The sequence below is a fragment of the Saimiri boliviensis genome, chromosome 9 (assembly GCF_048565385.1).
Source record: "Saimiri boliviensis isolate mSaiBol1 chromosome 9, mSaiBol1.pri, whole genome shotgun sequence".
Taxonomy (NCBI): domain Eukaryota; kingdom Metazoa; phylum Chordata; class Mammalia; order Primates; family Cebidae; genus Saimiri; species Saimiri boliviensis.
In genome coordinates, this window is record NC_133457.1 from 30228844 (window position 1) to 30517201 (window position 288358).

A 288358-nucleotide genomic window follows, 5' to 3' on the forward strand; every position below is an offset into this window, starting at 1 on the left:
CTTCCCCTTGCTTTACTTTACTAATGCATGTGTATTTTTACCAGCCCCTCTGGGAAAACTGCCCTGCTTTATAGCAACTTGTCACTGACAAGGAATTTCTCATCAAGATTGAAATCTCTGGCCATCCCCAAAGCTCCCAACCCTTCTGAGTTTCAGATCTCAGGACAAGGAGACTTGTCCTTGAAAAAAAAAAGAAGAAGAAGAAGAGAAAAGAAAACTGGCTTTGGGAAGCAGTATTGTGGTTTCTTCACGTCTGTGGTGAACAAAAACACACCCATAGCTGCCCAAAGGCAATTACAAACATTTGGCATGTGACAAATTAATAGTGAGACTTATTTCTTTGAAGAACAATATTTGTGCTTAGATTTTTTTAAATTTCTAGATTCTCTGCTTTCCAGTGGAGTATTACCTTATTCTTTTTCTCACACCTTTTCCAAAATATACCAAACTGAGATGATGAAATACATCACCTATTTAGCTCCCTCCTCCCACTCTCATTCCTGAGAGGTTAAAGCTGTTTTCACAACAGTTTTCTCTTTTTGCAAGGCCCTTAAGTATTGCCTATTATTAATACATACTAAATGTACTTAAAAGTCTTAACCTAGGGCCCATAAAGCAACACAACCCTCTAATAATTGTTATCAGCCATCAGGTTGAAACAAGTTCAGTTCCCTGAAAAATAAGAAGTTTCGCTGTGTAAGAAATAAGAACACAAATAATAAATCAGAAAAAAGGACTTCAATCCCATTATCATCTTTCATCTGAAAGACTGAAATTCGCAGTCTTTCCACAAATCACTTCACTTGCTATTAAGCGTCTTCCAAAAGACTCTAAATGTCTTCTAAATTGCAGTTAATTGTTAAGGAAGGATACACTCAGGTGATCTATCATTAGACCCAGTAAAAATATTTGGCAATGTGACCTTCATTTCCATCTGAGAATCTCAAGGCAATTGACCAGCAGCCAGAAATTATTCCCACGTTAGGAGAGGTGATCAGAAGTACAGATCCTACAATAAATACCAACCTCCCATGTCAGACCAAACTCACATTTATTAACAAAGAAATTACCCATCCAAAAACCAGCATGTTAAAAATATAGCATAAATTATTATTTAGTGTGTAACTTTTTATATTACAGCCATTTGTCACTCTTATTTCGAAAAACTCATTTTATTCAAAAGTTTCCCTATGTAAGTAATGGTTGTGAAGGCACAAAAATATCCCTAATGTTTTCCTGAGATTTTTTTTTTCCCCTTGGTCTAAAAGTGAGTACCAGAAAGAATTGAGATAAGCAAGACATAGGACTGGTGTGTTTATAACAGCAGTTGTAATTGTTTGCATTTGTTGTAATTGTTTGCATTTGTGATGTAACTTACCCTCACCCTCCTAAACCAGAAGACCCAACTCTATTTTCACTGATAATAGTATAATAGAGAAATTCCCATGGTTTTATGTATATACTATGTAAATTTCTCTATGTCTGACTGGCATAAACAGACTTTGCCCAATTAAAGAGTTAATAATAACTGGGAGGAGTTTGGGGGCAGAAAGTGTCCTTTTGCCTTAACATACATTTGCCCTGAAAGTAGCTAATGGAAATTTTCATTCATAAAGTCTTAGGAAATGTCACATCTATGACTATTCCTCTCTCTCTCACTCAACAAAAAGAGCCTCGACTGATCTCATTAGATCATTGAGATGAACCAGCCTGTGGAGAGTAGCTCAGAGGTTTGGTTTGCCCAGGGTCTAACCTCGACACCAGCCTTCCTCTTTCTCATGATAACAACAATTTCAAGTTTTAAAGGATTGAGCAGCCTAGCTTTTTTTTTCACACTCAAAACACACCTGGTTTCTAGGAACAGCATTCAGAGTTTCATCCTTTACTGAATTATCTCAGAAATGTTGGAGGCCTCGAAGCTTCTGGAGGTTTTTTCTCTGCTCCTTGACAATCTCATGTGAATTTTAAGGTTTCTTTTCTCTCTTTTTTTTTCTCTCCCACCTTATCCCTGCTTCTCTTGTTTCCAATCTCTCAAATAAGAGAGGTTTTCCCTTTCTCAGTTCTTAATATGTCTCCATGAACATGTTGCCCTAGTGAGTACACACACATGCACAAACACACATAACAAGGCTATGTGAGGGTTATGTGAATGTTCAATGTGTCAGTAAAATTGCTGATGTCGGTCTGTATTTGTAATACCTTAAAGAAGGATCAATCAATTAATCATTTTAAGTTCTGCTTAAAACGAATTACAGCAGTCAAAAAAGTGATGCACAACCCCTTAAACAATGCTAATGTATTCTTGTGAAAGGATCCAATTGACAGTTTTACGGGACTGGAGTCTAGTGAAAGCAGGTGTACACGGCCCAACAAAAATGGCACTACGTCGTGAGGTTTGAAGGGAGATTCGAAAGTCATTTTATGTGGTTGGCCTCTGCAGAGCCTCAGAGAAATGAGGCAGCAGCAAAAAGCCATCTGCTGCTAAGATATGAGCGCAGTTATTATACTTCTCACTATTCACATGATCATACCTGAAACCAATACAGAGTGACGTTACCAAACAGCTTAATTAATGCTTTTCTACACTGCATTAAATACACATTGGCATAAGTCAAAGCAAAGGAAAACTACTTAAGTGGATTCTTACATTGAATTACATATATGTTGTAGTTTGATCAGAGATGAACATGCTATTTTTTAAATAAAATCTAAAATTGTTATTCCTTACACAAGGAAAAAAATCAGCATTGCAATCTAAATCTGAATTGGAATGTAATTTTGAAATTCTAGTAATAATAGATTCTAAGGGCAGCACTGGAAGCTAAGCTTCTAGAAGCAAATAAAAGAATTGATACTTCTTTTTTTGGTCCACAACACCTTTTTATTTTGTGTTTTCTGCTCTATTTTAGATCAGCCTTTGTTCTTCTTGACTTTAACCTGTGAGATAGACTAATGGCCTTTACCATAAAGCACTTTTATAAACAAGCCATTAGGAAATCAGGAAAGAGGACAAGAATTAATTTACAGTTCTGTGAGGGAGTAGATAAGGCTGTGATTTACACCACAGATTTGAGCTGTGGTCATATCGCAGGTGAAGCAGAGGGCCTCAAGGCTGCCTGTGCAAACATAGCCAAAATCAGAGTCAGAGAATTTGAGATGCACCAACTATTTTGCCAGAGCTCAGGAAGCCGATCTACATACCAAAGAGCACCCCCAGAGAGAACTTCAACCTTTTAACCTGGGACTCTACCAAGAATAGTGTCACCCACCACCTGTGAAATTTCAAGACAGACACCTCTCCATCTCTGAGCCAGAAATTCCCACTTCTTGGTGTTCAGCTCCAACTGCTAGTTTTACACCTGCTGCAGGGAAAGCCTCAAATATCTTAGCCACATTTGGAAGTAGTTCATTAAAGAGGTTCTAAATGCCTATTTTTAAAAATATTTTTAGAACACTCAAGAGTTTTATAGCACAGGAGAGGCCTATAAAAGAAAAGTACTTTGCTAACAGTATATGGAAGGAAATTTTTCAAATTAATTTTTAGTGCACATTGTTGCTTCTGAGAGTTTTTGTTTAATTTTTATAGTGTTAGAGGTTACACTCATCATTTTATTAAAAGTTTCAATTAGGTTTAACATTTATGGAGCACCTTGCCTTTGCAGGCTGCTTGGCTGAGAATTCAAGAATGAATTAGAAATGGCCCTATATAGGAAGCTCATGGTGTGGTGAGACACACACAGCTATCTATGTACACTGTCAAGCTACTTACAAGGCACCTAAGCATCTTAGAAGAGGGAACAATTTATTCCATGGTGCAGTGGGAGTTCAGGGACTACGCTGAAAAGGTGGTCCAGCAATGTATCAAAGAAGTGATAACAAGTCCTCTGAGTCTTAAAGGATGATTCAGAGTTCTCATGAAGGAACTCAGAGGGAGGAGCATTCCCTGTCCCTGCTAGAGACACAGCACATGCAAAGGCCCAGAGACCAGGAAGCACAGGTGCTCTTGTAGATTAGAAAGTTAGCTATTGGGCCCTGAGGAGCAGAAATCAGAGTAGGGAAATGTGTGGCATTCATTTTTGGCCACTCCGCTCTGATAAACATCCTACACCAGGCAAACTTTGGCTTACTAGAGTACCTCTCAAGCAATAGACTGAAGCTAAGTAGATTTCCATGGTGTTTGACTTCCCAAAGAACTCAAAGCACTTAATCGATAAAGAACACCATCCCTCCCCCTCCCCTCCTCTCAGCTCACTCTCTTGCTCCTGCTTGAACATTTTTTATGGGGGGGGGGCAGGAAATCTCTAAAGATAGCCATTGGAGGAGGAAGAAAAGAAGGATATAAAAGTTATGGTATATTTACAATGTTTACATATAATAAACATATGCGTTTTTAAAGTATATAAATACAAGATTTATATATTTGCCGACATCATAACACTATGCAGACAATGTGGTTTTGTAATAGAACCCAACTGTGAAGTTTTATAGTGGACTTTTTTCCAGCCTCTGTGTATCTGTTATAGTATATATACCCTTGTTTAGAGAAAATGTCACATAATGAAATCTGAAGTCCTTCATAAATGTAGAGCCAGAGCAAATGCACCCCAGCCCCAGGTGCCCACCCCCATCCAGTCCTTTCTAAATATTTACTCAGTTAATACTAAATAGTAAACTAATAACAACTCTACTCTCCAGCCAAGGGCTCCTGCTGTTGGAATAAGCATGTTTTAGTTAAATAAGTGTTCTTAAGTACGAGATTGGAAGGCTACGTCTGTATAGGAACATGCATGTAGGTAATGCCTTTGTGGAAAGTTCACACCCCACCCCAAGACTCTCTTGCTAAAAGTCCAAGCTCACTGCCTCTGGAACTACTGAATGGTTAGGGACAAGTGGTGAGGTTTGCTGTCGGTCACTCTACCTCCACCACTGCCACAAAGGCCCATTTCCTGAGCTTTGTTCCCTCTTCAGTTCACTGCCCAGAGTAGAGTTAATGGGGACACACTTCACCACCTCAACCACCACTGGTGGTCTGTGCCACACAGGCTGCCTGGCCATCCATCAAAGCAGGGCCTCCAGAGGACAGCAAAATGCCAGTTTCCACTGTCAACCCACCTCTCCCAGCCCTTCTGCGGAGCCCTGCCAAGGGCTAGTCCCAGCCCACTCCTCCATTGGCCATCTGAATAAATCCCAGCATGATGGGCAGATGGAAAGAGAGTGGCTTGTGACACTTTCCACACAATGACGGAAGAAACGTGCCTCCTCTCCTCAACACACAACAGCTCTCTGTCACGACCTCCAGCTGCTATTACAAAGTCATTAGCATCTACTGTGCCCCTGGAGGTGAGGGAAGCCAAACCCTGGAACAATATCATCTCTGCTAAAGACACAAAACTTTTGCTCAACAACACAGGCACAGAGAATTCTGGATAAACAGGCTCAGGGTTTTCTGACACCCAGTGAGTGGCTACCTCAGAAAGTCACCTTGGTTTGACAAGTGCCCCATGAGAAAGATGCAGTTTGGGGTATTTTTATCTTAATCCTCACAGGCTATGGGGGAAAAGACCTACTATTCTGGAAATTCTCCCCCAAATTTATTCTTAAAAAAAAAAAAAAAAAAAAAAAAAAAAAAAAAAAAAAAAAAAGACAGGGTCTCACTCTGTTGCCCAGGCTGAAATGTAGTGGTATGATCACAGCTCACTACAGCCTCAAATTTCTGGGCTCAAGCAATTCTCTCAGCCTCCTGAGTAGCTAAGACTATTCAAGAGAATGAATTTGGGGCTAGGACTATAGGTACACACCACCACGTCCAGCTTATTTTTTATTTTTATTTTTGTAGAGAAAAGATCTCACTATGTTGCCTAAGCTGGTCTTGAACCCCTGGCCAGGGCCATGAAACTACAAGACTGAGTTTGTCTTTTTTTGTTGATGTTACTTTGCCTTCATTTTTCCCATCTCAGGTAGAACAGCAGCATTTTGAATCTTTCTCTACCATGTACTCAGCAGCAATTCCATGAGTTGCTAAGTTTAGGGTCCCTGTCTACACCAGTACTTGGTTTGTATAAAAGTGCTGGGATCCCAAAGTGCTGGGATTACAGGCGTGAGCCACTCTGCCCAGCCCAAAATTAATTCTCAGGAGACTTTGCCCAACCTATAGGAGGGAATCCTCCATCCCCATGTAGAGATCACTTTATAGCAGTGCTGTGGGAAGCATATTAATGTCCTCCTCCATCAGCTATCCGGGTCAGGCTACAGGCAGCTTTGCAGTGGTGAAGCACAAGGACACTGCAGAAGGATCCCCAGCCTTGGGGTCACTGCCCTGGCTTCAAATCCAAGCCTTGCCTCGTTTAAATTGCTTTCATATGTATCTGCAGCCAGTGTTTCCCAAACTTCACTCATCCCATTACCTCCTTTACAAATATCTGTGCAACACCTGGGCAATAGCCACTTCATGATTTTCTTCAAGCACTAGCTTTTGTCCCCTAAATTCATTCTAAAAGAACCAGTTCAAATGGAAAGTCAGTATCATTTGCTATAATAGAGGGAATATTTTTTTTAAAAAAAAGACAAAACAACATTATTAAATTCTAGCTAAATTGTGTTATCCAACAAAGCTTCTTTCTGTAGACTAGAGAAATTAGCAAATACTAAACTGCATTTACACTTGCAGTTATTAGAAGGACTAAAAGAGAGCTTGAAAGTAAATAACTCTCACTTCTTGGTTCAAGGCTGTTGAACCACCCAAATCACCCCATTCTCATCTACACCCCACAGTTTCGGAAACCCCAGGCTAGTGACATGGAGCTACAAGGCTAAGTTTGTATGCTTTTGTTCATGTTATTTTGCTTTCATTTTTCACATCTCAGATAAAACAGCAGAATTTTGAATCTTCCTCTACCATGTACTCAGCACCAATTCCATGAGTTGGTAAGTTTAAAGACACTGTATGCACCAGCACTTGGTTTGTACAAAAGGCAATACACAGACGCAGCTTGAACTGAGTGTGAGTAAAGGCCATTGGCTCTCCTCTGTTTTCAGTCATTCCTTCCTTTCATTTTTTCAGAAGCATTGTAGAGAGAAATATATATATATATATATATATATATTCAAAACATATTTTTCAAAAACAAAATAAAGCTATGTGAAAAACTCTTAGAGATCTCATATCACGTGAGATTTATTCAAAAATAGGTGCTAAAAATTCCAGTGACACTGTCCTCCAGGCAAAATATTCCATTCCCTCACCAGCCATTTAGTATTCACCAATCAGGTAATATTCTGAGAAAAAAAACACATATATTTATTTATATATAGCTTCCATATATAGCTTCATTTTACAGACAGAATGACTCAAACTCCAAAGAGGTGAAGACAGTCATCCAATTACAGAGCATCATCTTGAGATAAAAATAATCTAAACATCACTCTATTTTACACCAGGACTAACTCGCAATCCAAAGAGGTGATGAAAATGGCTGCCCAAGACTACATACAAGAGGTAACAATTTAAAAATTCCATACTCTCCAAGCTTATGCTTTTGAGTCAAATAGTAGGTTGGCCAGAGTCACATCTCTCACATGCAAACACCAGAAAAGCTGTTCTATCTGCCAATATCACCATTAAATATTATGTTCCTCAAATTCTTCATGAAATTCATGGCAATCCATCTCAGCTCATCCCAAAGGCCTTTATTTTTGTTTGGTTTTATTTTCTGAGGCCCTATCTGAACAAAGGTTGTAAATCAAAAGGAAAAGTCTTGAATGGATTTCCTGAACATTTTGTAGGATGCTTGTCCTTTCAATGTTCTGTATTTCTTGGCTTTAGCATCTCCAACACTAGATTCATTGTATTACACAATAGTGTCAACAAATGCTATGCACTAAAGGAAAAAAGCAATGGACCTATCATCTGCTTTCTATCCCATGTAGCTTCCTAATCAATCTTTCCCTGAGATAATCTGGGGGCTGAGAATACATTTAAAGCAACACTGAATCCTGTGAACATTGCCCATTCTCCAAAGGCATTTTTCTTTTTTTAAATCACAAAACAGGAAGTTCCAAGCCATTGAAACTCACCAGTATATTTGCTTGAAAGTCTTCTGGAACAACAAAACGGTACATGCCTATCTAGGCAAGCGGACTATTATAAAAGCAGATGTTTTGCTCACTTCCACCTCAGAGAAACACATTGTCAGTTTAGTTAACATCCTCTAGTCATTTGAACAGGCTTCTCAGGAAGTCAGCAATGATATAACTCAAGTACAATATGATCCTTGTGTTCCCATTTATCTCATACTTGTACATCTTAACAGAAGATAGATGTGCGCATGTGTGTGTGTTAAATGAATTAGAAGGAAGAAAAATACTGGGCTACTCACTACTCTCACTAAAATATCAACCCACAGGAGTGGGATTCAAAGAACAAAAGGTTCTTCGAGGGTGTGGGCATTACTATACGTGGATGATATTCCTGCCAAGGGTTTGGCATTGCCTGTTCCTCACAGCCACCACAGAATAATTCACACACACACACACACACACACACACACACACACACACACACAGAGTATTGATCAACCACTGGAAAGGTAGTCCCCAAAGCATCCCAGCACTCAGTGCAATGTCAGGGCACTCAGCCCCTTCTGCAGTGATCTGGTCTCATTGTGCCTTGGGTAAAGTGGCCACGTTTCATCAGCCAACTCAAGCAGAGAGGCTATGGTTGGGTGTCAAGATGAAGGAAAAATGAAGAAAGCCTAAGGCAAGCAGGGGATGAAGTGACAGGGAGGAAACTAAGTAAGACAGGAAGAGAGAGGTAAACAGTAGTAACCCTGGCAAAAAAAAAAAAAAAAAAAAAAAAAAAAGGCAATAGGCCAGTGGGGAGGGGTTGTTGAGAAAAGGCATGGCTGGTGTCCATACCACATCCCTGCTATTAGAAAACTCATCCCACAGAATGCGGCCAATCAGTGTGACTGAACAGGACTGCCGGCCACAGTGCAGGGACAGCAGAAATGAGAGCACTGAGATGCTCCTGAAGCATTAAAGAGGAAAACTGCATTAATATCTAAACTAATTAACTTTACATCTTTTAAAAACAAATATTGTCATCAAGCTAAATATTCCCAAGTCTCCAGAGCACACACAAGTACCCACACATATGTGTGCACAAACACACACACATACCTCTTTGCTGGCAACGAAAGTTTATTAGCCAGCGTTAATGGTTTTACCCCTTATTTACAGAGTTTTTGAGATCATGCCCCAGTAAGTTTTTTTTAAAGCTAATATGTTCATACAGGAACATCACAAGTAAGTTTATCCAAGTCACTGTCAACCCCACACCTTGTCTTACTAACTCTGGCCCTATATTTAAATAGCTAAGCTCTCTAACTTGAGGATGCTAGCCAAGGTTTGTTGGTAAGGGTGAAGAGGGACAAATAGCAGAGGGCAGAAGGGCCCCATCTCCAATCAACCTTTTTCTCTCTCTCAAACATCAATGCCACCCAAGTAGCACTAGAATTACAAGGCATCCAGACATCAGTGGGATTTGAACAAAGGGCCAAAGGTTCTCTTTTTTAAATGTCTGCTTGGGGCCTTGCAAAGCCAGAATTTAACCTTATGCTACTGGGGTAATGTTCATTTGGGAGCACTTAAACTTAAATTACTCTTAAATCACTCCTCAGTGCTAGACACACCCAGTTCTTGGCAGTGAACCAGTCTAGATGCACCGCCCACAAGTCACTGCTCAAACCTGAAACTTGAAAGGCCTCAAAATCCAAAAAGTAAACACAGTTTCTTAATCACTTTTTTAAATCATCTGCTTCCTTTATCTCCAGCACCTTGTTTTTCTGTTGGGTCGTTCCAAGCAGAAGTGAGAAGTGAAATGCTAGGCCAGGGTGGACCACAGTGTTCTGGGTGCTGCAGCAGACGCTACAAAAAACACAGAAGAGGTGCATGCAGTTCAGCCCTTGTGACGCTGCCAGGGCACTGTCCAGGAAAGGGGGTCAGAGCACAGCATCAGGCCAGGCTGCTGCTCTATCCTTTATGAATGGTGTGATGTTGTTACTGAAGTTACTGAATCTCTGCTCCTTTATTTTCTCATTTATAAAACAAGGATGATAGCAATGTCTAACTCATAGGACCTACTGCAAAAATTAAATGAGTTAATATATGTAAGAGCTTAGAACAGTGCCTTTGAACTTTATTATTATTATCCTCTTTATTTCCATTATTATTCCTTAGTTTATAAGCCAGGGATCGCTTCCTATTGCGTACCGAGGTAAATACACACACCCTGATGTAGCATTCCAGGTTGGAACCATGTTCTCCAACCTACATTTTTAGCCTCATCTCCCACTGCTATCTGCCATGCACCACGCACTTAAAACAAAGGAGATGGTTCATCATTTCCTGGACATATCTTATAATTCTCTAATGCAGCTCATACAGTCTTCTCTGCATTTCCACATTTCTATCAAAAGGGGTCCGTTGGGGGGAAATGGGGGATGGGCGGGGGGTGCGGAGGTGGGAAGAGATAGCATGGGGAGAAATGACAGATACAGGTGAGGGGACGGAAGGCAGCAAAGCACACTGCCATGTGTGTACCTATGCAACAATCTTGCATGTTCATCACATGTACCCCAAAACCTAAAATGCAATTAAAAAAAAAAGGAAAAAAAAAAGTGAACCCATCTTTCAAGACCATTCTCAAATGCTGCAAATTTTCTTAGCTTAAATTTCTAAATATTCATTGAACATGTACAAGTCTGTAGTTTCTCACATGATGTGGCTTCATATACTCTGGTTGTCAGTGTGCTTCTTCAAAGGTAGCAACCAATATTGTATATACCGGATATGCTCTAAATAACCTAGAGTATAAAGGGAAGGATCATTTTCATAATTAATTTATTTCTTTATTGCACTAATATAATGCCAGCTTTCAGAAGCTGCATGATCACCCTTATTCACATATAGCTTCTGTTACTAGTTACTCTTCACCTAAATCTGCTATCAAGCCCTCCCATAGTTATGCAATTAATTTTTAAACCTAAACAAACAATTTTACATTTGTGTCTACTGAGTGACACCTTGGAGATCACCAGGCACCTTGCAGATCACCAGAATTCCAACTTGAAAAAGTAATGTGGATAATACTTTGTTATCTTTTATATGGACCATATACCCCAGTGAAGTCACCTAAAAAACTAGAGAAGCATTCTGTCTGCATCATAGATACTAATGTGACATAATAGAGGATGAGGACAGATTATTGCTGCCATCCACTAGTTTCCCCAGTTTGACAGATCTAAGACCTTTAGATATGGTCATTTCATCAGCTGTCTAACTCACCCTGCCCACTTTCATCACCTTATCCACAAAGACATAATGAAATTTTATAAAACACTTTCCTAAAACCAAGGTTTCCCTATGTCTACTTTTTCCCTAGTAAGAATCTTTTTTAAGACTAAGGAGTTAATTTGCATGACAAACATGTTTGTCTCCTAGAAACTACCACTCTTTTCTAATGCTCCAAAACAATGTCTGGATATATTTTTCATGTAATAAAAAAAGAAATAGGAGACTGATGGGGAAGAGTCAAAATTCAGTGATAAGAAGCAGCCCAGAAATCTCAAGCAGTCTGGGATATTTTTTCTATGAATCTAAGGGTCAGATGAACCTCTAAATACAATGCAGCCACTCCTTAGCAGTTTATAACTGCCAAGTAGAAGCACACACCTCCTGGAATCTTTAGACTTTCGAAGGTTCATGATCCTGTCCCCAGTTGACCATTACATCAGGTGAGTCATGCAACAGACTAGGAAGAGTTAAGATATCTTGGGCTCAGTTTCCTGATATTTTAGAGAATCTTAAGTTTCAACAATTTCACATTCCTGAATTGGGACATCCGTCCACAGAGAAAGACATTCCCCCACTCCTACCATGATCTAGAGCAAACATGAACAACCTCTAAATAGAGCAAAGAGTCTCATGTGAAAAAACCTGGCCTAACATTCTAGGCTATGATCTGCTCATTTCTAATTAGACTACCTAGTCTCCGAAAATGCCACCCTATTCACCTATAAGCCCCAGTATTTGTGCCCTTGCAGAGTCTCCTCACCTCGAATCTGGGTTGGTCCTGCACTCGCATTTGACCTATAGGATATAGCAGCAGCAACACAGCATGACTGCAATGCTAGGTCACAAAAAGCCTTCCATCTTGGAATGCTCCCTCCAGCAACCCAGCCACTGTGCTGTAAGGAGCCATATGCAGACACTCAGGTCTTCAAGAGCCTCAGCTGTACTCAGACAGTAGCAGCAGCCATTCAGTTGAGCCACTTGAATGTCCCGCTCAGTGGCCTTGTAATGACTGCAGCCCCAGCCAAGGTCTGACCACAACCACATGAGACCACAAGTGAGACCAACCCAGATAAACTCAGTTAATACCTAGAAGTACAAAAAATAATAATAAACTATTGTTTTAAGCCATTAAGTTTAGGGTTGGTTTGTTACACAGAAATAGCTGGAATCAGACCCAAGTTGGAGACTGTGGATACGAGAATCTACTTTTATTCTAGGCCTGGAAATGTCAAAGATGACTCTAGGGTCCCAAAAACTTACAGCCCAGTTGTCTTGGGCCTCAGATATTAGAGGCCTATGGATGACTCAAAACTCTGAAATAAAAATCAACCAGAAGAACAGAGCTCTCTGACACTGTGTCCTAGCTCAGACTGTTGGAGAATATCACACAACAGTAAAATCTCACTTAACTTCAAATTCACTCAAGTGGAATTTCAACAAATCACAAATTCATTATATGTGATCTCTAAGTTTTACAAGTTTGAAATAATTTATTTAACTTCTAGCATCATAATTGGATTGAAGAGCTACTCTACAAATTAAAAAATCAGTAGATGTTTATAATCATGGGCTAATAAAATATTGAAAACACCATTCATTCTATATGATTCTACACACAGTGCAAGGTAATGAGTATTCATTTGGGGTGATCTTTCTTTTGGGGTGATTCATTCTTTTGATCTTATCGGTCAGTCTAATAGCAACGGAGGGCTCACACATCTGCTTCAGTACAAATCAGTGCCTGCCTGACATTAAGACCTGGCTTTCTGGTGTGGATGACATGGTTAGTTGCCTCCCCAATATTCACTCCATTTATCTCCCCCTATGCTCCTTGGGTGGGATTAACATCCATGGCAGAGTCAGCTGGCTGACCAGCAAAGATTCAACATGCTGCCTTCCCCAGGATGGAGTGCATGCTGGAAAGCAGACGCCCAGTCAAGGCATATTCTCACACTTCACACTGTTCTTAACCTAGAAGGGGTCACATGATTCGTTCTCACCAATGGAATTTGAGCATATGTGATGTGTGACATTTCTGAGCCAAAGCAGTTGGGAAGTAGATGTATCTTCCCTAAGATCTCTTTTTTGGTTTGCAGCAACTTTTGGAGCACCATGTTGAAGATGAAAGAGTGCTAAGAATAAACCTCCTAGAGGTGAGTCAATCAGTAGAATTAGCAATACCCATATCAGTCTAGGAGATAACTCAAAAATAAATGTTTACTTAATAAATGTATTAACCCAGGGAAAAGTTAGGATTTATCTGCTATAACATCTAACTCTCCCATATTCACATGGCATCATTCCAAACTCCAGAGATGGATTCTGACTTGGGTCAGGGATGGGCATGTATCCCAGGTCTGAGCGGATCAGTGCATAGTGTTCCTCTAACCACAGAAGTGTCTTCAGAAGCAGACATATTGCCTAACTCAGCCCAATTAGAGGAAAGATTATGAATTTTTTCAAAGTTTTGGAGAAAAAAAAGCTTTGTATTTCCTACTGAATATGAATAACAAAGTGCGTAGTAAAGCATTTTGTGATGGTCTGAAGCCAACGCACAGAAAGAAGGGCCAAGAGCAACACTGAAAAACATGGAACCAGAGTCTTGATCAAACTGTACCTAAGGCATAATCTATTAGATTTTTCAGTTTCATAAGCTAATAAATCCCCTTAATTTTTAAGCCAGCTTAAATTTGTTTTTATTTATTAATAACTAATATCTTCCAAGTATATACTTCATTATACATCAAACTCTTGTAATCAATATAGGAAAAAGGAATAAATTAAAACCAATTGCAATTTAAACATAATTCGCAGTTCACAAAAGCGTATTAAAATAGGATATATAATTGGCACATCAATCAAACATTAATCAAAATTCATCAGTATTTATACCTATAACATGCACTATATCAGTCAGAAGAGGTTAAGTTACTCTTCAGTAGTAACTAACTCCAAAATCTCAGTGGTTTATGACAAGTTTATTTATTGCTAATGTTATGCTATGTGTCCCATTCTGGGTCAACTGTGCCTCATCTTCATCTTTCCTCTGGGCCTTTGGCTGCTAAAAGAAGCCTCTGTCTGGAACAGGAAAAGGATATAACACAGTGAACCACATGGTGAATCTTACAAACTTCTGTTCCATGTATTGGTCAGAGAAAACCTAGAGTCACAGAGAAAATTCTCCCCAGGAGAGGTAGTGAATATTTGATTTGAGCAATATTAAGATATGTTATTCAAATTTTTAATTCAAAAAAGTATTCAAATAATTTATTTGAACAGTAGATGTCTAAAGTTGATAAATCCTAAATTACCTACTAAAAGAATAATTAAGACCCTAAATAATAATCAGACCCAACCTTACCATTTGTTGGCCCACAGATCAGAATCTAAAAATAAGTTCATCCAAGATTGAAAGAAAATTGGGCTGTCAATAAATAATTAATGAAAACTTTTCTCCAAAACATTGTCTTTCACTCTTCTAAAATTTTAATGACTCCTACTAAGGTGCTGGTCAGTAGAGAGAAGCACTAGAAAAAATATTGACACTTTAATGGAATTTGAGGAGAAATCTACCTATAGGAGTATGTCCATCTGTGCTATTTTAATATTTTATTTCACTATTAAGGTTTCTCTTCTGTAAGGGGTGGTGGTAACAGTAGCAGCTTTATAGAAATCATAGAACTAAAGAAAAGGAATTTACTGAGAATTTCAAATTGCTAAGCACAGTACAAATATGATGTCATGGAAACATCACCACACCCTTATGAAGTCGGTGTCTCATCTCTGGGTTATAAAGGTGATGACAATGTCCAAGGTCTCAGAGCTAGTAAGTAGCAGACACAGCTTTAAACATGTGCTCTGCCCCCAAATCCAAACCTCCCATAAAGGTTTGCCAGAAAGAAAGACAGGCTCTAGCCTCAACTAAATTATGAGGAGGTGATCCCAATTATATCACCCTCCCTTGTCCAATCAGTGCATGCCTATGTGAAGAAATTAGACACTCTGGGGGATAAGGGTCAATGCATTCTCCCACAGAGGGCATGAAGCCTTTGGCCACCCACATGAAGCCCCACCATTGACACTCTAGGTCTCCATAGGCAGGAAGAGACAAGACTCGAAGAGCAGAAGTCTGTCCACATTGCCACCTGTCATGCTAAGTGCCACCCTAAGACTGGAGTTCAGGAAAACAGGATGGTGGCAGAAAATGGAAGAAAATCTGTTTATTGATCAAAGAAAGCTTCATTGGGTGAAAAACCCAGACCAAAGCAAGATTAAGGAAGCAGGAGGCCAGGTGCTGAAGTATAAGGGAATAGACGGGAGTCACAGCAGTGAGACATAGGAAAGCACTTAAAGTTATCTCAGGACATGATCGGCTGAAGGAAAATTAATCAGTCAGTATGCTGACTGTTCTCTATTTGCATAGGCTCAGACCTGGGTGGGTCAGTGTTTCTGTGACTTTAACCCCACTGAGCCAACTCCTTACTGATAAAGCTGGACCCTCTGATGGCTCTGGCTCCTGTGCAATGGAGATATTTGGCACTGTTCATTGAGGGTTTCACTATGTATCTGTGGCCAGTTTTTTATTTTCCTTGCAAATTGTTTTTTGTAATATATCTATAACCTGCAAGTATGAGGAATTATCATGAGTATTCTATTCAAAGGAGCTAGAGGACCATGTTGACTAATTCAATACCAATATGAATGCCAGTTTCTGGTTAACAAAGCACTTTCCAATGTATTATCTCATTTGAACCTCATGCTAATTCTGTGAAATAAATATTCTCACTCCCACTTTACAGATGAGAAAACTGAGGCTAGGGGGCTATTAACTATTTTTCCAAAGTCTCACAACCAGTGTCAGAGATAGAATTTGAATTTGGGTCTTCTGACAATACGATATTGCCCTGAGGAAAGAAATTCATAAATAAGAGAGAACAATTGCGGGCATTGGCAAAGAGGAATGCATTGGAATGGAGAAGAAGGTCCATATGACAGCTGTAATATTATTTCAAGGAGAAATGAAGACAAATTGGAATTAAGCTCTCTTTTAATTATACATTTACCAGTGATATGTCATTGAGAAAGAACTAATACACAGAGTATCAATTTTCAGTAAATATAAATGGCAAAAGGGCATTTAATGAATTCCAAATGACAGTGTTTCTAAGATTAGTTATCAATCACTAGTAAGGACCTTCCCATTTATTAACCATATATTTCATTTCAGCAAAGAATCTAACAAAATGGCATAAAGAGAATACAGGGCTGTCCAACACTTGCAGGGAATTAAAAAGAGAGAGAATACAGAGATGGTGCAGATGGTGACTGGGGAAGGCAGGCATGAAAAATAAAACTGCTTTATCCATTTCAAGTGTGAAGGGAAGACAAGAGAGAAGGAAAATGTTTAGAAATGGAATTGTAAAATAGATAACTGATAAACCATTAAGAAAACTGCAAATTCATCCATTGTAGGGTAGGTTAAGTCAACTGAGAACAAAAAAAAAAAGTGAAAAGGAAAGAATCTTGGCCAAAAGTAAAGAGGAGTTCAGAGAAGATAAAAGAGCAAAAGTCTGACTGCTTGACGAGTCACCATGATTATGCAGAGGGCTCTCGTACACTCTGAGTTGCCAAATGATCTCAGAGTCTCAGAGATTGAGCCTATCAATTCACAGTTTCAGGTATTTACCCTGGCCAGTTTTATTCAAAACAAAGGTTAATGAAAAAGAAAAAATAAAAAGTACTCTCACACTCCCCTCCCCTACCTCATCCTGCCAACCTATCAAAAAAAAAAAAAAATCGGTAAGTCTCGTTAGTCGACTGAATGATTTTAATATCGTTATAAAGTCTTAATAGTTTGTTCTGGATGTGCTAGTAAAGCCACCATGCAAAGGATTTAAGGCAGTGTGAAATTATCGGGAGACTGAAAACTTAATAGCATCTCTCAAAGCTATTACAGAATGCATGGTTCAAGAAAGAAATATCTGCAATCACAAAACGAGAAAAGAGCGTCAGGGATACAAAGGAGAAAAAAAATATCTATGAATGGTTACTGCAACTGGTCAATCGAGTTTAGTCTTTCGTCTAGTGTTTAAATTACCAAATCATTTTATACATTTATACAAGGGCAGAAATGTTTGCAGTTAGCTCTGAAGCAAACCAAATTGTCATTTTTTCTCAGGAAGTCTAATAATTCAACTCCTCATTCAAATAACATTGCATATTTATGAGGCTTCAGTCTAATTAAATTACATTGGTCATCAATCTGATTTTGCTAAACTTTCTTTTCACATAACTATTAATGGAAATACATGAATCCCGAAATATGAGCCTTTAAATATTGCATTATTAGTACCGTTTTCTAAAGAAACCCTCCTATAAGTACCCCAAGTATGCTCTATCTTGCATATCCTCTTTCTGCTGCACACCTGTTTTTCTTGCACATTCTTTCTTCTGCCGTCCTGTATCCCACCCCACCACTCGCAGAATCTGAATGGCAGAAAAGTGTGACTGAGCACAAACCAATCTTGTTATTACTACCATTTCCTTCTGCTTATTCTCAAAACAGAAGCTTCATAAGAGAAAATTATGTCACTTATGAAATTGCTAAAAGAAACCTTCATCCAAAATCATTCACCAAGTGGAAGCTTCAAAAACATTAACTGAGGGCACCATGATAACTCTGGCCTGACCTAGGACCTTCATCTCCACTGTGTTCTGAAAATTGGGTCTAACTTTTAGAATACAGCTTCCTATTTTATGGGATTTAAACACTCTATAGCAGAAACTATTTTATTTACCACAGTGAAAATGAATTGAATAATTTCTGTGTAGTGAAAAAGATGTCTCTCAACTAGAAATGCTCAACTTTCATAAAACAAGACACAAAACTGCCTCTGATAGCGACAAATATATGCAGTCCAGCAGCTAAGTGGCAAGCCAGCATTTTCTTACCAGTTTCACCCCTCCTGTAAGTGTTGCCTAGAAAGACTTACCCTCATTTTCCTTCTTTCAAGCCTCAACTGTAGAATTGAATTATTCCATTTTCTTTAGTTTACAATATTGTATGGTAAAACTTCTCTTGCACCATAACTTACGGTGCAAGATTAAAATACATAGATTATCTCAAATAGTTAGGATTTTGAAGCCCAAATCCTGAGGCTATAAAACTGTACTCTCAGTTCGGTTCCTGCTGTCTTATTTTATTTATTTATTTATTTATTTATTTATTTATTTATTTATTTATTGAGACAGGGTCTCACTCTGTCACCCAGGCTAGAGTGCAGTGGCACGATCTCGGCTCACTCCAACCCTCCACTCTCCCCTCCCCCAGGTTCAAGTGATTCTCCTCTATAAGCCTCCTGAGTAGCTGGGATTACAGGTGCATGCCACCACACCTGGCTAATTTTCATATTTTTAGTATTTTTTTTTTTTGTATTTTCAGTAGAGACAGGGTTTTTCCATGCTGGCCAGGCTGGTCTTGAACTCCTGACCTCAGGAACTCTGCCTGACTTGGCCTCCCGAAGTGCTGGGATTACAGGTGTGAGCCATCTCACTCGGCCCCTGCCATTTTATATTTTATATTCACCTTACACTGGCATTATAATTTTTAAAACTCCAAACTCTCATAAAAACCTGGCTTTAATTTCTCTTTTCAACAATTGAGCCATCATAAATTCCTTTATACTTGGTTCAAAGGAAATTCTAAAAATGATAAAACTCAAGTGATCATTTTGGGGAAACAAAACAAAGGGGCAATTAGATTAAACAGCATTGAAATAAGCTGCAGAATCCAAATGAAATCTCTCGGAGGTTTTGTGCAATGTCGTTAGTAGTTTAAACAAACTGTTAAAACTAAACCGAAGGAGGTGGGGGCCTTCAGGTGTCCAAAGATACACGCCTGCACACATTTTATAAATACACACTCATGCCTTTTTACTGACTTAGTCCTCTCTTTGAGTAAGGCCATTCTTCTTTACCATAGGTACACACAAATAGGGGCTGTTTCTGTGTCCATCCCACCAAGCTCAGCTAAACCTCTGGAACCATTAGGCACACAGACCAAATGTACACTCAGGTGCAACTGAACATACCTATACTGTCCAACAACAACAAATGAGATTGTTTAATGAACGTTCATGTATATGGAAGTATGTGACTAATAGCATTGATTAAAACCAACCAAGCATAAAGGCCACTGGTGTTCAACATCTAAACTTCCTAAAATATAGCCCGATCCCACCCTAAAACCTAATATCCTGCTTTTTAACATTTCTGAGTAGACAGATTTTTTTTTTTCTGGTTTCCCTACATACCTTCTCTAGAATCCCCATTGCTCTCTCTTTGCATGGGAAGGTTGGCAGAAACATTTATGTCTGGAATTCTAGAAAACCAAAAGACAAAAGTGACTAGTAATAGTAAAGCAGCTACTGATTCTGTCTCTGTTTGGATTGTTTTCCTTGTTATTTAATCTAAAGAAACATTATTGTCTCCTTAGAAATGGCCACCAGATCAAAATGGTCAAAAAGATATCAGAGCTTCTGGATTCTCCACAAATCATCCACTGTCTGTGATGAAGTTTCCCCATCAATGGCCTTTCACAACTGAGAAACTCTCATCTATTGCTGCTACAAAGGCCAGAAATCATAGGCAGAAAGCAAGATCATTAACCAGATTTAAAGACAATGCTATGCCTGTAAAAACTGAAAGCAAGCCATATGTGAAAAAATACGTAATTCTGGAAGTAGCCCCCAATGGTAGCATTTGGATATAGCCCTACTATCTCCCTATTGTTTAATCAAAACGACCTCCCTGTTTCTCATGTCCAGAACTCACATTGTTCTCCACTGTCTGAGTCCCATCCCAAGAGACTGTGATTTAATTGGATTGGGATGGATAGTATTTTTAAGCATTCCAACTGATTCAATGCAGCCATATTTGAAAGTCACTGTCTCTTCTCTTAACTTGTCCACTGCCCTTTTCTTAAAAAGAAAAAGAAAAAAAGAACTAGATCTGAGAGCTCGTTAGGCTTCCCTTATCTAAATTCTACAGATTATTGAATTAAGTAACTATTCAAATGCTTTGTTACAGACCCAAGTCATTTGAAAATTAAAACAAAATTGAGGATAAGTGAACAGGACTTGGTTTCAGATGTTGTACCAAAAAAAAAAAAAAAAAAATTAGAAAGTTGCAGCTAGCTATCCTTGCCTTGAAAATATTCTGATGAGCTTGGGCAAGTTTACTGTCATAATACATTGTTTAGGAAATGAAAATCTGAATCTAGCACCATCTATTTACTGGTAAATGATAAGGTATAATTAGCTTGTGATGTCAAGCAATGAAGTAATGAAGTATCTCTAAGTCATTCATTCAGCAGAGATGTTTGGAGTTACCTAAATAAAACTAAAATCATAATGTGATAGAAAATCACAATGCAGATAACTTGAGGAAGAAAATGAGAGATGAAGTGATGACCAGCCCCTGTCATAAAAAGAAGATTTCTCATTTTAAATTACAGCAAAATCCATCTTTACTAACAGTTGTTTGAAATCATTTCTTTGAGTTAAAGTGTCTTTTAACCAAGTCTTACTACCTTTTATGAGTTTGAGAATGCCCAGACAATGTAATGTTCTACTTTTATTTCTGCATTAAAAAAAAAAAAGGCAGTGGAGTATTCATTCAGATTAAGTTCTTGGACTTTATTGTAAAACAGATCAAGGTTTGGATCTGGCTCTGCACTTAAAGGTGAGAGGCTTGGAGCAAAGAACAAGCATGTCTCCAGGGCATTCATCTTTAAGCTAAGACAATAATATCCTCCACCTCATAGAGATGTGAGGATTAACCGCAATAATGCATGAACACTCAACAACCTTGACTGGCATTATTTCTTATTGTCGCTATTATTAATTATCTCCATCTGATAGATGGTGACATTGAGGCAAAGAGAGGTAAATAGCCAGCCCATGCCCACACAGGTAGGTAGTGATAGAGCCAAGATGCCAACCTAAATAATGTGGCTCCAGAGTCTACACTCTTAATACTATCTTAGCATTTCTAATATTCTGTAATTTCTAGAGTTTATAATAAGAAATTCTTAGTGTGTATTAAATCTACACAGCAGCTGCTAGATATCTCAGTGCCAAAAAAAAAAAAAAAAAAAAAAAAAAAAAACTTTACACAGCTTTTTGCAGCTGATAAAAACTTACCCATATACCATCTTACATTATTATTCTGGTCTGAAAGAACCCAAAGCAGAGGTAATTATTATTCCAGTCTTATACTTGAGGACAGTGGGGCTCAGAAGCTTAATGCCCTGCAGAGGGATACCATACGATGAGTAGCAAACTTGAGACTCAAACCCCTACATCCTGACTTCCCAGTCAGCATTATCCACCAGAAAATGTGTTCACGATACCCGAAGTATGCTGAACTTTTGAGATGATCACACCTAAGAAAAAATAAACAAGTCCCTATCTTCAAGGTGGGTAGGGCTCAAAACACCACAGAAAGCATTTTCCTCTTAGGAAAATTATTAGTAATTATCAAGCTTCATAATGAGATCTGATGAGATGGTTAGGTAAATTACTCCAGAAGCAGTAGAAGGAAACAAATGGTTACATTCTGCAAGTCCCAGCCAAGGATTCACTTGGAAAGTTAACTAAGATGCAGCTCATTGTACTGCATTAGGTATCAGAATATTTTCTCTTCTTGAAGGTTAAATCTTGGTGACTGGTGACTGATAGTACCATCACTTGAGGGCAGGAAGAGAGATTTGACATACAGACCATGAGGCACTTTGATAACCCTAGACGTATAATGCTTTTTACCTTGACATTTACTGTCCTCTAATGATTCATCACCCCAGTATTTTTAGGTCAAAAAAAAAAAAAAAAGATGATACAATGCTGTTTCATGGGTCAAACCATGTCTATGCTGGTATTTTAATACTGCAACATTACTAACGGGATGCATAGATTACTCGCATCTTATGCATTTAGGCAAATGGGGGATTTTGCTTAGAATTTCAGACTGTACCCAAAAGTAATGATGTTCAATGCCCTGATTTCTGTGCCAAGCCTAGTGGCTGGAACATTGGCTTGGGTGCATACACACAGCTCAGCAAGATGGTTGGCAAAGACAGCTGGAAGAGAAGACCGTGCTTTTTATTCTTATTTCTGTTTCATGAACAAGAAAATCACATGCCAGCCTGAGAGACAAGCCACTTCTGTGAGTTCATGTTAGTTTGAAAGTAGCACTGTCTTCTGCTGGATAAAATTGAACCTAGCAGAAAGATGCACCTTTGGAAACCACGAAGACTTCACTTTGGGCATTTTGATCAGATCTTTGCTCTCAGACAGAGCTGTGAGTGGCAAGAAGCTGGAGGAATTCTTTGAGATCCTTTAAAGAGAACTTGTTCTTGAACTGTGATGGGAAAATTTGCTCTAACTGCACAAAGGATAAAATACACTAAAGCTGTGAGCATGGAAAGAATAATTTGCCCATCTGCAGACTCAAGGCTTGTATTTCTGTAAAGTATTTATAGGCTGTGTAAATACATCCTACATCTTACTCAGTTATTACAATCAGCATTTCCCTAACAACAGACAAATGCGATAGACAGACTTCAGGAAAACACCATGCTGACATGGTGGATCATGCCTGTAATCTCAGCACTTTGGGAGGCCGAGGCTTGCAGAACATTTGAGCACGTAGGTTTGAGAGCAGCTTGGGCACCATGGTGAAACCCTGTCTCAGCTACTCCAGAGGCTGAGGCAAGAGAATCACTTGAACCCGGGAGACAGAGATTGCAGTGAGCTGAGATTGCGCCATTGCACTCCAGCCTGAGTGGCAAGAGCAAAACTGTCTCAAAAAAAAAAGGTCTGGAAAAGAGGTAAACTTAGGATTCAGTATTCCAAGCTCACAAAACCAGTTTGTAGTCATGGATATTTTTGTCTCTGTTAATAAATCATTGTCAGGGATATATGTATATCTGTCGAGTGTTGGTGCTCAATATTTTCAGGAAATTGAGTATTTATAGGATTTAATTCATCATGCCTTACATATACTGGGTACTCAATAACTATTAATTCAATTTGATTGATCTAATTTAAAAGATATGCTAAAAAATGTTAACTAGTGTAATGCCCTCATGGAACAACCTATAAACATCCACACCAAAAAAAGTATGCATTTGGAACAAATATTGTGCCAAATTAAAATTAAAATAAATGGGAATTAAAATTCCAAAGTAAATTAATCCCTAAAAGATTTAGATGAATAATTTTAATTCCTTGAATGGTACCTTTTCAAATCCAATCTAAAATGTTAACATATTTGCAGTCTGATATAATCCATTGAGTTTTTATTAGTAAAATAGTTCTTCCCAGTAGAACCAAAACCCAGCTATTCCATTTTTATAACCTTCTGTGTAAAGGAATGGGCTGAACTAATTTTTTCTGAATTTTTTATATTTAATCAACAACATCATTGCCAAAGAAAACCACTTTTCAGAAGTCTCTCTATCCTGGTTTATAACTTATAATCAAAAACTGGAATTTTGCATCTAATGGGCTTTAGAGTGTAACATTATACTGTCATATTTTTTATCCTATAGTTAAAAGTAAGAGATAGTTTCCATTATAAAACTTTTCCCATAGTCTGATTACCAAGTGAAAAACATTTTCCTATAAAAATGGTCTTTCCAATTCATAAGCTAGAAATTATTGTGGGTAAATTTTTAAAGAACATCAAAAAAGTCTGGTAGGTCTAGTCTCATCAGTCGGCTTTAGGTACATGTACAGGATAAGACAGTATGATAATAATGTCCCACACAAACAAGGAAATCACTTAACAACAACAACAAAATAAAAACCTTGAGGCCTGAAACTCTGACAACTTACTTAGCCTTATCTAGCTGGGGCTACATGGATTGATTTCAGCTAGTCTGTTCCAAGCAGCAGGAAGAAATGGAAATGGGTCATAATATGAGACCCGAAATAATCCCGTTGAAATATCACAGATCTATCACAGTGGATCTTACAAAGATATACCTTAGCTCTGGTCTTAGACCCTTGATCTTCCAGCGGGTAAAGATGCTTAGAAATCTGATCTGCCCTGACAGAGTAAGGCAACCCTCTCTGACCTCCCCAAAGCCGTGCTGTGCTCGTGTCTCAGAGGTCAGCACACTTCACCCTGAACTGTGAGCTTCCTTTAATTGTAGACTTCACTTTCATTTTCCTTCGGATCCTGGCTTAGGGCACTTCTCTGTCTGTTCTGTTCTGAAAACTGGAAACTATCCAAATGTCCTCCATAGGGAAGTGGTTCAATGAAATGTGTAAGATTCAAATAGAGGATCTTCTGCCTTTAAAAAGAATGGTTTAGATTGATACGTACAGACAAAAGATCCAAGATATATTATTAAACTAAAAAAAAGAAAAAGCCCTTTATTTCTTTCTCATGTCTGATTGCTCTGGCTAGGACTTCTAGTACTATGTTGAAGACAAGTGGGGAGAGTGGGCATTATTGTCTTGTTCCAGTTCTCAGAGGAAATGCTTTCAACTTTTCCCCATTCAATATTATGTTGGCTGTGGGTTTGTCATAGATGGCTTTTATTACATTGAGGTATGTCCCTTGAATGCTGATTTTGCTGAGAGTTTTCAACATAAAGGGATGCTGGATTTTGTCAAATGCCTTTTCCACATCTGTTGAGATGCTAATGTGATTTTTGTTTTTAATTCTGTTTATGTAGTGTATCACATTTATTGACTTGCCTATGTTAAAGCATCCCTGCATCCCTGGTATGAAACCCACTTGATCATGGCAGATTATCTTTCTGACATGTTGAATTCGGTTAGCTACTATGTTGTTAAGGATTTTAGCGTCTATCAGGGATATCAGTCTATGGTTTTCTTTTTTGGTTACGGCATTTGCAGCGACCTGGATGAGATTGGAGACTATTATTCTAAGTGAAGTAACTCAGGAACAGAAAACCAAACATTGATGTTCTCACTGATAAGCTATGAAAATGCAAAGGCATAAGAATGATACAATGAACTTTGGGGAGTTTTGGGGAAAGGGTGGGAGGGGGGTGAGGGATAAGACTACAAATATGGTGCAGTGTAAACTGCTCGGATGATGGGTGCACCAAAATCTCACAAATCATCTGAAATCATGTAAACTTACTCATGTAACTAAATACCACAAGTATCCCTATAACCTATGAAGAAAAAAGAAAAGAAAAAGCAATTTGCTGTAAAAAGTTGTAAATCTTTATGTACGTATGTACTAATATATACAAGGGGGAAAATCTGCTGGAAGTTACACTAAAGGATGAATGGTGGTCATCTCCAGGCAATTTATGACAAAAAAAAAGAAAGAAAATAACTTTCATTTTGTATCTGATACATTCTTGTCATTTAAAAAATATTGTGTATAAATTTTGTAATAAGAATAAAATATCGTTTATAAGAAAATGAAGAAAGACTGATAAAAACTTTAAGATTTTTTTTTTTTGCACCCAACCTAAATTTTATTTTTTATTTATTTATTTATTTATTTATTTATTTATTTTTACTGCATTTTAGGTTTTGGGGTACATGTGATGAACATGCAAGATTGTTGCATAGGTACACACATGGCAGTGTGCTTTGCTGCCTTCCGTCCCCTCACCTGTATCTGTCATTTCTCCCCATGCTATCTCTTTCCACCTCCCCACCCCCCCGCCCCTCCCCCATTTCCCCCCAACGGACCCCAGTGTGTAGTGCTCCCCTCCCTGTGTCCATGTGTTCTCATTGTTCAACACCCGCCTATGAGCGAGAATATACGGTGTTTGATTTTCTGCTCTTGTGTCAGTTTGCTGAGAATGATGGTTTCCAGGTTCATCCATGTCCCTACAAAGGACGTGAACTCATCGTTTTTGATGGCTGCATAATATTCCATGGTGTATATGTACCACATTTTCCCTATCCAGTCTATCATCGTTGGGCATTTGGGTTGGTGCACACGAATGTTCATTGCAGCACTGTTTACAATAGCAAAGACCTAAGATGTTTTATAATAAACATGCTAAGGTGAATCAGAACTGAACAAATGGCTAAACCCCCATCCAACCATTTAGAAATTTAGAAATCCATGAGCTGCTAAAATTGCAAGAAAATGTTTATGTGCATGTACGTTTTCTGAAAAGAAGCTCCATACTTTGTATTGGATTCTCACAGGAGTCTGGGACCCAAAAGAAGGTCATGAACTATGACTGTAGCAAAAACCAATGGAAGGATGATTCTCTCCATTCATTTTTACTATCATTTTATCATGAAACGTTTTATTACAAATTTCATAGTTTCCACCAAAGGTAAAGTCATAAAAGCTGTGGTTTTCAGTCTTACCCTCATTTAAAGGGGTTCCTGTTGACTTAGAAGCAGTCCTAAGCATACAACAAGAAATCACATGTGGCTGGTCTTGGTAAAAGAAAACCCCTAACGGGCACTAAAAGCCTGTAATCATTCAGGACTTGAGGTTAGTTGCCCAAGACACAAACAGTCCTATTTTCTCTATAGAGATGGTTGATTTGTGAAATGACAGATGGGGGTTAGAGGAGTGGGAAGGGGCAGAGAAGTCATTTTTGCACTTGAATTAAGGGGACAGAGTTGAGTGAGTTGGGTTAATTTAACCAGTAAAACAAGATTCAATACATCATCTATCAACCTTAAATTAAAAGAATCTTTAATCATAAAAGCGCATTTAAATATACAGCAAAATTCTTGACGCCATGCTCCATATTAACAGAGCATAAATATTAGGCAGTAAAACTGCCTAAATTTGTGTTAGGATTTAGGTAAAAACTTGGTTTCTGATGACTTGTAAACTGAATGTTCCCAAATCCCTAAGAATTACATGAGTCCACAGAGCATTTTACCATCTCTACCTTGAGTCCTCTGACATTCTCTAGAATCAGGTCTAGTACAGAGTTTAAGATCAATAGCAGTTTGTGATTTAAGTCAGGAGTCATGGGTTATACCTGCACTGGCAAAATGGGGGACATTATTGATGAAAATTAGGAATAATACTCTACTTTCCAGGTGGTTTATCACTGTCAAATAGGTCAATTGTGGATTTAGTACGCAATTGAAGTGTCAGATATCCCAGAATTCCGGCGCTGACATTACTTAAGTCCACAGGTTTTACAGGCAAAGAAATTGAAGGGGTTCATATAATCCTCCAAAGCCCATTGCTAACCACCATCACCTAATCGTATTGATATCTGTCATATGCAAAGCATAGTATTAGGCCCTATACAAAACAGAAATGGGCTCTCCATGAGTTTTATAGTTGATCTAGAAAAATAAGATTGGCCGGGCGCGGTGGCTCAAGCCTGTAATCCCAGCACTTTGGGAGGCCAAGGCGGGTGGATCATGAGGTCAAGAGATCGAGACCATCCTGGTCAACATAGTGAAACCCCGTCTCTACTAAAAATACAAAAAATTAGCTGGGCATGGTGGCACGTGCCTGTAATCGCAGCTACTCAGGAGGCTGAGGCAGGAGAATTGCCTGAACCCAGGAGGCGGAGGTTGCAGTGAGCCGAGATCGCGCCATTGCACTCCAGCCTGGGTAACAAGAGCGAAACTCTGTCTCAAAAAAAAAAAAAAAAGAAAAAAGAAAAAAAAAAAAAAGAAAAAGAAGATATATACCATGAAGACAAGTAATTTATAATAATTATGCCAAAATGATGATAATTCCATACTATTGGAATGAAATAACATAGAGAAGTCCTATCTCCAGGAGTGATCATGAAGAAGTAGCAGTTCAAATGAAATCTTATAGGAGTTAGATTTTGATGGTCAAGGTACAGTATGGGTAGATTCACAAACTATGGCAACGTTATGGCCAAAAGCCGGAAGGTAGAAACACAAGAGTAGGCTGACAAGAGAGTGAGAGGTACAGAATGAACAAACAATGTTTAAGCTGAATGGACCAGTCTTGAGTAAGACAAGCCTGAAAAGTCAAAAAGTAATGTGTTGAGCTCTATTTAAGGTATTCAAAATGCATTCATTGACCAAGTCTTCACATGAGGTAAGTACCTACCGTCCATAAGTAAGGAAACTGAGGCACAAAATGGTTACATGGCTTGCCTTCATTTCAACCAGTTAGTAAGTGGTAGAGCCAGGATTCAAACCCAGGCAAATCTAACTCCCACCCTGTACTCAGAGTCACGACATCCTCCCAGCACAAAAGTAGAGCCCCTCAATAGCCAAGCTAAGGAATTTGAGATTCAGCACCAGGTAAATGCCAAGATCGGTAATGAGGTGATAACCCATTGATAATGCTTATAAGCATGGTTCATCACTACTCAGAATCCTCCTCTAAAAGCATTCCCTTATACAATGATATTCCCAACAGTGTTAGCTGATAGTGACATGTATTCACTGACAAGTCCCATGGCTACAGTATTGAGTTAGATATTGTAAATTGCTTAGTCAAATCTTTATTGGGAGAGTCCGTTGTGTTGACATTCCATCACTACACCTTTCACCCTAAAGACTTAATTTTACCTGCTCTTCACCTATCACTTCTGCTAGAAATACACTTATGAATATAAACAGAGCAAGACATGTTTATTTTCACATGTTCTCTGAACATATATGACCTTCTGACAAAGAAAGCCTTTCTTGTCAGATAAGACATTCATCCCTTAAGAACTAATTCCTCCATCCTAGGTTCAGGTCTTAAAAATCAGTTGGGTTCCTCAGTTGCAGATGTACAGGACATTACATCTGGACCCTTCTAGGAGGGCAGGGGTGAACTCTTCCTCTGAATATCTGCAGTAGCCAAATGACTCCTTCTCCCACTGTCTCCTAATGATTTACTGCCCAACTCGAAGCCCACAAATCAAAGAATTGGGTTTAGTGAGAAATAAGAAAGAATGGTGGCCAGTGGCTACAAGAAGGGGAGGAAATGTTTCAGTTTATTTTCTTAAGCCAATTAATGATGAAATGACATGGAGGGAAAGAAAGACACAACATGGTCGTAAAAGACTATTTTTCCAGATAAACGGCCAGATATCAGATTCTGTAGTAAGTACTTCCACCTATCAAAACACACACACACACACACACACACACACACACTAACTTTGGGGTGGGGAGGAAGATATAGATCTTAAAAACACAGGTAATATTCAGAAATGCTTATGGCTATCATCATAAAATGAAACTTTAAAGGAACCTTGGAAATCAATGAATCCAGACATTGCAAACCCTACAAACTATATATTATAGTCAGAGGTGTTGGGCTGGGCCTGCAGAATTTTTAAAAATTGAATCAACATTTCACAAAGTAGAGAACATTTACATAGAAACCCAGATGTGTGGCTTCTCTTAAAAAGTAGAAGACCTGGCAGCCCTGAACCTCTTGCCCAAATGGTAACACTGAGCTGGAACTGAAAAGCTGCCACCTTTAAAGGAAGTTTGAACTGCCATTTTTCCACTGTTCCCACCACTCCCTCTTGTTCTGGAATACAAAGGCTGGGCGTCAAAAAATTAAATAAAAATAGGAGGGAGCTTAAAGCTTATACCTACCTTGCTTCACTCATTTATAGACCCTGAAAATTTACAAGCACTGTTCTAGTCCAATCCCTTCATTTAGAGAGGAGCAACTCAGCCACAGTAGTAAAGTGACTTACAAACTCATTCCATTAAAAGTCAGCTTTTTATTCAGGAGAGATTATTGTCTAATGACAACTAGATAGTATGCAAAACTAAATTTGGAATATGTGGCTTACACAGTGCCAACATCTGTGGAGAAAAGTTAAAATCTCAATCATTTTATTTACACATTCCCCTCACCCCCACTCCAAGTAAAGGGCATAGGAAGATGCTCAAGTTTTTAAAATAAATTTACTGACTAGTTTGGCTTGGTATGGACAGTTTTAATGTGCCCAAATTTTAGATGTGACTTCCCTTCATTCTGAGGGCATAATTTATTGAGAAGACATACAAAATGCTTACCAAAGGCATGCAAATACTTCTAAGAATGAAACTAGATAAAAACATTGACGAGGATGGAAAAAATAGGATGTTTCTTATTCAGAAAATTTAACTGATAAATTATAAGGAAACTGAAACTAAGATTTATTGATTGATTGCATGTGCCTTAGGTACTTCGCACACATTTTACCAATTAACCCTCACAGCAGCCCAAGGAGGGCAGTATTATTACTCTCACTTCACAAGTAAAGATGCTAAGCCTCAGGGGCATTCAATAACTCAAAGAGATCCCTATTCAATCAGGGATCATGCCCAGATTCAAACACTGATATGCACGTTTGTAATGCTTGTGAGTGTAGGGAATGTAGTTTGCCTGTGCACAGGACCTAGCACATTGATATTTGTTGTGTATGCCTGCCCACTGCCAAAGCCCAAAAACTGCCATGTACAAGGACTTTCATTCATAAATGTCATCATTTGAACAACCTTGACATATACAATGAATTCATTTAGGCAGTTTCTTCAACAAGGTTAAGGAAACGTTGGTTCTTTTTGTTCTGTAATTAATGACCCCTACACACGTTTACTAAGATAATAAAATCTCTTTTCTAAAATGTATCCTTTAGAATTGTTATAAAAGTCAGTAGTCAAGAATTTGGCTGACTATACAAGCCAAAAGCATGTTTGCTAACGAATAAGAATAATAACTAAAATAAAAATAAAAATTAATTCAAGAATGAGTGCTTTTGAAAAGTCAGGAATTTGGTTAAAAATTCAGTTGCCTTTTTTTCTATAATGAAACAGTTCTTTAAGCACAAAACAGCTTTTATAATAATACTGAAGAGTATGGTTCCAAGCAAAACACTATCCCATTTTAATCACGGCTATTATTTTTGAAAATGAAAATGGCTGAGGTCATTGTAATCTATTTAAGGTTTGCATGGGTTGATGGTATTTTTGTCTTGGCTTAGAGTTCTCCACATTACCCACTAAATGTTACGGGTTTTGCTGTGTGCCCTTTCAAATCCCATTCTTACTAATAACGTTGTACTTTATACACATAAATTAGAGTAAATTCTATTTTCTTTCCTAACAACTTCAGATGAGGTCCACACTTTCAAAAGGACTGGAACTTGCCTTAAAAAAAAAATCAGTGTGTACTTCTTAGAACAACTATGTTTCTATATGTATAAAAATGCTGTATGGATATTTAAATGCTGAGTAATTAGTAAAACCATAGGACTTGTGGTTTTTATCACCAAAGTGAAATATGAGGATATCTGTATATTTACTCCTTCCAACTTACAAGGAAAATACACAGATAAAAAATGCCTAGAAACAAAACCATCTGGACAGAGTTCTAGACCTACTGATATTGATAGGAGAGGGGGTCTATATTCAGATAGCCATTTAGGACACTAAGGCTCTCTGTCCCTGTAGACCTAGTAGACAAAATTATCAAATATCTAAATACACTAAAGTTTACAGTCAAGTCTTCTTTTAGATGCAGTTAACATTTCACTGACTTTCTGAACTTAGTTGGTGTGTTTATTATAATTCACTATCAGGTCACACAGAACAGCCCACAATCCCTCTAAGTAGCCCCTACACAGCCACACGGAAGAGAATGGCTTCACAATACATACAAATTGTGGAGATCTGGCTATTAAAATGCCTTAAGATCTGTTTGTTTATTTTTTTAAATCAACTTGCAAGGCCAATGTAATAAGATGCTGTAGCTTTTATGAAAGAGGTGAAATAATTTTAAACACAGACACACAATGAGTTTATTTATTTAGAAACTTGTTAAATAGAGTCTGGGAATTCAAATATTCAATGTTGACATTGTACAGAACTGGCAAGAAGCCAGAACCCAGTCTCCAGAGGGACCCATTGGACAAGGAATTCAGGCCTTTCTCTCCTCCCACTTGAGCTAAATAGGTAGAAGCCATTAGTTATACCCACAGCAATATCTGAACCACACTCAAATAAGCTGCCCTAGCCAGGGCACTTCAAAGGAGGCTAAGTGTGTTTAGCTTTTTAGTGCTGAACTAGAGCAATATGTCACACTTTTGAAAGAGTTTTGTAAACAGTTTCTTCCCTATGTAGAGACATCTCTGAAGTTTCTTGTATGGCATGTAGTAAGCAAAGATAATTAACAAGGATTATACTTTTTTCATTTCCTGGAGGGGGGTAGGGAGGATAATACCAATCTGTGCAAACTAAGGATCTGGAAGAAGTACACTGTTTCTCTCTTCCTGTCTCCTTTTCTGGTTTTCTGATCGATTTGTCTGTCTCCTCTTTATCCTCTTCCTCACACTTGTTCTCACTATCCAGCCAATTTCCTTGAAAATTCCCTGGTAAACTCCGAAGGCCAGAAGAGTGGGAAGGGGGAAATATAATTTTAGAAAGAAGACCGTGGCTAGGGGAGTGGGGAAGTACGAAGGGAACTAACGATGTATCCTGGGCCGCCCAAGAGTTAAAAAAAAAAAAAAAAAAAAAAAAAAAAAAGCAGACCCTACAGACTATTTCAGAAAATGCCTAGACAGCGGCTTCCAGCGGAGGAAGGGTTAACTGTCACTCCAGAAAAATGTGCCCGGCATCATCAGAGTGTGACTGTTCCCTCCCACCCCATCTCTCCCCCAAACCCTCTCTCCATTGCCCTATGAGGCTGGGAAGGAGCCTATCCCAAACGGGAAAGTCAATGAGTGAGTGTGTGCCTGCCTTCTGCACAAGAGTGTTCCTTGTCTTCCTGAAGCCAAGACGTGTGTGGGTGTGCACGCGCATGTGTGGGTGTGAGTTTAAACTGTTAATGTAAACCCAGCTCCAGGGGAAGGAGCGCGCCAGGCACGCAGCCCCTTTGAGACTGGAGAGGGGAAGAAGAGTTCTGGCCAAAGCTTGGGGCCCTGAGCTGAGCAGTCTGAGGAGCAAGATACAGGGGAGCCCCGAAGTGAGCACTGCCTCCCACTTCACTGGAGCATCCCCGCCCCACCCCCATGTCCATCTGGGGCCACTTCCCCAGCACCAGTCGGCTTTGAGATGAGGCGTGGGAGGGTGTGCTCAGCTCTTGGGAACAAGACTCTGGGTGCCTTGGGAACAGGGAAAGAGCTGGTGACCAGGAGATGACAAGTCAAGTCAAGTTTCTCCATCTCACCTCCCGCTTCTAGCGGAGGCGACGCGCAGGGGAGTGCCTGGAGAGAGGGGGGCAAGCCGGGCTGGTCGGGGGCAACTCGTCTGCACTCTCTGGTCCTCCTAGCCTGGGGAGGACGGAGCCGGGCGTCCCCACTTCCTGCCCCAGGTCACGACTGCAGCCTACGATAACCTGGCACAAACTCACAAAAATAAAATAAACTCCCAAACAGTAATATGTTTAAAGAGAAATTGCTTACAATTTCTTACCTTCAACTTCAAAAAAAGAAAAAGAAAAGAAAGGAAGGAAAAATAAAAAGGAAAAGAAAAGAAAGAAGAAAGAGAAAGAAAGAAAGAAAGAAAGAAAGAAAGAAAGAAAGAAAGAAAGAAAGAGAAAGAAAAAATGTGGAATGACATGTTAATTTCTAGTCGATAACTTGTCCTACGTGTTGAATGTCTGTCCCTGCAGGAAGCCGGACCCAGGGCTCAGGGGAGGCCTTGGCTCAGAAAGCCTGAGAGCTGGGCTACCCGGCAAAAATCACACTCACTCACACTCATACACACACTCACATGCACTTCATAGCCAAGACCTGCGACTCTGCAGCTCCTACAAATAAAAAAAAGAAGCCTTGCTTTTTAGCCTTTCTGCCTCTACAGCTAATGAATCGTTCCCTTTCACAGTGTTGGAGATGAGGGAAGAATGAAAAGCGTAATTAACCTTCCCCTAAACACAGAATTTTTTTTTTCTTTTTTTGGCAAAACACATCAAAATACTGCAAGAAGACTGTGCTCCAAGTGCCAAATGCAATAAAGAAGCCCTAAGCCGGGGTAATAGTCAAGTAATGGCAAATAAACTGCCTTCCTAGAAGGGGCCTCGGCCTCCAATGGGAGAAAGATTTTCCTCCTCAAAAGCAATCTGAAATAAACAAATAAACTTTTTTTTTTTTAACAAAGCTCCGTTTTAATCTGAGTTTCTTAAGGATGAAGGAAAACCCAAGTAGGTAGGCATACAGAGAGTGAATGCCTGAATCTGGGCGCTGTGTTTGTTGTTGAGGATTTGTTTTGTTTTGTTTTGTTTATCTTAGGTACTGGACTGCTAAGGTGAGTAGTTTAAAGACGAGAGAATGGGTCGGCATCTACCTTTGCTACTTCAGAGCCTGTTTTTAAACAGAGAGCCAGTGAAGGAGTAACAAGTGCCCCCCTCGCCGCGGTCTTGCTAATCGAAACGCCTTTTGCCACTTTACGAGACTTCTGGGGGGCCGGTGGCTAAGGGAGTTACTGGATGCAACTCGTTCTCTGCTGTGACTGAATTCCTGTGAGTTGTCACTTTGGGGAAGTAAGGTGAGGGTGGCTTCGGTGTTTCTGGCTCTAGACGTGCTGGGCAGACCCAACCTGCGCTTCCTTTCCATCCATCAGGACCATAGCAACTGGCATTTCTGGCACGGCCCAGGTGCTATCCTAGCTGCCCAAGAAAAAGACTGGGAAGTCTCCCCGCGCTGCCAGTCGGCTTGGCTTTTAGTTTTCTTTTCTTAAAGATGGAAATAAAATTCAGGGGTGTTAGGCACTACAAATGTCAATCTTCCTGCTTTTCCTTTTATTTTTAATTAATTTTTAATCTTCCCAAATGATTTACAACGAATTTATCAGTTTCAACTACTGTATAGAAAACGAACCCTGCAAGTTGGAACCTGGGCTGTGCATTCAATCTCGGTGTAGAATCAGTGGGTATTCTCAGGGTCTGTGGTCTCTGGTCTAGGTCCATGGGCTCCTGTACTGTAGCCAAGACCAAATCAGGACTTAAGACCACCAAAGAAATTTACAAAAGACCAAAAGAACAACAAGCTATGGAGAAAACAACTATTTATATGTAATTTGTTTCCTTCCATTGTAATGTTTTCTCTTGCCACAATAAAGATAGATTTGTTTTTTACAGTATTGTGGTTACAATGCCCCTTCTAAACCCAGAAAAAGAAAAACTGGTGCAGAACAGTGAAGTTTTCGTTGGATGATTGCACCGCAGGGGTCACCAACCATCTCCGCCATGCGCTACTCTACTCGGGGTAGGGAAATCTCGCTTTAAAATACAAAAATCTGTAGTTTTACTATGATTTCCTTTATTACCCAGATTGCAACTAAAAAAATGCAAAGCAGCGCTTCTGTCTGAGAAAGGCAGCAGCGGCAGCAACAGCTGGAGCAGTGCAAGCGGCAATCTGAGGCTCAGTAAAAGTTTGTAAGAGTTGAGATCTAGCTATCAGAAAGCGGCAGCGGCATCCTTAGAGACCCTGGGGACAAATTAAATGGGTCTTCCACCAGTTGAATGACAAGTATCATCAGATCGGAAACAAGGCTCAGTTTCTGGGTGTTGAGTGTACTGTGCGTGCGAGAATACTTTAAGACGGCAGCGTACGGCTTGCTTGGCAATTAAAATAGTTGAAAAAGTTGCTCAAGAAAATTCGAAGGGATTTGTGTTCTGCTTTCACTTCGGAAGATACCGGGCAGGGACTTGCGGCGCGAAGCCTTAGGCTTTCATTTCACAACTTAGACAAGGTTGAAAAAGGGCTACCCACCCCCACTCCCCACCCCATTCCCGCCAACTCCCCCCCAACACACACACACACGCTCGCTCTCTCCCAACCTTTAGTCCAAATCGGAGTCCGCGAACCTCAAGTATATGTACATTTATTTCCCTTCAGATTAAAATAAAGACATCGGCCTCATTTAAAACCAAACAGGGAAAACAGTTTCACTGGCGCCCTTTGACACTGTAGCAGCGAGTGCAATCAACAATACCCAAAAGAGAAACAGATGGACTGATGACCCAAAGAGCCCTATATTTAGGTTGGTTTTTGAGACCCAGAGGAAAGGAAATGTATCCGGGAGTGTACGAATGCTTGGGTGAGGACTAGACAAAGCACTGGAAAGGCGCCTGGGATAACAGCATCTCGCCGGGCTACACCGCCAACTCCACTGCCCGCCAAGCGGAGCCTGCCGAGGTGCTGCCGCCTTGCCGTGCTGCTGCAGGGACGGGGCAAGCAGGGAGGCGTGGATACGATACCTACTGTACTCGGTTCTACTGTGCGAGGGACGCGCGGGGGGAGACGGATTTCACTGGGGAGAAGCATCCCACCCACCTCCCATCTCATTTCTCCCTTCCGTAAGCAACACAATTAGAGTTCTGTTTTCGGCGAGTGCGAGTGTGGGAGAGCGAACGGCGGCCTGTCCACTCCCGAGGCAGCTCCAGCCCCGCGTCTTGACACCTCAAGCAGGAGCGCTCGGAGCTGCTCCGGAGCTCGGCGCCGCTGAGTCCCCTTCAACTCCAAGTAGAAGCATTTGGACAAACGCAGCCCTGTAACCTACAGTCCTGGCAGAGCATCACACCATGTGGGACAGTGTGGGCCCCGCCGGCGAGGCCAGGCGAGTCCTCCAACATTTTGCTGTAAGAGTGGGGGATGGGATTCCCACCGCCCCCGCCCAAACCCATTCGCCCACATCCCGCCAGACCAAGGCCGCTCTGCGCCGGGCAGGCAGGGGGCGCCGGGGAGGGTTATTGACCCTGGACCCAGGCTGCATCCAGACGAAGCGCGCGGGAGGCTGTCCTGCGCGCTCTCCACGGCCCAACGCTCGGGCAGCCCGCCCCCTGGGGGTTGCTCGGCGCCCAGCCAGCACGAGGTGCGCGGGTCGCAGCGCGCCCTCTCTGCCTTCTGCTCCTAGGCTGCCGCCGCTGGCTGTGTGCCCTGCACTCCCGGCTCTCCGAGCGCTCGCTGGGCCCCTTCTCTCCCCACCTCGGAGCACTCGCTAGGCCTCTTCTCTCCCAACCTGCGCGTGGCTCTGTGGAGCCGGTAGCTCTACTCTCCCGTGCTCCCCGCCCCCACCCCGCAATTACAGCGGGGTGTCCCCCACTCCCCGCCGCAGTCCTCCCGCCGCGCAGCGCAGAGCAGCGCCGGAGAGCGTGGCCGAGCGCACAGCGCCCACTACCGCAGCCGCGGCTCGGCGCAGCCCACCCGCCTGCCCGCCTGCCCGCCCGCGCAACTTCCAGCGGCCGCCTAGCAACTTTTCCCAACTCCACCACCGCCGACCGCCGCCGCCGCCACTGTGGCTCCCTCTGAGCCTGCTACCCTACCCAAACCCCAGAAACAAACCTAGGCTCGAACAGGCTCCCTTCTCTTGCCCGTCCCCCCACCCCCCGCGCCCTCCTCCTCCCACACCCGGGACTAGCTGGTTGGCCAGAGGCGACTCTCCCCCGCCTGGGGGGAAGGGGAGGGGAGGGGGAGACTTTCTCCTCTCCTCTTCCCCCCCACCCCACCCCTTCGCGCTCACTCTCGCGCTCTCTCCTCCCTCCCACCCCTAGCCTTTGCTGCCCCCACCCCCACCCCCACCCCGGGGTTGCCACAGCTGGTCGGCGCGCGGGGCTGAGGGCTGCCCAGGCTCCTCCGGCCCCCAACCCGGGAGCGAAAGCGCGGGCGACCGGGCGCAGAGGCTGGGACCGGCAGGTTGCTGGGGCTGCGCTGCGCCTGCCCTCCACCCTGGGCCCCGGCGCGAGAGGCAGCCAGCGCTCCCTCCCGGAGCGCTGGAGACAGATATGCAAGATGGCAGAGGAGGGGGAAAAGCCAATAGAAAAGGGATATTGCACCTACTTGTGGCCAGTTTCCTTGCCCTGCCTTTGGATCTCATGCTGTGCCCAGTCCTGCAGCCGCTGGTGTGTGGTTGGGGCTTTTTTTTCTTGGATCTTTTCCTTCTTTTGCTCTCCCTCTCGCTCCCTCCCTCTCTCTCCTGTTTCTCTCTCTCTCTCTCTCTCTCTCTCTCTCTCTCTCTCTCGTTTCCCACTCCTCCTCTCCCACACACTCACTCAGTCTTTTCTTCTTTCACTCTCTCTCTCCCTCCCTCTCTCCCTTTCTCTCAATCCACACTCGCTATCTCTCCAGCATTGTCAGTTTGGACACCTTCGCACATGCGCGCTAGACGCCCCTCCAACATCTCAGCGCCGCCAAAAAAAGTTTGGAGCGATTTATCACTTTGATTTGGAGATCTTGTCAGATGGCAATCGCCGAGGAGGCGGAGAAAGGGAGCCGCGGGGAGGGCGGCGGGGGGCGGGGAGCGAACGCAGGGAGCCAGAGGGGAGCAGACACCTCGCCCAAAAAAAAGGGAGGGGGGAATTGAAAAGGCTTGGGCAGAGGATTGATTCCGTGTTAGAATCACCAATAAGCTTGTATCATGATTATTGTTATTGTTTTTCCCACCCATTTTTCTATACCATCCATGAGGGAAGAAAGAAGTGAAGAGGGAAAGAAACTTAAAAAAAAAATTTTTTTAAACCCTCCTCCTATTAAAGAACTAAAAGGGCTGGACCTTCGGCTAATAATCCTGGAGAAAAGTGAGAATCATCCTGAACTTGAGAAATCTCCTGCTGCCGCTGCTCCTGCTACTGAAGCTATTGCGGCTTCCGCTTTTAGAGTTGTAAGCAGAGTAAATGACTGGTTTTTTCCTCGATTTTAGCTGTAATACCAACGCTTGCTGCCATCCTTGGGACATTTCACTATTCTTTCCCTACCAAGTAGTAATGATCACCCTTGATTCCCGGGTCCAGGCCGGCGCGGGCATTTGACATCCAAGACCTTCTGCTTTCCCAGAGGTCGGCTGTCACCTTCCGGCCTCCCCCACCGCTGCCCCGGTCGCCTCCCGGTGCGGCTCAGCCTGCCTGCCATTTTCACTCACTCGCTTAAACCTACAACCTCAGGGTCATAAGAAAGACTAGTGGTATTGGGGGGTGGATTCACACACTCTTTAAAAAAATACATTGTTGAAATTTTCTTTGATTACAGCATTTACCAATGAAGTGTCAGTCAGATATGGGAACACCTAAAGGGGCTAGCTGTGTACAAGGTATGAATCAATCCCAACTAGGTATAGATTTTCTTTTGGTACAACCTTCTTGCATTAAACAGTTTTGTTCAATACCTTCTATGTGCTATTTATGTCCCCATTAATATCTGTTGCAAATCCTGCCAGACACCATAAAGGAAAATCACAATCTTTTCAGTCTCCGTACTGGAACAATACATTCTTGATGTTCAAGTTAAAGGAAAAGAAAAGCAGGTCCTGGGCATGAGTTTGGCAAAGACGGTGGAAGGGAAGGGGGATTACTGAGAGTGCCCAGTTGTACCTAATGGTATTTATTATCAAATCTAGTACTGTGGGTATGAGAGAGCAAATAGGAAGGTTCAGTCCCAAATGGTATCAATAGCCTGCAAATCTCTTTATTCAAGAGAATCAAAGTTCAAAGAATTTGTCCTGGTTAAGGATGCCCACCATTTTTCTTTCTCCAGAGCTGTGTAATTCTGGGAACATTTAGCTGTAAGATAGAGGTCCCTGGAGAACCAAGCTACAGTTCTCAAGGGAGACAGATGTATAAGGTTGAAATGTGAGGAAGGGAAGTGGGGAGGTAAATGAGGGAATTACACAGAACAGGAGTAAAACGACTTCTAAAAAAGAAGGTGCCACACATATGGGTACGAGAGAACTCTATTATCCACTCTGAATTAAAGAGGCACCTGGGTTTTTTTTCCAGACCTAGAATTCCCGTTGTCGTGTGCATAAAGGTGAGTGTGCTAACACATTTGGTGTGTGCAAAAGCACCAGCCATTCCAACATTCTGTTAGGTTCCCACAGGTCTTTAACTCTAAAACTTCCCCCAAAATGTGACTCCACCAGCTTCCCTCAGTTTAGATAGAGAGGTGCCTTCCTTCTGACCAGTAAATGTCCTCAAAGGAAAGGGAGAAGTGGGGCTTGAGAACCTTTGGAAAGGAGAACAAAATCTCTAGGGAGAGAAATACACGAGGCTGACTGGCAAGAAGTTCAAAAGCTGCTTCTGATCCGTGTAAGGGACTCTCTAAGGATCATCCCCTAGGCCAGGGGACTGACTAGCAGCACCTGAAGATCCCAGCTGTCAAAATCTAGAAGGTCTTGTCCCCAGTCCCCATCTTCCCTTCCAGGCACCCAGGAACAGCTAAGCACCTTGCCTTGGGAGACCAATAAAAAAAAAAAAAAAGAAAAGAAAAGAAAAAGAAAAAAAAACCCGCCATCCTCCCCAACACTCCTCCCGCTTATCCCTTTCACCTCATCCCCAGGGGGTCTGTCTATATCTGAGTTCTCTTGGAGAAGGGAGGTTAAGAAGGGCGCAGGAAATGTTCCAAGGAGAGGAAGGGACCAAGGTACCAAACCCTGAGATGAATGCAAGACCCACATGTGAAGCTAAGCTTGCTGTTGCTGCTGAAAAATGACAAACCACGTGGCGCGTGGGAGGGTAGGGGGTGGGTTCTGCGAAGGGAACTGGGTGGGAGATGGAAGACTGAAGTAAATCAGAGTCTCCGCACCTCCAAATTTAAAGGTCCCTGATTTTTAAACTTTTCTAGAAGGGGGGTTGGCAGAGTGAGCGGTGGAATGAGGTGCGGCTGGAGCACCCTCCCCTTCTAGTTTTTAAAGTCCCCGCTGTCGCTTCAGCGCTCCAGTCTTTCTCCCTGGTCTTTCCAAGAGTTTCGGGCCACCAGAAAATCCAACCTCTTCTAACAAACAATAAACGCAAACTCTTCGGTGTCCCCAGGCCAAGCCATTCTGAAAAGACAAGGCATCGCCTTTTTCTAAAAAATAAAAGTATTCGCCATATCATTCTTTTTTTTTTTTTTTTTTTTCAAATCTGAAAGCTAGGTTTCTTTTCCTTTTCTCTCCTTTTCTTTTTCTTTATCACTTGCTTTCTGCCCTAAATGTGTTCTAATGAAGAGCTAACTTGCTAGTTCGAGTGTGTTTAACCTGATGGAGCAAACACCCAGCAGCAGCCCGTCACGCTGGCGGCTGATAGCGCCGCGACCTCTGTGTGTCCGCCCCGGCCGGTTCCCATTCTCAAGTGCCTGGACCCCGTCACTTCCACCTGTCCCAGGTCCCAGCCGTGAGACCAGAGCAGGTGACTCTCTGTTCAGCGGCCCCTGGAGTTCCCGACACCCTCTGATGGGATGTCTAAGTTGCCCAAGAGAAAAGAGGCCTCCAACAAGTTGGCGGAGCTGCCCTCGCCACCCGCCCCCGCCCCATCTCTCGCCCTTCCCGCTCCTCCTGAAATTCGTTTTCTTGGGGGACAGTAGCATGGATTCCACCGTTTACTTGTGTTTTCTCCCAAGGAAGCGAGCATCCTGGAAGCAATGCCTCTGGAAAGTCGATACGTTTATGGGCTGTCTGAGTTTGCTTGTTTTATTACTGTCACTGTTTCGGGTTTTCGTTTGTTTTTTTTTTTTTTTTTTTTTTTTTTTTTTTTTTTTTTTTTTAGCAGAAGCGAAGAGCTTGAGATGGAAGTTAGAAGGTAGATGGGGATTGAAGAGAAAGACACAGACAAGTGTATCCCTTCCCCCACTATGTTTTTTAAATTAATGTTAGAAATGGCAAATAACCGATTTTCAATACATTACATGCAACAGGAAATTTTCCTTTCCTCTCATTATAATTGAACCGGCCCCACAATATCTTTGGAAGAAAGTTTGAATTCTTTATGGAGGTATTTCTAGGCCTATTGTCTTTGTGCAGTGAACTTTACATCATGCTATTCAATCACAACCTATATTCTTCTGGCTACCAGCAAGATTAATTTAATCATTGTAATGCAATTATTAATACTGTTTACCCAACGCTGGGTTTCAGGTTGGCTGTTAAGAAATTAAACTCTCGCCGGGTGACCAGAGCTAGGCAGGGGTTTCTTCATGTTGAAATGAAACAGTCCTCTTTATTTAGTCTCAGGGCTCCAGCTTTCGGCCATCGGCTCAATTAGCCAAAATGGAAACAATTTTCATTCATTGCAATAACTCACTGTTCTGGAGATCGCTTTCAAAATACACACTTTATTATTATACGCTGACCTCGGTGGCGTGGAGTGGCAATAAAAGAAAGAGGCAGAGAGATCTATCTAGCCCCCTTGGGCTATAATTATTAGAAATTAATTGGGTTCAGGACCCTGGGTAGCCTAGCTAAATTAATAGCTTGTCTAGTGGTTTAAATCCGAATTTTCAGTCCACAGGAGAGAAAGGGAGAGAGTCACAGACATGAAATGCAGACCCAAGGGACGCCTGAGTTTACTTGCAAGACACTCATCTATTAAATAGTGTCCAGAATACGTTTGAATTGAGGAGGGGGGCTGAAGTAGGAGGGGGCGGGGGCGACAAGAAAGAATGGAGCAAGATGGGGAGGGAGGCTGAGAGTGAGCGAAAAGGTCTCGAGTTGATTTTATTCGATTTTTCTTGCCTGCATTGTTTTCGGGAGGGGTTGCATTTAGGGGTTAAAATAAAAAATAAAGATCCCGTGTACTCGGAGCTGTCGTGCCAGAGTAAAAGTGAAAAGGGAGCCTTAGGCAAAAGGAAATTACTGCGAGCCCGCGTGACCTTTCAGGGAGGTAATCAATCAAGTGATCAACAGGGATATTTATCATCGCTATATAGGACTACTTCGCCCTGCACAGGCGGTGTGGGGGGTGGGGCTGGGGGAGCAAGAGGAGGGTGGAGACACGCGCGCACTCACACACACACACAAAAGTTTCAACAAACCCGATAAGCCTCGAGACAGAACACGTAGGCTTTAATAAATGTTAAAACTACCTGTTGTCTTACATTGTCGGAGAAACACACACACATACACATATAAGCGCACATCCAGGCAGCAGCAGCTGCATGAAGGTGTTAACTTTGAATGGTCCGCTACGCTTTGCCCTAAAAGGGAAGCTTGCAGAAAAATGCGCGCTTCGAACGCCGGTGAGGCGACAGCTCAGGGCCAGCTTGGTTTCTGCGTGTAGCCAGGGAAAGGGTGCCGCGGGCCGAAGGGTCGCCAGGCGGCTGCGGGCAACGGTCTCCACCGCGTCTCGACGCCGGGGCCTGAGACACGGAACAGCCTCCTCTTCCTGCGAAATCCTCGCGCTGCCAGAGCGACGCGGCCCAAACCAGGCGCGCTCCGGGCCAGCCGGCTCAGGCGAGCACGCGCAGCTGGGGTTCGTCGGCTCCAAGATTTCTCCCCGGTCACCTTCTCTACCTTGTAAAACTCGCCGTTTTGTGAATTGCGTTTTCGGTCCCGGATTTCTTAGCAGATCATTCCGTTTTACAATCCTGCTCCCTCCCCCTAGTTCTTCAACATCCTCCCCTCTAACTTCTGATGTGTATATAAGGAATGCGAAGCGGGGAGCGGTCAGTGTAGCTGGCTTTTAATAATGATGATGATGATGACATTAAATAGTCGATTTAAAATCTAGGCCCCCGCCCAGCTCTGGGATTATAATCAGCAGTTTTTTCGAGAGAACCTCGGGCTGATTACTAACCCATGGGGTTGAGGAACTATTTCCCGAAGGGTTTATGAAATGCAAGTTGGGGTGATGGGCGCCGCCTCCCAGGTAGCAAGCCTAGGCTCCCGCGGTGTGGGAATGTGGGGCCGCGCCAGGGCCGTGCCTATTGGCACCAGAGGCGAAGCTCGCGCTCCCCTGGCCGCCCTCTCCCGACTCGGAGCGGCCTCCTCCCGCACAGGCTAGTCTGCGGCGCCCTCGCCTGGCTTCCTCGGCCGCGGCAGCTCTGGTGCTCCCGCCGCTTAGGGCTCCAGCTGTGCACAGTAGCCGCCTGGGCGTGGGGGTGGGAAACAGCTGGAGCGCCCCGGGGAGGCGCGGGTTGGGGTGGAAAGGAACCCAGCAAGGAGGATTATGAGGCGAGCAAACTCCCGGAGCCGCTACTGGTTTAGGATCAGGAGAAGCAACTTCACGGGGCACAAACCTCTGCCCTGTGGGAACTTGAGCTCCGGAAAGAAACCAGACTGCTCGTGAGCGTTACCCTGGGAAGTCTGGACCTCCTGGGGTCCCTTCTACTGAAAAAAAGAATTACCTGGAAGAGTATTTCTCAAAGTGTAATGTGCATACGAATCGCCTGAGTATCTTGTTAAAAGGCAGATTCTGATTTGGTAAGCTTGGGGTGGAGCCCAAACATTTCTCTACAGGCTCCTAGGTGACGCAGATGCTTCTCAAAGTGTGGTCCCAGACCAGCAACATCAAGCATCGCCAAGATTTCAATAGAAACTCAAGATCTCAGGCCCCAACCAAACCTGCTGAATCAAAACTGGCATTTTAACAAGTGATTCACTAGAACACTGAAGTCGAAGATGCACTGCAACAGAAGGTGCCTAGCCAGGTTTTCTTTCTTCTGTCGTAAATCAGGACGCCTCTGTGACTGAACCTCATTTCAAATCTTGCTTTCTGCCGTGGACACGGGGGAGGATGGAGTCAATGAACCTATCCATGTAAAAGCTACATCTCCTCTGGCTCACTGCAGAAAGCTTAGACTCTCATATCCATTGACCACTGCGCTTAGGGGCCAAATGCCACCGGTGAGGCTTCCTAGATTCTGGTCTGCTTGACATCCCTTCCCGCCACTTTCCTCACGCCCCAGCCCCCTTCAGTATTTTGCTGCCAAGTCTATGGCTTTTATTTCTCCCTCCTTAACATTACAGTTTTTTGGTTACATATCTTCCTTCCTCTTTCAGCTGTGGACATCTTGAAAGAGATTACGCCTTGATTCTCCACTTTGTTTTTTCATCTGCAGCATGGAAATAGTCATTTCTTCCCACATAGGATTAATATATAAAAATGCTTTGGAAGCCATGAAGTTGAAAGACCTTAAGTATCAAACCACTGGATGTTCAAATCCCAGTCCTCCCCTTTTCCAGGTGTGTAACCTTAGTCAAATTACTGAACCTCTCTGAGTCCCAGTTACCTCCTCTGTATTATTAGAATAAGTATGTACATCTTGCAGAATACTTGTGATGATTTAAAATAATGTATACAAAGCACCTAGTATGGTGCCTGCTACATCATAGACATTTAATAAATGGAGCTGTTTAAAGCTCCAAGCTTTAATGTTTTGTAATCTACAAAATGGTAAGGGTGTGTGTGTGTGTGTGTGTGTGTGTGTGTGTGTGTGAGAGAGAGAGAGAGAGAGGAGAGCGAGAGAGAGAATCGGTGGTCTTAGACACTGCTGTTCCCGTTCCCATCTGTAAGAAGACATGTTCCCTTTGGTCAGCCAACAGCTCCCTCAAATAGCTGAAGCCTGAGGACTTTGATATATATAGAACTGGCTGGTGCAATTAGATATTAACATTTCCGTTTAAATGGGTGTGTGTGTGTGTGTGTGTGTGTGTGTGTGTGTGTGTGTGTGTGTGTGTGATGGAAGAGAGAGAAGAAATGATAGGGAGAGAGAGAAGAAAGAGAGAGAATAGTTTTAACTATGGTTTTGTTTTTTGTATTTTGTTTTTGACGGAGTCTCCCTCTGTTATCCAGGCTGGAGTACAGCGGCGCCATCTCAGCTTACTGAAACCTCTGCCACCTGGGTTCAAGCCATTCTCCTGGCTTAGCCTCCTGAGATTACAGGGGCATACCACCAGGCCCAGCTAATTTTTGTGTTTTTAATGGAGACAGGATTTCACCATGTTGGCCAGGCTGGTCTTGAACTCCTGACCTCAGGTGATCCGCCTGCCTTAGCCTCTCATTGTGCCCAGCCCCTTAGCTATGGTTTTGTTTGTTTGTTTGTTTGTTTGTTTGTTTGTTTGTTTTTTGGAGAGGGAGTCTTGCTCTGTCACCCAGGCTGGAATGCAGTGGTGCAATTTCAGCTCACTGCAAACTCTGCCTCCCTGGTTAGAGCAATTCTCTGCCTCAGCCTCCTGAGTAGCTGGGATTACAAGTGCCCGCCACCATGCCGGGCTAATTTTTGTATTTTTAGTAGAGATGGGGTTTAACCATCTTGGCCAGGCTGATCTTGAACTTCTGACCTCGGGATCCACTGCCTTGGCCTCCCAAAGTGCTGGGATTACAGGTGTGAGCCAACACTCCCGGCCAACTATGTATTTTTCAGGGATTCTTGTGTGCTTGTGCTTTCACAATTCAGTTTTATATTAGTCAACACTATACTCAGTTCATCTCATACCAGGAGAGTCCTGACCATCTCCCAGTCAGCCTGTAGCAAGAGGACCTGGGCCACATGCTGAGGGCCAGTGAGACTCACTGACAGATGTATTGCTCTTTCTGTGGCCTTATGATTGCACAACATATACAGAGTCAGTATTTGAAGACATGTAATGTTTTTATATTACCATGTTCTCTCCCTGTGAGATGGAAGCCCCAAAGACAATTCAAAGGGAAAGCAGCTTTTAATGGAGTGAGTGCTCTTTCTCTCCTTTCTTTTAAAATTATTTTTACTCGCTTTTAAATTTGTTCAGTGTTTTTTAAATTTTCACTTCCATAAATCTGGTTGTTGCCCTTACTTTCAATACACGAAATTATTTACTAAGTCTAGATTAATGCCAGGAAATAAAAGATTTGTAAAATTAACACCCACTTTTAAATTCTGTACTCAAACAAACAAGTGATTATGGTTGACATGAGAAAATATAGACATAAAGCAATTTAATTTGCCAAATATACTTTTAAACTTATAAGTATAGCAGACTTTCCACGTCTTTTTAAAGCACAAACTATAGGATCCATGCTGAGACAGCTTATAAATGAGACTTCCTTGTAACAAGATCCTCAGTACTCAATAACTTAATTCCCTTGACTTAGGTCCAAGGCAGACCTGGCAACCCTCAAACTCTGCTATGGAGTGAAGTCCTATAGCCATGACAGAGTGTGATACAGGTGTGCCCTGTTTTATGAAAAGCCACACCACAATGTGATTATTCGCTTCGTGCTAGTTTATTAAATAATGAGTTCCCCTGAGACGCTTAAAATATGATTTGACTTACAAAAATCTGATTTATACTCACTTTCCCCAGAAACATACCTATTGAGGTAAAGCTGTGTTTTTTTAAATGATGATGCATGTCCCATAGCAAATGTTTTATAATGAAAAGTCCATTTTCAAAGATTAAGACAAGGAAGCATACCACCGTTCTGGGATTGGGAAAGAAACAATTTCTGTACAGTTCAATTGTACACAGAAGAAACGGTAGGATGATCAACTGAATTATCTACTTTGAGGGCTCATGTAGATATACTAGAAACCAGGAATATAAGATTGGGACTTCAAACATTTTAGAAAATGTCAGCTCTTGTACTGGGTTTTGATAGTAAGCTGTCCAAATCAACTCTATAAACACTCTTGAAAAATACACTTTTTATGATGGGAAGAATTCTCTGTTGCACAGAGAAACTGAAGAATAATTCTAGGGCTGGGTGCAGTGACTCCTACCTGTAACTACAGCACTTTGGGAGGCTAAGGAAGGAGGATTGCTTCAGCCCAGGAGTTTGAGACCACCCTGCACAACATAGCGAGACTCTGTCTTACAAAAAAATTAGCTGGGCATGGTGCTGCACACCTGTAGTCCTACTACTTGGAAGGCTGAGGTGGGAGCCCAAGAGCTCAAGGCTGCAATGAGCTATGATCATGCCACTGCACTCCAGCCTGGGCAACAGAGTAAGACTATCTTCTGAAAAAAAAAAAAAAAAGAAGAAGAAGAATTCTAAAATTTGTCTGTGCTTACACCCATTTAGAAGTAATAGTTTATCAGCAAAAAATCACCATCTAACTCATATCCAGGTTTTCACTTAGCTGTTTGACATGGAACTGGAACTCTGAAATTGGAGACATTGAACTCATAAGCACATTTGCTATTCTTAAGGACTCTAGGAGACAGCTTCAATTCTAGCTGCAGTGGAAGCACCAATGCAGAGAAGCCAAAATGGTGAATGATATTTTGATGCATCTGTTTCTGTTCTGTTAATGCTCTCCTGAGCTTTTCACAACTTTTGTGTCCAAAATTTCTACAGAATCAACTATCATGCAGGTTTTTTCACCAAACCAATTGGGCAATCTGGTGTCTCTTGTGCCTCCCAGAGTGGGGCAACATGCAAGCAAGCAGCAAGGGCTACTTAGCCACAGGAACCTCCTTTTCTAATCCACCCGAGACAGCACTGCCTGCTTAATCTTCCTGAGGCACTATTCTGAAGGTGTCTTTCTTCTACGACCACTTTCAAGATCCCTCAGTTATTGTCAAGATAAAGCCCCAGCTTTCTGCCTCTCATTCAAAGGTATTCTACATTGGGGAAATAGCAAGAGAGATGGGGAAATACGGATGTACACAGAAGCAGCAAGGACTTTGGGCAGCCTATGTTATGGGATTCAAGAAGCAACTTTATTGGAAATCTGTTTGGAAAGATGGGTTGGACACATGCCATGATGGCTTAGAATGAATGGCAAAATTTGGGGACTTTATCTTGAAAATAGTTGAGAGATGCTGAAGATTCTGAACAGGAGAATGACAATATCAGAATTTGCCTTAGGAAGACTAAGCAGGCAATGATGTGAATTACACATCTTCTTCACATGTTCAGACTATCCATCTCTTAAGATTCAAGACAAACATCACCTCCTCCCATAAAGTTCTGATATGTTCTTTGAAGTGGAAAAACAATCTCTCGCCATCACAGTCATGATCTCCTATGGCATCTCAGTTTTACATGTTGGTTTTGTCTGTATCTCTATCATCTCTCTTCATAGACTATAAATTCCTTGAGGGGATATTTGTATTAACTCTTCTTGTCTGCCACTGCTAAGGCATATTTTGCTCAAAAATTGTACTGTCTAAATGTAAGGATTCTAATTTTTAAACAATTTGAGAAAATCTTCAGCCATTACATTTTTAAATATTGCTTTTTCTTCACCCTCTCAATTCTTTTTTCTTGTTTTCTGCTCAGATATATGTTAGATCTTCTTGCTCTATCTTCTGTATTTATTAGCCTCTCTTTCATAGATTATCTTGTGCTAACTTCTAAATAATTTCTTCAAATTTATACTCAAGTTCTCTTATTCTCACTTTACCTCTATCTAATAAGCTATTCAAACTGTCAATTAAATTTTTCATCTTTATTTTTTAAATTTCCATAATTTATGTATGATTCTTTTTTAAAATGTGCCTGTTATCTTTTCACACTGTCTTATTTTTTAATCTTACAGTTAAGTTTTTGGGTTGTTTTTGTTTTTTGGTTTGGTTTTGGTTTTGGTTTTGGTTTTGGTTTTGGTTTTGAGACAGAGTCTTGCTCTTTTACCCAGGCTAGAATGCAATGGCATGATCTTGGCTCATTATAAACTTTGCCTTTTGGGTTCAAGTGATTCTCCTGCCTCAACCTCCTGAGTAGCTGGGATTACAGGACTGCACCATGATGCCTAGCTAATTTTTGTGTTTTTAGTAGAGACAGGTTTGCACCATGTTGGCCAGGCTCGTCTCGAACTCCTAGGCTCAAGCGATCTGCCTCCCTCTGCCTCCCAAAGTGCTGGGATTACAGGTGTGAGCCATGCGCCTGGCCAGTTTAAGTTTTTAAACATTTCAAATATATTTCTTTTATCTGACAGCTCTATTATCTGAAGTTTCTAGGGATCTTTTTAATCCTTCTGTTTGTTGATTGCTCAGGAAAATTTTTTTTCCATACTTTAGAATTTTAAGTTGTGAGTTCACCTTTAACAAGATTTTCTCTGTGGAAATCATGTTTAAAATTACTTGACATTATCCTTTCAGAATGATTTTACCTTTGCTTTTCTTAGATGCTTGAGTGTTATCAATTTTTTCACTAATTTATCAGCCTGACATTTCCCAAACTATGGAGGAAATGTAATTAGAACCACAGATGTAAGTGATAGGCCTGTTGGAAAGAATTGTAAAGGGACACTTTTTTTTTAACCCAGAGGCCAGATGAGATAGAAGCTTCCTTGTTATTTCTTTTTCTAGTGAGCTGATGATTTTCTAGACCAGCATTTCATTGACTATGTAGCTCTATGAGACCCAGATTTATGCAACGGTATCAGTTCTTATCTCCCTAACTCATGTTCGTCCCAGAGCTTTATGTCCTGACTCCATGAGTTTTGAAACCTATGCCCTGAGTTCTTAAGGCTATTATCTCCCCTTTCACAACCATAGGCTGCCAGGATTTTGATTTCCATTGTGTTGGGCCCCAGAGACTTTTCTTACTTTTTTAAAGAGCATTGATTAGTTATTAAGCAGAATGCCTCAGTGATTTGTGAAGGGAAGGATTGCAGATTATTTAGTCCATAAAAATATTGGAAAGTCTAGACTTGAAAACAATCTGTGATGATTTGCTGTGAGAGAATTTCAATTTTTTTCTTGAATCTTTTTACTTAAAAGAAATCTCTGAGTCCCAAAACAAAGGCAGGACTGAGTGTCACTTATAAGTAGAATCACACAACAACAACTTTTTTTTTTTTTTTTTTTTTTTTTTTTTTGAGACAGAGTTTCGCTCTTGTTACCCAGGCTGGAGTGCAATGGAGCGATCTTGGCTCACCGCAACCTCTGCCTCCTGGGTTCAGGCAATTCTCCTGAGTAGCTGGGATTACAGGCACGCGCCACCATGCCCACCTAATTTTTTGTATTTTTAGTAGAGACGGGGTTTCACCATGTTGACCAAGATGGTCTCGATCTCTTGACCTCGTGATCCACCTGCCTCGGCCTCCCAAAGTGCTGGGATTACAGGCTTGAGCCACCGCGCCCGGCCAACAACTATTTATTAAGTGCTTACCCTGTGCTAAGTACTATACTGGCATTTTGCCTATGTTACCTTATTTTTGCAAATAACTCTATGACATTTTTACCCCTGTTTACTAATCAAGAAACTGATTGAAGTAAAATAACTTTTTGAGGTGGCCTAGGTAGTAGTATATTGAGCCACATTAAATTGCTGAGAGTCAACTAGTTTTTTACCCACAACAAAGCTTGGCATGGTTCAATCTAACAAATGATGAAGGTAGCATTCAGATTAAGGTCTGACCAATTTCCAACCTCACATATCTTCTTTTAGACAACATGGCCTCTTCACCATGCTAATTATTCCTTTTCGTAGATTATCCTAACACTCTTATACTATCTGTCTTCATTCAATTTTCTCATTTGACTTTCAGTTACAGTAAAGCATGTACGTCTGTTTTCTCCAGTGTATTGTAAGCTCCTTGAGGGGCTTAGCTCTGTATCCCAGGCCCTTTGCACAGTACTTGTTACATGGTAAGTCTTCAATATGTTTTTTTCTTTAAATAAACTAAATTAGGCTATTCAAGTTTTAGTCAATATTTATATGCAACTAATATGTTTTTGAGCTCTTCTCTTTCACTTCATTTTTCTTAGTGGCAGTTTCATAACATGGACCCAAATGTTTTGACATTCTTCCCATCAAGACATGGGATCTATCTATGTCTTCTTTCCATGCATCTGGATGGGTTTGTGATTGCTTCAACCGATAAAATGGTGCAGGGTGATGTTATATGACTTCTAAGGTTTGGCCATAAAAGCTCATGCAGCTCCTGCCTAGGTTCCTTGGAACATTTTCTCTCTGCGGGCTGCCTCTTGAGTGCTTCAGCTCAGAACCCAGCAGACATGCTGGGAGAAGCCCAATTCACAAAGACAGCCCTCACTAGGTTCGCTGGCCAATAGTCACAGCTGAACCCAGTTTTTGACCTATTCCAGCATAGGAGCCAGGTAGATGAGTGAAGACGTCCCCAGATGAGTTCAATCCCAGCGTTTTGAGTTCTCCTCAGGCATTTGAGTCTTTCCAGCTGAGGTCTCACATATTGTGGAGCAGAGACACATGAGTGCAATAAAATGATTATTGTTTTACACCACTATGTTGGGGTGATTTATTGTGCAGCAGTAAATAAGCATTGCTTTCATTTTGCCTGTCTGGTAGGAATCACTATAGCCAGGTAAGTTCTGAAACCTCTAAAGATTGGAATGGTGGAAGCTCCTTTCCCCAGTGATAAGAGTCTGGTAGTAGATGGCTATTCCTGTATCCAGAATCAAAATTGGGCTTTAAGTGGATTTAAGCTTCCAGACATCTTTTGAACATTTGGCTCACACTTATTTGCTGTGTCTAACTTGCTCTCTGTCCTCTAAGCCTGAACCCAAACTGGCTGGCTGAGAACAGTGGTCTCCTAACTCGTTATTTGTTATTCTCTTTTCTTGAGGCTGAACCTTGCTTCTAACATCCCTCATACTGACTCTGGCATGCCTATCTGGCCTACTGCAACCAAGCCATTCATTAGAAGCTGGGCCCTGCTTCTAGCCCAGAAACCCTGGTGCCCATTCTACCCTCTAGTTCAGAACCACTCAAAGACTGATTCCAGACCAGGCTGTCAGCCAAGCTTTGCCTTCTTGGACTTTGGCCCCTCCTTAAAGGGGTGCAGCTCTTTCTTCAATTACCAGACATGTTACCCAGTATGGCCCTTCTCCTTATCAGGATTTGTTGGCAAACAGCATGGCTAGACCCACCCTCTTCATTGCAGTTAGTCTCACCAAATAGTCTAACAGCAGACACAACTTGCAGAGATATGGAGGCAGAATGATCAGTGTGACTCAGTGGTCTCTAGAGGCAAGTGGACCTCCCTGAAGCCCAGAGGCAGAGACAGCAGGAGTTCCTGGGGCAACACTGTGCTAGAGATTCTGTCATTCTGTCCTAAGCATCATTCATGTTGAGAAGTAAGCAGGGATAGCTACAGTGTTTGGTTAGGCCAGTCCTATGCTGTGGAAGGGCATTTCTTCTAGTTGCTATGTGAAGCATCCAAGCCCAGTTCTCTGGTCCTCCCAGAGAGCTGTAAAGTGTCTAAAATCTTTTAATAAAAACCTTCCTGCTTAAATGAACCAGAGTGGTTTTTGTCTGGAATTAAAAACAATACATTTACCATCTTCCAACATCTTGTGACTGTGTGAATCATTCAGAAAATCCTAAAGCTGGAGATCATTTATTTAATATGTGTTTGCAAGTCCCAACAGAAAGTACAGCCATTAATATTGAAGATCAACTATAAGCCCTACTGTGGTAGTAGAAAATTAGCAAGATCTATGCAGTTACAATGACCAACCAATCAGGTAACATATTCAAATGCCATTACTTTCAGTAAAACTTTTAATGTTAATATTAACAATGTTAAGTAATAAAGGTATTAATTTTGATAATTAAATGTTTTAGTCATTATAAAATAAATGTATTATTTACCTTAAAATTTAATATTTATCATGCAATTTTGGAATTGCATGGCAAAAGTATTTTTACTAATTAGGATGCAAAAAGTTTCGAAACTATTGCTTATCGAAAAGTTTAGAAACTGGCCGGTGGGATGGCTCACGCCTGTAATCCCAGCATATTGGGGGGCTATGGCAGTCAGATCGATTGAGGCCAGCAGTTTGAGATCAGGCTGGCCAACACGGTGAAACCCTGTCTCTACTAAAAATACAAAAAATTATCCAGATGTTGTGGTGCACACCTGTAATCCCAGCTACTGGGGAGACTGAGGCACAAAAATTGCAGGTTGCAGTAAGTTGAGATCGCACCACTGCACTCCAACCTGGGAGACAGAGACTCTGTCTCAAAAATCAAACACACACACAAAAAACCGTTTAGAAATAACTGCTGTGAATTTACTGTTGTGAATTCAAAGTATCCATTCTTTAAAGAGACTTTAAAGGGCATCTAATAAAATCCTTTGTGAAATTTTTTGATGACAGATATCTTTCTTCAAAAAAAGCTCCTACTTTTCAAATACTAGACTCGTTACCTAGATGACAAAGTAACCTGTAAACCAAACCCCACTACACACAATTTACCCATGCAGTAAACCTGCACATGTACTCCCTGAACCTAAACCTAAAATAAAAGTTGGAAAGAAAACAGTAACAAAAACAAAACAAAAAAAGCTTCAATGCCTAAGACAAACAGTATACTTTGTTAGAGTTCCCCCAACCACTCCTTTCCTGAAGGGTCCTGAAAAAACCCGTTTGCAAGCCATGGTTATACTAGACCTCTCTCATTTTACTGATTACGATAGGAAACAACTTGGCCAAAAGTTATTTAATGATGGAACTAGGGCTCAACCTACATTCTCAAATCTCTTTTGGACAAAAATCTTTCTAACGTATTACATTATTCTATTTAAATGCTAGATTTAAAAGAGTTCTGGTGATGCTTCCTAATTTGTGTTTCCTTTACAGTTCTGAAATGTTGAGAGATATTTGCAAATCTGAGGCTGGGAGTATCTAAGAAGCTGGAGGGAAATGTTAAATAACCTCTACCTATCACCCTCACCCTTAGCACTTCCAAGCAAAGCTGTTTATATAAGAACATTTTAAAATGAGTTCACTGTGCATTTTGGTTCTGCTTTCTTGACTGCTGGCTTTAGTTGAAAGAATCTGGACTGGAAGTCCAGCCAAACACTTTCATCCGATCCAATCACAATCACATTGTCATCTGATAGAAATGTGGCATCACCCAAACCTCTAGTTCACACATGTTGACTCTAATCAGCAAAGGAATAAGCTGTAGTGACTACAAGCAAATATCTCTGAACTTCACTGAGTTTGATGACAGTGGTAATAAAAATAGTCTTTCCATGACGAACACTACCAGTAAGTCAACAGTTCAAGGGGGATGGTTTTAAGAGTAACTAATGCATTAGCTCTTGTCAATGAGATTCCTTTTGGCAGTAATATATTCTGGGGATTAACTTAAACCAAATGTTTGTAACAATGGAAATATATTCATGTTAACAGGATTATTATCCCAGTGAATATTTACTACAGTTACAGTCAAATTTGCTATTTTCGACATTGCTTATTTTCATCTTTTTTTATGAACTCCACTAAAATCAATAAAAAGCATCCTTTAACATTTTTAAAGTGTTGCAATTCATTTTCTTTTAAACTGTTTTTTTTTTTTTTTTTTTTTTTTTTTTTTTTTTGAGGGGCTGCTCTCCCTTTGCCCACACGGTGATGGTAGTGAGCAATAAAAGCTCTGCTTGGGAAAGTTCTGTAAGTTGTTTGGCCACATTTGAGCTCACCATGGTTGGGTTGAATACTACATGGCATTTGTCCTTTGATTCCACATCTGTTTTCTGCCACTTGGTTACTTTGTGGTCATGCAAGTAAATAAGAGGGCCACTGTTGACTTTATAACATGGGAGCTTATCTCTCTGGTTCCTGTAACTAGACAGAGATGGCACAGGGACAGAAAGGTCCATATATACATAGCTTTCCATGAAACAAGCTTTCTACTAGCCTCTGGAGTTACTCTGGCAATTTGTGGTTGCAGAATTCAGCAAGACTAGGAACTAGTGTTGTGTATCACAAATACACTTTGTCCTTTAGAGGACTTTATTCTGAAATAGTTCTAACTCAGTATATTTGTCGGTTGCTATAAAGAAAATTCCTTTTTGATGTTGGGTCTGAAGCGGCTGCTGTAGGCGCTGACCTGACGGAGCAAGAGGGCATGCAGAGTGGGCAACAGCGGCGTGGGATCTGCCTCTCTGCGAGCGGCCCAGGGCGGCGGCACCCTTTACATCGGCAGCAGGATCAGCCTCATCTCCAAGGCAGAGATCCACTACGAGGGCATCCTCTACACCATCGACACCGAAAACTCCACCATAGCCCTCGCCAAAGTTTGATCCTTTGGTACAGAAGACAGACCAACAGATCGTCCGATACCATCTCAAGATGAAGTCTTTGAATACGTTATGTTCCATGAGAGTGACATTAAAGACCTCACTGTTTGTGAGCCACCAAAACCACAGTGTTCTTTGCCTCAAGACCCAGCTATCATTCAATCCTCACTAGGCTCATTGACTTCTTCATTCCAGTCCATAGGTTCTTATGAGCCTTTCGGCAGGATGCCCACATACAGTCAGTTCAGTCCAAGTTCCTTAGCTGGACAGCAGTTTGGTGCTGTTGGTGTTGCTGGAAGCTCTTTGACATCCTTTGTAACAGAAACATCAAACAGTGGTACCTTACCCCAAAGTAGTGTGGTTGGTTCTGCCTTTACACAGGATACAAGAGCCGTAAAAACACAGTTATCTCAAGGTCATTCAAGCCCTCAGTTAGATTCTTTGAGAAAAAGCCCAACCATGGAACAAGCAGTGCAGAGCGCCTCAGCCCAATTACCTGCTCCAGCACCTGTTGGGAGAAAGAGTCCTGTATCAACCAGGCCTTTGCCATCTACCAGCCAAAAAGCAATAGAGAATCAGGAGCACAGGCGAGCTGAAGTACACAAAGTTTCAAGGCCAGAAAATGAGCAACTCAGAAATGATAACTAGAAACAAGTAGCTCCAGGTGCTTCTTCAGCTCCATCGGGGTGGCAGGGGAAGATTTGACATTTGGCGAGGTGGGCCAATGAAATTTGAGAAAGACTTTGACTTTGAAAGTGCAAATGCACAATTCAACAGGAAGAGATTGACAGAGAGTTTCATAAGCTTAAATGATAAACTTGAGTAACAGCAGAAGCCTATAAATGGTGAAGATAAAGGAGACCCAGGAGTTGATACTCAAAACAGTGAAGGAAATGCTGATGAAGAAGATCCACTTGGACCTAATTGCTATTATGACAAAATTAAATCCTTCCTTGATAATATTTCTTGTGATGACAATAGAGAATGGAGACCAACCTGAGCTGAAGAAAGATTAAATGCTAAAACATTTGGAATCCCACTTCGTCCAAACCGTGGTCATGGGGGATACAGAGGCAGAGGAGGTCTTGGTTTCCGTGGTGGCAGAGGGTGTGGTGGCGGCAGAGGTGGTACCTTCACTGCCCCTCGAGGATTTCATCGTAGATTCAGAGGAGGTCATGGAGGCCGGGAGTTTGCAGACTTTGAATGTAGGAAAGACAACAAAGTTGCTGCATAGTCTACAAACAAGTCTCTGAAAATAGGTGAATTTCTAGCTCTTCATGGTCCTGAAAATTGATTTCAGTCTTTGCAAAGAATGAAGAAGTGAATTCGCTGTACATTTGTCACTAGCACTGGGTTTTTTAGTTTTTTTGTTTGTTTTTCCACTTAATTTCAAAGATAAAATGCAGTTACTTTTTGGGGTGAAAGGCTCATCTTACAACATGAGCATTAAATATATTTGGAATAGCCGAAGCTTAAGTAATTTCTCATGTATAGTTAAACTAAAGCAGTACTCAGTGGGACTTACAAGTATTTTTTCATCACTGAAAGGTTTTTTTAATCACTAAATTGTATTTGGCAATTGCAAGTTGCCAGCACATAGGGCCATGATACTGTGTTTTGAGCCACAGAAGGTTGTGTGTGTATGCGTATGTGTGCATGTGTGTGTATCTTTTTCCTCCTTCCTTTTGGGGAATCCTGTAATATGAAGTAGCTTATTTCATCAGTTAATTAGGGTGCTGGATGGTAGAGAATTTTGTCAGTCAACTATGTACACACAGTAAATACTGTTTCTTAGGCAAAGGTAACTTTTTTATATAATTATAAAATTTCATTGTATTCCATTGCCAAAGAAACATTAAGAACTTTGTATAGCTGTATAAAAAGCAACTAATTTTTTAAAGAATAAACATTTTAAAGTCAGCAAACATACTATGTCCTTGTAGAAGTTGATGTGCTGAGCAGCAGAATTATGGGTGGGTCTTTTTTTCTTAGTTTTCCAGGCTTAAAATTTTTTTATTTTGTTTTTTAATGTTTGGAACATAAATGAAGATTTGATACATTCTTTCATTATCGAAAAGAGATAAATTATTCATGCTCATTGTAAGAATTTCATTTTGTAGCAAACGGCATATCACAGATCTGTCCAAATAATCAGTATTTTCAGTATACAAATGTAAATAATCGTAAGATGAGAATATACTTAGCTATATTTTCAAATAAGTAATCCTCCTGCCTTTTTTAGAACTTTAAAACTAGGCATCAATGAAACTGCTTTCGCTATTATGCCTGGAATTTAGTCATGATACCTTTACTCATTCCATCATATTTCAAGAGGATTCAGAATGCGAGGAATTATTTTGGCAACCTGTAACACACAGCACCACTGGTCCTTGGGCCTGTGACCCGCAGATGACTCAGTATAGAGTTCATTGCTAATTATAAACTATTTGTGAGTCTTTTTGATATTTTAAGCACTAGTGGAAGAAATCTGGCCACTTTTGTGTTTTTATGAAGGTCATGGAATAAAAGGATACAAAGATTTAAATATTTTTATCTATTTTGATTTTTTGTTGTTGTTAACTTTCTCCTTAAAACATTCAGTAGTGATAAAGATGTGGAAACTGCACTGTAGGAGAATTGGAATATTTAAAGCTGGTTGATTTTTTTATTTTAATTTTATGTCTTTTATATAGCTCTACGAGGCAATGTTTTGTAATTTCGTTTCATTATTAAGATCCAGTAGTTGGCAGCCATAGTTTAGATAATATCGTTTAGTGCTGTTTGCTTGCATGTTAACAACAAAACCTTTTAGAGCACCCACAAATCATGATATTGAACACATTTCTGAGGCATTCAGAGCATCAAAGCAAGTACTGTGACAACACCTGTTAGACTGAGATGTCCCAGGCGAATTTCAAGAAAGAAAACTGTAAATACTAGTTCCAATTGCTCTGAAAGTATGAGTTCATGCGTTTTCCCAGCCCTCTGAGTCACTGACTGGAGCATTTTGTACCCCAACAAAAACTGGCAGCATGGCATACCTGAGTACACTTCACAATCTTAAAGCAAGGCTTTTATTCTAAAACAGAATAAAACTGTTCAATAAAAAAAATCCTTTTTTATCTCAGGCTATAAGTGACACTTAGTTTTTTGTCTGTAGAATGAAAGAAATAGAGAATTTGTGCTTTGGGTTGCTTTGCTGATTGTTTGTTTGTTTTTTCATCACTCTTGGCTATATAGACACAACAGTGACAATTATTCCTCCACAATGAAGAGTGGAGAGTAGCTTCATGAGTGGCTTCAGAGCACCTATGACCCACATGCCTTGAGAGGGTCCCCACAGAGCCTTGCATGCAGGTGGGATCGTTCTTTACTCTCCCCAGCCACCACACCACATTAAGCTCAGAGAAACCCAGGAGAGATCTTTGTAACAATGAAAATGTGCTCATGTTAACAGCTGGGATTTTCATCCCAGTTAATATTTACTGTAGTTACATTCAAATTTACTCTTGTGGACACTGTTTGACCAGTGGAGGAAGAAACTCTTGTTTATTCCCAAGTCATTCCCAGGTCACCAAACAAATACCAGCTGCAGAAGAGAGCAGTTGCCCAGTGCCCTCACACCTTCCAGCTCAGTGATCCCTCCAGTGTGAACTGATTACACATCTTCCTATTAAGTGGCTTTTAACCATGGTTGCATCTATAATTACCTGCATAGCTCTTTAGAACACTGATCCTAAGGTTCCAATCCAAACCAACTAAATCACACTCTTTGGGGAAGATTAATGAACATTCCTATGTGTTAATAGCTCCCCAGATGATTTTCACTTACCTTCTCTGTAATAAGCCTTTGACCTCATAGAGATCTTTGATCCATTGGCCCTGTTGCTTATTCACCAGTCATCACTCTCATTTCCTCATATCCAGATTCCCATAGTCCATAATTACAATAATGTGCAAAAGCTCCATCTCTCCTCATTATTATATTTTCCTGGTAAATTTCCCTAACAGAGCTAAACTCACTGCCACAGCTACTCTATACCAGAACCAAATCTCCTGAACATTTCCGGGGAAAAACACATGACCAACCATGTTAACTGTTTAATTTTAGATCCATGGCTACAAATCTCAATTGGACACATAGCACAGCTCAAAAATCCTATTATGCTTTCAGATTTTCAATTTCCCATACTATAGTTTCTATTCTCCCCGCCAAATCTCCTATATTCCCCTTCTCTCCCCACCATGCTTGGCTGATAATCTGGCCTCATCATTGACTGGGAAAATACAGAAATCAGAGGGGATTCCTTATCTTCCTATCTCCAAACCTGCAAAACCATCGACAACTGTATTCACACTTTTTGCCCCACTTCCATTTGCTGTGCATTAACCATCCCTGCTCCTATGAAGTCCAGCCCTCCACTTTGATCTGGATCTCTCCTTCTCTTATCTGTTGAGAACTTCATTCCTCCCTTCATAAGAAAGCATTGCTAATTTATTACCAGAAGTTTACAAATAAGTATGTTTCAGTGTCTTCTGTCTTAAATCATTTATAACTCTACATCCATCTTAGCTATCACACTGTGTCCCTGCTTCTCTTCACTTTAAAACTTCTTTTAAAGGGCTTGTCTTTAGTCACTCTCCCTACTTTCTTGATACTTTAGTAAAAACATTATTATCAAGGACACCCTTACCTTGCAAACATCTTTTTTTTTTTTTTTGAGACGGAGTTTCACTCTTGTTACCCAGGCTGGAGTGCAATGGCGCGATCTCGGCTCACCGCAACCTCCGCCTCGTGGGTTCAGGCAATTCTCCTGCCTCAGCCTCCTGAGTAGCTCGGATTACAGGCACGCGCCACCATGCCCAGCTACTTTTTTGTATTTTTAGTAGAGACGGGGTTTCACCATATTGACCAGGATGGTCTCGATCTCTTGACCTCGTGATCCACCCGCCTCAGCCTCCCAAAGTGCTGGGATTACAGGCTTGAGCCACCGGGCCCGGCTGCAAACATCTTTTCTTTCATATCTAGAAGGAATCCCAAGCTTAACATGTCTACAAACAATCTCCTTTTTCAGGCACTGCAAAATAATGTGGGCCTTTTCATTCTTCCTATTTCACTCAACGGCAGCCTTAGCCACTGAGTTAAGCTTTTTTCTTCTTTATCTCATGCCCTATGTATAATCCATCAAAGTGTTTTGTTGGCCATTCTTCAAAACTACATCGTGAATACAGTCACTTCTTTCCATTTCTTACCTTTCCAGTACAATCACTACCATTCCTCACTTGGACATTCTTCTCTCTTCCACTCCTGTCTCATGACATCCATTTTCTGTACAGCAGCATGGGCAAGGGCAATCTTTTAAAAACCTAGATGAGATCAGATCATGTCCAATAGCTTCCAATTATTATTAGAATAAATTTAAAATTTTTCCTAGGTCTGCCTGACCTGGCCCTCACCTACTCCTCCAACCTTATCTCAGATCACTCCTATCACCCACTCCCACTTTGCCCCAGCATAGAGGGCCCCTGAATATTCCAAAATCACTCTGTACTCAGACAAATCTCAAACCTTCTAGTCAGCTTGTTCTGCCTAAAATTCTTGCGCCCCGGGCCTTCTTTTGGCCAGCTCCTTCTTAGCTCAACAGTCATTTTCCTCTCCCTGACCATTCATTCCAAAATAACCACCACCTACTACATCATTTTTTATTACAGTTTAGTTTTCCTTTCTTCCTGGAAAAAAGAAAAAAAAGAAGAAGAAGAAGTGATTTTTCTTTCCATTTCAAAAGTAGGTAAAGCTGCTTTTTAAAATATCCTCCAAAAATTTGTGTAAAAAAGGAAATGCTGGCCCAGTTGCGGTAGCTCACGCCAGTAATCCCAGCACTTTGGGAGGCCGAGGCAGGTGGATTACCTGAGGTCAGGAGTTGGAGACCAGCCTGACCAACATAGTGAAACCGTGTTGTCTCTACTAAAAATACAAAAATAACCTGGATGTGGTGGCACACGCCTGTAGTCCCAGCTACTCAGGAGAGTCACTTGAACTCGGGAGGCAGAGGCTGCAGCGAGCCAAGATCGCACCATTGCACTCCAGCCTGAGTGACAGAGCAAGACTCCGTCTCAAAATAAATAATAATAATAATGATAATAATACCCAATCTTTAAGAGCAGTTCCTGAATTGCACAGGTAGGTATTATTGGCTTTCTCAAATGGCCTTTGGAGAGGTATGAGATTTGGTGAGAATAATCACTATTTAAGTTGTAGCTCTGACATTCAGGTTCTTTGACTAGGTCACATAGCCTGGAGAATTTTGGATCATATATTCTGTTTCCCTGTCTCTGCAAGAAGGACCAATTCAGAGACTTCTTTTTGTGACAGTGTTTAACCTATCAGTATCTACAATTTGGAGTAAGCTTAATGATAACCCAAAGGATGATCTGGTCCTTACTCATCGTAGCATAAAAGTCCTCACATGGTTAATTTCAGAAATAACTCTTTTATACATTAAATTTTCTTTTAATAAAAGGATATAACTAAGTTTGTATCCTCCTGAGTGATAGTACCACTTCTGCTTTCAGAAGTTAATTAGGAGATACCCAGTTTGAATTCTTTGATACCACTGATGAATGAGAAATGCACATGGGTAATTTTTCTTTATTGCTTATAAGAGTTAAACAGCATGTGTCCTATAGAATAAAATTCTCTTCCCTACAATAATAATAGCTGTTTTGTTTTGACTTCAAAAATTCTGGAATCTGTGTATAGCCAACAGTAATTACCACTCATTAAAATAATAATCACCATCGACCTGATCAGTCCCCTGGGACACAAGTCAGGGCCTAAGGAAATGCATTTTTACCTAGGACAATGAAGAATTTTATCTGAGGACCAGGGCAGCCTCTTGGGGAGCCAAATTTGGTGACTGATACTGACAGCTGTTAATATATTGAATTCCTAAGTGAAAATTTTTGTTTTAAGTGTTTTCTGAGTGAAACCATATTCAAAGGAACCCAAAATTTTGACCTCATGTTGAAAAGTCTTTACCAGTTCCATGTATGAAATAATAAAAGAGCAAATGTGGATAAGTGAGAAGTTTGTCAAGCAAGGAAAGTAGTATCGGCAGCAACCATATTACAAAGACGTGGAAACCAACCTCTACTTCTTGGTTTGGGGAGTTCCCTTCAAAATAACATGTAACAGAATAGCTAGGAGAGAGGTAGGTGCTGGAGTGAAAGTAAGCACTGGGGGTGGTGTACAGAATAAAATCATAAAGTCTCAGGATTAAAATGGATCTGAGGCTTAAATCCCATTTTTAGTATCAGAGAGAACCTTTACTCTGTGCCAAACATTAAGTATATTTAGAGTTCAGAAGCAAGGGTCTCAGCTCTGTCTTTAAGGAGTTTACAGTTTTGACCAGACTATCTGTTCAGATGCAATTCTTTCAGAATGGCATTCAGATACATAAAAAAAAAAAAAAAGAAAAAAAAAACGCATTTACAGAAGCTTAACTAAATAGCGTAATTTTCCACCCAAGCATTAGGTTCAGAGATGGGCAATTCAGAGACATTCAGGCTCTGGCTCCAAATATCTCTGTGCTCCACTATCATTAACATATGACTTTCTTCCACAAGCTAGTCACTCATGAGTGCCAGGTAACAGCTCTACTCCAGCTGCATGCCTCCTGCCAGGAAAGAAAGCAGAGAAAGAACAAAGAGGAAGGTAAGAAAGCTGCCTGAATCAGGAAAATAAAATCTTTCCCAGAAATCTCTAGCAGACATTGGTTTCTGTCTCCTGGCCAGAATTGTGTCGTAAGGCCACTCTATCTGCAAAGAATTTCGGGAAGGTAAGTACTTAAGCTAGGCATATTGCCACTCCAAGCAAAAATAGAGACTCTTGTAAGACAAAAAAAAAAAAAAAAAATGGGAGAATGGGGATTAGTTAACAACAAGCAACATCTGCAATAGACCAACAAGAACACTGACAATGAAACCATCGTATAATTTGTACATAATACAAATTATATGCAGAAAAGCACAGAACTCTCTAACTTCAAGTTAGGGGGAGGTGTCATGGAGGGTTTCACTGAGGAGGGTAACACTCAGCTGAGTCACAAAGAAAGAATGAAATTGTCAAAGTAGACAAAAGCAAGAAATGCTTCAGGTGAAAATTAGGAAGGTTAAGTGGTCATGGAAAAATAGTTGTTCATCAGAATATTTTTATTTGCCACTGGCAGAAATGTAACTTGAATCCAAAAGTACCAAGGTAAAATTTCAGGTATTGCTGGCTCCAGTCACCCAGTTGATGTCACCAAGACCCAGTCTCTCTCTTTCTCTCCATCCTTTGATTCTGTAATAGCCAGCAAGCAGCTCCACGCTTAGGTCCCACCCTATGAGCAGCTTTAGCAGTTCCAATAAAGCTCTGAGTATGCATTTCATTGGAACAACTTGGGATATGTGTCCATCACTCTGACCTATCACCTTGGACAGGAAAATGAGATATGTTGACTGGACAAGCTGGGCTCTGTGTCCACCTCTGGAGCACTACTCAAAACACTTGAACTAAGAGCAGAAAAGAAGGTTCCTCAAAGGAAAACGGGAAGTAAATAAAGTAGGCAAAAAGTACAAATGTCTCTGGCTCCAAATATCTTTGTGCTCCACTATCAGAGAACAAATTATTTTAGTGATGTTTAGAAGATGTAATGCACAAGATACAGTTGAACAATTGGCTGATTTGCTGAGGAAAGGAAGATTCTAAAATGACACTGAAATTTAGGCTTAGGTACATAAGTATGATATTAGCATGAAAGAAGCTAATAACTACACAAAGAGAACCAGTCGAGGATGGATGGCTAAAGAACTTGGAGGCAATAATAATAACAATAAATAATACTAACTATACTCCCTGGCAAACCAAGGGATAGGAAGAGCAGGGAGCAGTATCCAGTGCTTAGAACAAACCACTGGACTAGAAATATTGATTTTTAAAAATCTTCAGGCCTGGCCAGATGCACTGGCTCACACCTGTGATCCCAGCAGTTTGGGAGGCCAAGGCGGTAGGATCACCTGAGGTCAGGAGTTCAAGACTAACCTGGCCAACATGGTGAACCCTTGTCTCTGCTAAAAATACAAAAATTAGCTGGGCGTGGTGACAGGCACCTGTAACCTCAGCTACTCAGGAGGCTGAGGCAGGAGAATTGCTTGAATCCAGGAGGCAGAGGTTGCAGTAAGCTAAGATCACACCATTGCACTCCAGCCTGAATGACAAGAGCAAAACTCTGTCTCAAAAAACAAAAACAAAGAAAACAAACAAACAAAAAAACTCAGGCCTATCTTTGTTTACATGGGCATTTAAAATATATTTATTTTAATATGCAAAGCACTCTGATTTTGAAACATTTCCAAATACATCCTAACTCATCTATTATCTATTACACTTTCAGTTCTCCTTTCTTCTTTCTCTTAGGTAACTAATGTCTTAAAACATCAAAACAAAGGGTTAAATTAGTGACAGTTTAAGATGAACAGTGATTGGAACCTACAGCCATAATGAAAAATAGCATCTAAATGTTTGAAGCTATATGATGCCAATAAACTGTCTCTAAATCCAGTTTAATTAATGTGCAGCCTTTGTCTGCTCCAACGTGTGTGAATAAATCTTCAAAACCAAATTAGTATTTTAAAACATGAGTTGCCCAATGTGATGTGAGTTAACATACAAGCAAACGAAGATGACATTTCCATTTTGAATGAATACAATTTAAGATTTATAAACTTTAAATCTCTCTTACACAAATTTGGTCTTTCTTTTAGCTATAATAGAGAATTAGTGACCTGGTTTCAAAAGAAAAAGGACAATTTTTAAAAATATTTCCTAAATCTCATTAGTTGTATTAATCGCTTAAACTGAAAAAGATTACTTTGAAGGTGTCTCTGGAATTAGCACTTCAACAATACTGCCATAACATATTGATAACAAATGCCATAACATATTGACAACAAATGAGTTATCAAATATTTGAGTCACAACTATTACTCAAAATTGACAAAAATTCAATTTCTACGCATGTTATGAATAACACAGATTATTCTGAAAGAAGACTAACATATGTAATATTACATATGTTATAGATATTGTTAGGTATCTAGGCTACAACCATTTCTCCCTTTTCTCCTTTCTTACAGAAACTTGGCTGAGTACAAGTATATGCTGTCCTCCCTAGGCCTTCTGCCGCAGGGAAGATTGGCCCTGCCCCAGTTTCAAAGAGTGAATCCTGACTGGTCTAAGATCATTATACTGGTACTATTTCCTTCACAATAACTAGTCAAGCATGTGCTTGTGTGATTTTAGAAGTCAGCTGGGAAGCAACTGGGAAGAATTTCCTCACTCATAAAGAGGCACGAGAGAGGCCATCTAGTATCTCTTAAAGGTTATTTGCATGTAGCCTGCAATTGCTATAACTCCCTTGCCACCTTAAAGTAAGCTAGCCTAAAGATAGCCAATATACTGGATAAAACTTTTGTTTAAAGTTTTATCTGCTTAATATTATCTCTTCTGAAAGGTAACTGTGCTCCATAAATCACATTGTGAATCAGCTTCTTGTTTGGTAAGCGAAGATATCAAACATCAAATTGGTTGTTGCAAATCAAATGTTTACATCAATATGTTTTTTGTTCCATATCTGATCAGGAGTAGTGGTAATCTGTCTAGAATAATTTCCAAAGCTGTGTTTAGGTGTGGATTTATTTATTTATTTATTTATTTATTTTATTTTATTTTATTTTATTTATTTTTTTTTTTTTTGAGCCGGAGTTTTGCTCTTGTTACCCAGGCTGGAGTGCAATGGCGCGATCTCGGCTCACCGCAACCTCCGCCTCCTGGGTTCAGGCAATTCTCCTGTCTCAGCCTCCTGAGTAGCTGGGATTACAGGCATGCACAACCATGCCCAGCTAATTTTTTATATTTTTAGTAGAGACGGGGTTTCACTATGTTGACCAGGATGGTCTCGATCTCTTGACCTTGTGATCCACCCGCCTCGGCCTCCCAAAGTGCTGGGATTACAGGCTTGAGCCACCGCGCCCGGCCTAGGTATGGATTTATTTAATATATTTAAGGGCACAAAACTTCTCAGGGTAGATATGTAGAACTCATAACATAATTGGGAACTAAAATTAAACGATTAATGAGTGACATTTTATTTAGATATTCTTTAGTCTGCAGAAAATGACTAGAATTACGTATTACTAATTTAAAACAATTATCCAGCTAATTTTCTTTTTTGAATAGTGTGTTTAAGTTTTTATATTAGTGTAATATCCCTATTGAACCATTTAATCATAGAAGGCTAATCTTTCCCTACAACATTCTCTCCTAAATAAGATTTTCCTGAGAAACAAACTAGAATCCTTCTATTCTTGAACCGAGGATTCACTTATCACATTATTCACTTATCACTTATTCACTAGGCTGATTTCCTGGATAAGGCCATAGCATCAGTCTGTGTGAATGACCCAGTTTTCGTATCATTCAAAGATAAATTCTTTTCAACAGTGCAGCCTGTTCAGCAATCAGTTCCAAAAATATGTAGGTCAAAGAGGGAACTGAATGAGAGAATGCCATGGCTTAATTCCATGTGTAATCACTCACAGAAAAATCACACACGCATACACATACACACACAAATGTCCTCTAACAGTTACTGGCATCATCTTTAGATATGAGATGTTGTGTTTATAACATGGCTTCAGGAATCAATACATCAATAATTAGTTGGGCATAGGTCACTGTACCTTAAAAAGGGTAACAGTGGGGTGGCATTGCCGGAGAAGATCAACTGTCTGGTTACCTGACATTACTTTCATGACATCACAGAAGTGAAAGGAATGATCATTGGTCCTACAGAGTTTTTTTTGTTTTTTGTTTGTTTGTTTTTTGGAGACAGAGCCTTACTTTGTCACCCAGGCTGGAGTGCAGTGGCATAAACAAAACTCACTGCAGCCTTGACCTCCCGGACTCAAGTGATCCTCCCACCTCAGCCCCCCAAGTAGCTCGGACTACAGGTATGTGCCACCACGCCTGGCTAATTTTTGTATTATTTTGTAGAGACGGAGTTTTGCATGGCTGGCCTGGATCTCCTGGACTCAAGCAATCTCCTTACACCCCTCAGCTTTCCAAAGTGCTAGGATTACAGGCCTGAGCCACCACGCCGACCTAGATTTAAAAATTTGATCTCCATAGTGCATCAGTTATCAGACTCAAGAAGACGACTTCATGATAAACACACAGGGGACTGATATGTAAATCAGAATGCCAATTATTCATCTAAATAAGGAATATGACCTTGACAAAAGAATAACCATTTTGACATGTCCTGTTACCTTAGTTCATTTCTGCTGCTACAACGAAATACCTTAGACTGGGTAGTTTATAAACAACAGTAATTTACTGGTCACAGCTCTGGAGGCAAGGAAGACCAAGATCAAGGCACCAGCAGATTCAGTGTCTGCTTTATAGATGGAGCCTGTCCTCACATGGCAGAAGGGAGCAGACAGTCTCCCTCAAGCCTTTTTTATAAGTGTACTAATCCCATTCATAATCCCCTCCCACAGGCCCCACCTCTTAATACCATCACCTCGGGGAGTTAGGTTTCAACATATGAAATTGAGGGGAGGGAAACACACTCAAACCATAGCACCTATATGTGCCTTGTAGGTAGTTAATATTTAAATCAAATTATAACCAGAAGGTTACTTGGTGAGAAATTTGAATGAAGGGAGTTATTGTATATAATTCAAATCTTTGATGGCCCTGGATTTCGATAGCCTAATTAGGTCATTTTCAAAATCTATTCTTATTTTATTAACAATAGGACATATTTTTAGGATAAACTCTTACAAAGAACAGATATATAGGTATATAGATACAGACATATAGATACCTTGGCTCTTCCCTCTCTCTGCTCTGATTAAACTAAGGTAGCCTATTCAGATCCCCACATGCTCAGCAACCCCATATCCTGGAGGGAACCAGCAGAGGATGGGGAGAGGAATTCTAGTAATGAGGGAGCATATCCAGAGATACAGAAGCATGACAGATTGTGGCACATCCTGGGAACTGCAAGTGGTTGAATAAGAATGGAATATAGTAATTGTGAAGAGAGGGGGAGAGAGGAGGCAGTAAGGAATCAGGCTGAAGAAGCAAGCAAGAAAAAAATAATAAAGGAAAGATCTTGTAGACTTTGCTAAATTATTTAGATCTTATATAGAAAGCTATGGAAAGCCTTAAAAGTATGTTTGGTGGGGCCATAACATGATGAAATTTCAGTTTTAGAAATATCACTACAGCTGAAAAATAGGAAATTAGGTTATTAGTAAGTGTATAATATATGCAAGGAAGATAGAAGGCCTGAATCCCATGCTTCTAGTGCCCACCCTTACCACCTTACCCATAGGATTTCACTGCCATAACACCAGTCTTCCAGATGCCAGCACCTGCTTTGCATCACCTAAGAGTTTTCTACGACTGCTGGAGCCCACTTTGTTAGTGTGGCAGGCTTGAAGTGTCAGAGAATGAGTGTCCCAGCAACATCTTCTACATCAGTGACAAGGAGACCGGTGTGTGACTCTAGGGCATGTTAGTCCCAGCTGGGATTAAACTCCAGTGGCCCACAGTGGTAGCCAGCTTGATAACAGAACTTTTGGCTGCTTGCCCTTCCTTGTCTCACTTCCCCACTCTTCTATCCTTGTGGTTCTCACCTCCCAAATAAATGATTTGCACTCAAATCTTTACCTCAGAATCTGCTTTTAGAGTAATACAAAGACAAAGCTACCATACCCGAAGGATGATGAGGGCTCGAATTAAGCAGAGTGGGAGTCAAGGGAAGCAGGCCAGAGATACATTCAAAGGACGTGAAGACTAAATAGAAAAGATATTCGATGATTCCAGTCTAGACTGGCCTAAGCCAGACATATATACTTGGAAAAATGGGTTTTGTTATTTTGTGTTTAGCACATGAATGCTTTTCATATTCGGGGAAAATAAAAAAGTAAAGAAAGTAAAGGCAGGCCCCTTTCGCCCTTGAGAGAAATCAACAGGTGAGCAAATTCCTTGTCCCAACTCATTAGCACCCATAATCATGTGACCTGGGCTTAACCAGTCAGATGCCTCCACCACAATTTTTACATATTGAGAGAATGAAACACAGAGCCAAGGGCAGTCTGATTCTGGGTGGATGTGGCCAAGTTGAGAGCCCAGTGTTTCTGGGGCGATTGTGGCAGCAATGACGTTCTCTCTTCTACAGTTCTCAACAGGTCAACTTAGGGGAGGGACCAAGAATTCATGCTAGTTTACCATCATGATAGGAAATACAAGTCAAACTGTGTCTTTGTTTTTTTGAAAAAGGATCAATGTTCTATTTCCTAACCTGGGAAGTAGGTTCATGACTGTTTTGGTTTTTGTTTGTTTTATATTAAGTATTCCTATGCATTTTAAACACCCTCTTGTATGTATATTTCACAATAAAAATTTTAAAACTGAGAAACATGGTTTTCCATAGAGGTAACAAAGGAGAAATCATGTTCAAGAATGAAAAGGATATACTATCTGGGATTTGCTTTGAAATAAGGGAGAAAAATAAAGAAGACTCATAAAACGTTGATAATTGCTGAGTGACAGATATGATGGCCTTTTAGGATAGTCTCTCTAAACTTTTTAATGTTTGAAAATTTCCCTAATTATAAAGTATCTTGAGCAGGACAGTGTGACAGGGAGTGGAGGATGAATTAGAAGAAGGAAGACACAGGCAGAAAGAGTATCCAGGAATCAGGAAGGAAGATTAATTTTGGGAATAATCCAAGGGAACCCAATGCCTCATAAATTAAATATGACCCAAATTAGTTGATTGATCTTAATTCAGAAAACTGGCAACTGACTGGAAATAGGATTAAACTTTGTTTATTCAGAAAACTGAAGCCTTGGAAATATCTGAAGACTTGAGTCACAAGAGCCTCCAGGTTCCTTCTTTTCTGGAAATTCAGATGCATCAGATCGCAGATTCCCCACTCATCTGTGTGCAATCAATGGCTCACATTTTCCTTTGGTAAACTAGGAACAGTTTCTTCTCCTCAGTAGCCATTATCATTCTTGATATTAGTAATTCTACTTTCCTGCTCCTAAGGCTGAGAGAAGCATTTTCCCCAAGTAAATTCCCAGTCTTGTCTCCAGTCTTGGAGGGTCAGGATTTTAAAGTGCTACGTTATTACCTTGCTCTTCAAGCTTCACAGAACCATCTCCACCCACACTCCTACCCACATCCCTAAGAAGAGGAACATGGAATATATTTCCAAAGGGTTGTCTGGAGAGGATTTGAGTGACACCATCCTGGGCCACTAAAAAGAGCCAGCTCCCAAGGGGGAAATGAAATCTCTGCTTTTCCAGGGTTTCCTCCCTTTCTATTCAGTCTGAAAAGTCTGGGACATACTGCATTATACAGTTTTATTCACCATTTTCTCCCAGCATCCTATAGGGAATTTGATCAAAAAAGAATCCCAGAATATAAACCACCCACACCTGCAAATTTTATTACAAGCGTGTTGTTTGTTTGATTCAGATGAGGGAAGAATGGTGGAAAATTAAGAGCTACAGGAAGATTGTCCTCACAGCTCAGCTCCTCTGCTGTGGGCTTCCTTCCAGTTGGTGCAACAGGAGATCTGGGGCCTGTGTTTGCTTTTCTTGGCATTCACAGAGGTGGTGTCTGTAGCTGAAGACACTGGGGTTGTTGCCAGAAGCCCTGCTGGAGCTGGGACTGTGTGAGTCCAGGTTCCAAGATCTCATCTGCTCGCAGCGATGGGGAACATTTTGATCTTGGCAAAAGCTCTCATGCCGGCACTCCATGTCCACTCCATTCTTTTCCCTACTTCTCTGACCCCAAACAGAGCAGCAGAGTGACCTCTGGACACATGCAGCTGGGCAGCACCACTGTCTCCGGAATTCCTCATATCTCCCTGGGGAACTTGAAACAGTGGACACAAACATGACTACAGACTGCTAGTGACCTGGCAGCACGTTCACAACAGGTCCCGTGGGGAGAAGAGAAGAGCAAGCCTTCTTTCCCCGGTGGCTGGTTCCACCATCGTGCCTATTTCAGACACCAGGGAAGTAAATGTTTCAGCTATGCAAAATTAGCACAGTCTGAACACAGTTAGAAAGCAAAATACATTCCATGTAACTGGGAGATGTGATCCCCTTCTTCAGCCTGTTGCTGATCTTTAACATCAGGGTGGGTGTTTTCGAATAGTGCCTGAGCCAGGCCCCAGCTATCGTTTGGAGCCCTTTGGAACTGTGGATGTGTTGGCCTGTAAAGTCTTTTTGGCCTCTAAAGTCTTCCAAAATTCAAGTCCTCATTTATCACTCCGCCCTTGACCTCCCATTTGTGAGACCCTCCAGTCCACTTCCTGCAACTGTTACCTCATTCCTCCATGCCTCAGCCATACCTCACACGCTTTCACACCCATGCACCTCAGTTCCAACCCTCTCCTACATGCAAAGGGAGCAATCAGTTCCTCCTCCACTTCTGAGCTGGTGTTTCTCCACTTCCAATCCACAGACAGGAGAGGCAAAATCAAACCACCAGACTACAGGTTCTCAGTTATAAATGGGAGCTAAAGACTGGGTACACATGGACATATGGGGAGAAATAACAGAAACTGGGGACTTCTAAAGGGGAGAGGGTGGCAAGGAGATAAGGTTTCAAAAATTGCCTATTGAGTACACTGTTTACTAATTCAGGTGAATGGCACACTAGAAGCTCAGACTTCACCATTACACAACACATCCATGTAAGAAATCTGCCTATCTACCTCTCAAAACTATATAAAATTTTTAAAGTTTTAAACCAAACTACTAAAATAAATTCACTCCCCCACCCATTTCCTCCACCACACAAACAGAATTTCTAGCTCTTCTTTCCCAAACTTTTAAACTTTTTCTGGATACAAACTAGAGAGTTTAGAGGTTACGGTTAATGATGTGGTTTTAGCTGAGAAACAGTTTTCATTTATGTGATATAATTTTTAAGGTAATATTTATTGAGCTTTAATATGTACTAGGTACCTGATTAAGTATTATCCTATTCAATCCTCAGAACCACCTTTCTGGAGATAAAGAAATTGTTGTCCAGAGAGATTAACTTGCCCAAGATGATGCAACCATAAAATGGTAGAGCTAGAATTTAAACTTAAGGCAAATTAAGCTCTGAACACAATCCTGAGCCTAGATCCCATGCTTTTAATCACACTATATATCATTTCCCAACCCCTAACAGTACCCCTCTTTTAAAATTTCTTGCCCTCTCTTTGTGCTGCCTCTTGCCAAGATCATGATTACCTACTAACTTCAAGGAAAAGTTTTCCGTGTTACTCCAAGATGCTAACCAAAACCTACCCCTCCCATCTTTTTCTCTGCAATTACCCTAGGATTCTACCTAGGTTAATTACTCTGAGAACTCCTTAATACTCTCCTGTCAGTCAGGATGCTTTTGGCTACAAGAATCTAAACTCCCAACTCATGTTAACTTACTGATAAGAACATTTAATTTACATAACAGGAATTGTTAAGGATAAATCAGAATTCATGGCTGCATGACTGAGCAGCTCAACAATGCCATCAATAATTCAAGGATGAAGGTTGTTTCTGTCTTCTCACTCTGTAAACTTAATCCTAGAGCTGGTTCCCCTCAAGAGTTTACGGAGGCTGCCAGAAGCAACTTGCTCCATGTTTTGCCTTGCTGTTGTCCCTGTGTGGTAAGGGGTGGGGGGTACTCTCCTCTGTCTATGTCTGATTGGATCATTTAGGTCATATGTCCTACCCTGCCAGTAGCAGGGGAATGCATAATATGATGGGTTTAATCCCAAATTCCTGAGCAGTTATCTAACAGCCTGTGGCTACCAGCTCTTTCAGAGATTGCCTCAGCAAAGAGCATGAACTTTTCATGTAGCATCAAGCCAATGACTAAGCAAGATGGTGGTTCGAGGGTCCAGCCATTTCCACCTTGTGCAAGATTCCTTTAGTTGGCATTCATTGCCCTGGAGCTCCTAACTGGAAAGGCAAAGAGTCTGTCAGATCTGCCTCATGGTCTGTTGGCTCCTGTGCATTGCTTCTTCCTCCTCTTTTCCTTTCACTGGTCTTACTCCTTTTTTTTTTTTTTTTTGAGACGGAGTTTCACTCTTGTTACCCAGGCTGGAGTGCATGGCGTGATCTCGGCTCACCGCAACCTCCGCCTCCTGGGCTCAGGCAATTCTCCTGCCTCAGCCTCCTGAGTAGCTGGGATTACAGGCACGTGCCACCATGCCCAGCTAATTTTTTGTATCTTTAGTAGAGACGGGGTTTCACCATGTTGACCAGGATGGTCTCGATCTCTCGACCTCGTGATCCACCCGCCTCAGCCTCCCAAAGTGCTGGGATTACAGGCTTGAGCCACCGCGCCTGGCTTGGCCTTACTCCTTAATGAGGCTTTGGGACTCCGTCTCAGCACTGCTCCCCAGAGAACCCAATCTACACAGTACCCTGCTATCTAACTATGACTCCATCTTCACCTTCTGTCTCTATTCCACCCAAATATCTTGTACCTCCAGAAAATCTGTCCTGCACCAACTACATTCCACCCCTCTTTCTAAATCTGGTTTTCATCTGCCTTAGGACCTTCAGTCCTTTAACCCATCCCCATTCTTAGCCCACCAGCCACCATCTACATTCCCTTGCATCCTGCCTCTACCTGGACTGAATCTTCACAACTTTGCTATCACCTGATATCTCCCCTCCCAGACCTTAGGCCAATCCTAGGTCTACTGAAAGAAAACCTGAAAACTAAATTTAATGGCTTAATGACAAATCCATGCTATCTAACTTTAATTAGACCCTCAGGGCGGCTAAGTTAATTATTTTACTAATCTCTGTAGACTTACTGCATTGATGCCAAAAGTTTTCTCTCTTCACTTCCTAATGTTCCTTCCTCCTACTTTCTCCTCATAATCCTGAGGATGAATTGTTAACCTCCTTCTTTTTCTGCTGATTAAGTATGTCTATTGCCTTTATCCTGATCCATCACCCTCTATTTCCCTTGGAGAAATGGCCAGCCATGGGCATGTGAATCAAGCCAGACCAACAAAACTCTTGCCAAAACTATTGGAGGAGAAAGCTTTTGCTTGTTTGTTTTGGGGATTGCTAATCTGTAAAGAAATAAGTCTGGTGCTGTAAGCCCCCATCTTGTTCCCCAAGGGAAGAGCCTGTCTAAGAAAAAAACAGAGGACAGCAGATCAGCCTTTGATAGCATTCTAGTACTTCCAGATCCACCTGTCTTAAAGCTGTCACCCTATGAGACTCTTCAATTATGTGTTCCCACAAATTCTCTTTATGTGGCTATACTGTTAGCCAAACTATAAACTCCTTTCAATCTCCAAATTTGTCTCTATCTTCACCTATTTTGACATGTTCCCACAGATCTCTGACAGAAGTACTGCCTTGTTTGTGCAGTTTTCCTTTTAGGCATTATTTGTCTTCTGGACTTTTTTGATCACTTACCCCTTCTCCGATGTCTTGTTGCTCATTGCCCGTATTCACAATTGGTATTGGCTGAATAAAATGTTACCAAGCTTCACAGGATCACACGGTGAAAAAAAAAAAAAAGAAAAAAGAAAAAGTGGGTCCTTAATGAAACTAGACAGAACACACAGAACACATTTCTGAAGCATAAGAATGTGGCTTTTTGACAGTGACTTTCTTTGCAGGTGAGCAAGGGAGAGACATGTAAAATGGGCTTTGTTTTAGATAAAAGCCATTATCCCTCAAAAGCACTATAAACTCATGGCCAAATATCTCACCTGGCCGACTTTGAGACAATGTCGCACATTCATACTGTTTCCATCTTCTCACTGGTAAAGTCAATGGGAAAAAATACACAGTGAGCTAACTGAGCTAGGAAAATAATTTTATTGTTCTATTCACAAATTCCTGATAAGTGCGATTACCATAAATATTTTCACATCAGTAGAATGAGGCTCCACTAATGCGATAAACATAATACACATCTGACATAACAACCACTTTTAAAAATATATATTTTTGTGTGTATATATGTATATAATAAAATTATTTTTAAAGGCAATATAATTAACTTGCATGAGTCAATTGGAGTTTACTCCCATTTACTGGTTGTGTGATTTTTGGATAAATTATTTAACTTTTTTTTTTTTTTTTTTTTTTTTTTTTAGATGGAGTTTCGCTCTTGTTACCCAGGCTGGAGTGCAATGGCGCGATCTCGGCTCACCGCAACCTCCGCCTCCTGGGTTCAGGCAATTCTCCTGCCTCAGCCTCCTGAGTAGCTGAGATTACAGGAACGTGCCACCATGCCCAGCTAATTTTTTGTATTTTTAGTAGAGACGGGGTTTCACCATGTTGACCAGGATGGTCTCGATCTCTCAACCTCGTGATCCACCCGCCTCGGCCTCCCAAAGTGCTGGGATTACAGGCTTGAGCCACCGCGCCCGGCCGTATTTAACATTTTTAAGTCCCCTTTTTCTCAACTATAAAATTGGGACAATAGCTATTTATAGTTTGTTAGAACTTAATGGCTAATACAGTAGATAATTAATGTTAGGTGAATATGAATCCAAAGTCAGTAAAACTTCTGAAAGGGAGTATATGCATCTGTTTGAAAAGTGTCCTTGAGAAGAATTTATTCCAACCATTTATATATTTTACAAATTAAATAAAGCAGAAGGATTTCTTAAAACATTGTCACCTAAAGCAGAAGAACAAATTTTCCTTTTTAATCAATGTTTTCCTACCTTAATATTTAATTCAATTAGATTAGGCTGAATGTTTTTGGAGAGAACTGAACATAATGCATAAAACTTGCCTACAGTTGGCCACAGCTTTTGCTGACACTTAATGAAATATTTTTAATTACTCCAGCAGCTCGTGTTGGCTGCTGTGCTAGGGTCATTGGAAAACTTGACCCTGTGGTACTTGGGATACAAGAACATCTTCTGCTGATTGAAGCCTGTACCCTGTGGAAATGTTTTAATGCGGTCCTTGAAGCATGTTCTAAGAAATGCTGTCAACCATATTCTTCCTTGTCAGTTCTTCACTTGGTCAGGAATACTCAAGAGCTCTGTCTTTCTGCCTGTGGTTTACCACACTGTCTTCCATTTGCTTTCAAAGCTGGTTTAGCTTTGTTCAATAAAGCAGAGGTAGCTGAATTAGAGGACAGCATCAACACTTCTCTCCCAGAGAAAATTTCCCATCAGATAAATCACTGAACCAGCTACCACATTCTAACACACAGAAGCCACATCCCTGCCACCCAATCATTCACTTGCAGCAAAACATTTTCTCAACACAGGGAACAAAGAGGCACGCCTAGTGAACCATATGAAAAGCTGGGGTTGATCACAAACCCCCAGTACAAATAATTTCAAAAGAAGAAGGAATGGGCGACAACAAAAAGACAACTTATTCATAATTCAAAGTATTTTGATTTTTTAAAAACAGGCCAGGTACAGTAGCTCACACCTGTTATCTCAGCACTTGGGAAGGCTGAGGTGGGAGGACTGCTTGAGCCCAGGAGTTTGAGAGCAGTCTGGATAACATGGTGAGATCCCGTCTCTAAAAAAAACTTTTTGCCAGGTGCAGTGGCTCCCACCTGTAATCCCAGCACTTTGGGAGGCCGAGGTGGGCAGATCATGAGGTCAGGAGTTCGAGATCAGCTTTGGCCAATATAGTGAAATCCCGTCTCTACTAAAAGTACAAAAATTAGCTGGGTGTGGTGGCACATTCCTGTAGTCCCAGCTACTTGGGAGGCTGAGGCAGGAGAATTGTTTGAACCCAGGGAGCAGAGGTTGCAGTGAGCTGAGACCATACCACTGCACTCCAGCCTGGGTGACAGAGCAAGACTCTGTCTAAAAAAAAAAAAATTAATGTTGACCAGGCATAGTGGTGTGCACACATGGTCCCAGCTACTCAGGAAGCTAAGGTGGAAGGATCACTTGGGCCAAGGAGTTTGAGGCTACAGTGAGCCATGATTGTGCTACTGCCCTCCAGCCTGAGCGACTTTGTGAGACCCTGTCTCAAAATTTTAATTAATTAACAAACAGAAGACTGTTGGACTCTATTGTTTAATATAAACTAAAAGATATGTCAATTCTTAAGACTCCATAGCTGATTTTTTTTTTAAACTCAAAAAATAACGTAAGAGCAAATATAGATGACCTTGGGCTTGGTAATGATTTTTTTAGATAGAACACCAAAGACTTAAACATAAGACCTAACACCATTAAAAACCCTAGAAGAAAACCTAGGCAAAACCACTCAGGACATAGGCATAGGCAAGGACATCATGACTAAAACACCAAAAGTATTGGCAACAAAAGCCAAAATAGACAACTGGGATCTTATTAAACTCCAGAGCTTCTGTACAGCAAAAGAAACAATCATTAGAGTGAACTGGCAACCAACAGAATGGGAAAAAAATTTTGCAATCTACCCATCTGACAAAGGGCTAATATCCAGAATCTACAAAGAGCTAAAACAGATTTACAAGAAAAAAAAAAACCAAAAAAAAAAATTCCAAAGTGGGCAAAGGATATGAACAGACACTTTTCAAAAGAAGACATATATGAGGCCAAGAAATGCTCATCATCTCTGGTCATTAGAGAAATGCAAATCAAAACCACATTGAGATACCATCTCATTCCAGTTAGAATGGCGACCATTAAAAAATCTGGAGACAACAGGTGCTGGAGAGGATGAGGAGAAATAGGAACACTTTCACACTGTTGGTGGGAGTGTAAATTAGTTCAACCATTGTGGAAGACAGTATGGCAATTCCTCAAGGATCTAGAAATAGAAATTCCATTTGACCCAGCAATCCCATTACTGGGTATATACCCAAAGGATTATAACTCATTCTATTATAAAGACACATGCACACGTATGTTCATTGCAGCACTGTTTACAATAGTAAAGACCTAGAACCAACCCAAATGCCCATTGATGATGGACTGGACAAGGAAAATGTGGCACATATACATCATGGAATACTACACGGCCATAAAAAACAATGAGTTTGTGTCCTTTGTAGGGATATGGATGAATCTGGAAACCATCATTCTCAGCAAACTGATACAAGAACAGAAAATCAAATACCTCATGTTCTCAGTCATAGGTGGGTGTTGAACAATGAAATCACATGGACACAGGGAGGGGAACAGCACATACTGGAGTCTTTTGTGGGGGTAGAGGAGGGACAGCACGGGGTAGGGAGGCTGGGGAGAGATAACATGGGGAGAAATGCCAGATATAGGTGACAGGGGGAATCGAGGCAGCAAACCACCTTGCCATGTATGTACATATGCAACAATCCTGCATGATCTGCACATGTACCCCAAAATCTAAAGTATAATAAAAATATATATATTATTTAAAAAAAAGAACACCAAAGGTGCCGGGCACAGTGGTTCATGCCTGTAATCCCAGGACTTTGGGAGGCTGAGGCAGATGGATCATGATGTCAGAGGTTTGAGACCAGCCTGGCCAAGATGGTGAAACTCTGTCTTTACTGAAAATATAAAAATTAGCTGGGCATGTTGGTGGGCACCTGTAATCTCAGCTACTCAGCTGGCTGAGGTAGGAGAATTGCTTGAACCTTGGAGATGGAGGTTGCAGTTAGCCGAGATCATGCCATTGCACTTACCCTGGGCAACAGAGCAAGAATCTATCTCATAAAAAAAAAAAAAAAAAAAAAAAAAAAAACACCAAAGTCATAATCAATGAAAGAAAGGATTGATAAACTGGACTTCATTAAAATTAAAATGTTCTGCTCTGGGAAAAACACTGTCAAGAAAATGTAAAAAGCCACAGGATGAAAGAAAATATTTGCAAAAGATATATTTGATAAAGGACTGTTATCCAAAATATACAAAGAACTCTTAAAACTCAACAGTAACAAAACAAAACAATTAAAAATTGCCCAAAGACCTTAATAGACACCTCATCAAAGATCTATACATGAGAAATAAGCATATGGAAAGATACTCTATATCATATGTCATCAGGAAAATGCAAATAAAAGCAACAATGAGATACCACTATATACCTATTTGAATAGCCAAAATCTAAGCATTGACAACAGCAAATGCTGTCAAAGATGTACAGAAATAGGAACTCTTATTCATTGCTGGTGGAAATACAAAATGGTACAGCTACATTGGAATACAGTTTGACAGTTTCTTGCAAAACTAAACATACTCTTACCATATTATCCAGCAATCACCCCTTGGTATTTTTCCAAAGAAATCAAAAATATATAGCCACACAAAAACCTGCACATGGGTATTTATAGCAGCTTTACTCCTAATTGCCAAAACTTAAAAGTAACCAACATGCCTTTGAGTAGGTAAATACATAAATACAGTACGTAAATTGTGGTACATCCAGAGAATGAAGTATTATTTGCTACTAAAAAGAAATTAGCTATCAAGCCAAGAAAAAGAATGGAGAAAACTTAAATGCATATTACTCAGTGATAAAAGTCAATGTGAAAAGGGTACACATGTATGAGTCCAGCCATACAACATTTAGGAAAAGTCAAAACTATAGAGACAGGAAGAAAATCAGTGGTTGTCAGGAATTAAGGAGGGAGGAAAAGAGAGATTGACAGAGCACAGAGAATCTTTAAGGGAGTAACACTACTCTGTGTGATATTATAGCTGGTGGGCCCATGTCATTATACATTTGGCCAAACCTGTAAAATGTACAACACCAAGAGAGAATCCTAATGTAAACTATGGACTTTGGGTGATAATGATGTGTCAATGTAAGTTCATCAGTCGTAACAAATGTACCACTTTGGTGAAGAACGTTCATAATGGGAGAGGCTATACTTATGTGGGGACAGAGTGTATGTGGGAAATCTCTGCACCTTTCTCTGAATTTCACTATAAACACAAAACTGCTCTAAAAAAATTAAGCCTATTAATCCACACTTCTATATATAAACATGTTTATCAGTAAATAAACATGTTTATATACAGAGAGTATGTGGGAAATCTCTGTACCTTTCTCAATTTTACTCTAAACACAAAACTGCTCTAAAAATAATTAAGTCTATTAATCCACACTGCTATATATAAACATGTTTATTTACTGATATTTATGCTGCCAAAGATGCATAAATAAATATTTATCAGTAAATAAGTATTTACTGATAAACATGTTTAAATATAGCAGTGTGGATTAATATACAATTATTTTTAAAGCCGTTTATTTACTGATAAACATGTTTGTATACCGATAAACTGGGTGAATAGATACTGACAAACACAACAAATTGCCATATCCAAAGACATTAGATGTTCCCCCAGGTGTGTAGTTATTGTTAATTTGTTTTTTCATTTTTCTGTGTACACAGTAGGTGTATATACTTATGGGGTACATAAGATATTTTAATAAAGGCATATAGTGTGTAATAGTCACATAAAGTAAATGGAATATTCATCACCTCAAGCATTTATCATTTCTTGGTGTTATAAACATTCCAAAGGTACTCTTTTAGATATTTTTAAACAAGAGAATATTGTTGACTAAAACTATCCTGTTGTGCTAGCAAATATTAGATCCCATTCATTCTATCTAACTATATTTTTATACCCATTAACCACCACCACTTCTCCCTCCCCACTGTGCTTCCCAGCCTCTGGTAACATTCATTCTACTGTCTATGTCCATGAGTTCAATTGTTTTAATTTTTAGCTCCCACAAATAAGAACACGTGAAGGTTGTGTTACTGTATCTGGCTTATTTCACTTAACATAATGTCCTCCAGTTCCATCTATGTTGTTGCAAATGACAGAATTTCATTCCTTTTATATCTGAATAGTACTCCATTGCTTATATGTACCACATTTTGCTTATCCATTTGTCTGTCAGTGGACCCCTGGGTTGCTTCTAAATATTGGCTATTGAGAACAGTGCTGCAATAAACACAGGAGTGCAGATATCTCTTTGATATACTGATTTCCTTTCTTTGGGGTTTATGCCTAACAGTGAGATTGCTGAATCATATGGTAGTTCTATTTTTAGTTTTTTGAAGAACCTCCATACTATTCTCTATAGTGGCTGTACAAATGAATGTTCCCACCAACGTGTCTTAACATTCCCTTTTCTCTCTATCCTATCCAGTATTTGTTATTACTCTCTTTTGGAGAAGAATCATTTTAACTGACTTGAGATTTCATTGCAGTTTTTATTCACATTTCTCTGATGATCAATGATATTGAGCATCTTTCCATATATCTGTTTGCCATATGTCTTCTTTTGAGAAATGTCTATTCCAATCTTTGGATTATTAGATTTTTTTTCCTATTGAGTTGTTTGAGCTCTTTATATATTCTGGTTATTAATCCCTTGTCAAACGAAGAGTTTGCAAATAGTTTCTTCCATTCTGTGGGTTGCTTCTTCACTTTGTTTATTGTTTCCTTTGTTATGCAGAAAGTTTTTAACTTGATGTGATCCCATTTGTCCATTTTTGCTTTGGTTACCTGCTTATAGGCTATTGCTCAAGAAATCTTTCCAGACCAATCTTTGCCCTGGAGAGTTTCTCCAATGTTTTCTATTAGTAGTTTCATAGTTTGAGATTTGAGATTTAAGTCTTTCATGCATTTTGATTTAATTTTTATATATGGCAAGAGATGGAGTATAGTTTTTTCTTAATACCATTTATTGAAGAGACTATCCTTTCCCCAATGTATGTTCTTGGCACCTTAATTGAAAATTAGTTCACTGTAGTTGTAAAGATTTATTTCTGAGTTCTCTATTTTGCTCTGCTAGTCTGTTTTTATACCAGTACCATGATGTTTTGGTTACTGTAGCTTTGTAGCATAATTTGAACTCAGGTAATATGATTCCTCTGGTTTTGTTCTTTTTGCTTAGGATAGCTTTGGCTATTCTGGGTCTTTTGTGGTTCCATATAAATTTCAGAATTATTTTTTCTATTTCTGTGAAGAAAGTCATTGTATTTTGATGGAGTTTACATTGAATCTGTAGATTGCTTTGGGTAGTATGGACATTTTAACAATACTGATTCTACCAACATATTAACATGGAATATCTTTCCACGCTTTTGTATCCTCTTCAATTTCTTGCATAAATATTTTATAGTTTTCATTGCAGAGATCGTTCACTTCTTTGGATGAAGTTATTCCTAGGTATTTTGCTTATAGCTATACATGGGATTAATTTCTTAAATTCTTTTGCAGTGTTTGCTTTTGGCATATGAGAATGCTACTGATTTTTGTATGTTGATTTTATCTCTTGCAAATTTACTCAATTAATTTATCCATTCTGTAGTTTTCTTGTGGAGTTTAGGTTTTTCCAAGTGTAAGCTCATATCATCTGCAAACGAGACTCATTTGATTTCTTCCTTTCCAATTTGGATGTCCTTTATATCTTTCTCTGGTCTGATTGCTCTAGCTAGGACCTCCAATACTATGTTGAATAACAGTGGTAAAACTGGGCATCCTTATATTGTTCCAGATCTTAGAGAAAAGGCTTTCACCTTTTCCGCTTTCAATATAACACCAGCTATGGTTCTGACATATATGGTTTTTATTATGTTGAGGTATATTCCTTCCCAGTTTTTTTGAGAGTTTTTATTATAAAGGGATGTTGAACTTTATCAAATGTTTTTTCAGCATCAACTGAAATGATTGTATGATTTTTGCCCTTCATTCTGTTGATAGGGTGTATCATGTTGAATAATTTGTGTACATTGAACCATCTTTGCATCCCTGGGATAAATCCTACTTGATCATGACAAATAATCTTTCTAATGCATTGTTAAATTCAGTTTGGTAGTATTTTGTTGAAGATTTTTGCATCAATGTTCATCAGGAATATTGGCCTGTAATTTTCTTGTTTTGACGTTTCTGGTTTTGGTAACAAGATAATACTGGCCTCATAGGATAAGTTTAGAAGTATTCCCTTTTCCTCTATTTTTCAGAACAGTGTCAGTAGGATCACCATTAGTTCTTAAATGATAGGTAAAATTCAGCAGTGAAGCTATTAGGGCCTGGGCTTTTCTTTGCTGGGAGATTGTTTATTATGGCTTTGATCTCATCTCTTGTTATCGGTCTATTGAGGTTTTGGATTTTTTCATAGTTCAATCTTGATAGGTTTTATGTGTCTAGGAATTTGTCTGTTTCTACTAGGGTTTCCAATTTACTGGCATATAGTTTCTCATAGTAGTCTCTAATGATGCTTTGATTTTCTCAATATCAGTTGTGATGCCTCCTTTTTGATCTCTAATTTTATTTACTTGTGCCTTTTTATCTCTAACTAAAGGTTTGTTGATTCTGGTTTTTTTGCTTTTTTTTTTTTTTTGGAAACGTGGGCTTATCCTGTTGCCCAGGCTGGAGTGCAGTGGTGCAATCATAGCTCACTGCAAGCTTGATTCCAAGGTTCAAACAATCCTCCCACCTTAGTCTCCGAAGTAAATAAGACTATAAGTGTGCACCACTTTGCTTGGCTAATTTTTTTTAGTAGAAAGGTCTTGTTATGTTGCCCAGGCTGCTCTCAAACTCCTGGGCTCAAGCAATCCTCCCTTCTCTGCATCCCAAAGTGCTGGGATTATAAGCATAAGCCACCACCTCTGGCCTTGTTTATGTTTTCAGTAAAACAGCTTTTTCTTTCATTGATCTTTTATATTTTTGTTTTTGCAAAATTTTTATTTCTATTCTGACCTATATTATTTTCTTTCTTCTATTAATTTTGGGTTTGGTTTGCTCTTGCTTTCCTAGTTCTTTAAGATGCACCATTAGGTTGTTTATTTAAAGTTTTTCTACTTTTTTGATGTAAGCACTTATTGCTATAAATTTTTCTCTTAGTACTGCTTTTACTGTATCCTATAGGTTTTGGTATGTTATGTTTGCATTTTAATTTGCTTCAGTAATTTTTTTTTTTTTTTTTTTTTTTTTTTTTTTTTTTTGAGACAGAGTTTCGCTCTTCTTACCCAGGCTGAAGTGCAATGGCACGATCTCGGCTCACCACAACCTCTGCCTCCTGGGTTCAGGCAATTCTCCTGCCTCAGCCTCCTGAGTAGCTGGAATAACAGGCACTCACCACCATGCCCAGCTAATTTTTTTGTATTTTTAGTAGAGACGGGGTTTCACCATGTTGACCAGGATGGTCTCGATCTCTTGACCTCGTGATCCACCCACCTCGGCCTCCCAAAGTGCTGGGATTACAGGCTTGAGCCACCGCGCCTGGACTGCTTCAATAATTCTTTTAATTTCCTTCTTGATTTTTTCATTGACCCAATAGTCATTTAGGAGCATATTGTTTAATCTCCATGGGCATTGTATTTTCCTAAGTTCCTTTTGTTACTAATTTCTAGTTTTATTTTGTTGTGGTCAGAGAAGATACTTCATATGATTTCAATTTTTTGGAAATTTTTAAGACTTTTTTTGTGACCTAATATAGAATCTATCCTTGAGAATAATCCATTTGCTGAGAAAAATAATGTGTATTCTGCAGCCATTAGAAATGTTCTGTAAACAAAAAAAAAAAGAAAAAAGAAAAACAAAGAAATTTAAAAAAAAAAAAGTAAAAATAAATAAATAAAATAAAATAAATGTTCTGTAAATATGTATTAGGTCCCTTTGCTCTATACTGAATATTAAGTCTAATATTTCTTTGTTGATTTTCTATCTGGATGATCTGTCTAATGCTGAAAGTGGGGTAGTGAACTCTCCAGTTATTGTTTTGGGGCTCATCTTTTTCTTTAGTTCTAATAATATTCATTTTATATAACTGAGTGCTCCAGTGTTGGCCACATATATAATTGTTACATTTTCTTCCTGACTTGACCCCTTATCCTTATATAATGACCTTGTCTCTTTTTATGGTTTTTGTCTTGAACTCTATTTTAATTTATAAAAGAATAGGCAGTCTTGCTCTTTTTGGTTTCCATTTGCAAGGAATATATTTTGTCCATCCCTTTATTTCCAGTCTATGTGTGTCTTTCTAGGTGATGTGTGTTTCTTGTAGGCAATAGATAGCTGGAGTTGTTTTTGTTTTGTTTTGTTTTCCATTCAGCCAGTCTATGTCTTGATTGGAGAGTTTAGTCCATTTACACTAAGTGTTATTACTGATAAATAAGGACTTACTCCTGCCATTTTATAATTTGTTTTCTGGTTGTTTTATGGTCTTTTCTTCCTTCCTGTCTTCTTTTTTGTGAAAGTGATTTTCTCTGGTGGTATATTTTAATGTCTTGCTTTATATTTTTTGGATAATGTTATAGGTTGTTTTTCTTTAAGGTCACCATGATGCTTGCAAATGACATCTTATAACCCATTATTTTAAACTAATGACAACTTAACACTGATTGCATAAACAAACTAAAAAAAAAAAAAAAAAAGCAAAGAAAACTAACATAAAACACTTTAACTTACTTTAACTCTCCCCTGCCCCCACTTTTTAACTTTCTTTGGTCTCTATACCTTATCATACTGTCTATGCCTTGAAAAGTTGTTGTAGTTATTATTTTTGATAGGTTTATCTTTTGATCTTCCTACTCAAGATATGAGTAGTTTACACATCAAAATTAAAGTGTTGTAATATTCTGTATGTGCGCACGTACTTAAAATTATTAGTGAGTTTTGCACCTTCAGATGATTTCTTCTTGCTCATAAATGCCCTTTTCTTTCACAACTCCCTTTGTTGTAGTATGAGTCTGGTATTAACAAAATCCCTCAGCTTTTGTATGTCTGGAAAAGTATGTATTTCTCCTTCATATTTAAGAGGTATTTTCACTGGATATAGAATTCTAGGATAAAAGTTTGTTTTTTCTTTTCCCCCTCAGAACTTTAAAGCCACTCACTTCCAACCTATAAGATTTCCACTGAGAAATCTGCTGCCAGATATATTGGAGGCTGGGCACAATGGCTCACGCCTATAATCCTAGCACTTTGGGAGGCAGAGGTGGGCAGATCATGAGAACAGGAGTTTGAGGCCAGCTTGGCCAATATAGTGAAACTCCATCTCTATTAAAAATGCAAAAATTAGCCAGGCACGGTGGCATATGCCTATAGTCCCAGTTACTCAGAAAGCTGAGGCAGAAGAATCGCTTGAACTCAGGAGGCGGTGACTGCAGTGAGCAGAGATTGCACCACTGCACTCCAGCCTGGGTGACAGAGCAAGACTCTGTCTTAAAATAAAATATAAATACATATGTATTCAGATTTTTAAAATCTGAAGATAAAAGAAATATACCTCAACACAATAAAAGCTACATATGACAGACCCACTGATAGTATGATACTGTATGGGGAAAATTGAAAGCCTTTCCCCTAAGATCTGGAAGATGACAAGGATGCCCATTGTCACCACTGTTATTTAACATGTATTGGAAGTCCCAGCTAGAGCCGTCAGACAAAAGAAGGATATAAAGGACATCATATTGCAAAGAAAGAAGTCAAATCATCATTGTTCGTAGATGATATAATCTTATATTTAGAAAAACCTAAAGACTCCACAAGAAAACCATCAGAACTAATAACAAGTTCAGTAAAGTTGCATTATACAAATTAACATACAAAAACCTGTATGCCAATAGTGAAAAATGTGAAAAGGATATTTTTTAAAGTAATTCCATTTACAATAGCCACACATAAAATTAAATACTGAGGAATTTACTTAACCAAAGAAGTGAACAATCTCTACAATGGAAACTACAAAACACTGATAAAAGAAATTGAAGTGGACACCAAAAAAAAAATGGAAAATATTCCATATCCATGGATTGGAAGAATCAATATTGTTAAAATGTCCATGCTACCCAAATCGACCTGCAGATTCAATGCAATTCCTATCAAAATACCAATGACATTCTTCACAGAAATAGAAAAAAAAATTCAAAAATGTATATGCAACCACAAAAGATCCACAATAGTCAAAGCTACCCTAAGTAAAAAGAATAAAACTAGAGGAATCACGTCACCTGACTTCAAATTATACTACAAAGCTATAGTAACCAAAATAGCAAGGTTCTGGCAAAAAAAAAAAAAAAAAAAAACGCATAGGCCAATGGAACAGAATAGAGAATACAGTAACAAAGCCATACATCTGCAGTGAACTGATTTTCAACAAGGGTGCAAAGAACATACACTGGTGAAAAGGCAGTCTCTTCAATAAATGGTGCTGGGAAAACTGGATATCTATACACAGAAGAATGAAACTAGACTCCTATCTCTTGCCATATATAAATATCAAATCAAAATGAATTAAAGACTTAAATCTCAAACCTCAAATTATGAAATTATTACAAGGAAATACTGGAGAAAATCTCCAGGACAAGGGACTGGGCAAAAGTCTCTTGAGCAATGCCCCACAAGCACAAGCAACCAAGTAAAAATGGACAAACAGGATGAACTCAAGGTAAAATTCACAGAAAAGGAAACAATCAATAAAGTGAAGAGACAGCCCTCAGAATGGGAGAAAATATTTGCAAACCACCCATCTGATAAGAGATTAATAAAAATATCCAATAATCTCATCCAAAAAATGGGCAGAAGATTGGACTAGACACTTCTCAAAAGAAGACATATGATGGCAAACAGGCATATGAAAATGTGCTCAACATCACTGATCTTCAGAGAAATGCAAATCAAAACTACAATGAGATACTGCTTTTCTCCAAAAGATAGCCAAGAACAAATGCTGGGGAGGATGTGCACGAAAGAGAATGCTGTATACTGTTGGTAAGAATGTAAATTAGTACAATCCCTATGGAGAACAGTTTGGACATTCCCCAAAAAACTAAAAACTGAGCTACCATATGACCCAGCAATCCCACTGCGAGATATATATCCAAAAGAAGGGAAATCAGCATATGGAAGAGATATGTGCTCTGTCACGTTTATTGCAGCACTGTTTCCAATAGCTAAGATTTGAAAGCAACCTAAGTGTCCATCAGAAGATCAATGGATAAAGAAAATGTGGTACATATATATAAAGGAGTACTATTCAGCCATAAAAAATAATGAGATCCAGTCATTTGTAACAACATGGATAGAACCAGAGATCACTATGCTAAGTAAAATAAGCCAGGCACAGAAAGACAAATATCATGTGTTCTCACTTATTTGTGGTATCTAAAAATCAAAACAACTGAACTCATGAATATAGAGTAGAAGGATTATTATCAGATGCTGAGAAAGGTAGTGAGAAGGTGGCAGGGGCAGGGAGAGGCGGGGATGGTTAATGGGTACAAAAAAAATAGAAAGAATGAATAAGACCTACTATTTTGATTCTGCTGAGAGAGTGAAAAGAAAAATCAAAAAAGAAAAAAGGGCCTACTATTTCATAGCACAGCAGAATGACTATAGTCAATAATAACTTAATTCTATACTTTAAAATGAAGACTGCAGTTGGATTGTTTGTAACTCAAAAGATAAATGCTTGAAGGAATGGATACCCCATTCTCCATGACTTGCTTATTTCACATTGCATCTCTGCATCAGAACATCTCATGTACCCCTAAATATATGTACCTAATATGTGCCCACAAAAATTAAAAATTTTAAAAAGCCAGAAAAAATTCAAAATCAAAAAATAGGGAAATAGGTTTTATGTTTTATATACATGCTTAATACATATTCATAAATGAACTGGGGTTACTTTTTTTTTCTTTTTGAGCCAGGATCTAGCTCTGTCACCCAAGTAGGAATGCAGTGGTGTGATCTCAACTCACTGCAACCTTTGCCTCCCTAGCTCAAGCCATCCTCCCACCTCAGCTAGGACTACAGGTGTGCACTACCACTCAACTAATATTTTACATATTTTTTATAGAGACGGGTTTTGCCATGTTGCCCAGACTAGTCTTGAACTCCTGAGATCAAGCCATCCACTGGCCTCAGCCTCCAAAAGTGCTGGGATTATAATAAGTGTAAGCCATCATTCTCAGCCCCTGAGATTACTTTTTAGACAATACTGAATTATCTCAATACCTTATCATTGGCTTAACCTTGTCACACAACCAGTATATCCCACAACCAATTGATTCTTGTTCACAATTCAAGAAACAATGTGCATTTAAGCAATGCTGTATTTACTAACTAAAAAAAAAGTACATGAAATCAAGAGACTTCTGCCATTGAAGAAATGTAATAAACTGTTCTGCAGAGAAAAGTTGGTGGCTGCCACTTTACTCTAGTGGTAAGGGAACAGGATTTGGGAGTAAACTCACATAGACTGAATCCACTATATATGTGACCTTGGGTGAGCTACTTCATAGGGGACGGTTTCCTATCACACAATAGATTCCTCATGGTGTTGTTTAAATAATGCATATAAATTGTTTAGCACAGACATTTGTTTAAACTCAATGAAAGAACTACATTCATTTTGAACCTTCTGTTCTTTAAATGTTTCTCTTTACATTCAGGTAGATGTACACGCTTGCAGAAGAAAAACAATAAGAATACAAAATAGGTAGAAAAACGGAAAAATCAGTGGCCTCTGTGGAACAATTTGTGGAAGCTGAAAAAGGCTTTCCTAGTAAGACATATCTCACAAAAGGGGCCCAGGAACAGTTTAGAAGCTCTAAGCAAAAATTCAGTTTATTCTTCAGGCGAACCCCCATGAACATGCAGATATTGTAGAAGGAGATTAACCCCTTAACTAGTAATATTTAGCATGGCATATTAAACAAATGCTAGTTTAATAGCTAGTGGCAGAATTAGTCTTAGAGAACAGTCTCCATTTGGTGACAAATAGAATCCTTATGTGCCAGGACTGATGTGGAAAGAAAGAGTCCCCGGGGTATAGCTAAAATAAGGCAGGAATAAGACAGAGAGAGCAAAACTGTTTTGCATGAGAAAAGAACAAGGGCCAAGGTGTGTGGATCACCTGAGGTCAGGAGTTCAAGACCAGCCCAGCCAACATGGTGAAACTCCATCTCTACTAAAAATATAAAAATTGGCCAGGTGTAATGGCAGATGCCTGTAATCCCAGCTACTTGGGAGGCTGAGGCAGGAAAATCGCTTGAACCAAGGAGGTGGAGGTTGCAGTGAGCCGAGATCGCACCACTGCACTCCAGCCTGAGCAACAGAGTGAAACTCCCTCTCAAAAACGAAAAGAACAAGGATTTCGGGGCTGGGAGCAGGAGCTAGTCTGGGAAGAGGAGCAGACTTGGAAGCAGAGGAAAGGAGGCTGTAGGCCCTCCTCCCAGGCCAGAGAAGACTGCAGCTTCCCACTGGGAGGAATGGCCAACAAGTTTTGAGAATAAAAATATCTCAAATTTTATTTTAAGTAGGGTTATGAAGCTGTACAAATATAATAAATAAAATTGCTATAAAATAAATATTATTAAATAATTATTAAATATTTACTTATTAAATAAAATTATTTTTAATTAAATAATTTTATTTATTTTATTTGTGCAGCTTTATGACCCCAAACCTCAGGTAATATCCTACACATAGCCCTAAACTGTCAGAACTTTAGGCAGTGAAGGGATCTGGATAATGTCCAGGAAGAAGACACATGCAGAAGTGTGCAGAAGATACAAAGAGTGGGCTAATTGCACGGTGGAGGAGACCTCCAGAAACAGAAAGGTAGAATCCAACAGCCAAAGAGCAGAGCATGAGCTCTCCCAAGAGTTCTAGGGTGAGGGCAAAAGGTGCAGGGAGGCAAAGGGATGCCTCCTTTCCCACCACATTTAGGATAAAGAGTTGAGTCTGTCTAATTAAATCTCAAAGGATGAAGTGACCCAGCTGCACGTTGGTTCCTAGCTCTCTTTCTTCCTTGCTCTCTACCAGCTACAGAAAGCTAAAAGCAGGACACAGAAGACCTAACACCCAGGGCTGACAAAAGGGTAACACACGAATTAGAGGAGAAAGCTGGGAAGACACATAAAGGGCATCAAATGGAGACACCTTAACAGAAGACAGTTACTATGAATACAGCCCGGGCATGGTGGCTCACTCCTATAATCCCAGCACTTTAGGAGGTGAGGCAGGTGGATCATATGAGGTCAGGAGTTCCAAACCAGCCTGACCAACATGGTGAAACCCAGTCTTTATTAAAACTACAAAAATTAGCCTGGTGTGGTAGCACCTCTCCTGAAGCAGGAGAACCACTTAAAGCCAGGAGGTAGATATTGCAGTGAGCCGAGATTGTACCATTGGGCAACAGAGCAAGACTCTGACTCAAAAATGTGTGTGTGTGTGTGTGTGTGTGTGTGTATGTAATGAAAATATATAATGAATATAGAAGGGCATCTGTGGCTTGAGCAAGCCCTGAAGAGATTACAAATTAATCTCTTTAACATTTTAAATATTATTCACCTAAATTTAAATTTGGATATATGTTATGTGAATAAGTAATCAAATGCCAGATTGCTTGCATTAAATTACTTAGGGGTATTCAATCTGTAACATGACGAACACAATGAAAAAATATCAGGAATTTTTTTTATGAAAATCGTACTTTTCCTCCAGTAGTCTGTTTAAAGGAGTTAAATTAAGACATGAAACAATCATATTAGCCTTAATTCTTCTCAGTTATTAATTGAACACCTTCTTGAAAACATGCAGATAAAAGTCCCACCTTGGAGAATTTGAGATAAGAGTCAATGGAAATGAAGAGAAATTAGCAAGATGTGCCAGTTCACACTCACAACCATCATGCTCTGTTTATCCAAAGCTGCCTACAGATGCCTAATATTAAATTAAACCTTTAATGTATTCTGATGTCAAGGGAGCTTACAATCATAAAGCCTGTACTTAGGTTCACACTTGGGTCTTTGTACATAGTAGGGGCCAAAAAACCAGGTAAACAGCAAAAGGCTGCTGTGAAACAAGATAAATGAGAGTTCTGTCTGTTATCAAGAAATTCAGGCTGTTTCCTGTGATGAAAAATACATAGATATACATAGTCACTATATTCTTAAGAACAGTAGTTCCTTAATGCATTCATTCACAGGCATATTAATATGATAAAAGAAATGATGAAAATTGGTTCTTTGCCTGAAGAAAGATTTGTTATAAATAGGAAAGCTGGCCAGGTGTCTAGTGATCCTAAAAATAGTTAAGCTTCCACTGTGAAACCCATCACCACACACGAAATAATGAGAGAAACACAAGCTCACTCCATGGAAAACATCCACCAAGAAGTAGCCAAAATAATTCCCTTCATTTGACCATAAACCCATCAAAACTTCATGGAATGTGGTTACATTATTTATGCAGTACCTGCATTCAGTAAACCTTTCATGCTGTAGTATTCTTAAATAATGAGTCAGACAGACAAACTTTCATGGGACTTGTTCTCTAATAGAAATTCAAGTACCAATGTAAATCTTCAGAATCCTGAGGAATTTTCTACCGAAATTTTCTACTGAAGCAGCCACCAACACAAACTGACCTAGATATAGCTTATAGCTCATTCCTCCTTGACTCCTCAAAACACTTTTTTTTTTTTTTTTTTTTTTTTGAGATGGTATCTTGCTCTGTTGCCCAGACTGGAGTTCAATGGTGCAATCTTGGCTCCCTGCAACCTCTGCCTCCTGGGTTCAACAATTCTCCTGCCTCAGCCTCCCGAGGAGCTGGGATTACAGGCACGCACCACCATGCCTGGCTAATGTTTGTATTTTCAGCAGAGACAGGGTTTCCCCCTGTTGACCAAGCTGGTCTCCAACTCCTGACCTCAGGTGATCCACCGACCTCAGCCTCCCAAAGTGCTAGGATTACAGACATGAGCTACCACTCCCAGCCAAAACATTTATTTTTAAAAATCTAACTACTTCAGTGTGCAAGGAGTGTTATAAAAGAAAAAAAAGTTCTAACTACTTAAAGTGAATCACTTTTATCCTTTAATAAAAAAGGAATTTGGCCAGGCACAATAGCTCTCACCTGTAATCCCAGCACTTTGGGAAACTGAGGCGAGCGGATCACCTGAGGCCAGGATTTCAAGACCAGCTTGGCCAACAGGGTGAAACCCCATCTCTACTAAAATTACAAAAATTACCCAGGTGTGGTGGCACCCGGCTACTCGGGGGTGCTGAGACAGGAGAATCATTTGAATCAGGGAGGGAAAGGTGACAGTGAGCCAAGATGGCACCACTGCAGTCCAGCTGGGCAACAAAGTGAGACTCTGTCTCAAAACAAAAAGGAATTCAAAAGGATTATAACCAGATTCTGAGATTCAGATTCTGAGAGGCTGATCATCAACTATAGGAACAAGGAAACAGTCATTTTTTAATAAAAAGTAGCCCAATATTAATGTGTGCCATAAAAACCTTTGAAGTCTTAATTGGTGTGATGTCATGGAAAGTAACCTAACTGATATAACCAGCAGATGTGGTCCACTTTTTCTTTTCCATTACATTTTGTTTCCAATTTGATGTTTGGGAATGCAGTGGTAGCCTCTTGTCCTGCATCCTAGCAGTTTTGTCTGCAAAGAGCTGTTTTCCCATCCACAGTCCTCCAAAGAGCAAACAGTCAATGGAACCATTTTGACAAATAAATGAACTGTTTTGAAATACAAAACCAAAAGCTATAGCCAATAAACAATCAACTTAGTACCAAATGTTATATATTAAAGGTATATATCAATGAAGGATAACACTTGTCATACAAAAATAAAAGCTAGAGAGTTACAGATGATATGCCAATGTTCTCTCATCACAGTGCACAATATTATAATAATTAGGCTTTCAAAGGAATAGATGATGTTAAATGTGGAGGATAAGACTACATATTAACCCTTTAAAAAAAAAAAGGCTCATTTATTGCTATATCACAAAAGTAAAGCTGTTTAACCGGTAGAGGAGCTATTTTGTTTACACCCTCACCTGTAATGTTTGAAATTTTTGAAGCTGTGAAGCCATTACTTACCCAGCTCCAGAAATGCACTTCCTAAAGTGCATTTGAGGAGATCAACAGGAGGATCTGATCAAAGAGAAACTTCTCCCAAAGCCTACTCTTCGGCCTTCGTCCACTACTCCTTTGAGAAGGAAAGAACAAATGTGAGCCTTGGGTACAAAACTGGCATTGTTTTATTTATTTCTTACTTTATTTCTTGATTTAAAAAATGTAAAAAGCTTACAAATTTCTAGGCTTTGCATACTTCAAAAAATCTAAGCAAAAAACCTCAATGGGTGTGTAACAACATCTGAGCATAAACTTTAACAGAACAAACTAAAACCTGTTAGCTTAACCTCTCTTGCTCCTACCCACAGGTTCTCTTTGTTCACCAGATCCAGCAGCCTTCTCTGGAACTGTGCGCCTGTCTACCCTGGAGTGAAAGGAGGCATAGTTTTCATCTGCTCACGTACTTTTGTACTCCTTCAACCAAGATTTAAAAAGTAATATTGTACAAACATGCAAACTGTTTCTGACTTCAATTTACAATTTTAAATAGGCTGATGTCACTTTACAGAGTGAGAGAGAAAAAAAATCTTAAGTCTGCAGTTATTCATGTGAGTGGGCTTTGTGCTACAGGTGAAGAGATATTGCCATCTACTGTCGAGAAAAAATAAAATGGTTAAGCCAAAAGTTTTCAGCCTTCTTGAGGTTTTGACAGGTCATAAATTTAAAATGGAAAAAACAATGACTTTCTGAAAGTAGTCAGTTTCTTTTTAGTTATACAGCTATCTGCATTCATAATTTGAGAACTAAAGAGAATAAAAAGCATAATAAACTAGAAAACTTTCTTCCCTAAAATCAGAAAAAATGCTATAATTATTCTTAGTTTTCATTAAAGTTGAAAGCAAATTATGTTTTATTGGGTTCCATTTGGCCCACAAAATTAGCTACTGCAATCGAGAAGAAATGTAAGTAATGTCTCTTTTTAATTACCTTAACATAATTTCAAAATTTACCTTACAAATCGGTAATTTTGTTTTATCATAAAAATCACTGGAAACACTCATGGCAGTCAGGTTTTGTTGTTGTTCTGGGGGGTTTTTTTGTTTGTTTTTTGTATTTTGGGGGTTTTCTTGAGACAGAGTTTTGCTCTTGTTGCCCAGGCTGGAGTGCAACATCACCATCTTGGCTCACTGCAACCTCTACCTCCTGGGTTCAAGCAATTCTTCTGCCTCAATCTCCCAAGTAGCTGGACTTACAGGTGCCTGCCACCACATCTGGCTAATTTTTTGTATATTTAGTAGAGACAGGGTTTCACCATGTTGGCTAGGCTGGTCTCGAACTCTTGACCTCAGGTGATCTACTGGCCTTGGCCTCCCAAAGTGCTGGGATTACAGGCATATGCCACTGGGCCCAGTCCAGTTTTTAACTTTTTATTTAGCTATTAATATTCTTTTTAAAAATAGAGTAGCTACCATATAACCTTATTTAGGCCTCCAGTAGTACATACTTAAGCTCAAATTTACAGAAAGCCCCTTTAGGGCAAAAAGCTACCATAGAAGCAATGCATCTGAGTCAGAGAACCCAGCCATATTCAAACTCTCCCACTAGGAACGGGAGACAGAGCTCTGAGCCTCAGATCAATCGATGTGAGGAACGACCTGTCTTTGTTCTGGTGGCTGGTGTTGAGCTGGAGAAAATGATTTGGTGGCCGAAATTCAGTTGCTTTTGCACATAAAAAAGCATTTTCCCCTCTAAAGAATATTTATTTAACTGTCAACAGCCATGCACCACACCACGTCCTGTAACAGTTATCTCATAGTCAAGAGACGTGGATGTGAAGCATAATGTGTGGATTGTGCAGAACAAGGCCCCAACGTGAATGTCTGTGAAAAAAGGGGAAAAAGACCTTTAATCTCTGCAGTGTGTTAAGCCAAGTATGAAAGCTGACTACATGCTATGCACTTTGCAGGACGTGTCTGTGTGTGTATCTGCGTATGTGTCAAGGAGTTAATGTTTTTAAAATTGGTAACTGATTTTGCTATATTGACAGTTCTGGTTCCAACCATTATGACTTATTCTCTGGTTTCATTAAGATATTGCCATCATAACTAAGACTGGTATAGCATTTACTGTTTACAAAATGCTCTCATGCATGTCACAATTTCCTTGTTTAACAAACATGTACTAAACAACAACCCTGTGCATGGTTCTCGCAAGCTTCAGGAATACAAAGCTAAAAGACAATGTATCCCATCTTTCAAAAAGCTTCACAGTCTAGGGGAGGTGAGAGGGAAGCAAACTCACAACTGGATTTTAAAACCAATGTTAAGACTGGACGTGATGGCTCACACCTGTAATTTCAGCACTTTGGGAGACTGAGGTGGGTGGATCACAAAGTCAGGAGTTTGAGACCAGCCTGACCAACATGGTGAAACCCCATCTCTACTAAAAATACAAAAATTAGCCAGGTGTGGTGGTGCTCCCCTGTAATCCCAGCTACTCAGGAGGCTGAGGCAGGAGAATCGCTTGAACCCAGGAGGCAGAGGTTGAAGTGAGCTGAGATGGTGCCACTGCGCTCCAGCCCAGACAACAGCCAGACTCCATCTCAAAAAAAAAAAAAAAAGAAAGGCCAGGCATGGTGGCTCACACCTGTAATCCCAGCACTTTGGGAGGCCAAGGCGAGCGGGTCACCTAAGGCTGGGAGTTCAAGACCAGCCTGACCAACATGGAGAAACCCCATCTCTAAAAAAAATAAATAAATAAAATTTTAAAAAGAAGTTAGATGTCCGGTGATAGAAGAATGAAGGGGCACTACATAAAATGAAACATAATAGCTCTGTTTCTGCTTGGAGGGACACAGCCAGGATCTAGGAAGGCATAAGTAATCAAAAACTAAATAGCACATGATCTAGCATGGAAGGGATATTTCCTGAAAAACCACATGTCATTGTTGGATACCACAGGCTCACTGGGTATCGGCAGATGAGTCTGGTGAGGAAGTGTCAGGCAGAGGTGTCCTGGGAATATATATCTAATATCACATAGAGAAGGTAAAAAAATAAAGATCATAGGAGGAAAGCTTACAAGCAGAGAAGGAGCAGACTGTCCGAAATCCCCTGAATCTCATTATCCGACAGCTTGGGCCCTGTGTAGAGGGCCACATGTCCATGGCTAACATTGCAGTAGAAAGACACCCTGCCCTACAATCCTCTAGGAAACAGGGAACATCCATGCACTTGGATGTCCCATGGTCTCTGCAGCCCAGGAGCTGGCTTCTAACTGTTCTAGTGGGCTAACTCTAATTTGCTGAGCCAACTTTCTACTCATCTACCAAAAATGGGAAGGAGATGAGCCTCCAATACATCCAGATATATTGCTTCTAAAAGGGATGCAGAACAGGAACTGAATGAAGTCTCTTGCCTGCCACAGCAGGGAGTTGATTCAAAACCGCAGGTGTCAAGAAACAACCAACTGTTCTTCGGCAGAGACATAATAGGATCTGATTTATATTTTAAAGAGGTCATCAGCATTGTACAAAATAGGTGGAGGATAGGAGGCCAGCAGGGAGCTATTGCAGAAGGTCAGACTAGGAGGTCTGACACAGAGCAGAGAAGGTAGGGAGGAGCAGTCAGACTAAAGAGATACCACAAAGAGATGGAATTGACAGGACTTCGAGACTGCTTATATGATGGCGATAGGGGTAAAAGAAGGAAAGAAGAGGGGCCGGGTGCGGTGGCTCAAGCCTATAATCCCAGCACTTTGGGAGGCTGAGGCGGGTGGATCACGAGGTCAAGAGATCGAGACCATCCTGGTCAACATGGCGAAACCCCGTCTCTGCTAAAAATACAAAAAATTAGCTGGGCACGGTGGCACGTGCCTGTAATCCCAGCTACTCAGGAGGCTGAGGCAGGAGAATTGCTTGAACCCAGGAGACGGAGGTTGCGGTGAGCCGAGAATGCGCCATTGCACTCCAGCCTGGGTAACAAGAGTGAAACTCCGTCTCAAAAAAAAAAAAAAAAAAAAAAAAAAAGAAGGAAAGAAGAGAGTCTCGCATTATCTGGTGTCTGACTAACAAGATGGATTGGGGAAGAGAGTAAAGAGAAAAATAGAAGTCAATAAGGCTACTTTTTTCAACTTTTTATTTTGAAATAACTATAGATTCACAGGAAGTTGCAAAGATAGTACAGAGAAGTTCCATGTACCCTTCACCTCACCCCCGCCCTCGCACAAAGGAGACATCTTTCATAATTAGAGCACAATATCAGAAGGAGAGAATTGACACTGGTACAACACAGGTGTGTAGCTGTCATTTGATCACACCAGTTGATTTCTGTAACCACCAATTCAATCAAGGTACAAAACTATTTCATCGCCATGAAGATCTCCCTCATGCTACTCCTTCACAGTTATAGCCCCCTTCTCTCCACCACCCCTATTCCCTGGCAGCCACTAATCTATTCTCCATCTCTACAATGTTGTTATCTTGAAGATGTCATGTAAATTGAATCATCCAGTACGTGACCTTGCATGATTGGTTTGTTTCACCTGGCATAATGCTGGAAGTGCACCCAAGCTGTTGCATGTATCAGTAGTTTGTTTTTTTACTTCTGAGTGATATTCCATGGCATGGATGTACCAGTTTAACCAGTCACCCATTGAACGACGTTTTGTTTTTTTCCAGTTTGGGGCTATTAAAAATAAAGCCACTGTACGGGCCAGGCGCAGTGACTCACAGCTGTAATCCCAACACTTTGGGAGGCCAAGTGAGGTCACCTGAGGTCAAGAGTTCGAGACCACCCTGACCAAAATGGAGAAATTCCATCTCTACTAAAAATACAAAATTAACCAGGTGTGGTGGCGCATGCCTATAAACCCAGCTACTCGGGAGGCTGAGACAGGAGAATTACTTGAATCCAGGAGGCAGAGGTTATAATGAGCCAAGATTAAGCCATTGCACTCCAGCCTGGGCAACAAGAGCAAAACTCCATCTCAAAAATAAAATAAAATAAAAGCTGCTGTGAACAACTGTGTAAAGGTTTTTGTATGAATTCAAGTTTTTCATTTAAGTTTAGTATTATTTTATCCCCACTTTGAAAGTAAGAAATGAGAATTATGGTGATTAGCAGTCCAGGTTTTGGAGACAAGTAGACTTAGGGTTGAATCTGCCATTGCCATCATCAACTGTGGGATTTGGCAAATTAATTAACCCTGATATAGTTCACTGTCATTTTATCTCGTGTGGATCTTTATAACCTTTCAATGACTTAAGCACCAGAATGATAATTTCATGCTTTATTGTACACAGAACAAGATTCCTAGGTATGAAATGCACAATTATGCCAGTTAAATAAGGAAAAGGTAAGCTGGGCTGAATAGAACTGAGAATGTAGGAGAAAATTTTACTTAGGTTGAGAAGAGCAGGGGGTATATTGGAGACTGATGGGAAAAGAGAATCGGAAGTGGCTAAGGTTTGTAACTGGGCAACTGAGGGTGGATCTAGAACAAGCCAGTCTCAAGGCTCATACAGGAAAAAAAAAATGATGTGATACGTGATTTGATGAAAGACTCTTCAATACGGCAGGTTTCTGGTTACTGGTGGGTTTCTAATCTACAGGAGTTGTGAGGGATTCAGAGATAAAAGCAAAGGGAAGGATGAAACATGTACAATCAATTCAGCAAACATTATGACTTACCCTTTGCAGGTAGTTTAAGGCGAAGTTGAAAAATAAAGGTGTATCATGTTGAGACGGGGTTGACAATGGGATAAGACTATTTACAAGAAGCCAGTTCCAGGTGCGAGTCTAGAAAAACAGTAAAGATCAAATAGAAGCAGAGATTTAGACAATATATGGCTGAGTTCAAGAAAGCCAACAGAAGCAACAAAGGGCAGAAATATGCCTAAATTCAGGCAACCAGAGTCAGCTATTGGGAGGTCAGCAGAATTATGGAGCAAGTGGAGTGCATGAATATCCGATTTTAGAAAACAGATTTTGCTTATCTATTTTCTGCTGTCTGCTGTTCTTGCGAAGCCCTGGGCCTTTGAGTATCAGTTCTAGCCAGGAAGAGCTCAAAGACCTGCCATAATAGCCTATCTTTGATGAGAATAAAAGATTGAGATTACCTCACATAAGATTAGTAGAGGTGGCTGGGCGTGGTGGCTCACACCTGTAATCCCAGCACTTTGGGAGGCCAAGGTGGGTGGATCACGAGGTCAGGAGTTCAAGATCAGCCTGGCCAACATGGTGAAACCCCGTCTCTACTAAAAATACAAAAAGTGTCCAGGCGTGGTGGCAGGTGCCTGTAATCCCAGCAACTTGGGAGACTGAGGCAGGGAATTGCTTAAACCCAGGAGATGGAGGTTGCAGTGAGCCAAGATCATGCCACCACACTGCAGCCTGGATTACAGAGGGAAACTCCGTCTAAAAAAAAAAAAAAAAAAAAAAAAGATTAGTAGAGGCTAATGTATTGGTTAGGATGCTTTTGGCTGTAATAACAGTTAAACACAACTGAAAGAGCCTTACACAATAAAGAAATGTATAATCTGGCCCAGTGAGATGTCTCATGCCTATAATCTCAGCACTTTGGGAGGCTGAGGCTGAAGAACTGTTTGAGCCCAGGAGTTCAAGACCATCGTAGGCAATATAGTGAGAACTCATCTCTACTAATAAAAAATAACAATAGCCCCCGCATGGTGGTGTGTACCCGTAGTCCCAGCTACTGGGAAGGTAGAAGATCTTACAAGCCCAGGAATTTGACACTGTAGTGAGTTGTGATTGTGCCACTTTACTCCAGCCTGGGCAAGAGTGAGACCCTGTCTCAAACAAACAAAAAGAAATTTATAGGCCAGGCATGGTCGCTCACACCTGTAATCCTAGCACTTGGGGAGGCCAAGGCGGGAGGATTGCCTGAGCTCAGGAGGTCGAGATCAGCCTGGGCAACATGGCAAGACCTCATCTCTACTAAAAATACAAAAAAAGTAGCTGGGCATGGTGGTGCATGCCTAGTCCCAGCTACTTGGGAGGCTGAGACAGGAGAATTGCTTGAACCCAGGAGGCAGAGGTTGCAGTAAGATCGCGCCACTGCACTACAGTCTGGGTGACAGAAAGAGACTCTGTCTCCAAAAAAAAAGAAAGAGAAAAAAGAAATTTATAATGTCACATAATAAAGTCTAAGGACAGGGAATTCCAGAGCAAGTCAAAACAACAGCACAACAATAGCACCAGAGCAAGTTAAGGACACCATCCATTCCATCTCCCTCTGTCATCCTCATACTTATCCCTGATGGCCACAATGTATTCCCAGGATAAATCCAAGACATTTGTTTTGGGGGTTTAGCATCAGAACATTTAAAAATTTATCTGGGTTAGTTAAGTGTTTTGGTTAGTTGAATTCTAATTGACTGAAATTCTTATTTAGGTCATTCTTTGTTTTTTGTTGTTTTTTCTTAGAGACAGAGTCTCGCTCTGTTGCCCAGGTTGAAGTGCAGTGGCACTATCTCCATTGCAATCTCTGCCTCCCAGGTTCAAGCAATTCTCATGCCTTAGCCTCCCGAGTAGCTGGAATTACAGGCCTGTGCAACCACACCCGGCTAATTTTTGTATTTTTAGAAGAGACAGGATTTTGCCATGTTGGCCAGGCTGGTCTTGAACTCCTGAACTCAGGTGATCTGCCCACCTCGGTCTCCCAAAGTGCTGGGATCACAGGCCTGAGCCACAGAGTCCAGCCTAGATCATTCTCTATATTTCATATCTTGTCCAAGATTTCACTCTAACATCAGGATCAGCTCGCTTTCATGATTTTAGATGAATTTCCTTTATTACCATTCTCAGAACATGAAGAGATGACTCTAAATATTTCTTTTGAGGAACTAAGTGGTATACCTTAAATTTGCATAGCAGTATACTTTCACATAGTTTGCCTAATCTTATCTTTACAAATATTTGTGAGTTAGAGAGAGCAGATATTAATAGCCTCATTTTAGAGATGAGGAAATAAAGGCTGAAGTTACAGTGAATTGTCCAAGGTCACTGAGAAACTACATGGCAAAACTGGGATTTAAGCCCAGATATTCTCTCAATTCAGTGCACTTTCTACTTGTGGGGACAATAAATCAGATTTCTCTGGGCCAGTGCAAATTTTCTATATCAAGTCACAGTCTCCCCATTACTTCACTCAAATAAGTTGAAACAAGAGTTGATTTTTAAATTAGAAAACACAAGCATTATAATTAAAACAGTGGGAGGGCTCCCAAAGGAGGAATCAGGTCAGATACTCAAGCTAATACTCTAATTTCAGTGCAATGGAAGAATGGCTATGTCTTATCCCTTCCCAGTCTACAACTGAAGAATGAAGAGAGAAGTTTAATGAATATGGAGCCGGGAAGGTTGCAAGGACAGAAGTAGCATTGCTTAAGGGAGTGCTAGTTCTTGCTCACCCTCAAGTTATCCTATATAAAATTCAGTAATACTAGCTAGAATACAGTGTTTTGTACTAATAAACATTCAATAAACATAGTTTGAGTATTAGAAGAAAAAAGAAATCCTGGCACGTGACGCAGGCTCTAACTTCAGAGAAAAAAAGAAGCCATAAGATATGAACCCCCTTAACTTCCCATTATCAAATCTTTAAACTGACCTATTTCTGAGGCCCATTTCCTTTCCTTTTGCTCTTTTCTATGGAAAATCCCTCTTCTGCTGACTGCCTTCCTAGAAACCTTTGTCTAGTTCCAGTCGTCAACCTTTTTTGCTCTTCAGACCCCTTCCTATTGTGCATGAACATTGACATTCAAAACACCCTCCTTCAACTCAGCTAACTCTCCTTTTCCTCTCCACTCCTTCATAAACTAAAGAACTGTCTCTATCTGCTATCTCTCCATCAATTCCTACAACTCAATTCTCAATCTACTTCATTCTGGCTTTTTGCCTCCTCAGTCCACCAAAACTACTCTTACAAATAGACAAGATGACTATATCAAGTATTGTTCAAACCAGAATTTTTGAAAATACTAAATCCTCCTCCCCTACCCATTGTGCAATAGCATACACCCTGTTCATTTCCTTCACACCCTGGAATTCTGTACTTAACTAGTTTACTTCTAACTGTCTGTCTTCTAGTTTACTGCCAAACTTCAAGGATACTGAAGTTTAGTTACCCTGGTGCCTGGAAGACATTCCCAGCACCTGGCATAACGCTGACATGTAGCAGGAGCTCAATATACTTTTTTGGATGAATGACACATGAATAAGTAGATGAAAAAATAAATACCATGCAGAACACTTTTGGAAAATAGTGATATAAATAGTATAAAATTGAGAATACTATAGCTGGTATATCTTTGTGCTCTATATAAAAAATCAGCAACTGAATCTCTGAGGTAAAGGTCAAACAACCCGAAAGGGTCAGAGTTGCCACCAGGAAAAAGGAAGAATGAGTGGAGAGGCCGGGCGTGGTGGCTCACGCCTGTAATCCTAGCACTTTGGGAGGCCAAGGTGGGTGGATCACCTGAGGTCAGGAGTTCAAAACCAGCCTGGCCATGATGGTGAAACCCCATCTTTAAAAAAAAAAAAAAAAAAAAAAAGAATGAGTGGAGAAAAGTTGAGAGAACTGGTGAGTTCAAACCATTTCCTCTATTCTTCTTCGATACTTGCTCTCTATATAACTCTATTTTAATTCCACACCTTGGACCAGCAGAGAAAATTACACTAATGAATAGGCAAAATGATCTTTCTTTTCTTTTTTTTCTGAGATGGAGTTTTACTCTCATTACCCAAGCTGGAGTACAGTGGCACAATCTTGGCTCACTGCAATCTCTGCCTCCTGGGTTCAAGCAATTCTCCTGCTTCAGCCTCTCGAGAAGCTGAGATTATAAGTATGTGCCACCACACCTGGCTAATTTTGTGTCTGTGTGTTTTTAGTAGAGACAGGGCTTCATCATGTTGTTCAGGCTGGTCTTGAACTCCTGACCTCAGGTGATCCACCTGCCTCAGTCTCCCAAAGTGCTGGGATTACAGATGTGAGCCACTGCACCCAGCTCAATCTTTTTGGGTAAGGAACACTATTCTGTCTGACAGAGGGGTGAACTATGGATATGGAAGTCAAACATTCAGAAGGATTATCAACAGCAGTGCTATCTTTGCTATAGTCAGGTTGTCGCAATGAATACCAAAAGAAGATTTATTCCATAACAGGAATGACACTTCGGACAGCTATCAAATAACATTTACTTATCTTTTTAACAGTCACTTTTTAAAGATTAAGACAAATATTTAACTAGATAGATATTCTCCTATCAGTTATACATCAGTCACATGAATCTCTCTGTAGTAAACAAGCAATCAAATAAGGCGAGAGCTACTACTGAGAAAAGGAAAAATGGGAGTGGGAGATGAAGAAAGGTGAGAGACCTATGCGTTATTATTATTGTTTATCTCGTTATTGAAAAGCTACACATTGGACACATACACAATAAAGAAAAAGTCTTTCACCTCTGAGAATAAATATTCCAAGCACACTCTGAGGTCCCAATTTTTTTTTTTTTTTTTTTTTGAGACAGAGTCTCACTGTCACCCAGGCTGGAGTGTAGGGGTGCAATCTTGCCTCACTGCAACCTCTGCCTCTTGAGTTCAAGAAATTCCCAGCCTCCCAAGTAGCTGGGACTACATGTGTGCAACACTACATCTGGTTAATTTTTTTTGTATTTTTAGTAGAGACAGGGTTTCACCATATTAGCCAGGCTGGTCTCAAACTCCTGACCACAAATAATCTACCCACCTCAGCATCCCAAAGTCCTGGGATTACAGCGTGAGCCACCACACCAGGCCCCCAGCTTCCTACTTTTGGGGACTACATCCCGGAATAGTACAGGGCTGTCAACAAGATTGGTTCTGCCCCAGAATGACAGCCCCTATGCCTTTCCTATTTAATATTACAAATAATCACAAACCATGTCGATGGTATTTGTTAGTTACAAAATGTCTCAAATAGGAGAAAATTTACTTGCAAATGTAGCATCTGAAAGCTGCCTGTCCTGTCTTTACAATGCCATCTATCACTGTATGCAGGGAAGAGGGGTACAAAATGGGAGAAGAGCTGGTCCCAGAAGTCTCTGAGGTATGCCTCCTGTTTTGTAGAGAACATTTCCTTCTAGGACAGAAGCCACCCTAACCTCTATTCTAGGACAATGCCATAATAAAATTATTTTGTAAGATAGCAATCATATTGCAGTCATGCCAGTTTTTCTGCATCAGTTAAGGTAATTTTGAGTGAAGCAACAAAACCCCTGACTCTAACTGGCTAAAACAATCAAGGTGATTCATCAGCTCACGTATTTGAAAAATCCAAAGGCAGGGCAAGCTCTTGCATTTGAAAAGTCCAAAGGCAGAGCTCCACCTCTCTCTCTGTTTGCCTGCTTTGTGAGTTGACTCTGTCCTCAAACTGGCCTCCTTCTTAGTTGCAAGTGACTAATAGGAGGAACACTAGTTACTTATATCTTCCTTCCCATTAAAGGGGAGGAGGCCCTTACTTCATTCAACCATGAAACTGAAGTACAGCACTTTGTTCTGATGAAGCCATCCCAGAACCAATCATGATGGCAAGAGAGAGAGGATTAGAATCATCCATGGACACAGGCAAGAGTCAATCCATCCCACCTATAATGCATGGCTGCAACTGAATGCAGGAGGAGTGTGATGCAGGAGAGGCACCATCATGTATGTATCCTGCCTCTGCATTGATAACCTTGGGCCCTGTGACTTAATACTATACACACACACACACACACACACACACACACACCTCTCTGAGAAACAGACTCTGTTTTTAGCCACTATCTCTCTCCCTGCCATCTTTACCTCCTGCTTTGTCAAAATGTTTGGCAGGGAAAGCAAAGCAGGAAAGAAGATGAGGAAAAATAAGAGAAAATATTATGTGTCCCTCATTTTAGCAGTGGAAGGACTCTGGAAAGGATTGAATGATTCAATCTGCATAGCTACTCAAGGTTTGCAGCTGCAGCCAGATCCACTCCTGTTGACAATCAGATATACATGGTGATCAAGATAAATTCTATTTGGGAAAATTCTAGAAGAGAAAGTGAAACAGGTAGATTGCCCAGAGGCACTATTCAAGTCAGAACATTTCTCCTTCAAACCAAATACTACCTTTTGTGTTAGCCATGCACTCTTAGTGATTAAGTAAAGGAACAATCTAAAAACATAAAAAAAATTGTGCATAATTATTCACAATAGCAGTAAAAAAACTGAAAACAAGTTAAATATTCATCAGTAGGTGAAGTGTTACATAGATTATGATACATCCATTAAATGGAACAGTAGACAACAATAGTAAATAATGGTTCTAAAGCCCCTGTAATAACATGGAATAATATTATTACTAAATTAAAAAGCAGAATTTGACATATAATTGTCTAAAATGTATACATCAGGTATGATTATATAAAATATATATATAAAAAGTGATTGGAAAGAATGCATCAAATACTGACCTGAATTTTACTGAAATGTTTTCTATTTCTCAGCTTTTTATGATATTGTCAAATTATTTTGTAACTGAAAAACATTAGAAAGTACAATTTTTTTTTTTTTTTAGATAGAGTCTTGCTCTATTGCCCAGGCTGGAGTGCAGTGGCACGATCTCAGCTCATTGCAGCTTCCACCTCTCAAGCTCAAGTGATTCTCCTGCCTCAGCCTCCCTGGGTAGCTGGGATTACAGATGAGCGCCATCACGCCCAGATAATTTTTAGTAGAGATGGGGTTTTGCCATGTTGGCCAGGCTGGTCTTGAACTCCTGACCTCAGGTAATCCGCCTGCCTCAGCCTCCCAAAGTGCTGGGATTAGAGGCACGAGCCATTTGCACCCAGCCTAGAAAGTACTATTAAGAACAGATAACCACTTAGCATTTGCCTCTGTGCTGGTGAAATCAGTTAACAATTAGCTGCTTTGTTCTTTGCCCCAACGGCACTCCATCATACATTCAACAAACAATTATTGAGCATCTGTTATGTACTAGGCACCTGGGAACTATCAGTGAGCTAAATGACTTGGGTTTTGCCCCTATCTTTATAGCCCAGTGAAGAACACAGATAAGCAAATAATTTATTGCAAATTAGGAAAACATGTTATGAAGGTAATCAACAGAAGATCCTAAGAGGAGGGTAACCTGCTTCGAAAGGGGGTCAGAGAGGATTCTGAGGAGGTGGTATCTAAGTTGAGACTTGAAGAGGAGAAGGTGCCAGAAGCCACAAGTGCAATTTAAGCAGAGAACCTAGAGTGAGAAAGAGCTTGGGACAAAGAAAGCTGGTGTGGCTGAAGCACAGTGCAAGAAGAAAATAGGGTGTATTCATTTGTTTTCACACTGCTGGTAAAGACATTCCTGAGACTGGGAAGAAAAAGAGGTTTAATTGGACTTACAGTTCCCCATGGCTGGGAAGACCTCAGAATCACGGTGGGAGGTGAAAAGTACTTCTTACATGACAGCAGCAAGAGAAAAGGAGAGAAGCAAAAGTTGAAAACCCTGATAAACCCATCAGATCTCGTGAGACTTATTCACTATCAGAGAACAGCATGGGAATGATTCAGTTACCTCCCCCCGTGGTCTCTCCCACAACACATGAGAATTCTGGGAAATACAATTCAAGTTGAGATCTGGATGGGGAAACAACCAAACTGTATCAGAGGAGTAAGCAGCGGGCCAGATTATGCAAAGCCTTGATAAGAATTTTGGATTTGGGGAGAGAGATCCAAGATCGCTGATCACTAGCAGCTCGGGATCGTAGCTCCCAGTGAAAACGCAAAGAAAGAGAGGACGCCACACCTTCACATGAATTCTTGTTGCTCACGCACCAGGAGATTCCCAGCAGAGGAGCCCCACGGGTCACCAGCGCGACTCTTGTGACCGGCGAGGCGGTTTTGCCGGCACCTCGGAGCATCGGTTCTTGGTGCAGAGTCAGAAAAGCACCATCAATCTTAACGCCGCCGATTTAGTCGGCGCAGTGGGTTGCTCAGATTTCGGCGCTGAGAATCAATAAGTTGGACGTCCACTCAGAAACCCAATTACAAAGACGGTAATTATAAAGACCACAGATGGATAAATCTACAATGAAGGGAAGAAAACAGTCAAAAAAAGGCTGAGAATACCCAAGGTCAGAATGTCTCTCCCTTAGCAGGGGATCCCAGTTCCTCATCAGCAACAAAACAAGGCTTGATGGAGAACGAGTGTGTTCCAATTACAGAAGCAGGCTTCAAACTGTGGATAATAAGAAACTTCTGTGAATTAAAAGAACTTGTTCTAACACAATCTAAAGAAACTAAGAACTTTGAAAAAAGGTTTGACGAAATGTCAACAAGAATACAAAATTGAGAGAGGAAAATAAGTGAATTGATGGAGCTGAAAAACACAATACAAGAACTACGTGAAGTATGCACAAGTTTTAACAGCCGAATTGATCAAGCAGAAGGAAAGGGTATCAGAGGTCGAAGACCAACTCAATGAAATAAAACTAGAAGACAAGATTAGAGAAAAAAGGATAAAAAGGAACGAGCAAAGTCTCCAAGAAATATGGGACTATGTGAAAAGACCTAATCTACGTTTGATAGGTGTACCTGAATGTGACGAAGAGAATGAATCCAAGCTGGAAAATACGCTTCAGGATATTATTCAGGAAAATTTTCCCAACTTAGTAAGGCAGGATAATATTCAACTCCAGGTAATACAGAGAACACCACAAAGATATTTCTCAAGAAGAGCAACTCCAAGGCACATAATCGTCAGATTCACCAGGGTTGAAATGAAGGAGAAAATACTAAGGGCAGCCAGAGAGAAAGGTCAGGTTACTCACAAAGGGAAGCCTATCAGACTTACAGCAGACCTCTCAGCAGAAACCCTACAAGCCAGAAGAGAGTGGGGACCAATATTCAACATCCTTAAAGAAAAGAACTTTCAACCAAGAATTTCACATCCAGCCAAACTAAGCTTCATACGTGAAGGAAAAATAAAGTTTTTTTGTGAACAAGCAAGCACTCAGAGAATTAATCACCACCAGGCCTGCTTTACAAGAGCTTCTGAAAGAACCACTACACATAGAAAGGAACAAACAGTAACAGCCTTTCTAAAAAATACCAAAAAGTAAAGAACATCAATATAACGAAGAATTTACATCAACTAATGGGCAAAATAGCCAGCTAATATTAAATGGCAGTATTAAACTCACATATATCTTTTTTTTTTTTTTTTTTTTTTTTTGAGACGGAGTTTCGCTCTTGTTACCCAGGCTGGAGTGCAATGGCGCGATCTCGGCTCACCGCAACCTCCGCCTCCTGGGTTCAGGCAATTCTCCTGCCTCAGCCTCCTGAGTAGCTGGGATTACAGGCACGTGCCACCATGCCCAGCTAATTTTTTTTTTTTTTTTTTTTTTTTTTAGTAGAGACGGGGTTTCACCATGTTGACCAGGATGGTCTCGATCTCTTGACCTCGTGATCCACCCGCCTCAGCCTCCCAAAGTGCTGGGATTACAGGCGTGAGCCACCGCGCCCGGCACATATATCATTATTAATTCTAAATTTAAATCGACTAAATTCCCCAATTCAAAGACAGGCAATTTGGACAAAAAACTAAAACCCATCTGTATGCTGTATCCAGACCCATCTCACATTCAAGGATACACAAAGACTCAAAACAAGGGATGGAAAGAGACTTACCAACCAAACAGAGAGCAAAAATAAATAAATAAAAAGCAGAAGTTACAATTTTTGCCTCTGATAAAATAGTCTTTAAGCAACAAAGATCAAAAGAAGCAAAGAAGGACATTATATAATGATAAAAGAATCAACACAACAAGAACAGTTAAAGATCCTAAATATATACGCACCCAATACAGGAATACCCAGACATACAAGACTTATAAAGAGACTTAGACTCCCACACAATAATAGTGGGAGATTTCAACATTAATATTAGACAGATCAATGCGACAGAAAATTAACGATATCCAGGACTTGAACTCAGATCTGGAACAAGTAAACGTAATTAACATTTATAGAACTCTCCACTTTACACAAAATATACACTCTTATCAGTACCACATCATATCAACTTAGAAGTTTAAACGAAATGTTGGTTGGCTCCTTGTTTGTTATTCTCTTCCCTCATTTTCTTTCATGTCTCCATTATTAAGGACAATTATAGGCATACCCATATTTAGACTGCATTCTAGCCCGGGCAACAAAGCAATACCCCCATTCTCTCTCCCTCTTCCTCTTTCTCTTTCTTCCTCTTCTTTATTCTTTTTCTTATTATTCTTTTTTTCTTTCTAAAAAAAAAAAAAAAAACCTACCTACCAGTAGAAAATATAGGGGGAAATTATATATGTGTGTATGTATATAGAGATACATATGTATACACACACACATATATACGCACATATATATATTTTTTATCCTGTAATCAGAAGCCCTTTTGAAATACGACCTCAAACCCATAACTATGAAAGAAAAGATGTATGAATCTGACAACTTTAAAAAAATATTCTGCATTAAAAAAAAAAAAAAAGAATTTTGGATTTTATTCCAAGTGCAACATGAAGTCACTAAAGGGTTGTGTTGAGAAAAAACATGGGTCAGTTAGCCTTTTAATAAGATCACTCTAGCATGATTGTGAAGAATTAATTGGTAATGGGTGGGAGGCAAGATAAGAAGTACAAAGACCTGTCAGGTCTTTGTAGAAGATGCTGAACTTGGCTGGTGCGGTGGCTTATGCCTGTTAATTCCAGCACTTTGGGAGGCCAAGGCAGGTGGATCACTTGAGGTCAGGAGTTTAAGACTAGCCTGGCCAACATGGTGAAACCCCATCTCTACTAAAAATACAAAAATTAGCCGGGCACGTGCCTGTAATCCCAGCTCCTTGGGAGGCTGAGGCAGGAGAATCGCTTTAACCCAGGAGGCGGAGGTTGCAGTGAGCAGAGATCACACCATTGCACTCGAGCCTGAACAACACAGCAAGACTCTATTTCAAGAAAAAAAAAAGATGGTGAACTGGATTAAGGTAGTGGCAGTGAATTATACTGGAAGATTTCAGGGTATGTTTTCTAAATAGACGGAGAAGACCAGGTGTGATGGCTCATGCCTGTAATTCAATATTTTGGGAAGCCAAAGTGGGAAGATCACTTAAGGCCAAGAGTTCAAGACCAGCCTGAGCAATACAGCAAGATCCCAACTCTCAAAAAAATTGTTTTAAAAATTGGGCTGGTGGTGCACATCTGCAGTCCCTGTATTCCTCACCTTTTTTGTGATATTGTCACATTAATTTTGTAACTGAAAAAATTAGAAAGCATTATTGATTATAGATTACTTAGCATTTGCCTCTGTGCTAACTCCTGGACTCAAGTGACCCTCCCACATTAACCTGAAGGCTGCAGTGAGCTATGTCACACTACTGCACTCCAACCTGCGCAACAGACCAAGACCCAATCTCAAAAAAAAACAGAGGACATGTTTCGGTGCGGGGAGAATAAGACATGAACAATAGTGCCCAGATGACTGGTTTGAGCTACTGGGCGTAGCAGTGGCATTTACAGAAATGGAGAAAAGTGAGGAATGGCAGTAACCTTTACAGAAATGGGGAAGGTGAGGAAAAATAGATTCTGGGGGTAAAATGAAGAATTTAGTAAATTTAAATAACACAAAACTGCACCATATAATTTTCTTATATAATCGCTCTCTCCAGGAAGACCTTTAAGGATGAAGAATATATTTTTCACCTTTGAAGTCTCAACACCCTGAACAACAAAACATGTTGCAGACTAGGTATTTAGTGTTCCTCAAATGAACATCACACTTTGCAAGTATTTCATTCATTCCAGTGTAATAAGATTCTAGTTATTGTGAAAAGCCATTTAAACAGTTTTCCTTACCAAGGAAAAGTTGATTGATGATTAATTTTTCTTTAACTTAAAGAGAATGGAAAAGTATGTAATTTCTTAAAATTATTTTTTGTTTGTTTAGTTTTCTGTAAAGTAAATAGCAGTTAAAAGCTTAAATACGTGTGTTTACATTCTTGGACCTGCTACTGACCTTCTTCAAGTGATTTTACCTCCCAGTGTTTCAGTTTCTCCATTTGCAAAAGGGAGATAATGGTGGTTGCCTTATCTCACAAGGATGTCATGAAAATAAGTCAGATAAATTGCTTTGCCCTCCTTGGAGAGGGGCTCTAGAAAGTAAGCATTATTAGATATGATGATGAATACCCACAACTTCAAAGATATTTTTAAATTGCGCACCCCTCGCCCCCTGGCCAAGTCTTTGAACATGTTAAGCCTATGAATAGCACTGGGTTAGGTGTGTATACACTTCTGGCAAGCTTTCACCTCTTGTTAAAGCAGTAAATGGTCTTTGAACAAACGTATTTCTCATTCTTCGATAACTATGCTTCCTTGTTTGTACACTTGAAAGATGATTATCATCTGGCATATGAGGTCAAGCTGAACTCCTCGGTGCCATTACAGTTCTAATGTAGCTTTAATTTGAGTTTTTCTTCCAAGGTTGAAAATAAGTTATATACTTTAGCAAACTACTCACATTTTTTAAAAAGATTGTGGAGGAATATAACTGTTTTTGCAACTGATACGTATAATGTTTTTCATTTTAGTTATTATATCCTCATTGACCATACAAAAAATTCAATATTTGTATGTCTTCATTTTTGTATGTTTCTGTTTTCTTTAAATTGCTTTTACTTACCTATAATTATGCCTTTTAACACTTACATAGACAGCCATATACACCCTTAAATATCATTAAAGTGAAAACCTAGAGCCTTAAGACAAAAAAAAAAAAAAAAAAAAAAAAAAAGACAGTCAAACAAACATCATCTAGAGCAAGAATCTTACTGCAGGTGTGCATCAAGTTCATACCTGGTATTATTTTAAAAATTCACAAATCATTAGTACTCCCACCCTTCTCCACATATCTCTCAACTATATACCCAAGTCAAAACCACTTCCTGCTGAAGTAACTACAACATACTCATTAGGGCACCATAAAATCATTACTTGCAAAGTAAAGAGTAAGACATAATTCTCCTCTCATTAACACTACTAGTTGCTGTCATATGCATTATTCATATATTCCCCCCACAACCACACTTCAAGGTAAGTCTAAGTACATCCACTTGATACATGTGGAATCTAAAGGTGGGTGACTTATGCTACACTCCCTCAGCTAGGTTAATACAGGGTAAAAGTACCAGACCACAATAATACCCTTATTTTCATGTCTTCCTGTTTCCTTTTTATATCAAGGAAGAAATCAGAAGTTGAGGCAATACAAATAACCCTATATACTTTGATACCTACCTAGGATGGGAGATAAAAACCAGAGTAAAGGAAAAAAATGGGAAAAAATGCCCTCAATTCCACCAAGGGTTGGTGGAACCCTCTTCACATCCCATAAGGACTGACAGAATGGACACTGAAAGACAGGCCCACCCCTCAGGCAGAACTACTGAAAGATATGTCCTAAGCCCTAGATGTGAAGGAGTAGCACTACTATTTTCAGAATATCATTAAAATTTAATTTTGAAACTTCTCTTTAGTGATATTCCCAGAAACCTATAAAAGATACCAACAGTGTCATCTCCTCTCAAATACATTTATTTTGGGTAGGTCTTAAACTGGTAGGGTGGTCCAAACCCTCACCCTTCCAGGGAAAGCATTCAGGAATGCCTAAATTTGCCTAGGCCAAAGGTAACAAATTAATAGCCTATAAAGGACCAGATTTTATTTCAAAGGGTTTTTTGATTTGCCCAATGCAATGACTTCAGCTATCAACAACCTAAGCTAGGAGGTCCCCAGGCCATCGTTACATCTGAGAAACTGGCTACAAATCTGGGGGGTTCCCACTACCCCTTCAAGTTTCATAATTAACTGAATGACTTACAGAACCCAAGAAAATGTTATTTTGGTTTCATTATAGCAAAAGGATTTTTATTATGGTTATTATTAGTTTTATTATAGCAAAATGATTCAAGTCAGAACTAGCCAAAGGGAGAGACACATAAAGTGAGGTCTGGGAGGGTTCCAAAAAGAAGGTTCCATTGTCCCTCTCCTCATGTCCTCAGGGACACATTTTCCTCCTAGTACACTGAGTATTGCCAACCTGGGAAGTTCATCCAAGCTTTGGTGTGTCCAGAGCTTTTACTGGGGCTTCATTACAGGCATGACTAGATGAATCACAGGTCATGTGGCTCAGTCTCTAGCCCTTCTCCCCTCAGGAGGTTGAGCTAATATCATGGGGCCCAAAGCCCTAACACTCTTATCACATGACTGACCAACCCCCAATCATGAGTCATCTCATTAGCATCAACTATTAGGTCTAGTCCAAGGGGCCTACCATGAAAAGACACTCCTACCATTCTTGGTGAACTCCAAAGGTTTAGAGGCTACTTCCCAGGGTTCAGGAACAAAGGCCAGCCAAATTCTTTATTATGCACTTATATATTTAAATTTATTTCAATGTAGCTACCAACATTTTATAGTGAGTGGTATTGACATAAAAATCTGAATTTTTGTCTTTTCTGCAATATTGACAATTTTAGGCTCCATTTCCAAGAGACTGCTGCCTCCTTAAAAAGGGACATGCATTCTCCCCACCATCTCTGTAGTCTCTATTTTCTTACTCCTGGTGTGATTCACTTCCTTGTTTCCTTTCTGTCCATGGCAGACATTTAAATTTGCAAATCCTGGCCTAATTCTTGTGTATTTTTGCTGTTTTTACTTACATCACACATTATTACCTTAAAAGAATGAACATGGAAGGAATGACAGTTACCTTTTGTCATTTCATTCTTATCTTAAAACCACTCCTCCATTGTAGTCTGTGAGAGGGTGGGAGCATGTGTACACATGCTTGTGCCTGCGCCATCTATTTGTCTCTTAAGTCCTGAGCCAGACTAACATGGAATTTTTGACTGCAGTACCAGGACAAGCTGAATTAAATTAAAACTCAATCTCATCCTCAGAGTCAAAACCCATAACCAACCCTGGACCTTACAAAGGAAGTACCTCATTCTGAAGGACAAAACTAAAAGCATGTTTCTCAATATTTTTAAAGCCCTATCTTCCTTCATAAGCATAAAATTCTCACATCCTTATTTATGTGAAATGCACCTAAGTGACCGAAAATAAAGCGAACAGGCCAGGTGCAGTGGCTTACACCTGTAATCCCAGCATTGTGGGAGGCCAAGGCAGGTGGATCACAAGGTCAGGAGTTCAAGACCAGCCTGGCCAAAGTGGTGAAATCCTGTCTCTACTAAAAATACAAAAATTGGCCGGGCACGGTGGCTCAAGCCTGTAATCCCAGCACTTTGGGAGGCCAAGGCGGGTGGATCATGAGGTCAAGAGATCGAGACCATCCTGGTCAACATGGTGAAACCCCATCTCTACTAAAAATACAAAAAATTAGCTGGGCATGGTGGCGCGTGCCTGTAATCTCAGCTACTCAGGAGGCTGAGGCAAGAGAATTGCCTGAACCCAGGAGGCAGAGGTTGCGGTGAGCCGAGATTGCGCCATTGCACTCCAGCCTGGGTAAGAAGAGCGAAACTCCGTCTCAAAAAACAAAAAAACAAAAAAACAAAAAAGAAACACACACACACACATTCACACATTAGACCGGGCGTGGTGGCTCACGCTTGTAATTCAAGCACTTTGGAGGCCAAGACAGGTGGATCACCTGAGGTCAGGAGTTCAAGACCAGCCTGACCAACAGGGTGAAACCCTGTCTTTAAAAAAAAAAAAAAAGGCTGGGCGCGGTGGCTCAAGCCTGTAATCCCAGCACTTTGGGAGGCCGAGGCGGGTGGATCATGAGGTCAAGAGATCGAGACCATCCTGGTCAACATGGTGAAACCCCGTCTCTATTAAAAACACAAAAAATTAGCTGGGCATGGTGGCTCGTGCCTGTAATCCCAGCTACTCAGGAGGCTGAGGCAGGAGAATTGCCTGAACCCAGGAGGTGGAGGTTGCGGTGAGCCGAGATCGCGCCATTGCACTCCAGCCTGGGCAACAAGAGCGGAACTCCGTCTCAAAAAAAAAAAAAAAAAAAAAATTAGTCAGGCATAGTGACAGGCACCTGTAGTCCCAGCTACAAGGGAGGCTGAGGCAGGAGATTCCCTAGAACCTGGGAGGTGGAGATTGCAGTGAGCCGAGATCGTGCCACTGTAATTTAGCCTGGGCAACAAAGACTCCATCTTAAAAAAAAAAAAAAAAAGTATCATTTGCAAACTTCATATACCCTTCCTCTCACTATACCCCCAATTTGAGAATCACTGGTTTAAATATAAGAAGCATGAAACAAGCCCTAAGTAACATCAGGAGCTATGTGGACACCTGCAGTCTCTCTCAGATACAGGTGTCACATAGACCTTGAAGTACAATCAACCCTCAATACTCATAGCTTCTGTATTTGTAGATTCACCTATTCACTAAAATTGTTTATAATCTTAAAACCAATACTTGAAGTGCTTTCATAGTCATTCATGGCCATGTGCAGAGCCCTGAAAAGTTTTATTTCCCCAACACATAGGTGCCCAGGTCTGCCTTTGTAGTCAAAAGGACACTATAAACAAGTGTCCTATTTCTGGTCTACTTAGTGGCAAGTTTTCCCATTTTTGTGCTTTTAGTTGGTGATTTTGCTGTTTAAAATGACCCCCAATCATAGTGCTTAAGTGCTGTCTACCATTCCTAAGCCCAAGAAAGCTGTTATGCGCCTTACAGAAAAAAATACTTGTGATAGGCTTCATTCAGACTTAAGTGGTAGTGTTGATGAATATGAGTTCAGTGCTAATGAATCGATAACATATCTTAAGATGTCTTTAACAGAAACACACACGAAACAAGATTATGTATTGATTGGCTGACAAAGATGTTGTGACTGAATGTTCCCAGAAACCTAATCCTGCATTTCCTCTGGGAGCAATGGTTCAGTATTCACTAATTCAGTGTTCACAGAGACTTCACAGACTGTAACTACTGCAAATAACTAGAATCAGCTGTGCTTGTAAAACAGTGAAACACACACAGCACAAAATCACATCAAAGAATGTTGGGGTGGGAGGTGGATGTGGGTGGAAACCAAGGTTACAACCTTGGTTATTTTATTTTAAACCAGAAAGTGATGATGGAGTTAATGCTAGCCATCTGTCCCAGGCTGACCAACAAAGCCTGAAGGTGCAACACAGTGAAGAGAACACTGCACTAGAAGTTAGGAAGCCTAGCTTCTGGTCTCAACTCCACAAAAAATTAACTTAGGCACGAAAATAAAATCCCTCTCAACAGCCGTTTCTTCATCTGCTAGAGTTACTCAAATCTGTGGCAATAAGTCGCTTTTGCCATAATTATTATGTACAAAAAGTTTTCACATAAATTATCTCACTGGATGACCTGTATGGCCTCTCTTTACTCCAGGATTATATAAATCATTTTACCAAAAAGAAGTAATATATTGAATGTTTATAATACTAAGAATTGTCCCTTGGACTGTTTATAATAGACATGTTAGAGGGAAGACTTCAAACATGAGCTAGAAACAACTACATACTTATTTTTACATTGAGTGTATTAAATCACTGTTTTCTTTTTAAAAATGAAAGACATTCCCAGTCTGTCGCCATTCTTGCCTCAACGCCCTGCACCACCACGAATGTAAATGTGGAGAAGCAAAAGCACCACTAGATGGAGTAAGAACAAAAGACATGCGTATCTCTGTAGCTCAAGGAATCCCCGCCCTCTTGAAAAAGGGATCTTAGGCCTGGCGCGGTGGCTCACACTCCCTAATCCCAGACCTTTGGGAGGCTGAAGCAGGCGGATCAACTGAGGTCAGAAGTTCGAGACCAGCCTTGCCAACATGGTGAAACCATCTCTACTAAAAATACAAACAAATTAACCGGGTATGGAGGTGTGTGCCTGCAATCCCAGCTACTAGGGAGGCTGAAAGACAATCGATTGAACCCGGGAGGAGGAGGCTGCAATGAGCCAAGATGGGGCCACTGCACTCCACCTCTGGGCAACAGAGCAGGACTGCGTCTCGAAAGAAAGAAAGGTAGAAATTTTAGATCACCTTGAGCAAAATGAGGCTTAGTGAAGCTGGGCTACTTCCTCAAGCCTCTAGTGAAAGTTCTTGGTAAAATCCTAACTAGAATTTCATTCCTTACTTTCCACAAAACCATGCTGATTCGAAAATACTTTTTCCTTAGAGAGCATTACCAGCAACCGTGGACTCTACCATTTTTTGCACTTATTTCTAATAGTGCTAAGAAATGTTATCTGCTAGACAACTCTAGAGCACCTACTTTAGGTTAATAGGTTAAAAAGCTATAAACATACATATTCATAAATTTACTGACATGACTTTGACTGACCCTTCCAATCATCAGGATTCCAGCTACCACACTAAAGGGTGTGCCTTTATATACACACCCCTGGCTGCTGTCTCTCTTGGAAACTATCCCCAGAAGAGGGATCCTAAGGAATTGAAGGTATGGATTTGGGATGGAGTTACCTTGTCCTGACGAGTGGGCAGAATGGCCCGTTTGTTTCTTTCAACCTAGAGGGCTATCAGTTTATTTTCTTAAAGAAAATCAGAGCCAAGAATCTTGTGGGAGACCGGGGGCTGGGAGGTGGAACATATTCCTCTGTACATTTCTTTTCCGTCTCTAATTATGCCTAGTGTTCCGTTATTGGAACACTAAGCTTGTGAGGGTTATTTATATCCTACTGCTCAAGGTCATTGCCAAGGTCTGATTTAAAAAAAAAAAATTTGTAACTTCCGGCATAAAGTGACGACCATTTCTTTTTCTCTCTCTCAGACAGTTTCGCTCTTGTTGCCCAGGCTAGAGTGCAATGGCACGACCGTGGCTCACCGCAACCTCTGCCTCGCGGGTTCAAGCGATTCTCCTGCCTCCGCCTCCCGAGTAGCTGGCATTACAGACATGTGTCACCACTCCCGGCTAATTTTTGTATTTTTAGTAGAGACGGGGTTTCTCCATGATGGTTAGGCTGGTCTCGAACTCCCGACCTCGGGTGATCCACTTGCCTCGGCCTCCCAAAGTGCTGAGATTACAGGCGTGAGCAACCGCGCCCGGCCAGGAACACAACTTTCAATTTTCGTTTAGATTTTCTAATTAAATATTCACTAAATGTTTAACGATCTCTCAAAAAAATCACTGCTCTCCCACACCCGATTGAGGGGACGGGTCCAGCTCTCCTTTGAGAGGGAGCAAAAACCTCAACAAAATGTGCAGAACAGGAACTAAATTGTAATACAACCATAAAAGGCAACAAAAAGCAGAAGACAGGAGAACCTACGCAGGAACCGCTCCAGGTAACGCCGGCTCACTGCCCATTCATTTTGGCCAACTTTGGAGATGCCTTCACGTCTCCTGCCAATTTGCAGCACACTGGCCCAGTCAGGTTTCGGGGGTTTACAAGTCCCCGCTGCCGGCGAGGGGTGACAGATACGCACGATGGGCATCCCCCAAGAGCAGGAAAGCGAACTGCATGTGTGAGCCGAGTTCTGGGTGCACGTCCCACAGCTCAGGGAAGCGCGCCGCACGCGGGAACTCGCTCCGTTCCTCTTCCTGCGGCCTGAAAGGCCTGAGCCTCACCCTCGCCCCCGAGACACCCGCGGCTGACAGAGCCGAACTCTTCGCGGCGGCAATGGGCGCCTCCGGAGAAGCCCCGGGCCGACCGCGGCCTCCAGGCGGGGTTCGGGGACTGGGCAGGCTACCCGCCGCAGGTCCCCGGGAGGGGCGAACAGGCCAGCGGCTGACATTTTTTGTTTGCTCCAGAATGAACGGTAGAAGGCGGTAGGCCGAGGCTTTTCCGAACGCTGAAAGTCAGCGAGAAAAACAGCGCGCGGGGAGCAAAAGCACGGCGCCTACGCCCGTCTCAGTTAGGGTTAGACAAAAAATGGCCGCCACCCCTCCCAGGCCCACCCTCCGCAACCCGGCGCGCTGCCCGGCGACTCGGCTTATAAAGACCGCGGTCATCGACCGCGCGGATTGGCCAAGCTAACTCTCGCGGGAGGGGGACGCGGGAAATTAAAGTTCCATTTCCGGCCATGAGGAAGGACGCCGCTCCTCCCCCACGTCGGAGAAAGGCTTTGAGTCTACTTCCTACCTTCTTTAAAGGTGAGACTAGCTAGAGGCTTCAGAGGGCCGTTTTTCTATCGTCTGCAGACCAGACGTGGTTCACCTCGACTACCTTAAAAATGGAATTCATAGGAAGGTTTTAGGGCCCAGGACACAGAACACCGATTCCCGCTTCTGATCATTACATTTTTTTTTGGAGAACTTTGTGAAAATAGATTCCCGGACAGCACTGACTAAAGCAGGATCTTGTCTCGGCTCAGTGGAATGGGTCCGAGTTCCTACCCAGCCCCTTCTCCTTAGAATGCCTTCTCCTTGCGCAGAGGAAGGCTTTTATCAAGTGTAACTACTACATGATTCATCTTAAGGACTGACTCTCCCTTTTATGAGGAAAGGTGGGCTTTTCAATCATTGACTTTGCTTTGCTTTAAAGTAGTGCTGTGTTGTGATGAGGCAAAAAGAGGGGAGTAGTCCACCATAAATTGTAGCGAGATTAATTTTTTTATTATTTTTTATTTTTTTGAGATGTAGTCTCGCTCTGTCACCCTAGCCGCTGTCTCGACTCACTGCAACCTCCGCCCCCCCGGTTCAAGCCATTCTCGTGTCTCTGCCTTCTAAGTAGCTGGGATTACAGATGCCAGCCACCCGCCACCGCGCCCGGCTGGGTTTTGTGTTTTTAGTAACGACGGGGTTTCACCATGTTGCCCAGACTGGTCTCGAACTCTAGGGCCCGCTTCGACTTCCCAAAGTGCTAGGATTACCGGCGTGAGCCACTGCGCCCGGCCGCGAATTTTCATAATGGCCAGTATAGTGCAGTTTTACATACTACTGACAGGATCATCTTAAAAGTTTTACTCGTGTTCAGTTGGGTAAACTCCGTGGAGTTGTCGCTATCAGTCCTCTATCTGAAAGAAAAGTAAAATCTCTCTCTCTCTCTCTCCTGTCCCCTCTTTCTTTCATAGCATCTGCCAGGTTGTAAAGTTTTGCCTTTTTTTTTTAGACGAAGTCTTGCTCTTGTCGCCCGGGCTGGAGTACAATGGCACGATTTCGGCTCACTGCAACCTCTGCCTCCTGGGTTCAAGCGATTCTCCTGCCTCAGCCTCCAGGTAGCTAGGATTACAGGTGTGCGCCACCACGCCCAGCTAATTTTTGTATTTTTTGTAGAGCCGGGGTTTCACCATGTTGGCCAGGCTGGTCTCGAACTGCTCACCTGCCTCAGCGTCGCAGAGTGCTGGGATTATGGGCGTGAGCCACCGTGTCTGGCTAATTTTGTTTGTATTTTTAGTACAGATGGGGTTTCACCATCTTGACGGGGCTGGTCTTGAACTCCTGACCTCGTGATCCACCCACCTCGGCTTCCCAGAGTGCCAGGATTACAGGCGTGAGCCACCATGCCCAGCTTTGGTTGTAAAGTTTTTTAAGGACAGAATCTGACTTCTGTAATTAACACTATTGCACTTAGCACAGTACCTTACATAGAGCAGACGCTAAGTGCTTTGAGTTATGTATCAACACTACCACCATTCTCTTAGCTTCCAACATTATCTCAGACCTTTCTTTTCCCTTCATATCTAATTAGCCACCAAATCTTGTCAGTTTTTGTAATTTCTTTTTTTTTTTTTAATTCCTATTGTTCATATCTTGAGTACTAGATTTGCCACTTTATATCTGGACTAGTGACTTTCTAATTGATCACCAAATCTCCAGGGCCTTCCCCATTCAATTTATTCTCCAAACTGTTGCCACATTCATCATAACAGTTTCCTTACAGCCCCTGCTTTTAATTTCTCCCCTTTAAGTATTGGATATTTAGCACTTAAAGCCTTTTAGTCCCTGGCCTTCACTTGACCTGCTCTTGCTCTGCTCTTCACTTAATCAGTCTAAGCTCAGCATGGGAGTGCACACCTGTGGATTCAGCTACTTGGGAAGCTAAGGGTGGAGCCCAGGAGTTGGAGGATGCAGTGAACTATGATTGCAGGACTATACTCCAGCCTGGGAGACAGGGTAAGACTCTGCCTCTAAAACTAAATAAATGCATACATACATACATTAAAAATTTTAAAACAAACAAAATCAGTCTATTAAGCATGCCCTGAATATGCTTTGTTCATTCTCATCTTTAGCAACTTGTTCATTTTAGTATGCTTGCCTGGATATCTGCTTTCCATCCTAAAGCCACCCCTTCCATGATGGCATACCTCTGCTATGAAGTCTCTTTCCTCACCACAGCAACCTTCTTTCCCTAAACTTCAATAAGCTTAAATCTTATCACTCATTTGGCACATAGCATATTGTACCACAAATTGCTGTCTTCCAAAGGAAATATGAGCTCACCAATCTCAACTTATAGAAGAAACACCATAGGAAACATTATTTTAACTTGGTTCTACTCAATAGACATCTGTTCCTGAGCTTCACCATTATTATCCCCCCACCCATTATAGAAACACAACAGAAATATTGGCATCCCAATAATTGGGGTATTTTCTATTCTCCAGGAAACATATAATATCCAAAGTTTTCTGTCACATATACTCAAAACATTTTCTTCTAACCATTTTATCTGTATTTCAGAAGCATCTCTGGTGTACTATGTTGGGTCCAACTTCTTTAAATTCTGCAGCAGTGATCCACATGTCCTGGAAGGCAGACAAGGATGCAAGAATAGAACCTCCCATCCACACTGATAGTTTCCTTTCTGGAGGAGCTGTAACTTGCACAGGGGTGTTGGCAGGAGCCACCTTTGCTATATCCTTAACTAACCGCTTGTCTAAACCAGGGAAAGAGGTTGATCCCCCGGCAAGGATAATATTGGAAAAGAAGGAATTCCTCAGGCCTATATCACATTTCATTATGCTGCTGAAACATATCTTATCAATGCCAGGGGCCTCAAGGTTCATGTGACACGGAGAGAAGAGGGCCTCTGGACAAGAAAAGAGTTGGTCATGGAGCCGGAAGACCTTCCCGTCAGGTAGTTGGTAAACTTTTTCTAGACAATCAGGTTTCTTGGCCATTTCCTCTTCGTAGTTCATTGCCACATAACAGAAGGTCTCCTTGATGTCTTCAACAATCTTTCTGTCTGAAGCACTAAGCAACAAGATACCATGGTTCTTCATTAGCACCATGAGGTAGCTGGTGAGGTCAAGGCCGGCCAGACCCAGTTGCTGTACACCATGAGGCAGACAGTAACCCTCAAAGATGGGCACACTCTGGGTAATCCCAGCTCCTGAATTCAGCACAAGGCCAGTAGTGAAGCCAGCAGCAAAGAGAGCTAGCACAGCCTGGATGGACATATAGAAGGCAGGAACACCCAGATGCTCAAAAAACACTTCTGTGATCTGTTGCCGGTTGGCCAGTGGGTTCAGGGCTGGCTCAGTAACCAAGACTGGACCATCACATGGTTTCAGCTTCAGGTTATAATCATAGATATGCTTCCACATGATCTCCATGTCCTCCCATGAAGTAATGAGACCTCGCTCCACTGGGTAACTATAGGGAGAGCAATAAGATCAATTATTTTTCTAGTTTCTGTTGTCTTCGACCCTCAGTTAATCACCACGTTTATTACCAATATCCCTTTCTGGGCAATAACTGCCACAGCCTCTCACAGAAGGTAAATGTCAGCAAAAATTAGCACAGCTACCTACCTCTGCAATTTTTGTTGCTTTCCATTTTCTCTCTCCTTTGGAAGTTTGTGACTCTTAAGAAATTGAGGGCGGGGAGTGGGAGGGGAAAAAAAAAGAAAATAAAAAGAAATTGGGAAATTTCCATATTATAGTATAGTTTATGTCAATTGAAGAGAATAACCCAAGTGACAAAAGGAGCCACGAGTTAAGTAATATTCTTAAATGAATTCGTTCGATAACTTTATAGTTTGAATACATTTGTACAGCCACAGAGAGCAAAATTTTCAATTTTTGGATGTGTGGTAGCCTCAGAGATTTGTGGCCTGCGCGTCTGTAGTAACTCCAGCTGGCTGGGACTTTCTTGCTCCTGGCTTCCTTATCCTTTCTGTCCCCATAGCGCACTTCCTTTGTGCTCCTTCCCTGCCCCCCGCCAGCCTGCTGGGAGAAGGAGGTACCTGATGGACAGCGAACTTCTCCAGGCCTGGGCTTGGTCACCCACGCAGAGTTCTATCCCGCCCTGGGCCGCTGGGCTATGGCCCTTGGCGCGGCCGATAATGTTCGGGTAGATAAACTGGGGCTCCCGAGACCCAGCCAGGCCCGCCTTGATCACTCCTGAGCCGTTGTCGATCACCACCGGTAGCTGGTAGCAGTTCATGCCTCCGCTGTCGCCGCCGGCTCCTGTCTCCGGGCGGCTCTGGCTACAGGCTCTGCAGGGGCCGACTGCCTGGAACGCCGCGTCACAGAGGCGCCCGGCACCGCCCGGAGAGGCCTGAGTCTGGGGGGCGCAGCCGGGGGGGTCGGGAGGGCTCCAGGCGCTTGGGATATTTGGAAGCACCGTGCGCCTCACGGCACTGCCCGCTATTGCCTCTCGCAGGAACTGGGCCACCCCAACCCCGGGAATCCCGGAATCCCAGTATCGGGAAAACCCGACTTTCCCATCAAAAGATTCAACTCTGACACTCACAAATGCATTTCTCAAATACCCAGAAGAGCTGGCCGGACGCGGTGGCTCATGTCTGTAATCCCAGCACTTTGGGAGACTGAGGCGGGCAGATCGCGAGGTCAGCAGATCGAAACCATCCTGGCCTCGGTGAAACCTGGTCTCTACTAAAATATGAAAGATTAGCCAGCGCGCGCGCCTGTAGTTCCAGCAACTCGGAAGGCTGAGGCAGGAAAATTGCTTGAACCCGAAAGGCAGAGGTTGCAGTGAGCCGAGATCGCGCCACTGTGGAGACAGAGACTCTGTCTCAAACAAACAAAACCAGAAGAGCTATAAAAGCGGTTTTATTTTCCAAAGCCACTGAATTCTGGTTAACAGGTGGCGGTTCCGGGGAGTTCTAGAATTCGCCCTCAAGACTGGGGGAGAATGAGACTTAAGGGGGAAAGTTGTCGCAGGAAGGGAGGCAGTGTTGTGGCTTCTGAAAGGTTAAACTTCTAAAATGAGGGGGGAAATGTTGGAATTTAAATTATTTTTAAGTACTTTTATTATTGTTTCTGTACCCTGGTCAATGCTTTGTTGTGTTTTTTTCTTGTGGTTTCCCAGCAAAATATACGCAATTAAAATAGTAGTTCCTCGCTTAAAAAAAAATATTTTCGGACTATATCCTTCTGGTGTAATCTGCAAGACTCATTCCCTAGTCTTGATTTTTTAGCCTAAAGGACGTGCCTGCCTTTTTGCAGGAAAAGTGAAGTTTCTCGGGTCACATGAAATTCAAGTTTGGAAAAATTTTAAAGTAGATTGCATGTTAGTAACTGCATCGTGGTGTCTGATTCTGCATACTCCGTAAAGAATTTTGAAACAAGCAGTCAATTTAGTACCTCAGCTTGGTCTTCGAGAGCAAAAGGAGGAAATTCAAAACTAAGTTTACACGTCCTTCCACCAGAAGCTGAAAGGATGGCTTTTTCGCGGCTAAGAGCAGCACCGGGGCGGGGCTCTGCGCGTGGCTGGCCCGCCACAGTCTCCGAAAGCCCCCTGCTTAGTCCTGGACTCTGAGCAGCTCCACGTGCGAAAAAGATGTGTAATAAAACGCTTGTTTCCCAGGAGAAAAAAAAAAATGCACCCGAAAGAAGGAAAACTCCGTATTGCCTGGTTTCTACCGCGGTATCCAGGCGCTTTGAAAGAAAGTGCATGCAAATTCAAACTTTTGAAATAATTTCAGCACTGTTAAATTGGGCTTAGGTTGTTTTTCACTTTCTGGGTTTTTTTTTTCTTCTTCTTCTTTAAATAAATTACATGCATCCCACTCAATTTGGTCTTGACAGCATGACAATTGGGATATGACATACATATCAAGGTCTTTACGAACCTCCTTCCACAGGGAAGTTTCCGTAGTGTAGTGGTTATCACGTTCGCCTAACACGCGAAAGGTCCCCGGTTCGAAACCGGGCGGAAACAAGGGCTCACACTTTTCTCCCCCTTTAAAGAAAGCGTGATTTAAATATACGCTGGTCTTTAAAAAGGAATGCTCTTGACAGCCAATTGGAGAGTTTGAACTGTACATGTTTATGTTACTCTATTCGTTCACAACGTTTTTACGGAAGACTTGCCACGTGGAAGGCGTGTCATTGATAACAATTTGAGTTTCAACTGTACATTTTTATGTTACTTTATTCGTTCACCAAATGTTTTCATGGAAGACTTGCCACGTGAAAGACGTGCCCTGGGTTTTAAAAAATGAACTCGACTCACCAGCTAATACTGAAAAAATAATGTACAGCCTAGGAGAGACTAACGTGTAAAAGTGGTTAGTCCTGTCGCCTCCGGACCACTTTTGTATTATGTTACTTGGTTTTTCATCTTAAGTCGAAGTAAATAATCGAATTAAAAATCTTCTAGTCCAGACGCAGGAAAACCTTTTCCGGTATAAAGCCCACCTTCCTCTAATGTTGCGCATGCCCACTGTGCCCAGCTGCTCCGCTTTCGAGCATCCTAGACTTCTGCCACCAGGTAAGGACATCCTAGAAGCTGAGCTACAGTTGGCTGGGGCACACAGAAACCTGGGGGTGCCAAGAGTTTCCAGGTACGTAAGCGGGAAAGGGGTGCCGAGTCTCAGCTAAAAAAAATCCCCCATGGCAGAGATCCGAGTACACATGCAGCAGTTTCCAAGGTGGGGGGGCCGAGGAAGGGGAGGATGATGGGAGAAGACGAGCAGCTACAAGCCCCCGCACGCAGTGCGCAGCTGGCTTCTGGAAAGAGGCCCGCGATGCAGTGCTGCCCGGCCTCGGCGCAGAGCCCCGGCGGAGCGCCAGACGCTGACTGCCCGCACTGGAATGCTCGCGATGAGAAGACAGGTGGAGTACTGCAAGCGAGCGAGCCTTCAGCTCTCGTATCCATGACGCCTGCTGCTTTGGGGGACCCCTGGCCTGCTGGGAAGTGGGTCTCTGTGGGCCATCCTGTCCCGCCCTTGCCGGCGCCGGACCCCCACGGCCCCGGAGCCTTCCTCGCTGCCACGGGTTGACAGAGCCGGACGTGACGCTACCGTGGAAGGAAGGGAGGGGCGGAGCGTGCCGCGGTGACGTCCTCCCAAGATGGCGGAGAGAGAGTGAAGAAACTGTGTTCCGTCTTGGGTTGCTATCGGTGAGTTCCTACTTCACCCCCAGCTCCCCAGCCCCGCTCTCTCCAGATCACTGGCCATTGGAGGGCAGGCTCCTTGGAGTTCCGGCATGGGTCGGGGCGAAAGTGGAAGGCTTGGGCTGGGCAGCCCCGGCGGTGGCCTGGGCCACAACCTCTGCTGTGGGAATTCGCGGGAGTGGGAGCTGGGCAGAGGGCAGGGCGGCAGAAGCCGAGGAGGGACTGGCTTTGGTTGTCACTCTCGGAAGCCGCCTCGCGTGGAGAGAGAGAGGGGGGAGAAGGTATGGCCTCCTCGGCGCGAGTGATGGAACCTTTGACAGCAAGCCTTGGCAAGCTGCATTCCCCGCTCCCTGGGCAGCCTCCTCGCGTTTTGGAGAAACTGCACTAGGGAAGCTACAGGTTTCGATGATTTGAGAGCAATTTTTTTAAAACTCGAACTGTTCTCCCCCTATCAGCCCCAAGAGATCATGTCTTAAGTTGTTTTAAAATTTTTTTTGTAACATAAGTTTGTCTGCTGAGCTTGAAAATCTGAGGGTTCAACTGATGTAAAAGCGTCAGGTTTTGCGGTGCTTTTTTCAGGTGATAGAAGCGTTTCCATTCACCTTCATTTATTGATATGTCTAAACGTTTGTGTTAGTTGGTCAAGGTAAACAAAGATAGAAAGGCACTCATCCCTTCATTCTTAACCGTGTATGTTTGATAAAGGTTTTCAAGCGGGGGTTAGAATTGTTAAAGTTACGTCTTCTGTCCCTTCCCTTACCAGTTGCTTGGGTGAACGTTGACGAAAACTTACGGTTACTGATTTACCATTTCTTTCTGTCTTTTAGATCAAGGGTAAAATTCCATTGATACCAAAATGCAGTATTCGCACCACTGTGAGCACCTTTTAGAGAGACTGAACAAACAGCGGGAAGCAGGTTTTCTTTGTGACTGCACCATAGTGATTGGAGAATTCCAGTTTAAAGCTCATAGGAATGTGCTGGCCTCCTTTAGTGAGTATTTTGGTGCGATCTACAGAAGCACTTCTGAGAACAATGTCTTTCTTGATCAGAGTCAGGTGAAGGCTGATGGATTTCAGAAACTCTTGGAGTTTATATACACAGGAACTTTAAATCTTGACAGGTAAAGTACACATTTTATTTTCAGTTATAAAAGCTAGTCAGTACTCTTCACAGCTAAAGTAGATTTGTATTTTTCCCATTCATTCTCTGAACTCAAATTCTTCAACTATTTATGCACACAATGTTTGTTTTTATAAAGAAATCAGTATCACTGATTGGGGATAAGCAAGCAATATAGGCAGAAAGCACAGATATTAAACAGTAAGATTTTTAATGAAACAAAGCCTGTGATTTATTTCACTTATGTAAACTTGAACATCAAACGCAATGAATTTTTCTTTTTCCTTTTTCCTTTGATACGTGCTCACTCTCACCCAGGCTGGAGTGCAGTGGCGTGATCTCGGCTCGCAGCAACCTCCTCCTCCCAGATTCAAGCGATTCTCCCACCTTAGCCTCCCGAGTAGCTGGGACTACAGGCGTGGGCCACTGCACCTGCAAATTTTTTTATTTTTGGTAGAGACAGGGTTTCACCATTTTGGCCAGGCTGCAAACACTAAATAAACTCTAAGTGACTTCTAGTTTCCCATTGCTTTTTGGTCCTTAAATTCCTCTGGTCTTCTCTCTCTCTCTCATTCTCCATCCCTTACATCTTAAAGTACTTGAGTGGAGTGTAGATGGGGAAGGAAAAACCTCTGTGCTCATATAACAGTGCCGCCATTACCAACCATAAATAGTGTGCAGAACCTCTTCCTGATCTTGATTCTGGAAAATAACTTATTTGGGAAATGAATGACAGTGACTCCTGTTACCTCTATTAATCTACCAGTACTAATACTGAAGTAAGGTCAGAGATGCTAGAATGCTTCTCTAAGATGCTTACAGCTGTCACTGCATTAACAAGAAGTGGGTTTTGAGGAATCGATAATGCAGGCACTGTGCCTCCCCTGTATAATAAGCCAGGGTGATTCACATAGGCAGTGAAGTTTGGGAAACATAATTAAAGTCCCTCACAGGGGAGCAGGAGAAAATAGTAGGAAACAACTGTCATTAGACTTTTCCTCTTGCCAATCCAGAAAAGTTGGTTGCTATCTGAAGAGGCCTCTTGTCTTGATGAAAGGAATGAGGTAGGGAGGTGCCAACAGCTATTTTTGTGTTCTAGGTTTTTTAAAAGCCAGAAAATTTAACATTTAATTTTTCTGCAGTAGTTCATTGACAGCTGTGAATAGCCATTATCCATCTCTTGAAGTTCTGTAAAATTGGAGATTTTTACCTGAACATTATTCTGAATGAATTTATAAATATATTTTTCTCTTAGTTATATGCCTTTTTCAGCATTCTACTTCATTAGGTCTTTAAAATACATTGAAATATATATGCAGCTCTGTTTCAAAAAGTTTTTCTTTGATCAGAATATTGTCATGTAGCCTTGTTTCCTTACAGTTGGAATGTTAAAGAAATTCATCAGGCTGCTGACTATCTCAAAGTGGAAGAGGTGGTCACTAAATGCAAAATAAAGATGGAAGATTTTGCTTTTATTGCTAATCCTTCTTCTACAGAGATATCTAGTATTACTGGAAACATTGAATTGAATCAACAGACTTGTCTTCTTACTCTGCGAGATTATAATAATCGAGAGAAATCAGAAGTATCTACAGATTTGGTTCAGGCAAATCCTAAACAAGGAGCATTAGCAAAAAAGTCATCTCAAACAAAAAAGAAGAAGAAGCCGTTCAACTCCCCAAAAACAGGGCAGAATAAAACAGTGCAATATCCCAGTGATATTTTAGAGAATGCATCTGTTGAATTATTCCTAGGTGCAAATAAACTGTCCACACCTGTCGGAGAACAAGTTGCACAAATAAATGATAATTCAGAACTCGAATTGACATCGGTTGTGGAAAATACTTTTCCAGCACAAGATATTGTGCAAACTGTTACAGTGAAACGGAAACGTGGAAAATCACAGCCGAACTGTGCTCTGAAAGAACACTCTATGTCTAATATAGCCAGTGTCAGGAGTCCTTATGAAGTGGAGAACTCCAGAGAAGAGCTGGATCAGAGGTATTCCAAGGCCAAGCCAATGTGTAACACATGTGGGAAAGTGTTTTCAGAAGCCAGCAGCTTGAGAAGGCACATGAGAATACATAAAGGAGTCAAACCTTATGTCTGCCACTTATGTGGAAAGGCATTTACCCAGTGTAACCAGCTGAAAACCCATGTAAGAACTCATACAGGTGAGACGGGTGTGTGGGGAGATATAACTATTTTTATACTGTGACTAAAATAGTATATTTTTATAGAGAGTACTTAGCACACACTACTTGTGACCAAAATTTGGTATATTTTTCTATTCATCAAAATATTTAACAGTGTTAAACTATTGAAAATTTATTTGTAATTGTAACCCAGTGTTTAATGGCCGTTTAAGCCCTAATGCATCAACTGTTCATACCATTTTCCCTCAAAATAAGCATGTTCAATCTAACTTACCAAATATTTAACAGAGACAAAGACATTAAAACTGATAAAGAGAAAATGCAATTACAAATCAGGCCAATTTTCAGATATTGCCAGCACTTCTCATTACACACTTCTTAGACTTTGTTGACCTTTGAACATATTCATTAGAATTACACATACAGTGTTTCCTCAGCTTCTACAGGTACCTTTATTTTGCATGTCCTCTGTGTGGCAAAGTATGAGCACACACTGGTACTTTTAGATTCGTACTTTTAAAAATACTGTATGTACTTCTCTCATTGTGAATTCAGAAACACTAATTCTACTGGTGTTTTCAATGGTCTAGAAAGAGATTTTGTTAGTTTTCAGTTCTAGCAGTAACATTTTCTGAATACCAAAGCTAGTATTGTTGATGAAATCTTATATGTCTTATGAAACTGAAACACTATTTTCTTCTAAATATAAATTGTATTTACTTATTCCTTTAGGTGAGAAGCCATACAAATGTGAATTGTGTGATAAAGGATTTGCTCAGAAATGTCAGCTAGTCTTCCATAGTCGCATGCATCATGGTGAAGAAAAACCCTATAAATGTGATGTATGCAACTTACAGTTTGCAACTTCTAGCAATCTCAAGATTCATGCAAGGTAAAAATCCAGATTAGTTGTTTGATCTTTTAGTCTTTTAATTATCATAGGCTTATGAATAGACTATTACATTAGAATTCAGGACAGTAGAATTCTTAATTGTGGTTCCACCAAACGGTGTTAACACATTCAAGGAATCACAAGGAAGCCATGGTAGCTGATAGGAAATAAGCAGGCTAGGGGGAAGCTACTAGGAAATAAAGTCAGTCTGGTCCAGAAATAAGATCAGAATGGTCCAGAATGCAATTTAAGAGGATAATTCAGGCTGCTATAGGATTATAAGAGTGGAATCAGGGTAAACAGGAATCTATAGATAAAACTCAAGCAAGGGTGATGGTAGTTCAGACCAGGGTGGTAGCAGTAAAGGAAATAAGTAGTAGTAGATTCTGGATATATTTTTAAGTTAGAAATAACAGAATTTGCAGACAGATTATATATGAGGTCTGAAAGAGAGTCAAAGATTATTCTGGCAACCCCTATAAAGATGGAGTTGCCATTAACTGAGATGGAGAAGGTTTGTGGGTAGAACAGCTTAAGTGGAAGTGCAGGAATTTAGGAGTACAGTTCTGAACATGTTAAATTTGAGATTACTTACGCTTCTGAATAGAGATGTGCCATAGATAATTGGTTATCTAAGTCTGCAGTTCAGGCGACTGGTCTGAGCTGAAGATACCAGCATCAGCATATGACAGTATTTAAAGCTATAATCCCAGATAGGGTCACTAAGAGAGTGAATGTGGACAGAAGAAATCAGAAGATGGTCCTGAGGCACTCAGATTTTGTGAGTTCTGGGAGATGGTGTGAGAACCAGCAGAGGTAATAGAGGAGGAAAACCATGAAAGTGGGCTGCCCTGGAATCCCAGGTGAAGGAAGTTATTCCAGATGGGCATGATCAAATGATCAATTGTAAAATTCTGTAATAGGGAGATGAAGACTGAAAATTGACGTGGATTTAGCGAAGTGGGAAGTCAGCTGTGCTCTTAACAAAAGCATCATTAGTAGAGGCTAGTAGAGAAGAAATGGTAGTAGAATACTTTGGAGTCTCAAGGTTTTGGTAAAGGGGAGCAGAGAATAAAGAAGCAAGTAAGGTCAAAGGTCTTTTTATTAATATGGGAGACATCAGTATATTTGTATACCATAATCCAATGGAGTGAGAAGCATGGATGACAGAGGATTGGAGAAATTGCAGAAGTGATATTAAGTAGGTTCTCAGGTAAACAAATTGGAATTGATGGATTCGGATGAACTGTCATCCTCATGTTATATGAATTTTTCTCAGTGAAAGCAGGGATGTCAGCTGAGAGTGACAATGGGCGAAGAGAGGCTGATGGTTTGAAGAGAGTTTTGATGAGTCAAAGAGTGACTAGACTCATGAAAATAATTGCCTGCAGTATTAGGATCCCACTGATAACCTTATAAAGATCATGGAAAAGCTTTTTGAACTGATCTCAAAACTAATGTTTTGATAGTAGCTAAAGTATTTGTTTCTGGCATTGTTTACACTGAAACAACTACTGATTTTAAATACATAGTCTTGGCTTGTTAAGATGACATGAAATAAAATGTGTAAAAAACTTTATGAAATCTTGCTATATAGATTGACCTCCAAATTGTTTTACTTAAACTTTGTATTTATTTACTAATAGGAAGCATAGTGGAGAGAAGCCATATGTCTGTGATAGGTGTGGACAGAGATTTGCCCAAGCCAGCACACTGACCTATCATGTCCGTAGGCATACTGGAGAAAAGCCTTACGTGTGTGATACCTGTGGGAAGGCATTTGCTGTCTCTAGTTCTCTTATCACTCATTCTCGGAAACATACAGGTAAGTTTGACAGGGAGAGACTGCTTAAAATAAAGTTACAAATAAAAGAATTTGGGCCTTTACCAAAAGTAGATTGGAAACTTTATAGTTAGATATCTCTCTATACTTCTGTAAGCTATGTTTATGATTTTCACATATCTGTTAAACATAAAAGCTGACTTATTTTCTAGAGTAATGCAAGGTGGGTGAAATAAATTATGTAACTTACACATTAAAATCAGTGAGATAATTTTGATAATTATAACTTGCAATGAGATGCATTTTGTGACTTTAAAAAATCTTTTCAGCATCCTAAAGCGTCATCTCCTATGGTTAGGGTTGGGGAGTGGGTTTGGGTCAAACATTGATTTTTTTAACTTCTTAGGACCTTTCCTACACAGATTTTCTGAGATAATTCAGACGCAAAATAGCATCTGAATTGGAAGCAAACTGTGTTTTTAGGGGATTTTTTAAAAAGACTTCCCTACTTGCTTTTATTCTCCTTTATTAATGTAGTAGATAGCAAGAATAGAAATGTGAGTTTATGAATTTATATGTTCTTAATCATATAAAAATCAAATTCCTTGCCCAAATCATCTCTATTAGAAGGGACATTTGCAGGAATAAAGTTTTAATATATGAAAACTTATGAACAGTATAAAATAATGACTAATATTCATTTACTTGGATCACTGAAAATACCTCTGAAGTATAATAGAGAGGTTTTAAATAATATTTCAGAAAAGCTTACTTTAGGTTATTTGTAATTGATAAATATTATATTGGTATAGTACACCACTTCGCTATCTTTTATTTTCCATCTAGGTGAAAAACCATACATATGTGGTATTTGTGGGAAAAGTTTTATTTCCTCAGGAGAGCTCAACAAACACTTTCGATCCCATACAGGTCTGTGTTTAGGGAGAATGTATTACTTTTTGTTCTCTCTTAATTTCTTTTTATGTAAATCTTGACTTTTAAGCCATTATGGACTATATGGTATCTAGTCATACTATACCTATAGCAATATTTTATATTTACATCTGTATAAATATCAACTTATTTGCTTATCTTTTTTTTTAGTTGTTTGGAGTATGAATTAAATTTGTTAAAGAATTGTGTTGATTTTCCAAGAAATATGCCAGATAATCAATAGATTTTAAATGATTTGGATTAAATTGCACAGATATACCAAGAAATGAAAAGGAATAGGTAATATCAATATAACATCAGATTTTCTTATTAAACAGTGTTTAGTATGCAAGTTTTAGGAACAAATTTTAATTTTGACATGTTCATTGTAAAAATAGTTTGTAAATTGTATGAAGAAAATATTGAATGTAAAAATTTTTAAAACAAAGGAAAATGCCACTTTGAAAGAGTACTATTCTGACATTTTCTTTTTAAAAATTCCTCCTTATGATTCCTGCCTAGAATAGTATGAGTACTTAATTGAGATTGAGTAAGTTTTTGGTGACTTTATATTCTCATGTGCTTTAGTTTACACCATAAAGAACTGAACAGTTCTTATTTTCAAAGAAGTATAATATTGTAGCATGTTGTCAGTACGTTTAAGTATTTTCTAATTCTTTAGGTACCTGAGAACAGAAACAATGATTATTACACATACTTTCCCACAACTATATCTCTTACAGTGTCTGGCATATAATCGACACTCACTAAATATTTCATAGAAGTGCAAAAATAGGTTTTTGTTTATTTGTTTTAGTTTGCAAGTAAATTTCTTTTCATGAAAATGTTCCCTTTTTCTGAGATACAGATGTTTTGTATAAAGGAGTGACTAGGTTGTGTAGAATCTTTTGTTTCACTATATTATAACCAGGTGATTGATAATTTAAAACCAAATTTAAACACTATAATAATTTTTGCCTTGTGTTCATAAACATTGATATTTTTGTCTTAGCTAGCAACTTTTAAAATATTGAAGTTTAAACTTTTTAATTTGCTTTTCAGGAGAAAGACCATTTATCTGCGAATTATGTGGAAATTCTTACACTGATATTAAAAATTTAAAGAAGCACAAAACAAAAGTCCATTCTGGTAAATGCTTGTGTGTGTGTGTGTGTGTGTGTGTGTGTGTGTGTTTTAATATAATTTGGTGCTCATATTGGTGCTATTCCTTAAAATGTTGAGATGAGATGTACATTTAAGCAGTTTAAATTAGATGTCTATTTTGAAAAGTAGACATCTACATAGGAGGAAAGTAGCTTTTTTGCAGAAACATTCAACTGTGGATTTCTTTTCATATTGAGCCTCTTATTTAAAAAATACTTGAAACATTTCCTCCTTTTAAAACGTGACTTAGTAACAGTCCAAAGCATGAAGGAACATATAAGTAAGCTATATGTCACTGTTCCTCATACTGGAATCTGGATAACTCAGGGTTTACTATGGTTGTTATGGAAAAAAGGGGGTGTTACCAACACTAATCTAGAAATGTTTAAGAGGAAATAGGGAAACTGGTTGCCCTACATTGTTATAATATATCAAAATGGAAAGCCAGACCCCAAGGTTTGAGTCTGTTGGTTAAAATGAATCCTTGAAAAGGTTACCCTGTGCTTACCATTTTATCTGTCATTATTAGAAATGACACTAGGTCCCTCTGGTGTGTAAAGATGATAGTAAGTCTCTTAAAATAAATATAAACATCATAACTATTAAGTTAGAAACATCTGAAAACTGTAGTAAGTCATTAATTTAACCACTTGTTAAATTTCTGTAAAGTATACATAACTGTTTAGGGAATATGAAGTTGAACAAGGCATAGTTCTGGTACTCAAGAGAGCTTACAACCTGGTGTTTGAGACCAGAAACCTAAATAAATAATTACAAGGGAAAATGTAGTACCTAACACAAAAGTACTAAAGAAGATACTAAGTTTTTCTGAGGTAAGTACTAGAAAAAGCTTAATTTTAGGGAACTTGAAGGTTGGCGATTTCAAAAATGGAGATGGGAAGAGTGAATTCATGCCAAGCAGAGAACATTGTAAAGAGTCAATGGGACAAGAAGGAAACCTTGGCTAGTTGAAATGAAGATTAGCTTGGGAAGAATACACATAATTACAGTTTTAAGAAAGCAAATACGCAGTTTTGTCTACCTAACAAGGACAGTGAAACTGAAATCATGTTGATACTTTGGAGTAACAGGAGCATGTTAAAGCCATTTGAAAATTTGAAGGCAAAAGTACATCTTTCGTCAATGTGCTAATTGCTCCCTTGAGTAGAGCAGAATTTCTCACCTGAAAATATATGAAAGTACCAGACATATTCTGAACTCGCAGAATAATGTAAACTCATTAAAAGCATTCAATGAACAAATAGAGTATTTCTTATCACTATTCAGTACTTTGAGGGAGTTAGAGTATAACTTGACGTTTACTCTCAAAGAATTTCCAGTGTAGTTGAGGATTCAAGGTATATCTGAGTAGAATGGCAATAAGAGATAGACGCCACAAGGCAGCATGTGAAAATTGACAAATGTGTGGTAAAACAGCTCACCCTGTTCCATTCTTAATCAAGTCCATTTTGTTTGTTTGTTTGTTTGTTTGTTTGTTTGTTTGTTTTTGAGACGGAGTTTCGCTCTTGTTACCCAGGCTGGAGTGCAATGGCGCGATCTCGGCTCACCGCAACCTCCGCCTCCTGGGTTCAGGCAATTCTCCTGCCTCAGCCTCCTGAGTAGCTGGGATTACAGGCACGCGCCACCATGCCCAGCTAATTTTTTTGTATTTTTAGTAGAGACGGGGTTTCACCATGTTGACCGGGATGGTCTCGATCTCTTGACCTCGTGATCCACCCGCCTCGGCCTCCCAAAGTGCTGGGATTACAGGCTTGAGCCACCACGCCCGGCCTCCATTTTGTTTTTAATGGAGTTAGTGCTTGAACTTAACCTTGAGGCTCAGATTGAATTTACATAGATAATGAGGAGGGCATATCTACAAAAAAGAAACTGCTTGAGTAAATGTATGGAGGTTGGAATGTAATTTCTGGGAATGGTAAGTACATTAGTCTACCTTAGGGGTTTAGTTTTGTTTTTGAAGATAATGAAAATTTTTTTCCCTTCCATTATAGGTGCAGATAAAACTCTAGACTCCAGTGTAGAGGATCATACTTTGAGTGAACAAGATTCCATACAAAAGAGTCCTTTATCAGAAACTATGGATGTGAAACCTTCTGACATGACTTTACCATTAGCTCTTCCACTTGGGACTGAGGACCATCACATGCTTCTGCCTGTCACAGATACTCAGTCTCCTACATCAGATACATTGTTGAGGTCAACTGTGAATGGATATTCAGAACCACAGTTGATTTTTTTACAACAGTTATACTGAATGTGAGGAATATGGAATTGCTAAGATGTCATTGATAGCAAACATCTCTGGTAAGGTGCATATATTCATATTAAATTCCCATTCATTTGAGTTGTTACCATTATTTTTCATTCACTGAAGTAAAAGCACCTGATGCTGCATCACAACTGCAGTGTTTGTTTTTATTTTTGCCTTTTATGTCTATACACACAGCTTTTTAAGGAATGAATTATATAGCACCATTTTGGATGGATGAGTTTTATTTTCTTTTAAAGCTGCCTTAATTCCATTTTTATTTTGCATTTAGAATTGCCCTTCATTTACTACATCAGCCAGTTAATGTGATTCTGTTTTGACCTGTGGGATTTAAAAATTTTACTGCCCTCAGAATTTAAGCAAAATCCATGATAGTATCAGCCCAAGAATGTGTTGTTATTTGTAAGCCCCACAGAACAATACATAAACTATGGAGAAAAAATAAAATTTCATATTTCTGCTCATGAAAATTTAGTTACTGAGTAAGAATTGTGCTATTTCTCTATTAAATATATTCTGTTAGAGATACCTTTTCTAATGAAACAAAAACATATTTCTCAAAATCTAGAAAACTGCATATAAATTTTTGTTCATTTAGGACACAGTATTCTGGAGAAAACCAATGGTCAGTACTTTTGGTTTGAGTTATTTAAGATTATATTTTCAAAAGGAACTTTAAATAGGTAATTGGTGTCTTTATCTCAGCAAAGACGGTTTCAAAATTTGATTCAGTTTGTTTTATTCAGTTTCTAGAATATTAGCGATGAAAATATACTGAGTTTTGAAATATTTTGGCAAGCCTCTCTTATGCCTGTTAGGCCCTTTTTAAAAGAAATACTAAATTCCAAAAAGAATTTTCTAGATATAAACTTAATGCATACTAGAAATCACTTGACTTCTAAATTTGGTACATTTTATTGGGTAAAGAGTTAAGAAATTAACTTCAATTATAAGTAAACATTTTGAGTTAGCAGAAAGCCAGCTTATTAAATATTTTATATTTGAGTTTTCTATAAGTTTTGGGTTTGTTAATTTTATAAATTAAACCACAACTTTTGGTAGTTGTGGTAGTTTCACAATGGTCCATTTCCTTCAAAATGAATATAAAAAATTCCTTATTATCCCGATATTTGCACCACTCATCCCTGTACCACTTTTCTCACATATTAATTTATTTCACTGCCTGATCTTTGGATATGAAATTATCAGTTCCACAAAGTCAGTTTTTATAGTGCTGATCAAATACTATGGTGACATTCTTCCTTTTTCTTTTTTTTTTTTTCCCCCATAAGGCTGTTTCTCTGTGTGAGAGGATATCATTTCTTATTTCTGCTGTGGTGTGGCTTATTTGTTTTCTGCTTTTAAACCACACCTGTAGTATAGTTAGTATGTTTTTTTATTGGTATTGATTTCTTTAATTCATTAGTTTTCTTTATTTGGGACCCAAGTCATAGGAACCAATTGGAGGGTATAATAAAAGCACTTAATGCTTATAGTCTGTTGTAGTCTTCACTATTTCAGAGTACACACAGTTTGTTTTTTTTTGTTTTTTGTTTTTTGAGATGGAGCCTTGCTCTGTTGCCAGACTGGAGTGCAGTGGTGTGATCTCAGCTCACTGCAACCTCTGCCTTCTGGGTTCAAGCGATTCTCTTGCCTCAGTCTCCTGAGTAGCTGGGATTACAGGCACACACCACCACATCCAGCTAATTTTTGTATTTTTAGTAGAGACGGGGTTTCACCACGTTGGCCAGGATGGTCTGTATCTCCTGACCTTGTGATCCACCTGCCTCGGCCTCCCAAAGTGCTGGGATTACAGGTGTGAGCCACCACATCCAGCCCACACACCATATTTTCATAATAAATTGCCACTGGTGGGACTGACCTAATTGAATAGAGTTAGGAATACCACTTTTGTGTGATACAAATTTAATATTTGATTATTCATCTAAGAAATCTAACTACTCATGTGTATTAAGTTAAAATACTGGATTTAAATAAAATTTATAAAGCATTAGAATGTTCATCTACTGTCTTCTGGGTTACATTTGGTAGGAATTTATTGGAATGTGAAGAAATTAAAGAAAATTAAAAGCAGCCTCTTTAGGAAGTTTGCTAAAATAGAGAGGTTGTGTTTAATTTATATCTTCATTAATCCAAGCGTCTAATGAACAGAAAACTGCTGCAGTAATGTCATGATTCTCTAAGGGCAATAGTTGCCAAATTTCGTCTGATATAATTAGCATTTTGCCGTTGCATAGACTAGCCTTCAAATGTATTATTTATAGTATTATTTGATATGGTTGAAATGGCTAAGATTGAGCTTTTCTTGATCACATTATCTGCTTCCTAGCTAAAGTAATTTTATTTAAATTGACATGGCTTGAGTTGTCATCATCATCTGCTCTTATAGAATGATGTGTAAAGAAAATTTGAAGACAGTATCCCTTCTTTGCCATTCTTCTCTTAATGCTGTGCTATTGTTTATCATAATATGCATATGTTTAGTTGTATCTGGTATCATTCTAACACTCATAATTACCATTTTAGTTAAGTCCAACTTTAATTGTATTTGTTACAATGCAGTGTTTTGGGAAAGGTCTATTAGTAATTAGTTCAGTATTACAGATGTTTTTGAAAGTCTTTAGAAGCTGAAGATTTATTGAGAAACTATTTTCTAAATGAATTTAATTTTGTTTTATATTTGTATCAGACATGCCTATTGTATTGTTAGATTTTAGACTATTTTAAAGGAAACCATAGATTATATAAATTTTTTTTGCTGTTTTTAAATGGTATTGTTTTATGTTTAATTTCACAGGATGATTTTGATAGACAAATTTTAGAAGATCTTTTTTCAAAGGTAATGGTTCTATTAGTTCCATTGCAATAGTAGCTTATCATTTCTGTGTTTCAGTCCTACAGAAATTGTGCAAGTGAGTAGTTGAAATAATGTACATGTACTAGTTTTTTTTTTTTTTAAGTATCCTAAATAGTTCTAACATTTAATGCATATCAGAAACATGTTTAAGAAATAACAATATCCAAGCCCATTCCACCTTTTGTATCTACTGAACCAGATAGATCCTAGGGCATATATATGCTTCAAAAGCCCCACAGGTGATTTTAATGTATACCAAACATGTGAACTATCTTTTTTTCTTTTTTCTTTTTTGAGACAGACAGTCTCACTCTGTTTCCCAGGCTGGAGTGCACTGGCATGATTTCAGCTCACTGCAACCTCCACCTCTTGGGTTCAAGAAGTTCTCCTGCCTTAGCCTCCCAAGTAGCTGGGACTGCAGGCATGCACCACCACACCTGGCTAATTTTTTATATTTTTGGTAGCGATGGGGTTCACTATATTGACCAGGGTGGTCTCAACCTCCTGACCTCAGGTGATCTGTCCGCCTCGGCCTCCCAAAGCGTTGGGATTACAGGCATGAGCCACCATGCCCAGCCTTAAACATTTCTTGGTGTATTACCTTTGGGAAGCAGTTTAAAATGATGCTCTTGAATATAATTCTCAGTATTTTACCTGGAAATTTTGAGTACCTAGAACTTGACTAGAAATACCATCAAGTAAAATTATTTATATTCTCCATTTTTACTCATTTATGGACAATATTGATATGTAGTTACTACAGCATTAATTTTTGGAGATAATAATACAGTCTTCTCTTCTGTCCTCTGCAACCCCTGCCTCTATTCATTCAAAAGAGGTTTGCTGTACAGAGGCTCCTTGGCTTACAGGTTTATCATAAGTCAAGGAGTATGCTGAATATGTATTAGTTTTGTACATTGTAAAGTCAAGAAATCATAAGTCGGGGACCATCTGTATTTGTTTAAGAAATTAGATAATTACCATGTAAACACAGTATTTAATTTCAAGAAAAATTTACTAAAACACTATGGATGTGAACATCCACATATTTGGATAACAGTATCTGGCCAGTGTTTCAAATGCTGGGAAAAAATTCAAATCAGAATACATAAAGCTGCAAAGATAAAAAAGATAAACTACCCTTAAGTTTACAGTCAAGTGGAAATCCCAAGCATGAATATAACTAGCAATAAGAAAAGCCAGAATGTTGAGTGTTTTGGTAGGGAAAGGCAAGAAAGGAAATGCTCAGCAGTCAATAGGAGTAGAATGGACAGAGAAATGGTCAGTGCTTACCTGGACAGGCAAACAAGAGGAGATGGCTGATGGGACGAATTTGCACATAGCTGATGAAGAGTGAACTAGGCAGAATGGAGAGAAAGCATTAAGTAGAGAGGAGATGGAAGTCAGAGGCATGTCCAGTACTACACATGTACCATCTTGAAATAGTTTCTCTACCCATACTCTGCTGAAGGAGTGAGATTAGATAGCCAGGTTTGTAACCCGTATTCTCACATGCCAACCACAGTTGCGTGCTGGAGGGCAGGGATTAGACAGCCAGATTTCTAACACATGATTCCATATTTGTGACCACAGCAACAAGATATTTTACCAGGGAAAAACAATTCATAGGCCAGACTGAGCTGCTCAGATTCTTAAAAATTTGAGCAATGACATTCTGAGACAATCAGGTAATGATATACCTATAAATGAAAAGATCATTTAGAACTGGCCTAGAAGTCAGTGAAGCAACCTGAAGTCTAAAGGAAATGATGAATAAGCAGAGAAAGCTGATCTATAGAATAAAGCTAGGGAATGAAACAGGTTTGCGGAGCCAAGAGACTGCCCTAAGGAGATCCAAAGAGGCCTTAGTTTCTGTCTTTGCAATCCCACTGAGGTGACAGAGCCATGATCATCTTCTGCACCTGGATGCCAGTGATTGTGGTTGTTGTACCCTTATGTTAAGTCTCCTTTTTTAAAAAAACAGGCTGAATCACTTTATTTTCCTTGTAAGCAGGCAGCACCAAATTGAACACCTAGGCTTTGATCCTGGTGACTGAGAAGATGGCGATGCCATTGACATCAAGATAAGTCTTAAGGAGCACATTAGAGAAGGGAAGCAATTTCGATGTACCGAATTTGATTGGTGGTGCAATATGTATGAAAAGTCTGGTAGTGGTTGGAAATGGGGCCTGAACTAGGAGAATTTAAAGCTAGAGATACAGACCTTGCCACCAATAATTTAAATGATTAAGGCAGCCCTGGGAGATAGTATATGAGAAAAAAAGATAAGGACAGAATTTGGGGGAAAATTCATTTAAAGGATGAGCAAAGATGGAAAAGGAGATGGGAAGTTACAACAGAAAGGAAGAAAACCAAGGTGGCACAAATTTTGGGAGACAAAAGTGCCTTTTTAGCGGTCACATGGTATAGAGAATTAGAATATAAATCTGAGACAACATTGGGTTGAATAATTGGAGTACAATGATCCTTTGGAAGGCAGTTGTGGTATAACAGTGGGAGCAGAACCAGACAGATAAGGTTGGAGTAGATATTAAGAAGACATGATGAAGGAATAATACTATAGAAAAGTTTGAAAGGGAGAACTTAAGGCAGACAATCATTATTTTCTCAAGTATCTGAAAAGCACAAACTACTTTATTTTTGCTTTCAGATTTGAAACATTGTAAAATGATGAGCATAAAAGGATCTGCAGCAGTGTAAGGTGAAGCAGTCTTTGAGCTAGGTCTTAAAGGATGATTGCTAAGAGGAAAATGAAATGTACAACACATACAATATGGTTGCAGATTTGCTCATTATAATTTAGATGTGCAGAGGAAATGAGAGTTTTCCTATGGAACTTGTATGTCCTTCCTCTTGAGCCCGTGCACAATGGTAAGTCTGGAAAAAATTTACTTTTGGACTTAGCCAGTTTAAAATCTAGTCTGATATGAAGGGAATAGAATTCATAGTATCTTAAGAGATTTTAAGGTAATGCTTAATCTTTTAAGATTAAAAAATGCCGTTTTATTCCTGTCCTTTGTCTCTCTAAAATAGTGTAAGACAGTGGCATCAGGATAGATGGAATCTTTCTTGAGCTCTTCCATTCTCTGGGCATTATACTGACCTCTGTTGTAGCAGGAAGCAGCTTATAAAATAAGTAACCAAGGCTTTCCTAGTCTGATGAGAGCCCAGTTGTACTTGGTTGAACTGACTTCATCTCAGTTCTCTTGGATTTGAAAAACTGTCCGAGGCTCTATCACCTGCAACTCTGCCTCAAGCAGCAGTGTAGGTCAGGTTACAGGTTTACCATGTGCACCCCACTGTGGGCTCAAGGTAAGCCTACTTGCTTCCCCTTCAGCCATCTTCTGAATCTCTCTTTAGGGGAATATGGGAACTTGTGGGTCCCTTCCATAGCACACAGGAAGAGAGTAGCCTGGGAAAGCAAACTCTTTCCAGAATCTGGTAGACTCCTTAACTACCCAGCATGTGAAGAATACTACAAAGCAATAAAAAGGGAACAAACTATTGCTACATTAAACAACATAAATGAATCATACTAATATAATGTTGAACAAAAGAAGCCAGGCACGAGAAAGTGTTTACTGTATGCTTCCATTTATATAAAGGTCAAGAACAGGCAAAACTACTCTGTGTTGTTAGAAGTCAGGATAGTGATTGTCTATGAAAGGAGGGTGGGAGGAGCTGACAGCACTGACTTGTTGGGAAAGAGGTATGTATATGTTTATATATATTTGCCTGTTTTATGAAATTGTTATTAACACCTGTCTGTAACACCTAAATAGGATAGGTAGAATACTTTTTCAACTTCTGAACTTTGAAACCTTTGAAAGCCACTGGTAATTTGCTACTACCAATAAAACCTTTTTATTAATACTACTTAATCACTTTCAGTTAGATACCTATAATGAACTTGACTTGTATGCTATTTCACTACTTGGTTATATTTTCATTATAAAAAGAATTTTAGTCTAGTTCCTTGGCCTATTTCTCCAGGGTTAGAATTTTAGTCTCTATATTATAAAATTTCTTTAAAAAAAAAGTACTGTACTCTGGCTGGGTGTGGTGGCTCACACCTGTAGTCCCAGCACTTTGGGAGGCTGAGGCAGGTGGATCATGTGATCAGGCAAGACCATCCTGGCCAACATGGTGAAATCCCATCTCTACTAAAAATACAAAAATTAGCTGGGCATGGTGGTACATACCTGTAGTCCCAGCTACTTGAGAGGCTGAGGCAGGAGAATTGCTTGAACCAGGGAAACAGGTTGCAGTGAGCTGAGATTGTGCCACTGCACTCCAGCCTGGGCGATACAGCAAGACTCTGTCTCAAAAAAAAAAAAAAAAAAAAATTAACCACACTCAGTTTTTCATAGTGGACAGCTGTACGAAATTTAATACAGCCACTATCTTTTACACATTTGAGAAAAGTAACTTGTTTTAATTTATGAAAGAAAACAAATAGGCTATAGAATATTAATCTCTGTGAAAGTAATAAGACAAATGTATGAAAATTATTTTAGAGCTTCTTTATCATGGCTGTTGACCTACTGGAACAAGAGCAAAACCTGCATTAGATGAGGGGTCATAAGATTCTCCATAAGTTGATGTCCAATAATAATGCTTCTTAAGGCCATTGGAGACTTCTGCAAGATATACGCGTCCATCTACCACAAATGGCTCCACATCTGTATTGTCTGGTTTTAGATGACCCATTTGAATTAAATGTGAATATGCCTAGGATTTTTAAGAAAAGAAAAACCATATCATTGAGAAAAAAATGTATTCAATTTACAGTCCTAAATTTAAATATTTAAATTAGCCTTGTTAATTTGTAGTTTAAAACAAAATATTCTGAATTACATTGCTGAATTTTAATATTTTCCAGGTATTGTAGGTAGATTTTTATTCATTTAATTACACACAATGAAATTATAATGTTGCAAAACTTATTTCTAAGTTTTAATGTATTAGACATGTTTTTGTCATTTTGAATTCCTAGAGTTAATTTTCTAGACTGCCAGTTTTGTGGACCAAAGCTCCTATGGTCAAAATTTTCAAGTCCCTCATATGTTCTTAAATTGGAATAGGTAGGGGGGCTGGGTAGGAGAGCTATTGTATACATTCCCAAAAATCTGCTGATAGCTAGTTACCCATTCCTTAGAAAAATAAAGGGAATCCCAGATTTGGACATACAATTATATAGAGTTCATGATCCCCCTGAATCTAATCTGCAGATTTAGGCTAAGAGAGACAATTCCATAGTATTAGATGCTGACCTATTAATTATTTCTTTATTGTAGAATTTTCTTTATACTTTTGTTTGTTTGTTTGGTGTTTTGGTTTTTGTTGAGACAGAGTCTCACTCATGTCACCCAGGATAGAGTTCAGTGGCGCTGTCTCAGCTCACTGCAACCTCTTGCCTCCCAGATTCAAGCAATTCTCCTGCCTCAGCCTCCCAAGTAGCTGGGACTACAGGTGCACACCACCACATCCAGCTAATTTTTGCATTTTTAGTAGATGAGGTTTCATCATATTGGCCAGGATGGTCTCAATCTCTTGACCTCGTGATCTGCCCACCTCAGCCTCCCGAAGTGCTGGGATTAGAGGCATGAGCCATAATCCTTAGTATCTATGTAACAGAGTCATACAAACATGTTGAACTGTCAGTAAGGTTGCCATTATAGAGAAAGGTGGAAATTTAGACATTAAAATATTTAAAAGTCAAATTTGCTTTCTGCTTTAGCTTGTCATTCATCATTAGTTCCAGTTTCAAACTCAACTTACTCAGCTCTGGTGTGTAGAATCTAAAGGATTATGGATGTTTTTCTAAAATTAAGGGTTGGTTTTTTTGGGGGGGGATGTGACAATACTGTATGTTTTATTACTCTTTTTAGTGGTGGAATTTGAGTTAGTCCTTTTGCAAATTTTGAGAATTTTAACATCTACTTTTCCCCTTATTCTTTGTAAATGAAAACTGTTACCATGATTTCTGTTTTGAAAGTATTATCAAAGGCTGTCTGTATTTATGTGAGCAATATGCCAAATGTTTTGATAGCTTGTACTATATCTCTCCAGTTCCATATTTTGGTATAATTGTTAGGGAGCAGATCAGAAATTTTGCTACATCAAATCAATAATTATGATTTTTTTTAACCTGGGAGGAATTAGAACTGTGTCATTCAGTGATGTGTAATACTAATATATGGTATTTGATATGTTTCAATATTTCAACCACCAAACTCTCTAGTAGCTAATTTTTAGGACTTACGTTAATTATCAAAACTGTAGTGTCTCACTGTGTAACCATTTCTCAGGCACCTGTAAATACTATCTGATGTTAGAGAGATGATCCCAGAAAAAGCCTTCAGTGAAGGAAAAAACTTAAAACTTACTACACATGTAGCCTCATCAAATTTGTTTCCCCAAATGTAGATATGAGAGAATGTGAGATTTGTTTTCATTGATTGTGAAAGTGCAACAAGTCCTTCTCCCTCTATGTTGTTGCTGACTACTGACAACCTGAAACCAATAGTTCCACAAAGAAAGAATGCAAAAATTAGCAACAGCATTTATTACAAACATTTTCTTGTGTAGTCTTAGCATTATTCTTCAGTATATTTTAATGTAGTGGTAAAAATACTGCCCATTTAATTCCTAAAACCCAAGAAACTTAGTTTTCTAATTAGATCCTTAAGGTACCTGGTAGAGGTAACTACATTTTGAAAGTCTTTTGTTTTATATTATTACGTAAATGTTTGGGTGGATAGCAGATATATTTTTCTAGATAAATCCATCCAAGTATTTTATTCTTTAGTTCATTCTTATTTTTAAAAGTCTGATCATATTAAATGCTTCTGATTTTTCTATTAGAATTGAGGATAAATAACATAAGCAATACAAATTTTCTCATTAATTTGAAGGAATTGTTAATAGAATCAGTCTAATTGTAAAAAACATTATGTTTGAAAAATTGAAATGTTTACTGTAACTTAATACTATGTAAGTTTAGCAGCTCAGTTTTCAAATTTCATGATAATCTTAAAAGGTTTGAGGTTAGAATTTAAGAATTTGTTCTGTTATTTTGATTAAATATAAAACCATACTAACGCTTTAAGACTCCTGTTGTGTGAAGTAAGAGCTTCACTGAGATAGTTGGCACCTGCATTTTCTATTCTGTTAAAGGAAAGATCTATTACTTCCAGGGTAGTGTTGCTTTTCAGTACATCAGCCACATACACCATTCCATCATGAGTTATTTTATTGCTGGGAAAGAAAAAATAGTTATATTTGAAAATACAGTGTTTTTATTCATAGTGGTAAGATGCTTGAAAACTTAAACAGTACTTTCTGTTTTAGTAAAGGTTTATTTTAGTCACTTGATTTCCAAGAAAGTTAATGAAAATTCACCATAAAAATACTGCTTTCATTCTTGTTTACACAACTAAATTGCTCATTCATGTTACAAAAAGATAACAGTATAACGTAAATAAATATTAAGACTTAGGACAAATGGTTGCAGTTTCTAATCATTGGAAATAATGTCTAACAGAGTATCCCAAGTACCATGAATATTTATATAAATTAGTCCCATGATTTAACTTTGAATTATTGATGTGTAAATTATCACTTACCAGCTGACATCAAGGTAGCGCAGACTACTGTTCAGATACAGTGCATCACATAACTGTTGTATGCCACTGTTTTTCATGTCATGCTTACACATGTGTAGTGCAAGAAGACAGTGATTTTCTTTTAACATGCGGCCTACATGGACTGTGGACTCTTCCTAAAAATGGATAAAGTCTTATTTCTAAAATATAATTTTGAAGTAGTACATGTTTATTTCAAACATATGCTGTTATTTAAATTAGCTTTTTAAAAAGGTTATATTGGTCAAAACTGCATTGGTTTGGTCTATTTTAAAAATATCTTTGCCACAAATGATATCTTCTAGCTTCTCAGAAATAGGTAGCAGGCACTTGTAAAATATAGTGACTAAGGGATATAAAAGAGGCTGGTTAATTTGGTTTTTAAAAAAAAATTATCAGTCATTTCAAAAGGAAAAAAAAAAACCATTGGTCCCATCATGTATAGAGCATGTAATCCATCTTTCGAGTCTCTAAACATTTTTTGTACCTTCCATATGTTCTTGAACTTAATTCTTGATCTCTACTCTTGATGGTTTTCAGACAAAATACAAAGACATTTCTAAAGCTTGGTTTTATATTAAGAATATACTCATTAACCCTGTGATATATCTGATTCTTCCCTTTTATAATCATCTCAAATTCCTAAGAGGTTTTACTTTTGTTTTCTGATCATCAGAAGACTTGTTTGAAGTTCCATAATCTAGCTGCTTCTAGGCAAAAGATACGTAGCATCAATGAAGATTTGAATACCAGGCATTTTAAGTTTTTAACAAAATCAGAGCATATTTTCAAATGAATGGCCCAAAGTATTTTGTGATAAGAAGTGCTCTTGCGTGACTGCTGTATAATGTAGTAAGTTTTTTAGTCACTGGAAGTGCTGATGATGAACATAGATAACTATATATATGTTCTTGCTATATATAAACTACTTTGAAAAAAACTTTAAATGAAACCACATAGCAATAGCAGAAAGTACATGAGCTTTATAAAAATCAAATCTGTCAGATACCAGCTTTACTGGCTATATGGCTTTGGGCAAATATTTTCATCTTACTGAGTCACAGTTTCCATTTTAGTAAAGTAGTTGAAACTATGCTTCCCTCATACATATAAGTTAACAAAAAGAATCTAGCACAAAATAAGTGTTCCATAAGCTGACTACAAAGCATTTATTATTGTTCAATATTCTATAATTTTGTATTTGCTGAAATTGCTTTGACACTGAAAAGATATAACCAAAGGAATGCTATGTAGGATAGGATCTTTAAAAATGCAAACCAACAACTTAGGGGGGTTCCACTATTGTTCTACCTATTGCCAGGCTCAGAGGACAAACCCAGTATGTTTTTGTGTTTGGGCCTTGATTGCAGTTTTAGGCTGCAAAGCTTGAAAGCTGGACTATTCTAACTAAAGGAGGAACTATTGTCAGAAATAGTAAAGGGTTTTAGTCCCATTCACTGAGTTTGTAACTTGATTTGTCTAGAGTGGCACCTGGAATCAGTATTTTTGAAGCTCCCCAGATAATGCCAGTGAGCATTAAATGTGAAGTCTTATATCTTAACAGGTGTTTGTTATCCCATTCCTCCATGGTTATAAAACAGTAATACCCCCCCACCTTTTTTTTTTTTTTTTTTTTTTTTTTTTTTAAGACAGAGTTTGGCTCTTGTTGCCCAGGCTGGAGTGCAATGGCGTGATCTCGACTCACTGCAACCTCCTCCCCCAGGGTTCAAGCGATTCTCCTGCCTCAGCCTCCTGAGTAGCTGGGATTACAGGTTCCTGCCACCACTCCCATATAATTTCTGTATTTTTAGTAGAGACAGGGTTTCACCATGTTGGTCAGGCTGGTCTCAAACTCCCGACCTCAGGTGATCCACCCGCCTCAGCCTCCCAAAGTGCTGGGATTACAGGCATGAGCCACAGCACCCAGCCAAACCAGTAATACCCTTAAATGGAATAGATTTGCAGGTTCGTATTGGAACAGCAAAGTAGGAAAGCACAAGAGAATCCTACTCGGCAACCATTTAAGAGCAGAATAGTAATCCTGGGGATAGAGAAGGTAGTGGCTGTCCTAGAGAACAAAACAGGCTAGAACCTAGCTGGCTGTCAGAAGCGCCAGGCTGAGAGCAACAAGGGTGCTTTTAATAATAAGCATTCTCAGGTGGATTTAGGAATGACACTACTCAACATATTTTAAAAAGAGATCATGCTTATGATGTGATGATCTCCTGCATGTAAATACAGTTCCATGGAGATAAAATCAAAAATTTTTTTATTTAGCCTTCAAATCTCCTGTCATGTCCTCAATCTGAGAACCTCCCTACCACACTAAACCTCCCCTTTGATTTTGATTACCCTCCTTATGTCCCCATGGCATCCTGAGCATATCACTCTCCAGACTTGTTGAGCTCCTTCCACCTAGACAGAAAACTCATTGAAGACGTGCTATGTAATTTATTTGACTTTAATACCTCTAGCACCTAGCTAGCATTGTGTCTGGCTTAAGGTTGCATTCGTGAATGAATCATGAGTGAAGTAATTTACTGCATGGGTACTTTAAGCTGTATTTTGCTAGTCTGTTAAGTATTTTTTAAAAAGGAATCTATTTGAAGATTCTGAGGATCTTGTTGAACAGATTGGATTTATGTACATGAAACAACATGATGTAAAACCACAAAAATTCTGGTACCAAAAAGTGCAGAGATAAAGGGAGAGATCTATGTAGGAAAGAATGCAAAATACGCTTCTGTATATGAGAATACTACTTTTAAAATATTGTTAATTCTCAGTTATTCATGCTAAGGAGGAACAGTGAGGTGGATAATTTTAAACTATCTAAAGTGCTCTGGTCATTTAAAAAATTCAAAGTTTGGTTGGGCATGATAGCTCATGCCTATAATCCTAGCACTTTGGGAGATCAAGGCAGACAGATAGCTTGAGCTCAGGAGTTCAAGACCAGCCTGGGCAACATGACAAAACCCTGTCTCTGCCAAAAATGCAAAAAATTTAACTGGGCATGGTGGTGCATACCTGTGGTCCCAGCTACTCAGGAGGCTGAGGTGGGAGGATCACTCGAGCCTAGGAGGCGGAGGCTGCCGTGAGCCGAGATTATGCCACTGCACTCCAGCCTGGGTAAGAATGAGAGACCTCATCTCAAAAAAAAAAAAAAGTTCAAAGTTCAAACATTGAATTTTACTTATTTATTGAGATGGAAATGAAGTCTCACTCTGTCGCCCAGGCTGGAGTGCTGTGATGTGATCTTGGCTCACTGCAACCTCTGCTTCCTGGGTTCAAGCGATTTTCATGCCTCAGCCTCCAGAGTAGCTGGGATTACAGGCGCCTGCCACCATGCCCAGCTAATTTTTGTATTTTTAGTAGAGACGGGGTTTTGCCATGTTGGCCAGGCTGGTCTCAAACTCCTGACCTTAGGTGATGCACTTGCCTCAGCCTCCCAAAGTGCTGGGATTACAGACATGAGCCACCATCAAATTATTCTGTTCCTGTCCATCTCTGTGGCCACCACCCCAGCCAAACATTGAATTTTAAACACTGAACTTTAAAGTGCTTTGACCGTTTACTTTTCCTAATAGATATGTTTTTGTTTATACCAATAATAAAGAGAGTCTTATTTCCTAGCTGTTTACAAGTGATAGGAGAAGAAAGCTACCCAGAAGGATGTTAAGGAGCTAGAAGTCTTGAAAGTAGGAACCATGTTTTTAACTCACCTTTCTGTATCCAGCAAGCAGCTTACCTATAGATAGGATCAAGTCCAGACTTTCCAGACTGCTTTTCACATATATTTGGCTTTTATTACTCATGATTTCAAAAGCGTAATGACTCAGCCATACCAGTGTAACAAACAATAGAACAGTTCACACTGGGCTCTTATAGTCTGGCTTTTAAAACCGTCACTATTTATGCTTTCATCTTAATTTCTTTGACCCTCACAGGTTTACTCAGAACTTGAGTTTCAAGAGAAAAGATGACGTGTTTGCTGCTTAAATAAGCAATATCTAAAAGCATATTTAGTTACAAAATTCTTAACAAAGATGGATATAATTTTCCTTTAAATGTTTTTATAAATAGTAGTTTATAAAGATATAGTAAGTACATCTCTAAAAATACAATGTATTCATGTACCTTGACATAAACTTGTAGCAGTACCTTAGTTTTATTCATGCTGTTATATTAACTACCGTCACTTTGAATACATACCTGTTCACCATACAGGATAGGTCGGTTTAGGTTTATTGCCTTAATTGCTTGGTTTCGAGTTAGTACTGTAGCAATTGCTATCACACTTTGCATCCCCTAAAAACAGATAAATTTGTTAAGGAAGCTGACAAAGTATATAACAGTCTCTCTACATAAATATTTCAAGATCAGTTATCTGCATTCTCATAAAATTGTTTTTAAAATTTAAGCATTTCTTGCACTTTGAATTATAGGTTGATCAAATTCAAAAATGAACTGTTACTGGAATTTCTTAACATTTCAGTATCCATTTCCTGGGTATCTGCCTCTAGGTTTACTCCTATGCCCTCAAGCTCCTATATGGATCCCAGCTAGAGCTCATACTACTTACATAACACATAACTTTGTGCAAACATTCTTTTATATTCATACTAGTACCTTAAGTGCATGTGGTGAGAAGAGGTTAGTAATCACATTTTTCACAGATCCCATAGGCCTCCCTTGCTCTACCTGACTGGAAGGGCTTAGTCCTCCCCCACATCTGTGATGGACACTACCATACATACCCAGCTATTGTGCTGGAAACCATGGGCTTCCTCTCACTCTGCCATGCCTCTTACCTTCCCAGTTGATCAGTAAGTCTTACAGATTCTGCTGCCTCCAAAAGATGTCTCAAATTACTCTGTTCCTGTCCATCTCTGTGGTCACCACCCCAGCCCAAGTCCTCCTCACCTCTCACCTGGACTACTACAGTAACTAATTGGTCAGATGGCTTCCTCTTGCCACCCTTTAATTCTCCATAGAGAAACCAGTGATCTAAAACCACCAGATTGTTACCCCTTAGAGCCTTTGCATGATTTCCATGATTTGCTTTTATAATACAACACCCACTTCTTTCCCTTACCCATGACCCACACCCCACACAGCTTTGCCTTATCTGGCCCCCATAAGCCTCTCCACCTTGACTCTGAAGCACTCTTAACTTGGTCTGCTCAGCCATTCTGACTTCTCAGATCTTAAATATTGTCAGACTTGCTATTTCATTATTCATACACCACCCTCGTGATTTTTGCCAAATGTGAGTATGCAAAATATTTACTTAACACTGAGTATGCAAAATATTTACTTAAAACTTAACATTGTTTTTATTTATTTTTTTGAGATCAGGTCTCTCTGTCACCCAGGCTGGAATGTGGTGGCACACTCAGGGCTTATTGCAGCCTTGACCTGCTAGGCTCAAGTGATCCTCCCACGTCAGCCTCCCTAGAAGCTGGCATGCACCACCATGCTTGGCTAATTTTTGTATTTTTTGTAGAGATGGGGTTTTCCCATGTTGCCAAGGCTGGTCTCAAACTCCTGGGCTCAGACAGTGTGCCTGCCTTAGCCTCCCAAAGTGCTGGGATTACAGGCACGAGCCACCATGCCTAAACTTACTTGACACTATTTACTTAATACTTTCCCATTAAATCAACTCACTTTTTCACTTACGTTTATTTTAAAATAAAAATTTGTATCACTGCTAACTGGAAAGTCATAATCCCTTGAAATAAACAGCATCTTTAAAAATAAACATATGAGTATGAAAATTACCTCACTCTGCACCAGGAGTGCCACCCATGCCAAAGCACTATCTTTTTTTTTTTTTTTTTTTTTTTTTTTTTTTTGCCAAATAAATGGCTGCATAAGGGAAGCACTGTCTTAATGTCTGTGCATGCTGGATGCTCTGCCTGGAAGGTTGTGATATGGACATTCTTCATGACAGTTTTTACTCGTCCTTCATAATTTGTAAATATTACCTCCTCAAGTCTTAGGCAGCCATCTATAGCAGAATTACTTCTCCCCATTATCAGAGTACTGAGTCATCTTTGTATCACTTTCATCTATTTCTTTATTGGTGTTTTCCCAACTAAAATGTAAGCTTCATAAGGGCAGAGGCCATATGATTCACTTAGTATCCTTAGTAAGGATACTGTGCTAGATATTGTATCCTTAGTATCTAGCACAGTGACTAGTAGGTGGAGATGAGCAATACCATATTAATGTCTTCCCTGAACCACACTGGCTGCATCTACCACCTTAAAAAAGTTAACTCGGCCGGGCGCAGTGGCTCATGCCTGTAATCCCAGCACTTTGGGAGGCTGAGGTGGGCTGATCACGAGGTCAAGAGCTCAAGACCATCATCAAGACATGGTGAAACCCTGTCTCTACTAAAGATACAAAAATTAGCTGGGCATGGTGGTGCACACCTGTAGTCTCAGCTACTCGGGAGGCTGAGGCAGGAGAATTGCTTGAACCCAGGAGATGGAGGTTGCAGTGAGCCAAATTAGATTGTGCCATTGCACTCTAGCCCAGGCGACAGTGGGAGACTCCATCTCAAAAAAAAAAGTTAACCCTGGCCTGGCACGGGCACAGTAGCTCATGCCTGTAATCCCAGCACTTTGGGAGGCCAAGGCAGGTGGATCACCTGAAGTCAAATATTCTAAACCAGCCTAGCCAACCTCATAAAACCCCGTCTCTACCAAAAATACAAAATAAATAAATAAAAATAGCCGGGTGTGGTGGCAGGCACCTGTAATTACAGCTACTTGGGAGGCGGAGGTTGCTGTGAGCTGAGATTGCGCCACTGCACTCCAGTCTGGGGGACAAGAGTGAGACACACACACACACAAAAAAAAGTTAATCCTCAGACCTTCAGAGTCTATTACCCCAGAGAGCCTCCTGGCCCATCTCATTTTCATGTCACATTGATTATGCATTAATCTGAGGCTACACAACAGGTTCCCAAGGGTAGGCCTGAAGATTTGAAAGCACGTCAGAGAAAGTGAAGCCTGGAATTTGAAGACGCAAAAAAAGCACAAATTTTCATTATCAGGCCAGGTGAAGGCTCAAAGCAACTTTCACCTTTTTTAATAATTTTTAGAGACAGAGTCTTACCATGTTGCTCGTGCTGGAGTACACTGGCTGTTCATGGGCATGATCATAGTGCATTGTAACCTCAAACTCCTGGGCTCAAGAGATTCTCCTACCTCAGCCTCCTAAATAGCTGCAACTACAGGTATATGTCATGTCACCCAGCTTCAGAGCAGCTTTTAGCATCATCATTTTAAGTTTTTATGCTACAATATAAATAACTACTAAAAAGTACTTTTGTTTTGAGGCAGAGTCTCTGTCGCCCAGGCTGGAGTGAAGTGGCATGATCTCAGCTCACTGCAGCCTCCACCTCCCAGTTCAAGCAATTCTCCTGCCTCAGCCTCCTGAGCAACTGGGATTACAGGCCCCTGTCACCAAGGCTGGCTAATTTTTGTATTTTTAGTAGAGATAGGGTTTCACCATGTTGGCCAGGCTGGTCTCGAACTCCTGACCTCAGGTGATCCGCTTGCCTGGGCCTCCCAAAGTGCTTGGATTACAGGCAGGAGCCACTGCACCCAGCCTAAAAAGTATTTTCGAAAGTGAAAAAAAAAATTGTATGAATAAAGTAATATTTGTTTAATTAAAGTGAACATGATCTTTTTCTAAAAATTCCATACAGTTTAAGATAACCTATATAGATGGAAGTTTAGGAATATTTTTATTCCTAAACTTTTCTGTGTTATTATTTACTATAGTCCGATTTTATTAATTGTGCTATTATGTCTAATTTTTTAAATTTTTTAAATTTAAAACATTTAATTTTTTAAATTAGACATAGTACAATTAATAATTTAATTTAAATTAGACATAGTACAATTAATAAAACCAGACTATATTTATTGTACTATTGTACTATTATGTCTAATAGTACAGTTATGTCTAATAGTACAGTTAATAAAATTGGACTATAGTAAATAGTCTTTTCTCTGATATTAGACATAATAGGCAAAATTAATCATTCACAAGACTCTCATTTCACTGGTCTCTAAGACCCACTATCTGAATGATTTTCTCATAACCAATTTACTCACAAGATCACAGTCACCCAGATCTAATTTCTCTAAGGATGAATTAATTTGCAGCATTGCAGCAAAAAACATTCCACCTGTATTTTCAATTTTGTTTCCAGTCATTCTTAGGTATTTCAGAGTCTGATTCTTCTGAAAAGGAAAAAAATCAAAACATTTAATTTTTAATCCATAAAATTCTATAAATTAAATGAATTAGGAGACTGCATTACTATTTGCAGACTCCAATTTTTGTAGAGATAGAACAGGACATATTCCTTAAAGGTAACATTGACTCTCCCATAATAGATAAAAATCTAGTTTAATAGTTTAGTAGAAAGAATGCCCAAGAAACATGCCCACGCAATAACCAGTAAATAAAGCATATTTCAACAAACTTTCATTTCACTGGAAAAATCTATAAATTTATCTTAATAATAGCACTTCACTTTTAAAATTGAGGTGAAATTCACATAACAAAACTGACCATTTTTAAGTATACAATTCAGTAGCATTTAGTGCATTCACAACATTGTGCAGTCATCACCTGTAGCTAGTTCCAAAACATCTGCATCATCCCAGAAGCTGGTCCTATACCATTAACCAGTCACTCCCCATTCCTCCTATATCACTTTTAAAATAATATAATTTGATAAATATTTCACAAAGGAAATTACAGACATTTTGTCATCCTAAAGAGTAAATATTAGGACTTAAAATAGTGTAAATAATTATCTCTAAATTCAAACCCCTCTGTGATCAGGAGAAAAGGATGTCCTCTCACCACTTCTATTTAACATCGTGCTGGAGGTTCGAGCCAGGGCAATTAGCCAAGAAAAACCATACAAATTGGAAATGAAGTAAAACTCTGTAGGTGACACCATCTTGCTTAGGGAAAATTCTAAGGCACCAAAAATACCTGTTAGAAGTAATACTAAGTTCAGCAACATAGCAAGACATAAGATAAATATACAAAAATCAGCTGTACTTCCATATGCTAACAATGAACATCCTAAAATGAAATTAAGAACAACAATTCCACTTACAATAGCATCAAAAAAAAAAAATAAAATGGAACAAATTTAACAAGTGTAAGACTTTCACACTGAAAACTACAGAGCATTGCGGAAAGAAATGAAAGGCCTTAAATAATTAAATATCTCATGTTCAAGGCTTGGAAAACTTAAGATGGCAATACTCCCCAAGGTGACCTACAGATTTAATGTAAATCCTTTTAAAATCGCAGCTGCTTTCCAGGTGCAGCGGCTCACACCTGTAACCTCAGCACTTTGGGAGGCCAAGGTGGGCGGATCACCTGAGGTTCAGAGTTCAAGACCAGCCTGACCAAAGTGAAGAAACCCCATCTCTACTAAAATACAAAACTAGCCAGGCGTGGTAGCACATTCCTGTAATCCCAGCTACTGGGGAGTCTGAGGCAGGAAAGTCACTTGAACACAGGAAGCAGAGGTTGTAGTGAGCAGAGACTGTGCCATTGCACTCCAGCCTGGGCAACAAGAATGAAACTCTATCTCAAAATAAAATAAATCCCAGCTGCTTTTCTTGCAGAAATTGATTAACTGACCTAAAATTCATATGGAATGCAAGGGACACAGAAGAGCCAACACAATCCTGAAAAAAGAACAAGGACACACTTCTTGATTTAAAAACCTACCACAAAGCTATAGTAATCAAGATAGTGTGGTAGTGGCATAAGGATAGACATATAGATTAAAAGAACAGAATTGAGAGTACAGAAATAAACTCCCATATTTATGATCAACTGATTTTTGGACCAAGCTGTCAAGACAATTAAATGGGAGAAAGATAGTCTTTTAACAAATGGTGTTAGGACAAGTGGATATACACATGCAAAAGAATAAAATTGGGACTCATACCATATACAAAAATTAAAATGAATCAAAGAATTAAATGAAAGAGCTAAAACTGTAAAACTCTTTTAAAAACATAAATCTTTAAAAAACATTAAGCCAATCACAAAAGGCCATATATGGTATGATTGTGTATAAATGAAATGTTCATAAGAGGCAAATATATAGAGAGATGAAGTAGGTTATGACTGCCAGGGGCTGGTGAGTGGGGGGTAGAAAAGATGGAGAAGGATTGCTAATGAGTTTAGGGCTTTTCTTTTTGGGGTGATAAAAATGTTCTAAAAACAGAGATAGTAGTGATTCTTGCACAGCTCTATGAATATATTAATACTTAAAAAAACCACTGAACTGAAGACTTTCAAAGGGTAAATTTTACATATGTGGATGAAATCTTAGTAAAACTATGACTTCAAAAATGTTCATGTAATGTATACACTTTAATAAAGTATAATAAAAATATATATTCCTATATTAAAATAAGTTCACTCCAACATTGGACTCTGTTGGTTCCATGCTATCAGAAGTTGAAATTTCCAAATAAAACGTTAGTTTGAAGTACATAAATGCTTACATGTAGTGCTTTAGCAATCAATTCTCCACCTTCAGGCCCAATATCATTAAACATGAGGTTTAAGTAAGTGAGATAAAGTTGTTTCTATAAGAGAAAAGAAGCTATTACACATTATTATTGGAAATTGGTTAATTTTACATACATACATGTATATACATACATACAGTATATAAAGTTGGTTAATTTTACATACATGTATATACATACACACATACAGTATATAAAGTATTTACCTAAAAAGAAAATCTATAACCAAGAAAAACTGTATCCTAGCAAAAACAACTACCATTAAGGGGAAAAAAAATCATTCTCGTGTAAACAAAATATAATTACAATGTAAATGAAAGGAAAAAACATATTTTGTTGTGATCAGTCTGAAAGGTGGATATAGTTTATATATTTAATCATGGTGTACAAGTTTGCTAAAGGTAACTCAGGAGCTCTAGCTACCAGCTTCATTTAGACTAAATCCACAGTGGGTTTCCAGTGTATTTCAAGTGTTCCAGCACAGAGTCGGGATCCTTGATATTGGGTAAAACTAGTATTTTGTGTGTGTTATCAGACTAATTGGTTTCACTGTAAACAGAACTAAGGACATTTTGTAGTAAAATAATACCTGAAGCAGTTTCGCAGCGTAGTATGCACCAACATCACTTATAAGGTTATATCCAACATCCAAACCTGAAGCACAGATGAATAGAAGCTGATATTCCTTATAAAGAATGCTTAAAATCAGATCAATGAAAAGCAGGAGGTACTGATTCTTATGGAAACATACCATTAATATACAGACAATTCTTTAAAATTCTGGAAAGAATCCAAAAATCTTCACTTGTAACTCTTTCTACTGACACTAAGCGATTGTTACCAGCAATGTTTAATGTGATTCCTCCTTCTAGTCTGTTAAAATAAAATAAAATAAAATAAAATAAAATAAAGATTTTGAAATAGAAATCCAGTAAAGAAGTAAAAATATGTTTCCTTCCTGTGTAAATAGTCATATCACAGGTAATATTTACTGGAAGCAAGCATATAGTAAGTAGACTTCTAAGTATATATTTATACCAGGTAACTTAAAACTACTTAACATTCTGCAGATTGCAAAGTGCTTTAAAAGATACCATATAATTTATCTCTCTCTCACACACACACAGTATCCCCACTTTATAGATAACAACATTGAAAACTTCAATGATTTGCTTAGATTCACCCAGCTCAGGCCAGGTGCAGTGGCTCATGCCTGTAATCCCGGCACTTTGGGAGGCCAAGGAGGGCAAATTACTGAGGTCAGGAGTTCAAGACCAGCCTGGCCAACATGGTGAAACCTTGTCTAATAAAAATATAAAAATTAGCTGGGCGTGGTGGCAGGTGCCTATAATCCCAGCTACTTTGGAGGCTGAGGCAGGATAATTGCTTGAACCCAGGAGGCGGAGGTTGCAGTGAGCCGAGATCGCACCACTGTACTCCAGCCTGGGCAACAGAGCAAGACTCCATCTCACACACACAAAAAAAAGATTCACCCAGCTCACAGGAGTTAAAGATCAGTCTGGAGCCCAAGATTGGATACTCCTGCTCTAGTGCTCTTTTCTAACTACTGTACCACCTTAAGACCTACTAACAGTGTTGCCCATCTACTTACTTACCTAAATCAAAAGATACATCCATTTTACCAAGCATTTTCAAATGGCTATAAAATCACTCAATATTTTAAGATTTTCATACACATGAATATAAGCAAACACTATTGATGTAATCAAGTATTTGTCTTTCTTACCCCTTTTTAATTTCTTCATCCAGTTCTTGGAGTATATGCAATATAAAAGGATTAATTTTCTGGGATTTTTCCATACACAGATTAGAATACTGTTCCTGAAGATCAGATTCTGGAGATTTTGAAAAATAAATGCATCCTTCATCACATAAACATTATTCTAGAAGCTTTTTGTTTAAAAAAAAGACATAAAAACTATACTTCTTTCAAAGATATGAGGTGTGTGTGTGTGCAGTAGGGGTAGAGAAGAAAAGGAAACAAGGATAGAAAAAGAGAAGAGAAATAAAAATAATGAATGCTAGAGAGAATTAAAATGCTGTTTGGAGAACTAGGGCCATGGAAGCACCCATGAGGCTTGGCAGACACTGACTCAAGTGAGCACCCTAACTTGGAAGGGACATAAAGGGAAAACTAAGCTCCATTATGTGCCAGGCCGGGTAGCTGAGGAAAATGACTTCTAAAGAAATTGTAGATTTTATCCAAAACCATGCAGCTAATAAGGGCAGAGTGCAGAAGCAAACTGATTCTAAAACCTCTTTCCACTGTGCCCTATTGGATTGCAGTGACTCAAGGTTACTTTCTTTTTTTTTTTTTTTTTTTTTTTCCTCCACCTCAGCATCTCAACATCCACCAGAGAAAAAGGTTTCTTAAACTAGCTTCATATAAAAACAATTTTATCCAAGAACCTAACTCAAAAGGGATCTGAAAAATCACCTACTCCCACAGGCTTCTTGGGTACCCTCTACACCATCCCAAGTTTGAATATAACTCAGTTCTTCTTCATACCAAATCGAGGCCTGGCTCACAGAAGCTCTTCTCCTACCCAGTCTACCATTTCCTCTTTGTAAAGGCGACTTTTCCCTAAGTTCTTAAAAAGATAGAAATAAAGCAAGAGTTGAGATCTCCTTTCTGTTGTACATGTAGCTTTCTTTATGGCCTTACTCTTTTCAATAATACCTTAAAAGCATCTTCTACAAGGCCTACATCTTCTGGGGTGGAAGATATGCTGTTCCTTTTCTTAGAAGTACAGGTCATTGTCTGTCTTTGTTTTTGTGTAGAAATACACTGTCTGTACTTCTACCTTTTGTGGATGTCTTTTTAAAATTTGTGCACAGAGACCTCATTGCTCAACCAGCCTAGCTTTTTAGGGGCTGGCGTTTCTTCTAAGTCTCTACATTTCAGAAATGTCGTTTACTGAGAGACATTTTTTGCACTCTGAAGAACAGTTTGCTAAACACATCTGCAGAACAAGATTTAACATGAGGAGCATTATATTTCAGATGGCAAACAAAATTTTCTTATAGTTTTTAATAACCTTTTTAAAAATTAACATACTTATTCCAGACAATTTGGAAAATTCTTCCTTTCTTTCTTTCTTTTTTTTTTTAAATAGGGTCTCGCTGTCACCCTGCCCAGGCTGGAGAGCAGGGGTGCAATCTTGGCTAACTGCAACCTGTCTCTTGGGTTCAAGCAATTCTCCTGCCTCAACCTCCCGAGTAGCTGGGACTACAGGCACACACCACCACACCTGGCTATAAAGATGGGGTTTCACCATGTTGGCCAGGCTGGTCTTGAACTTCTGACCTCAGGCGATCAGCCTGCCTCAGCCTCCCAAAGTGCTGGTGTTAGAGGTGAGCCACTGTGACTGGCCAGAGATTTCTAATATTAAAAAAAATACACATGTTAATCTGCAATCCCACTGCCAAAGAACAACCACAATTGAGGTCTAGGCATACATAATTCCTATAGTTTTTCTTTTATACGCATATGGAGTATTTTTTAAACAAAATTGAAATCTTTGGATATAATTTTATTTGCTGTTTTTTTCAATTAACATTACATTGTAAACAGTTTTACCATGTCACCGTTCTCTGAAAATTTTAAATGTCAGCATAATTTCTGACATGTGGATGGATGTACATAATGAAAAACTTCACCTATTATATTTTAGAAAGTTTTCATGTATTTAAATGATATTGTAGCACAATATTGCCTAAATTGTATTTTGTGGAATATTCACATTCTACAGGATGATCAAAGGTGTTCCAAATAGAATAGGAACACCTTTTATTATCAAGTAATTTTGAGAGGTGCTGAAATAAACAAAACTGTACACAGACACAATACTACTCAGGATATTTAAAACATGTTAACTGTCTTCAAACTGTTAAACTTTGAAAATAGGAAGGATAAGAATGCTGCATTTCCGGCCGGGTTCAGTGGCTCACGCCTGTAATTCCAACCCTTTGGGAAGCCGAGGCGAGTGGATCACTTGAGGCCAGGAGTTCGAGACCAGCCTGGCCAACGTATTGAAACCCTAGCTCTACCAAAAAATACAAAAATTAGCTGGTGTAGTGGCGGGTGCCTGTAGTCCCAGCTACTTGGGAGGCTGAGGCGAAAGAATCACCTGAACATGGGAGGTGGAGGTTGCAGTGAGTGGAGATGGTGCCGCTGCACTCCAGCCTTGGCTACAGAGTGAGACGCCATCTCAAAAAAAAAAAAAAAAAAAAAAAGTCTCACTTGGAATGCAATTTAGAAAATGCTGCTTTAGTGTCCTCCCCAGGAAACAAAGCAAGTAGATCACAAATAGAAGTTGGAGCTACGCTCCCACTGGGCTTCCTTCTTCGCTGCTTTCTTCCTTGGTATTAAAATAAAGATTGCCCTGAGACTCTCCAAGATTCAGCACTGCCCGCAACACAAGCAAGGCACAGAATTCATTTCCAGGAGGGCTTGAAGGAATCGACTACAAGCTAAATACAGCTCAACAAAGTTATGGGGATAATATTTAGCTAGCCATAGATTTACAGTATTTAAAAGCTTCTGCTACTCTTCCTTTGATTTAAAATTGACCTATGTATTTTGCATGGCAAGATTTTATGGCACCAATTTATTTCCTATACTGTAATCCTATTAGAAGGAAAATAGTTTTCAAATTGCAAAGCAAAAACTAGGAAATAAGCCGGCTACACAGGAAAATGTCAAGAATCTAACCCAAATTTCATTTTTTTCATCCATGCCTCTGGCAGCACACTTTGCAATTTCCAGAGAAAGGACTTATTTGGGAGGCACTTCCCTCCAAAACATGCTTTTCTATACTTAGCCAAGCACTGAGAAATCCAAGCGATGAGCACGAGTCAGACGTGGGTGCCCTATCCAGATTCCGCAGTGTGTACATTTGAACGGGTTGTTATCCTAGCTTAAATTTCCTCTCACGCTAAAGGCAGAGCCTAACACTGCCCATCTCCTGGGTGCAGGGCGTATTAGTAAGCCAGCCTCCGGACACAGTTCCGTATCCACAAACATACCTTACAACAAGCATACAAAACGGAAATGGCGGGTAGCGGGTGGGCGTTCAGGGTATGCTTAACTTGCCAACGATCCCTCATGGGCGCAGAAACATTTAAAACTGAGGTAGTAGAGAGGTGAAAAGTCAGAATGGTATCAAGACCCTCATGTCCACCTGTGACCTGCTCTCTGGGACTTTCACAAAAAGGGGGCTGAGAAGAGCCCCCCCCCCTCCCAGACACACCCTCGCGGAGACCCTGAGAGCACAGCGGCGGACAGCTTCAGCCGCACCACCTGTCGCGCAAAGGGCGGCCCCTCGCGGCGGCTGGGGACCCCTCTACCGCCCTCTTTTCTGGGCGCTCCAAACCTCTGGCCACAGCTGGGGTTCCCAGAGGCACCCTCCCGCCGAGTCGCCTTGGGTGGCAGCCTGCCGGGAGGACTCTGGCGTGCGACCCCCGCGCCCCTCACGCGTTTCGTCTGGGCCATGCCACGCAGACGGGCTCCCTACTTCTTACCGCGCTGGCCCACCAGGGCCGAGCCCGGAGAGCGAGCCTGAATGGAGGCCGGAGCCGGGGCCGGAGCAGAGGGACTGGCCGGCTCCCTGGCGGTCTCCCGGGGGCTCCCCATGCTCCTTCTACCACAGGCCGCGGCGGCTGCGCTACCATGGCGACCGCGCGCGCGCGCGCGCTTACAGCCCGCCTGCGGCAGTGAGGCGGCGATAAGAGCCCCGGCGCCAGGCCAGCGCTGAGTCCCGCCCGCTGGGCCTGCCCGGGCCCTGGGGCCTGACTGCTGTGGACGTCCTCCGTCACCCTGCCCTGGTTAAAGGCAGCCTGAGGGAGGGCGCCCTGGCTCCTCGGCAGGGAGGACTTCCCGAGGTTTGAGGGGCTCCGCTGCTGAGCTAGGAACTGGGGCGACAAAGAAGATTATGACAAAGCCTCCTCCTGCAAAGTGTGCGGCGGCCTGCGGAGCCAGCGCAGAAGCAGACAGCAGCATCCGCACCTGACAGGGACGTAGGGCTTTGGGAACATAAAGGGTGTTGTGCTCCCAAAGGGCGGGGTCCCCAGGGAGGGCTTCTTGAAAGAGGTGAAGTCTGGACGGTCCGAGTGAGGCTGCCGGAGGGCAGAAAAGCTTGGTGCGTTCTGGGCATGTGCAGGTACTTGAACTTATCCAGATCGGTTAAAGAGAGCGGGGAAGCGGGCAGGGCCAGATCCACCTGCGTTACGCATAGCCCAGGGGTTCCATCTAGATCCTGCTGCTCCTGGCACAGAATGCCAATCACTGAAACAATGAGAATTACCAGGGAAGAAGGCTTTAATCTGGTGCTGCAGCTGAGGAGATGGGAAATCAGTCTCAAACCTATCCCCGCAACCAACTAGAATCAGGGATTTACACAGCAAGAAAGAAATGTGACTACATGCAGGAAATCAGAAATTAGGGAGGGGTAGGGAAGAGGCGTTGGTCAGCAGCAATCAGGTGGTCGCTTAGGCAATCATGATGCACCCATCATGACTGATGGTGTCTCGCTGTCCAGATGTGATGATCTGGTAAGTTTCATTTCCTTGATAGTGGGAAAAGTTTCCTTCTCCCCCTTACAGGGCGTGCGATGGTGAGGCAGGAAAATAGGATCTGGAGCAGGGAACATAAAACCGATTTACAATTCGGCTGTAACAGGAAATATCCTCTCCATAGGGCATACACATAAATGATTTTGTAACTTTACTTCACCCTCCCCATTTGCGTGGGGTGTACTGGAAGTAACCAATGGAAGCCTCTAGGTGATCTTTAAACTTCCAAAAATTCTGTAACGGGGCGTTCGTGTCCCTATGATTTGGCCTGCTCCCACACTGTGGAGTGTACTTTCATTTTCACTAATCCCTTCATTTCTTCCTTGCTTTGTGAGTTTTGTCCAATTCTTTGTTCAAGACGCCAAGAACCTGGACACCTTCTACAGGTAACAATGGGGGTGTAGCTTGCTTCTTCGGTGCCCCTCTGCTCAAACCTCTAAGGGGAGCATGCAGACGGGCAGGTTGTGGGGCACTTGAGTTCCGAACCCATGGCAGTGTCTAGGGGATGAATGCTTACAGCTCCTGAAGCCCCAATGGGCTACTTTTTCTCTTTTCTCTGTCTCTCCCCACCTCCCCCACATTTTTTTTTTTTTTTTTTTTTTTTTTTTTTTTTTGAGATGGAGTCTCACTCTGTCACCCAGGCTGGAGTGCAGTTGCCTGATCTTGGTTCACTGCAACCTCCACCTCCCAGGTTCAAGCAATTCCTGAGTAGCTAGGATTACAGGCATACACCACCATGCCCGGCTAATTTTTGTATTTTTAGTAGAGATGAAGTTTCACCAGGTTGGCTAGGCTGGTCTTAAAACTCCTGACCTTGTTGATCCACCTGCCCTGGTCTCCCAAAGTGCTGGAATTACAGACATGAGCCACTGCGCCCAGCCTACATTTTTTTTTCTTTTCTTTTCTCTCTCTCTTTTTTTTTTTTTTTTTTTTTTTTTTTTTTGGGACGTTTGCTCTGTCACCCAGGCTGGAGTACAGTGGCATGATCTTGGCTCACTACAACCTCTGCCTTTTGGGTTCAAGCGATTCTCCTGCCTCTGCCTCCTGAGTAGCTGGAATTAGCCACCACTCCCGGCTAATTTTTGTATTTTTAGTAGAGACGGGGTTTCACCATGTTGGCCAAGCTGATCTTGAACTCCTGAACTCAGGTGATCCACTTACCTCAACCTCCCAAAGTGCTGGAATTACAGGCATGAGTCACCACTCCCGGCCTTCTACTAACTTTGAGGTTTGATTTGCTCTTACTTTTCTAGTTCTTTAAGATGCATCATTATATTGTTTATTTGAAGTTTTCCTGCTTTTTTGATGTAGGCACTTAACTGCTATAAACATTTCTCTTAGTTCTGCTTTCACTGTATCCCATAGGTTTTGGTATGCGGTGTTTCCATTTTAATTTGTTTCAAGAAATTTTTAAATTTTCTTAATTTTTTCATTGACCCAGCTCATTCAGGAACATGTTGTTTAATTTCCATGTGTTTGTATGATTTCCAAATTTCATCTTGTTATTGCTTTCTAGTTTTATTCCACTGTGTTCACAGAAGATACTTAATATGATTTCAATGTTTTTGAAATTTTTAAGACTTGTTTTGTGACTGAACATATAGTCTACCCTTGAGAAGATCCATGTGCTGAGGAAAAGAATGTGTATTCTGCAGCTGTTGGATGAAATGTTCTGTAAATATCTAGGTCCATTTGGTCTATAGTGCAGATTAAGTCAAATGCCTCTGTTAATGTTCTGTCAATCTGTTGGATGCTGAAAGTGAGGTGTTGAAATCAATAGCAGTTATTGTACTGGGGTCTATCTCTAACTGTAGTAATATTTGCTTTATATAACTAGGTGCTCCAGTGTTGGGTGAATATATAATTGTTATATCCTCTTGCTGAATGAACCCATTTATCATTATATAATGAACTTTTTGTCTCTTTTTATAGTTTTTGTCTTGAAATATATTTTGTCTGATATATGTATAGCTACTCCTCCTCTTTTGGGTTTTCCATTTGGATGGAGTATCTTTTCCCACTCCTTTATTTTCAGTATATGTGTCTCTTTATAGGTGGAATATATTTCTTGTAGACCACTGATTGATCGTTGGGTCTTGTTTTTTAAAATCCATTTAGCACCTCAAGTGCAATTCCTCAGAGCCCAGCACAGCATCAAGATTTGCCCAGGAATTGCAGTCCTTGTGACCTAGACTGTCTTCCAAGTTTATTTAGAACCCCAGAGCACTTTATCCCACAGTGGTGGGGCCAGCCAGAACTCAGGTTCCACCCACTGGCATGGATGATTCCCCTCTGGCTAGGGCTTGTCTAAATGCTCCCTCCATGAGCACCACCTGAATTCTACCCCGTGTTGCTTTCCACTGTGACAGGGAGCACTGTGTTCCATTGCAAAGTCCCACAATCACTTTCCCAAAGCACACATAGTCTCTCTCTGTGCCACATGGCTGCTGCTGGGGGATGAAGGAAGGATGGTTCCGACAATCCAAGACTGTCTTTCCTACCCTCTTCACTGCCTCTTTCTTTACTATAATGTCAAAACCAGGTACTGTGATTGCACACCTGATTTTTGGTTCTTATGAAGGTGCTTTCTCGTGTGAATAGGTGTTCAATTTGGTGTTCCTGTTGGAGGGGATGATTACTAGAGGGTTCTAATCAGCCATCTTGCTCTGCCTCCAGTAATTTTTTTTTTTTTAACAAGATCTGTTTGTACAGAATTATCTCAGCTATGACTCCCTGTTTGTTTCTGGTGTAGGGAGGGCATGTTTCACATGGGAGTTTTTATCTCCTATTTTCAAGGAGGGAAAGGGAAGGTGAGAATATGCTTCTTGCATCTGCCATTTTTTAAGTGTCTTTAGCTTAAAGTAATCCTCATACCAAAGTGGCATATTTTGGGGTGGCATATTCTGCTACTCTTTATTACCACTACATGAATGTCCAGTCTGAGGTCAATTGAGGCTACTTTTAGTTTGTTTGTGATTAATTGGTTGTTAGAGGGAAAAGATCTGCTGAGTGAAGTTTTAAGTGAAATCTTGAAATTCTTTAACTAGAAATGGGTTTTTATGCTAGCTGAGAGAGTCACACACCCTATGAACCTCAGGAACCTAGTCTTACTTATCTAGTCAGACTTGGAAAAAAAAAGTACCAACACTAACTGTAAATTTGCAGGGCTGATCAGTTTCCTAAATGATTTTCTCAGGCATTAGAGTTACACAAAGAAAAGCCCATTGTGAAACTATCCAAATCTTGACTCTTGCAGATGAAGATGTAACAATTATTCAATTTAGAAACCACCCCACCATAATATTGGATTGTAATAAGTTAATTTGATCACATTTAGGTAGCAATCCGTAGGGAAAAAAAATGGCCATTAAAGATCCAAGCTTCCCCATTCTCATTTACTGTGGCTGAATTATTGGCAAAGCTATTGCAAATCTGGGCTATACAATCTCCTTTTATTAAATCCACAAATGAACGTGAAATATGGGTGGATATATAGCTTCCAGAGGGCTGTCAAATTGATGGGATATATGATTAAGGTGAGATAACACACGCACAATCAGATATTCTAAACAGGTCTTGATGGAGAAAGATGAATGTTAGGATAAATAAGTTCTTTCATGTGTTTGGAAGCCCAGGCACCCTTCTATTAATTCTAATTGTGGTGGCTAATCCACATAAATTTCCCCCAGGTGTCTTTGTTGTAACGCTGCAAAATAAAATCAAGTGTAAATCTCACACCCAGGAAGAATAATTTTAATAAATGCCAGGTTTTCGGTAAACAAGTGATGTTAAAAATCTAAGTGAGATTGTGTCCAATTCTCTGCTCCTACTCCCACTTCCTACCATGTGCTGAGAAGAGCCCTTTTAGTTACATAATTTCTTCATCTGTAAAACAGGGCTAATATTGATGCCTCCTACATAGGATTATTGTGAAGATTAAATAGGTTATTTTAAGTAAAGCCTGGAGTATGTAATCGGTGTTCTAGGTGTTCCCTGTTTTTATTTGTTCTATTGCCTCAGTCTAGATACTGTGGAGAATTTTCAGAAATTTGCAAGCAGGAAACTGGAGATTTTGTCTTACAGGACTGAACAGTATTAGATAAATTTAATCTGCCTGACAATTAAATGACAAAAACATTGGCGACAGCTAGTTTTAAACATAATCAATATTACATATTTCCTTTTCTTTAAATAACACTGCCTTGGAGCTGGTTTTGAGGCCAGGCATAAAGCAACAGGCACCTGAACCATGTGGTGTTTTGAGGAACAGCAGTATTATATATGGAGCTAGAAAGACATCCTTTTCATCTAGGGACTAGGCTTCTGTGATGGGTGAGAGGCCCAGACACTCTGGCAGGACTGCCTTCATCCTAAAAAGAAGTTCAAAGACGCTACAGCCAACTTTGCCACTATCATGTCATGTTCTTCTCTGCCTTCCCCCATAGACTGTGTGTGTGTGTGTGTGTGTGTGTGTGCGCTAAAGACTTACTCTTCTGAAATACGACATTCAGATCTTGCATTTATGAGCTCTATAAGCCTAGTAGTGTATGTCTTTTGTTTTCATTAAAGAAATTAGCTGCTTTGCATTTTCATGTAAATTGTAGAATCAGCTTGTCAACTTCTACCAAAAAAAAAAAAAAAAAAAAATTTGCTAAAATTTTGATTGAGATTGCATAAAAACTATAGATCCAATTGGGGGAATATTGATATCTTAACATTATTGAGCATTCTAATCCATGGACATGATTTATCTTTCTATTTATCAAAGACTTTCATTTCTTTCTGAGTTGGGCTTTAGTTCATTTCAATTAACTGCAGTTTCAAATATCTTGCTTAGAGTTAAGATCCTTCCAGCTAGGCTTAGGTATTTAAGACCAGGAAACTACAGGACCTCTCTCTGTTTTTCAGTCCGGCCTACAATTTTCCCTATGGCCACTTAGCCAAAGTCTAATGGAGAGAACTAATTAGTGGGGAACACTGACTTTGCATTTGGGGCTACTCCAGATTCTGATCCACTATGCCAACCTACGCATGGTTGTTAAAAGCTTGGCTGGTTTCTCCTTGTCCCAGAAGTTCGTTTGCCTGTGCCTATTAAAGGGTTGTTTCTCTGCCTGACAGTCCTCAAACTTGCAAATGACATTAGGCATGAGCGGGGTCTGCTCACTGGTCTCTAGTTATTTAGGAAAGGCTTGTGCATCTCTAGAATATAGTTTTTTTTTTTGTTTGTTTGTTGTTGTTGTTGTTGTTTTTAGCTTTCTTTGTATCTTTGACTCTCTGGTGGCTTTAAGGTAAAATACTATCTTTTAAAATATGAGGTTTTTCCCTAGTTTTTTTCTCAGTGTTATGGTAAAAGCAAGGATCTTTTGCAATCTTCTACATCCTACTAGAAATATTCAGAATAGGCATTTTTTTAAAACTGAAATTAGGCTGGGTGCGGTGGCTCACACCTGTAATCCCAGCACTTTGGGAGGCCGAGGCAGGTGGATCTGAGGTCAGAAGTTTGAAACCAGCCTGGCTTACACGATGAAACCCCATCTCTACTAAAAATACAAAACAAAAATTAGCTGGACGTGGTGATGGGTGCCTGTAATCCCAGCTACTCAGGAGGCTGAAGCAGGAGAATCCCTTGAACCAGGGAGCCAGAGGTTGTAGTAAGCAGAGATCAAACCATTGCACTCCAGCCTGGGCAGCAATTGCAAAACTCTGTCTCAAAAATAAATAAAATAAATAAGTAAATCGGAAATTAATCTCTTTTTTTCATTTGAGTCTACGTGTTAGAGGAAGGAGTTTACACTTTAATTCTTCTCTTAACATGAAATGCAAAAACCTAAATTTTATGTTCTGTCATAATTTCAAGCACTAAGTCTAATTAACTAGGTTTTAATTTTATTTTTCTTAAGGATAGCAAGCCTGGTGGCAGGTAAATTCTGATTTTTTTTTTCATCCTTTTCACAATATTTCAGATTTTGAATATTTGAACGTTTCTTAACAGTAATGTCAAAAGACGTAAAATCAGTAGAACGTTCACCTAAAATTCCTCAGAGAAATGATCCACAGCATGTCAATGATAGAACATTTTTCATCAATGCCTCTAATCAGAGCTTGACTGCCATTCCGTTGGAGATCTTCGCATTCACAGAATTAGAAGAAGTGCATTTGGAGAATAACCAGATTGAAGAAATTCCCCAGGAGATTCAGCGTTTAAAGAACATAAGGGTCCTTTACCTGGACAAGAACAACCTGAGGAGCCTGTGCCCGGCTCTGGGACAGCTGAGCAGCCTGGAGAGCCTGGACCTGAGCTACAACCCCATCTTCTCCTCCTCCCTTCTCGTCGTCAGCTTCCTCCGCGCCCTGCGTGAACTCCGGCTCTACCAGACCGACCTGAAGGAGATTCCTATTATCATTTGTAAAAACCTCCACCACCTGGAGCTGCTCGGACTGACTGGAAACCACCTGAAATGTCTGCCCAAGGAAATAGTGAACCAGACCAAGCTGAGGGAGATCTACCTGAAGCAAAACCAATTTGAAGTTTTCCCCCAGGAGCTCTGCGTTCTCTACAACCTGGAGATCATTGACCTGGACGAGAACAAAATCGGTGCCATCCCAGAAGAGATCGGGCACCTGATGCGGCTGCAGAAGTTCTTCGTGGCTTCTAACAACCTCCCCGTTCTGCCGGCGTCCCTGTGCCAATGTAGCCAACTGTCAGTGCTCGATTTATCCCACAACCTTCTCCACTCCATCCCGAACAGCCTCGCGGAGCTCGGGGAGATGACGGAAATCGGGCTGAGTGGCAACCGCCTGGAGAAGGTGCCGCGCCTCATCTGCAGATGGACCTCGCTGCACCTGCTCTACCTGAGAAACACCGGCCTGCACAGGCTGCGGGGCTCCTTCAGGCGCCTGGTCAACCTGCGCTGCCTGGACCTCAGCCAGAACTATCTGGACCACTGCCCACCACAGATCTGTGCGCTGGAGAACCTGGAAGTCCTGGCACTGGATGACAATAAAATATGGCAGGTACGGATTCCCTTTCTGGCTGTCACTATGCTGGATCACTTGAGGTCAGGAGTTTGAGACCAGCCTGACCAACATGGTGCAGCCTCATCTCCACTAAAAATACAAAACTTAGTTGGGCATGGTGGCCCGTGCCTTTAGTCCCAGCTATTCGGGAGGCTGAGGCAGGAGAATGGCATGAACTGAGGAGGCAGAGATTGCAGTGAGCCAAGGTTGTGCCACTGCACTCCAGCCTGGGCGACAGAGTGACACTCAGTGAGACTCCGTCTAAAAAAGAAAGAAAGAATAGAAAAGCGGGAAAAAAATTAGATTTTTCCCATGTGGTTCCTATGGGCCAGAAAGAAACTGATAGATGGACATAACGGTGAGGCTGACTTTGGCTGCACTAAAGTAGGAAATGTGATGGTTGGAAGAAGCCATAGAAGGTAACGAACTTTTCTTCACAGGAGGTGGTGTTTAGATAACAACTGGATGGCTTGCTACAGAATGTATGCAACCACTGTATTAGAGGGTTGGAAGACAGAACCTTCCTTAGGCCTTCCAGTCCTGAAAGTCTGGCACTCTGAATGCCGACCAGTTCCCACATAGGGTTCACAAGCCTGGGTATTCACTGGAAAGCAGAACATGACAGGATAGGGTCATAACAGTGTTCACTGAACACTGAGTAGAAGTGGTGTGAATATATGTTTGCTTCCAACTGAGATTTCAACTGAAGTTTCAAAATTATTAAAGCCTTTTAGAATGAAAAGTCACATCACTAAATTAGTTCTAATCACTGAATTTATTATGAATGCTCTTAATGCAACATTACATATAATTTTAGTATTTTTCTTTCAATAGTGTCAAGCAGCTGCCACACTACAGTTCATAAATGGCAAGAACATTGGTTAAAAATTGCTCCAATTTTATTTTTATTTATTTATTTTGAGATGGAGTTTCACTCTTGTTACCCAGGCTGGAGTGCAATGGCACAATCTCGGCTCACCGAAACCTCTGCCTCCGGGTTCAGGCAATTCTCCTGCCTCAGCCTCCCGAGTAGCTGGGATTACAGGCAGGCACCACCACGCCCAGCTAATTTTTGTATTTTTAGTAGAGACTGGGTTTCACCATGTTGACCAGGATGGTCTCTATCTCTTGACCTCATGATCCGCCCACCTCAGCCTCCCAAAGTGCTAGGATTACAGGCGTGAGCCACCGCACCTGGCCTATTTATTTATTTTTGAGATGGAGTTTCACCCTTGTTGCCCAGGTTGGAGTGCAATAGCGTGATCTCGGCTCACTGCAACCTCCACCTCCCAGGTCCAAGTGATTCTCCTTCCTCAGCCTCCCGAGTAGCTGAGATTACAGGCATGCACCACTGTGCCCAGCTAATTTTTTTGTACTTTTAGTAGAGACAGGGTTTCTCCATGTTGGTCAGCCTGGTCTTGAACTCCCGAACTCGGGTGATCCACATGACTTAGCTTCCCAAAGTGCTGGGATTATAGGCATGAGCCACCACACCCGGCCTTTTTTTTTTTTTTTTTTTTTTTTTTTTTTTTTGAGAGAGAGATTCTGGTTTTGTCACCCAGGCTGGAGTGCAGTGGCATAATCTCTGCTCACTGCAACCTCTGCCTCCCGAGTTCCAGAGATTCTCCTGCCTCAGCCTCCTGAGTAGCTGGGATTACAGGCACCTGCTACCACACCCAGCTAATTTTTGTATTTTTTAGTAGAACCGGGGTTTCGCCATGTTGACCAGGCTAGTCTTGAACTCCTGACCTCAGGTGATCTATCTGATTGGCCTCCCAAAGTGTTGGGATTAAAGGCATAAGCACTGCACCCGGCAAGGAAAAAATTGCTCTAGTTTAAAGTAGTGCATAAAAGTGAAGAGCAAAGAGTTTAGATCTACAATTATAAATACTATAATGCAGACATATATATATATACAATCTTCCATCAGTAGGAAAGGCTAAGTTACTCCACCTGTTGTTTAGCAGTCTGCCTCAAAACCAAAAGCCCAGTTTATTTGCTGACAGTTAAAAATAATCTTGACCTGAAACTTATCTTTCTGGAATACTTCCAGTTACCTTCAGAATTGGGCTCACTTTCAAAACTGAAGATACTTGGACTAACAGGAAATGAGTTCCTTTCCTTTCCGGAGGAAGTCCTTTCTTTAGAGTCTTTAGAGAAATTATACATTGGGCAAGACCAGGGATCCAAACTTACCTATGTACCGGAAGACATTGGGAAGCTGCAGGTAAGCCTCCCCCGATGAGCTGGCTAAGAAGCCACTGCCACTATCCCTTAAGTTGGCTGAAACTAAGAAAATATGAGGTCCCAAAGGCTGGATGTAGAATCATCCATGCTAGATTTCCAGCTTCAAACAAGCAATTGTTTTTACATTCTGAGGTTTCCACTGTCCGTGAACAACACTTCAACATTTTATTGTGATACTTCTTTCCGCTGTGTGATTAGGTGTGTTTCATTTACAGAAATTGGGTCATACCTCTTTCCATTTAATTTCCACTTTTTGTAAGTAGCCCCCTGAAAACTGGATTATTTTTAAGTTAAAGAATGTCATACAAATGACATGGCTGGGAGCCTGCATTTTGCTGCCCAGGATTTTCTGTAAGGGGAAGTGTGACGTCTCTCCCTGCTGGGAAAAAGGAAATCATGTTGCACCAGCTTCCTAGATCTACAGGGCTGTGAGGAATACTTGCAAGGCAACAGGATAACCTCATGCAAAGTGGCCATACTGGGGTGTCTTCATATATTCATCCTTTAAAGAACTGTTGTTGTTGTTGTTGTTGTTTTCGTGTTCCTGTTGCTGCACTCTTTTTTCTTTCTTTCTTTCTTTCTTCTTTTTTTTTTTTTTTTTTTTTTTTTTGAGATGGAGTTTCATTCTTGTCACTCAGGCTAGAGTGCAATAGTGCAATCTCGGCTCACTGCAACCTCCACCTCCTGAGTTCAAGTGATTCTCTTGCCTCAGCCTCCCAAGTATCAGGGATTATAGGTGCCTGCCACCCACTCAGCTAATTTTGTATTTTTAGTTGAGACAGGGTTTTGCCATGTTAGTCAGCCTGGTCTCGAACTCCTGATCTCAGGTGATCCATCCACCTTGGTCTCCCAAAGTGCTGGGATTACAGGCGTCAGCCACCGCTCCCAGACTGCTGCACTCTTAATGATGATAAAGTAGGCGTGGGCCACCACATAACCCCCAGTCATGCAATGGCATGTACAGCATAGGTAGTTCTCACCATGACACAGGTCTCTATTCCTATTTCTCCAGTCCTTTGCCCTGTGTTCACAGAATACCTTTCATTAACTTGTCCTTTGTAAATGTCATGTCACAATCTTAGGGTGAAGTGCAAACATTAGACTTTTGCCCAGTGAAGTTCAAAATGGTTATTTCAAATACACTCAAACACATTCCCTACACATTTTGGCTACTTTCACTGAGGCAATATTGGGTTGATATTTGAGGCAGTTATTCCATAGCAACTGCCACAGACAACTAGCTATTAAAAAGGAGTTAATGATAAATGTAGTTAACTTATTCAAATTATTTTTTATAAAGTCCTGATGAAACAAATAAGCACTAGATGTCTGTAGTCTCTTAGCCCTGCATAAATGGAAACCAAGTTTAATGGACTTACTCAAAAATAACTTTATGTCTTGATGATGGTCCTTTAAATATGTTTTTTTCCTTTATCCCAGTGCATAAGTTCCCCATTGAAAGAAAAAAAAAATGCATGGGCATCCACAGGTGTTCTGGTTATTATAATTAACTTATAAAGGCATATTATTATGGTATACTCATGTTATTTCAGAGTCTCAAGGAGCTATATATAGAGAACAATCATCTGGAGTACCTGCCCATGTCCCTGGGGTCAATGCCTAACCTAGAAGTTCTTGATTGCCGGCACAATTTGCTTAAACAACTTCCAGATGCCATTTGCCAAGCACAAGGTGAGGGAACTTGGTAGATCCACAGCGTGGTAGAGTTTGTGGCCAGCATTTCCCATAGCGAATGGCTTCCTTGCTTTTCTAAAGACCAATCTCACTGTTCAGAGAATTGAGTTTATCCCATCACTTCTTTGCAGGGCTCACTTAGTGGCATGAGGAGGCCAAGTGTCCTGATTAATACAGCTAAGTCTTGCAAAGGCAGTTAAGTTGTTTATCGGAATGGAAAAGTAGCAACTGCTAAGAAAATTCGCATTCACCCATATGTCCATTACACTACCAACAACAATTTACTGCACACTTACTATATGCCAGAATTTGGAGCTGGGGTCCTGCAGTAAATTTCATCTAGAACACTAAGCCACTTGAATAAAGGAAAAAGTATTGGCCCAGAGCGGTGAAATTAGCAGGGAACTTTTGGAGCTACATAATTGACCTGGAAAACTGTATATGATTCCTATTTAAACTCTCAAACATTTTCCAGTAGACTAAGCCATTCTTTGTGTGTACCTTCATCCATCCGCTTAACATGTTTTTGCTGAGCACCCACTGGCACCAGATTTTAAATGTTTTTTTCTGAATTTCCTAGGCTTATGCACGTTTTCAAACTATGGCTATTCTTTAATGAGAAAAGGATGAAGGAATGTCTTGCCTATTCATAAGACATTAAAAAATTGGGGGCTGGGCTGGGCACGGTGGCTCACACCTGCGATCTCAGCACTTTGGGAGGTGGATCACCTGAGGTCAGGAGTTCAAGACCAGCCTGACCAACATGGCAAAACCTCATCTTTACTAAAAATACAAAAATTAGCTAAGTGTGATGACACTGTGCCTGTAATCCCAGCTACTTGGGAAGCTGAGGTAGGAGAATTGCTTGAATCTGGGAGGTGGAGGTTGCAGTGAGATGAGATTGCGCCACTGCACTCCAGAGTGGGCAACAGAGTGAGACTCTGTTTCAAAAAAAAAAAAAACTGGGCACAAGGGGTTGTATGCAGTACTCTTTGGTAATGCTCCTCACCATAAATTGTTACCCTGTTCTTGGTCCCTGGAGGAGTGAAATATTCTCAAATATTTTCAGTGTTTACTATTTTTCTGTCTCTAATATTTATTGACTGGCTTCAACAACTTTGAATTGTTAAAAAGAAGTTTTTTAAAAAAATAACTTGGTTTGCCTTATTTAATTGGAAGCCTTTTATTAGATGGCACAGCAAAAGACAAACTGGACTAAAGAATGCACTTTGATATGATCTTTTTTGAAATGTATATAATTTTATGTTCTTTAAACATTCAGTCTCATGACCACATTTTTTATATTTATCTTCTCTTTTGGTGAAACACATATAGAAAAGTGACAGAGTTTATAAGTCATTTATCACTGAGTAGTATTTAAACATAATTTTTCTCTTCTCCCTCCTTACTACTGGGTACTACCAAACTTTTCATCCCTGTCTCTTTGATGGGTAAAATGCTGCATTTTGGTGTTTAATGTACATTTCTCCCATGGAGTGATTTTAAGCATCTTTTTCATGCTTATTAAGCATTTTTATTTCTCTTTCAGTGAACTACTTAAAGATAATCCATTATGCTAAAAAACCAGTTTCAGAGCATTCTATACAATATGATAATATTTTGATTTATGATATTTTATATGTATATACCTATAGGCCTGCATATACCTAGAAATTTTCTGTAATGACTCACAGGAATCCAATAACAGGGGTTCCTTGTGACAATTAAGATGTGAGAGGGTTGGTGGGAAAGAGATGGAGAAGGAGAATTATTTTCATCTTTTGCCATTTTTGCAAACAAACATTTCTATTTAAATTAAATTATATACAGCTAGTGCTCGACTTATGACTATGATTGGTTCTGACAGACCAGTCGTAACACGATTTGGTCATAAGTTGAGTAGGCTATATGTACAGTACTGTGAAATGATGTTATAAAAATCTTTGTCATATTTTATCATAATTTTCTTTCATTGTTATATATCATAATTTTCCTTGTTCATTTTATGCCATCTGTATCATCTCTATGCCATTTTGTTTCTTATTTTTACATTTGTCAGGTTTAAGTAAAACACTGCATTACCAGTACAACTGGTTTAATATTTGCAAAACATACAAAATTACAAAATACAGGTGCATACAAAAATACAAAATACAGGTGTAAAAAATACCATAGGAAACATTATCCCAATTGCAAAACATATCAAAATATATTAACATGTACGAAACATTTTATTGGCAATTCCTCTTGGTAGACATCTTGAGAGGGGTTTGATGAAAAATATCCAAGACACAAAACACAAATTGCTGTACCTAGTCTGGGATAACAGTTGAAATGGTGCACACGGAGATGGTAGTTCTGCCGGAAGCTGGTCCACACTGTCCTACGCCCAGCTGGGCAACGTTTGCGCTGCCAGACGCAGAGCAGTCATGGCTAGCGATTGTGGTCATAAAGTCGAATGGTCGTAAGTTGCATAGGTCGTAAGTCGATCAATACCTGCATATTATTTTTATACCAAAGAGTAATTTTTTTCAAAAACTTAATTTGCATGTCAACTTGAGAGTAGCAGGGGAATGACGATGTGAACCAGGTGCCTCACATTCCGCAGTCTTTATGGATCAGGCAGGTAACAGCAATGTGCCAAAGCTTGTAGCAATCACAGAGAGTAGTGAGGCCTGTGGGAAAGAGCACAAAGAGTCCATTTTTCCAATACTTGACCAGATGCAGTGGCTCACACCTGTAATCCTGGCACTTTGGGAGGCTCAGGTGGGTGGATCACTTGAGGCCAGGAGTTCAAGACCAGCCTGGACAACATGGTAAAACCCATCTCTACTAAAAATACAAAAATACAAAAATTAGGTTGTAGTGAGCCCAGATCATGCCACTGTACTCCAGCCTGGGCGACAAAGTGAGACTCTGTCTCAAACAACAACAAAAACCCCTCAATACTCTGCTGACCTTAGGAACTGCAAGGCCTGCGTGATTTTTGCCAATGGGTTGTCAGTTTCAGCTAAAAACTGTTGCTTTAAACAAACAAACAAAACATTTGGGATATCTGGAGACTGAATTCTGTTCTCTTCATTAAGAGAAGGAGCAAACATAGAGATAGACCTTTTATTAGATAGTATAAAAAGTTTTGTGTATCCTTCCTCTCATTCCTTTTGCAAATGCAGAATTGGATCCTTCATTTATGTGGGCAGGATTAAATGACAAGTTAATATCGTTTGTTCTTAAGATTGATCCACCACTTAAAAAAATCTTTTCAGCTTTGCAAGAATTACTGCTGGAGGACAACTTGCTCACCCATCTTCCAGAGAATTTGGATTCCCTAGTGAATATTAAGGTCCTGACACTGATGGACAATCCCATGGAAGAACCCCCAAAAGAAGTGTGTGCTGAAGGCAATGAGGCCATATGGCAATACCTCAAGGAAAAAAGAAAAAGGAATATAACGGCAACAAAGGTAAAATCAGCCCAGATTCTTGATAACAGTTTTTTTAGAAGGAGCCTAATGCTAAACACATTACAGATTATCCTATGGAGCAACTCTTTGCACATCTACACCCTTGTCCTGCTTCTGAAAAGAGAAGTTACTTAGCTACTTTTATGTCCCCAGGGTTAAGTAAGAAAATTTTTAAATGTCAGCCCTAGCATTTTTGTCTTTTATGTTCCTTATTTCTTTGTTCAATAAGAAGCCAACAAACAGGCAAAGGAAACCAAAACTTCAAAATTTCAAATCAATTTAAAATTCTTAGGACTATTTCACTGGAATGAAAAAAGCTTGTATTAACAAAACAAGTAAAATAAGTTGACAAATTAGAAGTGGAAGTATTTATAGACAAGAGGCTGAGCCCAGGGTTCTGAGCTGCCACCAACTAGGATCAAAGGGCTGGGATCCTTGAAATTCTGCTCTAGCCCATTGAGCCCATGGAGATATAGGATACCCCAGACAGGTCTGGAATGTGTCCACTTCAACCAGTGTTCTTTATTCTCCAACTGTCCAAGTTCCCATCACTTCACACCCGGATGACTACGTAAGCCCCCTGATTAGTGTCCCTGCTTCCATGCCGGCTCGCCTCCAATGTACCTTCTGCTCAGTAATTGCACTGATGCTGTTAAAACATGGGCTAGAGCTCACCACTACACTGAAATTGGCACTCTTCCATTTCACTCAGAGTGAGAGTCAAGTCTTTGGTCTGTAAAACCCTCTCTATAGCCCTTAACCCTATCAGAACTAATGTTCTCCCTTTTGTGATCAATCTTTTGTGATACCTCTTTTATACCAAAGCAAATTCAGAGATAATAAAAATCTACAAAAGCACATAATTTTAATTGAAATAATGCCTGAGTTGCAACATAGAAGAGAAAGAAAAGCAATTTATATAAAAATACATATTTCAGGCCAGGTGTGGTGGCTTACGTCTGTAATCCCAGTACTTTGGGAGGCCAAGGTGGGTGGATCACTTGAGGTCAGGAGTTCGAGATCAGCCTGACCAACATGGTGAAACCCCCAGCTAACACAAAAATTAGCCGGGCATGGTTGTGCATGTCTGCAATCCCAGCTACTCTGGAGCCTGAGGCAGGAGAATCACTTAAACCCAGGAGATGGAGGTTACAGTGAGCCGTGATCGTGCCACTGCACTCCAGCCTGAGCGGCAGAATGAGACTCTGTCTCAAAAAAAAAAAAAAAAAAAAATTATTTGAATGTGTATATGCTCAGGATGGATTACACTTGAAAGAATGAAAGTTGTGGTTTTTAAGTGAATACTTCCTAAAAGCATTTTTTTTTTTTTTTGAGACAGAGTCTTGCTCTGTCACCAGGCTGGAGTGCAATGGCACGATCTCCCAGCCTCCCAAGTAGTGGGACTACAAGTGCTCACCACCATGCCCAGCTACTTTTTGTATTTTTAGTAGAGACGGGGTTTGGTTTCACCATATTGGCTCACCGTGATCCACCTGCCTCGGCCTCCCGACGTGTTGGGATTACAGGCGTGAGCCACCGCGCCAGGCCCCCTAAAAGCATTTTGAAAAATCCCGCACTCTTTTGCACATTCTTAAAATGATATTTAACATGATTGGCACAAGTTTGAATCATTGCAAAGGATGTAATTTCCAGTGAATTTTAAATGTTGACATTTTAAAATAGAGCTGTTAGATCAATATTTTAAATGTATCCAGTGGAGCTGCATATCATTAGGATTTGTTAACACCGATTTACAAATTCTCAAATAAGCAATTTTATCGGCAGAATTTTTATATCATATTTCTTCTTGAACATCCATGTCCATTCTACTTTCCCCTCAGAATTGATCCTAAAGTTATATAGATATACATATAAATCTTTTATAGATTGTTCTTTTGTACTTCTAGGCAACAAAAATATTTCTATAAATTAAATTTTAAACATTTTAAAATGTATATACATTACAATTATTAGTAGTTTGACATCACCTAAAACAACATAAAATTTCTTACAAATTTTAATAATTATCAGGATTTTTAGAACAGTATGAGGAGTTTTTTAAATGTAGTTTATATATTCATGTATAAATGTTGCTGATTATTAGAATAAGTCAGGGTTTATTATAGATTCTACTCCTGTTTTTCATTTTACAGATGAAAGCCTTAAGAAAACCTTGTTCATGTAGATGGGTTAATAAGAATAGAAGAGATTTTCTTGCCTGTAATGTTTTCTTTTAAATAACAATGCTTTCACGCATCTCTGAACTTATTCCAGATTTATATCCCCCAAATCAATAGCAAGTCTTAGCTGACATGTCAACTAGTCTTACCTTAGTTTTCTTGAAGGTAGAATTAGAAACCACCTGTCTTGCAAAAGGATTGGTTAACCAGTTAACCACTTGGTTAACCGGGCAATGCACCATAGTAAGACTCAGGTGTTCAGGTGGGTGCAAGGCATACCCTCCCCCTGTGGAGCACCAGAGGGGCAAGTGGGATGGGGGATCCACAGTTATGTTCTCGGGATGATTTTAGGAAGGGATACAGCTCAGGAAATGGGCTGTCTTCAACTTATCCATGCCTGCACACCATTGGAAAGGCTTCGTAGACCAGGGTACAGGCCACACATTGAAGACTGCTTAAACTTAAGACCACAAAAAGCTCCATAAATTTCCAAAATGCTTCTGGAGAGCAGTGCTGTCCCCTGGATCCTGGTTGGTCTGCTGTTTTCACACCCCAACTCATCTTTCCCACTCTCACTGGGCTTCAGTCACAAGCAGATCCCTGGTGTTCTTCCAAGGACCAAGCGTGCTCTGGCTCAGCGCCTTAACATCCCTGTGCCCAGAGATGCTTCCCCCAGATATGGGCAAGATTCTGGCCCTCACTTCATTCCATCTCTGCTTGAATGGCCTCTTATCAGAGAGCCCCCTCCTTGATCCACCTTATATGAAACAGCATACCCCCATCCACCTCTTTCATTTGTTCATTCATTCAACAAACATTTATTGAGCTTCTACTATGTACCAGACACTGTTCTAAGCATAGAGATACATCAGTGAACAAAACAAATATTTGTCCTCACAGCACTTAAAATCTAGTAGGAGGAAAAGAAAAGCATGAAATATAAAATGTAAAATTAAATACTATGTTAAAGAGTGCTACTGTTAAATTAAAAAAAAAAATTGGCCTAAGGGGAACTGAAATTGCCTATAGTGTGTGGAGGTGGGGAAGTAATTGATTTAAATAAGATTGTCAGAGTAGGACTCATTGAAAAGATGGCAATCTTAGCTTAGGCTACCACAACAAAATACCGTAGAACAGGTGTCTTAAACAACAGAAATGTATTTTCGCACAGTTCTGGAGGCTGGAAGTCTGAGGTCAGAGTATCAGCATGATTGGATTCTGGTGAAGGCTCTCTTCCTGGCTTGTAGAAGCTCCCTTCTCCCTGTGTCCTCATCAGCAGAGAGGGAGTGGGAGAGAGATATTTCACTAGAGAGTGATAGCTCTCTCTGATGTCTCTCCTTATAAGGCCACTGATCTCATCATGAGGGCCCCACCGTCATGACCTCATCTAAATCTAATTATCTCCCCATAGCCCCTTCTCCAAATTCTGGAGATTAGGGGATTAGGGCTTGAACATATTAATCTGGGGCAACACAGTTTAGTCCACGGCAATAATTGAGCAAACCCTTGAAGCAGTGGAGCCATCTGAATACTGAGAAGAGTTCCAGGCAAAGGAAGCAGCGAATGTACAGGTTTTGAGTGAGAACTGTGCCCTTGTGTCTGAGCAGGGAGGAGGCCTGCATGGCTGGAGCACAGTGAGCCAGGGAAAGAGGATTTAAGAGGTTATGGGAGTCAGGTTTGGGGAGGCAGATCAGAGAGGGCCTTGTAAGCCATATAAGGACTTTGGCTTTTATTCTGAGAGAAATGGGGAGCCACTGGATGAGTCTACTACTAGAGGAGGGGTGTTGCTGGGCAGGTAGGAGGGGATGGGATCCAGGGAACATGTGAGGGCTGGCTTTAAGCAGGAGCACAGACAGCCCAGTAAGGAGCCGGAAGGCAGGGAAGAGCACTCAGATCCCCTCACTATGCACAGTGGCTCTCTGTAGCACTCATCACCGTCTGTCAAATTAAACATTCATGTATTTATTTCTTACTGTCTCTTCTCTCACTGAAATGTGAGCTCCATAAAGTTGAGGCAGTTATTTCACAGTTGTTGCCCAAAAGTCTAGAACTTTTCAGGACCTGGCACATAAAAGCAATAAAGGCATTTTTTAAAAATTTGCCTGAATGCCTGGCCAGTTGAGAAAAACAGAAAATAAAATTTAGAGTTCTAATCACATCCCATTGTCTACATCTTCAAGACTACCTATTAGAAAAAAGAGATTTAACGATCTCCTATTCATCATGATAACAGCCGATGCTGAATTTGAGTTTATCTTGTTTTCAGATGCAGGCATGGTGGCGTGGAATAATGGTACGGAAAGGATTTGGGAAATTCAGTGAACTAATAAAAGCACGAAAGAAAGGAAAGACATCTCCAAAAGATAAGAAAGGAAAGAAGGATGTAAAAGAAATACCAGGAAAGAAAAATAAGAAATAATCCTAAAAATTGATAAATTGGGGTAATGAACCTTGATGGATTAAGGCAAAATATCTAGCAATTAGATGCCTACTACATTAAAATTATTCATAAAATTATGTTTATGTGTAAAAATAAATGATTTAAAAAAATTTTTTTTATACTGATGGGGTTTCACCATGTTGGTCAGGCTGGTCTTGAACTCACGACCTCAGGTGATTCTCCCACCTTGGCCTCCAAAGTTCTTGGATTACAGGCGTGAGCCACCACGCCCAGCCAAATAAATGATTTTTACTTTGACTGAAATGTTTAAGGATAAAATGATATGACACCTTGGAATTGCTTCTAAATAATATGGGATGGGGAGGGGAAAGTGGGTAGGAATACAAGTGAAACAAGATTGGCCATACACTGACAACTATAGAATAAGGTGATGAGTACACGAGGGTTCATTATACTATTTTCCTGTGTTTATTTTTTATTTCTTTTAAGACAGGATCTCACTCTTGCCCAGGCTGGAGTGCAGTGGTGCAGTCTTGGGTCACTGCAACTTCCGCTTCCCAGGTTCCAGCAATTCTTGTGCCTCAGCCTCCCAAGTAGCTAGGACTACAGTCACACACCACCATGCCTGGCTAATTTTTATATTTTTTTGTTAGAGATGGAGTTTCACCATGTTGCCCAGGCTGGTCTTGGACTCCTGACCTCAACTGACCTGCCCGCCTTGGTTTCCCAAAGTGCTGGGATTACAGGCATAAAGCCACCACACCCATCCTGCCTACTTTTGAAACTTTTATTGTGAAATAATTATAGATTCACAGGAAGTTCTAAAGAAACGCTTAGGTAGGTCCATGCCTTGCTCAGCCTCCCTGAATGCCGACCTCTTGCATGACTGTAGCACAAAAACAAAACCAGAAAATTGACATTGGTACAATCAACAGTGCACTCATTTGTGTATGTGTGTGTGTCTGTATAATCCTATGCAATTTTGTCACATAGAGCTTTGTGTAACCACGATTACAATCAAGACACAGAATTGCTCCATTGCCACAAGCTTCCCTTGTGCTATTCCTCTGTAGCCATACCTACTGCCTACTCCTCTCCCAGTTCCTAACCTGTTCTCCATCTCCATCATTTTGTCATTTTGGGAATGTCACATAAATGGAAATGCAAGGTATGTAACTCAGATTGGCTTTTTTATTCAGCATAATCCACTTGAAGTCTATCCAAATAGTGGCATGTGTCAGTGGTTTGTTCCTTTCTGTTGCTGAGGAGTACTGCATAGTCCCACAGTTTGTTTAACCTTTTACTCATTGTTTCCAGTTTTTTTGCTATTATTAACAAAGCTGCCAGGGAACATTCATGTGTAGGTTTTGCATCTGCATAGGTACTCATGGAAATCATGGGAATGCCCAGGGAATTCATGGTATTCTTTTATATCATGCAGCCCAAAATATTTCCTTTTATAGCATTCAAAACTTCCTCATCCTGAACACTTTTTAATTTGGATTAGTGTTGATTTTAAATTTGCATGTTTTTCAGGCAGTGATTACAATACTAATTTTTAGTGTAGTAAGAAGAAAGCAAAACATAATTTGAGTAAAGCATGTCAGAATAGAAATGTGTAGACAAACATCTCTGCCATGCAATGACATTCATGCTCTAGCAAAAGAAAATCAAAAATTTCAAAAATAGTTTAGAGCAACACAAAAAGTGTCACTAATAAATTAAAGAAGTTTGATGAGGCAAATTCCATTTCAAAGAAATGCCTAAAGGCAGTATGTAAACAATTTATCTTTTTAAACATTAAAGGTTTTAATTTATTCTAACAAGACATATTTTTCATACTGAGTTTTAAATTTTTAACTACTTTTTACTAAGATTTGTATGTCAGTGACTATCATTACTGTCCATGGTTTATATCTGAAATAAAATGCACCAGAACATAAAATAATAAACCATAGAAGGGGACGCTTTCAGATAAAAACCTACATAGACCACATTATGATATAATAATAGTAATGATACATGAAACTATTAGCTAGTGTAATTCTATTTCACTTTAGAATTACACACACACACACACACACACACACACTTATATTTAGAACACTTAACTTGTAGGAAAAGAGAAGGCAAACATTTCTGGGCAAGAGAAAAACACTTGCAGTACCAGAATCTAAACACTTTTTGCAAGGCTTCTAAACAGTAAAGGAACTAATTATATATCCAAAACAAAGCTACTGAAAAAGGCCATTTTTGTATCATAAGACAGAGAATAACGGCATGTTCACATTAGATATTACATACCTAGATCTACAAAGCTCTTTAATAGAAGTTCCATTAAATGGCTCAGAAGTTGATGTTCAGTTGATGACACTGGAATTTGTTCATGTTCTTTTCCTTTGGAGAATGATTTGTAGCTTAGTAGGACAATGGGAAATCAGCTTACTGAAACCCACCATGGTCAAAGTGAATGCTTCTTTTTTTGTCTTGGTCAAACCATTCTAGTTCCTCCTCCTGTGAAGCTTGGAGAATCCATCGTTTCATTCCTATCTCAGTGATCTGAGGAAGTTTGGTCACAGCGCATAACAAGTGTCTAAACCATTGTCCACAATCTCGAAAATTGGATGGTCTAAGGCTAATATCCAGCTCGATTAGCCCTTTGAGGAACTGCACCTTTTGGCAGAACATGGTCCACCCTGCATCACAGACGCTGTCATTATAGCTCAGGTCCAGCTTTTGCAGTTTGGCCAGATGACCCGTCTGTATAACCGATGCTGGAAAAGAAAATCATTCTAAATGCTAACATGCAAGAATACTGTCGGCCATGGCTATTCCCATTTCCCATAAAACTATCTCTGGACTAGGAATGACACGATTAGTAATTAGTAATAATTTGTTATTAGCAGCTTCATTCAGGACATCTGAAATTAGTAACAGATTTCCTGTCTGTACATCCCATGTACAAGCTTTTTTATTTCTTTTTCCAAATCCCAACCCAATAATTTTTTTTTTTTTTTTTTTGGTCAAATTCTTGCTCTCTGCTCCACTGGAGCCCCAGCTCTTCCTACAGACTTTCTCTAATTAAATGTGAAGAGTGGTGGCTCATTGGCTTTAACTAAGGACCATTTGTAAATAATCTTCTTGCTGCTTATATTGTTTAATTGTCCATTGTTCATTCATTCAGTCATTCTTCATTCAACAGTTATTTCACTGAGCAACTTTCCATGTGCAGAACATACCTGGATAATTTCAGTTCACCTTAGAGAACCCCAATACACAAGGCAGTTTTCCCTTTGAATAGAACATATCAGTACTACCTATAATGGCACTTAAAAATGATAACTAATGTACAATCTGAGCTATTTGATCAGAAAATAAAGAAGTTAATGCTGAAGTAAAGACTTCTGTAAGAGAAGGCAGGAGAGCTAACCAAGGCAAATGGGACATGCTTCCCTTTTGAGGCAAACCCAGGAATGGATGCACGGGTGGCTGAGCTCTCAAACTCACTGTGGAATCAAACTGTCGGCAAGTGAAAGTGTTGGAGTTGGAGCATTCTCCTTGATCTGAAAGCCATGCCGTGTGAGGAAGGACTGAAAGACCAGGACATGTTCAGTCCTAGAGGGAGGAAATTTGAGGGAGACCTGGCTGTTGCCCAACACTGTAGGGCTGACGTGAGTAAGAAAGAGCTGAATGTTTCAGCTCGCAGACGGACGCACTGGCTGAAAGACACCAGAAGACAGACTGGGGCCTAGTGGGAGGGCTTCCTCCTGCTAAGAGTCTCTCTATAACGCTGGGGCAAACTTGAAACACTTCAGGCAGAATCGTGGTGGTCATTAGTAGAGAGCCTGTGAGAAGGATTTCTCTCTGATTATTGATTAGGAGGTTGGATCAAGGAGACTTCCAAGATCCCTTGCAACTCTGAGATTCTATACACCTCACCTGATCTCTGCATCGATTCCTGGGTTTGGCTGAAAAGGGAAGCATATCCCATTTCTTCTTTTATTTTCCAGAAAGATTGTGTAAAATTGGTATTATTTCTTCCTCAATTGTTTCATAGAATTCACCACTGAAGCCATCTAAATTTGGAATTTTCTTTGTGGGAAAGAGTCCTCACCTCTACTAAAAATACAAAAATTAGCCGGGCATGGTGGTGTGCACTTGTAATCCCAGCTACCCGAGAGGCTGAAGCAGGAGAATTGCTTGAACCCAGAAGGCAGAGGTTGTAGTGAACTGAAATGGAGCCACTGTACTCCAGCCTGGGTGACACAGACAGACTCCTTCTAAATAAATAAATAAAATAAACAAAATGCAGACATGCACATACCTCATGAGTACAACAACCCTCACCCATCCACATATCCTCTTTCCACCAATGGAAGTGTGGACAGGCCACTTCTTTTTTTTAAAAAAAAAAAAAAAAAAAAAAAAAAAAAAAAAAAAAAAAGCTAAATTTTATGTTTTCAAATAGATACTACATGCCCATCAAATAATATTCCAAGGTTATACAGTGAAACTAAACTATATAAATTTTATTCAGATTTCACCCATTTTTCTGCACCTATTCTTTTTCTTTTCCAGGATCCAATCCAGAAATGCCACATTTCAGTTTTATGTATGTTCTTTTGTTTGGTTGGTTTTTCTTGAGACAGGGTCTTGCTCTGTCACCCAGTCTGGAGTGCAGTGGGGCAATTATAACTCACTGCGGTCTTGAATTCCTAGACAGGCCACTTCTACAGACAAACTTCAGGTCTTTCTCAGGGGAAAGTGTAATATTGGCGTATTCCTTAACTATTTAACATGTAAAACTATATTATGATTTTTCATAGCTTCTGTTTCTTAAAATATGCCACTGATGAAGTGTTCCAGTGTGGTGCCTCCAACCGTAAGTCCTGTGGTTATTACAGTATAATTCTTGCATAATACATAATTTTTAGGCCCATGTGTCGTGTCATAGCAAAACTGACTGGTATATACACTGAGAACACAGATACAACTACCTGGAGTGACTGTTCTGGCCCTTCATTTGGAGACGTGCTCACTGCTCTGGAATTCTGGCAGCTGATGCCTGAATAGTGATTGAGGTGAGAAGACACGGCTAGCTGGGAGACAAAGGTAGTACTTTCTGATTCATTGTTTCATAATGGGAAGTGGACGCAGAGAATGATTTTAGGGAATATTTGGAATATTTTCACCGGAATCCCACAGTGCAAAAGTTATTCAATTGTCTTTCCATCTCTCTAGACTGACATGGAAAAAGTGTCAGATTGGTACTACAGTATGCCTTTAACCTCTCTCATTTTTTCTAATAGAGAGAGGTAGCCTCTAATCAAAGCCATCAGCAGTCTAATATCTATAGGAAATGATGTCTGTATTTCAGTGACAGCGATAATCAGTTTCCTGTTTAAATAAAAGCATTTAAATTAGAGTCAATTTAAAGGAAAAGTTAAGTAGTAGTACAGGAACCATGCTGATGGGGCGAAAGGTAGACGACTCAAGTGAGAACACTCATGGACCGGGGAGGTGTGGAGCGGAGCTGTTTGCCTTTCAGGAACCTCCTCACCTATCTATATCCATATCCTTTTATGAACATCCTCCACTGCCATGTGGTTTTAGAATTGCCTTTGCTCATTCTAATTAGACCTCTCAGCAGATATTGGGGAGAAGGGAATCCACACAGAGGGCTTCACCCTAGGTCTCATGCCTCCCCAACCTCCCCAACCTCCCCACTCCATGCTTTGCAGGGGTGGTACCCTCTGTACTGTGTGCCAAGACCACTTGGGAACAAGTAAATACACACCCAGGAGAGCCACGTCCTCTGTCACCAGGGAACAGCTGCTCAGCCTCAGCACTTGAAGAGACGTGGAAAGCTTTAGTGTGTCCAGAAGCAGCTTCAAGTTGCCACCAACACACTTGTTCCAAGACAGGTTGAATACCTCTAGAGCAGAGAGGTGAACGGAGGCTTCAGCTAAAAGTGGTAATGATAAGAACAGCAGTAATTTAGGTTTTCTTAGAGATTGTAAGCTTTGGATTTGAAGAAACTGGTCTAGGCCAACATATTAGTCTAACTGCGGTTGAGAAAGTTGTAAAGACCATTTTCTGCTGCCTTAAATTCATGGCGTCAATGTACGTTGTCTGTTTTTATTTGAAGGAATATTGGAAACTTTAGCAAACAAAAACTGGATAAATTGGAATTTACTGTCCAACTGGAGTTTCTTTCCTTCACTTCACGTGTTGGAAGGAGAGAAACACAAAGTGTTTGGACAGCTAATCAAGATTTCCAGAATGTGTCCTGGTTGGTACATATTCCACTGCAAAGTCATTGCTGAAATTCAGATGGGCCAACCCACCCTAAGGGTCTGAAATACCAAAACGTATTTGTGTTTACTTCACAGCAATCATTGCAGCCAAGGAAGGCAACTAATATATTTTGGAAAGATTTTTAAAGAAAAGTAAAAGATTTTCTGCTTAATTTTCAGTTGCCCCCCACCAAAGTTAAAATTAACTGGAATATCTTCTTCCCAAGTTAATTGCACTTTAAACTATTCTGTCTTCTTTCTAGAGAATAATGTGTTCAATGGGAAAATATATATTCTTTTATAATATTTAGTAAGAATATCCGTTACTCATAGTACAGAGATCTACATTAAGGAGAAATGGAACTTTTTCTTCTAAAAGTGATGTAGGGAAATATGTATTTATTTCATTTACTTAATTCAAATTGAATGGTAGATTTATGTCAGATGATATAATTTAGTGTAATACCTAGTTGATCATGATTCATTGATTATGCAGCTATAATTAGAAAGACCTATGCCTTCTAATGACCATTAATTCCTTAAAAAATTTTTTTCCCAGCCTTGGCAACATGGTAAAACTCCATCTCTACCAAAAATCCAAAAATTAGCCAGGTGTGGTGGCATGTTCCTGTGGACCTAGCTACTGGAGAGGCTGAGATGGCATGATCACTTGAGCCCAGGAGGTCGAGGCTACAGTGAGCCATGATAGTGCCACTGCACTGCAGCCTGGGCAGCAGAGCAAGACCCTCCCAAAGTACTGGGATTACAGGTGTGACCCACTGCCTCTGGCCCAAGTTCAGAGTTCTTTTTTCTTTTTCTTTTTCTTTTTTTTTTTTCTGAGATGGAGTTTCACTCTTGTTACCCAGGCTGGAGTGCAATGACATGATCTCGGCTCACCGCAACCTCCACCTTCTGAGTTCAAGCAATTCTCTTACCTCAGACTCCCGAGAAGCTGGGACTACAGGCTTGCGCCAGCATGCCCAGCTAATTTTTTTGTATTTTTAGTAGAGATGGGGTTTCATCTTTGGTCTCCATCTCTTGACCTCGTGATCCACCCACCTCGGCCTCCCAAAGTGCTGGGATTATAGGCGTGAGCCACCGCGCCCAGCCCCCAAGTTCAGAGCTCTTTACTGGGGGTCAGTCATCTAGGTACCCTATGCCCAGCATATATCAAACTTCCATGCTCACAAAAGAAAAGCTCACATTCAACAGAAACCATGTTGTTCGTGCAAAGAGGTTAGGCACAGTAAACTACCCTTGTCAGTTAGGAAATGGTATGAACACCCCCAAATTCCAAGTTCTGGGCCATCAGCTAAGGGCCAGCCTTTCTGGTTGACAGCAGGCCTTTCCAGGGATAGCAGTGTCAACCCTGCTGTGTTAACTCTTTTTTGTACCCATACACGTGACTGGAGTTGTTGGATTTGGGTGCTTCCTGGATAATGCTGAAAATGGAGTCCTTCTCTCTGACCCTCTCACAAGTGTTTTTTATCAGTTGGCACTTCCTTAAAAATGAATTGTATTGTCAACCAGACAAGGGCCATTATTAATGCAATAAATGCATTCAATTAATACAAATGAGTAGCTATTTATTATTATATATTAATAAAAATGAATGTATACTATTTACCCACAGATTTGAAGAACTCTGTATTTAGGGTATTCTTTTTTTTTTTTTAAGACAGAGTTTCACCATGTTGGCCAGGCTGGTCTCAAACTCCTGACCTCAGGGGATCCACCTGCCTTGGCCTCCCAAAGTGCTGGGATTACAGGCATGAGCCACCACGCCTGGCCTTATTTAGGGCATTCTTGCCCTCCTTTTTAGCCTGAGAATTTTGTTCAGCCCATTTTTTTTGTTCAGCCCATTTTTTTTGTTCAGCTCCTGTAGACTTTGTCCTCACCATGCCCTACTCCCAGGGCTCCCTCAGCATCATTCATCTCATTATCCACATGTGTGGATGGGGAAAAGTCCCAGGATATGTAGCCTTCAGTACATTTTCCGGTTCTAAAACATCTGGAATGAGACTGTCTGAAATCAATTCCTGGCTCTGGCTCTAATGACCTTGGGTTATCTCATGTACTTAACATCTCTGGGTTTCAGTTTCCTTGTCTGCAAAATATAAAGTGGAACAACGGCGCATGCCTTATGCAGTTGTAAGAATTAAATTGGGAGGCCGGGCGTAGTGGCTCACTCCTGTAATCCCAGCACTTTGGGAGGCCGAGGCAGGTGGATCACGAGGTCAAGAGATCGAGACCATCCTAGTCAACATGGTGAAACCCTGTTTCTACTAAAAATACAAAAAGTCAGCTGGGCATGGTGGTGCGTGCCTGTAATCCCAGCTACTCAGGAGGCTGAAGCAGGAGAATTGCCTGAACCCAGGAGGCGGAGGTTGCAGTGAGCCGAGATCGCGCCATTGCACTCCAGCCTGGGTAACAAGAGCGAAACTCCGTCTCAAAAAAAGAAAAAAAAAAAGAATTAAATTGGGTAATGCGTGTAAAGCTCTTGGAAAGGGGGCTGGCACACAGGATATGCTCAATAAATGTCAGTTGTTACGTTCTGCCCATCTGGTGACAAGCGCAGTGCTGGCAAGTAAAGGGAGATATTTTGAAACAGAGAGACTTGGTAGCACTTTTCCAAATAGATCACCCAGCAGTTTGTACACACAGTGCCAGGGTCCCCAACGCCACCCGCCTTTACTTGCTGACACTGCAGTTGTCACCAAATGGGTAGAACTTTCAGCTTCAGTAGGTCCCGGATGTAGGCTGGGACATATCTGTGACCTTAGGCATACCCAGATTCCCGAGAGAGCACATAAATCCTGTGCGGAGTGATTGTTTGGCAATCAGCTAGCCTCCTACACTAGTAAATGCCCGAGTTTCCCATCAGATCCCCAGCAATCCCAACTCATACTGACACCTCTGGAAAATCACAAGTTACCATGGATCTGGACGACCCAGGTTGGTTATACACACTTTAAATTTTAAACGTTAAATCTGCACATACCATGGGCAGGGGTGGTGGCTCACACCTACAACCCCAGCACTGTGGGAGGCCCAGGAGGGTGGATCACTGAAAGTCAGGAGTTTGAGACCCGACTGGACAACATAGTGAAACCCCATCTCTACTAAAAATACAAAAATTAGCCGGGCATGGTGACATGCACCTGTAATCCCAACTACTGGGGAGGCTGAGGCAGGAGAATCGTTTAAACCTGGGAAGCAGAGGTTGCAGTGACCCAAGATCACACCACTGCACTCCAGCGTGGGTGACACTGTCTCAAAACACAACAACAAAAATGCTGCCTATACCAGAATCATTTTTGTGGACTTTCAGAAGGTCATTTTTAAGAAGTATGTCCTGAAAAGAAGACAAATTAGTACTTCACAACTTTGACTGAGCCTCGGAATGAAACACAGAGAGAAAAGAGGTCTCCTTCTCACGTTATTGCGTGGTTCCTGCAGGGATCTGGTAAATCTCTTACCGAGAGCTGTGAAAGTCTCACTCTCCAAAGCACAGTTGTTGATGACTAATGACTTCAATGCTGGTAAAAATCGGAGCCTGCTGAGTAAGTTTTCAGAAGAACTGCCCATCTTTTTGTTGGCTGATAAATCCAATTCTTGAAGATTTGAGAGTAGAGGAATGACCTGGGCTGTTAAAATATCGACAGTGACATGTTTTAGGCACCATCTCACAGAGAGTCTTCTGGGTGTTTGGTTCCCACAGTCTGTCTCATCTGTCAGTCAATACAGCTCTCCCCAGTCCCGCCCTCCCTCCCTTACACGTCCCAATCCAGCCATCTTCCCAGCATGCTGTGTGGGCTTTCCAACTTCCAAGCTCCTTTCCAGGCTAGAAAAGCAAAGGCTGTGGAGACAGAGAACTAGATCTTGGATCTGCTGCTAAAGAACTGTGTGATTTTGGACAAGTTAATGAACCTCTCTGAACCTCTCTAATTCACATGGTCATTGTAAAGGTAGAATGTCTAGGTGAAGACCAAGTGCTTGGTATAGTGCCTGGCACATACTAACTGCTCGATTAATGTTTGAAATTATAATTCTTTTGTCAGAATGTAAGTACCAGTAAGGCAGTGAAAACAAGCAATCAGCACAGACACCTATTGCTAACAGCACTCTAGTAAATGGTCCTGAGGGGCTCGGCTAGGAGTTACCCCTTGTTCACAATCTTTTGGCTGCTTTTCCTGCCTTAGCCCCAGCTCTTACCAAGGCAGAAAATGCAGTACGCCAGATCTCTCCAAGGCTGGCTTACCTCCTCGAAGCCTTGTAGACCCACCCACACCAAAGTCACCCCTTGGTCACTATCACAGCACCCACCATGATGTGATATTTTCTTGTTGATATATTTGTTTTCTGTCTTCCCTCACTAAAGGCAAGCTCTGTGTGTACAGGAACTACCTCACTCCCAGAATGGGGAACTACTGGAACATCAGAGGTACAAATGTCTGTGGGAGGAGGAAGAGAGGTGAGGGAAGAGAAAGGGGAAAGGCAGGGAAGGCAGGTGGGCACTTGTCAAGTCAACAGGTATGACTATTTCTCCCTCTCAGCACTCTGTATTTCACCATGGAGTCTGGATATGTATTGGTTTATTCCTGTCCCTGCTATGCCGAAGCTCCCTGATGGCTGGGATTTTCCACAGCCTCTGGCACAGTGCCCCACACCATTAGAGGATTCATCAGCAGCTACTGCTTAAAGGATCTGTACTTCCATTTCTTTGGAGCAATTTACAATGATCGGATAAAGCAATGTTCAATTATTTAACATCATAAAGCGTAAAGCAGGATGTATTTTCCTTTCAATCTTTTCAAAATTAAGCAGAAGGAGAACAATGCAATTTATTACAGTTACCGAATAATTCTTAGTTTCCCAGGGCCTTTCACCCATGTCGGCGGCTGTGAACCTAAGACCTAGGTAAGGGAAGCTTAGTCCTCTGTTATACCAGTGGGAACAATTGAGGTCCTCCAGCACTGAATAACAAAATGGGATGTGGTATTCATGTTATTTAGCTGTACCAAGGGAATCTGGTGGGCCGATAACTCATGAATGTCTTCCTAGGTATGAAGCTCGGGCTATGATAAGTAAAGGGGATGGTAAGAACCCATAAGGATCCATGCAGAGCTCAAAAAGGGATTATTTTGTCACTTTAAAATCTTCATGAAAGCCTTGAACTCTTCTCATTTTCCCAAATTGAGAGATAAGAGTCTGAGAGATACTTTAGTGGGTTTAAAAAGACAGACGTTAGACCTAGAAACCTATTTTGCTGTCTTCCTCCCAAAATTGTACTATAAACAACCAAAAACGTATTTTTATTCTCAATGTGACCTCATTCATTCATTCACATATTCAACATGCACTTACTTGGTGCCACCAGGTGCGGGTGCCTGTGCTTCAGCAGTGGGGAGATGCTAAACCAGACACCTCTAGCCTGGAATTGCCCATGACCTGGAGAGAGAGCATGCGCCCAAGGCCAGAGCAGGCCTGGCGTGTCTGAGAATCAGCAAGGGCAGTGACTGGAGTGGAGTCAGTGAGGGGGAAGGGAGGAGAGTGAATGAAGTCAGAGTGAGAGAGGACAGGGAGACTCTTATAATAATCTAAGCATGAGACAACTGTGACCTGGACCAGGGTAGTAGAGGTCTAGATGGTGAGCCATGGTCAGATTCTGGATGTACATTGAAGGCTTACTGTGGCCACAGATGGGATAAAACCCTTAATCTCAAGACTATGCTTGCTCTGTTTGTTATGGGAAATTGTGTTTCTATATTACATGTTGTAATTACAGAACTGTGTTTGCAGTAGGAAAATAAGGGTAGCTTCCTAAAGCTATAATGTGTAGCCATCATGTACCACCCCACTGACTCTTTTTCTATAACTTTGCTTGTATCTGAGTGGCTTGACATCACTTGTTATTCAGAGAGCCTCAATATGCTTTGTGTTGGCATTTGGTTACAGATATGTAACCTGTTGGTAATCAATCAACTTTGTGACACTAAAAGATTTATTTATTTATTTATTTATTTATTTATTTATTTATTTTGAGACAGAGTCTCACTCTGTCACCCAGGCTGGAATGCAGTGGCGCAATCTCAGCTAACGGCAACTTCCACCTCCTGGGTTCAAACAATTCTCCTGCCTCAGCCTCCTGAATAGCTGGGATTACAGGCGCGGGCCACCACGCCCAGCTAGTTTTTGAATTTTTAGTAGAGATGGGGTTTCACTATGTTGTTCAGGCTGGTCTCGAACTCCAGACCTCGTGATCCGCCCGCCTCGGCCTCCCAAAGTGCTGGGATTACAGGCATGAACCACCACGCCCGGCCGAGATTTATTTCTAAACAGCAACATAAATTCAAAAATTTCCCTAAGTGCCAAATCTATCATTTGCAGACATGGATAGGAGAAACTGAGATTCACTAACATTTACTGGGCAGTTAATACATGCCAAATACTATGTTGGGGCATTCACAGAACTTTTATGAAGTCATCTTTCCAATCACTTCATAAAAAGTAAATTTAAGTGTACATATTAAAATTTTCCAAGTTTCCAAACATAGGCCAAGATTCCAAAAGTCTTTCTTTGCTGTGCAATATATACTTACTCAGTGACATCACGTCATCTTCTGTTAGTGAGCACTGGTGAAGATCTAGGACTTCCAGATTCTTTAGCATGACCACCTGAGCCAGCGAGTCTTCAAAACCTCCGCCTAGATCCTTATTGCAGGAAAGATCTAATTTCCTCAGCTCACTCAAGTACCTAAAAGCAGCATCTATAAGAAAGTCAGAATCCCATTCTGATAGCTGGACACAATAGTATACCTACAGTCCCAGCTGCTTGGGAGGCCAAAGCGGGAGGATTTCTTGAGCCCAGAAATTTGAGACCAGCCTGGACAGCATAGTGAGATCTCATCTCTCTCTTTTTTTTTTTCTTTCTTTTCTTTTTTTTTCTTTTTTTTTTTTTTTTTTTTTTTGAGACAAGTCTTGTACTATTACCTGGGTTGAAATGCAGTGTCACGATCTTGGCTCACTGTAACCTCCACCTCGTGGGTTCAAGCAATTCTTCTGCCTCAGCCTCCTGAGTAGCTGGGATTACAGGTGCCCACTACCACACCCGGCTAATTTTTCATATTTTTAGTAGAGACAAGGTTTCACTATGTTGGCCAGACTGGTCTCGAACTCCTGACCTTGTGATCTGCCTGCCTCAGCCTCCCAATGTGCTGGGATTACAAGTATGAGCCACTGCGCCTCCCATCTCTTAAAAAAAGAAAAACCTCTGCCGGGCACAGTAGCTCATGCCTGTAATCTCACCACTTTGGGAGGTTGAGATGGGTGGATCATGAAGTCAAGAGATAGAGACCATCCTGGCCAACATGGTAAAAGCCTGTCTCTACAAAAAATATAAAAATTAGCTGGACAGGGTGGCACACACCTGTGATCCCAGCTACTCTGGAGGCTGAGGCTGGAGAATCGCTTGAACCCGGGAGGCGGAGATTGCAGTGAGCTGAGATCTCACCACAGCACTCCAGCCTGACGACAGAGCGAGACTCCGTCTCAAAAAAGGAGAAAAAGAAAGAAAAAAGAATAAAAAGGAAAGGAAAGAAAAAACCCATTCTGACATATTACAAGGTGGTAAGAAGGTATGGAGCAGGAGAGGGGCAGTGGTGCAGTAAGGGAGGCTGAGAGAGCACACTGTGTTCACAAAAGACCAAAGGACGAATAAGCGTAGATTTCCTACCCTCTGGCCCTCTGTGGACCTGACCGTGATTTCACACACACACTCCCTAAGATATGCATAGATTGCTAAGAGTTTTGACATGAATCCTGCAACTACACTTGAGCATCCTCTCTTATTACACTTGAGCATTGGAGTTTATATAGATTTTTAGACTTATTCAAGCTGCCAGTGAATATTACAGTCTCTATAAATTGAAGGGAAAAACACAGTGTCATTTCCTATTCTCTGTTAATATGGCTACTGTCTACAGTGGACTAAGTTTTAACTGCAGACGCCATCAAAGCCATTTTCTCATCAGTACCAATTCCTTCCTACGACTCAGCATATAATGCTGACACTTTCAAAAGAGAAAACCTAGTAGTTCTAGCAGCAAAGAATTTTTCACAATTTATCTCAACCTAAAATATACTGTCCTTTTCAGAGTCAGTCATATTAAAAGCTTATTTTTGTAATCATGAAAACATATGTTCTCTGTAAAATATTTACAAAATAAATAAAATATAAAGGAGATTTTTTTTTTTTTTGAGATGGAATCTCTTCTGTCATCCACATTGGCTCATTACAACCTCTGCCTCCTGAGTTCAAATGATTTCACAGCCTCCCAAGTAGCTGGGATTACAGGCTCACGTGCCAGCATGCCCAGCTAATTTTTGTATTTTTAGTAGACACAGGGTTTCACCATGTTGGCCAGGCTGGTCTCAAATTCCTGATCTCAAATGATTCCCCTGCCTCTGCCTCCCAAAGTGCTGGGATACAGGCATGAACTATAACACCCAGCCTAAAGGGGATTTCAGTTACCCATAACCTTATTCCGCAACACAACCACTCTTTATATTTTGCTATGTTTCCTAGTAACTTTTCAAAATGTATATTTACACATATATCATATATATTTATAGACGTAATCTTAAATTCAGCCATTGTTAACTCACCCAATATTTTGACACTCATTTGTGACAATCCACATGAATGTAACTTCAGTACTTTCAGATCTGAGGTACTTTTTAATCCCTGAGCAATACTGTTTAGACTGCCACCAATGTCTCTATTCATGGAAAGATCAAGTACTTCAAGACTTTGCAGCATAGGTAGAACTTGACCTAAAAGGCAAGAAATCCAAATAAGAAGTGCATGTAGGAAGAGGAGTGGAGTTTCAGGTCTCCTGTGGATATAGTGAGCTGCTCTTTAAATTCAGGATAAGACAACACACAGCAAACTTAGATTCCCGACCTATCCAATTGGCATCTTTGCTTTTTTTTCTGGGATAGACTCTTCAAATTCCGCTTACCCAGAAATGCCCCATCTTCTGACGTGAGGGCACAATCCACAAGCTCCAGGATTTGTATCTTGCTCCCTTTTTGGAACTTCTGAAGGATCAGAGGCAAATTTCCTCCCACTTTACCATTCCAAGACAAATTTAGCTCCTCAAGTTCAGGAATCATCTCAAGAGCTTCTCCTGTTAGCAAAAGGGCCGGAAAATTCTCTTAGTCACTAGTCGGAAAAGCAGGGAATTCATTTCAGAATCAGCACAACGGTTCGTTTTTGTTGTTGTTATTGTTGTTGTTGAGATGGAGTTTCGCTCGTTACCCAGGCTGGAGTGTGATGGCGCGATCTCGGCTCACTGCAACCTCTGCCTCCCGGGTTCAAGCAATTCTCTTGCCTCAGCCTCCCAAGTAGTTGGGACTACAGGCATGCGCCACCATACCCAGCTAATTTTTATATTTTTAGTAGAGATGCGGTTTCAGCACTTTCACCTGGATGATCTCGATCTCTTGACCTCGTGATCCACTGTCCTCGGCCTCCCAAAGTGCTGGGATTACAGCCATGAGCCACCATGCCCAGCCACTTCTACCATTGCTCATTCATTCCATGGATTCAGTTTTAGGAGTCTAGCAAGCCCGTGCTAAAATGCATATTCTCGAGGAGTTATGGCATCTTTAGCCAGCAATAAAGAGGTATCATTTTGTGTGCGATTGCCAGTCTACTGGGGTGACTTTCTATAGCCCTGAGGTGTCCCCAGGATCTTGGAGAAGGAGCTCATGATTCATTAGTTATGTCTGCAGTGGTCATGGTACTGAAGTGCCACACATTTGTCACCTTGTATTAAACAATTATAATGGGTATAACAATTTTGAAATGCCTTCTGATTTATGTTCTCTTATCAAGAAACCATTTATTTTCCCTATAACCATCTGCATTAAGGCTGAGTGAAGAAGACAGAGTATGGCTGATAAGTAAGCCCCTCCTGATGAGAGAGGATGCAGAAGTCCTTCCAGAGAAGAAATGACTCTGAGAGAGGGAAAAGGGCACAAATATCAGAACAACAGTACAGACTCTCTCCTGGACCAGGTACATTTGGAACAGGCCCAGGGTGGAAATTCCATTTTTTTGTTTTCTAAGGATAGAGCTTCAGGAAAAAGATCAGATGAATCATAGAAAATAAAAAAAGTTGTCTTTTCACACCTGGGTAATGGTATGTTAAAATTGTGAGTCTGCTACACAATAATCAGTTACTTACTGTGGGGCTAAATTGATCATGTAAACCTACAGAAAGGTGGTTTTAGATGAGAGGATGGAGAAAGAAGGACTATCAGTTATTGAGCACCTATTATGCATCAGGCATGTAGTACGTACTTTACAGAAATTGTTTAATCCTTGCAATAATTTTTTGAGAGGGAGGTTGTCCCTATTTCAGATATAAGAAAACTGAGGCTCAGAAAAGTTAATTTCATGTTCACGTTCACAAAGCTAGTTAAAAGTGGCACTAGGAGCTGGGTGTGGTGGCTCATGCCTGTAATCCTAGCACTTTGGGAGGCCAAGGTGGGCAGACCACTTGAAGTCAGGAGTTTGAAACCAGTCTGTCCAACGTGGCAAAACCCTGTCTTCACTAAAATACAAGAATTAGCCGGGTATGGTGGTAGATGCCTGTAATTCCAGCTACTTGGGAGGCTGAGGCAGAAGAATTGCTTGAACCTGGGAGGCAGAGGTTGCAGTGAGATGAGATTGCACCACTGCACTCCAGCCTGGGCGACAAGAACAAAATGCCATCTCAAAATAAAAGGGTGGCGACCACTAGGATTTGAAGTAGGATCTGGCCAACCTGAGATAGGTAATGTTTCTTTTCAGCTACAGGAAGTGTGGGCCAGGAGACGTTGACTGCCCCATCTCCAGGGAGGGACTGACAAGCGGAGATATCTGGCATAAAATGTGGTGTTTTTACAGAAATCTTTAAAGAGATGTAAAGGATTAAAATAAGTCATGAAAATAAGAAACTTCAGCTCTAAAGAAGAATAAAAAGTATCAAAGATACAGAATAAACCAGCAAGCATGTCGGAACAACAGTTGGGTAAGTAGAATGACTTTGTACAAATTTAATCCTATGTTGCATATATAAACTAACTTAATGGAGCTTCCAGTTCTAGTTAAATTATTAACTTAAAAATCTTGTTTTGTTTAATTTTTCAAATGGAGGTGGGAAAATAGAAGGGAGAAGTATTATTTTGGAATTCTAAAGAACTTAATTCTTGTCTACTGTAACTCCTTTATTTTACACATGTAGTAACTGAGACCCAGTGTGAGCATGTTTTACAATAACCTCCATTTCAGCTCCATGAGGCCCGGCACGGTGGCTCACACCTGTAATCCCAGCACTTTGGGAGGCCAAGGTGAGCAGATCAGGAGGTCAGGAGATCAGCCTGGCCAACATGATGAAACCCTGTCTCTACTAAAAATACAAAAATGAACTGGGTGCAGTAATCCCAGCTACTCAGGAGGCTAAGGTAGGAGAATCGCTTGACCTGGGAGGAGGAGGCTGCAGTGAGCCGAGACTGCACCACTGCATTCCAGCCTGGGCAACAGAGCCAGACTCTGTCTCAAAAGATAAATAAAATAAAATAAAGAAACACATTCATCATACCCAGTGCTCGAACGTCATCAGTGGTAAGTCTGCAGCTACCCAGCCTTAGGATTTTTAATTTGCTGACCAGATGCATTTGCTGAGTGATGGAATGGAGGGTTCCACCTACAAAATCATTCCAGGAGATATCCAGTTCTTCCAAGTCCTGGAGAAAAGGCAGCAAGGCAACTAGAAGTGAACAGAAGAAAATACAGATGTGGGCATGTGGCCTGTGATTTGTAGTAAATAAAATGCAATGCCTACGTGCACAGGACATAGTTTTGTACTGTAAGGGAATGGACAGGGGCGAGCAGGCTGACTTTTGGCAGAGCAGGGAGCCTGTACAACTGGAAAAATTGTAATGTTACATTTTCTATTTCTTGGGATGTTTTCTATTTCTACCAGACAACTGCAGTCTGAAAATGCAGGGGTGTGTCACCAAGATTTCATACAGCCTTTTTTCCTAAACTCAGCTCAAGTCTTCAAAACTTAAGGAAAGATCGATTAATCTGTTTGTTTGTTTGTTTTTTAAGTAATGCTACTCCTGCAATTCTCTGGGACCACTCAGCAGACTTGGGGTTACCAGGTGGGTAGCTGAGCCTGTTTTACCTGCTCATCTCAATGGGAAGGCCCCCTCTTCCTGTATGCAAGGTCTATGGCATACAAACCCATTTCTTTCACGTCTGCCGTTGTTAATCCACAGTTATTCAGATCTAGACACTTGTCGACAGCCTTTTTGCCCAGCTTCTGCAGGAACTGCTCATTTTCCTCCATACCGGATCTCAGTTCCATTTCTGAACTGAGAGGCTTAGCTGTGTGATAAGCATAAAAAATAATTTGCCGTTGATGGATGTATGAAAGATGCATAGTGAGCACAATCAAACAAGTGAAAAGACTGCACAACTCTGAACTGGCCTGTTAGAAAAACTTCAACTCAGAGGCAGAGCCATTTACTGGGGACAAAGCTTAACTAGCCACTGTTCCTGCCACCAGGTGCCCAGACACTGCTTCAAGGAGCCAAGGAACTCAGTGGCTTTTCTATTATGACCTGACCTGGGCTTCTCAGCATGAAGACAGACAGAGCTGCATTCCTGGGTGAGAAGCAAACCTCCCAGCCCAGCTTTTGAGATGCTTGCTTACTCGAAGGGCACACATAGCTTTGGTGGATGCAACTGCTAGGGAGGAATCAGAGACACCTGCCTCCTAAAACCAAGCAGGTGAAGAAGGGAAAACATCAAAATCACCATCAATGAGCTTCAAATGGCTCCACAGAGTGGAACTCTTGCTGGTCAGTTCCTAGACCATTTAATTGGCAAACACAAATCCAGAGAAAGCAGGCCTTGGAGAGCTTTTGCTCTTTCTCAACTCCTACCAGAAAGTGCATTTGGAAAGCCTTGTTTGTCCTTCTTGTTACTGTGGCACCCTCACCAGCTTCCTCTGTAATAACACTATAATAACATGATAGCACTATAATCATAAAAACTATCATTTTATTAAGCATCTACTATGTACTCATTCTTCGACTACTTGCAGGTGCCATCATTTTTTTCTTTTCTTTCTTTTTTTTTTTTTTGAGATGGATTCTTGCTCTGTCACCCAGGTTGGAGTGCAGTCTCAGCTCACTGCAACCTCAGCTCACTGCAACCTCTGCCTCCCAGGTTCAAGTTATTCTCCTGCCTCAGCCTCCCGAGGAGCTAGGACTATAGGCACCCGCCACCACGCACAGCTAATTTTTATGTTTTTAGTAGAGACGGGGTTTCCATGTTGGCCAGGCTGGTCTCGAACTCCTATCTCAGGTGATCCATCTTCCTTGGCCTCCCAAAGTGCTGGGATTACAGGCATGAGCCACCATGCCTTGCCGGGTGCCAGCATTTAAGACACACATGAAATAATCATACTTTTATAAGGAAAAATGAATATACAGGTACTCAGTCATTTTAAAGCGGTTTTGTAAGTGAAATATACAACTTTAAAGATATAGCTATGTATACTGAAATCCAAGAAAAAATCATAAGTTCTGGACTGTGCAGTAATATTAACCCTGACAAAAAGGTGTAAGACCACATAGCTAAGAAGAAATACATTGGTACCAGTGAAAATTAAAAGATAGTAGGATTGCAATAGTAACACATTTAGACCAAATGATTAGCAGGATAATAAAAACTATACCTCTAATCCACAGCAGTCTTTGGCTTTCTGTTTGTTCTAAGAAAACCACTTGTAGGATACTAGTCTTTGTTGGAATGATTGGTGTTATTACCACATTTCACCAGTAGGAGGCAGCAGTATCCACCATTTAACCTTTCCACTCTCCCCTTCCATTTTTACGGCACGTTGGACACAAGGTATTTAATTTTGGGCACAGTTGCCAGATTTAGGAAAAACAACAGAATGCCCAGTTAAATTTAAATTTCTTTTTTTTTTCCGAGATGGAGTCTCTGTCGTCCAGGCTGGAGTGTAATGGTGAGTTCTCAGCTCACTGCTACCTCTGCCTCTCAGGTTCAAGTGATTCCTCTGCCTCAGCCTCCCAAGTAGCTCAGATTACAGGCGCCCGCCCCCATGTCTGGCTAATTTACTTTTTATTTATTTATTTTAAGTAGAGATGGGATTCACCATGTTGGCCAGGCTGCTCTTGAACTCCTGAACTCAGGTGATTTGCCCACCTCGGCCTCCCAAAGTGCTGGGATTATAGGCATGAGCCACCGTGCTCAGCCTCAAATTTCAAATCAACAAGGAATCGTTTTATAGTATGTCTCAACTACTGCATGTATTTTCTCTGGCAACCCTAATTCTGGGTTGAGCAGAGCAGAGTTGTGGATGGGAGACAGGAAGGACTGCCGTTCAGGTGCTGGCAAAGTACAAGACATTTTGTTTAAAGGAGTCGCAAACAATTTCATAGATTTGGAGACTTTGAGAAATTATTAATTAGGAAGAAGCAGAGCCTGAATTTGAACCCGGAATAGTTGTTCCAAAGCCCATGGTGTATGTGTTTTATTTCTGTATTTAAAAAGATTTCTCTGCATTGCATCTTATTGAGGTCTCCCTTTTGTTTTTGTTTTCCTTTTTTTGAGACAGAGTCTCCTCTGTCTCCAGGTGCCAGGCTGGAGTGCAGTGGCGCAATCTCAGCTCACTGCAATCTCCACCTCCTGGGTTCAAGCAATTCTCCTCCCTCAGCCTCCCGAGTAGCTGGGGACTACAGGTATGCACCACCATGCCCAGCTAATTTTTGTATTTTTTAGTAGAGACAGGGTTTCACCATGTTGGCCAGGATGGTCTCCATCTCTTGACCTCGTGATCCACCCGCCTCAGCCTCCCAAAATGCTGGGATCACAGGCGTGAGCAACAGTGCCCGGCCCTTGTTTTTAAGCTTTTTATCTCAACCTACGATCGTGTCCAAATTCCAAACACGCCAAACTCTTCTGTTATCTCCTCAAGACACTGCTCCGTCAAGCATTTCCTTAACTGTTAAATGTTTGGAAAGAGTGGTTTGCACTTGCAGGCCCAATCCTTTCCTCTACTGTCTGGTTGCTACACTCCTCTGTCCAGACAGTTTCTCAAAGGTCACCAACAATAAACTACAAACAGACAGATGTGGAAATCTCTCCTCAGTCCACATCCCACTGGGTGCTCTGTCATGTTTGATGTAACTGACAAGTAGGCAGCACAGTCAGAAGACCTGGTTCAAGTCACCCGTCTGTCTGAGCAACAAGTCATTTAACCTCTCTGAGCCTTGGTTTACTCACCTGTGAAATGCCTGGTTCATTTCTCAAGAGCATCATGATTTAAACTTACTGAACCCTCCCATGGACATGGAATCTGCAGGACCTTTTACCTGAGAGGTACTTGGTAAATATTTGTTCAATGAGCAAATAATTGAATGAATAAATATTGGTTTTATAGTTCCTCAATTACCAAAATAAATCATGATAAATCTTTATCAAAACATATAAATATGAGTACTAACTTATGAGAGCCCTGGACATTTCACAGACCACATATTTCAATATTTTTTATCTATGAAACCCTGGCCGGGCATGGTGGCTCATGCCTGTAATCTCAGCACGTTGGGAGGCTGAGTCAGGTAGGTTCACCTGAGGTCAGGAGTTCGAAACCAGCCTGGCCAACAAAACCCCGTCTCTATTAAAAATACAAAAATTACCAGGGCATGCTGGTGTGCACCTATAATCCCAGCTACTCAGGAGGCTGAAGCAGGAGAATCACTTGAACCCGGGAGGTGGAGGTTGCAGTGAGAGGTAGAGGTTGCAGTGAGCTGAGATTGTGCCACTGCACTCCATCCTGGCGACAGAGCAAGACTCCATTAAAAAAAAAACAACTATGAAACCAAATTAGCCAAGCGTAGTGGTGGATGCCTGTAGTCCCAGCTACTAGGGAGGCTGAGGCATGAGAATCTCTTGAACCGGGAGGCAGAGGTTGCAGTGAGCCAAGATTGCACCACTGTACTCCAGCCTGGGTAACAGGGCAAGACTCTGTCTCAAAAAAAAAAAAAATCTATGAAACCTTCTCTTCGCAAGATACCTTATGTCACAGCTCAATATGTAGAGCAGGTGGGTCGGCTGCTGCCGCTAGGCTGGAGTCGGGTGGGAGGCATGGGGGGGTGGAGGTGCAATAGTAACCACACAGGAGCAGCTCTGTGGAGATTCAGGCCTTTTTCTAGCTGGGTTAGCTCTGAACAAAGCTCTTGGCTCTTATTGCCTTCTCACCAAGTTCCTTTCCAACTGAAACCTGTCAAGGTTTGTCAACCAAAACACCTGATACTCATTAGACATTATTACACATTGGTAACGCGTGGTACTGTACCGGGAACCAAGATAACGAGTTACTGTTTTCAAAGAGCTGCCTGTCTAGTGAAAGAGACAGCAAGAAAGCCACAGTTCCCATGTAGATGAGAAGTGGAGGCATGCAGTGTACGGCTGCACACTTCAGTGACAATAAGTCAGTCATATATAATATACAGAGAATATAGACATTCTCTTCAAGGAACTCATTGAGTAATAAAGACATATGAATGTAATGGAATATTATGCAACCATGAAAATTATACATCTGAACATCATGCAGCAATGTGGGAATTGAGCAATATAATAATATGTTCCAGAAGTAGGATCACAGCTCCATACACTCAGGAGGGATCTGTAAGCTATTACAGCTGTGCAAAAGATGCCAATCTGGCCCCAGTGACCTCTCTGACTTGTCTTCCACTACCCACTTCCTCTCCACATCTCCCATCCTGCTTCAGTACCCCTGACTTCCTGGCTCGCTCTCACTCTAGGCTCAGTCCTATCTGGGGTCTTTGCATGTGCAGTCCCTTGGCCTGAAGCTATTTCCACAAATACCTAAGTGGCTGGCTTTATTCATTCATTCATTCATTCCACAAAGCTGATTTTATTCAGATTGCTGCTCAAATGCCTCCAAATTGAAGACTTCTTTCCTCCACCCCCATCTCTATCCCATCATTCTTTGTCTCCTTAGCCTGCATTATTTTTCTTCATAGCACTTATCACCACCTGAAGTTATATCTGCATTTGGTTTTTTTCATGGCTGTATTTCTGACACTTAGAGCAGGTGTTTACCACATAGTAAACACTCAATAAATATTTGTTGACTGCTGACTGACAGAACATAAATTCGTACACATGAAGAAAAGACTGAAAAGAATCTTAAATGATTATTTGTGTTATAATGAAAGAAAATTAGGTATTTTCCCTGAACCTTTCTGTAGTGTTACATTGCTTTTAGTCATTTAAAAGTAAAATTATGGGCCGGGCGCGGTGGCTCAAGCCTGTAATCCCAGCACTTTGGGAGGCCAAGGCGGGTGGATCACGAGGTCAAGAGATCGAGATCATCCCAGTCAACATAGTGAAACCCCGTCTCTACTAAAAAATACAAAAAATTAGCTGGGCATGGTGGCGCGTGTCTGTAATCCCAGCTGCTCAGGAGGTTGAGGCAGGAGAATTGCCTGAACCCAGGAGACGGAGGTTGCGGTGAGCCGAGATCGTGCCATTGCACTCCAGCCTGGGTAACAAGGGCGAAACTCCGTCTCAAAAAAAAAAAAAAAAGTAAAATTATGAATCATTTAAAAGTAAAATTATGAATCATTTAAAGCATTTAAGCAACATAATAAATGCTTAGCACAGAAACTCAGAGTTAGAATCTTTAGTCTCAAAAGTCTTAAAGTCTTCAGTTTAACCCATAAGATCACATTAGAGGAAAACTCTGAAAAATAAAGAAATACAGAGTCTGGGAAGGGTGTGTGTGTGTTGTGGGGCAGGTGGGGATGGTTAACAGGTGCAGAAAGAATAGTTAGAATATATAAGACCTACCATTTGATAGCACAACAGGGTGACTATATTTATTCTTTGTGTTACAAACAATCCAATTATGCTCTTTTAGTTATTTCTAATGTGCAAATATTCTACATTTAAAAATAACTAAAAGAGGCTGGGTGTGGTGGCTCACACCTTAATCCCAGCACTTTTGGAGGCCAAGGCAGGAGGATCACCTGAGGTCAGGAGTTCAAGACCAGCCTGGCCAACACGGTGAAACCCCGTCTCTACTAAAAATACAAAAATCAGTTGGGCGTGGTGGTGCAGGCCTGTAATCCCAGCTACCTGGGAGGCTGAGCCAGGAGAATCACTTGAATCTGGGAAGCAGAGGTTGCTATGAGCTGGGACACTCACAGCAAACTCATTGCATTCCTGCCTAGGCAACAAGAGTGCAACTCTGTCTCAAATAAATAAATAAATAAAAATAACTAAAAGTATAATCGAATTGTTTGTAACACAAACGATAAATGCTCGAGGGGATGGATACCCCATTCTCCACAATGTGATTATTATGCATTGCATGCCTGTATTGAAACAGCTCATGTACCCCATAAACATAGGTACCAACAATGCACCCAGAAAAATTAAAAATAAAAATGTTTTAAATCTGAAAGTAAAAACAAAACAAAACAAAACAAACACAACAGCAAAAAACCAGCAGCCAGCAGCTTACCAGTGTCTGAGGTGGCTGTCTTCTGTATCCAGTCACCCGGTTGGGAATCGGTTGTTTGAAGGTCATTTTTCCCCTCTCTGCTTTGAGCTGTGGAGTCCCTGAGAAATTTGTTGACAAATGAAGTCTGGGGCTTAGTTCCTCCTTCTGAGGAATTGTTCTTCCTTGTTTGACTCATGGTGAAATTGATGGGGGTATTTTCCAATAAGACATCTTCCTGTTTTCCGTTTTCTAGGATTTCGAAGAAGAAAATAAGATTCTGTCAAGCCTGCATTCAATCAAAATATCCTCCCCTATGTGAGTGCCCCCACCCCCTGCCCCTCTACCTTTCTCTATCTTTTTTTTTTTTTTCAGGCAGAGTCTCACGCTCTCACCAGGCGCCAGGCTGGAGTGCAGCAGAGCAATCTCGGCTCACTGCAACCTCCGCCTCCCAGGTTCAAGCAATTCTCCTGCCTCAGCCTCCCGAGTAGCTGGGACTACAGGTGCGCACCACCACGCCCAGCTAATTTTTGTACTTTCAGTAGAGACGGGGTTTCACCACATTGGCCAGGATGGTGTCGATCTCCTGACCTCGGGATCCGCCCGCCTTGGCCTCCCAAAGTGCTGGGATAAAGGCGTGAGCCACTGCGCCCGGCCCTCTATCTGTTTTTTATTGCTGGTAATGTTTAACATAAAAATAAAAATGATGTAACCCAGGATCCAGGAACCAACAGATGGTAACAGATACACATCCAAAGCCATATGAGTTTTTAACTTTGCCCCAATTCATTGTGTGAGATATAAACCATTAAACATGACTTTGGCAAGTACATCCAGTGTGTCAACACATCTTAGATTACAGCTGTCAATTAGAGTTACTTGAAAATTTAGCATGCCTTTAAAAGGGGCTAGCCATTTGCAAAGCTATCCCCAGAGGAGTTTGCCTTCAGCAACCTCCACCTTCTAGTGACCCCCACCTCCTTCCTTTGCATACCGGCTCCTTTTTCTCTTTGCATTTTCATACTTTCTCTACCCCAACCCTGCACCACCACCCCACTGAAACATGTTGGCAGTGAAGAATTCATTCATTCTATAAATAATTTTAAAGAATCTACTGTGGGCCAGTTATGTTAAAATGCAAAAGACTCAATGATGAATAAGACACAGCTCTTGTCTTTGATGGGATCTTAACCTGGTGGGAAGATGGACCTGTATGCCATTGATTGATGGGGACGAGAGCCAAGAGATGGGGGGTGGTCAGGGAACCCTCAGGTAAACTAAGCATGCCTTGGAAAACAGACTTGGAACAGTGAGTGACATTGCCTGGGTTTTGGAGAACTGAGAGTTAGCTTTTTAAGAGAGTCAAGAGCATCCCAGGCAGAAGAGCAAGCTCAAAAGCTCCCAGGCAGGAAGGCCTGGAAGAGCATAGCCCTGGAGGTGGGAATGTGGGCCAGGGGGTGTGGAGGTTACCGGTGGGGTCTGGTATGATTTGAAGCCAAAAAGGACCCATAAAGGTCAATCTATTATGGCTCCTGAGATTTGCTTATATTTTATGGGAGGGTTAGTGATTTAAACTAAAGGAATACATAGAGGTCTTTGGGTCTGGTTTGGTTTTGTTTTAAGGTAGAGATGGGTTTTCACCATACTGGCCAAGCTGGTCTCAAATTACACTTACCTCGATCACCTCGACCTCCCAAAGTGTTGGGAATAAAGGCGTGAACCACTGAGCCCAACTGAGGTATTCTTGAAATTACAGTGTTCATGGTTTCCTCTCTATAAAATAGCTCTTTCTGTAATATTATGTTCCAGAACAGTCCAAGAAACATTTTACACAGGGAATCCTAAAAATTGACCTTACAGAGCGCACCTCCACTCCTGGAGGATGGAATGTTCCATGCATTTGGAGCACTGCTTTGGAAGTCACAGCTGGGCATTCCATGTTTCTTTTAAAACTTTCCTTCCATATTAGAGTAGGGCCCAGCCCTAGTTTATCCAGGAGCAGAAAGCAGTGGAACTAGAATTGCCCAATGCCATGGCAGCACAGCTGACTAGTCTTGGGGGTTAAGTGGAAAAGAAGAAGGAAAGAGAGGCTAACTCATAAATCCAAACCTGCAGCCCTGGCTGCCCCACCCTGATTCCACCATCACCCCAGGTCTTTCTCAGTTTGCTGCTCTTCAGGCCCCCCACCCAAGACTTACCTCCATGGTCATTTTCAGCCAATTTCACCATTTGGAGATTTAGACAGGGCTATTCTCTGGGGAGCAAGCTCAGAAAATGGTTTTACTTTTTTATCCTTCCTGCAAATGCACTGACTCCAACTCCCCAAGTCCTGAGAAAACACTGCTGGAGGGTGCTCCAGGATGTGGTAATTTACCTAGGTGAAACCCCACCCAGCTTCTGAGGCCCAGCTGGTTCTCTGCAAAGATCAGTACACTAAGGAACAGGGAAGCCAGGATGGCAAGAAACACAGGAACCAAGGAACAGAAGAGGATGCAAGAAGAGGCGACGAACCCGGAGCTTTGGGAGGCTGAGGTGGGCAGATCACAAGGTCAGGATATCGAGACCATCCTGGCCAACATAGTGAAACCCTGTCTCTACTAAAATAAGAAAAAATTAGCAGGCCATGGCAATGCATGCCTGGCTACTCAGGAGGCTGAGGCAGGGGAATTGCTTGAACCCGGGAGGCAAAAGTTGTAGTGAGTCAAGATCAAGCCACCGCACTCCGGCCTGGGCGACAGAGCAAGACTCTGTCGCAAAAAAAAAAAAAAAAAAAAAGAAAGAAAAAGAAAAGAAAAAAAAGGCAGGCACGGTGGCTCATACCTATAATCCCAGCACTTTGGGAGGCTGAGGCGGGTGGATCACGAAGTCAAGAGATCAAGACCATCCTGGTCAACATGGTGAAACCCCGTCTCTACTAAAAATACAAAAATTAGCTGGGCATGGTGTCGCGCGCCTGTAGTCCCAGCTACTCAGGAGGCTGAGGCAGGAGAATTGCCTGAACCCAGGAGGCGGAGGTTGCGGTGAGCTGAGATCGCGCCATTGCACTCCAGCCCAGGTAACAAGAGCGAAACTCTGTCTCAAAAAAAAAAAAAAAAAAAAAAAGCAACCAGGAGGCTAACAAGGAAACAAGAAAGGACCATGCCCAAGGAGGGAAGACTTTTGAATTAAAAAGGGGGAAGCATCTGCACATTTCTTCATATATTGTATATAGTTAGGTACTAGGTTACCATGCTCATACTTAAAAGAATAATAATTTTTTCCTCAGAATATATCCGGGAAATTCCTATACATGTAAAAACTTTAATAAGCTTCAGGCTTCCCATACCTATTCAAGTTTTAAAATCTTGGCTTCAATAAACCTTCCGCTTCCTCCTTATCCCTGCACTGGACTTTATAAAGGTAATCCCTGGAAAAGGAATTTGGGAAAATTTGCAGATCACAACACAACAACCACACTACAGCAGCTAAAAACTAAGGGCTTGTTCATTCACCCAGAACCAAAAGCATTCACTTAGGAGCTCTGAGGAGGCCAGGCGCGGTGGCTCACTCCTGTAATCCCAGCACTTTGGGAGGCCGAGGTGGGCGGATCACCTGAGGTTGGGAGTTTCAGACCAACCTGACCAACATGGAGAAATCCCATCTCTACTAAAAATACAAAATTAGCCGGGCATGGTGGCGGGCACCTGTAATCCCAGCCACTCAGGAGGCTGAAGCAGGAGAATCACTTGAACCCAGTAGGCGGAGGTTGAGGTGAGCTAAGATCTCGCCACTGCACTCCAGCCTGGGCAACAAGAGCAAACTTCCGTCTCAAACAAAGAAAAAAGGCCCTTAGGAAAAAGAAATAACTGATATTTCAATTCAACTCATCAATATTAATTAAGCAGATATTTTCCATATTTACTATTCTTTTTTTTTATTTATTTTTTATTTTTAGAAAGAAAAAAGAATAAGAAAAAGAATAAAGAAGAGGAAGAAAGAGAAAGAGGAAGAGGGAGAGAGGATGGGGGTATTGCTTTGTTGCCCGGGCTAGAATGCAGTCTAAATATGGGTATGCCTATAATTGTCCTTAATAATGGAGACATAAAAGAAAATGAGGGAAGAGAATAACAAACAAGGAGCCAACCAACATTTCGTTTAAACTTTTAAGTTGATATGATGTGCTACTGATAAGAGTGTATATTTTGTGTAAAGTGGAGAGTTCTATAAATGTTAATTACATTTACTTGTTCCAGATCTGAGTTCAAGTCCTGGACATCGTTGTTAGTTTTCTGTCTCATTGATCTGTCTAATATTAATGTTGAAGTCTCCCACTATTATTGTGTGGGAGTCTAAGTCTCTTTATAAGTCTTGTATGTCTGGGTATTCCTGTATTGGGTGTGTATATATTTAGGATCTTTAACTCTTCTTGTTGTTGCGTTGATTCTTTTATCATTATATAATGTCCTTCTTTGCTTCTTTTGATCTTTGTTGCCTTAAAGACTATTTTATCAGAGGCAAAAATTGTAACTTCTGCTTTTTATTTATTTATTTTTGCTCTCTGGTTGGTTGGTAAATCTTTCTCCATCCCTTGTTTTGAGTCTTTGTGTATCCTTGAATGTGAGATGGGTCTGGATGCGGCATACTGATGGGTTTTGGTTTTTTGTCCAAATTGCCTGTCTGTCTTTGAATTGGGGAATTTAGTCAATTTAAATTTAGAATTAATAATGATATATGTAAGTTTAATACTGCCATTTAATATTAGCTGGCTATTTTGCCCATTAGTTGATGTAAATTCTTCGTTATATTGATGTTCTTTACTTTTTGGTATTTTTTAGAAAGGCTGTTACTGTTTGTTCCTTTCTATGTGTAGTGGTTCTTTCAGAAGCTCTTGTAAAGCAGGCCTGGTGGTGACTAATTCTCTGAGTGCTTGCTTGTTCACAAAAAAACTTTATTTTTCCTTCACGTATGAAGCTTAGTTTGGCTGGATGTGAAATTCTTGGTTGAAAGTTCTTTTCTTTAAGGATGTTGAATATTGGTCCCCACTCTCTTCTGGCTTGTAGGGTTTCTGCTGAGAGATCTGCTGTAAGTCTGATAGGCTTCCCTTTGTGAGTAACCTGACCTTTCTCTCTGGCTGCCCTTAGTATTTTCTCCTTCATTTCAACCCTGGTGAATCTGACGATTATGTGCCTTGGAGTTGCTCTTCTTGAGAAATATCTTTGTGGTGTTCTCTGTATTACCTGGAGTTGAATATTATCCTGCCTTACTAAGTTGGGAAAATTTTCCTGAATAATATCCTGAAGCGTATTTTCCAGCTTGGATTCATTCTCTTCATCACATTCAGGTACACCTATCAAGCGTAGATTAGGTCTTTTCACATAGTCCCATATTTCTTGGAGACTTTGCTCGTTCCTTTTTATCCTTTTTTCTCTAATCTTGTCTTCTAGTTTTATTTCATTGAGTTGGTCTTCGACCTCTGATACCCTTTCCTTCTGCTTGATCAATTCGGCTGTTAAAACTTGTGCATACTTCACGTAGTTCTTGTATTGTGTTTTTCAGCTCCATCAATTCACTTATTTTCCTCTCTCAATTTTGTATTCTTGTTGACATTTCGTCAAACCTTTTTTCAAAGTTCTTAGTTTCTTTAGATTGTGTTAGAACAAGTTCTTTTAATTCACAGAAGTTTCTTATTATCCACAGTTTGAAGCCTGCTTCTGTAATTGGAACACACTCGTTCTCCATCAAGCCTTGTTTTGTTGCTGATGAGGAACTGGGATCCCTTGCTGAGGGAGAGGCGTTCTGATCTTGGGTATTCTCAGCCTTTTTTGACTGTTTTCTTCCCTTCGTTGTAGATTTATCCATCTGTGGTCTTTATAATTACCGTCTTTGTAATTGGGTTTCTGAGTGGACGTCCAACTTACTGATTCTCAGCGCCAAAAGCTGAGCAACCCACTGCGCCGACTAAATCGGCGGCGTTAAGATTGATGGTGCTTTTCTGACTCTGCACCAAGAACCCACGCTCCGAGGCGCCGGCAAAACCGCCTCACCGGTCACAAGAGTCGCACTGGCGACCCGTGGGGCTCCTCTGCTGGGAATCTCCTGGTGCGTGAGCAACAAGAAATCATGTGAAGGTGTGGCGTCCTCTCATTCTTTGCGTTTTCACTGGGAGCTACAATCCCGAGCTGCTAGTGATCAGCCATCTTGGATCTCTCTCCCCATATTTACTATTCTTAATAGGTAAGGTTGTTTGCCATGAAGCCCCGAGTAATACATGTTTGATGTGTCATTTCTCTTGCATGTAAGCGTTTTTATTTGTTTACTTTTGCAAAAGAAAGGAATACTTTTCCTTTCTTTTCAATCTTTGGGTTTGGGTTTAATTCAATTAAAAATTTTTTGAGAAATACTTTTAGGTCTTTCATTTTTTTCTTTTCTTTACTTTTCTTTCTTTTTCTTTTTTTTTTTTAAGATGGAATTTTGCTCTGTTGCCGTCCAGGCTGGAATTCAGTGGCGAAATCTCAGCTTACTGCAACCTCTGCTTCCCGGGTTCAAGTGATTCTCTGACTCAGCCTCTCCTAAATAGCTGGGATTATAGGCGTCCACCACCACACCTGGCTAATTTTTGTATTTTTAATAGCAACAGGGTTTCACCATGTTGGCCAGGCTGGTCTCAAACTCCTGACCTCAGTTGGTCCGCCCACCTCAGCCTCCCAAAGTGCTGGGATTACAGATGTGAGTCACCGCACCCAACCAGTCTTTGATTTTTTGATGTAATATTTCAGAGTGAATCATATTTTCAATGTTGTTTGTCAAAGGGAGACGCATTTTTCTTTCTCCACAGACTTACTTCATTAAAAAAAGAAAGAAAATTCTGTTGCATGTTACAACACGAATGAATCTTGAGGACATTATGCCAAGTAAAACAAGCCAGTCACAATAAGATAAATCCTGCATGATACCTCTTCTATGAGGTATCTAAAGTAGTCAAATTCATGGAAACAGTAAGAATTGTGGTTGCCAGGGCTGGGGGGAGGGGAAGGAGGGAGTCATTTGATGGGTGCAGAGTTCCAGTTTTGCAAGATGAAAATGTTCATCTTTGCACAACTTTGTGAATCTGTTGTACAACAATGTGAATATATTTAACACTACTAAACTGTATACTTAAAAACGGTTAAGATGGTTAATTTTGTGTTATGTGCTTTTTACCGCAATTAAAATATTTTTAAGTGTATTTTTAAAAAGTGATTCAGGCTGGGCGCGGTGGCTCACCACGGCTGTAATCCCAGTACTTTGGGAGGGCGAGGCGGGCAGATCTCCTGAGCTCAGGAGTTCAAGACCACCCTGGGTAACATGATAAACTCCATCTCTACTAAAATACAAAAAAATTAACTGGGCATGGTGGTGCACACCTGTAGTCCCAGCTACTAGGGAGACTGAAGCATGAGACTCTCTTGAGCCCAGGAGGTGGAGGTTGCAGTGAGCCAAGATCGTGCCACTGCATGCCAGCTTGGGCTACAGAGTAATACTCCACCTCAAAAAAAAAAAAAAATGATTCAGAGGATTAGAACTCCAAATATAAAGTTTTAAGACTACCTTAATCAATTTCTACTTTTATTTTCCTTCTTATATATCCACAAGTGTGACATGATTTTAGAAAATCCATGCCTAAATTTATATATATATATATAGTTTTTGTTTGTTTGTTTTTTACTTTTTAATGGAGTCTCACTCTGTTGCTGGGCTGGAGTGCAGTGGTACGATCTCAGCTCACTGCAACCTGTGCCTCATGGGTTCAAGCAATTCTCCTGCCTCAGCCTCCTGAGTAGCTGAGACTACACGTGCATGCCACCATACTCAGCTAATTTTTACATTTTTAGTAGAGATGGGGTTTCACCATGTTGGCTAGGATGGTCTTGATCTCTTGATCTGGTGATCCACCCACCTCGGCCTCCCAACTAAATAGATTTTTAAGAAGCATAAAATTAAAATCCTAGGAAACTGAAAAAAGAAAGCTTCAGTCACTTAGTTCTAAGGCATTCTGGTGGCATGCAGTATGTCTGATGAGCTTAGTTCAGCCTTATTGAGAACTCTTATCTTAAAGAGGCATTATTGTAGATATATTCTAGCACTTTAGTTAATTCTGCTATTTTTAGTTAATTTAAGCAGAAAAAGAATTTATTAAAAGAATGATGTGGAAGTTCTACTAAAAGGATGGCAGAGGTAAATATGTGTTTATCTCCACTTCTCTGAAACCCCATTTAATTAACAGGAGATTTTTTTTTTTTTTTATTGTAAATCTGTAAGGATAAGGAGAACTAGATGTCAACACAACTTTGAAAACTAGCGAGCAAGAGGATGAGTTTAACTGACTTTAAAGTTAAGTGCCTGCATGGGTTGGGAGAACAAACTTTTCAAATGTCAGAATCCCAGGAGTCGCAGTGATTGACAGCACAAGGTAACTCTGAAGGAAGGAGAAGGGTGGGTAGGGCTGCACACAGGATGATTCGTGAAACATTTGTAAGAGGTTAAATTGTTAAATTCCATTTCTCACTCCAGGTAGCCTCTTCCCCATCACAGGATAAGCAGATTTAGTCCCTTTGTTACATGTGGACCATGGTTTGCTGTGGCTCTCCGTCATTTGCCTTAAAATAGAGTTGTTCCTGGAGCTTTGCAGAATGGGCCTGCCTCCCCATCAGTCACACACTTATGAACATCTGTGACCTGTAATGCCTTTACCAGGTATTAATAGGCGTAAAGAAATAGAACTCAAGGCCCTTGTCCTCGAGGAACTAACTCCCCAGCTGAGGAAACAAGATGTTAATCCCTTAAATATTGCTTAAATTCATGGCTATGTATTTTTAAACACAGTATCAATTTAAATACAGGGTCAGGTGATACAAGAATTTCAGAAATGAGAAAGCTTCACACAGCCAGTTACAGAGTCAAGGTCTGTGGGGCTGCGGGAGGTGAGCTGGCTTCGGGGTGGTAGGACTTGGGTTTTGGAAGCTGGATGGCCCTCCTGAGCCTGGGAGAAGATCAGGGAGGAACAAGAGTGCAACACGGATCATGGTGCGAGAGCATCTGCCACCAGCAGCTGGGAGGAGGATGCCCCAGAGCGGCAGGGGAGAGATGCTGAGAACAGAGCACTCACCAGCAGCGGCCTTCCCTGTGTCTTCGTCAGGTCATCTCACTCCTGACTTCAGGCTTTCCCCAGGTCATAATGTAACCAGGCGGCTTAAATTCAAAATGCATTTTAAAACTTTTTTTTTCCTTTCTCTTGGGTTTTAGTATATAACCTTGAAGCAAGCTGCAGAAGCCTTTCCCCTTAGCCTTAAAATAGATTCCACTTCCCTCCCTTTCTCGCCATATATACTCCGTTCACATTTATCTGACTGTGTGCCAGTATCTAATTGTGTTCTTTCTTGGAAATTCCAGGGGCTCATCTTGAGACAGACAGACAGACTAAGGCACTGGAGACCCAGGTATAAAGTTCCAGAGATGACTTCAAGGTGGCTAGTCAACAACACAGCCATTGTTGAGATGAGACCAGCCCGAGATCCAGTCGGACTGGGACCCAAGACAGCCGCCAGAACCAGACACACAGACACGGTACTCAGCACCATTGTTGCATGCCTTCCTCAGCAAGTTTTCCTGTTTTAAACCCCTGCCTCCCCACCCCACACCACAAAATTGAAGTGGTTGTTTTGGATAGGAATCCAGCCACTTCCCCTTGACTAATCTTGGTTAGTAAAAATCACTTTCTTTCTATCAGACCTTACCCTCTTTTTTTTTGAGACAAGTTCTCCCTCCGTCACCCAGGCTGGAGTGTATGCAGTAGCGTGATCTCAGCTCACTTCACCCAATGTCCACCTTCCTGGCTCAAGTAATGCTCTCACCTCAGCCTCCCAAGTCACTGACACTACTGACGTGCCACCACACCCGGCTAATTTTTTGTTGTTGTTGTTTTTGGTTTTTTGTTTTTGTTTTGTTTTGTTTTTGAGATAGAGTCTCGCACTGTTGCTCAGGCTGGAGTGCAATGGCACGATCTCAGCTCACTGCAACCTCTGCCTCCTGGATTCAAGCATTTCTTCTGTCTCAGCCTCCCCAGAAGCTTGGATTACAGGTGCCCACTACCATGCCCGACTAATTTTTTGTATTTTTAGTAGAGACAGTTTCACTATGTTGGCCAGGCTGGTCTCTAACTCTTGTCCTCATGATTTGCCTGCTTCAGCCTCACAAAGTGCTGGGATTACAGGTACGAGCCACCGCACCCTGCCTAATTTTTGTATTTTTTGTAGAGATGGGATTTCGCTATGTTGCCCAGGCTGGTCTTGAACTCCTGAGCTCAAATGTTCTGCTCACCTTGGCCTCCCAGAGCACTGGGATTACAGGCGTGAGCCACTGCGACTGGCCTGCCAGACCTTACTGTTGTTCACTGGACTGCAAGCAGGGAGCATCTGAACCTACATTCCATTACAATAATGCTACCAGGGATTCCAGAAATTCTACCTCTTCCAGAAGTCCAGCATTTGGATTAATATTAGAATCCTACTGCATGTCAGCTGTCTTTCGTGTCCCTTCTCACATTCTCAAAGCCCACCTTTTGCTCTGCGGCATATGGGATGAGATGACCAACTGAAACAACCAGCTTTGCTCAGGTGTAACCCAGCAGCAGGCTCAGCTGAACCCAGGACAGCTCCTCCCTGCCTGAGCTGCTCTGCTGCCACCTGGAGGGAGGCTCAAGGGAGCTGCCCAGACGTTTGACTCTGAGTGCTGGCCCGGAGGTGCCAGGCAGTTAGCATCCCTAGGCCAGACCCTGACGATTGGGAAACTTGGGGGTTGTGCAGCAGATACATGCTCTCCTCTTCTGTACTTTGGGCTGACAGTTGTGCGGGCTTTTCACACATTTCCTCATGGGGCCCCCAGAGAACGTGAAACACCACTGCCCATTAGGAGTGACCCCCTTTCTAACACATTTCCTGCACTAGCTTTTCCTCCTTCTGTTTCATTCTTCCCTGTCCCCAAATAAACAAGTCTTCAAGCCCAAATGAAGACATTTCTCCCCAAAGAAAACTGTTTAAACTTTTTCTTTTCTTTTCATTTTACTTTCTTCATTAAAGCACTTACCCTTTGTTTCAGGGTTAATTACTGAGTGAAGAAAAGGCTAATTCTAGTTCTGTGCATATTAGTCACATATATCTTCTGCACTAAATTAATGGGATGAAATTAATCATGATTGAATGGAAACAGAAAGAATACAAAATAACTCCTGGAGTGTGAGAAAGGAGAGATTTTGCTCTGTCTTTTCATATATATATATATATATATATATATTTTTTTTCCTCATTGGGAAAATATGCAGTTAACCTCAAGAACCAAAGCGCAATCAAAACCTACTGACTTTTTTTTTCCTAACCAGGATTTATGTAATTTGTACATTAAATGAAGCTAGAATTTTCTGGCAGTGCAATCACCACCAACTCCCAAATTCTGGCTAAAAGCAGTATCATTTACACACAATAGTGAGTTTCTGCTACTTAATTACATTAAATTAATCCAGTGGTTTTGAGCATGAGGGAAGACCGTGTTCTGCCCTGAAAAGGCCTTTAATGACTGTTTTTGTCCAGGAAAACAGTGGAAACCGTTGCCATTCAAGAAAAAATGTGGTGAGGGGACTGTTTCATTTATTGCTAAAGCAATTCTAAGTGTTTTATTTTGTGAGTTGATTTTCAGAGTAGTCTGTGTCTTAATAAAGATTTTTTAAATCTATGATTGATACATTCTTTAAGGCTTGGGAAACAAATATTAATTAAACATACAATGATCCTTGTAATCTTTGGCACATATCCATTTTTTTCAGTTTAATATTTCTGAGGCTTTAGTTACTTCACCTGGTAAATATTTTATAAACTAGCTGGGAAAGTTGTTGACTGTCTTTCAATGGTACTTGTTTAAAACAGGATAGATTTTTAGCTGAATGTGTGACTTCAGTGTGGTCCTACAAGACAGAGGATACATGTGTCTCTCAGAGAAGAAAGGCTGGCAGGCAAAAACGCTTTCACTGAGGTCCTGGAATGGAAAACAATTTTCGTAACAATACTAAGATATTACGTGCCTTATTTATTCTGATTAAATCATGACTTTATGGTGGAGTTTTCCAGAGGCTACATGACATGTGATGTTGAAACCACTCCAATTGTCCCATAGAACTGATGTTTATGGTTTCTTTGAATGACAGAAATTGATCCTCTTCCAGTCTTAAAAATTGAGAAAGTTACATTTGTCTTATCTGCTTTCCTTTCTCAGGAAACCAACCATTGGGCCTGGCAGATAATAGCAAGGAACTGAAACTTACCAGATCACTGCATCTAAACAATGCTCGCCTAACCAACCACCTGCTTCCTGCTGACCAACTCCTCTTCCTTAACTCTCCCTAATTCCTGTTCTCCTGCATATACAGGTAGTTACATTTCTTCCCTGCTGTATAAACCTCTGGTTTTAGTGGATTAGGGAGACCGATTTGAGACTGAGCTCCCATCTCTGCTACAGGACCCAGTTAAAGTCTTCTTTCAATAATAATTGTGCAGCAATTGGGTTTCTGTGTGGTGAGCAGCAGGACTTAGAATGAATTCCTGGTGTTTTGGTAACAGTGTCACAACAGATTGGATGAAGACGTAGGTAACAGGAATCACCTATTTTATAAGCTAGACCTTACAGAGATTAGCAAAAATGGAAAGCAATGCCACTTTTCTCACTAATTTTTAAGTAGTTATTTTTTATTAAAAATGTTACTTATGTCAATATATAATGGGTTTATTATGAGTTGATATTTTTAAAATTTGTTTTAATTTCTAATGTAGTAGATATTGATAGACATACCTTTCTTTTTTGAAACAGGGTCTCACTTTGTCACCCAGGCTGGTGTGCAATGGCATGATCACTGCAGCCTCAACCCCTTGGGCTCAAGCAATCCTCCCACCTCAGCCTCCCAAGTAGCTAGGACTACAGGCACACACCACCATGACCAGCTAATGTTTTTGATTTTTTATAGAGATGGAGTCTCACCATGTTGCCCAGGCTGCTCTTGAACTCCTGAGCTCAAGTGATCCACTTGCCTTGGCCTCCCTCAGTGCTGGGGCTACAGGTATGAGTCACTCTACCCGGCCAACATACCTGTTTAAACAAAGGGTTTTGTTTGTTTGTTTGTTGTCACTCAGTATATTTTAAGAGCAAAAATGGATGCTGAGATCAAAAAGTTTAAGAATCACTGGTATAAGGTAAATAGCAATGGCTTTGAATCGAGAAAATCCTGACACTGACTGCCACCTCTCCACATGCCCCACACCAGTGTGCACATGCGCACACACTGTAAACACACACACACACACACACACACACACCCCCCAAGCGCTTTCTCCTCCCCAACTTAAGCAAAATATAAACAATGTAGTTTCACAAGTAAATATCTGACTCAAAAAAGCAATTAAAAGAAAAAATTCCCCAACTGAGTAATTACAATGGACTGAATGCCTATATCCCTCCATCGTTCATATGTTGAAATCCTAACTCCTAAGGCAATGGTATTTGAAAATAGGGTCTTTGCCTTCATTAATGGGATTAGTGTCTTTATAAAATAAGTCTCAGAGAGGTCACTAATTTCTTTCCTATCTTTAAAGACAGAGAATACCTTTTGTATCTGTAAATGGGTAGGTTATATGTACTCACATTTATTTATATAGGCATAAAATACCTCTAAAAAATATACAAGAAAGCAGTAACACTGATTGCTTTTGAGGACAGAAGTTGGAGTTGAAGGAAAGAAAAGGAGGAAGATCTTAGAATTTTGAACCATGTGAAGTTCTTGTAACTTTGAGTATATACTCAAATATAAAATAAAATAAAATACAAATTTTAAAAAGCCAACGCAAATTTGCCTTCTTTCCAAAGTATCCCCAGATACTCATCCAGATCCACATAGCCCAACTGACGTCTGATGGTTGCGTCCTTTTTCACAGAACTCATCTTTCTCTCTACCACATTAGAAGTTCTTTGAATGAAATGACCACCTGCATACTTATAAGTCTTAGAGTTCCCTGTTTTACTTAACACAGTACTGGGCATAAAGCAAATGCCCAATAAAATGAATTTATTAACTGATAAGCTTACTCCCAAGGGACTGAAATCCTGGCGATGAGCCAACTTTCTTTGGCAAGTTGCCTTTTGTGATGAAAATATGAGATTGGGTTGGCCAAGTGGAAGACTTGGCACGTTCTGATCAGCAAAGGAGACGTACACACACACAGACCTCTTTTTAAAACATTTGATATTTTATATTAAAAAAAATAACAGAAGTAGTCATCGCAGAAAAGGTAAATTGTTTGCTGGACTCTCTACAAGTGTTTTATAGTTTGGAACCATTTTTACTTGTTGGCATAACAGAGGGAACATGGTGATCTTTCCAACACCGGGGCCTCTAAGAACCTCCTCCAGTTGGGAAATCAAGGGAACTGGGAGATTTTCCGTAATCATGTAATTTATTTGTCTCCTTTTTTGGAAACATTGGAGATGCTGAGTGTTTGCAGAACGATCATTTAGAATTCCAAGGGGTTGTATACGTGAAGCAGTAGCAGTAATATGTCAGCGTCACATGACTGAAGATCCATCTGGCCTTCCTTTCAGGTGAGGATGACTGTGGTAACATAAAGGCTCTTTAGGTTTCAGCTTGGGCCCTTTGTTTCCAATCTTGAGAACTAAACTTTTGGAATAAATCTCTACTATAGATCCTAACATTGGTCCCATTATTTATTTATTTATTATTTGTTTTTTAGAGACAGGCAGAGTCTTGGTATGTTGTGCAGGGTGGACTTGAACTCCTGGACTCAAGGGATCCTCCAACCTCAGCCTTCTGAGTAGCTGTGACTATAGGCACATGCCACAGCGCCTGGCTCAAATTTTGTACTGAGTAAAAGGTAATTGGCATCACAAAAATAGGGTTTAAATGCTAGCATAGGAAGTAAATCAGTAGGTGAGATTATTTCTCATCATTTGAAGAGGCTGTCACCCAAAAGTTGCAAAGTGTCCCTGCCTGGGTCCCTCCAATCATGGGGGAAACACTACTGATGCACACAAAATGTCATCAACAAGATGCTTTGCTTCCCAGGCCTATTTTCATTCTTATAAGGTCAATAATGCTTAACTCAAATAAATGACTACTGGAGGGTAAAATTTCAAATGATTACCCATTTAGAATGTTCTACTTTCTCTTAAAGATTATCCACTAAGTTTCCTCTGGCTCTTGACTTTCTTTACTACAACTGCAAATTGAAATGATGAAGGTTTGCATATAAGTTTATACTTAGAAATTGTCGGAAGAGAAATTTTTGTTTCATTCAAATTTGTTTTTTAAACATTTACAAAAGAGAAGCAGAGAATTGTGATCACAAGTTCAAAAGCCAAATGCTATTCTGACTTTTTATTGTTTTCAGGAACAAAAGACCTTTTCATTGGAAACATCAGAGTTGATTTTTATGTTTGGGTACATTAAAGAGATAATGACACGTTTCTTGCATAAACTACCATTGTGTCTCACGCCAGCCTTTCTGATGTTTCATAATTTTCTAAACATATTTCAGAGTTATTGGCAAACACAAAACTGCAATTTAGATGGATATCAGAATAATTTGACAATTTTCCTCATGTTTTAAACTGAAAGTCATAAAACACCACAGAGGAAATCTGCCACTTGTGATGGAGCAAAATCTTTACTTGGATTTTTTTGTTTTTGTTTTTTTGAGACAGAGTCTCATTCTGTTGCCCAGGCTGTAGTGCAATGGTGCGATCTTGGCTCACTGCAACCTCCACCTCCTGGGTTCAAATAATTCTCCTGCCTCAGCCTCTGGAGTAGCTGGGACTATAGGCATGCACTACCACGCCCAGCTAATTTTTGTATATTTAGTAGAGACAGGGTTTCACCGTGTTGGCCAAGATGGTCTCGATCTCTTGACCTTGTGATCCACCTGCCTTGGCCTCTTTGAGAGTTTGTCTCAACCAGATTACTTAGTTCCTTTGTTTAGTCCCCAAGTCATAAACATGTTTATCCTTTAGCTTAGTTTATCAGCGTAGATGAAAAAGCACTTTATCAATTCTTCTAAATTAAAGCTGATTCCCTTCTTTAAAAGAGGCACTTTTCTAACTTCAAATGTTTTCTTCTCAGAGAAGAAGACGTATGATTCTGTTTCCCCACCTACGAGGCCAATGTGTGTGCCTCCTCTCCTAAACAATCATTACCCGACTTGGGCCTGCTCACCAGATTGTTGGATGTTGAAAGGACCTGGTCTGGGGCCAAGACACTTTAGGAATCTCTGCTGTGCTCATGCCAAACTCTTGGCAGGAAACTGGGCTGAGTGCGCTCCAGGCCCCCCCAGTGCTGGAGGCTAAAAGACTGGGCCCTTCTATGATGCCTGGCTCCTTACCAGGCAGAGCTGAAGAGGGGCTCTCTCCCATTGCTGAGATTCTGCCCCCTTCTCTTGTGTTGGTTGAGAGAGCTGTAGCCAATGACCTCCTATATGGCTACCATTTCTAAAACATTGTTTATTTCATCATTTATTTATTTATTTATTTATTTATTTATTTATTTTTTGAGACAGAGTCTCGCTCTGTCACCAGGCTGGAGTGCAGTAGCACTATCTCGGCTCACTACAACGTCCACCTCCTGGGTTCAAGCAATTCCCCTGCCTTAGCCTCCTGAGAAGTGGGAGTACAGGCATGTGCCACCACACCCAGCTAATTTTTTGTATTTTGGTAGAGACAGGGTTTCACCATGTTTACCAGGATGGTCTCGATCTCCTGACCTCGTGATCCACACGCCTCAGCCTCCCAAAGTGCTGGGATTACAGGCGTGAACGACCACACTCGGCCTAAAATTTCTATGTGGGGGTGTTTTATCACATACATAGCATATTTAATCACAGTTCCTGTACATAAATATATACAGTTTATAAATATGTAAGGGATATTCAGGTGTAAAAATATTTTCTGATGAGAGTTCCCTATCAAAAAAGTTTGGCTACCACTGTTCTATGAACAAAAGTTCTAAAAAAGGTTTCTATGCTTTTTTCCCAGAAGCAATTAAAAAGCTTATTTCTAAGACACAAAAATCAACTTGAAACAGCTCCAAGTGGCCAAAGATAGGATAATTGGAGGATTAATACAATGGAGTGAAACATATTAAGTACATTTAAAATGGATACATTCATAACAATATGAATGTATCAATTTTTAAATATTGATACATTCATATTATTTAAATAAACACATTGATCATCTTTAAAGGATGTTAATAAACCAACCAATTATTCTGAAAAGAATCAAGCATTGAACCTGACTTTCTTGTGTGAGCTGTATCTTAGGATACCAAATACTTAATGAGGGAAATTTCACTCCTTCTCTCACTCCCTCTGCACACATGCATACTCAAAGAATAATAGAATATCATCATTTGGCAAATCTCAAATTAAATAAAATACAGGCTATGACTTTCAGTAGCCACTGACAGCACAAGAAGAGAAATAACTGAAGATGACATGCGTCCCAAAGGAAGACTGAACACCGCCTATGACACTCTTCTGCCAAAAACTCAAACCTGAATCAGATCAAGCATCTAAATCTAATAACCAAGTTTTAGGAACTACAGAGGCCTGCAGAACACCATGGAGTACAATAAGCAAAGCCAGAGACTGTGGCAGACTCAACTGGAAAGACAACCTGTTTTTTTAAGCAAATCTATTTCAAGACAAAAGAAGCGAGAAGAAAACCTATAGCTTAAAAGAAACTCAAGACATGTAAACCAAATGCAACTTGTGGACCTTTTTTGTATTTTCATTCAAATAAATAAAAAATTTTTTAAACTTATAAGACAATCAGGGAAATCTGAACACCAGATAACAGGTTGTTATTATTATTATTACTATTTTTGAGATGGAGTCTTGCTCTGTCACACAGGCTGAAGTCTCGGCTCACTGCAACCTCCGCCTCCCAGGTTCAAGCAATTATGCATCAGCCTCCCAAGTAGCTGGGGTTACAGGTGTGTGCCACCATGCCTGGCTAATTTTTGCAGTTTTAGTAGAGACTGGCTTTCACCACATTGGCCAGGCTGGTCTCAAACTTCTGACCTCAGGTGATCCACCTGGCTCACCTCCCAAAGTGCTGGGATTACAGATAACAGGTAATATTAAACATTGTTAAGGTTTTAGGTGTGATCATAATTTTATGGCAATTTTTTAATGTCTTTTTTAGAGACACTTACTAAAATATTTGTGGATGAAGTAATACCATAGCTGGCACTGGCTTCTATAAACTCCAGTGTGGGGAAGGAGAGAGGGGTGCCTTCTGTAGCCTTAGAAGGTAAAGATGAAACAAGAGTGGGCACAATTTTGTTTGATTGTTTTAGCTACATAATTTGTATATTCAGGCTTATTGTTCAATTCTGTCTCCTTTAGTATACATCTGGAATTATTAATAATAAAAGATTTTTCTAAAGGCCTATGCCCAACAGCCATCCTCCTTTGTATTCCTAAAGCACACAGTAGAGAAAATGTTTCTCAGAATCAAGAATTTTAAATGTGGTGGAATCCAGTTAAAAAACGAATCTGAAAGGACCTATGAATCACTGCTGCAATCTCACCTCTGAGGAAAAGCCAAGAAAAAAGGAAAGACAATCGTAATGACCTTCATTATTGCCTTATGCAGGATTTTCACAGTTGCAAGGGAAGTCCTGTAGCATTTAGTGTTCTCAATTAAATATTTCATACAGGAGCCGGGCGCGGTGGCTCAAGCCTGTAATCCCAGCACTTTGGGAGGCCGAGGCGGGTGGATCACGAGGTCGAGAGATCAAGACCATCCTGGTCAACATGGTGAAACCCCGTCTCTACTAAAAATACAAAAAATTCGCTGGGCATGGTGGCGTGTGCCTGTAATCCCAGCTACTCAGGAGGCTGAGGCAGGAGAATTGCTTGAACCCAGGAGGCGGAGGTTGCGGTGAGCCGAGATCGCGCCATTGCACTCCAGCCTGGGTAACAAGAGCGAAACTCCGTCTCAAAAAAAAAAAATATTTCATACAGGAGCCATAAGGTGTCGTCGAAAGAAATGAAACTTTATTGTGTGCCCAGTTTCCTGACACCTGCTAAGGCACGTCCTCCTCCCGACCCCACCTTACATCTGGAGGATGGGCCAGGGCAATGCTGGAGATTGGGTTCAGTGAATCTTTTCATTGAAGTGTGTTTAGAAGGAGGTGAGTGCGGTTTTGTTGTTTTTTCGTTTTGAGACGGAGTCTCACTCTGTTGCCCAGGCTGGAGTGCAGTGGCATGATTGTGGCCCAGCAACCTCTGCCTCCTGGGTTCAAGCGCCTCAGCCTCCAGAGTAACTGGGATTACAGGCACGTGCCGCCACGCCAAGCTGATTTGTTGTATTTCTTGGAGAGAAGGGGTTTCACCATGCTGGCCAGGCTGGTCTCGCACTCCTGACCTCAAGCGATCCACCCACCTCGGCCTCCCAAAATGTTGGGATACAGGCGTGAGCCCCCGCACCCAGCCATGACTGAATTTTTAAACACAATTTTATTTGTCCCGTTTTTTAAATCTCAAAAGCTGCTGGGCACGTAATAGTTGCCTCTGTCCACTGAATGAAGATTTGTGCATACGGTATTTCACAGCACTCAGTGGAGCAACGTCCCAGCTGCTCGTCTGCACACAGCTGGAGAGCAAACACACATCGCTTTGGTCCCTGATATGGCAACTAAAACATTCTAATACCTTGAGCTCTGAGGACTTTTCCAGGTGTATCCGTTTTCTGGGGCTGCCGTAACCACAAACGAGATGGCTTAAACAACAGAAGTCTGTGGTCTCGCATTCTGAGGCTAGAAGTGTGAGATCAAGGTTGTGTCGGGGTTGGTTCCTTCCGACGGCTGTGGGAAAATGTCCTGGTTGCTGGCCGTCTTGCACGTGCCACGTATAGATGCATCACCCTGATCTCTCTGCCTTCATCTTCACAAGTAAGTGCTCTCCCTGTGTGCACATCTGTCTCTAACTGTCCCCACCCCGCTTCTTTTTTTTTTTTTTTTTTTTTTTTTTTTTGAGATGTAGTCTCTCTCTGTTGCCCAAGCTGGAGTGCAGTGGCGCCATCTCGGCTCACTCCACCTCCACCTCCCTGGTTCGAGCGATTCTCCTGCCTCAGCCTCCCAAGTAGCTGGGATTACAGGTGCCCACCACCATGCCCAGCTAATTTTTTGTATTTTAGTAGAGAGGGATTTCACCATGTTGGCCAGGCTGGTCTTGAACTAGTGACCTGAGGTGATCCACCCACCTCGGTCTCCCAGAGTTTTGGGGCTCCAGGCGTGAGCCACGGCACCCGGCCTCCAACTGTCCTGTTTTTATAAGGACATTCGTCATATTAGTCTTCACACTAATAAACTCAACTTAGTTACTTCCGGGAACACTCCAACTCCAAATAAGGCCACATTCTGAGGTGCTGGATTTTAGGACTTCCCCATATGAATGGGAAAAGTGAAGTGAACCAAACTACCTCCATCTTAGAAGTGAGCTTGACTGACTCCATCTTGGCTTCCCCCCTCCCGCCATTCCTCCCTTGAGTGCATACCTGGGTCACACAATGCTGGGTCATGTTGTGCTTAGGACCATAGAAACACATAACCGTTTGTAACCATACCCTGTTTGACAAGCCCACTTGCTGTTGTGAATAACCCCTTGATTGACTGTATAGAAAGTACCGAAATGTCCCCCACTTGGTAACCAGCAATCATGGGATCCACTTGTGTATACCCTCCTTAGTTAATCAACAATCATGGGTGTCTCCTGCCTCCTAGTTACCAGCCTCCTCCCCTAACTTGCTGGTTCTCCTTCTGTAAAATTCTGCTTCAGCTAGGCTCCCCCTCCCCTTTCTTAAGCAAGGTATAAAAAGAAGTCAAGCTCCTTCCTCAGGGCCCAGAGATTTTGAGCATGAACTGACTCTCGGTCTCCAGCAATAAAGGACTCACAATCAGATCTCAGAGATTGGCACTTTCCTAAAAACTCGCTCCGATACAAAGAAAGGAGGTACAACTCAACCTCTAACACTAGGTGGCCCTTCCTTCCCAAGCCCTCCCTATCCTCGGGGACAACTTCGTTAGTTTGAACCCCCTGTCTTCCCAGGAAGGCACTGGCCTGCAAGGCCCCAAGCTCACCTTCTTTGCCTGTTGGCATGAAGAGCACCCTCCCACTCTTGCTCCTGAAACTTTCTCAACGCTGCTGTGGTTAATGTTGCTTTTTTGGCTCTTGGTGACCTGGTTTGTGACTGTGACTTTCTTGTCATTATAATAGTGTTCTTACCTCTCTCTTCTTTTCACTGCAATAGTCCTTAAGCCCAAAGAAGAGGTTTTTCCCTTGCCAGCAAACATCAGTGGTCTACCCTTCTACTGGCTATTATATTCCTCGGACCCCTTTGAAAACGTAGCCTGCTCTTTTGAGGAACGTGGGATATGTCTCCCAGATCTAGAAAAATATGGGCAGGGAAGAAAGTATTTCTCCCATCTTGGCCTGGAGCTATTCTCCCAGGATGAGACTAATTTTCCTTTTACTTTTCAAGACATATTATGTCTCTGCTTCAAGGTACCTCCGTCTCCCTAAATCTTGGGTAGGCTTCATCACATTTTTGTCTGAAATTCTTCTTCTTTTTTTTTTTTTTTTTTGAGGCAGAGTCTGGCTCTTGTTGCCCAGCCTGGCGCCATCTCAGCTCACTGCAACCTCCACCTCCAGGATTCAAGTGACTCTCCTGCCTCACCCTCCCAAGTAGCTGGGATTATACACACCTGCCACCATGCCTGGCTGATTTTTATATTTGTAGTAGAGACAGGATTTCATCATGTTGGCCAGGCTGGCCTCAAACTCCTGATCTCAGGTGATCCTCCTGTCTCAGCCTCCCATTATGTTGGGATTACAGGTGTGAGCCACCACACCTAGCCAAAATTCTCCATCCTGATGCTCCGAGAGTTTGTAATTTCCCAAAATTTACTACCCCATTTTTCTAAGAATCTGAGGGGCTCACTGATGTGCAAACCAGGTATCCACAAGCCCTTACTATATGAAAAACATCTTCACATAACCATCATCCCTACTGTTTGGAGTCTGGCCCAGAGCAAGCATACAAAGAAAAAGCCTTACCCTTTCTGATATGTAAAGTAGAATTCTAGCACAACGGCTTCATCCTTAATCACAGCGCTTCAAATATTAGAGCTAGAATGATGACAGTGGTGGACTCACAATTCTTTAGCTAAAGAGCATCAAGCATTCCAGCCTGGCAAACATGGTGAAATACCATCTCTACTAAAAATACAAAAATTAGCCAAGCGTGATGGCATGCACCTGTAATCCCAGCTACTCAGGAGGCTGAGATAGGAGAATTGCTTGAACCTGGAAGGCAGAGGTTGCAGTGAGCCGAGATCGCTCTGCTGCACTCCAGCCTGGGTGACCGTGAGATTCGTCTGAAAAAAAAAAAAAATAGTGTCAAGCATTGTTAGCTTGAAACTTGAAGAGACTTAAACTCATCTTGTGCTTGCTAAAAGTGGGCAGCTACACTCAGGTCAGCAGACCACAGTAATAACTGCATGCTGAGATCTCAATGAGATCTCAGGGGTAGGAGAATTCAAAAGGCCAGAAATTCCAGAGGCACAGACTTGGGGTATGGGGGTAGGAGTGAGGGCGGGAGGGAGAGACTGCTGCGCCAATCCACTAAACAAACACCAAGCTAAGGCAGTGGGTGAGTCTCCAGAAGCCTGTGAGGCCAGACAGACTTGGGTTCAAACTCCAGTTCTATCTCTCACTAATGCGGCAAGCCCACATGTATCTTTTCCTCAGTGTCCTCATCTATCGGTAAAATGAAAGTAATAACAGTACCAGTCTCAGAGGTCCACTGTGATGAACACATGAGATAATGTGTAAGGACATGGCATAGGGCTTAGCACAGAGCCGGCACCCCATTAGCTATTGTTTGTTTTTCAGATGGAGTCTCACTCTTGTTGCCCAGGCTGGAGTGCAATGTCACGATCTCAGTTCACTGCAACCTCCACCTCCTGGGTTCAAGCAGCTCTGCCTCAGCCTCCCTGAGTAGCTTGGATTACAGATGCCCGCCACCACACCAGACTAATTTTTGTATTTTTAGTAGAGACGGGGTTTCATCATGTTGGCCAGACTGGTCTCAAACTCCTGACCTCGTGATCCGCTTGCCTCAGCCTCCCAAAGTGCTGGGATTACAGGCATGAGCCACTGTGCCCGACTTTTTTTACTTTTTGAGATGGAGTCTCATCCTGTTGCCCAGGCTGGAGTGCAATGGCATGGTCTTGGCTCACTGCAACCTCTGCCTCCTGGGTTCAAGTAATTCTCTTGCCTCAGCTCCCAAGTAACTGGGATTACAGGTGTGTACCGTCACACGCGGCTAATTTTTTTATCTTTAATAGAGATGGGGTTTCACCATTTGGCCAGGCTGGTCTCAAACTCCTGACCTTGTGATCCACCTGCCTCAGCCTCCCAAAGTGCTGGGATTACAGGCGTGAGCCACCTCACCCAGCCATTAGCTATTGTTACTACTATTGTTAGTACAGAGCCCAAGGTGCCCTCCTCCTATGTAATTTATGTAATAGAAATTACGTAGAATCCTATGGCTCTGTTCTGTTGAAGAAACAAAGAGAATTCATTTGGCTGTAGCCACGGGCATTTATGGGCAAAGAATTTCCTCCCTTCAAACTCAAACTAGCACATGCAGATGTGTTCTGGCTGGCACCCTGTAAAATGGAGGAGCATTTTCCAATTACAGTTGACCCTTGAACAGCACGGGGATCAGTGGTGCCAACCCCCGGCACAGTCAAAAATCCATGTATAACTTTGTACTTCTCAAAAAAATGTAACTTCTAACAGCCTCATGTTGACTGAAAGCCTTACCAGTAACATGAACAATTGATTAACACATATTTTGTATGTTATATGTATTGTATACTGTACCTTTTTTTTTTTTTTTTTTTTTTTTTTTGAGATGAAGTCTTACTTCTGTCCCCCAGACTGGAGTGCAGTGGTGTGATCTCAGCTCACTGCAACCTCTGCCTCCCAGGTTCAAGCGATTCTCCTGCTTCGGCCTCCTGAGTAGCTGGGATTACAGGTGCCCACCACGATGACTGGCTAAATTTTGTAGTTTTAGCAGAAACGGGGTTTCAACATGTTGGCCAGGCTGGTCTCAAGCACCTGAGATCAGGTGATCTGCCCGCCTCGGCCTCCCAAAGTGCTGGGATTACAAGTATGAGCCACTACTCCCAGCCTGTATACTGTAGATTACAATAAAGTAAGCTAGAGAAGATAAAATGTTATCACAAAAATCATAAGGAAGAGAAAATATATTTACTATTCATTACAGGAAGATGGATCATCGTGAAGGTTTTCATCCTCCTCATTTTCACATTGAGTAGGCTAAGGAGGAGGAGGAAGAGGAAAGATTGGTCTTGCTGTCTCGGGGTGGCATATAAGTGAACCCGCACTGTTCAAACCCATGTTGTTCCAAGGGTCACTATATAGCATTTCATAATGAGCCTCTCTTCACATCTTTGACAGTCTGATATAACATGGTTAGCTTGTCAGTTTCACAAAAATGCAACAAAACGTCATCCACAAAATGAGAATGAAGTCTCAGAGGGAATGGCTAGAAGGACTCGAATCATAGAAGTCTCTCTGATTGAGAACTTTGATATGGGCAGCCTTTACCTCAGTGGCTAGAAAGGGTGAAACTCGAGCTGCAATTTCCTGATAGAAAAGCTGTTGCTATGGTTTCTTAAGCAGGAGTAGAGTCAGAAATACCATTTCTTTGCACTTATGCATGGAAAAGATAAGACCTCACTTTTGTTTTTCTTAGCACATCTTTAGAAAGGCAACAGCGGGAGAATAGAAAGTAGAAAAAACCAGTGATAAGAACTGGCGAGGTGCGGTGGCTCACACCTGTAGCCTAAGCACTTTGGGAGGCTGAAGTGGGCAGATTGCCTGAGGTCAGGAGTTCAAGACCAGCCTGGCCAACATGATGAAACCCACCTCTACTAAAAAAAAAAAAAAACCCACAAAAATTAGCTGGGTGCGATGGCTCACACCTGTAGTCCCAGCTACTCAGGAGACTGAGGCAGGAGAATCTCTTGAAGCCAGGTTGCAGTGAGCCGATACCGCATCACTGCACTTCAGCCTGGGTGATAGAGCAAGACTCTGTCTCAAATAAATAAATAAATACGGAATTAACCCTAGGGTCAGAAGAGACAAGTTACTTATTTTTCTGTTATAAGAATTCATAATTCACCCCCAAAATCAATTGACATATTGGTAGCTGCTGGTATTTTTTATTGACTTACCTTCTTTTTTTCTTTATTTCTTTCTTTCTTTTCTTTTTCTTTTTTTTTTTTTTTTTTGAGACAGAGTCTCACTCTGTCACCCAGGCTAGAGTGCAGTGGCATGATCTCGGCAGTTCACCGCAACTTACACCTCCCAGGTTCAAGAGATTCTCCTGCCTCAGCCTCCTGAGTAGCTGGGATTATAGACACGTGCCACTACACCCGGCTAATTTTTGTATTTTTAGTAGAGACAGGGTTTCACCATGTTGGCCAGGCTAGTCTGGAACTCCTGACCTCAGGTGATCCACCCTGCCTTGGCCTCCCAAAGTGCTGGGATTACAGATGTGAGCCACCGAGCCCGGCCTGACTTGTCTTCTTGACAGACGGGTTTTGGCTCATGTGGCTGGTGCCTGGTTCCCCGTCTGCCCAGGGCTCTCCCTGTGTGGGCGAACTGAAGAAAATAACACTCCTTGTCTTTCTCTCTGAAGCATGTTGGACCAGCTGGAACTTGTCTTTCTCTCTGAAGCATGTTTCTTTTTCCAATCAAGAGGGCCTGCGTTTCTAGTTATAGCGTGTAGCATGAAGCACGTCGCTTTGATCAGGGTTTGCTTTCTGTTGTATCAAGGGAGATTTTGTTCTGCTAAAAGTTGAGGACATTTTATTATTAAATTTTTGTGAATCTCTGCTGCATTTTTGATCAGAGACCTAAACAGGGTACAGTACAAAGAAATGAAAACACAGTTCTTGTGCAAAATGGTGACTCTTGTGTGTGTCTGTGTGTGCTGGGGTGGGATGGGGCTGGTGGTGTGCTTGTTAAATGTAAGTGCCAGGCTGTGTTTCCCTCAACACTGCCCAGATACATTTTCTTTGTCTTTTTTTTCTTTTTATTATTCACACAAGAGAAAGCTTTGTGTTTCATGTAAAGTGGAGTTCCATTCTAAGCTCATCTAATTCTAATTTAGCTCCATGAATTCCCAGAAAATCATCTTCAAATTTTGTGCAATACAATTCCTCGTTGAGCAGGGCAGTCCACAGACTACAAGAAATACTTTATCCTTGGAACCACTCGTCAAATCCCATGACATTCCCCAAACAGACAACCAGAAATCCTCCGTAGGTTTCTAAAATACCTGAGGAGGCACCACATCCCCCGTGAAAATCCCTGGTCTGAGATCTCCTTCAGTTCTGAAATTCCGTGCTGCTTTTTATATGCTATATCCTCAAACTTAATCTAATTAATTATTTGTCATACCTATTGTGTGCCTTATCACTGAAAGAGGCAAAAATAACCTTGTGTCTTGTCCCTTTGCAAAGACTTTTACAGGCATATCCCTAATGCCCAGCACAGCCAGACACCTGGGAGGGGCTTAATAAGTACTTTTGGATGTGGGGAGGATGTTCCAGCAGCAGAAAACACGAACCTTTTCCTTACATTCTACATTGCTACATTTCTGATACATTCTAATTGGGAAATTCACAATAACATGTGACAACAATAAAAGATCAGTACAAAATAATATTTCATTAAGGGGTACATCTTATAGATTGAAGCTGTAAATATAATAAAGTGATGAGAGAAATTACTGAGATACTCAGAGAAGCTTTTGTAGTCAGTAGAATTGGAGCTAAGGCATGAAGGAAGGGTTGAACTTGGGTGAGGAAGGGGGAAGGTTTTCCAGAGAAACTGAGAGAAAGCAGGGCCCAGAGGCAAGTTGTGCAAGGTACACAGACCACATTAACAAGGAGTGGAGACGTTGGGATGAGGTATCCAGGGGCCAGATTTAGAAGGAACTGGAAAACCAATTGGTTGAAACTTGTTACTTGAAAAGTTTTAATGCAGGCCAAGCTCTGCACTGTTTTAGAAACCCAGCCGAACTGCTTCCGTTGTTGGAGGTTCAGATGAGTGTGGGTGACTGAGGACCATGCCATTGGAAGTGGGAGAATGGAATAGTGATTACACTTTAAGTTTCAAGTCAAATAGGCCTGGGTTCCAATTCTGGCTCTGCCTGTGTTAGGATCTTGACCTCTTGAGCTTCAGTTTCCATTTCTAGAATGAAGCAAATAATGGTGGCTGCCTCAGATGATGATTATAAGGATAATACAAGATGGTGCATGGGAAATGTTTGGCGTGTCATAAAAATTTGATTACTGATTAAGTATTGGTGACGAGGAATGTTAGTTGTATATATATCCAAGATTCACTGGGAGGCTGCCAAAGGGTGTGGGGAAGGGTAGAGAGAGGAATCCAGGAGTAATGCACTCTATCTTTCCTTTTGTTATTTGGGATTCATAGAATAGCTATTTTCAGGGGGTGATGATTAAGGAAATTTCTTTGTGAAGACATGATTTTCTGTCTAACCTATTGAACTTAGTGTTTGTTGATAATTTGTTACTTATTTTGTTGCTTTCAAAGAAAGGCAAATATTTGCAACAATGACTTCCCATCTGTCTCAAAGGCTGTGACACAACTGCTGCATAGAATGACAGCTCAGACGATTTTTCTTTTCTTGCAGCGCAGGTAGAAAAGACTTCTACAGAGAGGGAGAACTCCTTAATTTATTTGATCCAATCTTTAGTGATATCATTTGGGTCAGCATTTCTAAAGTTGCATGAATATAAGAATTAGCTAGAATATGTGTTAAAACTACAGATCACCAGATTCCTTCTCTGGAGAGTCTAGTTTCAGTTCATCTGGGCTTCTTGCAAAGGCAGTTATAAAATTTAGTGATAATAGCCGATCATGATTGAGTGCCTACCATGCATCAGCCACAGTTTGAAGTTCTTTATATGTATAAACTGAGATCCTTGCCGTAATTTTAAGAGGCGGGTACTAATACCATCTCCATATTTTAGATGAGTAGCTAAGCAGACAGAGGCTAAGATAGCAGAGCTAGTAAGTAAAAGAACCAGGATGTGAGCCATCTAGCCTGGCTCCAGAGCCCATGCTTTTAACCATTACCCTTTCTGGCTCCACCTTATATACAGATGCCTATGCTGTTGTTTAAATGCTTTTTTTATATCACCAGAGCAAGTAAGGATGATATTCTGTTTTGCACATTTGGTACCACATTTAAGTAGAAATGCTTTATGCTTTTTAAAGGAAAGTATGTAAAAAAAAAAAGTACATGAGAGAAGAAAAGTTTTTTAAAAAAAGAACAAGATAATAGCTAGCTGTGAGATAACTTTAACTGAGCTAAATATGTGTGATTGGAGTCCCTAAAGGAAAAAAAATTACTTGATAGAGGAATGGCCAATTTTTTTTTTTTTGAAAACTGAGGAAAACCATAAACCCACAGAACCAAGAAGTTCAATGAAGCAAATGAGAAGCACACACATAAAAATGAAACTGCATTTTATAATCAAATTGCTTAACACTGTTGATAAATAAAACAATCTTAAAGGCAGCCAGAGGAATAAAAAGACACATTATATACAGTGGATCAAAGAAAAGAATGACAGTGAACTTCTTGCTAGAAACAATGCAAGAAAGAAACAGTGGAATGATACATTTATTTCATTTTATTTTTTTAAATTTGTGAGACAGGGACTTACTCTGTTGCCCAGGCTGGAGTGCAACAGTGCAATCATGGTTCACTGAAGCCTCAACATTTTGGAATCAAGTGATCTTCCCAGTTCAGCCTCCTGAGAAGCTAAGACTACAAGTACATACCATCATGTTTGGCTAATTTTTTTTAAGACAAAATGTCTTGTTATGTTGCCTAGGCTGGTCTTGAACCCTTGAGATCAAATGATCCCCCCATCTCAGCCTCCCAAAATGCTGGCGTAACAGGCATGAGCCCCTATGCACAGCCAAACAATACCTTTAAAGTACTGGGGTAAAAATTCTGTCAATTTAGACTTCTACACCAAGTAAAAATACTTTTCAAATATAAAGGAAAAATGGATATTTTTCCAGATAAAATCTGAAAGAATTCCCCACAAGCAGACCTGCGTTGCATGAAATATTAAAGAAATTCCTTCAAGCAATTCCTTTCTATGTGATAGCACATAGAAATCTGGATCAACTCAAAGGAACGAAGGGCACTGAAAATGTTTTCATGGCTAAAGATGATGACTCATATCTCCTTGATCTTAACGGAGCTTCTCAAGCATTGAACCATTTTCTACGTGGACACACAGAAATAAATTTAGCAATGAAGACTGATGCAGGATGTTTTGCAGCTAACTCACATTCAATTTTGCCAACTTTAGTAATATTGATCTTAAGTCATCCCTCAAAGGTATAAGCAACCAGCTTAGTAAAAGGCTCAATGATTGATCAAGTAGCTTTCAGTTTCTTGAAGATAAACTTGGATTCTTTCTGGTCTTGATGAAGACTAAACTTTTTTTTTTTTTTTTTTTTTTTTTTAATGAGACAGAGTCTCGCTCTGTTGCCTAGGCTGGAATGCAGTGGTGCCATCATGGCTCACTGCAGCCTTGACCTCACAGGCCTAGGCAATCTTCCACCTCAACCTCCTGGGTAACTGAGACCACAAGCATGTGCCACCATGCCCAGCTATTTTTTTTTTTTTTATACAAAGTCTCACTCTTTTTCTCAGGCTTCAATTCTGCCTATAGAATAGGAAAAAATGTTTGCAAATCATATATCTGATAAGTGGTTAATATCCAGAATATACAAAGAATTTCTGCAATTCAGCAACAACAGGAAAGCCAGCAACTTTATTTTATTTTTTGACCTCTGAACTTTTTATTGGCTTCTTGCTCCCGAAAGAGTTCCCTGCTTCTGCTGGCTTAATGTCTCAGAACTTTGGTGTCGTTGGTCTTAGCCACCACTTTGCCATCCATTAACCTGTGGGTGGTGGTTTTTCAGATGGTTTGCATGGAGTTGCTGTTGTCCAGAGCATTACCAAGATTGAAGCCCTCCCCATCATCAAGCAGACTGCGGTATGTGGTGATCTTAGCCTCCAGCTTGACCTTGATGTTCATCAGGGCCTTGCACTCCTGGGCCTGGCGCTGTTCCTCCACCTGGGTTACAGCAGGACCACCTCCAGGTGCAGCAGGATCCTGTCCAGCTGCTCTATCTGCATGGCTCCACCTCCCTCAGGCCCTCAGGCTGTTCTCCAAGCTGGCCTTCAGATTTCTCATTGAGTCCAGGTTGATCTCCAAGGACTGGACTGTATGTGTCAGCTCCATGAATGTCATCTTAGCAACTCTGATCTCGGTGGAGTGCAGGGTGACTACTGTGGTGCTCTCCTCGATCTGCTGGAACCACTACTTGTCTAGTTCCTCTTGGTTCTTTTGAGACAGCTTGTGGTATTGGGCCCGGTTGTCTGTCATGATCTTGCTGAGGTCCTGAATTTGGGGACATCTAATTCCACAGTCAACCCAGAGCTGACAATCTGGGCTTATAGGCTTTTTATTTCCTCCTCATGGTTCTTCTTTACAAAGAGCAGCTTCTCCTTGAAAGCCTCAATCTCTGTCTCCAGCTGCAGCTGAGTGATACTAGTGTCATCAGTGACCTTGCAGAGCCCATGGATGTTGCTTTCCACAGACTGGTGCATGGCCAGCTCTGTCTCACACCTCGCTCTAAGGTCATCAGCAGCAGGACGGGCATTGTTGATCTGCAGAATGATCTGGAAATTGTCCACAATGTTTGCAAAGATCTGAGTTCTCAGGTCCTCAGTGATCTTGAAGTAAAGCACCCAGCCTCTGACCTGGGGTCCCTTATTCTCTAGGTGCTCCCGGATTTTGCTCTCCGCACTCCGATTCTTAGTCTCCACGCTCCTCGCTCTGTCCAGGTAGGAGGTCAGGCAGTCCTTCAGGCTTTGCATGGTCTGTTTCTCATTCTGGATGCCCCCTTTCCCACCAGACCCCCAGCCATCCCTGTGGCCAGGCCCCCGGACCCCAAGGTTCCCCGGAAGCTGGTGGAGCCAGACACGAAGATCCAGGAACCAGAGCCCTCAGCGCCTGCATAGACGCTGGCCGTGCTGCTAATGGGCTGGGCACCATAGCTGAGAGGCTGGCTGGATCCCAGAGACCTGTAGTTGGTGGAGGAGGAGGAGCGAGTGGTGAAGCTATCCAGGAGGAGAGCTAGAAGACAGGACTCAGGCTTTGCCAATGATGCAACCTAATTTTAAAACGGGCAAAAGGCTTGGAAGATATTTCTCCAAAGAAGAAATACAAATGGCCAATTAGCAGGTGAAACGATGCTCAGCATCACTAATCATTGGGGAAGTATAAGTCAAAAACCATAATAAGATACCCTCTTATACACAACACTATGGCTATCATTAAAAACAACAACAGAAAATAACAAGTCTTGGCGAGGATGTGGAGAAATTGGAACCCTTGTGCATTGCTGGCGGGAATATCAAACGGTGCAGTTCCTGCAGAAAGTTCCTCAAAAATAAAAAAATTTAATTTTAAAAAATTAAAACTTTAAAAATGATCCAGAAATTCCGCTTGAGTACATACTCAAAAGAATTAAGAGCAGGATCTTAAAGGGATATCTATGCACTCATGTCTCATATTCTAATGACGATGAAAATATGTTACCCATGAATCATAATGACACTCAGCAAAAGAGCTCAACATTTTATTGAGCCATAGAGCATGGTAATTGCAGTTCCCATTTTCCATAATCATACTTTGTGGGGAATATTTTTATTTGGAGAAATGCAAATCATTTTTGGAAACAAATTCCATTGCAATTAATATCCACATAAGAAAAATGCATTCAATTCCTCCAGAAGTTTAATTCCAGAAGCCTAGCATTTTTCACAATAGTCAACAGGTGGAAGCAATACAAAAGTCCACCTATGGACGAATGAATGGGTAAAATGTGGTATCTACACACAGTAGAATTTATTTGGCCTTAAAAAGGAAAGGAATTCTGACACATGGTACTGCATGGATGAACCTTGATGACATTATGCTAACTGAAACAAGCCAGTCACAAAAGGACAAATATTGTATGATTCACTTATATGAGGTACCTATGGTGGTTAAATTTATAGAGCTTATAGAAAGTAAAATAGTGGTTGCCAGGGACTGGTGGGGCAAAAGAAAGAGGAGTTGTTGTTCAATGGGCATAGGATTTCGGTTTTGCAAAATAGAAAGAGTCCTGAATATCTGCTGTGTAACAATGTGAGTGTGTTTACCACTGAACTGCACACTTAAAAATGATTAAGATGGTAAATTTTATGTTACATATACTTATCACAACTTTTAAAAAAGATGGCCAGGCACGGTGGTTCATGCCTGTAATTCCAGCACTTTGGGAGGCTAGGGTGTGCTGATCACCTGAGGTCAGGAGTTCGAGACCAGCCTGGCTAACATGGAGAAACCCTGCCTCTACTAAAAATACAAAAATTAGCTGAGTGTGGTGGTGCATGACTGTAATCTCAGCTACTCGGGAGGTGGAAGCAGGAGAATCCCTTGAATCTGGGAGGTAGAGTTTACAGTGAGCCGAGATCACGCCGCCGCACTCCAGCCTGGGCGACAGAGCAAGACTCCATCTCAAAAAAAAAAAAAGAGAGAGAAAAGATATTTCATGCCATGCGACACTCATAAAAGTGATTCACTACTTAGTTATAAAACAATGACATCTGATATTGCTTTGAAAAAGATAACTGCTCACATCAAGAGTCAAAGAGATCCAAGGGATCACTTCTGATTTGGTCAATGATGCAGTGTGTGAAACGCAATTATTGTATCTTTTCAGGATTTGATCAAATGCTGTTACTGCTTTATAAAATATCTAGGTATGTTGGGTGTGAATAGGAACATATTTATAAATGTAGAGTGTCTTTACCAAAAAAAAGAAAAAAAAAAAGAATTTAAACAGAGAAAAAAATCAGTAATGTCATTATGCTACTTCTGTAAACATTGTCATATTATTAAAAGGAAATCTGTCTATATAACTAGTCTGGGCTAGATATCTAAGCCTGATAGGCCCTTTGTTACAGCAAGTAATATTTGGTTTCCAGAAACCAGTGTTTAAAAGCCTGCTTTGTACAACTGTTGAAGTCTATTATTACAAGGATTTATTTTTGGCACTGAATCCTGGAGCTTTGGCTAATAGCAGTCAATGAGGTAATTCTAGCCTAATTTTCCAAGCGTTCTAATGACGAGGAAAATATGTTACCCATGAATCATAATGACACTCAGCAAAAGAGCTCAACATTTTATTGAGCCATAGAGCATGGTAATTGCAGTTCCCATTTTCCATAATCATGCTTTGTGGAGGATGTTTTTATTTGGAGAAATGCAAATCATTTTTGAAAACAAATTCCATTACAATTAATATCCACATAATAAAAATGCATTCAATTCCAGAAGTTTAATTCCAGAAGCCTAGATTCACATTCTCCAGAGAAGTTTTTATTTTATGATCTTGATGCTGAAGAAAATAATACCAACAACAGCAGTTTACAAGTGGAATTGTTTTGCTGATCCTTTTAAATTAAAATTTGCCCGTTTGAGAATGAAATGTCATTTCTTCCTGTTTCCCAGCCAACTTTCTTTTTTCATACCTTGTCAGTTATTTTGCATGCTTAGTTTTTATGCAATCTTAGTAGTGAAGAAGGAGGAACAGGGGAATCACATAGCAGAAACAAGGGTCCTTTGCACACACACAAAAAGGCATAGATTATAAACTAGAAACAAAAATTATGTCTTCAGCATACAGAGCTCATGGTGCTCCACACACTTTATAGTCATTAGAAAGCAGTCTTTAAAATTAAATGATTTTTAAAAGCACTTTACCACGTAGAAAATGTTTTAAGTCTTATTTTTGTTACTCAGGGCCTGTGGCTTTCTAAATTTTAGCAATTTTTTAAAGGGAATATTATGAAAGTGTGACCAACTTTTTTTGTATGGGGGGTTTAACATAGAGACCATTTTAAATTAAGGCAGTTAAGGAAAATGATAATGAAAACCTCTATGTTGACTGCCTTTCTTACCTTAACATTTCCAAATTGTTGTTCGTTTGTATAATCTATATGAGAAAGAGCTGATTCAATGGACTTGCCATTATAAGAACAGTATACTTCATTGAGATGATTAAATGCAATTTCATATAAACTGTTATTTCTATGTCAATTATTCTCCTAAACAAACACTTTCATTCGCACAAGACTTATATCAAATACAGTCTTCTGTTAATTGTTAGAAGCATTACAAAACACATATCACAATATCAGAATAATTTATTTAATGCTACCATATATTTTTTCTTTTCTTTTTCTTTTTCTTAAAAAGACGGGGTTTCACCATGTTGGCCAAGATGGTCTCGATCTCTTGACCTTGTGATCCTCCCACCTCGGCCTCCCAAAGTGCTGGGATTACAGTTGTGAGCCACCACACCCGGCCTAGTGCTACTATATTTTTAAAAAGTGAACCGCAATCTCATTGAGGTAGATTTCAATTTTTCACAGTTTCCTTAGCTTGTGAAATAAGCACCATCTACTTCTGGGCAAAGCAAGAAAAGTACTTGCTTTGAAGTACTGTTTCATTGAAGAGGAACTGTTTCCCATTCTTTCTTTGGAAGCCTTTTGTTTACATGAAAAAAGTTTCTTTGCAATGAATCTGATTATATTCCATTTGTATATTTACATGTTTATCTCTTAGGAATAAAATCACTCCACAGTGTAGGAGAAAATCATTTCAAGTACGTCATGGGTCAGAAGTGTGTTCGTATCAAAACAAATGATGATATAAAATAGCTCTAAATCAATCTTCCCTTTTCGATATACCCTGACAATATTTAGAGAAGTTAGTGATGGTTACGTCAGAACAAAATGTGCTTACTAACTTTACATTTTTCCAGTTAAAGATGTGAAGATACAAAGGCAGCTGCTTCTTCAGATGATGCAGAGGTGGAGCAGGAGGTCATTCCCCACAGAGGGAGAAGGTGAGAATTCCTGTCATCAAAGAGGCCAAGGTGGCCTGGCTTTGAGTCTCATATTGGTTTTTTCCACCTACTTAGTTGAGACGTTTGTCTTCAAGACTAAACCTTGTGGAGAGCGAATGGGCAACAATTTCAGATCATCTCCACTGGTTTACACACCAAGAGCCAGGCCTGGAAGACAGGACCACAGCTGTATATAAAGCAGTCCTGGCAAGTCAGGAGGAAGGTGGGCTGTTCTTTGAATCCAGAGATATTCACGGGTATTCTGGAGTCCAGAAGAGGGGAGCTGTGTTAGATGAGTGGATAGAAAAGCTAAGTGCAGAAGGTGCTTGCCTCACGTTTTGTGTGATTTCCTAGAAGGAAACCTTTCAGCAATGTGCCCTGGCACAACCTAGGGTTACCAAGGCCAGACAGAGAGAGACTGAGTTAGCTTTCTTGAGTGACTCTGAGTGGTGTGAAGGGATCTACAAATGCCGGCATGCCTTTGGGAAATATTAAGAGAAGCTGTTTATGGGAAACTTGCTAGGGTGGGTCACCAAAGCCAGGGCACAAATCACCTGTGCCAAAGGCTACAGCGAGGACCACACAAACCAGGGGATGAACGGGTATCAGGACCAGACACACCTCAGAGCACTACTGTGTCTCTGTGACAGCAGGGGGCAACAGGATGCTGAGTCAGCCCGGAGGACTTCCTGGCAAGCAGACCATGATGATGTCTGCATCTGAAGCCAGAGCCTCCAGCCTGAGGCAGCAGCATCAGGAGACCCAAAGGGCAGCACATGGGACCTCAACACTTTCTGATACCCCATGCTCTTTCCCATCACCAGGACACGTGTCACCTCCTACATCATCTTGGGGAAGAAAGGGAAATGAATTAAAAATCCAAAAGAGACAATTTCATCTTGGAAGAGACTACATTACCTGAGAAACATTTTCTCTTTATTGTTGAATAGGTTTGAATTGCCCAGATGTGACTAAACGTAGTCTTCACCTCTTATTCAGAGAGTAGGATTTTTGAGGGATACTAGAATAATTGCAGGAAAGTAAAAAGTCTTTTCTGTACTGAGCATAGGGTGCAAATTTACAGCACTCCTGAACGACTAACAAATAATCCCCAAAGCCATTGCTGGTGGCTTATCGTCACCTGTTCCTCTCTTCCGGTGAAGCTTCTTCCAACTGTTTCCAAAATAGCCAGAGTCCTGTGGGCCGTCCCACTCCTCTGCACTGTGATCTCTCAGCAGGCAGTCACCTCCAGGACTGACCGGTTTAACTGAAGGCTGGCTGAGGTGCCCAAGCAGGAGCTGCCCGCCCCCTGCTGCATTAGGAACTACCCCTTTAGATGTTGCACTGTGGGGAGAGGGTGTCCAGGAGCAACTGGGGTGGGTGAGCAGTTGGGGCTCAGGGCAGTGGCTATTTTCTAATCAGAGTAGGAAAATGTCAGTATTTTAACAATTGGCAAAGCCAGACTGATATGCACGAACTGAGTACAAGGAAGTTCCTGCTTCTTCTCCCCGACTTCCAATCAGAGCCTCAGACTCTCTGGAAGCCACTGTTTCTCCTACTCCTGTCCTTCCACCCACCAGAGCACCTTCTGTAACACAGTCTTAGCCCCACCCTCATAGCAGGAGCTCGTGTGGGGAGTAAGACGAGTAGCAACCACAAGTGAGGGTCTTGGGAACTCATCCAGGACTGAGGCAGCAGAAAATGTCATTAATGAACCCCACTGATACTCTGATCACATTTTCTAGAGAAACAGAAATATAAATGATGGCTCTGTATTGGAATGAGGACTGCCGTTACATTGTCAGATTGATGTTTATGGGCTGGCACGAACCTAAATACTCTTTATGACGTTGCTTGTATGAAAACAATGCATGTATAAGTTTCTGTTGAACAATGTATAAGCAAGTCTTTCAGATACAAGCTCTTCTAATTTGAGGACTACCCGAGTGATTAAAAAAACTATAAGCATTAATATTATAAATGCTAATATATTTATGAGACATTTCAAAATACACAACACGAGAAAGATAGTCTAGTAAAAATTTAAGGCTTAGGGAAAATAAGATGAAGCCATAGATGATTTCTGGTTTTAAAATGCATGTTTAGGCTGGCCATCGTGGCTCACACCTATAATCCCAGCACGTTGAGAGGCCGAGGTGGGTGGATTGCTAGAGTCCAGGAGTTCAAGACCAGCCTGAGCAACATGGTAAAAGCCCGTCCTTACAAAAACATACAAACAAAATTAGTTAGGCGTGTGGTCATGCACCAGTGGTCCCAGCTACTTGGCGGCTGAAGTGGGAGAATTCCTTGAGTCTGAGGATGTAGAGGCTATAGTGAGCCATGATCGCACCACTGCACTCTAGCCTGGGTGACAGAGCAATAACTTGTCTTAAAATAAATAAATAAAGGGGGCGGATCCAAGATGGCCGAATAGGAACAGCTCTGGAGTGCAATTCCCAGGGAGAACAACACAGAGGGTGAGTGATCACCGCATTTCCAAACAAGTTATTGCTGCCCACAGACCAGGAGATTCCCAGGCAGAAAAGGGCCATGAGTTTCCAGCATGGCTATTTCAGCCAGCGCAGTGGGTCTCCACACAAAAACTCACACAAATCTGGGCGGCCCTTTCACCTGGTTCCTGGAATGCCTGGAGATAGAGCCGCCCATTCCACTGAAAAAATGGGGGCTGAAACAGGGAGCCAGGTCATCTGGCTTAGTGGATCCCACCCCCACAAAGACCAGCAATCTGAAATGCTCTGGATTGAGAGTTTTGCAGCAAATGCAGCTGGACCCAGGTCAGTCCAGCGCTACTAGCGGATGGGCATCCGCCATTCCCAAGGCAGTCCACCTCTACCAAAGCAGTCCGCCACTACCAAGGCAGTCAGCCACTACCGAGGCAGTCCGCCATTACCGAGGCAGTCTGCCATTACTGAGGCAGTCCACCGTTACTAAGGCAAACTGCAATTACCCAGGCAATTCTAACTATAACCCTATAAACAAAACTGCAAGGAAGTTCACACAACAGCTGAACAGAGCCCACAGCAGCTCAGCAACACCTCTGCTGGCAGACTGTGATTTGGCTACCTCCTTGCTGGGCAGAGCAGCTCTGAAAAAAGGCAGCACCATGTCAGGAACTTATAAATAAAGCCCCACCTTCCCAGGACAGAGCACCTGGGGAAAAAAAAAAGGCAGTTTTGAGTTCCACTGCAGCAGACTTAAACATATCTGCCCAACAGCTCCAAACAGAACAACGGAGCTCACAGCTCAGCACTTGAGCTCCTATAAGGGACAGACTGTCTTCTCAAGCAGCTCCCTGACCCCCATGTATCCAAAGACTCACTTCATAAAGGAGGGCTCAGGCTGACATATGGAAGGTGTCCTTCTAGGATGAAGATAACAGAAGAAGAAACTGGCAGCAATCCTTATTGTTCTGCAGCCACAGCAGGTGATCCCCAGGCAAGCAGGGTCTGGAGTAGACCTCCAGCAGTCCTACAGCAGTCAGCAGAGGGTCCTGACTGTCAGAAGGAAAACTAAAAAACAGAAAGAAATAATTTCATCATCAACAAAAAGGAGTTCTACTCAGAGACCCCATCTGAAAGTTACCAACTACAAAGACCACAGGTAGATAAGTCCACAAAGATGGGAAGAAACCAGTGCAAAAAGGATGAAAACACCCAAAACCAGAACACCTCTCCTCCTACAAGGGATCACAACTCATCACCAGCAAAGGAACAAAGCTGGATGGAGAATGAGTCTGATGAATTGATAGAAGCAGGCTTCAGAAGGTGGATAATAACAAACTTCTCTGAGCTAAAAGAACATGTTCTAACCCAATGCAAAGAAACTAAGAACCTTGAAAAAAGGTTTGATGAAATGCTAACGAGAACAAACAATTTAGAGAGGAATACAAATGAATTCCTGTAGCTGAAAAACACAACACAAGAACTTCACGAGGCATACACAAGTTTCAATAGCCAAATCGACCAACCAGAAGAAAGGATATCAGAAATTGAAGATCAACTCAATGAAATAAAACGAGAAGGCAAGATTAGCAAAAAAAAGAGTAAAAAGAAATGAGCAAAGACTCTAAGAAATATGGGATTATGTGAAAAGACCTCACCTACGTTTGGCAGGCATACCTGAATGTGAGAGAGGGAATGAATCCAAGCTGGAAAACACTCTTCAGGATATTACCCAGGAAAACTTCCCCAACCTAGCAAGGCAGGCCAACATTCAAGTCCAGGAAATACAGAGACCACCACAAATAAATTCCTCAAGAAGAGCAACTCCTAGGCACATAATCGTCAGATTCACCAGGGTTGAAATGAAGGAAAAAATGCTAAGGGCAGCCAGAGAGAAAGGTCGGGTTACCCATGAAGGGAAGCCTATCAGACTCACAGTAGATCTCTTGGCAAAAACCCTACAAGCCAGAAGAGAGTGGGGGCCAATATTTAACATCCTTAAAGAAAATAATTTTCAACCTAGAATTTCATATCCAGCCAAACTAAGCTTCATGAGTGAAGGAGAAATAAAATCCTCTCTGAACAAGCAATTGCTGAGAGATTTCATCACCACCAGGCCTGCCTTACAAGACCTCCTGAAAGAAGCACTAAACATAGAAAGGAACAACCAGTACCAGACATTCCAAAAATATACCAAATGGGAAAAAGCATTGACACAATGGAGAAACAACATCAACCAAATGGGCAAAACAACCAGCTAGCATCAAAATGGCAGGATCAAATTAATACATAACAATATTAACCTTAAATGTAAATGGGCTAAATGCCCCAATCAAAAGACACAGACTGGCAAATTGGATAAAAAGTCAAAACCCATTGGTGTGCTGTATCCAGGACACCCATCTCACATGCAAGGACACACATAGGCTCAAAATAAAGGGATGGAGGAAGATTTACCGAGCAAATGGAAAAGCACACAGAAAAAGCAGGAGTTGCAATCCTAGTCTCTGATAAAATAGACTTTAAACCAACATAGGTCAAAAGAGACAAAGAAGGACATTACATATTGGTAAAAGGATCAATGCAACAAGAAGAGCTAATGATCCGAAATATACATGCAGCCAATAGAGGAGCATCCAGATACATAAAGCAAGTTCTTAAGAACCTACAAAGAGACTTAGAGTCCCACACAGTAATAGTGGGAGACTTTAACACTCCACTGTCAATATTAGACAGATCAACGAGACAGAAAATTAACAAGGATATTCAGGACTTGAACTCAGATCTGGACCAAAGAAACCTAATAGAAATTTACAGAACTCTCCACCCCAAATCCACAGAATATACATTCTTCTCAGCACCACATCACACCCACTCTAAAATCGACCACATATTTGGAAGTAAATCCCTCCTAAGCAAATGCAAAATAATGGAAATCATAACAAATGGTCTCTCAGACCACAGTGCAATCAAATTAGAACTCAGGATTAAGAAACTAACTCAGAACCACACAGCTTCATGGAAATTGAACAACTGGCTCCTGAATGTCTACTGGATAAACAATGAAATGAAGGCAGAAATGAAGATGTTCTTCAAAACCAACAAGAACGAAGACACAAGATACCAGAATCTCTGGGACACATTTAAAGCGGTGTCTAGAGGAAAATTTATAGCAATAAATGCCCACATGAGAAGCAAGGAAAGATCTAAAATCGACACCCTATCATCAAAATTGAAAGAGCTAGAGAAGCAAGATCAAAAAAATACAAAAGCTAGCAGAAGACAAGAAATAACTAGGATCAGAGCAGAACTGAAGGAGAGAGACACCAAAAAACCCTTCAAAAAATCAATAAATCCAGGAGCTGGTTTTTTGAAAAGATTAACAAAATAGACCACTAGCCAGATTAATAAAAAAGAAAAGAGGAGAATCAAATAGATGCAACAAAAAACAATAAAGAGGATATCATCACTGATTCCACAGAAATACAAACCACCATCAGAGATTACTACAAACAATGCCATACACACAAACCAGTAAACCTGGAAGAAATGGATAAATTCCTGGACACTTGCACCCTCCCAAGCCTAAATCAGGAAGAAGTTGAAACCCTGAATAGACCAATAACAAGGGCTAAAGTTGAGGCAGCAATTAATAGCCAACCAACCAAAAAAAGCCCAGGTCCAGATGGGTGACAGCCAAATTCTACCAGACATACAAAGAGGAGATGGTACCACTCCTTCTGAAACTATTGCAAACAATCAAAAAGAGGGAATCATTCCCAAATCATTTTATGAGACCAACATCATCCTGATACCAAAATCTGGCAGAGACTCAACAAAAAAAGAAAACTTCAGGCCAATATCCATGATGAACATAGATGCAAAAATCTTCAATCAAATACTGGCAAATTGATTGCAACAACATATCAAAAAGCTTATCCATCATGATCAAGTAGACTTCATTCCGGGGATGCAAGGCTGGTTCAACATACGCAAGTCTATAAACAAAATTCACCACATAAACAGAACCAAAGACAAAAACCACATGACTATCTCAATAGATGCAGAGAAGGCCTTCGACAAAATTCAGCAGCGCTTTATGCTAAAAACTCTCAATAAACTGGGTATTGACTGAATGTATCTCAAAATAATAAAAGCTATTTATGACAAACCCACAGCCAATATCATACTGAATGAGCAAAAACTGGAAGCATTCCCTTAGAAAACTGGCTCTAGACAAGGATGCCCTCTCTCACCATTCCTATTCAATATAGGACTGGAAGTTCTAGCCAGAGCAATTCGGCAAGAAAAAGAAATAAAGGGTATTCAATTAGGAAAGGAGGAAGTCAAATTGTCTCTATTTGCAGATGACATGATTGTATATTTAGTAGACCCCATTATCTCACCCCAAAATCTCCTGAAATTGATAAGCAACTTCAGCAAAGTCTCAAGATAAAAAATCAATGTGCAAAAATCACAAGCAATACCAATAACAGAGAGACAAATCATGAATGAACTCCCATTCACAATTGCTGCAAAGAGAATAAAATACCTAGGAATACAACTAACAAAGGATGTGAAGGATCTCTTCAAGGAGAACTACAAACCACTGCTCAAGGAAATAAGAGAGGACACAAACAGATGGAAAAACATTCCACGCTCATGGATAGGAAGAATCAATATCATGAAAATGGTCATACTGCCCAAAGTAATTTATAGATTCAATGCTATCCCCATCAAGCTACCTATGACCCTCTTCACAGAACTGGAAAAAACCACCTTAAACTTCATATGGAACCAAAACAGAGCTCACATAGCCAAGACAATTCTTAGCAAAAAGAACAAAGCTGGAGGCATCATGCTACCTGACTTCAAACTCTCCTACCAGGCTACAGTAATCAAAACAGCATGGTACTGGTACCAAAACAGAGATATAGATCGATGGAATAGAACAGAGGCCTTGGAGGCAATGCCACACATCTGCAACCATCTGATCTTTGACAACCCTCACAAAAACAAGCAATGGGGAAAGGATTCCTTGTTTAATAAATGGTGTTGGGAAAACTGGCTAGCCATGTGCAGAAAGCAGAAACTGGACCCCTTCCTGACACCTTACACTAAAATTAACTTCAGATGGATTAAAGACTTAAACATCAGACCTAACACCATAAAAACCCTAGAAGAAAACCTAGGCAAAACCATCGAGGACACAGGCATAGGCAAGGACTTCATGACCAAAACACCAAAAGCATTGGCAACGAAAGCCAAAATAGACAAATGGGACCTAATTAAACTCCAGAGCTTCTGTACAGCAAAAGAAACAATCATTAGAGTAAACCGGCAACCAACAGAATGGGAAAAAATTTTTGTTATCTACCATCTGACAAAGGGCTAATATCCAGAATCTACAAAGAACTAAAACAGATTTACAAGAAAAACAAACAAACAACAAACCCATTCAAAAGTGGGTAAAGGACATGGACACTTTTTAAAAGAATAGTTTTATGAGGCCAAGAAACATATGGTAAAATGCTCATCATCACTGGTCATTAGAGAAATACAAATCAAAACCACATTGAGATACAGTCTCATGGCAGTTAGAATGGTGATCATTAAAAAATCTGGAGACAGGCCGGGCGCGGTGGCTCAAGCCTGTAATCCCAGCACTTTGGGAGGCCGAGGCAGGTGGATCACGAGGTCAAGAGATCGAGACCAGCCTGGTCAACATGGTGAAACCCCGTCTCTACTAAAAATACAAAACATTAGCTGGGCATGGTGGCATGTGCCTGTAATCCCAGCTACTCAGGAGGCTGAGGCAGGAGAATTGCCTGAACCCAGGAGGCAGAGGTTGCGGTGAGCCGAGATTGTGCCATTGCACTCCAGCCTTGGTTAACAAGAGCGAAACTCCGTCTCAAAAAAAAAAAAAAAATCTGGAGACAACAGATGCTGGAGAGGATGTGGAGAAATAGGAACATTTTTACACTGTTGGTGGGAGTATAAATTAATTCAACCATTGTGGAAGACAGTGTGGCGATGCCTCAAGGATCTAGAAATAGAAATACCATTTGACCCAGCAATCCCATTACTGGGTATATACCCAAAGGATTATAAATCATTCTATTATAAAGACACATGCACATGTATGTTAATTATGGCACTGTTTGCAATAGCAAAGACCTGGAACCAACCCAAATGCCCATCGATGATAGACTGGACAGGGAAAACGTGGCACATACACACCACGGAACATTATGAAGCCATTAAAAATGTTGAGTTTGTGTCCTTTGTAGGGACATGGATGAATCTGGAAACCATCATTCTCAGCAAACTGACACAAGAACAGAAAAACAAACACTGCATGTTCTCACGCATAGGTGGGTGTTAAACAGTGAGAACACAGGGACACAGGGAGAGGAACATCACACACTGGGGTCTGTTGTGGGGGAATAGGGGAAGGACAGTGGGGGGGTAGGGAGGTCGGGGAGGGATAACATGGGGAGAAATGCCAGATATAGGTGACGGGGGGATGAAGGCAGCTAACCACATTGCCATGTATGTACCTATGCAACAATCCTGCATGTTCTGCACATGTACCCCAGAACCTAAAGTGCAATATAATAATAAGAAGAAGAAAGCAGCTACAACACAAAAATAAATAAAACAAAATGCATGCCTAAAGGCAGGCCCGGAGCTTCCTACTAACCAATGCAAAGAATGCAACACACTAGTTACATGATTCCTAAGATTTTATTTTGGCCTTATTTTTCAAAAAAAAAAAAAAAAAGAAAGAAAGAAAGCCCAATTGTCCCTAGTACTACAGGCTGAGAAAAATTTTTACCATAAATCCTCAACACAGGACTACAGGCTCAGAAAAATTTCTCACGTGGATCCTCAACTATGTTACCTACTAAAATGGCTAATGTTTAGTGGGAACTGTTCAAGCACTTTGTCTACCTTGTTGCTTCCCTTCCCAAAGAATGGCTTTTCTGAGATGAGGAAACTAAGACTCAGAGAAGTTCAGTAACCTGGCCAGGTCACACAGCTAGTGAGTGGTGATGCTGGGGCTTATTGAGTCAGTTGGTCATCTAAGTCCCTGCTGTTGACCATTGCTTTATGAATAATAATCCTGGGATAGAGTAAGTTTCACAGGCAATTTCTTATAATGAGCTCAACAGCCAGTGATAAAAAGGTGTGGCAACAAATGAGCAGGTTACCTTCAAGCTGGAAGCCTAAAGCATTACTTGTAACACAACTTACATTTCTTATATTAAGTTTTTATTTTGTGCTTTTCACTATTAAATTACTAGGAATCAAAAAATATGGATGTTCTTTTTCAGGCTACAAATGTGTCTCCAGCAAATATAACAGGTCATATTTTCAAAATTCCATATTTTCCCTCTTATACAGATCACAGCTTTCACACAGACAGTGAAGGATTTTCTCACTGCCTATAAGAATTAAAGTACAGCGGCCAGGTATGGTGGCTCATGCCTGTAATCCAAGCACTTTGGAGGCCAAGGCGGGCAGATCACCTGAGGTCAGGAGTTCAAGACCAGCCTGACCAACATGGTGAAACCCCGTTTATAAAAAAAGAAAAAAAAAAGAATTAAAGTGCAATTGTCCATTATAGAAGCTTCTTTTAAGATAGACTGCCATCTTTTGTCAAATGTTTCAGCTCTGTGGAAAATAACTTCGGTTTTTTTCTTACTTGCAAAAGAAACGTTTCCACTTGATACCTGTTGGAAATATGAAATAGACTATATAGTTCCATCAAAGAAAAGCTTATTATTTATTTGCATAGTATTTTTCTTTTGTGTCAAGTTGAACAGTGGTATTAAGTGAATGCCCACAAAGCATCTTAAAGGCTAAGGAAGGATTACACCAACGGCTAAGCTCTGAGACAGGTTTATGTACCTTGCAGGGCACTTTCCTTGGGCTTAACATCTTTTAGCCTATCTGTAGAGGATATCAGAGGGCAACGTTTCTGTCATGAAATAGGACTAATCAACTTAGTTGAATTCGTATTTAAGGCAAGGTTAAACTGAATTAAGACCATTTTCGAAAGGGTTGTCAGATGTATTTTTCAACCTGCAGCCAGAGAAGCTTCCACAGTTGAAGGACAGAAAGTCTTTGTGTGGTTCTTCCATCAGCAATATCAAAGACAGGAAGTCTTCACAGAGGATGTAAGTACATAACTACATATTGATTCGGCCAAAATCGAGGCTAGTTACTGTAAGTAAAATAGTGTACATATAAAATAGAAGGACATCTTTATCTTGAAGGAAATGCTTAAGTTTATCTGTAAACATTATTGGCTTTATTACTAACAGTGTGTGGGCTAATAAATTCCTACTTGACTGAAGTTACTAACAAGTAAAGACAAAGTACCATTCCTCCAAATCAACACTGCCTGATCTCAGTGTTTGGAGTTTTTAAGTGAAAATAAAATGACATTTATTTAAGATAAAGCCAGTTCAAAGTTGTATGTAAATTTACTGTTGTTTTATTATCTTCAAATAGATTAAGTACCTACCTCTATGTGTTACATCTGTATGTTTACTACACATTATTATTTTAATGGCCTCCCATTACTGCAAATATCTATATTCCAAAAATTGTCATGATGTATGAACCATGAAATGTCAGAGTAGAAAATTTCAGAAAAACAGGCCGGGCACGGTGGCTCAAGCCTGTAATCCTAGCACTTTGGGAGGCCAAGGCAGGTGGATCACGAGGTCAAGAGATGGAGGCCATCTTGGTCAACATGGTGAAACCCCCCGTCTCTACTAAAAATACAAAAAATTAGCTGGGCATGGTGGTGTGTGCCTGTAATCCCAGCTACTCAGGAGGCTGAGGCAGAATTGCCTGAACCCGGGAGGCGGAGGTTGCAGTGAGCCGAGATCGCGCCATTTCTCTCCAGCCTGGGTAACAAGAGTGAAACTCAGTCTCAAAAAAAAGAAAATTTCAGAAAAACATTGAAGAACAATCAATGATAATCATGAAATGAAATCTATATTGATATTTCTTAATTCATTCTTTAAGACTTTCTAACTAAAATACCTAATATTCAGTTCCATTATATGAATATGGCTAGAATTTCACTTTAATCTCTACAGATTTATATGTAATGGACTTTGCTTCACAATCTTTTGAAGAAAGTGAATGTAATTTATACAAACTGTAGTAGCACATAAATTATATGGAATCCAGTAGAAATTACGTAATTTTGACTTATTCTAATGATGGCAAAGGTTTACCTTTTTTGTTAGGATATTTGTAATTGTGCCTAGCACCTGACATTTCAAGATGGCATGGATGGATCTAATGAAAATGAGCTTCCAGAGTAAAAAGAAATAAGAAGTGAGAGCAGCCAGCACATAACTCACTGTCTTCAACAACGATTTCCAGGGTGAGTGCTATGGTGAAATGCTGTTAGAAAAGTACTAAAAGCGTATGCCTTCAGTGAAAGTGAAGTACATTTCAGCGGCACTGCCAAGTGCTTCAGGATGAACTGTCTTTGTTGGTAGTAGCACACACTATTACAGTGATAACTCCTTTTTATTTATATTGTGCTAGTTTAACAGAGAAAATTCCTACTGTTATTTAAAACTGAAACTAAAATTAAATCTAGTTTCCTTCTAAAGTGGGGTGAGAGCGGCATAATTCAAACCCGTAGAAAAGAGATCTCTAAAGTTCTCCTCTGTCCTTGGCAGAGATGGGTAGGAGCAAGATACGGAGAGATCCAGAAGAAGGCCTATTTGGGTTTTGCTCAGAGCAGAGTTGGAGGAGACGGGCTTCAAAGACCTCTGCAAAGCAAAAGCAGGAGGAATGACTTTGGAATTGTTGGGATACTGCCTAAGAGAAAGTCAAGAAAACTCATAAGAAGCCAGGCCTGAATTGTAAAAATTACTCTCATTTTAACTTAAAATTTTACATTTATTTATCTCAGAACTGTGGAAACATTTAATTCTACCGCTCTACTTTTCAAATATAAAAACTTACCAGGTGTAGCAGATACTTAAAAACTAACTCATTTTAATGTATGTAATCAGAAAACATGCATCATACATACCATAAATAGTCTACATATAATTGCTCAAATCCAGGATTTTCTAAACTCAAATTGCACTGATTTTAATGAATGGTCATAGTATAGCCAATAACAGACAAATATATAAAACTGGCAGCTGGCTACTGGGCACTGGGAAATCATTCAATGAATATCTGCTGATTTGGCAAGGGCTTTAGTTCATGAAGTTCACGTCTTACTACTACTGCCCTAATCAGTTGAGACAGAATTAGCACTAGCTAAATCATCTATGTGCTGCCTGGAGGGGTTTGTTGAGGTTAAGAGTCTGAAGACAGAGATTAAGGAGTCCTCATCCTCCTAATGTGCTGGGCATCCAGGATTAGAGCTCTGGGTCAGGGAAATCCAGCCTGAATGCAGACCTAAGCACCACTGCACTCCCTCATTTTGGGATTACCAGACACGCTCTGCACTTAAAATTTATTTCCAGTGTGCACTTTTACTCAGGCGTTTCATCTGCTCCAGCAAAGTGACCTTAGTTTACAATTTGTCTACATGTGTCTAAAATAGAAGGGGATGCCCTCAAAATATGAAAGTATGCATTTAGACTCATCCTTGATCATATGACTCAGCACCCCCAAAACAGTGGTTTTAAGGGAACACAGATTTGGAGTTTCAAGTGTCTACCTGGCTAATGAAGGGAAAGATCAGATCAACCTCAGAACATTGCTTGAAAGTATTCTGAATTTATTTCCTTCAAAATATAATTTGGCTCAGGGCAATGAAACTATTCTAGTCTATACTATACTGTACTGTATATTGGTGGATAAGTGCCATTCTACATTTGTCAGAATCATGGAACGTACAACACCAAGAGTGAATCCACATGTAAACTATGAATTCTGGGTGCCAACGATGTGTCAGTGTAGCTTAACTGATTGTAACAAGTGTACACTCTGCCGCAGGGTGCTGGCAGTGGGGAAGCTGTGCATGTGTGTGCTGTGGGAAGATATGAAAACTCCGTACTGTCTACTCCATTTTGCTGTGAACCTAAAACTTCTCTGAAAAATAAAAGTTAAAAATATGTAATTTGAGGTATGTGCATGATAAACAAATCTGTTTTTTGTTTTTTGAGATAGAGTCTTGTTCTTCATCCAGGCTGGAGTGCAGTGGCGTGATCTTGGCTCACTGCATCCTCCGCCTCCCGGGTTCAAGCAATTCTTCTGCCTCAGCTTCCCAGGTAGCTGAGACGACGGCATGCACCACCACACCCTGGTAATTTTTCTATTTTTAGCAGAGACAGGGTTTCACCATATTGGTCAGGCTGGCCTCGAACTCCTGACCTTGTGATCCGCCTACCTCGGCCTCCCAAAGTGTTGGGTTTACAGGCGTGAGCCACCGCGCCTGGTCAGCAATCCTTTTCTTTAAAGAGTATTTGGGCATCAATCGATATTATAATGATAAGTGAGTAAGTACTAGTTCAGAAGTGCAAGGATTAAAAGAAACCAGGGGAGCCAAGCGGAGCCCAAAACTGTAACACACAGGTGCTGCAGATGCCAACGGCTCATTGTCCTGCCCAGGGGCTTCCATGACACGTGGACATTTCTGCAGGCACTCAGAATAGCTTGCATTTTGGATTAAAATTTGGTGGATTGATTCAAAAACAATGAACCACCCCCCTGGCATTGTAAAAACAAAGCAAGCCAGACCCAAGAACCATGGAATCAAGAACAGATGTAGTACCAAGGATGGTTTTAATGGTACATTAGATAAGGCTTGTCCTTTGCCATTGGCCACATAGCCCTGAGGTCTCCCACTTATTTCACGTAACTTGTGACTAATGGTAAAAAAAAAAAAAAAAAATCCTGCTGTTTTGTTGCAGACAGTGGACCCTACAGAGCCTCATATAGATATGTCTAAGCCTGGCAAACCTGGTATTTCAGAAGAAAGGCACCTGTGCCAGTTGTCTAGTGGAATGACATTGGAAGGCTGCCACATTGCCTCAGTAGCACTAGTCAGTGTTGCTGCCCTACCTGACATCTTCCTGGCCTCCCTCTGAGTTCACCCACAACCATGGAAGTCATTTCCCATCTCAAGCTCCTGCATCTCTCTCTCTCTCTCTCTCTCTCTGTCTCTCTCTCTCTGTTTCTCAGTCTGAAGGTTTTCTTCTGCACCACAGGAGCTTGCTGTGTCTAGCTCAAGCATAACCCATGTGCAAAGGCAAACTTTGCCTTCGACCAATGGCCCACAGAAGTGGAGGGGCCAACTCTTTTTCCTTCATGAGGGCAATTCTGAGATAGTCTACCATAGGCTTCTTAAAGGGTTCCCAGCAGGACTGAGCACCAGTGCCCACAGTGAAAACCCGCACATCAATTCACTCACCCTTCACTGGCTTTTCCCTTCCTGGTCTTGCTTCCCTACTGCCTCACCTGGGTTTCCTGGGATTGCCTCCCAAATAAGCCATTACTTAAGTTCTTGTCTTAGGGCCTGCTTTGGGAATTCCAAAGTAAAACAATCTCATCTCCTTTTGGTGACTCATCTCCATGGCTTTTTTAAAAGGTAACATGTATGAGGAAGAGAGGTGGTCAGCCTCTAAGAAATTCTTGCTCCTCTCTTTCTTATTCCCTCTCCTTCCTTCTGACTTGTCTCAGACATCACATAGGATACAAGCCGAGCCATATATATATACATACACACACACACACACACACATATATATACACATACTATATGTGTACATACACACACACACACACACACACACACACACACACACACATTTATTTATTTATTTATTTATTTATATTTTTTGAGACAGAGTCTCCCTCTGTCGCCCAGGCTGGAGTGCAGTGGTGCTATCTTGGCTCACTGCAACCTCTGCCTCCTGCATTCAAGTGATTCTTCTGCCTCAGTCTCCTGAGTAGCTGGGACTACAGGCACCACACCTGGCTAATTTTTCTATTTTTAGTAGAGATGGGGCTTCACCATGTTGGCCAGGCTGGTCTTGAACTCCTGACCTCAGGCGATCTACCCACCTTGGCCTCCCAAAATGCTGGGATTACAGGTGTGAGCCACTGTGCCCAGCCTGAGCCCTGTATTTTTTAAAAAATAGCCTTACTGAGGAATATCTGATATAAAAAAATTGCACATATTTAATGTGTACAATTTGATGAGTTTAGACATATGCATAATCCGTGAAGCCATCGCTTAAGGTAACAGACATAGCCAACACTTCCTAAAGTTTTCTTGTGTCCCTTTGGTTTTGTTTTATTTTGTGGTAAGAATACTTAACATGAAATTTACCTTCTTAATACATTTTGACATGCACAATGAATGAACCTGGAGGACATTATGCTAAGTGAAAAAGCGCCCGTCACAGCAGGACAAATACTGCGTGATTCTACTTCTCCGAGGTGTCTAAAATAGTCAAACTCATAGAAGCAGAAAATCTAACAGTGGTTGCCAGAGGCTGGGGGTGATAGATATGGAAAACTGTTGTCCAGTGGTTGAAGTTTATTTCACGCTGGACGAATAAGTTCTAGATATCTGCTGCACAAAATAGAGCCTATAGGCAGGGCACAGTGGCTTACACCTGTAATCCCAGCACTTTGGGAGGCCAAAGTGGGTGAATCACCAGAGATCAGGAGTTTGAGCCCAGCCTGGTCAACATAGAGAAACCTTGTTTCTACTAAAAATACAAAAAAAAGTAGCTGGGTGTGGTGGCGCACACCTGTAATCCCAGCTACTTGGGAGGCTGAGGCAGGAGAATTGCTTGAACCCAAGAGGCAGACGTTGCAGTGAGCTGAGATCGTGCCATTGCACTCCAGTCTGGGCAAAAAGTGAAACTCCATCTAAAAAAAGAAAGTTGGTATTTCTGGAATCTTGCAAGGCTGGTTTAATTTTTATTATTGCTTGTAGTTTGGTATGGTATTACAGTGAACTCTGCAACAAGTTCCAAGGGCATACTGATAAAACACTGAGTTCTACAATTATATCTGGGGTTTTTGTGTAAATAAAAGCTTGGTGTAACTTGTCTTCCCAAGTGTTGTGAAAATACGAAGGGCTTTTATTGTGTTCAGAAAGAATTCAAATCTTTCACAAAAAGTAGAGTTATTTGTTGAAGTGTCTGTCTGGTTCTTTTCAGAGCTCCAGCAGTGGCGAGAGATACTGATGACAAACCCAGTGATGGCTGTGAACCCTTTATTGACACCATCAGGACAGCAGACGATCCCGCTGATTCCCTCGCCATTTGGGCCTCCAACTGTGGACAGGTATTTCTCCCCAGCATAATCGTTTAATCAAAGAACCACATGGACAGTCACTAAGTTTTGGAATGATGTCAGCTCCAGTGTTGTTTTATTGTCTAGTGTTATTTCAGTGAACTGTGGTGCAGTAATTCAAGTCGAGATACCCTGCTGACCTCACTCTCAGGACATTTGCTGCTGTTCCTCCTCTGAGGCCTGCTTGACCTACTCACTCAGCAAAAAACCAATGAGCACTTACTATGTATAGACAGGCATTATGCAGGGACAAACATTGGAGTATTAGTCTTCTAAGGCTGCCATAATAAAATACTACAGGCTGGATGGCTTACACAGCAGAACTTTATTTCTTGGTTCTGGAGCTGAGAGTCCAAGATCATGTGCTGCAGCGTTGGTTTCTGGTGAGGTCTCTGGCTTACAGGCAGACACCTGCTCACTGTATCCTCACGTGGCCCTTCCTAGTGCACATGTGCAGAAAAGGATCCCTGGTATCTCTTGTTCTTAAAAGGACACCAGTCCTATCGGATTAGGGTTCCACCTTTATCATATCATTTAATCAAAATTACCTCCTTAAAGGCCCTGTCTCCAACTACAGTCACATTCGTGGTTAAGGCTTCATGTGCTAATTTTTTTTTTGCAGGGGGGAGGGGAAATAACTTCATAACAACTTGGTACCCCAGATTTCCTGTGAAGAAACAATTCTTTCTTTTTAATACAAGGTAAATTATAGGTATTTGGGTTGCACGCTCTGGAAGGAACCTACCTTCCCTTGGGTCTTTTTTTTTTTTTTTTAATATTTTGACATTCAGGAGAGAAAATAGAATTAATTATTTATTTATTTATTTATTTATTTATTTATTTATTTATTTATTTATTTTGAGGCAGAGTCTCGCTCTGTCACCAGGCTGGAGTGCAGTGGTGCAACCTCAGCTCACTGCAACCTCCACCTCCTGGGTTCAAGTGATTCTCCTACCCCAGCCTCCTGAGTAGCTGGGATTACTGGCATGCACCACCATGCCCAGCTAATTTTTTGTGTTTTTAGTAGAGACGGGGTTTCATCATGCTGGCCAGGCTGGTCTTGAACTCCTGGACCTTATGATCTGGCCACCTCAGCCTCCCAAAGTGCTAGGATTACAGGCATGAGCCACCGCACCCAGCCTCATTATTTATTCTTGTTTATGGACTGTGAACAATAAAGTGGAACGTCTAGAGACCACTAATGTTCAGCAGAACAAGTTGTCCACCCAGGTACTCAAACATTGATCCCAAATGGCCAACCCGACCAAAGCATGCCCATTAAACGAGGAAAGAATTTGTGGTCAGAGTAGACTGTTGGTCATGAAAAATCAGAGAGCAGTGTTGATTTGTTAAGTCTTTTTTTCCAGACATCCCTGAAACTTTCCTTTCCTGCTTCCTCTGTTTTGTTGTCAGCTGGATCAGTCCTTCATTAGTAGAGTTCTTCCCAATCTCTCCACCATATTTCTCTATAAACTCCTAAAGACTCCAGGACTTTTGTATTTCACTTTGGGAAGGGATGATAGAATCCCACATGGCAATAAAAAAAAATCTCACTGACTCAGCCATGGAAATTTTGTACTCCAACCTCATTTTACCTATTTTATTTTATATCTTTTTGTTCCTAGAGATGTATTGCCTTCCACTGTAGCTCCAACTGATCCAAGACAGTTTTGTGTTCCTCCCCAGTTTGGATCCTCTGTTCTACCAAACACGAGTATGCCAAGTGTGTTGTCCAATCGGATCTACCCAGGTATGAGCACGGGAAGTCTGGCTGTCATCTGTGGAGTCATTTTGAACTGGAGGGACGCATTACACTTGCTATCATTTGACTCCTAAATATCGGAGGCAGGACTGTGTGGTGGTATCTGTAGTCTCTGTAGCCACCACCTAGTTTCAGATCATGATGCTACCACTGTGTGACCCAGTGCAAGCTGACTAACTCCTCTAAGCCTCAATTTATTCAGGAACAACATGAAGAACTGCAGTATTATTATTCGTCTTATCTTACACATGACGAACTGATAAAGTTATGAGGAGATTAGATCTGAGAATTAGTGGGGCTTAAGGCAGTTTACATGGGCCCGATGGTCATAGTGAAAATTTGGCTTTTATTCTGAGTAAAAGGGGAACCCTTCAAGGAATTTGAGCAGAAGAGCAACACGGTCTGACTTAAATGTTACCAGAATAATTCTGGCTGCTGAGTTGGGGACAAACGTGAAGGGATCCAAGTTCTGGGAATAAACTGATGGGAATTAGTGGCTATTAGAATGGCTAAAAATTTTTGACAACTTGGTCATGGGTGATAACAGCAGGAATAGTAAGTGGTTAAATTCTGTAATTATTTCGATTGTGGAAACAATGAAATTTTCTCACAGCGTGTATGTGGAAGGTGGAAGAAAGAGATACTAAGAATGACATCAAAAATTTTGGTGTGAATAGTGGGAAAGATGGAGTTGCTACTCATTGAGTTGAGGAAGATTGTGAAAGGAACAGGGTTGTTGGGGAGGGAGACATATCAGGGGTTCAGCTTGCTCATCTTACATCTCAGATGCCTAATAGACACCCAAGCAGACAGGTCACGAAGGCAGCTGAATGCAGGGAGAACTTCTTTTTTTTTTTTTTTTGAGACGGAGTTTCGCTCTTGTTACCCAGGCTGGAGTGCAATGGCGCGATCTCGGCTCACCGCAACCTCCTCCTCCTGGGTTCAGGCAATTCTCTTGCCTCAGCCTCCTGAGTAGCTGGGATTACAGGCACGTGCCACCACGCCCAGCTAATTTTTTTGTATTTTTAGTAGAGACGGGGTTTCACCATGTTGACCAGGATGGTCTCGATCTCTCGACCTCGTGATCCACCCGCCTCGGCCTCCCGAAGTGCTGGGATTACAGGCTTGAGCCACCACGCCCGGCCTGCAGGGAACTTCTAAGGACAACTTGGGGATATAATTTTGGAAGTGATCAGCATATATGAGGCTATATCAGATCACCTACGGAGAGAGAGTAAATAGAAGAGTTAAAAGGAGCATCCCTGACACCAACCAACTAACAGAGTCCAGAAGACAAGGAAGAGCAAGCAAGGGAGAAGTCAAACAAGTGAGGGGAACCAGTGGGGTAGGAAGAAACCCAGGAAAGTATGCTGGCCTGGAGGCCATGGGAAGAAAGTGTGGAATGATTAAATCAAGCGAATCACCATATGCCTCACCTCACATATTTATCACTTGTTGCTGTTGTTTGTTCGAGATGGAGTTTTGCTCTTGTCACCCAGGCTGGAGTGCAATAGCATGATTTCGGCTCACTGCAACCTCCGCCTCCTGAGTTCAAGCGATTCTCCTGCCTCAGCCTCCCTAGTAGCCGAGATTACAGGTGCCCACCACCATGCCCAGCTAATTTTTGTATTGTTAGTAGAGATGAGGTTTCACCATGTTGGCTAGGCTGGTCTGGAACTTCTAACCTCAAGTGATACCCCCATCTTGGCCTCCTAAAGTGCTGGGATTACAGATGTGGGCCACCACACATAGCCTTATTTATCACTTTTTGTGGTTATAAGATTTACAATCATTTTACAATGCACTGTTTTAAGGAGTGAGGAGCTGTGTCAAGTGTGCCATTTGCAGAGCAAGTAAGATGAAAACTGAGAATATGTCATTAGATTTAGCGCTATGCAGAGGTCATCAGTGACTCCGATAGAAGCAATTTCAGTAGAGTCGTGACGGTGAAAACATGACTTGTGAGGGCTCAGGAGAGACTAGGTGAGAATTTCCCCACAACACTGAAGCTCAAACTGGTGTATCGTCTCTCCCCAAAAAACCATATTCATAAGTTTCTGCTTATCCCTGCTCCACAATTCCAACAACTCGTAATAGATGAGAACAATGTGAAGGAAAAACCTGACACAAAAAGAAATAGGATTCACGCCTGGGTCAGTGAAGAGGCTGGCCCGCCTGGATTTGAGTATGCTGTCTACCTCAGGTCACGAATCCATTTAACTGCAGTGAGGGCAAGCATTCAAGCAAGGGCTGGATCTGAAACTGGACCCACCTGGTAAACTGGTTCAAGGACCAAAGGAGACAGTCCAACAGCAGATCCTGGATGGAGGCCACCTGGCAGCAATAGCCCAGTAAGCTGTAGCCCCTGATTACAGACAACAGGCCAATAGACTAGTAAAGCAACTGCACTGCTGACTCTTCTGGATAAAGAACCCAGAAATTGCCGATATTTGGATATAAAAGCAAACAGGTCGACCACCTTTCTCTAGGGACATAGGTCAGGTCTCTCACCTCAAGGCTGAAGTGTAAGAGAGAGCAAGGGCAAGATAAGGCCTCAGTCCTGCAAAAACTGAGCTACTAGGTAAGTTGGCAAAACAGAAGCTAAGACAGGGCTGTTTAAAAAACAGGGATGTAGGGCTGGGCACGGTGGCTCACGCCTGTAATCCCAGCACTTTGGGAGGCTGAGGTGGGCAGATCACCTGAGGTCAAGTGTTTGAGACCAGCCTGGCCAACATGGTGAAACCCCATCTCTACTAAAAATACAAAAATTAGCTGGGTATGGTGGCAGGCGCCTGTAATTCCAGTTATTTGGGAGGCTGAGGCAGGAGAATCACTTGAACCCGGGAGTCAGAGGTGGCAGCGAGCTGAGATTGTGCCACTGCACTTCAGCCTGGATGACAGAGCAAGACCCTGTCTCAAGGAGTAAACTGTAAATCTTCTGACCACAAAAAGTGTTAAATATGTAAGGTGAAATGCTAATTAGCTCAAGTTAATCATTCCACAATGTATACATATATCAAAACATCACGTTGTACCCCCAAAAAAATATACTTTTAAAAGACAAAAAAAAAGCCGGGCGCGGTGGCTCAAGCCTGTAATCCCAGCACTTTGGGAGGCCGAGGCGGGTGGATCACGAGGTCAAGAGATCGAGACCACCCCGGTCAACATGGTGAAACCCCGTCTCTACAAAAAAAAAAAAAATTAGCTGGGCATGGTGGCTCGTGCCTGTAATCGCAGCTACTCAGGAGGCTGAGGCAGGAGAATTGCCTGAACCCAGGAGGCGGAGGTTGCGGTGAGCCGAGATCGCGCCATTGCACTCCAGCCTGGGTAACGAGCGAAACTCCGTCTCAAAAAAAAAAAAAAAAAAAAAAAAAAAAAAAAAAAAAAGACAAAAAAAGCAACAATCAAGAGAGTCACAAATCACTTCATCTTTTTTCTTTTTCTTTTTTTTTTTTTAGACGGAGTTTTGCTCTTGTTACCCAGGCTGGAGTGCAATGGCGAGATCTCGGCTCACTGCAACCTCCGCCTCCTGGGTTCAGGCAATTCTCCTGTCTCAGCCTCCTGAGTAGCTGGGATCACAGGCACGAGCCACCATGCCCAGCTAATTTTTTTTTTTTTTTTTTTGTAGAGACGGGGTTTCACCATGTTGACCGGGATGGTCTTGATCTCTTGACCTCATGTTCCATCCGCCTCGGCCTCCCAAAGTGCTGGGATTACAGGCTTGAGCCACCGCGCCCGGCATCTTTTTTCTTTTAATGTAAGGCAGGAAAATGTCACTGGTCATGAGACCAACAATTAAAGAACAAAAAGTTATCTGGTATTTATCATGGTATCACCAACGTGACTCTAAGACACCGAACAGCTATCATCTGATACCATTTCCAAAACTGCACAGCTGCTGGTTTGTTTTGTTTTTGTTTTTGCAGATACTGTTTTACATCGTTATGTTTCCAATGCATGTTTTTAATTTATTTTTGGGGTGGGATGGTGTTTTTCTTTTTTAAGGTTGGGGTATTTTACCACCTGAATCCATAAAGGCAGTGGCCAGAAGGAATGAAATGATTCAAAGGCATCATACTGCCAGGTAATTTGGCAATTGTTGTTTTATTTATTTTCTATTCATTCACGTGCTCATTTATTAACTTGTTATATTCATATAACAAATGAATAGATGTGTATATAACAAATAAATACACATACATACATACACACACACAAATTACTTAGAGAAAGCATTTCAGGCAGATTACAAAAAGAAACATAGTCTGCTCTGCCTATGAAGTAGCCATTCTCTATTCCTTTATCTTCTTCATAAACTCGCTTTCACTTAAAAAAAAAAAAAAAAAAAAGAAAGAAAGAAAAGCAAATACAAACACATGTGCAGGTTGGTTAAGGATAAAAGCAAGATTAGAAATCCCACAGGTGAAGCTAACAGTAGTATTAGCACACAGATTGCAATAGACCATCAATGTCCCATAATTAAAATGTCTACGATTCCTCTGAAGTTCATATTGGCACTGCTGTCTTAAATGACTAAAATTTTGCGCAAAGATAGGAGCCAAGTTTGCCAACCTAACTTCAGATTACGCCATCAGAGCTCAGACAACCCCATGTCAGCCCAACAGTGGCCTTCAGCTGTAGTGAAGGTGAAAGAAAAGTATAACAATGAATGGGGTGTGGCCCCAGGGTAAGAGAAGGCAGAGTGGCAACTTTCTCATCACTGAACCCAAAGGGGTCCAGCTGAGGACCGCTAAGCAAAGTGAAGTAAGCCAAATCACCAAGTCTTCCCCTCCCCTCTTCCCCAGCCACTGCATTAATTTATAAATATTGAGACTTGCATTGTCTACCAGTCTTTCTTGAGTCTAAGATTATTTCGCAGGGTTTGAAAACCTCTTCCCAGTACTTTAGGTTTTTTGCGGATTAATCTCTGGCAAGGAATTACCGGTGCTGCATAAGCCCCATCCCTGCTAAATTTGCCCGTCTATTTAGAGGTAACACTCTAAAGACTGGCCTTTGGACTTCCGTTGTGAGACTCATACAAATCTTCAGATCTAACTCAAAACTCTCCTTCTTGCTGGCTTTGGGGGGATTCATGTTTCCACCAAACAAACTTCAGATAAACAGTGTGAGGACTATTTTAGGGACGGCAAGGGGGCTATTAAAATTACATTTATAATGGTTTTCATGGGCTGTATAAAATATACTGTTTTGTTTTCAGGACAGAAATGGAAATGTATGCTATTTACCAGCAAAGGAGAATGGAAAAAATTAATCCTAAGGGACTAGCAGGCCTAGGGATACCATTCCTCTATGGCTCCGGTGTCCCCTCTGGTCCCGCTGCCTACCATGGCAGGAGCATGCTCCCTGCCAGTGATCTGCATTTTCACAGAAGCACCCTCAGAAACCTTCAGGGAAACCCCATGCTAGTGGCTACTGCACCACACTTTGAGGAGAGCTGGGGGCAGAGATGTCGTCGACTGAGGAAAAATACAGGAAATCAAAAAGTTCTAGACAGTGATGCTGAGAATTCCAAAAGTCAAGCAGAAGAAAAAATCCTAGCCCAGACTCCTGCAATTCCCTATCAAGAGGATCATTACGCAAAAGACCCAGAAATTGAAGCACCCAGCAACCAGAAGTCAAGTGAAACGAATGAAAAGCCAACTACAGCTCTTGCCAACACCTGTGGAGAGCCCGAGCCCACTCAGAGGAAACCCTGGAGATCTCACACCGCTACCTTGAAAGCAAAGGCCTGGGAGAGTGGGAAAGAGGAGGCTTCAGAGCAGACTTTTGCAGCCTGTGATGAAAAGAACGGGATTTGTCCTCCACTTCCTCGACCGTCTCTGCCAGGTAGGTGTGTGCAGGGGCCAATGGCAGATCCTCATTAACTACGGGTTGCCATGTCTGTAGGTTACGACATAATAAACTGTAACCATCCTGCCCCTTTTTATCTTAATCCTGCTTGGAATTACCTTTTCTTAGCATCACTTTATTCCATCAGTTCTAATAAGCCATGTCAGTGAAACTAGCCTCTGTTTATATTTTGCTATATAGAGAATTTTCAACAAAGGCTGGGAAGGTAAATATCTGGGGAAACATAACAGAATTTTTATTTACAATTTTGATGTAATTTAGCATTTATTTCTTTAACACAAAGCAGAGAGGCTTTTTGGTTAAAAGTATGAATTCTATCTCCCCAGTATTTAAGTACGGGAAAAAACAGAAAATTAAGCAAAAGTATTACCTTTCATGGTCCAATACCATTGACACATTCAAATCTAAAAATACTAATGCATTTCATGCCAAAAACACACACTGAATAGTTTTCTAGAATTCCTTTAGATAAAAATATTTTAAGACACAGGGATTGTGAAGGGTATGTAATACAGCCACCATACCAACTGCTTCCCGACAAAGTATTAATTTGTCATTTTGCTGAAAATGTAGCTAAATTCTTGTCTCATCCTGAGTATGATAATCACATATCACAAAAACATAGTAACGTTAATCTGGAGACTATAATCCATGGGTCATTTCTGTTGGAATCTGAAGGAAGCTGGAGTAAACGGGAACTAGATCTTTTCAGAGAAAGAAAGGAGAGGAAGTAGCTAAAGCTTTTAGAACACACCTCCTAGTAACTCTTAATATATTGTTTGCAAATTGAGGAGTTTGAAAATTGAGACCATTCTGGGGTGACAGAATACAAGGAAATGAATGTAACTGTACATCAATCTGTATGTTTTTAATGCCACAATTTCTTTCCATTTTAAAGAAACACATGCACTCCTCACAGTTGGGGGAAATCTTTCCTTGGATGAAGACATTCAGAAGTGGACCGTGGATGATGTGCACAGCTTCATTAGCAGCCTTCCAGGCTGTTCAGACTATGCTCAGGTGACTTAATATTTAAGTATTTCCACACAAGAAAAACAATTTGAAATATCTTTTCTATATAATGAATTACATCAAACTTGCATTTTGCCTACAGGGATTTTTTTTTTTTTTTTTTTTTTTTTTTTTGAGACGGAGTTTCGCCCTTGTTGCCCAGGCTGGAGTGCAATGGTGCGATCTCGGCTCACCGCAACCTCCGCCTCCTGGGTTCAGGCAATTCTCCTGCCTCAGCCTCCTGAGTAGCTGGGATTACAGGCACGTGCCACCATGCCCAGCTAATTTTTTGTATTTTTAGTAGAGACGGGGTTTCACCATGTTGACCCGGATGGTCTCGATCTCTCGACCTCATGATCCACCCGCCTCGGCCTCCCAAAGTGCTGGGATTAAAGGCTTGAGCCACCGCGCCCGGCTAATCTCTCCTTTTTATGCCAATGTCTACCCTGGGACAGGTCTCTGACTGGTGGAACGTGGGTCATATACCCACACCCCAGCATGAGGGGAGGCTGGGAAAGCCATTGTCTCTCTTTCGCTTCTTTCCCATCAAGACTCCTAAGAAGTAGAAGTTCTCCCAAAATTAGAAGGTTCAGAAGCTGAACACCCAAAAAGAATGGGAAATAATGACTACCTTCCCTGCTTATCCACATAGCAAACATTTTTGAAGCACAGACTTCTGGGTCAGAAGTTTTAGGTTACTCACTGTAAGTAACAAATATATACTTCATTCTAAAAAGAACAAGAAGGCAATATCTGAAAAGTAGGAAATCCATTAATTTAAATTCTGTATTGGCTGTGGTGTGGTGGTGCATGCCTGTAATCCCAGCACTTTGGGAGGCGGAGGTGGGTGATCACAACCTCAAGAGTTTAAGACCAGCCTGGCCAAGATGGTGAAACCCATCTCTACTAAAAAATTACACAAATTAGCCAGGCATGGTGGTGGGCACCTGTAATCCCAGCTACTCTGGAGGCTGAGGCAGAGGATTGCTTGAACCCGGGAGGCAGAGGTTGCAGTGAACCGAGATCACGCCACCGCATTCTAGTTTGGGTGACAGAGTGAGACTCCATCTCAAAAAAAAAAAAATTCTATGTTTATCCTGGGACAATATATAAAAATGCATATAACATATTCAATCTGATAAATAATACCGTATTTTAAAAACTATAATGAACTATCAGGGCAGTTAGAAACAAAACTAGCCTCATTTGTATTGAAAAATTTGTGACAAAAGTTGTAAGTTGGTAAAATTTTGAAGTTTATGTCAATGCTGCATTTTCATGCATATAGTTTGCTTGAGTTCTTTAATAATACAATTCTAAGCAATAAAGTCCCTACTAAATCTAGTATCATTATCTTTGGTTTGCATGTTAAAGGAAAAGAAAGTAAGAAAAGTACATCAAGGTTTAACTATATCATAATTAACTGATTCTAGAGCTGATTTTTTTCCAGATCTCAGTTTTGTGAAATGTTTGTCTACAGTGAGATGCTGTTAATTCTTTTTCTTTTTATTGTGTTTTTTTAGTTTAGTTTATGGGACTTATGGAAAAGCTATATAGAGGAGTTACTAAGAGTATGGCTTCTGAAGCCCGAAAGCGCAAGTTCATATCCTGGCTTTTCTATTTTCTGGCTGTGTGACCTCGGACAAGTTGTGCCATCTCTGTGCCTCAGTTATTTTATCTGTAAAATGAAGATAATAGTAATAATACATTTTCAGAGGATTTTTGTGAGCATTAGTGTGCATGGCAGCTTGTAAGTCCTCAATAAGCGCGAATCTCATCATTATATAGAGAGGCAAACCTCAAGTTACTTATGAGGCAATTTGTATTCTTCAAGTCACCCATTTTTGTCTTTTTCATAACCTGATAAAAAGTTTTTGGCCTACTCTCCCCTGTTCAATGGTTATAACCATATTTTTTTAAATTAGTCATTAGTCATGGGTAAGCCACTTTTTAAATTATGTATGCCACTTCAAGTGCTATGTCAAACCATGGTTCAATTAAGTTACTGAATTCTAATAACAACCAGAAGAGCAACCCCTTATTTAATAAGCACGTGATTGCTGAGGTCTGGCACATCAAATTTGAACTCTGGTTATTCTTACCAATCCACAGTCATAAAAGTGCCATTTATAATAACTGCTCCAGCAATAAATAGTATTATGACATGCTTTTCATAGTTTAAAATTCCAAATGTCCCCTGGTGGATACACAGAAGTCACATAAACATGAATACTCTAAACCCTGCTGACTCATTATCTCGCACTGACAGGATGTCAGCGTCGTCTTCCCCACCCGAAGAAGTGGTACCAATCATTTCTAGATATGTCTCAAATTTGTTCAGGATCAAGTCCTGCTTCTATTTCCTCATTAAAGTATACTCCCTCCAAGTGACAGCAGGTGGCATCAACTGAAAGACATCACTGCTCTGTTGTGCCTGCCTCCGGCTAGTATCTGTGATGTTATTTTATACAGAAATGGGGAGATACCTTCTGGATGCAACAGATCTGAATCAGCACTGCTTGTACCCCACTCTCACAAGGACCCCTGTCTAAAATGTCCCATCAGGTGTTACTCATAGCCCCTTTCTTTTTTCTCTTTTCTATTTTTTCTTTTTTCTTTTTCTTTTTCTTTTCTTTTCTTTTCTTTTCTTTTTTTTTTTTTTTTTTTTTTTTTTTTTTGAGACAGAGTCTTGTTCTGTCGCCCAGGCTGGAGTGCGGTGGTGCAATCTTGGCTCACTGCAACCTCTGCCTCCCGGGTTCAAGTGATTCTCCTGCCTCAGCCTCCTGAGTAGCTGGGATTACAAACACTCCCTACCACGTCCGGCTAATTTTTATATTTTTAGTAGAGACAGGGTTTCACCATGTTGGCCAGGCTGGTCTTGAACTCCCAACCTTGTGATCTGCCCACCTTGCCCTCCCAAAGTGCTGGGATTACAGGCATGAGCCACTGCACCTGGCCTTAGCCCCTCTCTTATTAAATGAGTCAGACCAAGGTGCTGGGACTAGCTGGAGTTAAACCTACTGTGCCCCAACGATCTTCTTACTCCCCACCTCTGCCTTAGGTGCCTCCTCAGCAACCTCTCACCACTTACCTCCTATAGGTAGAAAAAGAAATTCAGAAGAAAAAACAAGTAACAAAAAAACCCCCAAAGCCCAAAATGCAAATAAATGCTTTTAAATAGGTGTAAAGAGAGGATTGATGGCTCAGCTGCTAAGGAACATTCAGGAGACCCTGCAACATATTTTGTTCCAAGTAAATGTCTAGTTCAGAGGATGCAGCAGATAAAATATTCTCTAAAGAGAACTGAAATTACTGAAAATATGTGCACATTTATATCATACACGTGGCCCAAACTGCTCTGGTGAGAAATAAAGGGGTGCAGTTGAGCAACAGGGAGGTGCATGTCCTCGCCCCCGGCCCTGAGCACATCCACCATGGCTGGGGGTTAGGTCCTCACACATTTCAGTCCCTGGCTGCCAACCTACCACTGCTTGAAATTTATCCACCTGATTTCTCCTTCTTTGGATGCTCACAAATGGTCAGGTGCATGCCACCACATCCAGCTAATCTTTTTTTTTTTTTTTAAGAGATGGGGATCTCACTGTGTTGCCCAGGCTTGTCTCAAACTTCTGGGCTCAAGTGATCCTCCAGCCTTAGCTTCCCAAGTAACTGAGATTATAGGTGCCAGCCACTGCAGCTGGCTCCTTAATTTATATTAGCTATTTTCTATAATTTGCTAGATTAAAATAGGAAAAGAAATAATGACTTAATGCAGTTTGGCAGGGGGTAGGGTGGGGTGGGGGAGCGGGGGAATGGCTGGCTCAGCACTGAGAGAGGTGGCCAGGGAATGGGGGTGGTGAGCGTGGCCTCAGGCTGCCCTTCCTTGGAGGTAGCTGGGGCCACATTGAATTGCACTTCATGGGCAGCTACCAGCGAGCCTAGGGCCCAACAGGAACTGTGGAAGGTGCGTCCACAAGTGGACCAATGTGTATAATGATGGAATCTCCTTAGTAACCATTACTACCAGCTCTCCTTGATAAGTGAGCCAAAGAGTGGGTCGGGGAGAAGAAAAGAGGTCAACATGAAGCTAAGGCAGCGAGTCATGCTGTTGGCAATTCTCCTTGTCATCTTCATCTTTACCAAAGTTTTCCTGGTTGGCAACTTAGATACGTCTAAGTTGTGGGAAGACCACAGAAGGGCTTTTCACTGAATGATGACTGGCTTGTGGATGGAGCTGTCACCCAAGTTGGACCACACCTTGCAGTCTTCCTGGGAGATTGCAGCCCAGTGGATGGTTCCCCAGGCAGCGTACCGTGAAGAGACACCAGAGCTGGGGCAATCATGTATGCCATGGCCACCAAGCAAATTATTAAAGCTGATGTGGGTTATAAAGGGACACAGCTGAAAGCCTTACTCGTTCTTGAAAGGGAACAGAAAGTTGTTTTCAAACCTAAACAGTATAGCCGAGACTATGTAGTAGAAGGGAACCACATGCCGGTTATGATACACACAGTGCAGAGCTAGCAGCCTGGACAGGATTCTGGGTGTCTGAAAGCCCCGCTGATGGTGGGCAGATTTGTTCATCTTCAGACAGAGATCAAGCCATGGAGCAGCTGTTGAGCCCCTTCCTAACTGTAGGAAACGATACTCGTTTTTATGGGAAGTGTGATTACTACTGAGAAACAGAACCAGCTTGTGCTGATGGAGACACAGTGGAAGGACCTGTCACACTTTGGCTTCTGGATGTGTGGCCTCTGCAGAAACACCGACACCCGTGGGGGCAGGACTTAACCGAGAAGGCAAATTGACCAGGTGGGAGTATGATGAGAGCTACTGTGATGCTATAAGAACAGTGTCCCCTTATGACTCTGGCCTGTGCCTCTTGGACACATTAACACAGCTGTCTTTGATTACCTGATTGGCAGTACTGACTGCCATCACTATGAGAGCTTTCAAGATAATAAGGACACTAGTATGCTCATCCTTCTTGACAAGGACAAAGGTTTTGGGGAACCCCTTGCTGAAAAGAGGAATTCTTGCCCCCTCTCTATCGGTGTGGCATCACTAGGGTTTCTACCTGGAGCAGACTGAGCTACCTAAAGAATGGTGTGCTGAAATCTGCCTTAAAATTTGCCATGGCCCATGATCTCCCCTCCCCCGTGCTCTCTGATCCTCATCTGGACACCGTGGACCAGTGGCTCCTGAGTGTCCTGGCCACCTGGCACTGACCAGTTTGGGATGGACACTGTATGATGGAAGACAGGATGCCTTTCCCCCACTTGTACTTCTCAACACAAAATAAGTGAAACTTCTTCTTACAAAGGTAGAGAAACAGCAGAATCAATTCAAATGGTATGAGATGGATTGGAAATGGCCAGCAGCAAGTTCTGGTGACAGGGGACAGGGTAGCCTTGGATGTCTTTGGTGTTTTCTGTAGTAGAAACTAAAGCAAAGACAACAAGTTTCAGAGCTGGGAGATGTTCCTGCTGAATCTGCTTCTGACTCCCTCAGCATTGCCCATTCTAGCAACAGGCATTGTAGTTGGTCAGTCTTGATTTCCAGGCCAAAGGACAATCAGAGGGGTGACATTTGGGTAGACGAATACTGGGTTTGGCTCTGGAGTGTGTGTTTTAAGTTGAATCTTTCAGTCCTTTCTCCACACGGGTGCATTTTGTGGAAAAAAAAATTATATGCATACGTATAGTTTGTAAATGACTAAAATCTGTTAGAACACAAGGCTCTCAGTGTAGGCACTTTCCAAGAAGATTCTGCTCTTCAGCTGGTCCTGAGTCGTGCCCTCTGAGGCATGGAATACAGGGCGGAAACAAGACCAATGGGGCTCCTCTTCTCATGGCACTCATAGTCCAGAAGCGGGGCACCAGGGAGCAATCCCACATCCACGTGAGCACGTTGTGAAAGGCACGTATGGAGCATACGAGGCGGGAACACATACGAGGGACTCATGGCCTCCAAAGGGAAGAGGCCTCTAAAGTGAGACCTGAAAGTCAAGAGGGGAGGCGAGGCAAGAGGGAGTAAAGGAGGAATTTCCAGGTGAGGGCCAGAAGCCAGAGAAAACTTTCATACGGTTGGGACGTTGAGAGCAGATCCCCTTGCTACAGAGGGCCAGGGCCAGGTCACAGAGCCTTGAAGACCCAGTGAAGGATCGGGACTTGGTCCTGGAGGCAGGTAGGCTTTAAGGAGGGAGCAGCATGATGAGGTTTAGAGTGCAGAAAGTTCACTCAGGTTGCTTTTATGAAAACAAGTTGAAGGGACAGCACCGAATGTAAGCCTCTTCCGTGGAGCATTCATGGAGTTCTAGCCAGTGCGGGAGCAGTGGGCGTGGGGGGGGGGGGTGCGGGGGGGGGGGAGGCAGATAAGAACACAGCCTAGAGGAGGCAGGGTAAGACGGCCGAAAAGAAGCCTCCACCGATGGTCCTCCCTTCTGGAATACCACAGGGAGCTACGCGGCACATAAAAAGCACCTTCATAAGAACGAAAAATCAGGTGAGCAATCCCAGTACCTGGTCTTAACTTCATGTCACTGAAAGAGGCACTGAAGAGGGTAGGAAAGACAGTCTCGAATTGCCCACACCACCCTCTACTGTCCCCCAGAAGTGGCCACGTGGTAGAGAGACAGAGTCTGTGCTTTTAGGGGTGGGAGAACACAATAACGGTGGGACTCTGCATTGGAACTGAGTGCTGCCCTGTCACAGCCCAGTGAAAACTATGTAAGAGGTCAAACTGGCACGATTTCGCTTCTGAGTGAAAGATACACAGTAGGGAGCCTTCAGCATGTAGAGGCCATCATTGAAGCTGAGTGAACTGAAATGAATCAGGAAGACCAAAGGGACCTGAGTCAGAAGCCTAAGAAACCCTAACCTACAAAAATGGACAAAGAAACAGGAGCCAGCAAAGGTGACCTTGAAGGAGAGAACAGGGGTACCCAGGAGGAAGCAGCCTCATGACAGAAAGGAAGGGCACTGTTCATGAAGGCACCGTCAACAATGTCAGATGCAGCCAGGAACTTCAGAAATGTGGCGTCTGCAAAACGTCTGCATGTTCGGTACACCAGAGGCACCAGGAAGGCTGAGGAGAGCAGGCTTAATGGAATGGTCAGGGCAGAGCTCGGATTCCCTGAGACTGCGCAGTGACTGGGAAATGAGAACGTGAAAGCAGGAAGCATCAAACCCTTTTGGAGAAATTGGGCCGTGAAGGGAGTGAGAGACGTGAGGCAGTATTTGGACATGGAGTTTGAGTATTTTCATTATTTGTGTTTGTTTAAGGATGGTAGAGACTTAAATGCCAATGGGGAAGAGCCAGCAGAGAGTGAAGAGAAAAGAGGGGGTTATCTATTGAGTGAAACCTGGAAGTGGGAGGGGTGAGGACCCACAGTATATGTGGAGCGATTGTCTTTAAGTGATGGAGAGACCTCTCCTCTTCCATTGTATCATGACAATGGGAGAAAATAAAGGTTTTTAGATTAATTGGTTAGAGTTAGAGGGGGTTCTTATCTACTGTTTTGTTTTAAGTTAGGAAGTGCTATGATCTACTGAAAATGAGGGAGGACTTTCCCTACAGAGTCTAAAGTTTAAGGAGGGTGGGGACGGCTTGAAATAGAAGGGAGAGAAAGCTCAACAGTGAACATAGAAGGATTTCCAGGCAAGTTGAAGCTGAAGATCATGAAATTACTGTCCTATCAATCTGCCTAGATTTTGTATCCCTCTATCTGCCTGGAATCTTTGTCCACCAGCAGCCTTCCTGGCTTTTAAAGAAAGGAAGGCATGCCACGTCCACTACAGAGCCAGGACAGAGCTGCCGGAAAGGTCTAGTGAAAGCTCTCAGCAGTGTGTTCCTCTCTTCCCTTTACAAGGTATCTAAGGCATGGCCAGAAGATACCACATCTGCAAATGTGAGAGATGAAATTTACCATGACAGGTTTTACCCACATCCCTTTACTTAGAGCATTTACTCACTCATTCATTTATCCAGCAATATTTATTGTACATCTTCTTACCATACGCCAGCCTCTGTATTTGGGATATATTGCTCAGTGATACATGGACCTGGCCTTCAAATAATCACTATTTCTGGTTGGAACTGAGTTCTATAAACAGAGAATGACAGTTGATTCCAAGGGTTATTAAAGAGCACAAGCAATGTGCTACTGAGCACAGAAAAGAGAGCAACTAAAAAAAAGGTTTCGCAGATTTTTCTGTCATCCTCCAGCAGTCTGAATGTTTTCTCCAAAACTAAAATATCTAGATGGTAGAAGAACTTTTTTCAAAAAAAGACATTCAGACCAAATTAATACCTTTTGTATTTATTAAGGTATTTAAAGATCATGCAATTGATGGAGAAACGTTGCCATTACTCACAGAAGAGCATCTTCGAGGCACTATGGGATTAAAGCTAGGACCAGCACTAAAAATTCAATCACAGGTATGGGGATTTTACGTAACTAATTATGTATGAATGGCATGAAGCTTAATACAAATACGTTACTTCTATCTCGTTGTAATGTAAATGATACTTATTTAACCTCTTTATTAAGTTTCTTCCGTCTGTGGTTGGGGACATAAGAGAAGTGAGGGACCCTGAAAACATTGGATGGGGTGGTGGCACATTCCTAGATATAACTGGGAAAAGGATAAGCAAGGATGCACTGAAATGTTTAGCAAGTAGTTCTCTTGAAAAACAAAATGAGCCACACGTAGTGTCTCCACTTCCTGTGGTGTAAATGACTCCCCCCATGGCTGACAAACTCCTAATGTCACTGAATACTGTCATCCTCCGAGAAATATCATCCCCTCGAGAGTGCTACCCTCCTCTCTCCAGGCCTACAACACTTGGGAGTGACTATCCTGAAATGGGAAGAGATGCATAGCCACACCCCACTATAGAGTATTTCTACCAGATACGATCTCAGATATAATAGGTATAAATATCGCCAAAAATACAAATAATAATAACAGTAAAATAATTAGGTAAAAACAAAAAGTGATGAGTCTTAAGCATATATTACTTTTGTTGTACATAATTTATTTAATATGTTGCTTTGACTTAATTTTTAATAATGATATATTCAATAACTGACTTGCAAACGTCCTAAACATTTAATAATTGGCTCTTGTGAACTAGCCAACCCTAACACACCACTTCTCACCACCTCCACCACTGCATCCTGGTCTCAGGCACCATTGTCTCTCATTGAATGACTATATTGGCCTTTTTTTTTTTTGAATTTTTAATTTTTATTTTAAGTTCTGGGATACATGTGCAGGTTTGTTACATAGGTAAATGTGTGCCATGGTGGTTTGCTGCACCTATCAACCCATCACCTAGGTATTAAACCCTGCATGCATTAGCTAGTATTCCTAATGCATCCCCTGACAGGCCCCAGTGTGTGTTGTTCCCCTCCCTCTGTACATGTGTTCTCATCATTCAGCTCCCACTTCTAAGTGAGAGCATGTGGTATTTGGTTTTCTCTTCCTGTATTCGTTTGCTGAGAGTAATGGCTTCCAGTTCCATCCATGTCCCTGCAAAGAAAATGATCTTGTTCCTTTTTTTTGGCTGTGTAGTATTCCATGGTGTATATGTACCACATTTCTTTATCCAGTCTATCATTGATGGGCATTTGGGTTGATTCCATGTCTTTGCTATTGTGAATAGTGCTGCAATGAACATATGCATGCATGTGTCTTTGTAAAAGATGATTTATATTCCTTTGGGTAAACACCCAGTAATAGGGTTGCTGAGTCAAAATCTTTGAGAAATTGTGCATTGGCCTTCTAACTGCTCTCCCTGCGTCTGCCCTTGCCCATCCAGAGTTGATTCACAAAACAGTAAAAAGTGATCCTTTTAGTGCTTAAGACAGATTGTGTCACTCTTCTGCTCAAGATCTAAAATAGCTCCCCTTTGCCTTCAGAGCCAAAGCCAAAGACCTATGTCATTTGTGTTCCTCCTCACACGCTGCCCTTACCTTCCTGACCTCACCATCCGCTTTTCTCCCCCTCAGTAATTCCACTATTGCTCAGCTGCCCCTGGTTAGAGCCACCTTGATACCCTGTTTTACATCTGTAAACACTGTGATTCTGAGAGAAAGAAAAAGCCCACCGCATCCTACAACTGTGACCGCCACAACTACATATTAATTGATGCTCCATGCCTGAAATTACCTCAGCCTCTCTGCCATGTGTGTTTAATGCTGGGTTATTGGGGAAAAAAATAGAATTGATTACTATAATTATTTTGTCTTAAAAGGTATCTCAGCATGTGGGAAGTATGTTCTACAAGAAAACTCTTTCATTTCCTGTAAGACAAGCGTTTGATCAACCAGCAGATGCATCCCCTCTTTTGGATTCTAATTCCTGGAGTGATACATTGAGCCTTTTTTGTCCCCAGGATATAATAATTCCTAAAGGAATTGAGCAAGATAGTATGAGAAACTAAAAGCCCTCAAGGACAAAGAATAGTCTTAGCCAGTTTTCCAAAGAGTCTAGGATATTACAAAAGATGTGTGAGGATTTCCCAGGACTAGATGGAGAATGAGAAGGGAGAAAGGCAGCCTTCCTGGAGTTGTCATGGAGGAGACTTACCCCTGGGGATTCCCTGCCAGGGCTGAATGACCCCAGCACCAAGTGACTGGAGATCCATCCTTAGGAGCAAATGCTAATGAAGGGGAGATTTACAAACATTAAGAAAGCATCCGATCGATGTTTTCATGAAGAAATTTCTGAAAAAAACAAAAGAGCTGAAAATGAAGAAAAGAGCTCCCTCCCTTTCTTCACTCATTTTCCATTCTCAAACCCTGAAAGAGATAAAGGCAAGCCAGTGAACCCACAAAGAGGCGGAAGAGAACGGGGAGAAGAACAGAACAGAAATGGAGAAGCTACCACCACTCCACCTTTTCTCAATGCAGATCTCTGGCACGAAGCAGGCCCAAGCTGGGGACGGGGAGAAACTTTAACCTTAAAATTTGGAGTCTGACTATGACTCAGGACTAGGTAATTTATTTCTGAAATAAAACTATGTTATGACTGAAAGTGACTGGAGAAGTGCTTATTATCTGAGAAGGAGGTGAAAAGTCACAGTGCCCACTTGAGATTTCATCCGAGGGGCGGGGAAGCGTTATCTCTGCAAAGCAGGTTTGAGCTGGCAAGGTGGAGTGCTCTCTGCTTGCACACTGTGGCTTCCCATGTTTTCGACTTGATGTTTAACAGAATGTCTCTGAAAGGATAAACAAGAAAATGATAACAATTTGCTCAAGGAGGGGATTGGCAGACAGGGGTATGAAGAAGTCATCTTACTACATACATTCTTGTACATTTTGAATTTTTAACCGTGAGAATATATTTTCTATTTTAAAAATTCACATTTAAAATGAGCAAACTCTAGTAGGCATCCTCCGAGATTTGGTCCACAAGGATCCCTGCATCCTGGTATTCAAGCTCTTGTGAGATCTACTCCCCTGGAGGGTGGGCTGGGGGTACTGAGGCTTTTCTAATGAACAGAATAAAGAAGGTGTGATGGGATGTCACTTTTGTGACTTCTGTCTTGTGTGCTCGCTCGCTCTCTCTGGATTTCTCACTCTTGGGGAAGCCAGATTCTTTGTTTCCAGGCGGCCCTGTGGAGAGCCCCACGTGAAACTGGAAACGAATCTTCTGAGGCTGCCAATAGCCATGTGAGGAAACTTGAAGGCACCTCACCTCCAGCCCACAGCTTGAGGGCAGCTCATGAGAGACCCTGAGCCAGAGGCCCCCAACTAAGCCACTCCTGGATTTCTGACCCACAGAAACTGTGAGATAATAAATGTGTGTTGTTTTCAGCTACTAAGTTTTGAAGTAATTTAGTTCACACCAGTGGAGTACTAAAACTAAGTTGCATTTAGTAAACCCAAATTACATCCTACCCACATTCACTTTTTGATTTGGAAGGTGGGCTTTTGAAATCATTTTCCTATAAGCCTAATTTAGTTAAGCTTCCATTTCTTTGATTTTTTACTAAGACAAAAGGTTTTTTTCTGACATAAAAAGTATATCAAACCATCAAATATATTTGTGAATTGTTACTTTACTTTCTTGGTCCCTTTGCTGAGAGTCAGGGACAGAGAAAATCCTCCCACATTTCAAAAATGTGTGAACTTTTATAAGTTATTTAAATGGCAATAAGCCAATGAATAATGAGGCGCAAGATTTTTACTAAAAATCACTTGAAAAATGCTTCACTTCCTCTTTCTCTCTTTTTATTCATCTGATCTTCAGTGTACTGAAGAACTGTTTGGCAATGTGACATTTCACCTGCCGTAAAACCCAGCATGCAGAAGTTTCACAAAATGCCAGGTGTGAGTTGCTGTGGTGAGGCATAAAAAGAAAAGCTTAATTAATATTTTTAGTTGCAAAGTGATCATGAGGTTCAATCAATATGGTGACTTTTGAGTTTTGTATTCTTGCTAAATCAGTCCATTGAGTTGGTAATTGATTGATTTACACCCATATGTCTCAATGTTGTTCTAAGGAAAACATTCCGATATGCCATCTTGGCATGTACTATCACCCGAAAAAAAGGACTGTGCTTAATTTTAGATCCATGCATTAAAAAAACAAATAGAAGAACACATGTAAAGGAGGCCCCTCCCCAGCTCTCAGTACTCTTTGTTGGAAGAAAATGAAATTGAAATTACTTGTCCCTACCAAGATTGCCTTCTTTCCAGATTAAAGACTCCTGGGTGCCTATTAACAAAAGAGATACTTTACGAACAGATTATTTTAGAGGGTGACAAAATACATTTTGCTGCTTGCTATAAATACATTTTACATTCTACATTCTCATATAGAAATAGTTTTTAACTTCTTCTCAAATGCTACTTTAGGCGTGAAGCATACTCTATACTCTTTATGTATAAAAAACAAGCAACAGCATACAAAAACCTCTCTTGTTGGAAAACCATCAAAATAAAATTATGTTTGATAAGCAGGATATTATGACTTACAAAATATGTTTAAACTGATTGAGTAAATATCCATACAGTGGAGTACTATGCAATTGTTTCCTTTAGGGAAGTATAGCTATTAAGGAGAAGTAATAGAATTTGAATATCATCATTTTGTACCCCAAAACATAAATAATCTAGGCAATAATCATAAATGGCTGCTAGCATCTCAAAAAGAGAAATAACAAGATATTATGTGCCGTCTGATGGAAATCCATGAAACCCCATATGAATGAAAGTCTTACAAAACAAAAATTAACTTGAGTCTAATTAAACCTCTAGATCCAAAAACCAATTTGCAGGAAATGTAGAGAACAAAGGAACATGTTAAACATCACTGCAGTTATAAAAATAGTAAAATTCCAAATTGTGGGGGAACTATAGTAGAAATAATCTGATTTTCTCCAAGAAATAAATGCAAGGACAAACAGAATGGGAAAAAGAAAACCTGTAGATTAAAAGAAAAACACTTAAAATTCAAATTACCCTGATGCAAAACTTTTGGAAATAGTGATGACGGTTGCACAAAATTCTGAATAGAATGAATACCACCAACTTGTATGTTAAAATTACGAATTATATATATACAGATTACTAAAATAAAATTTTCGAATTCAAATCACCCAATATGATCATGAAACATATTCAAATCCTTTTTCAGATACACTATAAAAAAATGAATAATTAGGGAAATCTGAACACAATTTCGGATTTTCAATGATATTAAAAATTACTATTATTTGTTAAAAATATATTGCGGGCTTTTTCAAAAGACTTCTTATTTTTTTTTAAATATATACTAAAATATGTACAGATAAAATGATACACATTGTATCTAGGATTTGATGTGATCCTGCCTCCAACCTAATAAATTAGCCTGTTATTGTTTTATGAAGACTGACAGAATACATGAGCTTCATGGGTCAGAGACAAAGAACTTTATTACTCATGACACGGTAGCAGCATGAACATCAGCATATGTGTATTGGTTCCTTTTGCCCCCAGCCGCTACGGGAGCAATACTGAGAGGCCCCGAGGACACCTGCCTACACAGTGAGTTTGCTTCACAGCTGAGGAACACAACTTGGGGAAACCACCAATTGTATAGCAAGAGGTAAGCAAGCCTGCTCTTTGTTTGGGGGTGTTGATGGGTGTGGAAGGAAGGATTACCTAATTTTTAAGGTTACCAGCTGCATAATTAACCTTGAGAAATGCTTCTGGCCAAAGAAGTTAGGGCCTTACAGTCTCTTGGTCCACCCAGCAAGATGTGTAGGAACAAAAGAGTCCCAAGAAAGAGTGTTTCTCCCAATAATATCATGACAAGGATTTGCTTCCAAAAATCCATTGAGAGGGTAGGGTGTAGGTAGATCACTGGGAGTATGGGTGAGGTAAGTTCGTCATGAGTTGATACTTACTGAAGCTGGGTTTTGACTACATGAGGCTCACTATACTATTCACTCTATTTTTGTATATATTTGAAGTTTTCCATAATAAACGTTTTAAAAAATCTGCTTACTAAACAGCCAACATATATAAGAGTTATAGAATAAGTGTGGATACCAATGTTTAATAAACAGTATAGGGCCAGGCGTGGCGGCTCACGCCTGTAATCTCAGCACTTTGGGAGGCCAAGATGGGTGGATCACCTGAGGCCAGGAGTTGGAGACCTAGCTAACATGGTGAAACCCCATCTCTACTAAAAATACAAAAATTAGCTGGGCATGGTGGCACACTCCTTAATCCCAGCTACTTGGAAGGCTGAGGCAGGAGAATCACTTGAACCTGGGAGGCAGAGATTGCAGTGAGCCAAGATCACACTACTGCACTCCAGCCTGGGCAACAGAGCAAGACTCTGCCTCAAACACTCACACACACACACACACACACACACACACACACACACACACACACAAAATAAGTACAATTTAAAATACATGGAATTTTTTAAATTTCATTAAATTGTTTCCATTAGTTATTTTATTTATATTATTTAAATTATATGGAATATTTTATTCTGCCCACTAATACTAAAAATTTATTATGCTTCAGGCAAATGCAGTTTCTCATTACGGTAAATATGTGCAGTGTTATTTTATTACAGATATATGAAAGATCTGTTTTATAGAGATTCGTTGTACTTATCCAGCCTATCCACTGTAAAGGGAATCCTCTACATAAATCAACACGAGGTCCAAGGTGTCTGATAATAGCCACAGACATCATTGTGCAGCTGTGAAAAACTAATCTCCCTAGTAAAGGAAATAGTTTACTTGAACATCATTGAATGCCATTTTGAAAAAATATAATGCTTTTAGATTTTTTTTAACTACATATACATTTTAAACTAAATTTCTAAAATAGTTCACCTTCCTCTTTAGCTCATTTCTGAATAGGTGACTTTATTTTGCTAGCTGGGGTTACAAAAAGTTTATTAAACTTACTGCTGAATTAAATAGCTATTTGTTTCATAGTGCTAGAAGTTATTCTCATCAAAACAAAGGCATCAAACACCCAGTTAATGTAAAAAAAAAAAAAAATTCTTACCACCCTTTTAGTATACAGGCATACCTCAGAGATATTTCAGGTTCAGTTCCAGACCAGTGCACTACAGCAATTTTCTGGTTTCCCAGTACATATAACAGTTATGTTTACACTATACCACAGTTTAAGTGTGCAATAGCATGATGTCTTTTACAATGTATATACCTTCATTTAAAAATATCTTATTGCTAACAAAATGAGCACGTACTGTTGGGAAAATGCTGCTGATAGATTTACTCAACTCAGTGTTCCCACAAACCTTCCATTTGTAAAACTTGCCATATCTGCAGAGCACAGTAAAATGAGGTACGTCAATACATTAGCCCTCAGTCCTTGGTAAGAGAGGAGAGACACACACTATAATTTATAAGTCTTCTAATTATTTTCAAACTATTTTGGGAAAACATCATGGGGATACTAACATTTTTTATGGTATAAAGTAACTTAATCATTCTGTAGTTCCTGGACTAATCCTCCTCTTTTAAAAAAATTCGTGTGCTGCTTTATTTCTGTAAGGATACACTAAAACATACACGATAATAGCTAATGACAGAATGTACAAATGAGGCATCAGCTTCTCTAACCACTCCTACAAGAACGTTAGTACATATTGTCATTACATGTTTACTTTTGACATCGTCTCATTATACTATATTGTATAATAATGTAGAATACAGTAAGTAGGTACTCCTGCATTTCAGGGAAGTGGTAGGTGGAAACCCACGTTTCCTCTTGAGGAAAATTCCTAGGAAATCACAACAGAATGATAACTAGGAATCATTTTATTTTTGCAGTCCTCATTAACACATGGACAAAAAGCAGACAACTACATTACAAGGGAAGCAAGTCCTCACTGCTGTGTAATGTCACATCCATGTTGATGACAGCCCTGGTACCTGCTCAACTCCCCCTATAGAGTTTTGCAGTTACTTCTATAGGATGAATTTCAGCACTACAGGAATATCTGAAGGGGCTAGAATATTTTCATGCAGGCCGGGCACGGAGGCTCACACCTGTAATCCCAACACTTTGGGAGGCTGAGGTGGGTGGATCACCTGAGGTCAGGAGTTCGAGGCCAGCCTGATGAATATGCTGAAACCCCATCTCTACTAAAAATACAAAAATTAGCTGGTGTGGTGGCACGCGCCTGTAGTCCCAGCTACTCAGGAGGCTGAGACAGGAGAATTGCTTGAATCTGGGAAGCAGAGGTTGCAGTGAGCAGAGAACGTGCCACTGTACTGCAGACTGGGTGACAGAGCAAGGCTTCATCTGAAAATAATAATAATAATAATAAAAGAAAATACATAGAATATTTTCATGCAAGTTTTCAAACCTACAAACTATTTTTCTATCAATTAAAACAAAAATATTCCTAATTAAAAACAATAAAAAGGACAGCAGGGTTACTTTTGTTAAGTTTCCAGAACTATTTGCTATGATAATGTCCCTCTGAAACAGGCTCATTTTCTCAGATCTGCCTACACTTCCCAAATCACCTTGATGTTCCCTGCTTTAAAGTAGGAACGCTCAGAAACATGCCACAAGGGGAAATCAATGTTAGTACAGGGAAGGGTCAATTTAGAATTACAGCTAAGTTCAAATGTTAATTTTCTGGAAATTCGTATTAGTCATTTGAAAGCACAAAAGAACAGAAGGAAGGTCAGAGTTTTGATGAAGAAGTTAAATCATGCGTGTCAATAAGTTCTTTTCCTGCTCACAAAAGAAGGTGAGCAGCGAGTTGAAACAACCACTGCAACTCTTGCATGTCACCTGACTACACGTAGGTCCCAGCTGAGCCGCAAGAGGCATCTCAGTGGGGACTTTATCTCAGCTTACATCACTAAGTCGCTAAATGACTAGCGCGTTTCTGCTCTATGAGAAACATGCAGTATAGTCAATCTACCGAAATTTTTATTTTTTAACTGCAGCTGAGCAGAAATGTGCACCCTTCTGCACATACTTTTTCCTCTGCAAGGGGTCCCTG

At 40.8% G+C, this 288358-nt stretch overlaps 7 protein-coding genes, 2 long non-coding RNA genes, 1 other non-coding gene and 3 pseudogenes across 21 annotated transcripts in view; 7 read left to right on the forward strand and 6 right to left on the reverse strand.

Annotated features, from left to right (window-relative positions):
- Positions 1-38493, reverse strand: part of MECOM (MDS1 and EVI1 complex locus) — a 575892-nt gene extending 537399 nt beyond the window's left edge. For 4 of the 7 annotated variants that reach the window (XM_039480262.2, XM_003924961.4, XM_039480256.2 and 1 more), the window contains exon 1: positions 38093-38492. In XM_039480262.2, the coding sequence (XP_039336196.1) occupies positions 38093-38129 (37 nt within the window). In that variant the 5' untranslated portion in view covers positions 38130-38492. Of the gene's footprint in view, positions 1-37597; positions 37617-38092 lie in introns of those variants that run through there. The other 3 variants (XM_039480260.2, XM_010335686.2, XM_074405631.1) reach the window with 2 other exon arrangements.
- Positions 38494-43156: 4663 nt separating this feature from the next.
- On the forward strand, positions 43157-56610 carry LOC101039551 (protein LSM14 homolog A pseudogene; annotated as a pseudogene).
- A 4256-nt stretch (positions 56611-60866) lies between these two features.
- Positions 60867-120860, reverse strand: LOC141585612 (uncharacterized). Its single transcript, XR_012519177.1, has 6 exons — positions 120210-120860; positions 100540-100647; positions 94874-94982; positions 75803-75853; positions 75504-75574; positions 60867-61303 (listed from the first exon to the last, which is right to left on the reverse strand). It is a non-coding gene; the product is annotated as an uncharacterized LOC141585612 (long non-coding RNA).
- A 2589-nt stretch (positions 120861-123449) lies between these two features.
- On the reverse strand, positions 123450-125987 carry ACTRT3 (actin related protein T3). Its single transcript, XM_003924959.3, has 2 exons — positions 125073-125987; positions 123450-124480 (listed from the first exon to the last, which is right to left on the reverse strand). Exons 1-2 carry the CDS (start codon positions 125270-125272, stop codon positions 123562-123564), a joined length of 1119 nt encoding a protein of 372 aa, XP_003925008.1. The 5' UTR covers positions 125273-125987; the 3' UTR covers positions 123450-123561.
- Positions 125988-126939: 952 nt separating this feature from the next.
- Positions 126940-127012, forward strand: TRNAV-AAC (transfer RNA valine (anticodon AAC)). Its single transcript has one exon. It is a non-coding gene; the product is annotated as a tRNA-Val (tRNA).
- A 449-nt stretch (positions 127013-127461) lies between these two features.
- Positions 127462-144157, forward strand: MYNN (myoneurin). Of its 3 annotated transcripts, XR_012519175.1 has the most exons (10): positions 127462-128194; positions 129016-129310; positions 130690-131483; positions 132198-132357; positions 134004-134182; positions 134987-135070; positions 136136-136222; positions 138250-138562; positions 141346-141387; positions 144077-144157. XR_012519175.1 is itself a non-coding variant. In XM_003924958.4 (8 exons), exons 2-8 carry the CDS (start codon positions 129045-129047, stop codon positions 138510-138512), a joined length of 1833 nt encoding a protein of 610 aa, XP_003925007.1. In that variant the 5' UTR covers positions 127462-128194; positions 129016-129044; the 3' UTR covers positions 138513-138658. The 3 variants fall into 3 exon arrangements, 1 of the variants encoding a protein (XP_003925007.1); XR_012519174.1 differs by lacking the exon at positions 144077-144157 and having other exon boundaries at positions 141346-142026; XM_003924958.4 differs by lacking the exons at positions 141346-141387; positions 144077-144157 and having other exon boundaries at positions 138250-138658.
- LRRC34 (leucine rich repeat containing 34) lies at positions 140060-165361 on the reverse strand. Its single transcript, XM_010335682.3, is given in 12 exon segments — positions 140060-146157; positions 147816-147942; positions 148531-148686; positions 149055-149209; positions 153285-153380; positions 157205-157333; positions 159641-159724; positions 160257-160321; positions 160419-160540; positions 161415-161523; positions 165212-165337; positions 165340-165361. Coding segments are annotated over 12 exon segments (1395 nt in total). The 3' UTR covers positions 140060-145953.
- On the forward strand, positions 144211-210501 carry LRRIQ4 (leucine rich repeats and IQ motif containing 4). 4 transcript variants are annotated; one of them, XM_074405637.1, is made up of 11 exons: positions 144211-144297; positions 172225-173275; positions 175332-175505; positions 177079-177217; positions 180487-180683; positions 185130-201644; positions 202422-202641; positions 202902-202960; positions 203724-203776; positions 204184-204285; positions 210440-210501. In XM_074405637.1, the coding sequence occupies exons 2-6, from the start codon at positions 172256-172258 to the stop codon at positions 185280-185282; spliced, it is 1683 nt and encodes a 560-aa protein (XP_074261738.1). In that variant the 5' UTR covers positions 144211-144297; positions 172225-172255; the 3' UTR covers positions 185283-201644; positions 202422-202641; positions 202902-202960; positions 203724-203776; positions 204184-204285; positions 210440-210501. The 4 variants fall into 4 exon arrangements, with proteins under 4 accessions (XP_074261738.1, XP_074261737.1, XP_074261739.1 ...); XM_074405636.1 differs by having other exon boundaries at positions 202902-203776; XM_010335849.3 differs by lacking the exon at positions 144211-144297 and adding an exon at positions 165439-166240 and having other exon boundaries at positions 202902-203776.
- Positions 183630-212513, reverse strand: LRRC31 (leucine rich repeat containing 31). Its single transcript, XM_003924956.3, has 10 exons — positions 212382-212513; positions 210208-210435; positions 203859-204002; positions 203212-203379; positions 200584-200751; positions 200228-200395; positions 198163-198330; positions 195040-195207; positions 191062-191229; positions 183630-188038 (listed from the first exon to the last, which is right to left on the reverse strand). Exons 1-10 carry the CDS (start codon positions 212410-212412, stop codon positions 187707-187709), a joined length of 1743 nt encoding a protein of 580 aa, XP_003925005.2. The 5' UTR covers positions 212413-212513; the 3' UTR covers positions 183630-187706.
- A 4651-nt stretch (positions 212514-217164) lies between these two features.
- LOC141585611 (uncharacterized) lies at positions 217165-226046 on the forward strand. The gene is made up of 6 exons (XR_012519176.1): positions 217165-218611; positions 218713-218895; positions 219592-219765; positions 222463-222616; positions 223054-224835; positions 224985-226046. It is a non-coding gene; the product is annotated as an uncharacterized LOC141585611 (long non-coding RNA).
- Positions 226047-240310: 14264 nt separating this feature from the next.
- LOC141585546 (keratin, type I cytoskeletal 18-like) lies at positions 240311-248099 on the reverse strand (annotated as a pseudogene).
- Positions 248100-262078: 13979 nt separating this feature from the next.
- On the forward strand, positions 262079-281409 carry SAMD7 (sterile alpha motif domain containing 7). Its single transcript, XM_003924955.2, has 7 exons — positions 262079-262192; positions 263827-263951; positions 267969-268047; positions 269182-269810; positions 270733-270854; positions 279174-279284; positions 281106-281409. Exons 1-7 carry the CDS (start codon positions 262092-262094, stop codon positions 281292-281294), a joined length of 1356 nt encoding a protein of 451 aa, XP_003925004.2. The 5' UTR covers positions 262079-262091; the 3' UTR covers positions 281295-281409.
- Positions 274927-276151, forward strand: LOC104650904 (glycosaminoglycan xylosylkinase pseudogene; annotated as a pseudogene).
- Positions 281410-288358: the final 6949 nt, after the last annotated feature.

Excerpts from the sequence above, each read along its gene's own strand:
- LRRC31 (XM_003924956.3), bottom strand. The coding sequence starts at position 212,412 with ATGGTGAAATTGGCTGAAAATGACCATGGAG. Across the intron at positions 210,436-212,381 it reads GGCTGAAAATGACCATGGAG|AAAACGGAAAACAGGAAGAT; the intron begins GTAAGTCTTGGG and ends TCGAAATCCTAG. Across the intron at positions 200,396-200,583 it reads AGAAGATGGGGCATTTCTGG|GTCAAGTTCTACCTATGCTG; the intron begins GTAAGCGGAATT and ends CTTGCCTTTTAG.
- ACTRT3 (XM_003924959.3), bottom strand. The coding sequence starts at position 125,272 with ATGAACTGCTACCAGCTACCGGTGGTGATCGACAACGGCTCAGGAGTG. Across the intron at positions 124,481-125,072 it reads AGAAGTTCGCTGTCCATCAG|TTACCCAGTGGAGCGAGGTC; the intron begins GTACCTCCTTCT and ends CTCTCCCTATAG.
- SAMD7 (XM_003924955.2), top strand. The coding sequence starts at position 262,092 with ATGACAAACCCAGTGATGGCTGTGAACCCTTTATTGACACCATCAGGA. Across the intron at positions 262,193-263,826 it reads GGGCCTCCAACTGTGGACAG|AGATGTATTGCCTTCCACTG; the intron begins GTATTTCTCCCC and ends TTTTGTTCCTAG. Across the intron at positions 279,285-281,105 it reads CACTAAAAATTCAATCACAG|GTATCTCAGCATGTGGGAAG; the intron begins GTATGGGGATTT and ends TTGTCTTAAAAG.
- MYNN (XM_003924958.4), top strand. The coding sequence starts at position 129,045 with ATGCAGTATTCGCACCACTGTGAGCACCTTTTAGAGAGACTGAACAAA. Across the intron at positions 135,071-136,135 it reads ACACTTTCGATCCCATACAG|GAGAAAGACCATTTATCTGC; the intron begins GTCTGTGTTTAG and ends TTTGCTTTTCAG. Across the intron at positions 136,223-138,249 it reads CAAAACAAAAGTCCATTCTG|GTGCAGATAAAACTCTAGAC; the intron begins GTAAATGCTTGT and ends CTTCCATTATAG.
- LRRIQ4 (XM_074405636.1), top strand. The coding sequence starts at position 172,256 with ATGTCAAAAGACGTAAAATCAGTAGAACGTTCACCTAAAATTCCTCAG. Across the intron at positions 175,506-177,078 it reads AAGACATTGGGAAGCTGCAG|AGTCTCAAGGAGCTATATAT; the intron begins GTAAGCCTCCCC and ends ATGTTATTTCAG. Across the intron at positions 177,218-180,486 it reads TGCCATTTGCCAAGCACAAG|CTTTGCAAGAATTACTGCTG; the intron begins GTGAGGGAACTT and ends AAATCTTTTCAG.